Source organism: Manacus candei, unplaced genomic scaffold (assembly GCF_025592945.1).
Source record: "Manacus candei isolate 608988 ecotype Guabito, Panama unplaced genomic scaffold, ASM2559294v1 h1tg000050l, whole genome shotgun sequence".
Lineage (NCBI taxonomy): Eukaryota > Metazoa > Chordata > Aves > Passeriformes > Pipridae > Manacus > Manacus candei.
The window spans coordinates 16,325,773-16,550,990 of NW_026138098.1; the positions used below are offsets into that span (position 1 = coordinate 16,325,773).

The window sequence follows — 225,218 nt, forward strand, 5'->3', positions numbered from 1 at the left end:
CTGATGAAGAACAGTCATTTCTGACTGAACAAAAACAATGCATATTCTTCAAGCCATGTATGCTCATACAAGACACTTTTTAATAACAAAGCTGCACTATGAAAGGAATGTACATGACACACACAGAGGGTATTGTGAAAAAGCAGTAATTGTAAAAAATTACCTATAAGTTAGCAAAAAACCCCCATCAAACTGCAGATAAAATTCCTTGCAAACATATAATCTTTGGTTATAGAAACAGCAACAATGTAAGAGTACAGAGAAATTGAACACCTATATAGTACAGACATGGGCAACACTGACACAACTGAGCAGTCCCTGTTTTAAAACAGGCAGAGCAAAACATGAAACAATACCGTAAAAAGCTGCAAAATAATCATTGGAAGGCTGGAAAAGTTTCTTATAGAGGGATTTGAGAACTGTAATAAATTACGTAGTATTCAAATCATGTTTCTGTCTTCTTAAGTCCACTGAAATAAGAACCACATCCAAAATGACTTGGCTTTCTCTTGTAGAGAAAGAGAAATCAGATCCAAGAAACTTAATTTAAAACTCCAAGTAAAATATGTTAATGATTAAATATGAGTTTAAACAAAGAGGAGGAAGTTGATTCTCCTGAGAGATGTAAAGAGAGCGGGAAGCTTGTTTGTATTCTAACTTTGAATATGCATATAAATCAATTCAGTTGATCACCCTGAGATATAAGGGACTCATGCTGAAAAGTAACATGCTCTTCCCTCGTCCTCACTGCAGGCATCTATGCAACAACACTAAAATAATTCAACACAACAGAATTTTGCAAAAATTACTCCAGGTTCAGGCAGTAATCAAAACTGTTAAAAGTTGCAATCATGCACAAGGTAACAAACAGCTCAGAAGACCCTGAAATCTGTCAGTGTTGTGACATCCTACTCAACCTGTGGAGCTGAGGAGTTCTGGTTATTGCCTGCTTTCCTTGTTTGCACTACCTGGATAAATGGCTGCTAATTACCTGATTGCCTGATGTATTCTCTCTACCTTGACGTGGCAACTTCTAGAATTGTTCTACACAAAACATTCAGAAGAGATAAAGACAAAAGCAGGTATTTTCTTTGTTAAAAATTATATACCAGACATATATATGTATTGACCTTCTTACTCTAGGTCTATGAAGATTATTTTACTTAAATCTTACTGTAGGTTCTAAAACACTTCCCTCTAATGTTGTCTTTGTAACTTACAAGCAATGAAGTGACTGCATTCACTGTGTCACACCTTGCTCAGAAGGGCCTTACTGACAAGCAGGTTTTCTAGCAAAAGAGAAAGGACACTCAACAACTGATACAAGTTATCATTTAAAGTATTAGATTTCAGAAAGTTAAGTGTAAGAAAGTCAAATTCAACTATTCTTCAAAGATTAAGTATTATAAGAATTTCAAGAATTTATGGCCCTTTCTTAAAAAGGCCACATTATGATTTCACAAGATTCTTGTGGTCTTTGGCTTTCCCTCAGATTGAAATACTTTAGGACTACAGGTTTTACGCTTTCCATCTTGAAGACATAGAAATATTTTTTGTCCGTTTCTGGAAGTCAAAAAGACAGCATAGCACTATCCTTGCATAAACTCTTGAAAACACTGCTACGAAACACTTGTTTTAAAGAACATGAAGATATTTCTACTCTTATGCATAGCCCAAAGATTACTACCCTCTTTCTAACCTGAACTCTCGCTCTAAAGCATTAACTAGAGACCTTCTGATGAGGACCCATTTGTTCAAAGTGTGCATTAACAAAAAAGTCGTAACGCGTATACTGGAAAAAAGAGCACTGCTTCAGAGTCCCTTCAATTCAGCAGAGTAAGCAAAATACTACATAAACACTGCTTTAAATTGTGCACTAAAAGAGAGGAAGTAGCAGTAAGACACTAATGTATATCCAGGAGTTAACAGTTGGGGGGGGTTCTCCAGTACAGTAATTTAAAAAAGAAAGAAAACAAAACCAAGTCAAGACACAAAACTGCTGAAGTCTGTAATAGTCCTAAAAATGTTAAAAGTATACTGTGTTGACAGGCATGAAATTACTCTATTTCTTCAATACCATAACAGTATTTTCAGACTATGTTGCAGCTCTGTAATTAATAAGCCGGTTTATCAATTATGCTGTAAACAACTTCTACTCTGACATGTAACACTTCTGTCTCATATAAACAAGTGAACAGGAACCACAAAAAGGTTGTTACCATTTTGCAGCATCTGTATATTGTCAAATACTTAAGTATTTTTCAATGACCAAAAAATGGACAAGAAGGTAAATTGTATTGCTTCTCTCTACCAATACTGAAAGAACAAGGCATAAATCAAACTTATTAATTTCCAGTTATTCTGTGTTCCAGCATGTGGTTTACAATCCTGTGCTGGAGGAGTATCAGAAACTATATAAACGCTGGCCTGAAAGTGGAAATTATACTATCACCACAGCGCACGCTGAAATAAGTGACCCGGCAGTGGCTCGCCCATTACCCCACCTTCCATTCTAACAAGAGGAGGGAGGGCACGTCCTCTCCCCTCACGCCCTCCGAGCAGCGGGACGAGAGCTGCGAGCACAGCGCGGGAGCGCGAACCGCGGACGGGCCGAGCCAAAAAAAAAAAAAAACCAAAACCAAAAAAAACCCAACAAAACCCAAAGAAAACACAGTGAGAAAGAGCCGAAAACGTCCCCGAAACGCACAGGGCGCATCTCGAGTCAGCGAGAACCGCGAACTCCCGGGAAAATCCAGACCGCACGTACCCGCCCCGCAACCCCTCCCACCGCCCCTTCGCCCCGCCCGCCCTCCGCTCGCGGGGCAGCTGCGCACGCGCGGAGACACTCCCGCCCCTCGTCCCATTGGCCGACACCCCATTGGCTCCCGCGCGCCCCGCCCCGCCCCGCCCGCTGTTACCCCCGCGCAGGCGCAGGCGCAGTCGCGGCCGTTTCGGGAAGGTTCTGTGTGGCTCCGGCCCGCGCCGGCTCCGCCCGGGGGATCCTGTCCGGGTACGGGCCGCCCGCAGCCCCGCTCCTCCCCGCCCCGCCCCGCCACCGGCTGCAGCCCGCGCCCTTCCCCTCACAGCCCGCCCGCCTCCCTCCACAGCCGCCCGCCCGCCCCCCGCAGCCGGGCCGCGACCTCCCCCCGCCCCGGTGTCTCTGTTTGTCCCTGCCCCGAGCTCTGCCGCTGCCGAGCCCCGGGCCGGACCCGGACCCGGCGCTGTCCCGGGGACATGCGGCGGTGAGGGACAGCCTCACACCGCCCGTAGCCTGTCTCTGGAGCGGCGGAGATGGGGCAGCGCCCCTCGCCCCGCGCTCTCCGCCCCGGCCCCCCCGAGGGCGGCGGGCGCCGGCGGTGCCCGGGATCCCGCGGAACCGGACCCGTCCAGGTCGGGGTGGGCCAGGGCACGGTCCTTCCCTCGCTGAGGTGCCGGCCTCGCCTCTTGCAGCTGCCTGGAGGTTCTTCTCGTTGAGACGAGTTCTAACTGGGAGCGCAGGGGCGGGACAGACCGCTCCGAGCCGCCGGAGCGGGACGAAGGGGCTGCCAGGAGGATCTTCGTCCTTGCAGCGCTGCTGCCAGAGTTAGAAACCTGCCGCCTCTCCTCTCTTTCTTGTGATCTCCCGGAGAGGAGAGGTGAGTTGTCCTTCGCTCTTGTCGTACTTTAGCAGTGGAGAAATAGGCTAGCTTGCAAGGTGCAGAACTTGTTCAGGATGGCTTCAAGCCCCAACTGACTGCTGGGTTTATTTTACTCGAGTCTCAGCCCTGTGAAAAGGCCCACTGATGGAGAAAGAGATTAGCACCGTGTTAACTGCGCGGTTCTCTCTCCTTTGCTGCAGTGCCCACTTTCACCGCTGCCTCCTGCTCTGCCTGCTCCTGCTTTCAGCATGGTAAAGAAGAATACTATCCCTGATGGGTAAGTATCCTTCACACTAAGCAAGAGGCAGGAGCGGGCACAGCTCTGCCCACAGAGAAGGGGCACTGATTGCCCCAGGCGCTTTCTTGCCTCAAGCAACCTCACCACCTACAGCCAGGTAAGGTAGGTATCTTCTCCAAGACAGGAACAGCCCAGCCATTCATCCCCCAGGTGAGTATAATGCTCCAGCCTGTCTGTGAACACTTCTCCTTCGTCGGCCAAACACAATCCCTTCTTCCTAATCTTCTTACCCCTAGTGTTTATTTACTGGGGAAGTGGGAGAGTAGTCCATACTTCTGACTACTTGGACATTTGCTGTTAGGTGTGGAGGAAGAGACGATAAGATGGGAGCAGGTGATTGCATGCATAAGATCAAGGAATATGTTCATGAATTCAGGTCCAGAAACATCCTGCATTTTTCTTTTCAAAAAGAGGACAACGAAAGTGTTGTATCAGCAGAAATAATCATTAAAAAACTCCAAATGCACTATGCAGGCTTTCTGATCACTTGATTGGGAGTGCATATGGGGACCACAGAATGACCTCATTTAAAACAGATACAGTTCTATTCTTCAGCTCTAATCAAATAAACAAAGAGGAAGTCCAAGTTTAGAATTTTAACCCTTGTGTTACTGCTGACATCAGTACAAACCTTTTGTTTGCTGAGGTATAAAGGTACACAGTAATGGGACAATAACTTGCGGTTTATATGTTATTTGAGGAAAGATTGACATTGTCCTGGTTTCTGGGTAAGTGTTAAATAAGTTTATTAAGAACATTCTTAGGAGGAGCAATAAGATAGAAAAAGCATGAGTTCCTGTAATATGGGTTGTCCTAAAAGCAATACATAGAAACAAGAGATGAACAAAATTGTTTTTCTCTGTGAATTTAGTAAACCAGGAAACCATAGCAGTGAACCCCGGAAGGAACTAAGGTGATCCTGCACATGCAATTTACTGGCCCTAGAAATAGTTGTTGGCAGAAATGAGATTGTGGTACACTGTAGCATAAGGACAAGTCCAGACAGTTCAGACTGTGGAACCACAGCCTCAGTCATATCATCTTGTTATAACAGCAGTAGGTCTAACAGTGACACTTCGATTTAATGCTACTGCAAGAGAAACAGTGGAATAGATAGTGACACTACATGTAGCCATTTTTTAAGAGTGTCTTTCTGATACTGCCTCAATTCTTAACACTTTTAATCCAAGTTTCATTATGCTAATTAAAACAATACAATAATTTTGAGGTTTCAAAATTATTATTATTATTGAAGTTAAGTTAGTAGGTAAGAATAGTGCAACTGTGGATCAGGCTCTGAGCAACGTGGTTTAGTGGAAGGTGTCCCTGCCCACAGCAGGAGGGTTGGAACGAGATGATCTTTAAGGTCCCTTCCAACCCAAACCATTTGATGGTTCTGTGATAATGGAAAGTGTTTCTTTCTTTTCCCAGTAATGTCTTGGAGCAGAGCTGTGGTGTACAGTGTCCATTGAAGTCTCAAACCTATAAAGTAGTGCTGGTGAACTAATTTTTAGCAAAGTGAGACATCAGTATAAAAGAGGGATCCAAATGACCCCTGGCTCTGGCGTTTCCACCGTGGAGTCAAGTTCTGGTTCTTCACGGTGTCTGAAATGGTGTAATTCTTCAGTGGTTGTAGACTGTGATGTTTCAGTGGAGAACTAGACAGTAAAAGGAGTCCAAGTTGCATAACAAACAGTTAAAAATATTGTGATATTTTTACATATTTATACACTTCAGCATCCAAAATCCTGCTGTGGGTATAATTACATAAAATCAGATTCAGTTCTGAAAAGCATCTGCAGAATTGTCACCTTCTGGCATGTTATCCTTGAATGGTGTAAAAAAATACTGATTGGGATCTTTTTGTTACAAGGACAAAGCTGAATTATTTTTGCCTAAGCACCACAAACAGACTTCTTAACTGAAGTTCTCCTGTGCAGACTTAAAGCATCAGCATTTTTCATTTAGACTTGAATTTCTCTACAGTTAGAATAATTATCCCTTTTGAGTGTTTGGGAATTCAGTTTCCCAGGTAAGTTCTAAACTTATAACTGCTTCTCAGTGAGAGATGCTCATGAGAGGCTCAAGAATTGTCAAAACCCTTGAATTGTTGAGCATAGCTTCAGATAGTGCTCTCTGAACATAGTTCTCCACCCAGTGTAGCTTTTGAGTATTGTATACCTGTTTACACTGGTTTACTAATACTGATTAACTATTAGATGAAAATCATTCTGAATGGATGCCTTAAATTCAGTACTAGTTTCTCTTATTCTGGAAGAGTGGAACACATTATTGGCTTTAGAAAGACCAATGAGATTCAGCTGTGTGCTGTGAAAACTTGTAGGGTATCTGTTGACAGTTTCCTGTGCTTTATATTTTTATGTGACTCCATCACTGAGATCTGACAAGCTAAAGACATGAAACTTTAAAATTATTTTCAATTCAGTGGTTCCATTACATTGTAGCTATGAATTATTTTAGGGCTTTCTTATCTAGCTTGCCATTAAAAATATACATAGTATCTTTATGGGGAACATACTGTATTTCTTTAAAAATCACTAGAAAATAAATGGCAAGGTATCTGTTTCAATGATTCATTATGAATATCAGTAAAATACATAATTATTCAACACAATTTTGAAATCTATTTGAAAAGTTTATTAATTTGATAAGAGCATCATCAGTAGTTGTTAAAATAAATCTTACTATGAATCAGTTCTAAAACATAGCAAATTATACTGGAAATTAAAGCTTCTGCATGACCTTAACAGTAATGTTAAACTAAAATATGAAAAACTGTGTGTTCCAAAGCAAATAAAATATTCAGCTGTATGCAATCCATACTCAGCTACTTCATGTCCAGATTGTTTTTCATTCAGGTCTCTGTCAGCTCTTAGTCACTGGTACAGGAGGGATGATGGTGCCAAGTCTTGCAATAACACCTTTGACTCCTGCCTTCCTTCTTTCCACCTGTATTCAAGCAGGGCACAAACTATGTATTAAAATTCTCATTTGTACTTGTTAAAATGTTTAGTTATGTCTTTGCTCTTGTAAATCCTGTTTATGTGACTACCTGCTGCTCGTCTCTGATCATTTCTGCCTTTTATCCAGACTTATTCTGTAAGAGTTTTACTTTCTTTAGTCTGGGTCACCTGTTCCTTTGTTGACAACAGAACAAACTTGAATTTATTTCCTTAGCTAATCTTTGCTTAATTTCAATCTGCTGGGTTTATTTTGAGGTAATTTTTAGTTCTGCAGCAATATGCCGAAATTTCCTTTTTAAATATTTTTGAAGATAACATGGAACACACGCCCTTTATATTTTTGATGAAGAATGCCTTCTGCTCATTTCCTACCAGAGAGCTGTCAGCAGCTTTTCAGTTTCTTGCTGATTTTGCGGATTTTTTTTCTGGTAGGATTTAAATGGCTTTAAATACAAGTGAATAAACCCCCAAGTTTATTAAGGTCTGGCAACAAACTCTGTAATCCTGGGGCATTGTTCTTTCAGTCCCCTAATATGAAAAAAGTTCAGAATTTTTACAAAGCCTTTTTTACATTGCTAATTAAGGAAAATAAGATTTTAAAGCCCTTTTTTGATCATCTCTTATTCAATTCTAAGTGCTCCTATTTATGATAATGGCGGTTGATTTCCATTCATACTTTTCCATGAGAAAGCAGGTTAAAACAGCACTGAATTTCTGGTCTTAACTGATTCAGACACAATTTATATATTGTGAACAGGAATAAATGGAACATAGGCTCAGATTTTTGTTTTCATGTTTTACAGCAAGTGTCCAGCTACCGGACTCCAAAGTTTAGAGTCTTGAAAATTCACTTAGGAAGACTTGTCAAGTTGGAACACAGTATGTTATTTGTAGGGGACTGGTTTTGTTCCCTAGTTGCACTTATGAGATACAAACTTCCTGCAAACATTTAGAATTTAGTAAAAGGTTTTACTGCAAATACCTCTCGGTGATTTCATCTCTAGCTCACCTTTACACCTTCTTACCTTGTATCTGCCTTCTACACAACAGCTGTTTGCAACAGCCTTCCTAACAATGAGTTATTATTACTCCTTTGTTATTTCATTTGTTTTCTATTAAACTGAGCATCTGTATGCCTACACTGTGAGCCTTGATCTGTTCTTTACCTCATGATGAAGATAAAAGAGATAAGTTAGTGCTAAAGACATAGATGTAGTAAATCATAAAATGGTCACCATACCGTGGGTTTCCTTTGCTAGCTCCAAGTATCTGTGAATTGTGATGTTATTATTGATATACTATGACAAGTATAATTATGGATATTTCATTGAGAATTTTGCCAGCCAACTTCTAGTTTTTGTTCTGATATGGGAATTGTGAACAAAGCAAAATAATCAGTGGTTAGAATATTTTAAAATGAAGTATTCAGTTTATTTAGTAAATGATGTGGTTTTATGGAAATCAGAAGGGAATATAGAAATTGTTATGCTGCCTTTAAAGGGAGATATTAATTCAAACATTCATTTCAAAAATTGTAAGTGAATGAACACCAGTGTTAAAGAATCTAGTGGAAATGTTTTGTATTTTAATAGTTGAGGTATTAGCTGAAAATGCAAAAAGGCTGTCTAGATTTTAGGTCATTCAGCTGCATCATCTGAGGTTATAGAGATAATTTACCCTTACAAAAGAAGAGAAGTCCTAAATTTAGTAAGTAACCTCTTTGAAGGTAAAATTAATCTGTTGATTAACTTGTTTTCCTCTTCAGGTAATCCTTTTCATATTCTTTTAAAAACTGGAAATCTCTGAAATGTGATATATCAAGAGCTTTTCCAGTGTAGAACCTGTGAATACCAGTTCTTTGTGGTTTTGGAATTAGTACTGGTTTTGAGTGTTGTAACAAACCTTCATAATAGTATGTGATTTTGGTAAGTTATGGTGTGATGGAATATTCTCTGTATTTTTCAAAGTGCCAAGAGAAAGTGCAGTTAAGAGTGTTTCTTTGAAAAATAAGCATATTACAAAGAAAACACATTTGCAAAATATAAATTTATATTGTTAATGAAAGAAAACTTTGCATTTGTCAATCAAATGACTGATGCATGCATATGATAATTTTATACGGTGTTTGATTCAACAAAGTTGAAAAATGTCCATCAGCTATAACACTACTTTTTTACCTGTTGAACCTTACACATCTGCTTTGCTTTATATTAGTGCTACTTGTTGTAAATGATATCCTGCCATTAGGAATTTTTTGGAAGTTGAAGACGAAGGAAGAAAAAGGTTGTTTTCAAATGTCCTGGGGATACCTTGAAACCACTTCATGGAATAATTGCAGATTTGGAGACCTAATTATAATGTATAATAACAGCAACTTTTATGTGCTTTGTGCTGCAGGTGTCTTCTGATGAATCATGCAACTTGAAAATATTTAGAAATAAATATTTGTTTCATTACAGATGGAGGAGTTTGACACCAGTTGGACAACCTATACCAGGAACGAGATTTATTGCATTCAAAGTACCTTTAAAGGGGGTATGTATAAGAATTAACTGTAGATTGGTTGTACTAGATAAACTGGAAAAGTAATGAAAAATAACATGAATGTTCATGCAAACTTCGAAGGAAAATTTTTGAAAAATAATTTATTCAGATTTAACCCTTTCAGTAATCTGCTAGTGGCTTCTTAAAAATATTTATTTTTTCTATTTTTTTTTAATACTTGCTGTTACTCTTTTTATTTATCTTTTAAAAATCAACAAGTCAATCAACCAGCACCATTCATTTCATCACTAATAAGTGGCCTAAATTCATAATCTTATATAACATCTTTTTATGGCTGTTGTAAGAAATTACATGGAAGGGGCTATGATATGAATAACAATCTAGGCATTGTAAGCCAAAATACAATTTTATGGAAATCAAGCAGTTGTTAAAGGATACCAGCCACTGCAGAACTTCTAAGTAACAGATCCAGATTGCCAATTTCATAAGCAAAAAGCTTTAGCAATCTGGAGGAATGTAGTATATTTAAAAAAGAAGTCTTCATAGATTTCTTTTATTCATGTGCTAGTACTTCCTTTAAAGTCTTACTAACATGAAGTGTCATCTTAATCTGCTAAATACACTGAGTCAGGTCTTTAAATTCTCTGATTATAAAAAATGTGGAGGCTGACTTGTTTTGACTGTTCAGTACTTTGGTGCCCATGCCTCTTTGGCAATTTGTCCTATTTGCCTTTCTGTATAAATTAACACAAGTGCTGTATAAATTAACTCTTACAGGTCCTTGCTTTAGATACAGAGGAAGTAGAAGTTTCTAATTGCTTTTAAAGTTCATTGCTTTGACATAACCTTAGCAGTTAAGAGTAAATATTCTGTCTAAGCTGTTGTCTACAGATTGCACTCCAGTATTCACACCCAAAAGTTTTGGTTCTTTGACTATATTCATACACATTGTATTTTCAGTCACCATTCAGTTCACTTTTGTCAGCAATGACCGAAGTGGAATGCTTGCAGGACTTGCTTCCTGCACCTTCTTTTACAGCTTTAGTATCATGGTTTGGTTCCTTTGACACCAAAGATCTCATAAACATTGGTCTTGTTCCTCACGATACAGATGGACTGTACAGTAGTCACGTGTCTTTGTACCAAGACCTCCAGTGAACACATCGAATCACGAATATAAAATCCAGAGATTTATAATTGGCTTTTTTACTATTGGGGTTTTTGAGAGAGGATTTTTTGCATCATCAGCTCCTGTAATTCCACTTGATCCAGCGCTTGATCTATGCAATTTTTGCATAGATTCACTATTGTAGGCAGGATTTGTTCAGTGCGTATGTATTTCCAGTTCCTGTCACTCCAGCTTTCAAAGGAAGATATGTTATTGCTCACTTTACTCTTTCCCTGTAGTTCCACTGATAGTCTGGAAGGAGCTACGCCAGAGATCATAAAAAATCATTATCAGAGTGTGTTCATAGCAGTATATCACAAGTAGGCACTTATGTCAGTGCGTTACTCCCTTCCAGTCCTACTGATCTCGTGGGGCATAGATCTCTGTTCTGTGAAGCTGTCTTTGAACTTGGCCAAATATAAAGTCTGATACCCAAGAATGCAAAATCTCTTAACATTTCTGTCCCTTCAGTTTGTTCAGTCTCAATGATGCAAGACAGAGAAATGACAAGTCTCCAGTGACCATGTGCTTGAAGCTTGTGGAGTTTGTGGCAGAATACACATAAAATGTGTAGCTGGCTAAACTGGGCTGTCTTTGCAGAGGGTAGTAGTCAATAAATCTGGCTGAAAATGCTGAAGACCTGATGGGTCATCATCTGTCAGAAGTCCTATTATTTATTAAGCTGGTGGTACAGACCTCTTAAATATGCAACAGTTTTCTTATTTGCTACTGATTAGGAAACTGATGATTGGTGATTTCACCCACAGGGAGAAAACTTATTTTCAGAATTTGAAGACTCAAGGGTTATTGTCATAGCAGAAGATGTGCTGTTAGTAAAGACTTCAAGATCGTGTGTTTACCTGAAAGGATTTTCTATCCCTCCTTTCAGATCATCTTTATAATGCTAACAGTAACATTGTAGTGTAGTAAGAACAGGGCAGGTTCTTTCCCATGCCATTAGAAGGATTTTTAGAATTGATAGAGATTTCTCTGATTCTCAAAGCCCAGTTAAATACCTCAACTACTGAATATTCAGGAGAAGTTTTTCAAAAAATTCCAAAGAGCCTTTCAAAACATAGTATTTCATAACACATTTGACTGTTTACCTAATCAAACAATATGTTTGGAGAACCTTATTTTTGTAAATTACATTCCTCCTCAGTTTGTGTGGCTTCACATAGTAAAAGTTCCTTAATATTCTACTATAGACCTTTTGCAGATTCACCTTTTGTCACCTCAAGGTTGTTAAGTTCAGTTTCAGATTCTGCTAAAAGTCACTGCTGAATAGTGGTGAGACAACTGGCTCATGTTCATTTTGTTTAAACTTCCACAACTTCCACTGTTTTTTCAGCAGTGCATAGATGTCTGAAATACATAGGACCAAATACTTTATTATATGCTTTCTACCCTTCTCCTTTTAGCTTAAGCTTCCTAACCACATACAAGTTTTGACAGGACTGCCCTGCTGTTTCTTCTTTAATTTGTTTTCCTGTCTCTGTTTCCAGACTCGAGACAAGTGCTTGCTAGCATTTTAGATTATAATCTGTACAGTCAAAACAAAAAATGGTTAGTTACCCTGTAGCGTCTGTGGTTCTAAGAAGTATGTGGTCTGTGGCTGCCTTCCTTTCCATTAGTTCTGAGTCCAGTCTGCTTGAATTTCTTGTTGACAAAGGAACTGACAGGTGGTTGAGGCTGCTGCATCTTTTGCCACTGTCTTTATTGGTTCTGGCTGAGCCTATGTCAAAAGGCTCTCACAATGGACAAGTGCACTGTTCACAGAAAATCCAGTCTTGAGTATATGAGGCATTTTCACACCTAAAGTGAAGAGCACATTTCAAAAAACACAGCTACAATAGGGTGAGTAAACATTTTTCTCACTGTTTCTATCAAATGAATTATTCATTATCCACCAACATGCAGCTTTCTTAGTCACAGTATTTTAGTCATATTAAATATTTCCCAGTGCTAAAAGACATGCAAGTACACTCTGTCAAGAGATGAAGCAGGGATAAAAATGTCTGTGCAACATTTGTGGGAAGACAGTTAAAACCTTTAGAAATGAGATCTTGTATCACAATTTTTAATGTTTTATGTGAAATACATTTAATTTTGAGTTACTGTGCAGGACAAAGTTTTTTGGGGGAAGTGGATTGTGGTGTTTTGCTTTTTACTGATGTTTAGTTACATAAAAATCAGTATATACATGATATATTTTGCAGAATTTTTATGTCTATGAAATTAATGCTTATTTTAAGAATGTTTGTTAACACTGTACAAATTGAAATGCTCACAGTTTCTTGCATATTCATCTGAATATAAATACATAAAAAATCTTTGCTCTCTTTTTAATTGATCTCTTTTATCTGTATAATACATGGATGTGGTTCTGATATTTAAAGAGTTCCTTTCAAATACTGATGTTTCCTAGTACTAATTAAAACAGCTGAATATTACAAATGTCTTGTTATTTGAATGTAAAAAGAAAATATTTCTTTTCCATTTTCTTTGTAGGCAATTAACCAGAGGCTCACCCCAACCCAGAAATTTACACCAAAAGACTTAATTGCTGCAATGAAAGCCCTAAATGTGGAGCTTGGATTAATTATTGATTTAACATATACCACCCGATACTATGAAGTTAAGGTAATAAAAGCCTAATAAAAATGTAAAATAGTTGCTGCAACTTGTGTTTTGAAGTGTTTACATGTTTGCTTACCTTGAATTGGAATAGACAAGTATGCTATCTAGAATAATTTTGTGTCTCCAACAAAAAGAAATGTTTTATCACAAAGGAAATAACTGCTTTTCCCAGCTGGTTGCATTTGTGGCTTATTTCTATTATGGTAACTCTGAGTATTGGGTAAAGACTTCAGTGCCAAGCACTACAGAAAAGGTGCAGAAGAGTTACACTCTGTCCTGAAGACATTCTCATTTATTCCTAGGGTCCTTTTTTTACTGATCCTCATTGGAATTCACTAAGAAGGTGTACATTTTTAAACTACTTTATCAATTTCAAAATTTTTACCAGTATAGTCCAAACAGTTGTGATTAATCAGCCTCCTACTGAAAAGGAGAATAAATGGCAGTGTTATAACTGAATGCTGGTCTTTGAATGTACATGGGCTCTAAGTATTAAGGGGGTGAATATGTGAGTATATGTATGATTGTGGGTGGGAGGGACAAATACTGCTAATAATTGTAAAATGGGTTAGAATGGAAGTACAAGAATCTACTCTCTTTAGTTAATGTGCTGCCTTGTTAACAGGGATAAATAAATCTTCTGTAGGAACTGTTCTTTGCTTGAGATCATCTTTAACTTAGAAATGTCAATGGTATTTTCTCAGGCCATATCTCTATAGAATTTTGTTTTCACTTTCTATTCAAGGTTTGAACTACTGGTTTACATTGGCATTATGTTACATACTGCTTATGGTTTTTCATTGATACAAGATTTGAATAATGTTTACTATTGTTTTTTTCCTTTTTGTTGCTAGGATTTACCTAAAAGTGTGCAGTATAAGAAACTTTATACTGTTGGACTTGAAGTCCCTGATAATGCTACTATTCTACAGTTCAAAAAATGGGTCAGAAAATTCCTATGGGAAAATGCAGGAAATGGTAAGTATCAGCATCCTATGCTATAAAAAACCTCAGTATTTTATTTTGGTGCTAACTGTATCATTTACTAATTTCAATAGATATTTATGAAACTGGGGACCTCAGACTTTCCATAGCACTCCCCACTTTATTATCATAATAAGATCCATTATGTGAACCACTACCTGTCTTTTATGCAACCACAACAAGTCTTTTTCAAACATGACAAGTAACTTAAATGCCCTTCCAAGTAGCGTTATGTTTGTGTTGTGTGTCAAAGTAACTGCAACAAGGCCTTCATGTGTCTGACCCAAATTGTCCCCCGCCAGCTGAGTGCTGTAGCTGCCAGCCCCTGATGGATGTTCTAAATAGCACCGAGTCTCTGATGCCTCTGGGCACTGACATGTGTGAGCAGCTTAAGTCCATTTAGTCTGATGTAGTGGTTTTTTGATTTTTGAGTCCATTATTGCCCTCATATCTGAACAATTCCTGAAAATCTTATTACAGGCACAGTGTCAATGTTTCCACAGTGTGGTGCGGCTCTGCTGCTGTTTCAGTGCTTATGCAACAGGGCAGTTCTTGCTGAGATTGTATAAGTTGCTTTTTGTGAAAACAAAATTTTGCCACAGTGTGTTTGCAGCTTTTAGACTCTCACTTCTTTTGGTAGTGATTCTTTGTAGGCAGATTTTACCTGTGTGTTTATCCAATATTGGTGGATCATTCTTTCAAGCTTTTTCATGCTGTTTGCTGTGCTGACTTTGGCATTTTCTGTGAGAAAGTAGAGATATGAACTGCCCAAGTGCATACGGTGTTTGCTGAAAAGCATAACTGGGGTTTTGCTGTGAATGGTCAACTCTGCTTTCTGAAAGAGCACTGGCATAAATTTCAAGTGTGAGAGCCTGAATTAGAAGTAATGGGAAAATTGAAAGGTAAAAGAAGAAGCCTTTGTCCTTGCTCAGAAAGTTAGTTTGTTACTTCTTCCTTTGCTCTTTTTTGGCTTAAGGAAATGACTTGGTGTTCATTAGTTTTCCGTTGTTTCGATCTAGTGATTTTTTGTGTGTGACAAAGAATAGTCTGTGTTTGAATCTAATATTGGGAGAATTGATTCCTAATTTGTTACTGGACAATGACCCTGCAGTTACAGTTAGTAAGAGCATTTTGGCAGAGCTTATGTAACTTTTGAGTTGGGAGAACTTTCATTTTTATGGTAACTTACTCCTCATAATTTGGCCTCTGTTTTAGAATCCCCCTAAAATATCTCAGGATTTTTCTTACAAAGACTTTTTGAGAAGTTGGGTTTCTTTAATGTTTGAACTGTTAGGACATCAACTTCCAGCGAACTTATATGGCAATGTGACTGTCCTGATTTGTGGCAAACAGTTATATTTTTTCTCATTCAAAAATTTATCTAAGTCCTGTTTCAAAGACCGTTTGTCAGTACTGTCTCTGTCAAAACTTTGTTCTTCTGTTGACAAAAGGTTTTCTTCTAAAATCTACCCTAAAACTCTCAATCAGTTAATTTGCATTTATTCTCAAGCCAGCTTTGCCCTTTAAGTATCGTTGTTCTCCATTCCCATTATTACATTCAGTATCTCAGATTTGTTTTTAGACTAAATCAGACAAGCTTCCTTCTGTGACCATCATAGTAGTCCTTTCTATACATATTTGATTTTTTTCATTACATTTGAATATGAGTATAAATAGTCTAGATGAGGTTTTACCAGCATGATCATATTAGTGTTTCCCTATTTCTGTTGGAAATACCTCATTTGAAAAACCCTAGTAATAGTAAGTTCTACTTTTTAACCTTTAGCTGATTAGCATAATCTTTTCAAAAAAACCCAAGATTTCTTTAGAGATTACTGGTTCTCCTTTTCTCCATGTATTTCATACTCCAAGGCATTTCATACTTCCAGGTGCTTTATGTATAAGTTAAGTTCTTCAGTTTTACATTTGCTTGTTTAGATTTGCTTTCAGACCCATATTTCTTTTATTTTTCTCCTGTTACTGCAGTTATGGCTGAGGCCAGGTGCTTTACGTGTCATCACTCTTCCTTTTTTCCTACATTCTGCAGAGTCAATCTCAGTCTTCACAGGTTTGGAAATAGTGAGCTAACTGCTGCTAGAGATTCATCATGAAGCCTGTATGTATCTGCTGTTTTACAGGCGTGACAGTATAATTTTGTAAATAGCAAGCATTATTTATCATTACTTCTCTAGAAAAATAGAGATTTTTTTTGTATTTAACTATTAAAGACTCTGTTTTCCTTTTTGATAGAGAAGCTCATTGGCGTTCACTGCACTAATGGAATTAATAGGACTGGCTACCTTATATGTAGGTAAGGTTGTATAAACACAGAAATCGTTGTCCACCAAAAATAGCATCCTTATATTGTTCTGTAATCCCTTTGGGACAATAATATAATCATATTTTTCTTCAGATACCTCATAGACGTTGAAGGCTGGGATCCAGAGGCAGCAATCCAAGGTATTTGTATAGTTTGAACTAAGGCACGTGTCAGGTTGTACTTCACAACTACTACAATTGTACTCACAAATACTACAATTCTGTTTTAGTATCTTTTCAGTAATTTCATGTGCTGGCTTACATAGAATATTTTTTCTGACTTGTTTCTACTCCAGGCAAGACTTGAGCATTAGCAAATTGACAGCATTGGAGGAGTATGTTTTAGCTGCTTTAAATCTTTTTTTTTCTTTTCACTTGAAAGGGTTTCCAGTCATAGTTTGCTACTACTAGTTTCAGTTGTTTAAAAAAAATGCTGCAATGATGCCAGATTGCTGAAGTATTAAATACAAGTTAGAATTGTTTCAAATTCAGCATCTCATGGTGAACAGAAACTTGCTTTTCACATTTCTCAGTTTGAGCACATTTCATTAGACTGTATTTTCTTTTTTTCTTTTAGCTTTTGGTGATGCCAGAGGTCATCGCATGGATGGTCTGGTGTATCTCACAGACCTCAGAACACAACCAATGCGAAGGTAAACACTTTTAGTGGTGTGCTTAAGATGGTCTCATGGTGTTTTTAAAAGTTCACTTCCGGTCATAAGTCAAAATTCCCTCTTAAACCTTTAATATGCAACTACACGTAGATTGTAAAATATATATGTAGTTGTATGTGTATTGTCATATGAATAACATGAAGTGCAGTGTACTTTATTCATCTTTTGAATTTCTGAGATTCAAAAGATTGTTTTTAATCTGACAACTACTATTGAACATTTCTGTGGTTTTATCATATGTGACAGGTGTATTAAGTCTGTATTCTTTCATTACAAGCAGAAAGGAGCCATTGCAGAGATGTCTTTATAAGCTCTGTGATCTGCCTGCTGTTCTTGGCATTGTAGAACCAGATATTTAAAAAAAAAAAAAAAAGAACTGTTTTACAAATAAAAAAGTATGAGAAAGTGGAAGATTGTTCTCATCTCCTCCATTCATAGTAGTTGTATCATGTTTAAGAATTTTATGCTTATCTCTTAGGAATAGCTGACCTTTCCATCTTCCCAAGGTATTTGTGCCAGTGATACCTTATAGCAGTAAATTGATTTTAAAATGAATACCTGACTGATTTGCATCTTTTTAGCTGAAATAAATGCCCTTTGTTTTAATCCTATCATTGTTTCATAGTCTGTGCGGGATTAAGTTGGTCCCATGTCAGATTTTTAATAAGTGTGGTGCTTATCTCACATCCTTTAGGATGCTGTTCTAAATCTACGAAGCTCGGCTATTCTCTTTGATTTCCCTGCAGCTCTTTCCCAAATAAATTTATAAGATTAAAATTTGCTAAGTTGTGAATGTCTGGAAGTTTTGCTGAACATAAAACTTCTGTCATTCTGAACGGAAGAATTTTATGTGGGTGTTTTTTTCACTATGTCAATCGTGTGTTTTTAAAAAGGAAGCTTATGTGAAATGCTTTTTTCTTTTTAGTAACCTTGGAATGGATGTATGGGATGCAGATGAAGATATTATTCCCCCACCACATGCAATGGAAGGACCTGCAGAGCGGTTCCCAAATGAAGATTTTCAGGGGTAATGGGCTGAAACATGGAAATAAAACTCAACCCCCCCACCATACACAAGGGGGAATATAATTGTTTCTTGCTGAGAATAACTACAGATACTCAAAAGAGGTTTTATGAATATAGCCTGCTCATGTAAAATATATTTACAGAATGTGACATAACAGTTGCAAGATAAGTAAAAGAAGTCTGTAATTAGTTCACTTAAAAAAAATTAGTTTTACTTTGCCTGTCCTTTATTATTCTACAATAATCTGCAGTTATTTTTATTAATTTTGAATCACTGATTTTGCCTGTTTAAGAAGCGGTATAGAATTACAATTGAATGTTTTTCACAGCTTCTGCTCTGACATTGAAGGTTTTATAATCTTACTTACAGTTTGGACTCCTATTAGTTTTGATACCTGACTATTTGCAATATCTTTCATATAAATTCATGGTTAAAAAGGAATTGTTTTCATTAATGATTTTTAGGACTGTTCTGTTTAAGACAAAAACTTCTTTACAGGTCTGGGAAAAGATTAAGAATTTATGACGACCACTCTCACAATGATTTGCAAGGACAGATACAGTTGAGAGATTTTGACTTCATTAATAAGGAGCCTGGACAGAGACGAAGACCATTTCATGACCACCAAACTCAGGATGAATCAAGAGCATCAGTGCAGATGAGAAACTGGGACTACAATCGGGGACCAGAACAGAGACAAAGACCCTTTAGTGATCACCAATTTTATGATGATTATCAAGAAGACACACAGCTGAAGGACCTGGACTTCAGTAACAAGGGCCCTGGACAAAGTTTGAGACCTTTTCATGGACACCAGTTTTGTGATGATTTACAGGCAGAAAGACAGTCGAGGGACATTAACAGAGGCCGTGGACAAAGGCAGAGATCTTTTCCTGATCATCCATTTCCCAATGATTTGCAGGAAGACAGGCAGTTAAAGGATTTTGATTTCAGTAGCAGGGGCCATGGCCGGAGACGAAAACTGTTCCATGACCACCAGTCTCGTGATGAATTTCAGGCTCAGATGCAGTTAAAAGAGTTAGATCCTGTCAGCAGAGGTCCTGGCCAAAGACTGAGATCTTTCCATGACTATGAGTCACATGATGACTTAAAGCCACAGATGCAGTTGGGAGATTTTGAATTTGTTAAAAGGGGTTGTGGGCAGAGGTTGAGGCCTTTCAACGATCACCAGCCTCACAATGACTTACAAACAGAGATGCAGCTGAAAGATTATGATAATAAAGGCCCTGGACAAAGGCGCAGACCTTTTCATGACCATCAGCCTTATGATGGCTCCCAGGAACAGACTCAGTTAAAAGATTTTGATTATGTTAATAAAGGACACGGACAAAGGCCAAGACCTTTTCATGATCATCCAGGTCATGATGACTTGCCACGTGAATGGTGTTCAGACAGGTAAAGCATCCTTGAGCTGAAAAACAGAATTAGAGAATCCTAAGACCAGAATTAGAGAATAAAAGTGTAAACCTCAGCAGTTTGAAATTAAATTTCAGGTCAAATATTTTTTTAAATAAATTATTTTTAAATCACTTAATCATCCTTTTAAAATAATATATAATGATAATTTTATTAACTCTTTTTGTTTTGACTTATGGAAGAGTTTGATATAAGCTGGAGTCTTGCATCTTTGAAAGCCAGCGTTTCCTAAATTAGGTTTGCTTCTTTGAAGTTTGTGTTTCCTTTACCTTTTTAGTCATCTTGAAACAAAACTCTTTGTCCTGCTTTGTTTTGTGTAGAAATTTGTACTTAAAAAGTAATCCTCAAAACAGAATAGAATAAGAAATTTTATTTATGCCCTCAGCTAAACAGAGATAAACAGCAGTGCTACAAGGAAGTTTGACTTGCATTTGTGTATTCCATGAGTTAATAATTTGTTAGAAATCCCTTTGCTTCAGAACTTGCATCATATTCTTACAAATACGTCTATCACTTACTAGTAAGCCTATTGTATTGACATATTTCAAACTATTTTTAATATTTCAGAATGTATTTCAGATATTTGTTGGACTAGTAAAATTTGATTTAATTTCTTCCATTGTACAGCTAAAACAGAGGATGTCATTACAATGAAGCATACCATTTTAAGGTGTTAAATTAATACAATCATTATAGTTTTTATTTTAAGTCAATTTTATTAAAACTAAAAATATCTTTATTTAATGTAATTTCAAAATCTTACAATTGTTTGCAGTCTTCTTAACATGCAGTTCTTTTGATTATTTGCAGAAGTCAATCATTTTGCTCCCATGAAAATGTAGCAGAACCTCATTTCTCCTCATCTCCTTCACTTCACAGAGATTATGGGTCAGATAATGATGACTTTAACAGAAATTACAGGTAAATATCAGATATTCTACATTGTTTTCTGACTTACCTTTCTATTGTAGTTTCCCAGCTAGAAAATACAAATTACCTTCAAAGCATGAAAATCTATGTTAATATATTTGCTTAAATGCAGTTTAAGCCCTTGAATCTGAACACTGAGCAGACAACGCGACTAATTTGTGGTTCACTGATACTGACTTTTGAGAGGGATTATTGTGCAAATCCCATGATAAGCACAGTTCAAGCTGATGCACAACAGAATATGAAAAGCCAGTATTAGTAAGCAAAAAAGCAAAATATAGATGCTATATTTAAATCTTAACTGCTGCTTGCAACAAGCTAATGAGTTTTACTGTGAGGGATGGTCAGACACTGAAACAGGTTGCCCAGCACAGCTGTGAAATCCACAGCCTTTAAGATGGTAAGAATGGACAAGCCACTGCATAAACTCATCTAATGAGACCTACTTTGAGGTGACCCAAGGTTCTTCTAGAGATCCTTTCCAGTCTAAGTGAATTTATGGTTCAGTGAGGGAGAAAATTTTAAAATGATAAAGATTGTTTCGAATTTGCTTTATACACCACTTATTTTACAGAGCAAGGAAGGTACTTGAGAGTCAAGAGAATTTAAACCAAAAAAATATATTTTGTATATGCATTTTTAGATCCTCCCGCATGTATTTTGTAGCAGAGTGAGTATTCTATTGCAGAAGAATCGATAATAAAAATCTTAGGCATATTATTGCCTGTTGAGACTATGTACTAGAGAGCTGTTATTACATATTATTCACAAAAATGAAAACATGGGCTTAGGAACAAAAATGGCCCTGAGGTAAAAATACCCTCAGTAAACAGGTAATTTTAATTAGAAACAGCCCTTGAAACAAAACACCTACTAGTAGAATTACTTACTATAAAGGGCTGTAATTTGAGTCACTAGAATTGAAAAATTATTATAAACAAGTTTGCGACATCCATAGGATTTTAATTTTAGGGGGTAAAAACAAGAATGAGGGTTTGAATCGTTCTTTCAACATTCCATGTTTAGTTTCTAGTGGTGGCCAATAACAATAAATCAACTGTTTTGTTTCTAAGAATTACACTGTTCACATTTGTTCTTCTTGCAGTAATCGACCAAACTGTCCTGAAGACAGTAGGAGAATGCATCCCTCCGAGGAAATTAGTAGAGGAAAAAATAGATTTGCACCATATTCTTCACAAACAATGCACCCATCTTCATCTGTACACCAAGAAGATAGTTCAATAAACTATGAAAGAAAACCTTTTCAAGGTGAAACTCCCAGAAAGATGGAACAGAGAAAAAGATTACCAGTTGTAACAGTTGATTACAATTATGGTCTGCCACTAGACTGTGGACCTGAAGAAGAAGAGAAATCCCATTATGATTTACCGCCACGAGACCACTTCAGCTGGAACTGAACAAGGAGGACAGTGTTTGCTCAGCTTGCTCAGACTTACTTTTACCCATTTTCCTTTGTATGTGGACCATTTCTTTTTTTTTTAAACAAATTAGTTAAATGCAAATTTCAGTAGTAGAGAACTGGTCTCCATTGTAAGATTAGCTTCTACTGATGTTTGGTTCTTTAAATTTATTAAGGTGTATTTGTTAAGTGTAGTTGGAGACAAGGTCTCGGTACACGTGGAATTAAAGTAGTCCTTCCTTTTAGTGAAGTTGGAACCCTGTACCTTAAAACAAACAACTTTCTCAGTGTTTGTGGTTGTCTTTTGTTTTGCAGTTTTTCAAAATGTATGTGATTTCCAGGTGCAAAAGTCATAATAAAACACTGCATTATCAGGTAGAGTAATTGAAATTATAGGAAAAATACTAAGAAATGGACAAAGCAAAGTTATGTTCAGTTCCTCCTTTCATTTGAAAACAGCAGTTTAAATTATTGCTATCAGTCACTGCAGCATTGGAGTTTAATTCCATATTTTGTGTACCATCAACTGAACTGACCTAGTTGCACTCTTTTTCACAGCAGAATTTTCCCAGATTGCTAAAAACATGGAAGTAAATGGAGTTTGAATACTCTAAATGCCAGACTTGCTTTTCAGTAATCTGAATATCCCATCCTGATTGTATCTTTTTCGTGATCCCATAGGGTATCTGTGTTTCAGAATAGCCCACTGCAGGTAAATTTAACCGATTTCTCAGCAACAAATCCGGATGAGGTGGGTCGTGGATCGTCAGCTCACCTGTCTCAACTGGCCAAGGCCACTGGTGCCTATATACTTACACCTCCTTGTTTGTCAGTCAGACCTGTCTTACTCTCCAGCTCTGTTTTTCACTGGTTTCTTCTTACAGCACAGCAGAGCAATGTAATCAGAACAGAAGAATAACTTCTTCAGGTGAGCTCCTTTTAATAGTCGTGTGTGGAACAGTCTCCTCTGAACTGCCTCTTCAGTGAGTCTCACAGAGGTAGTGCAACAGTAATGCACAGTGTCACCAACTGCTCCTACTGTGGATAAAGAAATCGGTTCATAGGATGGAAAACAGAATTACTATAATACTTAAGTAAATTTTAAAACTTTCATTTTTCATTATTATTACATTTTAATAAATTATTATTTTAAAAGGCATCTCAATAAATAAGGATAAAGGCAGACCATTATATTAAGATAATTAAAATGAATGCAAGATAGTTAAGTCATACAGTTAAGACACTCAAAAGCAGCAAAGCATCAAGCAAGAGGGTGTAGGTATACACTGGGAAACTGCAAAAAACCCCTGTGTTCATAGCCAGAACCCACAAAGTTTTTTTGTCTTTTAGCAGCAGTGTAAAACCCAGATTTCTGAATTCATGGTTCTGTACTAAAAAAGAACTAGATTTGAAACGTGTGGAATATCTTGCAACTCCTGTTGTTTTTGTAACCCAGCAAAAAGTTCTCCAAGTCAAAGGATTCTGTAGATACAAATTCAAACTGCAAATGCTTCACTGCCTGTGCAACTGGTAGAACAACTTTGGCTTTGTTCATTGTACAAAGTAAATAGTTTTCTCTTTTTCACAGCAGCTAGTCAATTGTATTTCCCATTAAGTCTCTGATGGTGAGCTTCATTCATGTGATCTCAGGAATGAAGCTCTGTCTATATAAACTTGTTGTGGAACTGAGCACTAAATGTTAAGAACAGGCATTTGTTCTTTCACTTGCCTTTTTTTTCTTTCTTAATGAGGAGTGAGTTGAGAATCTTTATCTAGGCTTCTTTATTTGGAAGCAAGGAAGATATGCAACATGGGCTACTATATTGCTAGATCCTTTAAAAAAAGTCAACAAAACCCCCCATCCTTTCTGGTACTCCCCAGCAGGGCCCTAAGAATTAGAGACTGATATTGGAAGCATTTGGAGAGGTTTTTTATACCATGTATTCAGTATTCATAAAGTGAATAAAAAGCAGCAAATATTTGCCCTTATTTTTGTTTTGGGGTTTGTTATTTAGGATTGAAGTGACCCTCCAGTCAATCCTTTGTTACTTGAGACTGGAGAGATGAAAAGCTGATGCACTGGAAAACTCAGAGCAAGAAGAAAGAAACGTGGCATAAGGACTTAGGATCAGCACTAGCTATTACTAGCCCCTGTCAGTTCCTGCAGGACCCAGGGAGAGTTCAGATGCCAACACTCTGATGGTATTATTCCTGTTATCTGACAAAAGAAATGTCACTTTCATACCTATGTTGGATTTCTCTTTTCAAAGAACATTAATAGACGTGTTTCCACAAATGGTTTTGGGATGACTATATGAAAATAGACATAGTTTTGTTTGTATATTTATTTATGTATTTATTTAGAATTTAGGATAAGGTTTTCCACCCTATTGTTCCTAACGAAATTAGGCAGAGCTAAGCCCACATAATACATTACAAACTCCAACTGACATTTATCTCAAATTCCACAGCTGATTCATCACTGTATGTACTATTTAACTGCTAATTGAATCCACATGGTGGAGAATGAAATTAAATGAAATAAAATGTTTTCTTGTTTTGTAAACGAGTATTGTATTACAGTGGCAACCATAAAAAAAGCCCACAACACTTTCATTTATTTCACAGTTCTACAAAAAGGTCATAAAATCTTGGTCTTTTTTTTGTGTATGTTCTCAGCACACCTAGAAAGAGTTGTTGTACCACAGAGCAATAAAAAGCCAGACTTCAATGGACAGTGTTGGTCCCCCACTGCCCTGAGTGTGAAATCTTGAAGAAAAAGATAAGTATACAGAAAATCCAGATTTAGCACAAAATTATTTTAAGGAGTTGTAGCACTCTAATATATAGAACTATTGAACTCTTCTGAACTCTCAGAAAACTTCTGTTGCTGTCCTGCAATCATATTTTCATTGGAGGCCAGATTTTTATCAGATGGTGAAGCCTTGGGGTCATCTCGCCCTGTGGTATGATCATCCTGAGTTAGGGAATGTTCTGGTGGTTCCTGGAAAACAAAAAGTTCAGATGAGCTCTGTGCAGGAGGCTGAATCCCAAGAATGGCTTGGGAAAAAGAGAGGTCAGCTTCAACAGAAAACCAGAACACAAGGTTATGACTGAATTTATATGTAGAAATCTGCACTGTATGTACAGCTAATTTAGTTTTCTGTGTGCAGAATAAACAGCTATCTAAAAAAGGGCTAGAAAAGGTTTGCATGTGACTCTTCTCTCAGCAGGGGCAAAAGGTAAATGACCTACACGGAACCACAAGTACAATTAAGATCCTTCCCTGTTTATTTGCCTCAGAAGTCACTGCTAGCAAGCTGCAGGCTTTTTTTTTTTCATGTGCAAAAATGATCAGTGATGTGTTAACACTTCAAATTTGGGATGCACTACTACAACCGGTGTGCCAGGACCAGTGGTTCAATGACCTGAGCAATAGCTTCTGAAGATCAATTCTTGCCTTAAGACATCTTATGTGAAGCATCCAGAAATGCAGATACCCAAAAATCATTTCTGGCTTAGAGTCTGCTCTGGAAAGAAGGAACGTATCCTCCATCTGGAATTTAGCAAGGGGATATGAATCCCTGGCCACAGTGAAGAGCAGTTTATTTAAAATGTGCAAACAGAAAGCAATAGCTTCCACACTGTTATCAACCACTAGAGCTTGTTTCCTCTCCAGGCTGACTCTTACTTACTCCAGTTGTCAGCAGACCGTGCTTTATTAGCTCCAGTGGACAGCAATTACCAAACCTGCAGATGCCTTTCTTCTTCTTATGGGGACCCAGAAAAAACAGATGACAAAAAGGAACCAGGTGAGGAAGCAACTTCTTTCTTTGTTCTCCTGAGGTAAGAAAATAATGCAAGGAGAACAGGAAAAGAAATATTTTTAGAAATAAAAAGGAAAGAGAAGGGAAAATGAAAATTAAAATGTCAGGGAGAGGGTTATCAGTGTGAGGGAAGAAATGTGCAAAAGATGCATGTGTAAAAAGCTGGTGAAAGATTACTGAGCATAAAGAGGCCACGTGCTGGAAGAGTTCCTGGCAACTTCTTATCTGGGTCTTCTAAGCTGTGCCTGTGGCTCTGTGTGAGCACCATGCTGATGTAAATAACAGTTATCAAAAAAATACAGGAGCACTCAGACCTCTAATCCTTCAATAAAGTCATGTGGGAGCTTAAAACTAATTAAGGCTTCTCTCTAAGCTTTAAGTCTAGTCTATGTGTAGTATAATATCCTGAAGATATTCCCTGTAGAATCCAATGAGAATTTCAGATAAGCAAGTAAGAAACTACTCCACAAACCTGTTTCACACATTGAAAACAAGCTTGGTTTTTACTGGGTATCAGGAATCCCATAATTTGAGGAATTCGAGAATAAAATCCAATTTGTTTATTACAGGTACATACCTGTCCTATCTCACACTTTCAGGACAGCATCAAAACACACTATAAGGCTGCTATTACTGTACCCATCACACAAAACTTACAGTTATAAATTAGTTAAAGTGTAACAAACAAATCTCAAGTAATTGCCTCTATAAGTACAACAAGTAAGCCAATACAGAGTCATACAGAAAGCAGGAGACATTTTATTCCTTTATGAGGAGCACTCAGGACTGAATGTTCACAAAGGAAGGTGAAAGAGCCCCCAAGACAGATAAACTTGGTAAATTTGACACAGGTAAGGATGTTCCCCATATAGTTCTTCAAAGGACCTCTTCTAACATAAAAGAGAGGTTTTTGCTTTCAGTTATACTACCAAACAAAAGTCTATACAGCGAAATTAACCCTTCAAGGAGAAGATAAGAGAGTACAAGGGGTTATTAATGTCTGTTAATCACGTCTCAGTCCATCTTTAAGATGCACAAAGTAAATAGAAGAAACAAAGTATAAACTTTGCTATATCTGACTGCTAGAGCTGATTGACCCTTGTCTGCACATCCCAAATGAAAAATAGGACCAACACATCATATTGTAGCTATTTTATAGCAGTTCTGGTATACAGGGAATGGTAAATTCTGATTTTCACATTACACGTGAAAAATAGGCCTAAAGTATATTCTGAGAAACAGTGTTTGCAAATAAAAAGAAAAACATTAATTGTTTTCTATCATTTAAATACAGTAGTTATAATAAAATAGAGCGAGAGCAAAGAGTATGGCCACCAGACTTGTTTTTAAATCTAATTTAAACTCATTAACTGCAGCAGAACTTGTGATGATGGCCACAGATTAGCTTTCTTTTCTATCTTTGAAAAGCAACAGCTTTTGGAAAGAGCTGGACTAGATGTGAAACCTCTGGCCTTGTTTATTCAGCATTATAGTGTGTTTCTGAATCTTTATGTCCCTGATGACAGAGGTGCTTTTCTATCTATGCTCTTTGTATTCAGTTTGTGCACACTGGAATTATATGCACTTTTTTTTTTTAACTGCACAGGCTAATGTCCCTCTTGCATTAGCTCATGAAAAAAAAAAAAAGAGGACAATTAGGCTACTGAAATTAAATAAACAAAAAAAATCCTTAAGGCCACACAAGCTTACATAATAGAAAAACTTAATAATTTCTTTCTTCATGTTATTTTCATGTTACATTTTTTCAGGGGCATATGTAGAAAGACCTGCAGATTTATAGGGAGAGTTTGACCTCATTATTTCCATTTTTCTTTGTCTCTAACTGTGGCTCATTTTTGCCTGTTACCTTAATCCAAAAAAGCCCACTCAGATACTTAACAGGAGCTTTTCTCCCTTCAGTCTTCTTTCTGGATTTGAAATACTAAATTCATTTTTACATATGTATGAATATCTGTGTATAAATGTATGTATATGCACATTATAAACATATATATAAATTTTTGTATATAAATGGAGATCTCTGCTCTCCTAAACATCAGTGATAGAGCAGGTATAAAGATGAAATTGTCCATGTGAGTTACTATTGTTAATCTCTGAATACTTCAGAGTTTTTAAGATGGATTTAGTGAATGTACATTTACTTTAATTACTTTCCTGACATAGAAAGTGGTGTAGTTTCTAATAACACCATGGGGGGGGGGAGGGGTGTCAAAAGAGGGAGGATTTAAGTGTAAACATAAAAGTTTGTTTGGAAAAAAGAACGACTCTATGAAGTGGATAATACCATTTCCTAAAAAACATGCCACAGGAACAATAAACTACTCAAACTACAAAATATTTATTTAAATTAGGAGTCTGGATAACAGCTAGACAAAACTAAGAAACTTTCAGTTTTTTAAACATAGAGAGTACCCAAAGACTATCAGTAATTTAAGTCTCCATCTGCTGTAAGATAGGGAGGAAAGTAAAGCTAAGTTAGAAAATGAGAAGTTCAGGATCATGGAACGAAATGCTGAACAAATGGCTAACAAAAACAAGGTGGTTGTACAACCTTGTACAACAAGGTTGATCAGTTGTACAGAATATCTGTTTAAAATGGAAATGGGCAAGAAGCAACACTTCTGAACAAGTCCATGCCATCTCGTGAGATAAAATCCCTGGGAACAGAAAATCACAAAAGGGAATCACAAGGGTTTTTTCTCTCTATCACATCAGGAGCCTCTCATTCAGGAAAATTGTCCCAAATTTACAATGTTAAATATGATCAGAGGTAATGAAATCTAATGAGATAATTACACAGTGCTGGTGACATTTGGAACCTTTTAGATGTTGGTGATTTTCACTAACTGATGGTTATTACAATCCTGTTTGATGTTGAGAAATGGGAGCCCATCAAATTTTTTTCACAAATGTTGCTGATTTGTGTTGTGAGTGGAAGTGGCTTTGCCCTGATTTGGCTCTCAGAATTCAGCATTTCATTGGTATCTCTGAGGTGTTTTCGAACTACAAGAGCTGTCAGTCAGAATCCAGCCTCCAGCCACCATCACTTACTGTGAAGAACTCAAAAGGAAGGCCATGTACAAGTTGCCATTTTTTAACTGGCTTTCAAGAAGGTTATGCAGCTAGTAAAAAATCTCCTTGGAGTAAAAATAAGACCATTAAATTCTGAGAGTTGGTATGGAAACTTGTGAAGCTTAGATGATAAGAAAATAAATACACCTTTAAATAAAAATTAAGCTGAATAGCAACAAAAAGTATCAATTAGCAAGAAACAAGAGGTTATTCAAGAAAAAAATAAATCCTTCAGCAATCAGAAATCTGCTTTTAGTGACACCACTAAAGAGCGGTCTAACCTACAGAGATAAAATCTCAAATAAAACCAAGAAAGATTAAATAATACTTGAAGAAGAAACAGTTAAATATATAAAAATAAATAAGAATTTTAAAGTATGTTAGAAATAGTCTACAAGGTAGCTGGTTAATTTGCAGATCTTAGAACACAAAGCACCATTAAGAAACACATGCTGCAAAGAACCTGCACAATTTACCTGCATAAAATCATATTACATAAATGTATCTCAGAGAAGTTTTCTTCCAGATTATCAAAATAATGATAGTGATTAAGACACCAGCAGAGAAGATGTCTGAACAAACTGCTAAGCAGGGACAAGTTCTAAGACTAGCTTGTCTTCAGACAAGACTTCCAAGGGAATTCAGAAATCAAATAAGATAGCCACTAAAATGTGTGCAAATTATTATGAAAATAATCTTTACCAGACTAGAAGGCATCGGATGTTATACCTACCACTCCAGAGAGGCTGCTGGGATCCTAAGCAAAACAAATCTAAAAACCTTCAGAACAAAAAAAACTAACTGGAAAAATAAAAATTGAAGACCAGAACATGTAGAAGATTATGTTATGTCAGGTCTAACCACAAGGGATTCCACCTGAAAAACTGTACCTCTGTCATCTGCTATTTGCACAGCTGTAGCACTTGGGGACTGCACCATTTTTTTCCCTGGGCTCCAGTAGCAGACAGAGCACATATGAAAGCTGCAGTCACTATGAATCTGCAGACTAAGCAACAAGAGTTCACAGGTGAACACAGTTGGTAGGAGGAGGAAAACAAAAACATTTGAGATGAATGCAGGAAGTACTGATCATAACATACCAACTGAAATTACTTATCTAACATAGGAACAGGTCTGAGAGAGTACGCTGGCACAGAACAGATCTGCAGGGGGGATTCTTTTAACAGAAGAAGAAAAAAAGAAGAAAATACATGGCTTCTCCTTGAAAAATGGGGCAAAAAACAAATATGCAAAAAGAATTGATATGACTTACAGAGCAGGTGAATGGATGCATGGGCAAAGAATTGGTTTTCATAGGGTGTAGGAAAAGGATTGAGCAGAAGATATGAGTGAATAGTTAAGTAACAACACGCTTTACATAAATGTCACATCAAAATACAAAAATATGTGGTGTGAAACTTGAATGAATTGTGTTTCAGTTCAGAATACCTACTATTATGTAAATAACAGATCATTCTTTCTATCTTTTGCAGATTGTTTTGCTGGAACTGCAGTTTATCATAATTCCTGCAAGTACTCAGTGCCTAAGACCCACCACCAATATTTTCCCCGCACTTATTTTTATCAGGTAGGACAACCTCTATGGAGTTGTTCAAAACAAATTTTATTGCATGTTTGATGTGCCCTCTGCCTTGACTGCTATTAAAGCAATGCACAAAATATTTTTAAGGAACCTAAGAGGAAATAGAGTGTTAGAATTGGAAATAACACCCAAGGATCATTTCAATAATGCCCACAGTAGGACAGGATTGCTGCTGATACCTGGCTAAACAAACATAGAAATATTATCAGGGATGTTTGCTATACATCCATGTCAACAGCACTGAAAGGCAAGAAAAATATCTGCACTCTCAGCCTGCTCCCCACCCCAATTCCCTGTTGTTCCTCACCATCACATGGCCAAATAGCAGGCACCCCATCCTGTGAAAACATGTAGGCACATGGGACAGGAGTAGGCATATGCCTCGGATCATGGCCAGGGACCTAGGCAGAGACACCTGCAACCCATGAGGGCACAGGATGGCAGAAAGGAAGGTGTGCACAGTTTTTGGAGTACTTTGGTAAGAGGTTCTTGGCCTCCAGCTAAGCCCACTGGCTTTTCATGTGTATTCTGCTACAGGAGGCACCTTGAGCTGTCTAAAGGTAGTTACTGCATCAGAGCCGTGACAGGGAAAAGGCGTTATCTGGGTCATTGGGTCTAGCACTGTGACAAAAACTATGTCTACCACTGAAAAATGAATCTGTGGTTTGCTCTGGCCACGCTCTGTGCTGCAGAGGCCTCGGGCTGACTCACATTGCCGGTGTTTGGGGCCACTGTAATGCCAGCTCCCAGTCACCACAGAGCTCCCACTCAACGACAGGAGAGGGGACAGTCACCTGGAAAGTCACCTGGGACAAACTTTATGTAGGACTGAAGTATGGCGTGCACCTGCATGGATAAAACCAGATTGAAGTGACACTGTACCAGTGTCTTGTTTATAGAACTGTAAAAAGACAGTGATCACGCAGATGGCATTAGTATGTCTGTTGGGAATTCTGTGTTAGTGGGGAAGGAATGAGCCAACCCATACATGAAGAGTTAACTACCCTGGTGAAAGGGAGATCATCCAGAAAGGCTGGGGCAGCAGAAATCCCAATAGAAAGGTTGGGCATGAAACACACACCTCAATGGGCTTCAGAAGAAAACTTTTATCACACAGCATTATGGAAGTTCACATGTTTATTCAAGTTTATGCCACCACTTACAGGAAAGAAAAACCTATTATTGTGTTTCCAGCTTATCACATGAAAGGTTACATACGTCAGCTAACCTGATGTCCCCGTCTGGGACCATTAATTCAACTGATTAATCGAAGTCTAATTTCTTAAACTGGATCTGATGGAAGCTGATAGCACGCGCTTGGAAAGCCTGGTTTTTCCCGGAGCTCAGGGGCACTGCTGGGCGGGATCCCGGGGATCCCTCAGCACCGCCTGGAGCCCGCTGGACCGGGAGGACAGGCAGCTGTCCCGGCAGGGACACGGCAGGAAGCGGAAAGGAACGCGGCCGTCCGCAGAGGCGCCGTAGCTGGGCCGGGCCATGTGTCCCCTCGGTGCCCGGGGCGGCTGGTGCTGGTTAACACACCCGTGGGCATTCACCAGCCCCGCACTGTGGGGGCTCCGGGACAGCGCCCGCCCACAAGCCTTGCGAGTCCGCCCGACTCGACCCGGGATTGGCGCGGGGCACGCCGGGAGTTGTAGTTCCCGTGGGCCAAGCGTTCGCGCCGCAGCACCGGGCATGGCCGAGGGGCGGCGGACCTCGGCCATGGCGGGGGTGCTCCGCGAGCTCGCCGAGCACCCGGCCGCCCTCCCCCGCCTGGCGGGGGAGAAGTGCCACGATCCGGTGCACTGGGAAGAAACGCTCGTTCTGGTGCCTTTGTTCTCCACTCTGGGTGGGGGACTGGGGCACTATCTTTTGAGGCCCCCCCGCCGCGCAGATGGCACGCTCCGGCGGCGGCGGGCGCCCCCCCAGCCGGCCCGGCGGCTCCATGGCCGGTCCTGCTCAGTGCGGGCGCTGCGCGCGCCCGCCCTCCTCGCCCTTAGAAGCGCCCCCGCCATTGGCTGCGGCCGGGCGCCCTTGCCAATCAGGAAGCGGCTCTCATGGAGGAAGGGAATAAATACAAGATGGCTGCTCATATAAAATCAGGCATTGGGCTTCGCCCCGGCGATGGGGGAATCGAGGCTTTAACCGGCGCTCCGAGGGTCCCGCGTCGCTCCCGCCCGCGCTGCCGCCGCCCCGCCGGGGGGAGCGACACTCCAGCCGCCGCCGGCCACTGCCGCGCTCAGCCGCTGCCCGCGGATCGCCGGCGGGGCCGAGGCCGGGTGCGGCGCCCCAGAGGCCCCAGCGAGGCCTTGCGCCCTCCGCCCCGGCAGCGCCCCGGCCCCCGTGCCCGCCGTCCCGCCGCCCGCCGCCAGCCAGACCCGGCCCCGGGCGGCCATGGCCGTTTCCAGGTCAGTGGGAGTAGGGAGGGATGGGGGGAGGAGGCCCGGCGGCGGCGGCCTGGAGCTCCCGGCCCTCGGTGCGGCCTGGCGCCGGGGGTGCGGCGGGAGGAGGGGGGCCCGCTTTCCACCCCCTTTCGCCTCGGGAGCCCGCAGAGGCCTCGCCGGGGCCGCCCCGCTGGGCTCGGGGGGTGGCTGCGCGCTCCGGCGCCTGGGTGTGCTGCCTGGCCTGGGGTGACTCCTTTTCCCCCCTCCCTTCCCCGGGCTGCAGGGGCTCTGCCTGGGGCGTCCCGGGCTTCCTCCTGCACTGGACACCTTTTTTTTGGCCAGTCCTTCCCAGGGTGGTTAAACTGCTAGGAAATAGGCGATTACGATATTGAGTCTTAAAAACTGGCAAGAAACCGTTTTTGCCTTTCGGAGCCCTTAGTTGTAAAGTAACCAAAATAAAATAGACTTTCATGGAGAAAAGTGATTAGTGTGTTCTGGCTCTGCCTCAAGATGTTGGGCAGTATCTGCTTACACACGTGTGCTCTGGGGTGTGCCAGCGTTTAAAGCATTCACAGATACAGAGGTATGTCTTAACAGAGCTGTTTTATAAAAAACACTGAGCACAAATTCCTGCCTTTTTTCTTTTTTTTTTTTTTTTTGGTGTGTATGTGAAATGGGCGCGTTAAGCTTCCTAACAGGATAGTTGAAAGGAAACTATAAATCCAAATTAAGCTTGTGATAGATTAGCTCCAAGTCACGTGTTGGTAGTATCTCTGTACTTCCAAAGTGCTATCACAAAAGTAAATTCTGTTTCTGAAGCTGCGTGTGAATAAGTTTACAATTCTGTGTGCACATTTATAATGGAAATCCATTCTTCATCAAAATTTGTGGCAGCAATACACCTTTTAAGACTTCTAGGGGCAGGTGTTTTATTTTGAGCATTATAGTTTCTAGAAAGTATCCCTTTGTTTTAGTCTACTCTTATTTTTCAATGAACTTGTTACACACTTGTTGGGATTTTTTTTCTCCCTCCCTCCCACCCCCCCAAATCTGTCCATAAGAATGTGGAAATAGCAAGGACTGCTGTTATAAGACTACTGTGTATGTTAAAGTCATCATGTAAAACAGAGTAGTATTTCAATTACATTGGGACTGGTCAGTCTGCTTAAATAACTTTGCTAATGTACATATGATATGGGGGCTAAATGGAATATCAAATGGAGCTTTTCAGGTATATGCTGAGGCTGTGTCTGTTGGAAAGGCTGATTTCTGTTTCAGTTACCGAAAGGTTGCTTTAGTGGAAAGCAGCAGTGCTCTGTGCAGAGATGTAGTTAGCACCTGTTCGGGAACTCAAAGGACAATTCTGATTTAGATTTGGCTCAGTGTGGAGCACTAAAGAAGTTGGTGTTAATAATAGTGTGATATTGCTTCAGAGTACAGTTTTAAAATCCAAATATTGCACAAGTTGAACATAAAGTATAGAACTTCGGTAAAGGTGCTGTAATACTGGTGAGTTGGTATAGAATTGTTTCACTTTCACAGAAGTACACATTTTGGAGTGCTGTAAAATCTTGATGATTCCTGGTGAACACCACTGTTTCTGTAATTGTAAGAAGGGATAATGTGTAGATTTGCCTTTGTGTGTGGTTTTAATAGATACAGCAAAGCCCGTCTGTGTCCCTTTGAAGCTACACAGCAACTCCTGATAAATGGACCTTTCTGCAGCGGGACCATGGGAACACTGATACAGTATCACTGCTGCTTTTGTAAATAAAAGAAATTGTCTTCACCTTTTACTTCAGAACATTGAACTTCAAAAGTCCTTTCCTTTCAGACTACACATAATTGTGTACTTATGTGTATATAGCAATGTAACTATATTTCTGTAAAGGGTGTAGGTGGTCCAGCTTCTTTACCAATTCCATTTACTTGTGGAGATCTGCACTTTTGCTCTAGGTAGTTGGTTACTTTTTTTTGATGGACCAACATAATACTTCATTGTTGATGACTAACTGTGCAAGTTTGGAGAGTGAGGAAGAAGCTGATTCAATTTCATTAGGGGTAGTTCTATTTTGGAGCCATATTTTAAAAATAAGGTTTTTTTGGAGGTGGGGGTCAGGATAGTTTTGCATTGACAAAACAGTAAATTATCAAGTGGTTGTTTTCCCAGAAAAGTTTAGTTTCTGCTCTTTGGCCAATTGAAAACTTTTCTCAAAACCCAAGTCTGTTCAAGGAGATCTAAGCAAACATAGGGAATGATTTGAAATGGCTCAAAATTAGATTGAGAATCAATTGTGTAATTAGTTGTAACCTGTTGATAGAAAAGTCTCCTATTTCATTCTGCATTATATGTATACATGCTTGTTTGATCAGATTCTGCTGTTACATGGACTGAAGATCTGCTTCTGTTTAAAACAGACCCAAAAGCAGAACCATAGATACTTCATGTCACAAGATGTTGCAGAATAGTTACATTGTATATGTTTATCTTTTTGGTAATTTTATCCTGAAAAGACTAATGAATGCCATCCTTCAGGAGTAGGGATAGGTGGGTAGGAAGGTTGATGTTCCTTCTGTGAAGGTGCAAGCTAATTTGGTAGGCCTTAGCTTCTGTTTCCAGTCTTAAAAGTATAGATGAAGTAGTATTAATGTTTGCATAGCTAATAAAAAAAAATCTTGATAGTGGAACAGAGGAAGTGAAAAGTTTTGCTTCAGCTTCATTCCTACAAAGTGCATGGTCCAAACGAACAATTGTAGTGGCTCACTAGTGATCTTTTTAAGATACTTCAGTTGAAAAAGTAATACTGCCAAGAAAACAACAGCTCTCACAGACTACTCAGGATGATTTGGTCTGTGTAAATTTACTACTGCTTTCTAGAGATTTCAGTGTTTTCATTTGTGTGAATTTGTGTATAAATGGTAATATGTAGATTAGGAACCTAGTTTTAAATAAATAGTAATGTCAGAAGGCTGTGAGACTAAAGCTCCTGGAACTAAGCAGGCCTCGTGTGTTGCTCTCAGCTTTTGAAGTGTAGGGCTGTGACTTCACAAGAACAAATGGCTGCACGGGCTGCCATCATTACTTATATAATATTTCAAATTAAATACTGCATCAGAAATATCTTTTATGTGCCCTGTGTATCTTTTAGAAATGCTTTTCTAGTGTTATCACAAGCTTTCTCTATAACTAATTCAGTTTTTAGCTTCTTTGGAAGCTATTACTTTAGGCTGTTTTTGCATGAAAAGCAAGAGTTAAACTGAGCAAGTACGTATTCAGTGCTACTTAGAGGCCTGTGCCTAAAGCATAAGACAGATGCTGTGTAACCAATGTGGTTACAGGAGTTCAGAATCAAAAGAGGGGGAAAATAGTGTAACTTTTCTGTTGTTGGTAGAGATTAGCTTGAGGACCAGAACAGTCGAGTACCTTTGACTGTGTTGCTGTTTGTGGGAAGGAGTGCTGACAGTCATGGGAAGGGAGGAAGCAGAAGTAGCATGTGCAGTGCTGCCCAGACGAGATAGAGCCTGAAGTTTCTCAGACACTCTTTTCTAACGAGCTGAAGTGAGAGTTGAAAGTCAGGATTGTACATTAAGAATGCCAACCTGCTCCAGCAGATGGAACTTTATTCTCACCGAGGAACTTATCAATACAGTTCTTCTATTAGTATGTCTTGACAACTGTTTCAATTTCCTGTTCTTTCTCGTAGTGTTTGTAATGTAATTGGCCATATGTGTTGGGGTGCATTGTTAGTTGTAGATACATATGTAGTAGTTTACAAGTAAAACTGGTACAACCTAATGCTGTAGATCATATATGGAATATACAATCCATATGGAATTAATTATACTAATTTTAGCATTTTGTTGGCTTCCATATGCAACATATAATACTGTGACCCAGTGTGGTCATGGAACTTTTGTTTTATTCTGGATGTTCCTTCAGCTGCTGTGTAGGAAACAAGGTTTCTCCATTGTCCTCAATCCCGCCTTCATGGCTATAATTTACCTATAAGAAGTAAAATCACAATCCATCCTTTATGTGTATCATTGCACTTCTGGTTTTTGTTCTGAATTCTGTTCAGTGTTTTTTCTCTTACTGGCTGATTGTGTATTTGAAAGTTGATTATCAAGAGTTCATGTGTACTTTAGTAGGGGCTTGAGTGTTTAGGGCTGTGATGCTGACCAAGCTGGGATTTGACCAAATGATGAAGTGACAGCACAGGAGTGTCAGGTCAACAAGAAAAGCTCAGGCATCTCCATTAGAACTAAGGTTGAATTTCACAGTGACTGTCAACCCTGAACAAGTCTAAATTTTAATGTAGGGATGTTTTCTATTTTTGTACTAAGAAATAGTGCCTGTGAGGAAGCTTCTGGGTGTTGAAATACGATTTCAACAACAAACTCCTTGGAGTATTCCCTTGCCTTCTGATGGGTACTAGCTAGCAGTTTTTCAAAGAGCTCTAGGCAGAGTGTTGCAGGGATGACACCACTGAGGATTTCTTGTACAGTCACACATTTTAATGGGTTGGAGGATACACTGGGGTAGTTACACAGTGTTCTGTACCAGTTGGCCTTTACTACCAGAGATTGCTCTCTGGACAGTTATACATGGTGGTGCACACAGATGTGAAGTCCAAACAGATCACTTCACTGGCAGCAGTGATCAGTTTGCTGTCCCTTTTAAGCCTCAACTGATTGAAAGCAACACATTAGAATTTTGGTCATTTGGAGCCCTGTGGGGACCCAATCCAGTCAGAATACTTACTCTGGGCCAGTTGGGATCTTTATACAGTTCAGCTGCACACATCTTCTTTTGCCACCACTTTGAAGACAACTGTTCATAACTGTAGCTTGACCTGGTCACTGATTATCCAGCTACTAGCTTTCTAATGCCTCTATTGCTGAAGGGCTTTCAAATCCATATCATCCAGTTTCCACAGGAATGATGTAAGGTTCACTTTAAATAGTATGACAACTGTCCCTTCAGGTGGAGATCAGCCTCTGTTTGGGGTGATACTTTTGGCAGCAAAGAACTGCAGATTAGCTTGAAGAACAGAACAAGTCACTTGTTGCAGCACTTGCCGACTGTGCCTGGGTTTGGTTTAATGCTGAACATGTGAAACTGGTGACTGGAAGATGGAATCACCATGGTACCTGGAGAGTGCCACTAAGTTAGTTTTAGTGGCTCTTTTGTAAGTGAAGTGGCTCAAATGCTACTGGATGCCTGTTCTTAAGCATCTGCATTGATGTCTTTGTGTCAGAAACATTTCCAATCAAATGTCAGTGTAACAGCTCATAAGGTGTTTCTTAGAAGAAAAATACTTAATTTGAGTGTAATGCTGATCGTAAGAACTTTAATTGCTGCTTCCAGTTGTGTCTTGGTGATACACTTCATCAGGGTCTAGAAAATCTCACATTTCTGAAGTGAGAGGAAGGGTTTATTTATGCCTTTGAGTAAGGTAGTGCTTGGTAATGAGCTCATAGGGGTTGTGTATGGTTGCTGTCCTTTCGGTGAGATGTAGTTGATGAGGGATTAGCAGATGACAGAAGGATTATCTAAACCATTGCCTATGAGTTAAAAGTGAAGGACTTTTAAAAAAAGTGAAGGACTGATCATAGCAGTTAAAGTCCAGGAAAAGTAGTTCTAGAGATGTATTTAATTTTTAGCATTTGTTGGTATTGAGATTTTTTGTAACAATTCATATAACTTTCTTTTTAATCTTTTTTTCCTCAAAGTACTCTCTGTATTTCTGTTGTTTGCTTTTGTCTTCCATAGGCTTAGAACAATTTTTCTGACAGACTGCATTGAAATATTTCATGAAGTAATTAAAAATGTTATCTGTATTTTAGAGCATCACACTCTTACCACACTGCTTCACAGTTCTACGTTACATTTGTGAATGATGTGAGCCACATGGTGCCTGCTTACAGCACTGTCTGTAATAAGAGGCAGGACCCAGATGCCATGAGAGAACTTAGTTCTTTTTGGCTTTAGTAACTAGTTTAGAGACTGTTAGTTTGTCCTGAGAATGATGGCCTTGTCAGAACTTACAAAACTTCTTTCCAAACTGCAGATACTCAAAAAAAATTTGTTTAGGATACTTAAGGTTTTTTTTTTTTTCATTCTTAATGAAACTCAGAATGAAAGCTTTAATTTAAAAAAAACCAAAAACTAGCACTACTGATCAATGGCAACTTCTGCAGAACTACCCTTCCAACTCAAGCAGAATTCAGGCTCTGCCATACTCTGCTGCAGCAACACCAACACTTATTTGGAGCTATTAAGATTTTTAAATTATCAACAGTTTGGGAAGTCTACATCAGGGGAGTCTGGGGGAGAGAAAGAAAGAATGATTAGCAGGACTAGGAGTACTGTTAGTCAGATGTTGTTAGCTAATTCTCTTTCCATTTATCTTGCTGGGTTGAATGCTGAAGCCTTCCTGTTTGTTAATATATATATATGTGTGTGTGTGTGTGAGACAACTGAAAGATTTTTTTGATTTAATTTGCATTTGCGTGTAAGTTAAGCGTATTGCAATTTAAAATCACAAATTACAAACCAAGCATACTGCAGGTTGAAAAAAAACCCCAAAACAACAAACTATATTTTGGAGGTAACAGAGCTTCAAAAAGTTGTGGGTTTTAGGAGTGAAGATGTAGTGTTGTAACTAGGTTTGGAATTCGAGTTTTTGAGGGTAGGCCAACTTAGTGGTTTCCTCCTGTTTTTGACACATGACGAATTCTTGCTGAGGAAGTGGTCAAAGTTGCACATTCGGCTTGACTTTGAGATGAAAAAAGATAATTTAATAGTTAAAGGAGTGGGTGGTGCTAAATGGCAAACATGAATATGGAACACTGAAGTTTCACGGGGAGATGAAGAATGAAAGAGGTGAGAACAAGCAAGTTAGAGTAAGCAGTGATGCCTCTGAAAGCTACCATGTTTTGTATTGAGTAATACTGACTGCTGCAAATCAGGTTGGGCTATTACTGTCAGAAATACTAAAGAAAAAATACTGATAAATAACTAGATACCAGTATGTTTCTCATGACTAGTCCACATGTCAGCAATTTGGAAGAGTGAGAAGCTCTTTCCTCCTTAACTGACTAATCACATAAAACTGCTGGGTTAGATATATTTGGGGTTTAATTTTTGTGACTTTGAAACAATTTACTAACTAGTAAATCATAGCAATTGAAACTATTACTCTGCAGAAATTGAAATGAGCTCACCTAATAGCAGGAAGATAATTATTTCTAAGCTGACAAATATCAGAAATGTGTCTAAAAAATTAAAATCTGAAATGCTTTTGATTTAGAATGTTTTTAAATCTAACAAATATTTAACCTAATACCTCTAGTTGTGAGAGTATGAAGAAGGTTTGTTTGGGGTACCAGATGAAACTCATCTAGGTGAGCGTCATTGCTGTGTGAAGTCCAATTTCATATTGTTGCAATGTTTGGAGGAGTATTTCTATTATTAAGGAGCAATTCTGATCACACTCTGTGGACAGATTCTAGATCCATACTCAGTAATAACTTGTTATTGCCCAGGGAATAAACTCAGCACTCCTTAGACCTCTAACTGACCCAGTGGTAGTGGAGGAAATAATGAACATTTGTAACTTCAGCATAGATTTGAATATCTAGATAGTTTTTTACATGGTAAGTATGTCAAAACAGAGACTTTTATTTCTCATTCAGTAACTCTAAACAAGAAATAAGCAAACTGTTCTAAAAATAGATGATTGGGGTCTTTCACTAAATACAGAGTTACTGTGAAAACAGGTCTACTGGTTAAATCCCTGTGTTTCATGGGAAGGACAGAAGCATCAGATTATTTCAAAGCTGTTAATACAATAAGGTCGGTTTTATATATTCCAGGTAATTAGGGAGAAAATATGTGAAAAATAAAACTTGTTATTGTGGCAAAGCAGAGTCTGATGCTATAGATCACAAGTTATGATGTCAAAAAAAGTGATAATGAACAATAGCAGCAGTTGAACCCTCTGCTTTTTCTATCAGACAGAATTTGATGTTGATCCTTACAACATAACAGCATTTATGTTTCAAGATTGAAAATGTTTTGTCACAGAACGAAGACAGGAACAATTAATTTTTTTTCTTATAATTGCAGGTTTTTTAAACTAACATTTCTGACAATTTCTATTAATTTTTTTTGCTTGCCAAATTAAATGTGCTTTTAAAGCAACTATGCTTACTATTAGAAAAATAGTACATTATTCACCCTGCCAACTGACAGTCTTCAGGCAAACTTCTCTTCTGTTTGAGTTATATAAACTGAAAAATGTGGGGAAATATTAATAGAAATGGGCACTGAACTATGAATAGTGTAACATTTTCAGTTTTTGTCAATCATATTTAGGCTTGATCGTCTCTTTATTTTACTGGACACCGGTACAACACCAGTAACAAGAAAAGCAGCTGCACAGCAACTTGGGGAAGTAGTGAAACTGCATCCTCATGAACTGAATAATCTCTTATCTAAAGTAAGCATCTTTTTTTTTTCCCTAGTATTTAATGGTGAGAATAAAAGTAGTTTAAAGGAGTGTGAGTTCTGTGAGAAGAAGAAAAAGCATGGTAGTCTTGTGTTCTCCAAAAGTAGGAGACTGAAGAAAACTAGGGGTCTGCTTCTGTTAAACCTGCTGTTTTATCAGCTTTTGAAATTATTACAAAGTGAGGTTTCACTTTGCATTCTGTAATGATACAATTCTATATATTCTATATCTATATCTAATTCTATATCTGTAAATTCAGATTTTCCTCTATAAAAGAAAGCTCTTCTGCCTTAAAAGATTTCTGCTCTTTACAGATTATTACTTGTGTGATAAAGCATTAAAAATATAGAAGGCTGCATGTCTTTGAAAGGGCTGGAAAGTGGAAAGAGATTTCCATTAGTTTGAGACTTCAATCTGGCCCAATCCAGTAAAATCACTAAAAATAGTCTGTATCTGACTGCTGGATAAGGCTCAGTGATCTCAGTTCTGTTCTTATTGAACAGGTGCTCTCACCACAATTGATGGTATCAGAGTGACCAAGTAACTGAGAATATCAAACTACTTTCAGAGAAAGAAATAGTTTTTCCAGATTTGTGACATAGTGATAAATCAGTTTGGAAGAGTGTATATTGCTTCAAGTGACCCATGTTGTCTCTCTTCTTGGGTTAAATGACTTCAAAGTTTTAAGGTCTGTTAATCTCTTTTGAACGTTTCCTTTTAGAAAACAATAAAACAAATTAAAACCAGAAAATATATCGAGCCTTGTTCACTAGCTGGAGGAAATCAAGCTTGAGTTTGACTGATGGGAGTAAATATATTTTAAATTCTTAATGTCTGGCTCTGCCAGGAGTTCTACCAGGAAATGAGCACTATAGAGAAGGCTGCTGGCATTTCTTGGTTTGTTTTCCTGTCCTTTGTTGTTGTTGTTTTGACTGCTGTTTTAATCCATAGCATTAAAAGTAAGTGTGTTTTTAATAGAGTGTAACAGCTGATGGATTTTATGGAAGTACATTTTAAGCAAATATCTATTTACCTGTTAATCTCTCCTTAAAGGTGTTAGTGTATTTAAGAAGTACGAACTGGGATACTCGTATTGCAGCTGGCCAGGCTGTTGAAGCAATAGTGAAAAATGTACCTGAGTGGAATCCAACTCCAAGATCAAAACAAGGTGCTCCTTAAACTAATTATGTATAACTCATTGTTTATCTTATGCAAACTGACTGCAATATGAGACTTTTCAATGGAACTGTATCATTCTGTTTTTTTATGAGCATAGACTTTTATATGCATGTAAGTGGGACTGTTAGTAAACCTCTTTGGCTTTAGATGTTCACTTTCAGTTGTGCCTGACCTTCGTTTCTTCGAAGATTCCTGTACTTGTGCTCTGTGCCCTCATAAAGCTTTTATAAACAAAAGGAATAACTAGTAAAATGATGAAATGTTTAACCAATCAACTTTGTCACTATATTTTGCAGGAACTCTTTTCTTTGCTGTACCCTTGCTCAGAGCACCTTTCTGAGGGAGGTGAAATGACAGCTTGCTCAGTCTTGTTCTGTTTGTACTCGCTTTGCATCTGAAATTGTCACGTTAGGGATGTTAGTTTCTTTTATTGTCAAGTTATGGACTTACTGTCAGTGATTTTGTCTAAACCTATTGGTACTGGCTGTGTTCACAGCTTTGTGGCACAGGTTCCAGAAATTCACTGACTGTTTAAATTAAAGACAGACAAACACACACATACCCCCAAAGCAACAACAACAGAACTCTTATCTGTTTTGAGGTGATCTTGTATTTGTTTCATTTAGTGCCTCCTGGTTCCGCTGATACAGAATTTGACAAGCAGGTTCTGCATTTGCCTTAATCCACTGTCTTTGTGATTTTTGTAAAGCATCATATTTGCTCTCCTCCAACAACTTCTCTTCATATTGAAGAGTTACGGTCTCTTCAGTCTTGCCTCACCAGACAGCTGCTTTGTCTTTTAAATATCTTCATTTGTCTTTGTGCTGTTTCTTTCTTGTCTTCCTTGAAATGCACAGAACTGCACACAGTCTACCTACATCTCTAGAATGCTGATACTTACACACAGTGACAAAATTGTGTGCTTTGTCATGTCTTCAGTGTCCTTCCTGTTGATGCCCAGTACTTAGTTGGCTGGTCTGGCTTTGACTCCTCAATGAACTGGTGAATACAGAAAACTGTCAGAAGTCCCTACAAAATTTGTATTGCATGTTAACTGCCAATTCAGAATTCACTGTTGTGTAGGCATGGTTTAGGTTATTCATTTTGCACCTTATCTAGTTCTTTGTCCATTAGTCTGTTTTGAGAGTTTTCCTTGGATTTCCTAATGCTGTTGTGACTTTGGGCTACCCAAGAGCTTATTGTCATCTCTGTGCTTGGAGAAGAGTTTGTAGTGAATTCTTTCCCATTGCTGAAGAGTGATAGAATTGGTTCTAAAACTGATCCCCAAAGGACTCCAAAGCTGACTTAGATCTTTAACCCCCTTTCAGTTTGTAAAAGGATGTTTTCCCCAGTTCTGTGCTAACTTGGTTCCTTTGATTTATTTTTCTTCTGTGAAACCTCGCCAAAAGCTTTTAAACGTCCACTGGATGCCCTCTATCTACTTACTGGAGCTCTTTAAGGACATTGATAATCAAGTTAATAAAAGGTGTTTGATTTTTTTCAGGAGCCATTCTGACTCCCAGTAAATCATATTTTTTCCATATACTTAATAATTTAGTTATAGAAACGTAGAATAGTTTGGATTGGAAAGGATCTTAAAGATCATCTAGTTCCACTCCCTTTACCACAGACAGGGACTTTACTATCAACCAAAGATAGAAGTTGACTTGGCTTGTCTAGTTCCAAGAATTACTTCTAGCATGTGTTTTGTACGTGGATATTGGGCAACCTGTAAGTCTTAGGGTACAGCACCTCTTTCAAATGTGTTGTCCAATTCTTGCATATCTGCCTATCAGATGACTGATGAAACTGAAAAGGTAATAATGTGTGTTTGAGAAAAAGGTACCATTTAACAGGGCTGACAGGCTATGCAGGCATTTGTTTCTTTTATTTCAGTTAAACTGTTGGTAGTAGTCAAACAGATGTTTCACAGTGTCTGGTTGCATTTAGGTTCTTCAGCTTGCAACAATCACTTCTCTTTTTGTATATGTGTAATGAAGTGTAGGCGATGTTTATTTTGTGTGATATTTTGTGCACTTTGACTCCTGCTGTAAATGAACAAACTTTCATAAATGAGAGGAAACACAGCAAACTAAATGCTGTAATTCTTGTAGGCAACAACTGTATTTGTACTCTCAGTTGTAATTCAGGATGTGAGTGTGCTGGTTTAAGTGGGAATAGCCAAATCTATTTGGATACTAAGGTACATGTGAGTAGGAGCCACAAAACATGCTAATGTTTGCATGTTGAGGAGAGGGAATATTTTGAAAGTGAATTCATAACCAGGAAATAAGAACTCCTCGTGAGGAACAAATATGTTCTGTATCAGTGTTGAACTGCGCTGTACTTGAAGTTGGATTTGAGAAGAGCTCATAGTTGTCTTCAGCAGCCTTTGTTAGCTGACTTTTTCCCATACCTGTTAAGACTACTCTCCAGCTTCCCTACCAGGGATGCTTGGCTGTCAGGATTATGCTATAGGTGAGGTACTTGATAGAACTATGTGAGTCATATGCAGTTCAAACTGTAAATTGACTGTATGTGTACAGGGAAGGACTAGTGTTAATGTCAAAGATTTAAAAAAGCTAAACTTATCAAGGGAAAAACTTTTGAATTCTTTTTCTACTCAGTTAGGCACATCAAGTGACCTAAGACAAAGTCTGTCTCTGTGAAAAGCGAGCCTTTGCACTTCATGAATCAAAATGCTGTATGTCTCACTCTTTTGGAGGATAGAAATTATTTCTTGCTCTTGCTTAATCTTCTGCTAGAATTTTGAACAAAAATTCATCATATTGTCCTTAATATTTTTATTTTCTACCTAGAACCAGGCTCAGAAAGTCCTATGGAGGATTCCCCTTCAACAGATCGGTTGCGTTTTGACAGATTTGATATCTGTCGGTTGTTAAAACATGGTGCATCTCTTCTTGGATCTGCTGGTGCAGAATTTGAAGTCCAAGATGATAAATCAGGTATATCTTTATCTTTTACTTGCAGACAAGAGAACTTACTAATTTGCAAAAGTTTGTTGTGGCAGTTTTATGAGTCTAACCATCCATGGATTCTCAGAATACTAGGAAATAACAAAAGAAAATATTCCCCAACATAAGTGGTTTGCATTACCTTTTTCAAGTTAAACAGGTTTTTTTTGGGGGGGTGTGTATTGTCTGTTTGTTTTCTCCCTTAACAGAATTATGATGTGTACAGGATGAAGAGAGTGGAAACCTGAAAGAGAGCAGAAAAAACAGTATTAAGGCTTCTTTATAGTTACTGTAAATTTCATTAAGAAGGGCAGGAATTATCACCACTTTTTCTTCATTTAAACAGTGTTCCAAAATAGAGAAGTAGAATGCAGCTTATTTAAAAGCTTAAAGGTTTCAAGTATAGAAAGATTGCATGAAAAATACTGTGACAAGACTGTTGAAGTTGGAAGGTCAAATACCAGTGCCTGTGTCATGTCTTTTGTTTCAAGTGACTTGTCTAATTTTTATGTAACTTTTTAGTTGAGACTTGGTTTATATCAGTGTAATGACATTGAATTATTTTAATCTAAGCTACTTCTTTGCTATTACTGTACTTCCCTACTCTAATTCCAGTTCAGTGATGCTGTAGATAAGGATCTGACTGCATAGCCCTGATTCCCTTGTTCTCTGTGTATTGAAGGGTTCTGTGCAGTGTACACTGAAGATCAGTAGCTCAGCAAGGAGCAGAACCTATGGCTGCTGAAACTTGAGCAGTGTCCTCTCTCTTAAGCCTGGCTGCTGATTTATTGCTTGCCATCTTTTTTGCTAGATTAATAAGGTGTTATACAAGGTTCCTCTCTTCTAATGAAACCCAATGCTTTAGTCCATAGAAATCTGATATTTATCCCAGTGTCATATGATTGCACATAAATAACTTTAGGAATGAAAATAAATAAAAATATAATATAACAAAAATAAGAAAATGAAACAAACTTTTAGTTGCTACTTTTTTTTAACTCGTGAGAAAATGCTTTCTTTTCTTTGTTTTGTAGCAGCTTCCCTTTTCAAGTAAGACGATATGAATGGATGTAAAGTAACTTAAATAATCTTTAGAATTAGCAGTCTGGCAATTTTTCCTAAGCTGATTTTATGAAAGGAAAAATATTTTGTAGAGAATGGAAGCTGTTTGTAATTGCCTGAATTTCAGGGACAATATTTTCTGCTTGAAAATTGATCAGTTTAAGTAGCAGTATAGTTAGAGTAGCAGGAAAGGTCTTCTGGGTATCAGCGTGATGTGTTTTAAGAGACTGTATTAGCCAAGTACAATTTAATTCTGTAAATTTTGGCTTATGTTGTATGCATTGAGCAAGTTTTCAGTAATGCATCTGTGTGGAAACCCAACACATCTTTCTCATAAAAACTTCTTTCCAGGTGAAGTTGATCCTAAAGAGAGGATAGCGCGCCAGAGGAAACTGCTGCAAAAGAAACTCGGCTTGGATATGGGCGCTGCGATTGGAATGAATACTGAGGATCTCTTCAATGATGAAGATCTGGACTATTCCCCTTCTTCAGTTTTACTAGTAAACAAACAACCTGTAGGTAAAACCTTGGGCTCTTTGACTGCAAGGAATAATACAGTGGGTTGAACTTCTGTGGTTATAGTATTTGTATTTTAAATATGGTTGACATCCAATATGGTATGCTTTGCCCTTCTGAATTCTTATGTCCCATAGTTGCCTGTTAGTATTATTTGATGTCAAACTGCCTCTCAGAGTTTGAAATGGAGGGTTGGGGAAGTTGAGACCAGTGTGGGTTTGAGAATTTTTCAGGACCTTCATTGAAAGAATTGACAATGAATGACTTTTCTTTCAGACTCTTCAGGCTGCTGAGTTAATTGACTCAGAATTTCGAGCTGGTATGAGCAGTAGACAAAAGAATAAAGCCAAAAGAATGGCTAAGCTATTTGCAAAGCAAAGATCCAGAGATGCAGTGGAAGCTAATGAGAAGAGGTATAATAGTGAACTGGTTTGCTTTTATTTCAGTTAAGCTGGGATTGTGATTTATCTGTTGAGAAACTTCCTACAGTCTTTGCATCTTAATCTTTTATGTGCAAATTGGGCTGATGGTGAAAAGCTTGTGTGCAGTATTTGTTCCATATACTTTAAGGAACTTCAGAGGCATCTTGAAATAATGGGATGCTACAGTTGAAATTTGTGCTTTGTCCCTGTTATTAAATATGGCTTGAGAATAATGCATGAAAGTGGGGGTTTAAGAAGATGTATCTTTAACTTTGTTATTGTTCAACTTTCTGATGTATACTGTGTTCCTCACTAGTTTATAGTGGCATATTATTGTATCTACTGTGTTTATAAGCAGTGAACAAAATTAATGATCTTATTTAGGAATTGCTGTGTTTCTTGGAAAAATCTGAGAAGGATTGTCAGTTTGTGACAGCATTCTATCTCCTCACTGAATTTTTTTTTCATGTAAACTTACCTATCTTGCATATTTCAGTGTTAAACCTCTCTGTTTTGTATTCTTGCCACACCTTATTGGATCTGAAGACTTCAATTGTAGAAGTAATTACTTCCCCTAAAGCATACTTCCAGTTCATAAACTTATACTTATTCCTTCTCAGCAATGATAGCACCGATGGGGAACCAGAAGAAAAGAGGAAAAAAGTTGCAAATGTTGTCATCAACCAGCCTGCTACAGACTCAAAAACATTGGTAGAAAATGTTCAAGAAGAGGTATGATGTATTGTTCTGCTGTTAGCAGGAATAACCATTCAGGTTTTTAGCAAAGTAATTTGAAGCCAAATTCCTTTATAGTCCCAAATCCTTTAGTCATTTTAGCATTAAGAGAAATGGAATGAAGAATGTCATTGCCAGCTTACTTTTGTAGATAATGAAGCAAGACAGCTTCAAACTGTGTTTACAGCACTGAGGAAGAAAACATATTTAATCCACTGGTAGCAGTTTGACCCAAATGAATGTGAGTAGGGTGGCTACAGGTGTCAGACCTGGGTATTAAACTGTAAAACTGTGCTAAACACTTAGATGGTAGGATTACAGTTAGCCACAAATAATTTGATCTAAATGTTCATGTACACTTTATTTAATCTTTGCCTTACTTTAATTAGGCTTAATTTAGAATTAAGTTCTATCTTTAACAGTTGATGATGAAAAACCTGCAGTTGCTTCAATAGACTAAAAAACTGACAATTTCTAAGAAATGCTAAACCAGAATACAAATGGTTCATGGAAGTTTATTTCAGACTTTATCTAGATTAGTCTGTATTCTCCAAAAATAAGAAATTTCCAGACATAGTTTTGTAATTACATTTTTATTTGGGAAAAAATGATTGGAAAATGAATTTGAAAGATGAATGATAACTGCAGGCTGAACAGCTGCTGATTGCTGGCTGCCTTTCAGTCGCTTTGTGTATGTGATGATGTGAACTTACTAATGGTAATATAATTTCCTTTCCACAGCCACGTCAGTTTCCTGGTAGGAAATTTTGGGATAGTGGATACGCTTCTCGTTTCCAAAAATGTGGAATGTGTTTTGAATAGGATACTGTTTTATTACCAAATTAATTGACACAATTTCATTATACGGTGTATTTGCAAAATGCGACTTGCCTATTATGTTCTTTAAAGGCAAAGTTTGTAAATTTAAAGGATCACTGGGGAGGATAAGAAACTTTGCCTAATTTTTTGCCTTAGCATGGTTCCTAAAGGGAGAATGAGTTCCAGAACATTAAAATCAATTACCATAGAGAAGAGTTTACACTACTAACAGAAACTGCATTAGCTTTTTAAGAGATTAGGTGCACTTAGCAAAGTCTGAGCTGTGAAGGAAGATTGTTTTTTCAATTCTGTCCAGTAATGAAGAAAAATACTTAAGCTTTTGGAGGCTTATATATGCCATTTAAATACATGAAGATCATAAGTGTTCATCTGGTTCCTTTCTCTTTTAATCTCATACTTAAGAATTTTTTATGCATTTAGGCAAATGAGTGGCCTCTGGAAAGCTTCTGTGAAGAGGTGTGCAATGACCTCTTCAACCCTTCTTGGGAGGTAAGACATGTGCAGTATCTAAGGTGTAACTATAGATGAAAAAAAGGGCTTCAAGAGAAGTGCAAAAATTGTATGTGTGGAACTTGAGTATTTTGCTAGATATCAAAAACTACATCAACTGTAAATACAGATTACATAGCCAGGACAAATTGGCTTTTAGTGAACTTAAAGGGGAATTGAGAACAGATGTATAACGTATACTTGGGGGAAGGGGCAAAGATGTAAAGTAGTCACTCTAAGTGAGAATTATGGGAATACTGATATTCAAGCAAAATAAAAGCACATAAATCTATGGTCACAAAGCAATTCTTAATTGGTTGATTTTGGACAGATGAACATTTAAGTATATGATTTGATATAACTGCCTACAAGTCTAGTACTAATTCAGCTGTAGTTGAAATGTCTCTATTAAGAATACAATACTGTTGTTTCAGTTATCCAACATCTCCTGTTCCCTAGTATTTTAAAATTGGCTTTTCATTTCGCTTTTCTAGGTTCGACATGGTGCAGGTACTGGACTGAGAGAGATACTTAAAGCTCATGGTAAAAGTGGTGGTAAAATGGGAGATAGCTCTCTAGAGGAGGTAAGTTTCCAGTCATGTAGACTCCATACGTTGCTTAAACGAAGTTTAGAAAACAGACTTCTTAAAATACTTAAACTTTGCAGCAAGTGGGTGACCTGGGGGAATGTAAACCATGAGACTTGTCTGCTCAAAATTATCTGGTTGACATCACAGTATGCACTGATGAAACATTCTTTTTAAAAGACCTGTGCAGAAACCAATACTACTGTACTAGTATTAGTACTACTATACTACTGTATAAGTAACCATTAATATGTTGATTGTGTATAAAGTTATTAAGCACTAGCTTCCATACTGGAAAATACTGTTTTCAAGTCATGGTAAAGCTGTGCTGAAACTAAATTGACAAGTTGATTATATAACTCTAGTGAAATCTTAGAGTGTCTCATTCTACTTGCTTGAACAATAAGGTGACTCTGTGAATCTGCTTGCTTTGTTATGAGAAAAAGTTTAGTGTTTTTAAAAGGAAAACAGTTTTTATAAAATAACCTGACGGTTACAGCTTATTTACTAATAGTGAATCTCGTCCAGATTAATACTGACTTTGCTGTAAAAGCAGCTGAGAGGGCTTGTGGTTTAGAGTGGAAGATTGAGGAGATGTAAATCAGTCTATTTCAGCATACTTTGTACTTAGGGAAAGCAAAAGCTTCTATCTCTTCTTGCTTCCACGTGGGGTAGTATTTGTTCCATGGAGATTGCTGGGTAATAAGAATGCAGGCTGCAATTATAAGATACTTTTTAAACCATTTCTTAACTATTTGTGGAAAGGGGGTGTGTGCTCCAGCTGTTGTACATGCTGTATGCTGGGTATAATTCTTTGACATGTATGGGAATATGAAATCCCTAATATGTACACTAAAATGACAGTTTTCAAGGGAAGTGGTGATCTAGTAGGCAGACAGTGGAGATGAGAAAGATGGTGCCTGAGCAGTTGCTTTTATGAGGCTTTTACTCTGAGATTGAAAACTACAGACTTATTGGTCTCTCACAGAGGCCAGAGCTTCAAGACAAGTTTGTTTTAAATTGCTTTGTTAAATCTGGTGCTGAAAAGCAAGTTCCTTTCACTGGGTCTCCCAGTGCTTTATAGTTTATTTATAAATATGCTTCAGACATATTAATGGACTTGCCTAGGATGAGTTGACATGGGTTGGTATAGGTTATCTGGATGACTTTACCTTTGTATACTGTATAGGAATAAAATTGTCTGTCCAGCCTAACGAGGTGCTCTCTAGCTGTTGTGTTTTAACCCCAGCTGGCAACTAAGCACCACACAGCTGTTTGCTCACTCCCCTCCATGGGCCCCTCTGCTGGGATGGGGTGGATAGTCATGAAAAGAGGAAACTCATGGGTTGAGAGAAAAACAACTTAATTGAAATCAAGTAAAATCTTATAATAGTACTAATGATAGTAACAGTAATAATAATAATGGAAAGGGGAATTAAATGGAAAGGTGAATTAAAACCCCAGAAAAACAAGTTCTGCACAATACAATTGCTCACCACCCACTGATTGATGCCCAGCCTGGCCCAAAGCACTGATCAGCCCCTTCTGGGTAACTCCCCCAATTTATATTCTGACCATGACATTCTGTGGTGTGGAATATCACTGTTCAGATCACCTGTCCTGGCTATGGTTGCTCCCTGCTTTTTGTAGATCTCCTCACTGGCAAAGCATGAGACTCTGAGAAGTCCTTGACTTAGTGTGAGCATGACTTGTCAACAACCAAAACATCAGTGTGTTATCAACATTATTCTAGTACTTAATCCAAAGCATGGCACTGTACCAGCTACTGAGAAAAACCTAACTCTATCTGAGTCAAAATCAGGACACCAGCCTTTCAGTAAAGGTATTATGTTTTTTTAAAAAAGTAACCAAAACCAGGTTATGATGTTTGCAGTAACCCAGGTGAGCTGAATTAGTGCTGAGTACTTTGCCTTGACTGACTGTGCAAGGTGACTGTATTGAGTCAGTTTGAACATTTGTTGTATCTCTTACAAATTTTAGCTAAAACAAGCATATCAGAAAATGTTTTATGAACATAGTCAAGGTGTTTGATTTTTTTCTCTTTTTTACAGATGATTCAGCAGCATCAGGAGTGGCTAGAAGACTTGGTTATTAGACTTCTTTGTGTGTTTGCATTAGACCGATTTGGAGACTTTGTTTCAGATGAAGTAAGTTAAGTTTGAGAGGCAGATCAGCAGTCTTCTGCAGGAGACAACACTGCAGCAATAGAACACTGACAGTAGTACAGCACAGATAACACTGTGCCTTGTTACAGTGCTGCTGCATGTGCCTGTTGTAACTACTCACAGATGCTTATTAAAAAGTAGCTGATATATAAATACCTTGTTTGTGTAGCAGTTTGGTCATCTGACTACTCAGATTGATTTCTCTCTAAGTCAAATTTCATACAGAAGTATCTGTTTTATCATTTCCTTTTTCCTAGGTGGTAGCACCAGTACGTGAGACTTGTGCTCAGACTTTGGGAGTAGTATTGAAACACATGAATGAGACTGGAGTTCATAAAACTGTGGATGTTCTCCTGAAGCTGCTTACACAGGAACAGTGGGAAGTGAGACATGGTGGTCTCCTAGGAATAAAGTATGCTTTGGCAGTACGTCAGGTAATAACCCTCATGACAAATTGTAGAGACCTTTGGATCAAAAAACTCTGCTCCAGGTAGAGGATGTGGCTGAACAGTAGATATGATAAAACAAGTTTGCTTGCATTGCAGTCTCGTGGGTTATGAGATGTGTGACTGCACTTTTATATCCAGGCTGCAATTATATAGTGAAGCTGTACTGTTGTAACTTGATAAGTTACTTGCACAGAACATTATAAATAGAGGCTGTGCTTGCCTAATTTTGATGATACTTTAATGTGTGAAGCAGCAGAGCTGAATGCTACAAGAAGTTTAGTCTATTTGTCGTTTGTATTCTGCAAACACTGAGCTTTGAGCTGACATTTGAGTTCATTCAAATTTATAACCTAAGTTTTTAACTTCATGAATGGTAACTTAGAATACTTATAGTCTTGAATGGGTAGCTTTTCTTTAAAACAAACAGGTTAATTAACACAGAGTACATCTCAATTGTTTGGATCATTACATGCTTTTTAAGTTTAAAAATTCTTTTGATTTTTTTTTGACAGGACATGATCAATACTTTATTGCCTAAAGTATTGCCTGCAATAATTGAAGGTCTGCAAGATCTGGATGATGATGTCCGAGCTGTTGCTGCAGCATCTTTAGTACCAGTAGTGGAAAGCCTGGTCCAGCTTCAGTCTCAGAAGGTGACTAAACTGTTTTCCATAAGTTCTGATTGAAAAGTTCACTTTTGGTCAAAATGAAGAAAATAATGCTTAGAGGCAGCACTGGATTTTTTTTCTCTTTTTTTATATATAGTAATCTCTTGTTCTTATTTGTGTAGGTGCCTTTTATTCTTAATACCTTGTGGGATGCACTTCTGGAGTTGGATGACTTGACAGCTTCCACAAACAGTATCATGATCCTTCTTTCATCCCTTCTGACTTACCCTCAGGTCCGCAAATGCAGGTAACTTTTTAATTAGTATTGCTTCAGTATTACGTGCTTGAGTGTTCACTTATTTGCAAGTTGTAATAATGCGTGTCTTTCAAATCATGTGTCAAGGAGATGCCTAATTTAAATCAATATTTTAATTTTACTCTTGTTTTTCCTTAAAGTGAAGGTTAGGATAGGACAGTGCTTCTATTTTCATTATGATTGTGAAATGCAACAGAAGAATGAAACAATTAGACATTGTTTATATGTGACTTCTTTACCTTCTCTCTCCATTCATCTTGGCTATTTTAGTAAAGGATATTGGCTCCACTCATATGGTGGTCCTGCCCACAAGGAGCAGACAAACTCCAAACAAGAGATCAAATTGTGTACATTAAAACACATGTGCATACCTGTAGAACTTTGCTCTTGGAACGGTTCTGGAGAAAGCTACAAACATGGAAATTCACATTAGTAGGACACCCAGTAATTCTGTGACTAGTTCCTCTCTGTTTGGGACTCTGGCAAATTAAAGAAATTGCATCTTAATATGTTAAATTTTTCATAATACACATGGTAAACTTACTGCATCTGCACTTAAGGTAGATGCTTTATGCATTTTCTCTCTCATATGATTGGCATTGCTGGAGCTGGTTTCATTATTTGTAAAGTCATAACTTTAGGTACAACTTCAGGCCTAATAGTAAGTTCAAAACAGAAACAGCCCCTCCTTTTTTTTTCTAACAGTTGAACAAAGGCCAAAGTATAATGGGTGGTGGGAAAAACATGGTAAAAATACATGCTTGAATTGACTAGTTTTCTAGTCAGTGGGTTTTTTTTTTCTCCTGTAACTGTCTTTCATCTCCCCTTCCTCTAGTATTCAGCAGTCACTCACAGTTCTGGTCCCACGTGTGTGGCCATTCTTGCACCACACTATATCTTCTGTGAGAAAAGCAGCTCTGGAAACGTTATTCACGCTCTTGTCTACCCAAGACCAGGTAAGAATTAGTTATTAGTGTTTTAATGTGATACCTATTGGAATATGCTTAGTCATGTGATATCCTTGTTTCAGAGTTCTTCAACATGGTTGACTCCAATTCTGCAAGACATGTTGAGGCACATATTTCAGTTTTGTATCTTGGAAAGCAACCAAGAAATTCTGGATCTTATTCACAAGGTATTTGCATGCCTTACCACATAGGTATATAGTGTTTGTGTATCCTGCTCTTTCATATCCTCTGTGCAGATAAAAAATAGTGTGTTCCTGTTAATTATTTTGTAATTGGCCTATGTGATGCTTTACTAGAGAGTGAATGAGAGATGGTTCCTACAGTTTATCAGCATATGTATGATTTTATGTAGACCCTGTAGAAATTTGTCATGATTTTCACTATGGTTCTTTCTTTCCCAAGGTATGGCTGGAACTGTTAAACAAGGCATCTGTACAGTATGTGGTTGCAGCTGCTTGCCCATGGATGGGAGCCTGGCTCTGCTTAATGATGCAACCATCTCATTTGCCCATTGACTTAAACATGTTGCTAGAAGTAAAAACTAGATCAAAAGTAAGTGAAATGTGACCTCACTAACTGTTCTGAGGAAAGTATGAAATTGCTTAGCTGTATATGAAAACACATTCTAAGGATGTTAGAGGGGAGTGGTGCTGCCTTTCTAGAACTCTAAATGTCAACTGTCTTATAAACCTCAATTTTGTAGAGCAAAAGAGTTCTTGTCAGGTTATCCATGAGAATAAAGTTCTGCCATGCAGTATGCTCTATGTGAATATTTCATAAAATCTTTATTTACATGGTTCCAAAGCCATCTGTTTGCAGGACTGAGCTAAATCTGAAAGCATTGTGTTTCTTCTGAAAACATGCTGAAAGATGTTTCCTTTTCCCTCTGTGTATTTACCAGCTATATGTTGAGTATTAGTCTTAATGTTATAGTCAAGGAATATAGCATACATTTAACAGGACCATAGAAGGCTAGTAGTGGAGAGGTGATTTGCAAGTATTAACTACTTTAAGAAGCCTCTTATCAAAGAAATATTCTGTCTTAGTCCAACTTTTATTGGAAGTGTTATGGAATATGAATTCATGTTTTCATTACAAACATACTTACTTGCAACCTCTCCTTTTTTCCCCAGGAAAAGGCAGGTGCTAAACTGCGTCAAGGTCAAACCCAGAATAAGGAAGTGATTCAGGAATATATTGCTGGGGCAGACAGCATTGCAGAAGATCCAGCAACAAGGGATTATGTTGTCATGCGTGCTCGGATGATGGCAGCAAAGTCAGTTTACTGAAAATATGAAAAAGATACTTAAAAGCAATGTATTTTTTTCATTACATATAGCAGCTTTTCCAAAATCTAATTATGTAGACTATTTTGGCATCTTAATTTTTAATCATTAATTGCAAAGTAATTGTAACACTAAAGTGACTGTTCTTTTCCCTCTTGTCAGGTTGCTGGGAGCACTTTGTTGCTGCATTTGTGACCCAGGTGTAAATACTGTTACTCAAGAAATAAAGCCAGCTGAATCATTAGCTCAGCTCCTGCTCTTCCACTTGAATTCTAAATCTGCCTTGCAGAGGATTAGTGTTGCGTTAGTAATCTGTGAGTGGGCAGCCTTGCAAAAGGTAGGGTGTTTCTGCAGCAAAAATAAATTTTACTTACTATCTCAATCCACTGCTTGTCATGAACTACTTAGCCGAAATAAGATTTCAGTTGATAAGCTAAAATGGTATTTATACATCTAAATAATAAAATCATGATTCTTAGACAATGGAGGAATACAGTACTCAGTAGCTAAATGCCAACTGTCAGAATTATGAATCAGTAAATATGTTCACATTTTTTCTACAAATAAGTCTGTTCTCAAGATGCTTGTTATCCAGGGTCAACCTTCCTTTTAAGGTGACTGTCTTTCCTCTATTCAGTATCATTTCTAGAGGCAGACTGAAAGTTTTGCTCCTAATAATTTATATTCTGGGCTATGAATGTTAATGGTCCCTCTGAAAACTGGATTTTTGTAGCTAGATTGAGCTGTTTAGCACCCAAAACTGAACAAAAGAAATTGTGATTACTCAGAATTGTAAACTGTCTTTTCCTGTTACAGGAGTGTACAACTGTGGCTATTTGTGTGCAGCCTCGTTTACTTGGGGTCCTTTCTGAACATCTCTATTACGATGAAATTGCTGTTCCTTTTACCAGAATGCAAAATGAATGTAAACAACTCATCTCATTATTAGCTGATGCACACATTGACATTGGAAACAGAGTAAACTGTAGTGTATTTACAATAGATCAAGCTAATGAGCTGGTAAGTAGAGGCATGCCCGCCCTTCCTTCAAACCTATTCTTGTCTTGAAATACATCTTCCACATAATTATTACATAGACAATAACTTTCAGAAATAATGTGGGGACTTTACATATCTCATGTCAAAGGATGTGTACAGAAACTTACTGTTTCCTCTGCGGTGTTTACAGTCTGACAAAAATCAAGAGCAGTGCAAGGTACATACTTAAGAGGAGAAAAAAGTGAGTGTTACGATTCCAGGTGTGGATTCACTATTGAAATCCACACAGAAGAAACTAAAGCAGGCTGGAACCCCTTCAAAACCACTGTCAAAAGACTAGGAAATAAATTCTAGATGACCTGGCCCCCTGCCTCTGACCTTTTAATCTCCTTTTAATGCCAAATCTTTCACAGGAAACAGTAGTCAACTGAGTGGGGAAGGATATGGAAAGCCCTGCAACTACTTTGTTGTGCTGATTTTTTTTTTCCTTAGACTTTTATCCCAGTCTCTTTCCTCAAAAGAGAAACGACTTAGAAACAACTTGTTCATGCATGAGGCCTTGCACATCCTTTTTAGATTCTTGTATTCACATTCTCCTTTGCTTACCTGTCACCTGCTTATATATTTCCAGAATACCTGGATAGAACTGGTAGATATGGGACAATCTAAACTTGGAGTGCATGAACTGCTCTTTGGAAATTTAGACTTGAAATTCTTATAAGATGCCTGATTTTTCCCTTTGAACTGCAGTTCAAGATTCCAGAAACTACATCTTGGAGCATTTCCTGTTACTTGCTGAAAAAATGGAGATATTTGGTCAAGTGACTCATATTCTGCCATGAGAGGATGTCCCGTTTTACAGTAAATGAAACATTTGTAATTATTTTTTTTACCTTTTCTTAGGTTACTTCTGTTTTCAATGAAGTGACATCATCCTTTCCTTTGAATCCTAAAGTTCTGCAGCAGTTGGACAGTAAGCGCCAGCAGGTCCAAATGACTGTTACAGAGACAAATCAGGAATGGCAAGTGCTGCATCTGCGAGTGCACACATTTGCTGCATGTGCAGTTGTGAACTTGCAGCAACTTCCAGAAAAACTAAATCCTGTTATAAAACCCTTAATGGAAGCTATCAAAAAAGAAGAGAATACACTTGTACAAAACTATGTGGCTTCATGTATAGCAAAGTTGCTTCAGCAGTGTACGACAAGATCTCCCTGTCCCAACTCAAAGATTATAAAAAATCTCTGCAACTCCCTCTGTGTGGATCCACATCTTACCCCACTAGCAGCATGTCCTGCACAGCCTCAGAGTAGCCATGAAAACTCAAAAGGTACAACATCTAAGAGTGCCAACATTCTTAAAATATACCTGTGCTTATTTCTGAACTGTTAAAATGAGTATTTGAGTGAGTCTTGTTTTCAGTGATTTTAAAATGCCAGCAACTGAGTTTTTATTAGTAATGGTTTTATTTAGGTATTTTAAACTAAATTCTTGTGCAACTAATGTGTATTGTTTTCAGAACATACATGTATAAAAGACTTCAGTTCCAATTTTCAGTTATTGACATTGTCCTCTTATGATCGTATTTCACTTATATATGCTACAAAGCTTTTCTCTGGAATTGAGTAAGTATGGGAATTAGAGTAGCCTGTTAAAAAAAGTGACTTGTGTTACATTCCATAGGCTAATAGTAAGATAAAAAAAGATGAGGATAGTGGTCAAAATGAACAAATAATCCTGTACATGCAGTGGTCATGGATTCATTAAATGGCTGTCCCGCACTGCAAATGTGTGCATTGAATGAACAACACAAATTAAGATCTTAATAGTCTAAGATTCTTACCTGCTTTAAGGCTTGACCACTGTACATTTTACTTATTCTTTATGAATGTCCCTCATCTCAGAGTAGAATAACATTATATGATTAAAAAAGAAGCTCTTTAGTATAAGTAGAAACATCAACAAATCCAAAGATACTGATGACATCTGTTACTGTATCATGACAGAAGTATTGAACTGTTTGTAAGGGACACAGAACGTAAGTTCGTTTAAACTTTAGAACGTAATTCATTTTTATATGAAATAAAATTATGCAAACTTCTTATATTTGATTGAAGTTTGTTACCTGTGCTTCTTGCTGAATAAGAATTTGTGCGGTGGTTTGCATGCTTTGATTTTTCATTCCAAGTCTGTAATGTGCTGCTAACAGAGTAACTGTGTTCTGTACTGAAGTGCCATTGTCCTCAAGGATGGAAAAAGTTGGGCTTTTTTTGAAGTGCAATCAGCAGATGACTTACAGGTAGCTGTCACCTCTGCCAATGTGTTAAACTGCAGCTTAAATTGTTGACAGCTGTTCTCTCTTCCTTTAGGGCCCAACTCTGATAAAGATGGAATGCAGCATACAGTTACTAAGCACAGGGGAATAATTACACTCTACAGACATCAGAAAGCTGCTTTTGCCATCACAAGTCGGCGAGGTCCTACTCCAAAAGCTCCAAAAGCCCCTATTGCAGATCTCCCCACAGGCAGCAGTGGAAGCATTCCTACAGAGCTCGATGAGGTACACTTCACAAGTTGGAATTTGCAACTTCACAGCCACCCCTCCCTTCTGTTACTTTGAATTCACTGGAATTGATATCACTGTAATAGGGATGCCCAGGATCTCTTCGTGAGAGAACTGAGCTGATATGAAGTTTTGTGATACAAGCAGCATGTTTGTATTTTAAATCTTCAGTGTGTCATTAAGAAAACTAATAACTCCTGAAACTTACATTTACTGCAGATTAGAAATATCAATATAAATTCATACGAATAGATTTCCACAAACTGCTGTGATTGTGTCCTGTTACACATGCCGGTCATCTTGATGTGTGCTGGATGCCTCTGAAGAATTTAAACCAGCAATTGAAATGTGACTGGCTTTAGAATGTGTGTGCAACTTCCACACTTATTATTCTAAACTTTTTTGCTACTGTTTTATTAATTTAAAATCTGTATGTTTTAATAAGATCCTAGTCAAGACTGTGATTCCTAAACAGTGTTGTGGATTTCGTTCCTGATTTGTTACTGTTTTTTATCAATTCTGCTTTCCAAAGAGAGTGGAACAAAGAGCAGGGGGTTAATAACAAAGCAAGTATTGTTTTTCATAAGTTTTGCTACTGTTCTTGGTGTCACTGTATTGGCAATATCTAAGGTTCTGGAACTGGAACCAGTTGGAAAATATCATACTGAAATGGACCTGTGTCAGCAAAAGCCAAATATCAAATTCATAGACTTCAAATAATCTGATATAAAAGATTTATTTTTTTTTTTACCTCTATAAAGAATAAAGTAACTAACTTGGGGGGGAAAAAATCAGAATGTAGTGTCATAGGTATAAACCAAATTGAATGCCTATATAATGGGAGCTTCCTTGAAAGTAATTGTTATTTTTAAATGTGTCTGTCCTCACTACTTTGATAAATTGCTTAATTCTAGGCTCAGAAACCTTATGTTGTACAGAGAAGAGGAGCTGAATTTGCCTTATCTACTATAGCTAAACACTTTGGTGCTGAAATGGCAACAGGATTGCCACATCTCTGGGATGCTATGGTTGGTTCATTACGGAACAACATTCACATAAATAATTTTGGTAACTACACTTCTGATTTAAGCTGGGAGGGCTGGTAGGCTGGGGGCAATATATCAGACTTAAACTGAACACCTTTTTGTTTTTACTAGACCGGAAGTCATTACTGGAAAAAGGAGATGCTCCTGCCCAGGAGCTGGTAAATTCCTTGCAGGTTTTTGAAACAACAGCAGCTTCAATGGATACTCAGCTACATCCTCTGGTAATTAGCTTTTGTATGAAACACTTCAGTCTGTTCATTGCTACTGCTTTAAATTATTGTTTTGTAAGGCTTCTTTTTAGATCTTGTTCCATTTTGCTCAAATAGTCCCTCATTAGTCTGCCTGTTCTCCAAGTCCTGTATCCTACTCTTGATAAACTCAAGACATAGCCTTCAGCAGTTAAGCTGTGCACTTGTAAAGCTTTTTTTACCCCGTGTTCTGTAGAATATTAAATTCAGTATTTGTTCATGCAGGTTGTAGAATAAACCACAAAAGCAAACAGCTACCTACAATTTAGCCTTGGCCTATTCTTTTTTGGATAAGATTGTTTCTGAAGTTTGAGTTATGATAATATTTGTGCTATTCTGTTGCATTGACATCAGCATCTTGGCTCTGCTTTATTTTAATCCTGTATTTCCTAAAACTGGAGAATGGACTGATAATACAATGCTTTCTCTTTGTAATGAAAGTATAGATAAAAATGTGGTTATGCTGCACTATGTGGTTGACTGAAATTATTTGTCTTGCAATAGTCTGACATGTAGTTTCTGTGGCTGGAGTGGGAGCAAAATGGTAGTGATAAAGAGAGTTTACTGCCTGACTACTGTGTAACAGGCTGAAGGTTGTCAGAAAGGCCGCCTGTGCAGGGAATGCAAAAATTGTGGGAAACTTCAGTTTACCCTCAATTAGACCAGATTTGATTATTTAAAAAAAAATTTCCTTCTTTGAACTGACTATTTCTACTCAGGAGAGAGATCCTGGAGTTAGAATGGTTCTGTGAAAGTATCAACTGAATCTAAAGTACTGGTAAAAAAAAAAGTTAAAGAAATGGAGGAATTCTTATGCCTGCATCTGAACACAGTTTTCAGTACTAGCCTATCTGCAGTACTATATTTCAGAATAAGTATAGTAGCTCTGGAGAGGCATAGAGAAGGGCAGCAGGATGGTAAAAATACTTGACAAGGCTCCCATGCAAGGAATAAGTAGGCCAGAATTCTGGAAAAGATGGGTAAAATGAATGGCTGTAGAATTCTGAGCAGATGGAGAAGATTCATGTGGAATTTTCTTACCAATCTTAATAAACTGCTAAAATGGTTTTGAGTGCATTTTGCATATGACATGGGAAGACTTCCCATGTATTTTATATGTATACATATGTGTGGTGTGTAGCTATTGTGTAGATTAGTTTTGAGGGTGTTAATTCTTTATGCAGGTTTGGAAAATCACAGAAAGTGAAGGAAGGTGGAATTGGTTCACCAAAGCTAATATTTAGGGATCTTCACATTAGGAAAAACCTGAGCATCGGTTTAAGATACCTGATATAAAAGTGTATTTATACTGATGAAAAAGAAGACATAGATACAGACATACCCCACTGGGAAGATGCAGATTCCTTCTGAGTGTCTTTCTTATCACACAGAATTAATGAGATTCCTAACATGAATAATTCATCTGCCTAAACACAAATGGGATGAGTCTAGGACAAATCTGCTAGCTGGAAGGAATTCTTAAATCTGTGTCTGTATTTAAGTGATAATTCTCTTTTTTTTTTTTCTTAATAAAAAGTTCTGAGTACTTAGTACTGTATTTTCAGTGTGAAACACATCCTTGCCAACTGAGGGCTTCTTTAATTTTCATTTGGACTAAACTCCTAGCTCTTTTTTTTTACTGTGAATTTTAACTGCATTGGGGAGTAATACTTGTTCAAAGTTCAATTGCCTGTTTCTTCTGAAACTATTTTTTTAGTTTTAAGCAGTTAGGTCTTGTAAAGGAGCCACTGCAAGCATTCTTAAATGACTTAAAAAGACTGTTTAGTTAAAAAAAATCACTAATTTGTTTATCATTCATATTAACCTTTCCCCCCCACCCTTTTCTCTCTTCAGTTAATACAGCATTTGCCTCACCTTTACATGTGCCTTCAACATCCCAGCACTGCCGTGAGACACATGGCTTCCCGTTGCGTGGGTGTTATGAGTAAAATAGCTACCATGGAAACAATGAATATCTTTCTAGAGAAAGTTCTACCATGGCTGGGAGCAATAGATGACAACACCAAACAAGAAGGTGCAATTGAAGCACTGGCATGTATCCTTGCTTGAGTATTCAGAAATGCAGAAACTTCTTTGCTATTGCTTAATTTGGGTGAACAAAAACTGTTGCCAGAAAAAAAAGGGAGGAGGAATGAAATAAAATATTAAGCTGTTTTCCTCCTGTGGAATGAAACTGAATAAACTTTCATTTCCATTGCCCTTATTTTATCCATCAGATGAAGGTTTGGTTTCTCAAACCATGCAGTTCACTGGGCTAAATGTTAATTGGGTAGATCAGATTTCCCTGCTTCTGCCTTGCTTTGTTACTAGAAATCTTGTTCATCTGAATGTAACGTATTAATGACTTTTCCATATTGAGTGTGAAGTCTGCTGGGTATATATTTGTCAGACAGTCCTGAACTGTTACAAACTATTTCCTTAATAACCAATTCAGGTGTAATGGAGCAGTTGGATGTTGGTATTGTTCCATACATTGTTCTTCTGGTGGTTCCAGTTCTGGGTAGAATGAGTGATCAGACAAACAGCGTACGTTTTATGGCTACTCAGTGCTTTGCAACATTAATTAGACTAATGCCTCTTGAGGTAAGCTCAAACTAAGTATATTGAGTGTATGAACTACCCTGTATCCACTTTTTCACCAGCTGCAAAGTTCAGGCTTCTGGCTTACTAAATGCTGAATAAGTAAATGGTTTTATAGATGTTGAGTCCCTATCAGATAATGGAAATGTCCTTTGTTAGTAAAATGAGCAAAATGGGTCCCTGTGTTAGCAATTGTCTAAATTAATGTTAAAATAAAATTTCTCCTTATAAGAAACTCATTTTAACTGTGTACCCAAAGTTAAAGGGTATATTTATTAATTGTGTGTGCAGTGCTTGTTCTGTTAGTTTGGGCTCAAAAGTTTTAGGAGTTACATGTGCACTCTCCCTAGGTATGTGTGTTGCTGTGTATGTGGTCAAGAGAAATGCATAAAAGCAGTACTGCTTTTAAAGGAAAAAACAAAATAACAATAGGGATAATGTGGATATAAGTAGAGTCACTTATTTCTAGTTCTTAAAATCAAAAAACCCTGCCCTACACATTTGGGCCAAATATTGTGTATTATGATGCAGTAGAGTTTAATCAGTGCAGACTTGCTGCAGTTTTTCACTTCTGCTACAATGTTCACACCTCAGACACTTTCTAATGTTGTGTATCAAGGACTACAATGCTTCTAAGTAACTTGACCACCAGATGGTAATAGAAGACAGTTTAGAATACATTTCCATGGTAATAATGAAAACCAATTGTCAATTTAATGGGTTTATTATATTTTTAACATAATAAAACCTTAGCATCTGATAACTAGCAATCTGCCTTAACAGGAGCACTTACTTTTTCTGCATGCTTACAATGAAATGTTGAAGTTGAAAGTTAGCAAAGAATGAATTAATTTCTGGCATGTTGATTCTGATGCCATTGGCACCAGTGTCCTTCTTTGTATGTATCTTAAACACAGTCCTGTGGAATACATATAGCTTAGGTTTTGGGGGTTTTAAAAGCTATTTTAATAGAATGTAGTGACCATCTCTTAAAAACATAGCATACTTGTTCTATTAATTGCATGCATATGCACAATCACATCATATTTCTTTTCCATAGTTACTAGGGAAGTGCCTTAGAATTTCCCTTTCTGGTTAAGGAAGTTCAATATCAGATACTGAACTATATTAAATATATATATGGGTTTTGAAGTAAAGCTAACTAAAGGTGGAGGTGACCCAGAAAATTGGGGTGACAGATGTGATGATGGGAAAACTGTTTCCTCTTCTAGTGTATATTACTAGCATGTCGGAGCATGTTTGGCCCCCAGATGGATTCTTTGGGCTTCTGGCCTGATGTGGGAAGTACCTAGGAAGCCACGATCTGCTGCTACAAACCTTGAAGGAGGTTTAGGTTTTTCCTTTTCTCAACAGTTTCCAACTGCTTGAATTCATCCTATGGATTTCAGTAGTGCTTTAGATATAATTCCACTAAATAGGAGAAAAATCCATCAAACTTTGGATAGTAGCTTGTGGTTTAAGAGAAAAGAGTGTCAAAGGCTTCTCTAGCTAGCCAGATAAACTCTGAGCTATTCTACCTCTAATCAGAGTCATAGAAGCTTGACCAGAATTTTCCTTCTTGTATCAAGTTTTTCAGTGTGTCCTTTAGGGCAGAATTTGTCACATCCTGGATGTGTTGACCCGCAGGTAGTCAAACAAGTATAGCACAAATACAGTATATAAACCCTGAGTTTGGATTCATGCAGTTGAGAAGATTGCAGATCTTTACTGTCTGTTTAAAATGTCTAAGCTAGTATGAGGTTTTATTTTTTCTTCTCTGTGTGACAACTAAGCCCTGTAGGCCTTACATTACTGCTTTAAAAATGTTATCCTAGGCTGGTATACCAGATCCACCAAACATGTCCGAAGAATTAATCAGGATGAAAGCTAAAGAACGTCACTTTCTGGAACAATTACTGGATGGAAAAAAACTGGAAAACTATGAAATTCCAGTACCAATCAAAGCAGAGCTCAGAAAATATCAGCAGGTAACAGCTTATACTTTGATTTTAAAAGAGCAGTAAGTTGCAGTCCAATACAATTTCATGGACTGGTAGGAGTTGTTCAGTATTGACTTCTTGCTTGTGGGTTTTTTGAAGGTTGTTTTTTTAGTTGTGCAATGTGTATCTTGGACTCCTGAATAAGGACGAAAAAATGAAGTAATGCATACTTCTTATACTGGCAAAATGATATTTATCCCCTGTCTAGATTCTGCTGGTTTTCTTAGGGAATGGCCAATGGGCTGTGCCTTGTTTAGGCTGACTGTGGCAGCTCACCTCTCCAAAGCCAGGCCTTGCTGGACTGTTTGGACATTTACATTTTTCCCTTTATCCCCCCTGCTTTGACGGAATGGGCTGTAGTGGATGCATTTATGGTGGGAACCAGCTCGTAGTTTGGCACTGATGGATGATAGAACATATGGATGTTTGAACTGAAGCATAACTACCTAAAGCCAGTTCTTACTTCTGAGGCACTCTTCTTTTTCTGATTTCAGGATGGAGTGAACTGGCTGGCATTTCTCAATAAATACAAACTTCATGGAATTCTTTGTGATGACATGGGCCTAGGAAAAACTTTACAATCCATTTGCATTCTTGCAGGTGATCATTGCCTCAGGTAAGCTTAAACAACATTCTTTAATGTTAGGTTTTAATGATAGGTTTTGTCTGTGTTAATGACTCTGGACATAGTCCTGGGCAACTGGCTTTAAGTGGCTGTGCTTGAACAGGGGGGGTTGGACCTGATGGCCTCCAGAGGTCCCTTCCAACCCCACCTCTTCTGTGAAAAACTCCTTTCTTGTGTTCTTAAAGGGCTCAGGAATACGCAAGAACCAAACTAGTGGACAGTGTTCCTCTTCCCTCACTGGTGGTGTGCCCTCCTACACTCACAGGACACTGGGTGGATGAAGTAGGCAAATTTTGCTCGAAAGAATATCTTAATCCACTGCACTACACAGGACCTCCTACTGAGAGAGCAAGGTAATCTATCTTGTATTTATGACTGGGATAGAGTAAAATATCACATGTGGAATTTTGCAATTCACTTTACTACTGAAGCATAGTTCATGGGCATGGGAAAGCTTGTGATGGTACCTTTAAAGGCTGAAATAATAACCTATGTAAGGAACACTTTAACTCCTTTTTTTTCTTTTTTTCCTTAAGATTGCAACACCAGGTGAAAAGACACAATCTCATAGTGGCTTCATATGATGTTGTAAGAAATGACATCGACTTCTTCAGGTAAGAATTGGCTTGTTTTCAGAGATTTTTTAATAGCTTAGAATTTTAAATACTACTTAAGTCTGTGTTCTTCTTTTCTAGAAATATTAAGTTTAATTACTGCATTCTTGATGAGGGCCATGTAATAAAAAATGGAAAAACAAAGCTGTCAAAAGCAGTAAAACAGCTGACTGCTAATTACAGGATAATTCTTTCTGGGACACCAATCCAGGTAACTGCCCCTTTTTTTTTTTCTTTTTTTTTTTTTGGATGAATAGCAGAAAACAAGCAAGACAGATCTATCAGTCCATTTTATTGTACCTTTTATCAATCACCTTGTTCAAAGTATACTTTGTAAAACAGCCTTTTGCTGCTAAATGCTTTAAGTGACATCTTTCTCCTTTCCTGGTTTACCCATGTATAGGGGAATGGGTGCAGGTTTTGTGGTACTAATGATGTTCAAAAGTTGTCAACTAGACCTTCTCTACCATTTCTTCTTTAAGTATCAGGCAGGGATAGTGAAATTAGCAGGAAACACAATTCTGAGAACTCCAGATTTGGGGCTTTGTTCTGGTGACTTCTGTGCAGTATGTGTCTCATCCAGGACTAAGATAACTGGTGTTTCCCAGGTTTTGTTGTCCAGAAGAACTCAAGGTGTGGCTTAAGACATCCAACACAGTAGAAAGTCCATTTATATGTTAAAGTGCATGTAGATGTATTCCTGTCACTCAGTTGGATGCAAGAGCTACCAAGCTCCTGCAGCTTGGAAGTGTGTTGAAGTGTTAGATTTGTAGGGTTTTGTAGGCGGCGTTAAATATGTATGGAAGTTTTTCTGATAACTTGTATTGATTTATTTCTTTTGAAAATAATTTATCAAATATTTCTTTTTATGTCCAGAACAACGTCTTAGAGTTGTGGTCATTGTTTGACTTCCTTATGCCAGGATTTTTGGGCACTGAACGCCAGTTTGCAGCTCGTTATGGCAAACCAATACTGGCAAGTAGGGATGCCCGAAGCTCCAGTCGAGAACAAGAGGCTGGTAAGGACCAAATGTTCAATCTTTGGTATTTTGTTTTAGCCTTCTAAATGAGAACTGTTACTGAAAAGAAAGTGTGGTCAGTTCCAACATCAGAGGCTGGGGGGGAGCTGAATGTTTTGAAAATCTTTTTTCTTCAAAAATACAGCTTCTGTTGCCCTCACTAGGGGTTCTTGCAATGGAAGCACTGCACCGCCAAGTTCTGCCATTCCTGCTAAGGAGAATGAAAGAGGATGTGCTGCAAGACCTCCCACCCAAAATTATTCAAGATTATTACTGTATTCTCAGTCCTCTACAGGTATGCTTAAAAAGTGGCTGAAAGTTTAGTTTTTTCAATACAGTTAAGACCACAGAGGAAAGACTTCTATATTCCTGTGTCAGTCTGATGTCAGCTCTGACATTCTCTAGGACCACAGGACTAAAAGGGTTTTCTGGTATGTGCTTAAAAATCTAATTTTAGCCTAGTTGTAATAGAGTATTTCTTCAGTTTAATTTCTGGCATTTGTTGTTCAGGAACAACATCTAGGCATATGCAGGCTGTTTTTAAATAATACTTTCCAGGCTGAAAGAAAACAAATGAAGGAGATTCCATTATTAATGGTTATGTTGTGTTGCATATGAAATAGCTTTCTTGATGTATGATAATTCAGAATTTTAACTTGGAACTAAACTCTGAATAGGACTGTTCGTTTTGTGTTTGGGGAAAACACATTCATTTTCTTGTCTGGGGCCTCATCTGCAGGTTCAGCTTTATGAAGATTTTGCCAAGTCTCGTGCCAAATGTGATATTGATGAAACCGTTTCTTCACTGAATGAAGAGACTGAAAAACCAAAGCTTAAAGCTACAGGTCATGTATTTCAGGTACAGATTGCTTTAGTAATTTTTATTTCCTATCACATACACTCTTGATAACTGTATTTTTATGGGTTTAATAAATTAAAATGAAAATACTGAACTGAAACATTTATGGCTATATGATCTAAGTAGAATATTTATGCCTGGATTGTGATGAATACCTGTTGTTTTAAATTATGGGTTTGTTTTAAGAAGCATAACCCTGTCTTGTATTTTTAATGTGATCTGCTCAACTGGTGTTCAGCTGTTTTGTGGATCTTGTAAAAACTGATTACTGAAAGAGCAAAACCTCAAAACAAGGGAGAAGTAATTTGGACTTCATCAGCTGGTATACTACAATGTTAAGATTCTAAAACATGGACAAAAAATTTCCTTAAGATTAGATCTGAATTTATGAAGGTTTGTGATCTTACAGAATTGCAGATTAAGTCTTGGCTAATTGGAAACAACAATTCTCAAAGGCTCTGCACTGCTCCCAGACCCACCTCCTCTACTGCACACTCAGATGAAAGTGTGGGAGATGTTAGTCTTTGCACTTCTGCAACAGGGACCAAGATTACTATGCATGTAACAGTTATTGGATACAATTGGAAATACAGGTTTTATTAATGTAAATGTCCAACTTTATTTTCATGAAAATACACCATAAGATCTACATTGTGAAATGTGGCTGAGTGGCCTCTGTACTTATAGTCAATTTTGTTCATCCTTTTTCTGAACCTACATTCTTGCTAACCATTTCTTTGACCTTCACTTCCTAAATAACTAAAGGCATTGCAATACTTACGGAAGCTATGCAACCATCCAGCCTTAGTGCTAACAACCCAACATCCGGAGTATAAAAGAATTACAGAGCAACTTGCAGCTCAGAATTCATCCCTTCGAGATATCCAACATGCCCCTAAACTGTCTGCTTTAAAACAAGTAAGTAGACATGTGGTTGTGCCTTTAAATTTTCTAAATGTCTACTGATGTTATAACTTAGAAGGTTTATTTAGGATTTTATCGGTATGAAAACGCTTCTTAATAAAATTAAGTAGCAAATGGAAAAGAGTACAAGGATATTCCAGGTATATTTTTCCTGATAATTCAAGGGGGAGCACAATCTTACTTCAAGGTGATGATGTTTACATAATTTTTGCTGCCATATTGGAAACCTTTTATTTTGTTTTATTTCTGTCTTTTTGGTTGCTGAAAAATTTGTCTCATGTATTATACAGGACACTATTACCTCGATAAAGTTAAATTGTATTACTTAAATTCTACTGTAAGTAAAGCTAAATGAAGAAAATTACTTTTCTGGCAGTGCTTAATTTTTTTCATAGTTTGACACTGAAACCAGACTTTGCCTTATGTCATTTAAGTGACTGTCACAGGCTTCCTTCTGTAGTTTCTCCCATTTTTACTTTTGATAGTCCATGAATGAATGTCAATACTTACATGAGATCTACTGCCATTCTGATGATACACTTCAATGTTCTGTTACTTTCAGCTGCTGCTAGATTGTGGTTTGGGGAATGGTGGATCTTCAGAAAGCGGTACAGAAGCTGTTGTGGCCCAGCACAGAGTACTTATCTTCTGCCAACTTAAAAGTATGCTGGATATAGTGGAGCATGACCTTCTCAGACCTCAGTTACCTTCAGTCACTTACTTACGACTAGATGGCAGCATACCTGCTGGTCAGAGGCATTCCATTGTTTCACGGTACGTGTTATCCCCTCATAACCATATGGGGCCAACTGCAATGAACTGTATGCTGCATAATTGTTCTTTTGTCTACCTCAAAGCAGTTAAAGCTCATACATCCTTTATTTAAATGAAACTTAACCATACTTAACTTTTTCTTGTATGCAGGTTTAATAATGACCCATCTATAGATGTTCTTTTGCTCACCACTCATGTTGGTGGACTGGGACTTAACTTAACAGGGGCTGATACAGTAGTATTTGTGGAACATGACTGGAACCCGATGAGAGACCTGCAAGCCATGGATCGAGCACATCGCATTGGGCAGGTGAAAACCTCTTCATTTCCCATAAGTGGGGTTTTTTCTTGCTGAACTCGAATTTGGGTACGATAGATTGTAGCGTATAAGAAGTGACATCTGTGGGTTTCCACCAAGCTTCTGTTCATGCTGATTTCTTGCAAATATGCCAGATGCTGAAGTGTGTACTTTCTTATTCCGTCTCCAAATTGGTATGCCACCTTCCCTATACTTCCTGAGCTACTGAGGAGAGGCCAGGAAAGAATCACCCTTCAGTAGAGGAAGAGATATGACAGAGGCAAGGAACTGAAGGAAAGCCCCACAGGGTTGTCCTTCTCTGATGCTTGAATAGGGAAAGAATGACTGCTGTTAGTCTTCCTGTACAGCTGTAAAAAGCAGTGAAGTCTTCCAAAGTACAGATGCAGTTGAAAATGCCTCTACTATACACTGGCATATTCTTTTCATCTAGCATTTGTCAGACTTACTGAGTACAGTTACTGAAGGGTAACTCCAAGCCAAACTGCTTCTAGACTGTCCATGATGAACACTGAACACTTATGCTCTCCTAAATACCTAAGATGATACTCTATAGCTAAGTGTGTGCTTTTCTTTCAGAAACGTGTTGTTAATGTGTATCGCTTGATAACCCGGGGAACTCTGGAGGAGAAGATCATGGGTCTTCAAAAGTTCAAAATGAATATTGCAAATACAGTGATCAGCCAAGAAAATGCAAGCTTACAGAGCATGGGAACAGAGCAGCTTCTTGATCTGTTCACTCTTGACAAGGTAAAGAAACATTTTTACAAATACCTACCAAAAATAGAGTAAGCTTAAGGAAAAGCTTTGCTTTGAAATGTAAAATTTAATCACATGAATGCTTTAAGTTGGACTGATGAACAGTAGACAGCTCTCTGAAAAAACAGGAGGAAGTGATAGTTCCCCAAAAGAATCATCAGACCTGAAGAATATTTTTAGTCCTGAAAACGTTATTCTGTATATTAACTGTATTTTTTTTTTCTTTTGCAAAGGATGGGAAAACTGAAAAAGCAGATACTTCTACCTCTTCTGGGAAAGCATCAATGAAATCAGTACTCGAAAACCTTGGAGAACTTTGGGATCAAGAGCAGTATGACACTGAATACAGTCTTGAAAACTTTATGCATTCGTTAAAGTAACCATCACATGTTTGTAATACAACTGCTGCTAGTTCACATTTTTCTGCTGATATTCAGCAAACTTCAAAGCATATAGAGTGAACCTTTAGCTTAATGTGTAAATAGACTTATTGAAAGAGGAATCTTTAGAAGAGTGGCACCAAGTAGTGTCACCTGTTTCACTGGGAAGTTATTCTGTCTTAAACGTTTGCACTGTATAAAAGAACTTTAAATGTACACATTGTGAGGTGGTTTGAATTTTACTTGTTCTGAACAGCTGCAAATTCTTACTTGGTAGAAGAATTAAAACAAAGCAGGTTTTTACATTTGTTAACAAGTGTTACTTGTGTTTTGAAGTTAAGTCCACCATTATTTCTTTCTGTATCTATAATAGTTTTGTACAGTTGTTTCAGTGAGTACTTCAGGTTTTTCAGTGTACATTTTTCTTTTAAAAAAAGCAACTTGCTTTTATGGTGTATTAAAGCAATTTTCAACTTTAACTTACATTTGGATCATTTCAGGACTTGTATCACCAGAGGCAAAGCCTAGAAGCCTTGGAAGTATTGAATAATTAAATGGCACTAGGCCTGTGCACTCACCTTTTGTACATTGAGTATAAATATATCATGCTATTCAGTCTTTTGACACCATCTTGAGAGAACAGCTCACTTGAACTTTTTAATGTAATGAGCTCTATTAAATACAGGTAGTGGCCTATTTGAGGCCATGTTTGCATCCTGTTAGCAAGGGTGTACTTTTTTAATTTATCTATAAGGCTAGAATATAGCCACTTTGAGAGATGCATGTATTCAGTATGTTTCAATCCTATATATTTTTTGTAAGTAAAAGAAGAAATTAAATATACAGACAGACGTTTTCCAGAAGTAGATTTTACACTGTCTAGGATTCTAAAATCCATGCTAAAGTGACTGTTTACTAAACTGATGCATGATTTAAAGCTTCTTAAAGGAATAGGGAGGACTTTTTTCTTTAGGAGAAAAAATATATATAGAAATACCTACATTCAGTTTGAGGTAATGGATAGTTGAAATTGTGTAACAAAGATAGTAAAGGACTTTAATAGCAGTAAGTGAGATAAATATGGCTGTATGATGTGCAGCTTTTTATAAAAGGGAGGCAGTAGTAAAAGTGTGTTTCTAGATGTGCATATGTACCAGTATATGCACTTTTTATAAATATTAAATTATAGATAACTTACAGCAGTTGTCTGAATACATAGAATATATGTATAAATATAAAACCTAAGGTTTGTAGCTTGCTGTGTGCTTAAGCATCAGAGCTTAAAAACCACCAGAGACCTCAACTATTGTAAAATAAGATTGTTTTAAAACTATATAAATCAAGACAGTTCTGCAACATTGGAGATGAATTAATGTCACATTTCAGTAGTTATGAACTGCCAGATTGTAACTAAATTAGCATTCCACAAAAATAAAATAAACTGGGAATATATAACTTGGTTTTGTCCATGTTTAGTTTTGTTTCTGTAGAGAAGACTTAGCTGGCTATATTAAAAAAAATAATGCTTTTGGAAATTACAGCTGGATTACTAGTGTTAGTTCATTTCTACCTTCATATTTAGAATATTTCTGTTGTGCTTTTAACTGATGATCCAAGCAGGGAAGACAAGATAGGGCTTGGTGTTCTGTTTGCAGAGAAGTTACAATGCTGGAATACTGCATACTTGAAGATAACTTGGTGCAGTAATTTGGTGACAGTGCCTAGAAATAACAAGATATTTGAATAAAGAAACCTCTTTAGTCATAAAACACTGCATATGTTTTTCTTCAAGAGTTTTTTCATAAGAGTTCAGTGGTAGGAAACTGTTCGGCTCCTGGTGGAAAAGAAATACACAGGTAAAGACTGTCTTAAACCAGTTATTTATCACATTGAGGTTGCTATGCAACCATAATAATTTTAGTGATGGCTCTCTTGGATATGACATCAAAAAGACTTGTGCACCTGGAGAAAGGGGGGAGCAGAACCTAGAATAACTGTTTCAAGATTATTATATGTACTGACTGACCTTAAGGGTTCTGTGAATTAACACTTTCAAAATGGAAACCAGCAGGAACACTGCACCAAGGATATAAAACATTGTTTTTAGTTACTTTAATATTTAACGAAGAGCTCTTCTATGCTTTCCAAGCCAGCAGACCATTTGTCATGATTGGCTTGTTTGTGCAGTGTTCTCAGTGCACAGAACTGGATTCATTTACAGCAAAACTCAAGCAAGAAATAGCTCTTGGAATGCCTCTAGCTGCAGTCAGCCTGTTTATTGGGTATTCAACTGGACCAGACCAGGGTCTGGGCTGGAATAGAAAAGGTGGGGTTTTTTATTTCTAGGCTGAAATAAAAACTTCAGAGGTGTCAAGGTCTCAGCACCAACCATATTGCTCTCCAGCTCTGCCCCTACTGCAGACATGGAATGCAGATATAATGAAGACATAGCCTAAATCTTGACCGGCTGGAGGCCTGAAAAAGCCCATGAACTGTGAGTAGAACTGCACATAGAGTCATAGAATGCTTTGGGTTGGAAGGAATCTTAAAGGCCATCTTGTTCCAACTCCCCTGCCATGGGCAGGGACACCTTCTGTCCGACCAGGTTGCTCAGAGCCCCACCTAACCTGGCCTTGAACACTCCCAGGGATGGGGCATCCACAACATCTCTGGGCAGCCTTTTCCAGTGCCTCATACCCAAGGCTTGATGCAGTGTGTGTAATTTGTACAGAATTAAACTAGTCTATCTCGTAATTTAGCATCAAACAAGCACCAATAGTCATCAGAGCCAGACCTTCAAATTAATGTAGTTCCCAAGTCAAAGCTTGCTAACCTGAGAAAACTAAGTACCTCTTACTGATGACCACATTCTGGGCTGGAAGAACTACTTTGAAACAACTGTACACCTAATGGTGCTTTCCAACCAAGTTTTAGGACTGCTTGAAATTCTACTTAAAGCTAAACGAAGAGCTACCTTCTGCAAACATGCACCAAGCCTGCATAAACACAACTTCTGCAATGCCTGTTGTACTTAGCTTAACTAAGAATTCAATCTGGCAAGTCTGTTTCCATGTATGTTATCTTTGGAATCCATTTAAGCAGGAAACTGCCTTGCTTTCTGCAAATGTTATGGCTATTGCAGGTTTCTAGGTTGGTGTGTTTTTGTTTTGTTTGTTTTTTAAATCCTGCTTCCTAATGCTTTTGGAGGTTTTCTCCAAGCTTAGAGAAACCAAAATTACACTTAATATCCAAGGTATACATAGACAGTGATTTAGTAACTCTAATTAGTTCAAGTTGAATATTTTGCTTTAGTCCTTTGTACTATCTCTACAAAGCTTAAATTTTACCTTAAAATTGCCAGACTTAAAGGCAAATGCTTATTTTTACCATTAGCGGTATCCCCAACTTTACTACCATCTCACAGTAAGGCAGGGTAAGGTTGTAAGGCAAAAAGCACATCTTTCTAATTAAGCCTTAATTCAAGTGAAAATAGGGCAACTTAAGCTATGTTAGGAACTGTGGAAAACTTCTAAGATGAAAACATATTCACATATCAAAGATTTTATTAACTTGCTTACAAATGATGAATAATAATACAGTGTTAACTCTAGTGAGGTGTGCAGTGTTAAATAGAGCTTTGGTACATGGCAAGCTTTAAAGGTTTTAAGGACCACAGCAATAACTGACTTGTGCTAAGTTGCTTTGTAATCAAAAGCTTGGAAGCTGCAGTTTTTTCTTTAATCCAGGCAGAGAAGTGCTGCAGTAAATATGCAAGAAGACTAGAGAAGAGTTCTTTAATAGCTGTCCTTTGCTAAGGTTAAGACGTTTTTTTGAACTTCTTGTAAACACTGGGATCCAAACTTGCAACTGTACATCTCAAGTTGTATCCAGCTGGCATTGCATTTGCACAAACCAGCACACATGAATTTAGGAAATTTCTTAGGTTATCTATCCCTCCCCCAAATCTTAAAGTCACACATTCAACACTAGTTCTATTTTCTTAGCTCAGTCATGTGGGTAGGCCAACTTGGAGTTGCGTGTCTGTTATTAATTTACCAAGTAATCAAGAAACACAGTTACAGATGATGACCTGCAGTATTTTCCTTTAACATAAAATTCAGACCAGGATTTGCCAGGTTATAAGAGGAAAATTCCACAAACTAAAGGAAAACATTTACTGCTCAATTTCCCTTTTCAGATGAGGAAAAGGAGTCAATCCAGAGACCAGAAACTTCAAACCCATAAATTCTGACTCAGGTGCAAAAGCTGCAGGAATGGGGAAAAAGAAAGGATATACTGCATCCTGCCAAAAGGCTGTTCCAGGGACACAGCAAATTGAACTACTCTGCTGTTCAGTCAGAGGCTCAGAAATAGCTGAGCTTTCAGAACATGCTGGCTGTGTCTCCAATACACTCCAGTTCCAGGGGCCTTTGCGGGGTGATGCTGTGCTGTCCATGCCAAGTCTGTGCCTGCCAGAGATTTCCCATATGTCAGGGTAATTACATTTCACAGTTTATGCAGGCTGGATGCTTAGGTACTCCATTGAGAAACCAGGAATACTTACCAGTATACTGGGAGCAAGTGAATTGTGTGGTTAACTGCAGTGGGCTTTTTGCTGCTGTTTCTGTGTTAGTTCTCTGAGTAAATGTTGTGCTCTCCAGATACACATTTATGTATTCTGACCCTGTTTCACATGACTCATACTGCACTTGCAACGATTTAATTATCAATCACAGCCTAGTATCTGAGAAATAAAGACTTCAAGTAGAAATCTGGAACGGTAAGCCAAGGGAAGAGCTAATGCAGATGTTAAAATCTAATTGCTTTGCAAGAACAGGACTTGAAAAAAGTCAGTTCAATTTGTCACGATCTCTGCTGTAGCCAGAGAAGGAAGGCATTAAAAAGACATCTACTACCAGAAGATGACACACTCTGATTCCTGCCTTTCTTCTGAATCAGAGCCACCTCACTTAGGAGCAAAATTGACTTTTGACTCTGCGCTACCAAACCAAGTGTGGCTTTAGGAAAATGCTGCACTGTATGCTGATCCATTTCTCCACGCTGCCCACATGTCCACACAGTCCCAATTATAAAACACTTCTGGGACATTTGCAACTGTTCAATCTTCATGCTTCTATTTTGTGAATATCATCACTCACAAACCACAACAATATCGTCAACTAAACTAAAAGTACTGAGGTGCTATTTCCTGTTCATTTGGATGCTTTGGATACCTATATAAACATGGGCAAAGTTAATTTCTGGGCATAAAGTCAAAATACAGCCCATACTCATATTCAAGAGAATGTGTTTTCAAGAGGTGGCAGAGGAAGGAATCAGCACACTAACAAAACCAACAGTCAGTGCTGGCCCACCAGAGTTTGTCTTTGTTTACAACTAATTTAATGCTCAAACACTTAGGCATCGTATCAGTTAAATTATCAGTTCATTTGCAAGCTGGAAAGGACAACCTGGCAGAATTCAAAGTTGACACTTCTGCTTTCTTTGCTGCCCTGGTGAGAGCTGCAAGATGTGATCAGCATTTCAGGCTTCTCACGGCCGGTGCAGTCAGCAGTAGTTAATTATTGTTTATAAAATGCAGAACTGTGTGTTCTCGCAGTTACAAGTTGCATCACTCGTTGGCTGTGCCTATTATTTATCAGCTGAAGAGCAAGGCAGCAAACAAAGCAAGAAGAGTGAAAAAACACAAACCCCCATGACAGTTTACATGGGCTGTGTAGGGCCAGGGAAAATGAAGGAGGAGGAAGGGACATGGAATGCACTTGCCATCAGCCCATTTTCCCTGGCTCAGTTTGGTTTATTTCTCCTGGTTTCCCACTGTGCAGTATTTTTGCCTCCAGTACAGATGTGGTCGCAGCTGCCGAAGCCACTACAGTACTGCTGTGGAAGAGATTAGAAAGCCTGACCCCTGGGAGCCTCTTGTGTGCTGCTCCTCTTCCCACTCGAGCAGGTAAAGTAGCTCCAACCACCAACACAGGAGCCTGCTGTGCCACCCCAAGGAGAAAACAAGCCAGCCAGTATCGAGGTCCAAATAAGCTGAAGTGGCAGACGGCTATGAACACCCTACGAACAGCTTGTTGCACCTGCACAGAAACCTGGAGAGAAACTACAACCCTTACACAAGAGCTCCAACTCTGGCTGTGAGGATGCAGCAGCCAATGCTGCCTTCATAGAACCATAAAACCACGGAATATCCTGAGTTGGAAGGGACTGATATGGATCATTGAAGACCAACTCCTGGCTTGCACAGGACAGCCCAAGAATCCCAACATGTGCCTGAGAGCATTGTCCAAACACTTCTTGAACTCTGTCAGGTTTGACTGCTTCCCTGGGGAGCCTGTTCCAGTGCCCAACCACCCTCTGTGCAAAGAACCTCTTCCAAATATCCAGCATAACCCTTCCCTGCCTTCACGCCCTCGCCATCCCTCACACTCATAATAAAAAAAAAAAAAAAAAATAGAAGAAAAGGCCTCAGAGCCACGAGTCCCTCCCTGCTCCTCAGGACTGGGGGTTCACACTCACTCTGTCCCCACTTCACTCACACGGGGGGCAGGGATGGACGGACAGACCCTCAGTGCCTGTGAGGCCGTGCCAGCAACCGCGCCAGCTCCCAGGGGTGGCCATGGTGTGGGATCCATCACGGTCCCCACCGCCTCTGAGGTCCCCCCGATGGTCACCAGCACCCTGTGTGACCCAGCCTCGAAACTCCCCTCTCCCCTTTTCACCCCCCACCCGGGTTTGCCAGCCCCAAAACCGACCCACGCCTCAGAGCCCAGCACAAGGCGGGCAAGGCCTGAGGGCTGTGAAGCCGAGATGGGGATGCCGGGCCCGGGCAGGCAGCTTTGTGCTGCTGGAGTGTTTGCAGAGCAGCAAAATCACCAGAGTCATCTGCATCTTGTCGGATTCCTGCCAGGTGAGGATCAGCCTGGATTTGGGGCTGAGTTGCACACTTTGCAGATTTATCTGTTTACCCATTCAGGGTGTCTAGAGGCAAGGGGGGGTTCCTTTGCATTTCGTTAGTCTGCTGCTGATCTGTCACAGAGTAAGGCTTGCATCCGTGGCAGGGATGTATTCAAAGTACTAAATGACTTTTGCAATTATTAGATGCCTTTATCAGCTTTGCTTTGGCATTTAATCAGCCGCAAAAGCTATTTATTGCCTCATAAACTCCTCTGCAGCAAACATTATCCTTTAATTAATCCCTGAAAATTACAAAGGCTGATGAGGTAACCCGTTTTTCACACCACCCAATTAAGCTTAGGAGAATTTGTTTCCCCTTTCATTTTGTTTTTAGACATTTGTCAGCTGGCCCAGTCAGAGGGCTTGTTAGGACAGGTAGTAGCAATTTAGCAGCATGTCCCAGGTAACAAATACCAGGCAAGTCATTGAGCTGTGAGGATTATTCACAGCTGAGAAAGTTGGGAGATGAGTAAAAGTTAAACCCTAATTTAATTAACATTAAAATAGGAAAAGCAATCTGAACAGCATGTGGCTTCAGAGTTAAATGATGTTACAGGCTCATTAAAAGATTGGACCAGCTGCTAATTAGGAGTTTTTGAAGCTGAGGACAGAATGGCAAACCTCCTGCATACTGAAAGATTTCAGATGCATACTTGATTTGTATTTCATTAACTTTTGTACATCAGCACTCATAGAAATTCAAAGCATCTGAATCATCAAGATCTGTCTGTGTCTAGAAGAACTCAATACCTTAGGATTTCCCCTAGAATAATGTTTTGTAGTCTGTATACAAGGTTTTTTACAGCACAGACAAAATGTTTTGCTATTTCCAGGTACCTCATCCCATACCTCCACCAGAATCAGACATTAGTTTTAAACTAAAGCAGTTCACAAAATAACAGAAATATTAGGTATCATGATTTCCAACTTTTATATGGCCATATGAGGGCTAGAATTATAGCAGGAAATTCAATGATCTCATGTAAACTTGTTGATTCTACTGGGGACAAGGACAGAGGAGCAAGAAACATTCTCCTAAATATTTGGGAGCTGGTAATGCTGAGTCCTACCTCCTTGCTTCCCATATACGATTGATAAAAACTCTTGTGGAATTGCCATTGCCTACTTGGAAATATAATGTCAAGAAAGAAGGTATTTTCACATATTTATCCAGGTTAGTTACTAAGTTGCAAAAAGGTTTCAGGATCACATAATCAGCCAGACCTACAGCCAATGTTTCATGATCTGTGACTTGTATTTTAGGAAACACCTAGTGATGTAGGTAGTTAAGGAAGTATAAATTTGGCAGAGCACACGAAGCACGGGAAAGGAGATTTCTCCAAAACTCATCGCACAAATTTCCCCATCAGCATTTAAAATTTCCAAAGGAAATTCTGAAAGGAAAAAAAAAATCTCTTGTGTTTGAGAAATGGGAAGAGAGAAAGAGAAAACAGGAAAAAAATATTGCCTCCCATGTTTCTTATGGCTTTTTGTTTTTCCTCATCACTGGAAGAAAAAATCCAACTCAAACTCACAAAAACTTCAACGTTGTTCTAATCCTAGCTCACAGCTGCTGGGGAATTTACATCTCTTGTGTCAGGTGTTAATCACGGTGAGACTAAAGAGCAGCTCCACTACAGCGAGTCTTTCTATGTGTTAGTAGGTGGTAGCATAGTCAGGACTCAAATTATAAGAGATTATGTTTTCAGAAATGTATTGAAAACTCCAACCCAGCAATTATGTTTTCCAAAGGAGTCCATTTGTGCTGTGTTACTGCTGGAGACATTCTGCATTGCGTAAATGGTGCGTTCTGGCCACCTGAGTTTCTGAAATGTAAGTAGGGGAAAAAAAGATGAAGTAGGTGGATACTGTTAAAGTAAAACTTTAGAAGCTACGAAGTCTAATGCTTTATGTCCCAGGAGGAGTTGTGGTGAGGTGATGTAGTTTTATGCAGTGATAGATGGTACAAAAGTCAGCTTCCTGTACTGCTGGGGAATGGAGGGCAGGTCTCTCCAGTGGTGAGAACACCAGTTGCCACAAAGCAACACAAATTGAAGTATCATAGGGAGCAAAGAGTGGGAGAGTGTGTAAGGATATCAGGCTGCTCACTGTGGTCTGGCATTTTGTGTGCTTCTCAATGGAAGGGACTATAATTGTGTCTCTGCATCACTCATTTTATGCATGTTAAAGCAAAACTTCCTTTGGCTAAAGTGCATAAAAAGTCACGGTACTGTAATTGCTACTTACCTACAGTTACTTGAAAAACATTCTCTTGACTGTGTAGTGGATGCAGGAACAAAACAAAGAGAAGGGAGTTTGTTTTCCCCAAATTACATCACATCACACAAACTTCTATTACGCTTCTTTTCACTGTTGTTTCAAAAAGATGACAGCATCCTACTCAGTGGGCCAAAGGAATGATAATGCATTCTTACAGTGTGAGGAAATCAGCCTTGTTAGTTCTTCTTCCAAGAATAAAGCAAAACAAAAAGGTTAATGCAAGGGTCAGAGTTGCACCCTTTATAATGTGATTCATCAAATGCATTAATGAGAACACCATTTTGTTATCATTTCTAGAGAAGAGTGGTTGGATCAGAACAACTTGAAGAATAGAAACTATCTCACCACGCTGACCCTGGGACTTGGCAAGCTGGGAGCTCCCTGAAGAGTCTTCTGCATCACTGAGCCCAGCCTTGCCCCTCCAGAAAATCTCCCACGAGCAGCAAGCTGAAGGTGAAGTCTCTGTGAGTGTCAGGGGTGGGGGGGATTGTCTCCTACAGCTTCAGCAGCGGTGGGGTGCAAGAGGCAGACAAAGGCAATGCTATTATTAATGCTTTATTTGGTACAAACAACACATTTTAATCTGCCAGAAATCAAGCCTGATTGAGTCATAACTGTTGTGAGCTTGGATGCCTGAATTGTTCCTAATGTCTGAAAAAACCTTTTCTTCCCGTTTCTGCCAATCTGATTTGCAATCCAAAGGAGTTTGTAGCGTTAAGGTAAGTACATTGAATAGGCTTTGACTAATTCAGTCTCAGTTGAAAATGAGTGTATGTAATGGGATATTTCTGAGAAGAAGCCTCTTGTATTGTGCTCTTCTGAGTACAAGGTTTGTTTGAACGCTGCCATATCCTTACTGGACATCATAGCCATGTCTTTGAAACACTGACCTAATAAAATCCAGTGCTGGGGGTAGGGAGCCAGTTAAATGTGAAATGATCATAACCTCTCTACCCAACAGGGTATCCCCCCAAACAGGGATCAGACTTTCAACTTCAGTTTTTGCACAGTGGGAAAGAACCAGCAATTAAAGCTCCTTAAATCCTTGTAGTTGTCAAGCGCTGAAATTATATGACAGCAATATATGTGTTCTACAGTGGAGATGGGACAGAAACAGGTTATCACAATAATTATATTTTTCTTTTGAAAAAAGGACTGACTTTATTGAGTATTACAGGCCAGACCACTGCATTCCTGACGGGCTGTATGATCTCAGACAAGTAACTTATTTCCTTCTGTTCCTTTTACATGCTCTTTTTGTTTTTCCTACTTAGGCTGAAAACACTTCAGGACAAAAGCTCTCTCTCCCTCTGCCTTATGTAATGCCAGGCCTAACAAAGCTCTGCTTTGCTTTGAGGCTTTAGAGAGTGATGAAATATAAATACTTTCAAAGACAATAAGTGACACTGGCTTTGAATGGGAAGTCATAGCATGGCCTGAGAAGGGGCAATTTTAACTGTTCTTTCCTATCTGCTGATCAGTATTCTCTTGGAAAAAGAAGACTGGAAATTTTTGCAAACATTATAGATGCTTACACTGTTGTGGCAGACTCTGAAAGAACTGGATTATGAGTGGTTAAATTGCATTTGGCTGAAAATCAAATTAGCTTTATTGATACCTGTATGCCTCAATAGCACCTAAAGCCCAGGAGAGGTTTATTAAAAATTAAAAAACTCCTTTTCCTAAGTAGACACTCGTGATTAGTTGCAAAATTTAACCATCAAGTGTCTAGAGGGAGACGAGCTTGACAGTGTGATAATATTCAGGCTGTAAAACAAACAAATGAAAATAGGCTTTACTTTGAAGAATTATGAAGATTTTGCATACCTTCTTTCACTTTTTTTTTTAATTATTTTTTATCACCTGAGACTCCTGTCAGCATAAAGGACCAGGCAACATACAAACCCTGCCACAAAAAGGCTGTTGTTCCTCCAAAGAGCAGTTGGTCTTGGGGCACAGTGAGAGGGGCTAAATTAAGTTGCTTAAGAGATGCTTGGTCTGACTACATCTTATAACCTTTTTTTCTCCAGAAGTTCTTGTCATGTCAGTTCTACCAGTTGATCTACTTTATTAATTTTTTTTTTCCAACTTGGCTCTTTTACACAGTCAGACTGCATTCTGTAATAATTAGATAGATGAAGAGCTGAGATAGGTGGAACTCTGACAGAGACATAGGATTAAGTGTCCGGAGAGTAAAAACCTCTTAACCATGATCAGCAGCAGAAGACACAGCAAGTGAACTTGCACTGATTAGATTAAGTCAGCCCTGATGGCACAGGCATGGAAAATAAGTGCAGTAAGAAACTCCTTCTCGCTGATTTGGTGCCAGGCTGTGATGAGGAGCACCTGGAAAGACAGTCACTGTTGCAGTTACTCTGGCCTTTAATTTTTTTTTTGTTTTAAAAGCTAAAGAAAGTCCCAATAAAATTATTTTAACAAATAGACTGACTGATGTAATCATAGAAGGGCACATTTAAGTATTGTAGTAATAGTTTGCTTCATCCCACTTCTCCTGTACAAGGAGCTTTTAACAGAGGTGGTATCACTAATTATTCCACAAACAAAACACAGAAGTTGTGGTCTGTGTGTTTTCCCTCAGAAGATTTGTGACTGTCCTTTGGAATCAACGAAAATATTTCTCTCATGGTAGTGGTCCAGGTTTAGACAGTCTGTTGATATCATCAAGGTGGACGATTCTAATTCACCTTCTAGTTCACTAAAATGCATCCCCAGTAACAGCAATTTTTTGAGAAAAAGCACGAGGTCACTAGACCTCCTCATCCTCCAGGCTGGCTCATCATTCACGTGCCTACAGTGTATATAAGTGCAGGTAATATCTCATAAATCCAGTAATCAGGTGCATCTTTATAGGCTCCTGGATACCTGTTAGGTGATTGGGGAATTCTGAACCTGCTCAGTGTTAAGTGCAGTTAATGCTTTCATACTTGGCAATGCAACTTCACCAGGAGTAGCTCAGAGGAGATGGCATGGACAGCAGCAGTCCTGAGATCTTGTCCTTCTTTAGCATGTGGGAATGTCACTTGAAATTCACACCTGCATGTCCTTGCACTCATCTATTTTTTTCTTTCTTCCTTAGCATGTCAGTGTAACTGAAGTTCTTATGAACCACGAGAAAAGATGGAGGCTTGCTGGTGTGAAATGAAAGTGTCCAACACAGGCCTGCAAGAGCACTTGCTCTTTGGATTTTGGTGCTGTTCAGGTAGACACTATTTCAGTGACCTGCTCTGCTTTGCCAGGACAGGCTGTTCTGAGTCTGTGCAAAGGCAGCTTTAGGCAACTTAGTGAGCCAGATAGTTCAGACAGCTTCAAGGTTATGGAGCAGCTGAGTAGGAGTTTTCAGGAACAGTTTTGGACTTTAATTTTTAATTGCATCCTTTTTTATTTTTTTAGTTTGGCCCTACAGTGAAATTTGATTAAGGCAGTAGTAAAGGTTTTCCACACCAACAATTTCACCTTCAAAGGTATTTGCAGCTGTGACCTCGGACATTGTCCCTGTTTCATGTATTTCTCCTCTACTGACAGAAGGAGGAATTCATGCTTGCTGTTCATAAATAGGATCATGCCAGGGAACATCCTGACTCTGTGTGCAATCTCTCTGCCTGCAGTCTGTCTGCTTGATTTGCCAGCCCTGAATTTTCAGCTACCCACTGGATGTGAAAAGGGGCAGATATTAGATTTTATTCTGAAATGAACTCTTTCTTCTAAGGGTCATGAAAGGAAACGAAGGGCTAATCCCCTTGCTGTGGTGCTTAGCCCTGAATTATGCAGCAGGCACTCTGAGCAATGCTATGATATCCTTAGAAATCATTTTGATGAGGTGTCATTACATCAGCTGGAAGCAAACGCAGATGAAAAGCTCAACAGATAACAAACCAGAGGAATTCCCTTCAGTCTGAGGTTCATGTCCTCATTCAGGAGTTGAATTTGGAATCTGCTTGTCCTGGGTGTCATGAGAGTATGTTCTGAAAGCACACACACAGCTGTCCAGAAAATCTGAAAGGGCTGCCAGCCAGCTCATTTGTCTTTACCAGCTACATCAGGCTTTGATGTGCTGCACATGCACCCATATGATCTTTGTCCAGGTGGACAAATGTCTAGTTTAATGTTTAGCAGTAGGTCCTTCATAGCCTTTCAGTCAAGGGCTTCAGTTACATATTAATGGCACAGGTCTTTGTGCAGGTTCATCAGCAGAAACACTGGTACATACTGGGGTCGGGAATGTTTCGGCTCACCATGTCAGATATAGCTACTGGCCCCAGTTTGGCAATTACTTCAGTGTGCATGTAATTTTAAGCACATAAGTTATTCCAGTCAGTCAGGCTTGTGTTTAGAAGTGCATTGCTGACTGGGGAATTTCTGGCTCCTATAGCTGTTCGGATGTTGGCTCCCAGGAGTCTTCCTCCAAATTTAACAACGTTTCTGCTTTACTCTCTTGTGGTAGAAAAGTGGTAGCCTGCTTTGCTCTGTCAGCACAGACAGCAAATCTGCTTTAACTACCATCCTGAGAAGGTCTATCATTTATGCATTGGACAGATAACTTGATGGGAATAAACACGCGATGGTTTACTCTGAGAGGCCAAGCAATATGCATTCCTACAGCTGGGACTTGTTAGCTTGGTTGCATAAAAGCTCAACTTACCCAACTGGCAAAAATTTTACACAAAAAGTTGGGTGCTTGTTCCACGAAGTTTAGAAGTTTTGCAGAGCCTAAAAAGGGCAGTAGAGAATAAGAACCAAAAGATATATTAGAAATGGAATTGCTTTTGCAGCAGGTTTGGGAAAGAAATGTGTAAGCTTCTTTGAACTAGAACATGAAGCTACATCAGCTCCATGCTATACATGAGATAAATATTGTTCAGGGATATGTGGAGATATAGCAGATTAATCTTGAGGGAGAGGAAGGAGTGTTTGGGACATTTGTAGGTAAGGGAAATGTATTTAAAACTGCTATTCTTTATCCTGATTTTTTTAAATAAATGGATCCTTCACTTTACTGCACCATAACTTATACGAGTGAGGGAGTTTCTCTTTTCTCTGGGCAGTGATGCATTGTATCTTTTTTTCCTGTATTCACTTGTACTAGGAAATGTCTGCAGGCCACCTGCCACTTCCACCTTGGCTGTGGAAGAATGAACCTATAATAGGGAGACAGTACTGCCTTACAGTGCAGGCCTTTCTCTTCCTTTTTAACCACATCCTTCCCTTGAAGAGCAGACCGTCCAGCCTGGCCCAGTTCAAAATGGGAGAATGGCAAAAGCAGTTTTTCCTGTGAAGCTGTGCTTTTTACAGCCAACTGTATAATGTAAACTTACTTATTATATCATTAAATATATATTTAACTCTTTCCTGTTTTCAAAACCATCATTGCCTATTCCACTGAGGTTTTGGGACACAAGCCCTTTTTATAAGAAGAATCTTGGTCAGTGCTAGGTTTTCCAGACCATGGATCACTGCTGTACACACACATCAAACAATTTTTCATCTCCTGGAACTTCAGACGTATTCCAGCACCATTCTCCTATGGGGAGAGTTGTTCCACAGTTACCAAAATAAGATTTCCTATGCCTCCTGCCTACGCATTTGAGACTGTCAAGTCTCTGAAATGGGACATGGAATGACAAGGATCATGGGCTTAGGAAACTCCTAAGCTCCTGCAGTACTGCCTGGGCCTTTCAGTTGTCTGTAACTACAGAAGGCAACTTCACATCAGAAGTGGTCTGGATAAATGAGCACCTTGGACACCACCCTTCCACCATATCTTCAGCTCTTCCTCCAAGCACCTGGAAAAGCTACAAGTAGCTGGGGAGCTCTGTCAGATGTAGCTAATCTCTTCTCTGTCAGAAAATCCACAGCTGTTCCCAGGTGCAGCCCAAGTATATCCAAGCAAAACAGCAAGAAGTGGGGTTCAGTTTATGACAGGTTTTCCTGGCTTCTATAGAATAAATGTGAACTTATAGCTCTGTGGGTTACAGCAGACAGCACAGTCTGGTATTGCTCTCTCCTTTCCTCAGCTGTGCAGTTCAAGCTTCTGCTCATAACTAAGAGTGAGGATGATCTAAGGAGAGGTATGTATAAGGGTCTACAGCAGGTCTGGGGCTGTGCTGGTGGGGAGAGGTGGAACTGACAGAGAGGTGGTATCAGCACCTTCAAGTGCCTCAGAAGGGATATCATGTTCTTCAGATCCAGAGAGAAGCAGCATCTTTGCTGACTGCCTTGTCCCACTGCCAAGATGAGGCTATTACAAGTAAATGGCTCGGTAATAGGAGTTGCAGAAGGGCCCCAGGAGTCCAAGCAGGTGGCACAGCTGGTGATGACAGGCTCAGTCTGTGGGAACAGTATGTGTGCTGGAGATAGCCAGGGAGAACCCATTTTAGCAGGAGCTGGGCAGACTCACAGTCACATGGGTTCTGGCTCAGCTGTACAGCCTGAGCTTTAGGAAGCTGAGAAAATCAAGTTTTCAGAACTTGCATATTGCAGCTGAGTGACTCCACAGCACACTGACTCCATTTCCTGGGGCCAATGAGTTGTTCTCACAGTCCTATTTCTGCTAGAATCACAAAACAGATGACAACTGAATTTCTAATCCAATAGTGTATTTAGAATTGGCTCGGGAATTGGGCAAAGATTCAGTTTGAGTATTTGATATGAAGTGTTCACTTCAGGCTAATGCTATTTCTGTTACATCCCTCCTTCAGAGCATGATTTAAGAGGACTGTCTGATAGAAGGGCACTGTTACTTGCTGACTCTACGTTACCTCCTGCAGCATTTTGGATGCAGCTTAATTCCTCTGTGAAAAGAACTGATACAACCAATCCCCATGAACTCTTCACACTTGATGGAAACACAAGTGAAGAAGTTGATCCATAATAATTAGGGAATTGGGATCAAAAGCAGGCAGGTTTAACCCAAACTGTTTTGCTCAAAGGCAATACTGCAGCTTATAATACACAACTTAATTACCAGAGAACATCCTTTCTGCAAGTAAAGGCGCTTTCCGGAGTGGAAAAGCTGCTATAAATATAATTTTAAATTCTACTCGAACTAGGTTAGGAGAGCATGAGTTTGAATGGTACTTGAAAGACTAAAAGGAGAATGTCACGTAGTGTTGTCCTGTTTTGGCATCGCTCCTCAGTGGAAAGGCCATTGTCACCTATCTGCCCTCTCATGTCATTCAGAAATAAGAAATCAAACACAAGGCAGAAATTATGTTCCTTAACATCCTTTCCCAAACAGATGTTGTTGTCCTACTTTAGAGCAGTGGCAGGCACCTTCAGTGCAGGGCTGCAGTTGCTCTGTGAAAGGCACACTGAACTATGTTTTGTATGAACAGTCCTTTTGCACGTCTGAGACACTGTGCTAATACAAAGCTAAACTGCAGAAGAGATTCATCCTCCCCCACAGTTTGCTGCTTTTCCTCTTATGTTATACACTTACTGTACACTCTATAAGCTCTGCTGAGTGGAGCTCAGACTCATAGGATGGATGTAAATTTAAGATTTAGTGTTTTTTTTAAATACATTGTGTGTGAATAGTTTGACAAATGCGGAGGATATCAGATATTTTAGCATTTGTTTTCCTTTGTCTCATACAACCCCTGGCTTCACTGAGGATTAGCTGTCAGCAGCCATTACACAGCAGTGAGTTAACTACAGGAGTTACTGGGTTATATAATTGTGTAGAAATTTCCACACTCAGTAAGTCATATCTCCTCATGACCAGGTTTTTTTCTGGCCTTCTGGCTATATAGTCTATACTAAACTTTTTTCAGGGCAGTGATTGAAGCAGTATTACTGAAGGAATTCTAGCAATAAGTTTCCTGGTATCTTACAGATTTTTCCAGAATAAAACATTAGCAAGACACCATTACATATTCTCATGTTTATATCCTGTGTGCTCTGAGTGTAGTGCTTTCATTACATGGCCTTCATTACATGGTACTTCTCTGCCTCTAAACTCTCTTTACAGAAAAGTGCTAAAAAGTGCAAATCTCTGGATTTGCTTTTTTGTCCTTTTTAGGATTGGGGTGAGGTGGCTGCATTATTGCTTGTTTTTATTTTTTTTTGCCTCATAGAATTCTACAGCACTTCAAGACTTTAATGTCCTTTTCCTCTCTGTGGCAGGTCTTTTTTTTTCAGTGCTTGCTGGAGTATATGTTTTCTGCTATGCTCTAGTGTCAATACTTGGAATCTTTGACTAGAACAACCTAAGCACCTAGTGTAAACATTTCAGCATATAAAAAAATCTCAGCTGAGGAAAGGAAAACCAAAGCTGAATCCACAAAGTTATGCTGATGTTGTTGAATTTGAGCATCACTGTGTCTAAGTGTTTTGTTTGTGGTGGCCAGAGCATAATCCATGTCCTTGCATTAGGCACCTGTAAGTAAATAATGTGATGCAGAAATACTCAAGTTGCTTTAGCAACTTTTACTTAGTTGCAACTTTTATTTAGTTGCTTTTCAGGGTGTGTTATCACAGAGAGCATTTCACACTCATGACAGTAGCGATACCTTGGGTTATGCTGCCTGTGACTGGAGGAGGGCTTTTGCTTTCTGTTATTTCACTTCTATATAAAAGGAATTCTCTGGACTAAGAGAGTGGGAGCATAGAAATGACTTACTAATTAAAAGGCTTGGACTCTCCCTTGGGAGGGAGGAGCCCTTGGTTCTGGTTTCTGTCCTATTTCTGAGCTCCTGATATAATGAGTATCAAATTCTCCTGCTTATTTCTGTCAGAGTGAAATTTTTCTAGATAAAACATTAATTAAAATGGAGATAAAACGGACTAAACCTTTCCCCATTCCTTCTCACCTGACCCTTGCTAGCTCACACTTGCAGGTTATTAGGTTCAATTAAGTAAGTTAAAAAGCCATGAGCAGGCATTTCCTAGGCTAGAACCTGTTTAGTTAGATAGCTGTAAAGTAACAGAGTAACATTAGTGTTTGTCTAAAGCTGGAGCGGATGAGAACGACACAAAAGTTGAAACATTTTCTGGTGGAGTCCCACTGACAACCGTAAGGTAGAATTCTGTTTTCAAATTAGTTCGAACAATATTCTATTCCCTTATATTTTGTGTATTCTTTTGGGCTTTGATATTACATTCCATTTTTGTTAGAAAGTGATTCCACATTAATGTGTTCAGCATATAATGAGCTTGTTATACAGAGGTAAAATGTTGGTTGGTGTTGTTAAAATACATTTACATTTTTAATATTTGTAGCAAATCTTAAGGGGGGAAATGCTTTTGGTTTTCTTTGTTCATGGTTGCAGATAAAGGGATGTGACTGTAAGAAGTAAAACTGTCCAGCTCTGAGCTGTGACAAATTCTACAACAGGTAGATAATGGGGAAAAGAAACCAACAGCCAGTCACCCACAAATTAGAATATGTGTCATGTCTTTTAACCGGGAATCTAATTGCCTTCTAGAGTAAGTTGTGACTACACTGAACTTTACTCCCTACAGATAATCTCTTTAGGTAAAATCCTTCTCATTGTGCAATATCATCTTACTAACATCCCAGTATTATTTTGGTGCTCTTTGAGAGGAGCAAAGAAATATTACCATTGCTGGTCACTCGTTCATAAACTGGTGACAATTTACAAGTGACAGCATGCAGGTCTCGTCCAAAGCAAGAAAGGCAGAGGCAGAATGCTCAGCAGGACATTTCTGGCACATGTGTGTATGCTGTGAGTCTGTGATGTGGGCTCTGACTACAACAATGTGCACCAGGCACAGCTGGAGGAATAAGGTATGTCATGAACAAGATTTTGTCCATCTCTTAGAATTTCACGTTTGTTATTTGACACTGCCCATGCTCTGTAGTCTGACAGTGAGATTAGAGGCCTTTTTGTAACTTTGAAAGCAAAGATCTTGGAGACCAGATGAGATGAGATCATGAATTGTATCTTTGCCATGGTTTTTGGCAGTATTTTGCAGAATTATTTTGCATATGAATTGTATCAACCCTCTCTCTCTTTCAGACTTTTATTTCAATGGGTACTTGTGGAAGCTGGCAAGCAAGTCAAGAAGGTGTATCAGAGGGCACAATGTAGTTACATGTAACTTCATTAACAAATATTTTGATTATTTACCTTAGTGGTGATGTTTATGCTGTTCCAGAGACCATTTTTCTTCACTTGGTAGTGATCAAAGTACGTGTCATCAAAGAGTTAAGAGTGGTTGCTACAACCACGAACAAAAAGGTTAACTTCTTGCTCCAGAGTGCAGGAAATCGTGAAAAAGAAAATAGCAAAAAATAAAAATATCCCCAAGTGTTTTGACTGCTCAGGCTATTGGATAGAGAAGGAGAAAACACTGTTCTCCTGTATGTGAAACATGGGCTGATAAATATGTTCACAAGTGCTTTATGTGTTTAGGCCTGCAGGAATACCCTGAGAATCTAAGTAGATCTTAGGTTATTGAACAATTGAGAAGTATTAGGACAAAAGCAGTTTTATAAATTTCTGTTCACAAAAACACAGGTCCAAGCAATGCCAGGCAGCAGCTGGAAGGGGATTTTAGGAAGCTGGTAGCAAATAAATATCACTCAAGCTCCCAGAAGCAGTAAATGGATACTTGATCTTACTGATTTAGCCCCAAGTGCCTACCATGGCACCCAATGAATGGTAGGCACAGACACATTGAGAAGTTACTGTGCTCTGGGGAAAACAGCAGGAATTCTGTCCTAACTACTGCCAAGGGCCTGCCATATGACTTCATACTTGCTAACGGTTTATTTCTCCTTCAAAAACAGGAAAAGGGGGATATTTGGGGACCTTTATCATGTTTCCTTCTCTAACTGTTGTAGGTACAGTTTGTTACCTCAAGATAAACTGCAAAAACTTGCTTGCCCCTGGGGAGTGAGAGAAAATTCATTTGAACAGCCATCATCTGCATGTGCAGCTGGTGCAGGCAACTTTGTCATGTGTTCATAATAGAACTGTGTGGCACAGGGGTTTTCAAATAGCTCTTAACACTTTTATGAAAGCAGGTTGCATAGGTTGCATGTTTTAAAACTCATTCCTTGGTTCAGCCCTAGGAGAGAATGTAGCAATTCTCCCCATGTGCTCCTGCTGTTTATCTTTTGCTAAACAGAGGAAAGCAGATTATGGCTTTTAAGAGCTAAGCTCTGGCTTTTTCTGCAGGTCTGTGTGAGGAGGGACATGTTGCTTTGGTGTCTTGAATGCAAAAATGCTTAGCTTAGAAGTACGTCTAAATAAGCTTAATACAAAGCTTCAAGAGTCATAGAGGTAGCTATTTTAGTTCAGTTTAAGTTTGCCAAAATAACACATACAAACCAGAGGCAAAAAAAGGCCAGGCAGCCCTTCATACTTAAGTGCATTGGTTTAAATTAGGTTACTGCAACCTTTAATGCAAGCAAAGTCTGGGTTAAATGCTTTTATCAGCTGGAGAAGGGAGATTGTCATTTTCAGTGTACCTTGCAAGAGGTATGGCTTACTTTATCAGTAAGGGAAGGATTGGGGATTAGAAGGTCCACAGGAACAATTGTTCTCTGTAACTGAAGAGGGGGTAAACCCAGACTGATTTTTGTCCAGATGGACTTGGAACATCGTACAGTGAAAGGCTACAATTAGCAACTTAACACTCATTAATTGGAAGATGTTCATAAGAACTCCCTTCTCAAATTCAGCTCTGAAGTGATGAGAAGCCTACAACTTCTCATCCATTCATTCACTACTGGAATTCATATTACAGATCACTGTCTTGTAAAAGCACTTCTCCTGGAAGAGCAGTCAGTAGACCATTCTCCTGAAAGTTATAATTATTCACTACCAGTTTGAAATCAAGTTCACATATGAGATATTGCACCAGGTAATATCAGGACAAATCAGAGCAACAAAAGCCACAGGGCTCTGCACACTAAAGAGCTTTCTCTATACTTAGCACAGGTAACCTCATCAGCTTTTTGTAGTTTCCAAAGGGTATTTAATTTCTGGTGTAATCCTACTCGGTTCCAGCAGGGTTCTTGAGCTGCATTTATGTAGACATTGAAAGAAAGCAGTGACATAGACCATGCACCATTCTTGTGGTCTTCACTTGCCCTGACATAGCAGAATTCATATTTTTTTCAAAGAAATATTCTGTGCAGTTCCACACAGCTGTATCACTGAACTTTGTCTCCTATTCTTAAAAAATAAGTCATTATAAACTACTGTTGTGGTGATTTTTTTCTTTTTTTTTTCCTGATCATTCTAATCCCTAGCCTGCAAACATTGTTAAACTTCTAATAAAGGAGTGCAGTATCTTTGTCAGCAATTTTTCTTAAGCTCAGAGAAAATAATTCAACACTTCCTGTTCTCATGGCTCTTGATGCTGCATTTCATGGGGAAAACTACATTCTCAGAAATATTTCCATCACATGTATTTTTGTATTTACCTTCATCTTAGCATAATAAATAACTTAGCAAGTGTGGCTTTTCCATTTTAGAGAGAAAACATAAGTGGATCATATATTGCATTACAAAATAACTAGAAAAGACAGTTTGTGTGTGTGTAAGTTGTTTCTCTGTTTAACCTTATCCAGTGTAAACAGTTCTCCAGTACAAGTTTTGGGGGTTTTGTATCTAGTATACATTCCCATAATGCATATCCCAAGATTTCCTTAGCATGTGCAAAGGATGACAAATATCAGTACTTCATACAACTATATTTAATAAGTTATTACAGAAAAAAATAAAGTCCAAACTACAAAGTTTAAGCAGTTGTAAGCAATAGCAGCATTGAGCTCCATGTTTAGTCACAGTACTGCAGTTCCATACAAGCATTAGTCCAAGCCAAAAAGGAAGAAGCCTTGTTAGAATTACTAGCAAAAACAATCTAGGAGAACATGTAATAAAAGATACAGTACATTTAAAATTAGTTGAAAAACAAGTACAGAGATCTTAGCTGTGAATGTTCTAAAAGTTATGTCCATTAGTTTGACAGTAAAATTACAAATATCTAATACTTTATACCCCAACAGAACTATATCCAGGAAAGAAAAAAGAGCAAAAATTATCTCTTATTAGCACCCTGGTTTTCCACTTACTGATGAACTTTTTCTCATGTAAATTTGAGTGTGTCAGAATTATGTGACCAATGTGATTTCTGACCAGCTACCCATTTGGGGTATAGAGTAGTCACTAACATGAATATAAAATACTCTGTGGTATGATAGAACACTATAGCAGCAGAGATTAAGAAGTTTGTTTAAAAAAAAAAGAAAGGAAGGAAGGAAAAGAAAAAGGGTTTAGCTGACATCATACAAACTAGCATAAAAGCAACTACATACAAGCCAGATTAAACAAAAGAGACATTTCTACAAATCTGTGACTAATCTTTCACTCATACCTTGCAAGTAGAGATGTCACAATACTGAAATATTAACATGGGAGCTTTTCCCAGTTAAGCGCCTTTTTTTTTTCTTTTTCTTTTTTTTTTTTTTTACTACTCTAACAGATAGTGAAATCAGCAAAGTTATTTGCTAACTGCATATTTGCAATACAATTTGTTTTAGCCCATGCCTTGCTAGCAGGCTATAAAATACAAGCATGTCGGCAGAAATATAAGCATAAACTTTGTACCACTTAGCAGGAATTTTTTATTCCCTCTTCATTCCTTAATCTCCTTTGTTTGCAATTTGTGTACATTCCAACCAGTAGTACCTAATTTGAGTCTAAATTTTACTTCACTATTTGATCTAGTCTATACATTACTTACAGAACTGAACACACAGAGGATACACAATAGACCAACTCTGGGCACATTTCTTCCCACAAGTTACCGACGAGCCACTCTAACACTCTAGATTAAGTTAGTCTAAAAGGTCATCAGTAGCTTGGGGAAGCAATAGTTTTGTCTAGAGAAAGCCATTGTATGCCCTGGTTACGCAACACCAGTTTTAGTCTGGATTGTTTCAGGTGCCAGAACAGAGAGTCACTGGCTTCAGGAAGGGGTTTCTTCTGGCTGCATGGGGAAACAAAGGTGATGTAAATGGAGGTGGAAAGTGTTCTGATACTGGCCCTTGGTATTGCCAATACAAAAGAAAAAAGGACAAAGACACAAGAGAGGCAGAGAAGAACAGAGAAAGACAAAGAAGCTGAACGGATGTTCAGAGGTGGCGGCAATACGGGGTTACTGCATTGCCACCAGGAAATGGACTGAGAGTGTTTTGCATCAACTGGGCAGCTACCAAAGCCTGTGGTAACTGGGTTAGAAAATGGTGTGGGCACCGACAGTCTGCTCCATGCTGCCACTGAGAAACGCATGCAGAAAGGAAGGTGTGCAGGAAAGGGGCAATTTAATTAAATAAATAACACGGTGGCAAAATACAATGAAGAAGAGATATTTTAGGAGGTTCAATCTAAGGCTACCGAAAAGAGAGTTTATTGAGTTCATGACAAGAAAAGTAATGAAGAATTATGCTGAATGGGCAGGGTCAAAAACCCATTGTTCAATAGATTTAGTTCCTTATAACGGCAATAGTTTCATCAACACTGGTGGTGTATAAATCTAGACAGCGAACTGGTACTGTGACATCCCTATTATCTCCCTAAATCATTTTGATAAAGGAAAAGGCTTTTCAAAATATCACGTTTTTTCTGCTTCATTCTGTCATTTTATTGCCCAATTCTTTGTTACAATTTTCCAATCACTTTACATAACCAACCATTTTCATCATTGCCACACTATTGTAAACCACATCAGCAAGTTAATACATAAAGCTTTGCATTTCAAAAAACTAGACACTTTAGTAACAATATTACAAAGATTTTAGCTTCAAAAATAACTGAAAATGAAAAAAATAAACTTTTAAAGAATCAGCATCATAAAATTAATTTATTCCAAGTAAAAATACAAAATAATATTAATGACATTGACCAGATATGAAAGTCTCTCCCAGAAACAACTATATTAATGGTTGAGAAAGCACTCCTTAAAGAAAATACGAAATAAAAATGAAAAATATGTAAATATGTTTAATTTTTTTCTTAGCAAAAAATCTTTCTAAAAATAACAATGAAAATTTGTCTCAGTACAAAGGCTACATTACTATTGAAAAAATACCAGCATGAAGAAAAGGTACATATTTGACAGTAGAAAAATGATTTTAGTGAATCACAATGTCTAAAGTCTGCAATGAAAATAAATCTGCAATAAAGATTTATGCCTTTTTTCTTTTCATTTTTCTTTTTTTTTATACAAACAGTACAAACAGTATTGCACATAACAACAAATAGTCGAGGTTAGGTTAGCCTTCAAAAAAATCGACTAGTTCAAGTCTCACATCAGAAAAGGCCACAATAGGACCTGTTGTACCCAGGGGCTTCTTAGTCAAGTTGCAGTTCAGAACTCCATATTTTAAAAAATAACTTTTTTTGAAGGACCCTCTTTTAATATAACATATTAACAACTCAGGGGCACATTCATTTACAAAACAAAAGGGAGCATGTCATAATTTAATAAACTAAAAAAAGTTCTCTTTAAAAAAATACAAACAGAAGAACTCTCACAATTCTGGTCAGTCGTGCATAATCACACTTGATTATAAATATACAAATTAAGGGAAAATATTTTTTCACCTTCTATTCACAACTTTCAGCACCAAATGGAGTTTGTGTTTACATCTGTCCTTTATGATGATTTTGTTTCAGATTTAATCCAACATTATGCTATATTGTACATTTTCCAGCTTCTCTCTCTCTCTCTCTCGCTCTCTTTCTCTCTGGGGGTATTTTTCTACATGAAAGAGGGGTATTTCTTCAAAAAGATTTACTTCTTTCACATAATTAGGTAGATTTCTGTAGGTTAGCTATGATCTTTAATATTACAGTTATAAAGCTCTAACTTCTTCATTTTCAAAAAAACTCAAATAAGCATGAAAAAAATAAAGTTACCCATCTGTTAAATCATTTTTCTTGCAGAATTAAATTAATATATATTTTTCTGAATAAACTTACTTAGAAAATATCATTTTCTTTCCTATATTTCAAAATTGAGGTATTGCAAAAGATCATGTCAGTCAGAAAGCATGCCTTTTTCTTTAAAAAAAATCATCAGCCGACTGTTGAAAACTGTCTAGATACAAAAAGTAGTGCATAACAAAATGTCTTGTACAGATGAAAAAAAACAGAAAAGACACCTGGGCTGGGAAAAGCAATATCACAAAACCGCCCAGAAGTAACTTCAAAAGGGATAATTATAATAAGCATTTTAAACCAGTAAAAAACTATTTTTTCTTTTTTTTTTCTCCAAAAACAGAAAAATCCTTTCAAAGCCAATACTTGCAACTAAACATTGGGAAAACCAACTTACTAAAGTAGACACAAAGAAGGACATCACAACAAACAAAACCCAGAACATTTAAATCTACTATGCGGTGTCATATCCAGTCAGATTGTCCCCAGAACTGCAAAAACAAAGGAGGAAAAAGAAGAAAAAAAATAGTGTACACATTCTCACAATCATTAGTATACCAAGTGTGTTTATATTTATATGCTATCTGCAGCCCCATAGTTCATGCTAAAAAAATGTCCACTGTATTAGCAGGTCTTAATTGTATTCAAGCTTCACAGGATACATCCAGGGATTAGAGAGATAACGCCACATCCACAGAGCAGACATCTCATGTTACTTTTATATGCAGACATTTCTTTAGCACCACTTTTTTTCCTAACTTCCTTAAATGTGCCTAGGTTATTAGTTTGACAGACTATCTAATCGGTAGTGTATGTACGCTAACATGAGCTCTTTGGTTTTCTGGACACGGTCTGCAGCTACGGAAATGATGCAAGCATTAGGAGAGAGATTGTATCTAAGAGCTCATTTCTGTTTATGTACCTGTTATGAACTGTCAAAAATGTGTTAATGTCGGATACAGAGGCTTTAACAGTTAAGTTTGATCACAGTACTAGACATAATCACTTTACTATATAAAATAAATTGCACGATATATAACAGAGCACCGCAAAGTACTTCATCTACCATCCACAAATTTGTTTTAAGAATATCCTACAGCTAGTTTTTATATTTGTTGTAATACAGGTCATTCTGTAATGGGCTGATCCTAATTTCAGAAGCATTACATTTACTGAGGCATGCCTTCCTCCAGTCAGTAATCAATTTTTTTTTGTTACTGAGCATTTTGTAGCCTACGAAGATTCATAATTTGTGCATTGTGGGCAGGTTTTATATTAGACATATATAAAATTTATTGCATGCAGCAACCTGATTAAGTAAACATGCAGTCAAAAAATATTGACCTTCCTTGGAAGCTTTTCTGTATGCTATACTGATCTCCTTTCAGCAGCCATCACTATTTTAATCACATATTCATTTTTAATTGATACCCTAGCCTGAATAGAGTATTATGGTATTAGTAATACCATTTTAATAGCAGCAAAAGCTATTGCAGCATACATTTACATAACACTAAAAGACCTAACAAAACAAAACAAAAAAACCCAACAAAACAAAACAAACAAAAAAAACCCTCAGCAAAACAAAAGAAAAAAGTCTGATCCAGCTTATGAGGTATCATCCTTACAAGTCAAAATGGAGAGCAACTAAAGGCTTATTTTCTTTAAGGGTTATTACTACTCTAAATGACCCAAACTAACGATTGCTGAATATCTGTTTAAGTTTTTGCTACATCTGCCACCTACTTGTGAATATTACCTTTGGTAAAGTCATCTGCTAGGGGCAAGTCTAAATTTCTGAAAATAAGTGCATGCTCCAGTTTAAAAATAAAAATAATTATAATTATATTAAAAAAATCTTCATCACATACACATCAGCCCAGTGAAGGCTGATGAGAATGGCAGTCTACATAATGTCACTAGTGACAAGTCTTGTGTAGGAAATTAAGGTACCAAGCAGATGTTTGTGTGAATCAAAGTGCAAAATCAGTACAGTTACACTCTGCCGGTTTGTATTATACTGGACACTGAGTTCAGTAATGTGACTGTAAATAATAATAATAGTAATAAAAAGACCCATCTCTTCATTAAAGTCGAGGACGAATGCACAGATTTCCAGAACACTAAGCCCTGAGGCAGCGCTCTCTTTTCACTCAATTTTATTTACTCCAGTACTTGTTGCTGGGCGAGGCCTGGGGTTCAGCTCCAGCGGAACGGGACGTGGCGGGGCCGGTCGCCTCCCTCCTTTACCAGTGGTTTGTGGAACTCCCGCCCAGCACGAGAGTGTATGCTTGCCCAGCAGTATTCACAGTAATACTGCAAACAGGTCACGTTGGCACAAAAGAACGGAGCAAATTTTCCACCACAGCGAGTGCCCTGGCATTCGTCACACATCTGATCATCCAGCACATATGGCTTCACTTCCACCTGCACCAGGAAGAAGAAGAACAGCTGTAAGGAAATTTCATACTTTTGCTAAGCATGAACAGAAAAAAAAGTAATATTTTAATTCTTTTTGACACTATTGAAGGTTTTCAACTGATGCGGGATTAACCCAAGAGGTTGGTATTTGAATTTTCATACCAACTACTTTATCTGTCAGAAAATCTCAAGAAAGAAGGGTGTGCTTTGGTAACTTTTTCTTGGAAAAGTGAGGTGGGGGAAAGTACTAAGATGGAAGTACAGCAAAAATAGCATCTGAGAGGATTTTCCCACCGTCTAAGAAAACTCCAGGAATACAGTTAATACAGTTGTTACGGGGACAGGCCACAGAGAAGCATTTGGGAAGAAAAATTATAAAGAACAAAATTATATTTCTAAACTTCAGACGGTTTTTTTTCCAGAGAAGATTTTTTTCCTTTTGTTTTTTTGTGAATTGCAAGATGCAGGACCAGACTGATAAGAGATTCAAATTGAACAAAATTAAAGGTACTTGTATTAAATACTCTTAATTCTGTAGGCAAAAATCACTAGCTAAAGATTTTTAGCTCTTGCAGTGCAACAACATTTCACAGTAATTCCAACTAAGGCCTTGCCATCAAGTACAAACAGGCTGGAGAGCTGATGACTTTTGTCCTACACTCAGTTGTAAACATCTTGGGGCTGGAATGCTTTTTGTTTTTAAAGCACTTGTGCCAAACACAGCAGGGCTGACGAATGACTAGACACTTGCAATAATGCTATTACAGGAGCTGACAACATGTAAGTTCTTTCCTGTGTGTCTGTTCCTATGAATCAAGTCATGCCTACACATTTATCTTGAGTGCTCGTTCATTCCAGGGAAATCATTAGTTCATGCATGTATAATTCTTACAGCTCTATGATGCTATTTATAAAGTAGCTGAAGTACAGTCAACTGCATTAGAAGACACAGAAAAATTTAAATACACATTTATTATAAATAATTTTGCTGTAACTGCACAAGTGCTAGTCTGGCACAATTTGTATACTGCAAGGAAAACCTGACTCTAGTAATGACACTTAAATACATACAAAGTTAAAGAAACACAGAAAAAGATGTTAAGCTGAATGACAAGAAGCATTCCTCACAAAAGCTTTATGCTGTATTTTACTTCAGCTTAAACTGATCACACTTCAACAAATGTTACTCATTTGAAGTAAAGCTCCTATAGTGAATGATATTTCTTGCCTATTTAACAGGTAGGGTTGCCAATCTGTTTTTTTTAATTATACCATGCTACCAGCATTGCATGGAACAAGTCTGAATAACTGCCATTTTGCATATCAGATGCCATATCACTAAAATTAGAAGCATCCTGTAAAATAAAACAGCACTGTCTCAAATGAAATTGGAAGAAAGTAGGTCCAATGTCCAACACAGCTCTAGATCCCCACCTACTCACATTTCCCAAGCATGAATTGCAAAGGCCTGAAATAGAGTCTCTCGCTCTCTCATGTCTTTTCTTGCTTTGGTTACTAGTGAAATGATTTTAGGAATGTATGCTGTACAGTCCAGGGATTTCAATCTATTAGATTTAAAAAACTAAGATTTGAGGACTTATTAAGAGACTTCATACTTCTTCAAACTCACAGATAAACCTATTCAAAACAGGTAAGAGATAATTAAATAAACTTAAATTATCAATCAACCAAGTGAAAAGGGAAGTGACTGTTAAAAAAAACTACTGGCTAGCATCTTTTGTGGCTCTACCCTAAAGCTTAGAAAGAAACCCCTTGTAAGCATGGCTGGTATATAAATCTCAAAGTGTTCAACATGTGATTGAGACTCTTCCCAATCTAGGATTTTTCAGAATTCAATGGACAAGAAATCTTTAGGAATAGCCTTGTCTTAGTTTATGCAATATGGTGTACAGCACCACAGAAAAATTATTTGAGGACTTATAACTCCATGACCTCCTTGAATCTGACACAAAGTTCAATTCAGATTTTTAAAGAGATGTATTTCAAACTTTGCAGCTGTGTGGATTCATATGCATAGTGCACATAACAGACACACCCAATACCTGTTAAACTAACTTCTGAAGAAACAATTTATATCAGATTAAGGAGAAAACAAGTCATCCCTACTGGAAAAATACTTTGCAGCAGTGCATGCTGTATGTTCTTCTGAATAACTCTAAATTGCTGGGCCCTCAAAAACATGGGTGTTGTTTGTATGTGTAATCAAGAGGTGAAGATAGAAGGTCCAAAGGAAAAATATCTTGGAAATCAAGTAATGTTTTCTTCTAATGTATTTAACTCAGATTTAAGCGAACTTCACTCTATACTTGAAAAGCCCTTCAGAAACCAGGATTTCATATTGACTGAACAAAACCAAGTAATTTCCCCCCCTTCTGCCTATCAAGCATCTATTGGCATATGGTTTTACTTAAATAATGTTCAAGACTTTCGAGGTCAGCATCACCTATTTTACTTACAACAAACCTCTGCTTTAGGGACATCAAGTCTAGACATACACTACTGACAGAAAATGGTGCCTCATAACAGCAAAAGTGTCAGAAGCTATATAAGTAATCACCAAAATAAAAACCATTGAAGCAGAATGAGCAAACATCTAAGGGAAGAGAAAGAAGCTGGGAAATGCTGTGGAATTTGACCTACAGAATTCAAAACAAAACCAAGAGCAAATGTACTTACAACCATTTTCAACTTTTAGTGCTAAACATGTCTGAAATATTTTTTTGACTCTGCTTTAGATGCTTAAATAAGCTCTTAAAAATTGACATATGTCATCTGAAGAACAGAATTTACAGTGTTCTCCAACACGTTGTTAATAATAATGATTTTAATTTCTGTACAGTTTCGTAACAACCATTCTGTTCCACGCTATTTTACTTACCCGTTTATCAATGTCATTATGTTGGAGCTGGACAAAGCGAGCACTGATAGCAGCAATATAGCTCTGCTGGTTGGAGAAAGCCACTCTGCCAGCACCTTTTGGATACTTCAACTCTGGGTCTGTATCAATGCCAGCATAGCAGACACCTCCATATAAACGGTCCATAATCATTGCCAATTCAACTGCAAGAAGTCAATTGTTAAATATGATAGATTTAACATAAGTAATAGTGTTGCATTTGGATTGCTGCATTTAAAAAAGCACTATTTGCCTTAGCATACTTGTCCTCCAAAGTCTAAAACTGCAAACTGAAATGCTGGTTTTAACAGATTGAATCAACGCTACATGAATGATAGTAAAATATAAGGCAAGAAATAGAATCTGTAAAAAGAAACTTGGTGTGACTGAAGTGTGAAAAATATGCAGAGTTACACTGTTAAAGCAGGTATCAGATCAACTAGAATTTACAATACTATAAATTAAAACTCTGGTATTAGGCATCAGGTAGCTCCAGCCAGGCTTCTTAATGCTAGTTTGCATGTAAGATCACTTGGAGATATTTCTATATTTAGGATCTGATATTTTGCCCCAAGTACTAAGGTTCAAAAGACATTAAAGAGGTGTTTTACATTTGAAACAAAAAACTGTGAAACATCAGAAGTTACTACAGATAAAGCAAGCCTACATTTTCGGTGCAACTTATATTAGTATTTTGGTGGAACATTATCTTGCTCATGGATCTTTTTAAATGGTTTGTTGCTTTTTCTGATACTAAGAATAACTGTAAAGAAGTCAGAAATATCATTCATAAAATAAGACAGGTTGAGTGCATGGCTGAGGATACAGAAGGAAAGTTAAGGGAAAGAACTGAAGGAAGTGAAAGAGAGGCTGAAGAAAGCAGAGAAAGGCATGTGAACTGTGCAAGGACATATGGTCACTGAGCCAAGTTCTCTGTCTGTAAAAGCTCACAGGCAAAGAAATTTGTCAGATGGACAACACAAAATAGTGGGACCTGTATAGGCCCTGCCAAGTCAGCCATCTTCTAGTGCTAATGTGTGAAAACACTTTCTGTAGCGAGTTACAATTTAGCTAGGTAAAATAAAATGAAAAAAACCCACCCTAAATATTTAAATCCTTGTAGTTTTCACAAAATTCTTACTAATAAATTATACATAGAATAGAGACAATTTTAAATTGAGTGGGTATCTGTGTTTGTATAAATCTGTGTGTGACTCATTCTACCAAACCAGGTAATACTCTTGCTCCAAACAGTAAGGAAAAGCTATCAGCATAATGTAGTCACCAGTAGATTCTTCTGCTTTCTAATGATTTGGAATCATCATGTGGGTAGTGATCTCAGAAAATGACAGTACAGAATAAACATCAGGAACAATTAAAGACATTTACAACAGTAGTTCCACTAAGTTACTCTTGCCAATGGACAAAGAATACACAGGATTCCAGGGCAAGGAGACCATGCAGTGCTCAGATATCTTAGGAAAAACTTCTGTACCAGATCTTTAAAGCTGCAAACAAGAAAAACTGGAAACTGTTTGGCTGCTTTGGAGAAGTTAACTATTTAAAGGCATTAGTTTTCAAATGTAATGCATTTCAAATGTGATCTATGACAGGCCAAATGACATATAGTTTTATAAAGGCTATCATTAGAAATGAGGTAATGTTTAATTGTTACTATTTACATAATTACCATCTCACAACTCTGCCTTATTTTAAGATGCAGAGGGAAGTGAAAGCTGCCAAGAAACCTGGACTAGGAGAAATCTTACTGTCTGCAGTGGCTGGGAGACCTTGTGTACAGCTTCCCTAAAGACTTAGGATTAGGCAAAAGGTAAAGTGAGGAGCTTAAATTCTAGTGGGCTGGAAAGCGGCTGCCAAAGGAAAGTGAGGGCTACAAGGAAACCTGATTCAGAAGTCTTTCTTCCAGACAGTGACTAAGAGGTCTTGTCTACTACAGTCCTGGAAAACGAGGATTAGGATTGAGCGGGTGAAAAAGAGAAACCATGCAGCTGCCTTGGAGTGAGCATGGAGAGGGACTACTAAACAGAAGTGAGGGCTGCCAAAAGATCTAGCCAGGAGAAATGTCTTGACTTGTTTCATGACTTTGTCATTGGCTCACCAGAAACGTAAGGGTTAGGAAGAAAGAAACGAGTGTCGAGCTACAGTTGGGAGTGGTGCTGAAAGGGGCCTTCAAAACAAAATGGGGGCTGCCAGGAGATCTGAGCTGGGATAAATCTTTCCTCTGGCCAAAGGCTAAGGAGTCTTGTCTATGGCTCTGCAAATAAAAGTGAAGAAAAAGAGTTAAGGGTGAAGAAAAAGAAATGGAGGGAAAAAAATACATTAGGAAAGAGCCTGGAAAATGGTCTTCAGTGTGGGGCCACCAAGAGACCTGGTTGGGAGAAATTTTTTTCAGGACAATAGCTCCACGAAAAAATTAGGGTAAGGGTTGAATAAATGGGAAAGAGTTGACGTTGGAATTGGTTTGGAAAGAGTCTGGGAGAAGTTTGTCTTCTAGTCAAAGGAAAGGGGAAATTGTCTGCATCTCAGCAAACAAATGCAGGGTTAGGATTAAGATGGTCTACATTACAAAAAAATCAGACTAGTTCTAGGTATTATGCAAAGATGGGGAAAACTGTTTCTACTGGCAATCCTCATTAGTAACCTACTTAAAAGGTAAAAAATGTTCACGGTTTGTATTCTGCAGACAGGAAGAGACCCCTTGACTTACAAACCAAGCTGTGATCTGTGGAAAAGACATGGTATATCTTCTGTTCTTTTACACATTTTTCTACTTAATCTGGCCCCCCCTACTACATGCCTACGTTTTCCTCCTACTCACCAGCTCGGAGGGGCCGTGGAACTCCTCCAACAAAGATTGTTTTTCTTGGATCCAAAGGCTGAGACCCATCCATCACAAAGTCACTGTCACTTAGGTTCCAAGGTCGAATTTGCACCTGTATTAAGGACTGTTTTTAGTCGAGGAACTTGGCCACTTAATTAAGAAACTGCCAAATCCTTCTATAATTAAAACCAAAATTTTAATTTGATGAAGACAGTAAATCGGTGGCATGAGCACCAAAACAATGTGAGAACATTGCTTATATAAGTGTCCAAAAGAAGGTGGACAATTCATTTACCACCTCTAGAGGCCAGGCTTGAGTTAAATTTCACCATTGCAAACTCCCACCCTCATTAATCCCCTGCCCCTAATCGCCATTATAGTAAGAAATCTGTGAAAGGTCTTTCAGAACATTTTACCATCTATCTGCAATTACGGTTGCAGTTTGGACTTCTGGCTTTCCTGAAATCACATCCAGTGATCTACAAATTTTAAAGCACTGATAGGAGTGGAGATAAAATTAATTGCAGCGCTTGGATACAAAAGGAGTTTGTATAATGTGTGAATGCCTACTTCTATTGAGCAACAAGCAACACAGTTGATAAGAAATCTTCAGACTGTACAGAAAAAAAACTGCTCAGAAGTTATTTAGATAGAGCTGTTCATCAATCCATTTTTTTTTGATTCTAGAAATCACACAAGCCCACTCACTGTGCTGTAATCTTGGGTTGTTCATTCATCTGTGCAAGATTTTCAATATTGATTTTAAAAGGCAGTATGTTTTTTATCTTATCTTACTTGTCTGTAGTTTTCATCTAATCTGTATACATCCACAGGCAAAAAAAAAGACTAACATTAAAGAATTGGAGATGTGAACAATAAAAACAGGTCTTCTATTCTGCTATAGCTGTCTGCAGTACTTGATTTTACCCTGCAGTTTCTATAAGGTAAATGAGGCCTAAGTTATAAACTGATTAGCTATTGCATGCATAAAAAAATAATAATTAAGAAACCCAATGAAGTACAGAGGATATTTGATGCTTTCTGGATTTTAATTTGGCAGGGTTAAGCTTCTTCCCTTCACCGCAGAAGGCTTTTTTTCCTCTCAAATAACATAGCCAGAAAGTTACAATTCCATTGTTTTACAGCTAACATTCTAAAAGGATGCATTCTCCTTTTAGATACTAGAGTACCAAATATAAAAATTAAATGAACATGGTATTTATCAGAAAAAAGCAAATGCTGAAGCCGTGTTACGCTGATACAGAAAGTCAATTCAACGTAACAGCAAGGGCAGAAACAGGAAGTGACAAGTAATCAACTGTATTTTTTTATTTATTTATTAACTGAAAAGAGTAAGAGCAAACGTGCTAGCAACCAGCATAAGGGTCATGGCATAAGCTACTTACTGGTTTATCCTTGATTGTGGGACTTGACACACATAGGTAAAGTTTCCCATCTTCTTCCAGACAGGCATCTATCAGAGCTTGTACAGAGCTTTCTTCCTGGAACAGCAGAAAGGCGTAACCTTGGAAAGGGTAAGGGAACAAGAAAGAAAAATAACTGATTCATTTATAAAGCAGGGTTTTTTTAATAAACAAACCCAAGAAGTGGATAAGATCTACAAATTACAAATAAGTTGTTAAGGCTGTTAGTTTGTTTTCATAAATTAAATTCACCGAATATATCATAGCCTCATACAGTACTGATTTCAGAATGGAGACTAGTGTTTGCTGCATGTGAGGATGTTTATTTGATTAATTAATGATTTTGAGCAGTGAGAATATAGGCTGGTGAATAAGGGTTTCTTACCATCCAACAACTGTATTGGAGCTATTTCTCAGTGGTATCTGCTGGTATCAGTGATTATTACCTTACAATGGAGGCACAAAATTTCTGCTTACTATATACAATTAATAAATTCTAGAAGAAAGGGTTAATTCCAGAAGAAAATGGTCAGGTAAACAGAAAAACAGACTTTTATGCTTACATACTTAACTGAAAAAATGCTCCCCTAGAAAACAACAAACTCGAGAGAAAAAGAATGTGTTGTGGTTTTTAATGAGTAAAGACCCGCTGTTGTTATTTATACTGAAATAAAGCAGTTCAAAAGAAAGAAGTCCACTAAAATTGTTCATGTGATTCAGAATTTTAAGACTTTAAACGAGCCAGTAAAATTAAGTGTGTGTAGCACTCTGCTCTTCTGAATGCAGCTGCCAAGAAAACTCTGAATTTTACTTCACACTGTTAAATTTGAATGAAGATTTGACTCAAGCAGCCTATGCTTCTGATACCTCAGAAGTAACAACTAATACAGCATCCCCTGCCCTGAGCAAAGGCAGGTAAGGACTGGCTGCTGACTGGAATAGAGCTGCCTGGTTGAGAGGATTTCCTATGGAGCGTGCAGTGCTCCTTCGCTCCCCCATCAGTATAACGCAGTTTTCTCACTCCCTGTGAACATGCTGGCTGTGAGCAGATTATAATCTGCCACTTGTGTGTCTTACAGAATACCTCTTGCAAAAAATCCTCAGCAACCAGAGGCAGTTGGAGCTTAAGCAGGGACTGCTAGACTTCCTCTGCCTAAGATTCTTGACACAAACTGAGCACATACACGATGACACATCATATATAAGCATCAAACAAAGCCATACAGAGTCTATTTGCCATTAATATAGTACTGACTTACCCTAATTTTTTATGAGTATTGAGTGAAAACTGTTTGACATGCCCTTTTTAGATAAATACTACACAACTCTGATTTATAAAAAAATTCAATACAGACACTGAAAAAGTGTTTTCTTCTGTCAAGTTATCTACCAAACTACCTCTTACCCTACTGTCCCTACTCCTGTGTGACTTCTCAAAGAATATTAAATTCTATGCAGCTATTTGCTTTTAGAGGCCAAAAAAAGTTTTCATTAGCCTCATTATAGCCCAGAACACATCCAGAAACACTGACTTGCCCAAGAAAACAAAACAGTTTGATCATCACTCTTGCTAGCAAACAAGGAGCTTGCATAGCTAGAGTTGGAGTAGATTAAAGATACCAGTTCCAACAAAAAGTGAAATAATTCTTGAGTAAAAACATCTGTTTCCTTTACAGCAGAAATATTTCTCTTAAAACAGTCCCTTAAAGATATAAACATGCTTCAACATTCCAGTTTTAGATTTTACAAAATTAATTAAGAGTATGAAAATAATCCCTTTGCAATCACTATCACTTTTAGCTTCATTTTATTTCCATCCATGCACTCATTATATCTACCTCCATTCCATCCCTTCTGATTACACGTAATAATTACAGCTTCATACAAAATTAACTTCATACAAATTAAAGTATCTTTAATTTAGCAGTTCTTTCAGTCTTATAAAATGTCCCAGTCAAAAATGTAGATACTTGGAAAAGACTACACGGCAATTACGACTCCAAAGCCAAATGATCACAATTTAAGCCTCAGCCCAATCCTTGCCTTCTATTTCAGATAAATGCCTCATGAGACAAATTCACAGAAGATGCAGTGTAGATCATTCCAGTACTATGAAAAAACTAAGTAAGAATACATGTACATTTATGCATACTTTAAAAGAATGGTTTACAACACATTCAAATAGATGCAAACATTTAAGATTTATCTGCTGGCCACACCATAAATTTTGAACTCTAAAAGAGAGAATTTTGTCCATTTTGGACTTTTATAATCTTAAACCAGCAAAATATTGGAGATTTCTCTAGCATAAAGTCAAAATGAAAACTGGAAAGTGTTTCTTATGACTTAATTATTTAGCAAAAATCTGGGCAACAGACTGGAGTGTAATCTTTACAATCTTAGGAAGCTTGTTCAGGGTTTTCTGGGTCATAGTAAGAGGTCACATCTGTGGTAGCTGGAGTTGACTGCCACTTGGGAGTACTGTAAATGGTATGACCATAATTTCCCAAAACAGCTAAAATTAACCAAATTAACCAAACAGATACTCCTAATTTCTCTAGACCTCTGTGATTAAAACCTTCCCCTGCATGCTATGGGGTCCATGTGGGTCAGCAGTTCATTCTGTTAATCTAGAAAAGCAAGCAGGCTGGATTAGCATGACAGGATGTCCAGCATTACTTCAAAACCTGGTGACAGCACATCTATTCCGATTATTCAAGGACTTCTGGTACTGAATATTAACAAAGATTACACCAAAATGAAAACTAAATAAAGAACAGAACTTCTGATAATATTAGGATCACGTGGAGGTTGATTTGGTCAAGAAAGATACCTGCTGAAGTTAAAGGTATTTTTACTCATTTTCCAGAAGCACATAGGGATGTAAAAACCTTATATTCAGAAAGGTGCAGGTCCTTCTCGTGAGCAGTTCTAGGTGTTGCTGTTACTGAAGAATCACTCTCTTCCTCACAATACCACTGTTTGGAGCTGCACTCTAAAGCAGGAGATGCACTTTGAACTCAGATTCCAGTATAAAAAAATTTTGGAAAATACCCATGCCAAAACTGACATTGCACAAAGAATTATCTCACGCTATGTGCAGTTTAATAATTAAATAACTTTGTTTGTACAGGAGCAAAGCACCGTTTTTAATAACTTCAGCCAAAATTTAAATTAAAACCAGCATGCCAATCTGTAAATTAACAGTAATTAATTTTCTTTTTTTGTATTTAAATCTTAAGTTTGGCTATAAATTTATAAAACTCTAAGAGTATTTCTTCCTGAAGAGATTCTCAAAACTGTCTATTTCAGGCATTATATCCTGTCCTACAGTTTCTATTTCTATTCCTATTTCTGCTACACACAGTGAGACCTCAGCCTAATCCCCTCAAAGCTGTACTGCATGGCCAGCTGACTTCTAAAATTCAGAATAGTCAGTTATAAGGGTATCTATATTTAAAAAAAATTTAATGTTTAAAGACAGTAGGTGAGGTGGATTTAATAAGATGATCAACCTAGAAACCAAAAATGTATTAATCCAAATAATTAGAATTATTTTGCAGATGCTGAAAGCTGCTTCAGATTCCCCAGTCTTGTGTCCTTCAGCACATTCTCCCATCTGTGCTTCACCTATAATATCATATCACTTAATGCACACGTTTTTTCCCAAGAAGTAAGAGATTTGATGAATCTCAAAATTTTAATACTCTACAGCAGAATTGTGGTAGCACACTGTGGTGGGTACGTTGCAGGCAAACTTCAGCAGTGCTCCTTTCTTACCTTGCCAGACATTCTAAAGGTTTGAGGGCTCAAGGGACTTATCCTGACTCAGATTCCACAAAGTAAAACAGGCAAGATATTTGAGGCCTCAGAAAATAGCAAGCTACCTGACAACAGCTGAATATTCTATATACACAGATAAATAGCTTCTAGGAAGAGCAGAAACAATCCAGCTCTTCCTCTCTTGATGGTACAATACATCACTGTAGTGCTGACAATAAACATTGCACCTTGCAATTCTCTGGGAAAAGGCAACAATGTATTTTGATGTTAAAAAAGTCACTATAACTTTTCAAAGGGTACAGCAGAGGGAGGATGAGAAGAAAATTAATTTCCCTATGTTCTGAAGCAGCTCCTCAACCTTGAGCTCCAGGATTCATTATTTTACGGAAAGAAGTACAAGAACTAAGCTCCTTTGTACATGTCACATTCTGACATCTAAACAGTGACACAATTTTCATATGAAAGGATAATTTAGTCCAGTTGGTCTAATTTCACTTAACCTTGCTGAGAACAAACTGGAAAATCTGGCATATGCGCTGTGTCCCACAAGCCTGAAACCAGGTTGTCACTTGAAATGCAAAATACATTTGGAACAAAACAAAATTGTTATAGTCTGGTAAATGTGTTTTTGCCAGCCTAGTTAGCCTGGAAAAAATCCTTATTTTAATTAATTTCAACATAGACATATCTTCTCTAATGATGGGAGCCTTTCTGTATTACTCAAAGTACAACTTGTAATAAGGCCTCAGCGACCTCTTCAAAAGAACTAGATGGAAAGCTTATTAAGATGTTTTTCCTGCCTTTCTTATAATAGCAGATTATTGATATTCATACTATTGATATTCACACTTTTATGTTAAAAACTGGCGTGTTGGTACAAATGACAGGCAGCTAGCAGTGCATCATGCATGTGTTCTGCCCATTCCTCCTCAACATAATCAAAAAGAACTACTTTATCAGGGCAGAATGTGCATTATGTGTATCAGGCATATGAGAGAAAACAAACTTATGGGCTTCATAGACACCATTCAATTTAGCAAGTCATAGCTGGTACAGTTTATCAGAACAGACTATTCTCTTGTCTAAAGCAAAATATTTCTCAGATTATCCAACTTCATGTCTGTCATGGCTCAGACTGACTGACTGCACTTCAGTGCATTCATGAAGAAAAGATGTTAAAATAATAATAAAAAAAAGCTTTTTTATAATCTTCTAAACCTGGTTAACACCTTCTCTGTACAACTCCATTGTTAGGCATAGTTTGGTGGAGTAAAAGAAAATCACTGGTTGCATTTTGTAACCCACACGAGATGGTAGGAAAGATGTTTGGTATACCAGAATTTTTATACTCCTTTCAGTTTAAGTGATTAATTATTAATGTTATGAGAGTGAAGGTTGTCTGATCAGTCTCTACTTATTTAGGAACAAAGGACTATTTCAGAAAGGTACTAATGGAGTAACTGGGCAGATCTCTCACTTAACGAAGTCCAAAGTTGATTCTTCAATCAAGAGTGAAGAATTCAAAACTGTGATATAGTTCAGTTTCATTATAACTGAAAGGTACCATTTTATGCTCAGCTTGTGAACTAAAAGTAATTAAAAAGTTCTTTAAGTTCTTGCATTTGACAACACCAATATATAAATTGCTCTTCAAATACATCAACCATGAGCCACATCTTCCAGGACAAAGCCAGTATTTTGGCAGGCAAATGTTATATAGCCAACAGGGAAGGATTAACCTATTTCTGGCTCTTAGATTCCAGGGTCTTTTCAAATAAAGTAAAAAACTGAAATGAAGAATTATATATCAGGTCAAAGAGTATTTGAATATCCATGTCAGACATGTGTGTATCATCTACTGATTTTATTTGTAACTGACCTCAAACCCATAATTCCCAAAACTCAGCCCACTTACAAAATCAGATATAGAAATCATACTCTAAGGGTCATGTGTTTTCAGCTTTCTAACTCTGAAGTTGGGTATTCTTAGTCCTTAGAATGAAGAGAACTTTCTCTTTTCTTTACATGCAGCACAGCATGTCAGAACAGTTTTTGGGTAGTCACATGTGTTGATTTCATGTGCAAAAGGACCAGTTATGCTTGAAAAAAATTAAACTACCTTTGAAGTACATTTTCTTTCATTCATTTAGACAGTGTCTTTTCTGATGTTTTTATAAGCTTCAAGATTACAACAGAATCTACCATCAACCTAAGATTTCTTACAAAAGTATTTCAATATATATATATCTACCTCATAATGCTATAAATAAGATGGAGTTAAAATGGCAAAGAAAATTAATGTTCTAGTCTTGTGTCTTTGAGTTTATTTTTAGATGGTTGAGATGGATGCCTCAAGAAAGTAGATTTAAACAGACTTAATTTTTTATGAAATATAAATTTTACTTTCTCATTTTATTTTTTTTTACTATAGCCCTTAAAACAGTTTGGAATAGAATTGTGGCTGTATTTACTAGAACTTAGAGAATAAAGTTGTTTTAAAAGCCTGCAGCAAAGGAACATTTAGAAACAGTGTGAACCAAATTTCTAAATCAGTTAATGTGATGAGAAGGGTCATTGTTCAAAGTCACTTTAGTAATCTTATTAGAAGATGCTTTGAACATGAATAAAACACATTTCTAAATCCAAAGATGAAACGACTATTAAAAATGAAACTCATTTTTGAAAAATAAAAATCCGAGGTGTTGGCAAAACTGCAGACTTTCCTTTAAACATTGCAGTGACATGACTGCATTTTCAAAAAACTTCAAAGGCTTTAAATACTTAAGAAACCTCAAAATAGAAAGGGCTGTAATCTCACTTAGCTACTGCAGAAGAGTGAAATTATGTATTAGTCAGGGCTGCAAAGATTAATTTCTTTTAGTCAGTCTAATTTTAAATGGCAGTGTTTGACCCTGTCAGCTGATTCCTTTCTCTAAAAAGCAAAAGGTGTATAAGAAACATGAGCAGTTTAGCATCTTACAGCGAGTCTCCTATGTCTTCATGTTTACATTTTTATGTGTTTTTCATGAGTACCAGGCTAAGTCTGAGTGGTCTCATATGTAAGAAATTCCCCACATGCCACATTAAAGATAGGTATTGGGGTAGGGTTTGTTTGTTTTTAATTAAAGGTATGTACTCCATATCCTCAGTTACACTGAAAAATAACTGAATCCTGAATCTAAATAGGAAAGAAGCATATATGTCAAATGGAAGACAGGATACATAACAAGAAAAGTCAGCAAGCAAGCAGATCATATGGAAGAGTTGAATGAAAACTGAGGTTCTGTATCAGTAGCTTCTGTAAAATAAATTGTATGTCTTCATAATTCCAGTTTTACCATTACATAGCCCACATCATGAGATCACCAAAAGAATTGAAACTAACATTTAACCCTTACTACTGATGATCTGACCATAACAGAAATGACAGAGAAAACAGAAACCTTCCATTTTGTCATAAATATTACAGAGTTTTTCCCCCGCACCTTCAATTTAAGAGGAAGAAAAAACCCAATCCAGCCACAGAACCCCTGTTTGTTGGACACACATTATTTCTGGAAAGTGGGAGAGATACCCCAATGTTTCCTCTGCACTTCAGTGCTCAACAGAAAGGACAACATTTCAACAGTGCTGTAGTAAATACATACAGCTAAAGATTTATAACATCCTTTCAGTTCCAAAACACGTCAAGAAACAAAAGGGATTTTCTAGCCATCATTACTTCCCTTTCACCACTTATGGGTAAAAAAAAAGCCCCAAAACAGCAGTATACACACACCATCCCAGTTTGTAGTAAAAATACTCCCACCCACCTGTACTGAAAAAGAAAAGACTAAATAAATTACTTGGTTGGGGTTTTTTTAACTAAAAGAATATTCTACAGGCAAACATAAGCCTCTCTTTATCTGGCATTTTACTTCTAAATGAGTGTAAAACATTGCAACAGCAAATTTATAGGGTTGTCTCCTCTTTCAAAGGTCACAGCCATTTTCAAACATCAGACTTCAGACTGCAACATGATCTACAGCAGCTATAAATCAGAATTAAAGGGTATAAAAACATAAAAGAAAGGCTATAACATACAATTTGGTTACTGTAGTTATAAGAATAGTCACATGACAAAGATTAAATTTTTAATCAGGCAAAATCTATCTTTGTGAAGTTTACTGAGTCAGCAGAATGAAAAAACCCAAGCATTTACATTTGTAAATATAAAAACCCCCAACTAAGTTCAGAATTGAGGTTTTTTAATTTTGATTTTCAAGGGCAATATGCAATGGTGACTGCTCATGGTCATCATCTGGAGGGGGTCAGGTCTGCTGCTGCTCCTTTTACTCTGAACAGATGGCTGAAGAGAGATCACTTTCCAAGTCTGAACAAAACCTGTTACTCTTCCTTGTAAATAAACCAATTTTCAATTCTACTCCAAGCAACATTAACATCGAAAAGTTCTAAAGAAATATAAACAGTCTGCTTGATTTCAGCTTCTATTTCAAGCACAGTATTAGCAGGAAGTAAAATAAATTTTCAGAGGAAGAAAGCTCAGGTCCAAAAATCCAGGCTGCATTTTAGCTGAACTCAGTTATTTTAAATTAAATTTGATATTGGGTTTTATAATAAAAATGGTTTTCACTTTAAATTATATGTTTCTCTTAAAATTTATTTTTAAAGAAAAGAGAAAGCAGCACTTAGTAGAGCTGTGATACACAAAATACTTGGCACTATTGTCAAGAGCTTCATTCAAAGTAAAGTACTTCAGCCAAAAAGACATCCCACATCATTTACACAGAACAAGCCAGTAACATATTTTCTGATTTTATTTGTATTATTCTAACTGTCCTGTGAACTGTAAGACATTTCTCAAGGCAGAATGCAGAGCTTCAGTACTAGGCTTTGGTTTTCCTTCTTTTAATCAAGTAATAAGCTGTGGTGCTCTTAATAACTGGTCTGAATTTTCACTCACATGTGGATTGTTTTCAGGTTCTGGTTTGTTCAAGTTTCTTGTCTTTGACAACTATATGGAAAAGATAGAGCTTGAAAAGCCTTCCTTAATAACACAAGGATTTTTTCCAAAATTGGATTACTTATAATAGAACAACAAATTCCTCTCAAAACAAAAAAGAAATCAAAACCATTTCTCATGAGTAAGAGTATGCATTTCCCTGGGAGATAAGAATGGTCCCTTAAAAAAAAATAAATTACTGGACTTACCAAATCCTCTAAAACATTATGTCTTTCACTGTACTAAATGAAACCACACAGCCTCCATTGGTATACAAGAGATTACTGGTTATAACATCTCAGTATAATCAGTAGTCATATACATTGTAGGTCCCAAAACTAGGTAGAATTTGCATGGTATCAAGTAGACAAAATCTGCCCACCACAGCACTGAGACAGCTGAGCAAGACACCAGTTCTGAGCTGCTCCAAGCTTTTGAAATCAAAGACAGGCAGATACTCTGCCTTGGGCAGAGGCACCCACAGCATATCCAGCACCTGATATAATATTCCCATTGCCAGTCCTAACCTCTGATTTGAGAGAACATAAGTATAATTTGGGATATTATCTTTGATAAATTTATGAGGTATGTATTCTGATGATCTTGCACTAATTTTAGATTACTGTGTCATTATTTTAGGGGTAGAATTGCATGCACCATTGAAGGAATCCTAGGAACTGAATACATAATATTATAAATAAAATGCCTGCAGAGATTTACAAAGAGAGCATAAGCTTCTAAAGCATTAAATTATTACAACTGATCAGGTGGGCTGGAGTAGCTTATTTTTTGGATGACCATCAGAAACAGTGAATACGCTGCAGTCCTAGTACAGAATCTGTCTCTCCACCATCACCCCCAACAACCTCTTGAACACATTTCAGTGATTTGAAAGAATAATTTAGTGCTTCATAAATTATTAGCAAAACAAGACATAACACAAGCTACTAGCAAAGCACAAAATATTAAGTAGTCAATACCACTAAAGGACTGCTTTTCTCCTGGAGCCCATAATATTTACAGATCAGTCCATGTATTTCCATTTACAAAACAAAAGGCAACATTTAATAAAAATATCATTGGGGGTGGCTGTGGGTGTGCAACCCACAGTAAAATCTACTTAGCTTTAGAAATGGTTAATGAGAATAAGACAAACATTTAACTACTTCCATTTGACAAAAGTGGTCTGGTTACTTCTATAGATAAGCAACGAAAAGCTTTTTCTGTACTTAGATACGTTCAAATTACTGAAAAAGGGTCAATAAATGCTTGCTAAAAACTGTGGTTTCTTCAGGGATAAAAAAAAATTTCTATAGCAACCTAGCAATTCTGAAAGTAAATAGCATTCGTTGAAAGCAACATAAAAGCTGGGAGACAATAATCCTGCAACATTACTTTAGAATCAGGTTTTTTCTGCCTTGGCCTGGATCGCTCAAAAATAGTTTTGTATTTTGTCTCACCAGATTCTTCTTTACCTCTAGAAAAAGAAATTGCAAATGGTATCATTTTAGAGACAGAAATTCTCTTATATGAAGCAAGCTCCTTGAATACTCAGTAACTGGCACAGCAGTCTCAAAGACAGACATTTAACAATTATTATTATCAGTATACCACCAACAAACCTCAAACACTTAGAACAAAACAGGAAACAAAGTGAAGAGCTTTACTAAGGGAGGCTTAAACAAAAGTCAACAAAAACCTCAAAGAAAATTCTCTGCAAAACCAACCTTAAGTCACACAGCTACAGAAGAGCAGATTATTATGTACCACGTTTTGTTACCACACGTTTTGTGAACTGCACTGATTTGGGATTATGCTGTTCTGCTGTGGGAAGATACAGAGTTACATATTACACAAAATACATACATGGCCACAGATGTCAATGAGTAAACAACTGGCACTGCATGTGTGTGTTTTGGAACATACGCAAACAAAATCTAAAAACCATCACAGAATCCCAATTTACTACATAACAGGAAATACACGAGTGGATGAGGATAAGGAATGTCAATCTCCATCCTGACAAATATTATGATCTCAGACTTCAGGTTTTAAAATACAAAAACTGTCTTGGCATCTCACTCTGGATTGTGGTGGTATCAAATTTGATCAGTTAAGCCAGAGCACTAGGTTTCAGCAGAATAGATTGCTGTATTCAGACAAACCAGATACTGTCTTGTAAATACAACTGATGAAACTAGAAATACGACTCCCTGCTTTCTCCTTGTAACCGTTCATTCTTGTTCCTCTGGCAGAAACTACCATTGCCATTGCAGTAGCAATGGAATTAACCATGAAAATGGTCCGTATCCATGAAATCAAGATCAAAAGACAAAAGACTACAACAACAGTGTTCCCATCTAAACAGTACCTTAGAGATAATCAGATAGGTTCACACTGTCTGTTCCCAACAGTTGTTTTAAATTAAAGCATGAGAATCACTTCATGTTACTTTGTGCAACTTGGCTTACACTATTTTCTTTTTCATTACATCTTGCTCACCCTTAGTGTCCCATATGGAGCACTAGGGACAAATGTGCTTAATTTTATCAGATGACAGAATAACAAACTGAAGAACAGGGAAAACATAAAAGGATCAGACTACTGCACCACACATCTAAATCAACTGTAAAGTCAAAGCATTCCTCTGATTCCAAACCCATCCTATCTCCTAGCTCTGCCATGCTTTATTTTCTCACTCTAATTCTCATCTTTATCCAAACATTAGTCTTTCTAAATGGAAAAAAAACAGAGGAAAACTTTTGCAGTAATGAGTTTTTAAAGAGTTGTTCTAAAGCTAGCAATCGGTTAAAAAAAACCCTGAGTGTTTTTGAAACAGTTGGCACCATCTGCTTAATAAAAAAAGGAAAAAAATTACTGTAGTTAGCATAAGCGTTGCTTAACTCAGCAGACCAGCAAGTAAGTGAAACCCCCCCCAATTTCTATTTAAATAAAACATGAATTATCTGGATTTTGCCAGAGATAAATAGACTGTGACATGGTAATGTACAACTACTTCTGATAGTATTCTTTGATGCATATTTCTTTATTTCTCAATGTCTCATAGGTACTCAAAAAATACTTAGTCACAAACCACATTTAATTCCCAAACTCTTTGGTGAGAGCCAAGTACAAACACATTACAAACTGGGCATCTGCTTACCCAAGACCAACACGTGGCATTTATAATTTTGCCAGTTCCGTTACTAACGTACCCAAACAAATGCCAAAGGAAGTAATCCAAAGACTTCTCAGGCAACGGGAATGAATTGGCCTTATTCAGAGGCAAAGCGTTAAAAATCACCTCATGTATGACACAAACATAAAAACATGGTGCTAAGCTTTACAATGCATAGGAGGGGTAAAAAGAAATGTTAAGGCAACAATACAGATGCTCAGAATTAGAAACAGGAACCTGTTACACACATTGTCAGCTGTTACCAGTTCTCTGGTCCAGGAGCTCAAGTGGACTTTCTTGTCTCCAAGTGACAAAAGAGCTGGGTGCCACCAGTCCCTCTTCTCCCAGCAACCTAAATATTGAACTCACTGGCAACCAATGCATCCTGTAAGGTGTGCTTGATCCATCAAATTATTTTGTCTTTGCTATTAAAATGACCAAAATTCAAATGTTGACAAAGCCACACTGCTCTCCCAAACACATGCTCACGGGGTATTCTGTGATGCCAGGCAAGATTCAGTAAGCGTAACAAAAACGTAGAACATCTGGGAAAACAGGAAATCCTGGATAATATAGATAGCACCAATGTGCTTGAGAAATATGCTGCAGACACATCTGTGTTGATCTGCCATCCCCCAAGGTCCAAAATGCCACTGTTCACACTGCACTGAAATAAGTCTTCAGAAACTCCCCGTGCTGTGGATCCAGGTCAGCACCTTTCACACACAAACATTTATGTCCATCAGGACCAGCACTAAATCTGAGGTAGTGTGCCTAAGCAGACCTGTGGTGACACCATCCTGCCCAGCATGCCAAATCTAGGAAAACCTTCTTTGTTCAAGCTCAATGCTGCAGGAATGTTTCTGGACTCCAGCTAGTCCTGATGATAGCTTACATGCCACTGCACCTAAGCTAATCATCCATACCAACTAATAAATTAGCTAATAAGGCTTGCTGGAACTGACTACACATCTATGGCCTGACTTGCTCACTAAACTAACCAGATAAAGCCCTCAGGGGAGCTGGTGGGTGGTGGTGGAGGTCACTAGACTGTAAGCAACATTTTAATCTTTTAGATTTCATGCTTGATCAGATTAGCCATGGCTAATGGTCCCTGCAGCCTTTTCTTCCTAGCCCTAAGAATATCAGAGTGCTCCTAATACAGAGTGACTACAGAGAATTCATACATTGCATCAACACAGTAAACATTCCAAAATTCAATAAATTAAACCAATAAGTAGATACTGGAAGTTTGTACTGATTCACTCAGGACTGTAGAGGATGTTACATCACCTGGATGTAACTATGAAGACAGAAAACCATGATGTGGAACAGTTCCAGCATAAAACTTCACTGACTATGCTGACCCATGGCATCAACTTACTGATGTTGTCTGCTTCAAACCTCTAAGTGAATGCTTATCAAAGCAAACAGACAAAAAATACTGAACTTTGTTGTAAGTCCAGACACTGCCCTGCATACACAGAGGAGTAATGGAAAAGGCTATCCATCAAAAGGAAACTAAAGTCTGTCTGGAGGTGATGGCATATGTTCAGAAAGAGCAGGGCTCAATTTTACTGCCACTGGTGCACATTCAAGTAGGTGGGAGAAGCCTTGAAGGTCAGCCTTTATTAATGTGTGAACAGAGATTAGCCTCTGCATCATCCTAACTGCATTCCAACAATCCATTTTTCCTGTTTTCTTTGGAGATTGCTAGCACACAAAACCCAACTCATTTTCTCCTCTATAATTTCATACATTCTTTTTTTTCAGACATATTTTCCATTTGAAAGACTCATATTCAAAATGTCAGAGAGTTTACAGACTAGCAATGCAACATGGAAGAGAAGACATCTAGAAAAATGAAGGGAGAAAACATCTGAATTCATGAGTACTTGACAGCTGAATAAGTCATGTCACTGATTCTTGCACTAAGCATCATTTCAAACATCTCTTTTCATTTCACTATATTTTTCAAGAGATGTTTGATAATGCATCAAAACAGCTTAAAATAAAATAATAAAATAAAAAAGATATTTAAATTTTAGGTCTAAAGGAACTTCTAATTAAAAACAGCAGTGGAGACATTTTATTGTGGAACTTCAGTCAATGATTTCATAATAACTTTAAAAAATAAGTACTCTTTATAAAAAAAAATTAGACCAAAAAACTGTGAAAAAATGATAATACACATTCAAACTTTACCTTTTGACTCCTGGTAATAATATTCTGTCTTCTATGCAGATGCTGCCTATATGGGATCACAGTAAATCAAGCACATTTGACCTACCGAGCTTAACACGACTGTAAGTGAATCTCACAGACAGGAATGCAGGACTTATGATGCTGCAGCCCTGATTGATAACTAAGAAGCCAGTTATAAATAAATCTGGAACAGTTGGGATTGACTGTTGTTTAGCACTTTCAGGCAGACGTTCAGGGCAACTGGCAGGGGCTTTGAAAGCTGTTTCCTATATTAGAATCATGACAAAAATAGAAGTGAGGCCGCATTGCCTTGTCTTCTGCTAAAATAGATCTTACTCAAAAACATTTTTACAAGTTTGACGAGGCATAACTAGCCCACAGTCAGATACAGAAAAAAATCAAAATTGGAAGTCCCATGTTGATCTACCATGAGTAGTTGCTTATTGAACTATTAAGAGCAAAAAAAGAAAAAAAGGGGGAAAAAAAGTGCAGCGTACTAAGAGATATTAAGGACAAGGAGAAGCTGGCCTTGCTACTTTTTTTTTTACAAGTGAAGGTACAATCAGAATTCACCAGCCAAAAAGACCCTAAAGACCTTTAAAAATACCGTAAAAGGGGAAAATCACACATTTTACCAACTGTCCTTACGAATACATGGTGTGGGGATTGAGGTTTGGGGTGTTTTGTTGTTGGCTTTGGGGTTATTTGTTTTGTTTTTAAATTCAAGAACAGATGTTGCATAATAACTACTGACAGCAAGCCTGAGTGTTTGAGAATGGAACAGGAAAGAGGAAGCATGTATTGGTTTCTGTTCTGTTTTTAAGTGTCCCAAATACTGTTTACAGGGCAACCATTTGTCACAGAGCTAACTCGCCTCCAGCAATTAAGCTTTCAAATAAATTAAGCTGGTTTTTATTTGTGTGTTTTTACAGTCAAAATGTATATATCAAAATACCACAGGATTAGCTAGTTCACTGACTAAACAGCCTATTGTTCTGCCAAAATAATCAGTGGCCTTAATGAGCAATTAACAGCTTTCAGGGTCAGTGAGAACAGAAAATCTTAACACGTAGATAAGAAATTTTGTGTATAACATCCTGCTACTGTTGCAGACTACGAGTGAACTCGCAAACTATATGCAAGAAGCATGTGTGATTGAGAGTAGAATGTATATAGTGTAATACAAAATCAGAGGAGAGAGTAGGGTACAATAAGAGCAGTTTGATTTAGCCAAGTAACTCTCCCAAACAGGTTTCCCATAAACTGTTCTTTCTCAGCCAAAACAGGTCCGCATTATGTTTTGCTGACAGATATGAGATTGCTCCCCCTGCACACACTCTAAACCACCCTGAACCAAATCAGCTCCATCCTCGAATCCCTGTGCCTGTGGTGCCTGATCCCAGCCTGCTCTCTCCCAGCAGAGCTCACAAGTGAGCCCTGACACAGAGCTTATGGTTCCGAGCAGGATCACAGCTCCTTGGGTCAGAACACACACAATGACTTCCAGCTTTTATCTTGTGAGTTCTGCAATATGCAAACTGCAACAGAATCAGCACTAGGAAATTTCTGCAACTTGCCTTCTACCTAGTATAAATTAAGGCATAATTCAAGGACTCAAGGTGTGCTGAAGAAGTACACACAGGGAGCACATTTCAGTAACCAAATTGTGATTCTTTTTCATCATGACAATGGCTGAAAATATGCTTGTTGAAAGACAGCAAATTCATCATAAAGAGTCAAATCTTTGCTTTGTAATGGATTGCTACAATGCAGACATAATTTCCTCTTACCAAAGAGCCTGCATAAATGTATTTTAAACTAATTACCTTTAGGTGGAAAATATGACTTGCTTTCAGCTTTGTGAGGCCAGTCCACCACAAGAGGTCCAAACCTACGAAAGCTGGCAGTGATCTCATCTACAAAAAACAAATGAGGCACCTTAGAATGTGAAGACTGACATGGTAAGGTAAAAAGTCTCACTTAAAACAAAACAAAACCAGACTTCCTGCTTTCTACACTCATTAAGAAGTGAAAACTGTAATAATGTCTACTGAGGATGCCTAAATATTCTTTCATCTCTATGCTATAAATGGCTGCTTAAAAAAGTAATTTCACATTCTACTAATGGAAGTTTGCAGCAGGATTAAACGCAAACATGATCTATCAGAAGTGAATATGCTTCAGCTGTGGTCTATTTCTAATTTTAGCCACAAAGCAGGGTCAGATGTAGCCACATGGGACTGACGGAGGAGCTCCATGGCAGCACAGCCGCTCCTCCAGCGCGCCCTAGAAAGCAGGGCTGCAGCAGGTCATGCGGCTGTGGGGATCTCACCTTCCTCAGTCCCCTCAGGAAACCTGCCTTGAATTGCCAACTTATTTCTTTGCTTTTTAAGCATCAGTTTAGAAACAGCATGGAACACACATCACAAACTATCCTAAGTGACAATTTTGTTTTAAATGTAAATGCTCCAGAAAGAAGCATTTGAAGTCGTTTTTAAAACTATTTTTTTTTCCTCCATGCCTTTTAAAATTTACTTTAAAGAAAGAATTAGTTTAAAATTATGTCTAACGTGATGCTAGATAGATCAGAGCAGCAAGCACTCTGGAGAAAATGGGTTTTCCAATATTTGGATTGCTGTTTGAGGTGTATCCAGTTTCTCTGACCCCATGAGTTGCACGCTGGATTTTTCAAGCAACTAAAGACACATATTATATATATACCTGAAGAGCTGAAGGAAAAAGGGTTACTGAAGGAGACCTCTCATGAAAGAGGGTGACAGCTCCCAGGTGGCCGTGTTACTTCCTCACAAGACAGGCAGGGCATATATTTTGATTGAGTGACCCAGCAACGTTCACATCAGTTGTATCTGTTGACCTGCTTCTTCTTATAGCTGGAGATTCAGATTACCCAGCAGGCCCTGTATCAACAGCCCTGCAACTCATGATGTGACATAGGAACCACATTTGAGCTGTTTGCAAATCATAGGCTGGCAACTCACAGTATTTCTTTATTAAAACTGTACATGGTTTGGACTTCAGTGTAGTAGATCAGATTCAGATATCCCTCTTTTCATTATAAGGCATCCTCAAATTCCCTGTGTATGCCCATTGAAGCTAGATAGTGGTGGATTCCAGATATAACATGAAAAACACACCAAAAATTGTCATGATTTTGGTTTGGGAGTAAGGGTTTGTGGGGGCACACACGAGTAGAGCAGATATTGAGAAAAACCCTAACCACCTCTGCTAAGCTGGTTACTATTTTGTAACCATATTACTGCCCTACATTTTTCATCTGAGCCCTACATATATGCTGGGTATAAGAGCTGATTAATTAAAGCCCAATGTATTTCGGAAAGAATTGTATTAACAAAGTCCTTAAAGTCAACCACACCCAAGAACAGGAAAAGACTATGGGGGAGAGACAGTAACCAATAAATTCCCTTTTTAGCTTTCCTGCTTTACAGCTGTGGGAAGACATGCAGATCAGAAGACCTACTATGCAGCCATTTCTCTCTCCACCTCTTCTGATCTACAGCACAAAAGAATGTCAAGTAAATTCTCAGGTGTTGCCGTTGATTGTAGTGTGTTTGTTTTAAACAATGTCACAAGCACTAAAAGCAACACATCTGGGAAAATACATTTGTTTTCATCGAAATCTGACCTTTTTTATAGTAATTATAGGAAAGCCAATTCCTACATCTCACCAATGTAACTTATTCACAGTACCTTCATCAATGTCAGGAGGAAGCCCTCCAACAAACACCTTTCTAGAATAGCGTTCCACTCTTTCACCGTTCTGACAGCGCGTTGGAGAGCTGAGACCCGACGACAAAGACTGATCCCCATGGCTGTCGTCTAGGAAGCCATCTTCAAAAGGAAAGAGTGAGGACCGACCTGCAACAGATTTTGTAGCATCTACAGTTAACGTTGTTTCCTGGAGAATTAAATATTTTAGAAAAAAAACGTTAGCTCTTCCTTCTACTGTTTTACTGCAACAGAATTTGCATTAAAGGGCACAACTAAGTGGTCCAGGTGTCCGAATTATGTTCTATTTTTCCAAGGATGTATCACCCTTACAAAACAATAAACCTAATTTAGCTTTAAACCAAAGCCTTGCAAATGGCTAGCAACAAAACCAACAAGCTATCTGATGAGATTGTTGTCATCACTATAGAAAGGACCTTTGCAACATTTACATTTCAAACCAATTCTTAAGAGATTTAAGCCTTCCATAACAGATCTTCCAGGAATGATCTCAAAAGCAGATCCCTCAAGTCACTGCACACTTTAGAGTGCTTTACAGGGACCTAATAACAAGGGCTGGAGCACTTCCACCTCGAGGGAACAGAGGCCCTCTCAGGCCACACTGAGTAGGGGCACTAACAGCAAAATAAACATGGGAAAACTCTGCATTGTGAATATTAAACACATAGAAGAAACCTGGCTAATAAGAAAAAAATCTTTTTAAATAAACCAAAAAGAACTTGCACTTGAAGAAAAAAGTTTAGCTGGAACAGCCTGTCAGACTGTTTGTTACTCAGTGTTAAAACATCCTGTCAGTGATGAATGAGCAAAATCAACATAAATGGCTGCTACTCAGTTTGTTAATGAAAAGTAAAAAATTTATTTGTGATCATCAGATGCATTTAATTTGTTGCTACTACTACTAAGGCATACACACATTATTTTAACAGATTTATTAACAGAGAAGATAAAAAAAGTTCACTCTGCATACAAGCAACACTGTAGAACATGCCAAATTTAGAATTTAATAATTCCCTATACCTGAGATGAAAATTAAGTCCTGCAATATAGAGAGATGGGAACCCCATCTCAACTCTGAAAAGGCTAATTGTCCACTCATTTCATGGAGGATTGTTCCTTGGGATGGAATTACAATTAATGGATACAAACAGTTTATTAGGGGGGTTGATTACAAATATAAATAACAGGGCACATAATTAAATTCAAAGGTAATGGATCACATGAAATTAACTTCCAGCAAGACCTGAGGATTAACACCATCCTGGTAGGAACAGCACAGGGAAGTACAGCAAAAAATAAAAACAGGGGTAAGGAGGAAAATCAAGACAGTGGGACTCTAGTCAAAAAACGTATACACTGAAAATATCAGTAATAGTCTCCAGTACCAAAGGACAGGTTACAAAAAGAAGCAGTAATCCTACATATGGAAAACAAGCAAAAAAAAAAACCACAACAAACCAGGAAATATGTTTTGAATGGCACAGAACACCAGCCTGAATTTTTTATGAACACCAGACACTAGAAAAGTCTTGATTAGAAAAAAAATATATTGAATATTAAACATTGACAGAGATCACAGTCACAAAAATCCACTGAATCAAAATTCCTACTGTACTTTTACACCTCAACATAAAACCAGGGTAAATGCCACAATCAGAGAAGGATTTAGAGATACTTCTCTTCAAAGTCTTGTCAGATATGGTGGGTTTAGAGCATAAAAGAGGAAAGACTATTGATGAATATTCTATTAATGGACAAACAGGTCATGCACATGTATAAACATATGCATTTCAACATAAAAGAGAACATGTGCATGAGAGAAAAAAAAATAGGAATACTACAATTGTGTAAAAGTATCAAATCAGAAAACCCACTGAAAAGCAGGAAATTTGAAAATATCTATAAGAAACTGACATTACTAAGGAGCTAAATAGTCTTTTAATTCCTGTCCACCAACCTACCTTCTTGTAAAAAAATGAAACAAACATGATCCAGTAGTGGAAGGTGACATATCAAATTAATAAATACTAGAACAAGGTGTTCAACTAAAATACAGATTTGCAGAGGTCACTTAGTGCTGAGTTCTGAAGGGAATAATAAAAATTCACAGCAGCTTAGAAATCAAGGTATCACCTCATGCTGGATGCTTGACAGTCTACAAGCACTGTACTCACCTTATAAAAATGTAAACAATGTTCTAAAACTTTATATTTAAGTCAAGGATAGAGTTAAATTTATGGAAAACATACAGACAAGGGAATAGGTAATGACTGTTCACTATCTCATCCAGTAAGGGAAAAGGTAAAGTGCATTGAACACAATCAGTACATGGCAAGGCTGAAAGCAAGGCAAACTCTGGAACCCTTTGCCAGAGGCTTTTTGGGATCTTGAAAAGTTTATGTAGGCTTAGAAAAGGGAACGAGTAAGAACAGGACAAAAGCACATTCTAAAGCAATAAATATTGAGACATCACCTCATGAAACCCCCTGGGGTAAATTTCTGTGAGAACATTATGAGAAAGCATCACTAACTGTACTATTTTTTTAATATACTCCTGTACCCCTCCCCGGGCATCTCTGAGTTGTCAGTGCAGCAAAAGAGTTTGGGCTGAGTTCCCATAGCTATGTTTACATCTGTACCTGAAAAACTGGTTGTAAAAGTTAAAAACAAGGTACCATGAACATGACTCAACAGCCCTAAACATAATACCTACAAAGAAATGCTCTCCTTACTCAAAGAAAACAGAGGGTTACGTATAGAACTGATATTTTATGGCAAGCCCCCAAAAATGTCTGACAAAACCTCTCCTTGCTGAAGATGCTTAGTCACAGTAACAGAACCAAATACTAATTAAAATATCCAAGTATAACAAACATGAAATGAGTCCCTGGACAGACTTGTCTCTGGTTATTCTGCATATTATCACAATACAAATGGTGAAAACAATAATAGAGAGGGATATATGGGAATATTTTAAAACCAACACATCATTTTTTAACAGATTACCATAGCATTTTATGCTTCTTAAGGTTAAGAAAGCTCAGTAACAACATTATAAAAGTCAAGGTAATGATAAAGCGTGAACATCAGAGACTTCAATATTGCATGAATGAGTGTTAATGACAAGACACACACACAAATCTACTTGTTAGTATAGAAAAGCCTGCATTTCACACAGGAAACAAGTTTATAGAGTGAAACATGCTTTCTGGTAGAGTGAAAAAAAAATTTCTGTAAGTCCAGCACATTCAGAACTTGTTTGCCCTGTTTTGTCATCACTACCATTTTTATAAAACAGCCTACACTGTATTCATCACAATTACTGCCACATTATTATATTTGGCTTCTACAAGTAAATGTGAGTTGCAACAGTGTCCTACTGCTTCCGACCTCCTTTCCTACTTTGGCGCCATTTGATCAATCTGGAAACATTTGCCACAATCTTAAAATGAAAATAAACAGGGTTCACATGCATAGAGAGTATAAAATATTATATACTCCACATACTTCCCAATTTGTTTCAGTACCATGAGAGCCCTGAAAAAGTATCAGGATGCCTTTAACATCTGTTAACAGTAGCTCGATCTCTGGAGGTGGGGAAATATGAGCAGGTAAGTTTGTGAGGAAAACTGGAATCTTTTGGTTTTGTTTCAGCTGTCAAAGACATGAAAACCAGTCAGCTTTGAACCAAATCAGCCAAATACTTTATTATAAACTGTGCTAGTACAGCCTCTGCAGTCCAGTGCCTGAATCCTCAGTGTAAATTACAAGTTCCTTCCCGCACTATTGGCCTGTGTGAGGGCTATGTCTGCCTCCAGCTTCTCAGAACCACGATGCAAATTCTACATTTTGAAAAGGAAGCAATGTCACCTGCATAGCTGTCTGAGAACATCACAGAAAAGAAGATAAAATTAAGTTTAATGCCTAAGTACCCCAATCAGATGGCACTGCCTAACTCTAATTGTTAAAAGCTGCAATTTTCACTGTTACTTCTCAATAAACCTAGTCTGTATAAGCTACAGCACAGTACAGAAATGTAAGCTGCTATCACAACTTTCTTAGTAGTCAGCAAACTTGCTACTGTCCTTGTTCATTAATCTCTCAGAATAAACTGATATGCAGCACTGTACATTTGTAAAATGCTTTCAGTTTGTTTTAATTTTTAAGGGTTTTCTATAATGAAATACAGCTAAAATGTGCTCAAATACTGTCTATATTACTAATATTCACTGTTGAGGAAAGTTATTAGTATTGGTATTCACACATGTTCTACCTGAGGCAATTCAATGTAGTAGTCAAGTGTAATATTCAGTGAAAGCTGTTTCATCGAAAAAAAGGTAATTTTGAAATGTTCAATGCAGTGGTTAAACACTGGACTTTACAAAAAAACCAAACAAACACCAAACATAGAGTCTATTTTTTTTGAATGTTACAGATTTCAAGTCACAAATACATATCATGAAAGACTCTTTACATCCAGTCATCCTCCAGTTCACTAGTAATGGCAACACACTTGAAGTTACCAGCTCAAGATCATCACTGCTTTAAGATACTATTAAAAGGGAGTTGTTTTGCAAGTGAAGAACATAAGATTGATTTATATGAAACAATTGATCAACAAAATGTTAAAATCGGTAACATCTTATCATAAGAAAACTAAATATTTAATTCTCCCACTATTCAGCAAACAAAACATTTAGTAAATACTTTTACCTCTTCTCCGCCCATAGCTCCTGGCTGCATGTAAACACAGAAGAAAATTGTCGGTACAACTGTCATTAGATTTAGCTCCAAAAGCAATGAAAATGTAGCTTCTACCTCTTCTATTTTTCCCCTCCCACCATAAAGAAGGAAAAAACATTCAAAAAGTGCAAGATGAAATTCAAACAATCCAAGACAAGAGAAAAAAGTTGAAAGATAATACAGCTTGGGGGGGGGGAAGGAACATACCTGCTAGAGCAAGTTTTCTACATAGCAAAGGTACTAAAAAAATTAGGCATATCAGACAGTACTATAAAATAATAATTTAGGATTATGGTTGTAAGAGGCAATAAACATCATCAACAGTAATCGTAATTAAAAGAATTAAGTTTGCATTTTATTAATCAGTTGTAGAGAACATATTTTCCAATTATATTTCAATTTAAATAATTAACCATCTGTAGATACTAAAATCCTACCAAAACAACATGAACTCAAGAGCCAGTATGCTTAGAGGAATAAAACCAGATTGACAAAATGCCTTTATAGCTACCAGAATTAACACAGCCTTTCAATGAGACATGCATCAATGGCAAAATCCACAATGCTGGACAAGTGCAGGAGCATATTTTGTGATATAATGGCAAATGCCAAAGTCAGCATTTTTTTTAACTGAAATTTTAGAAAGCCACAAAATAATCTAGAAAACATGTGTCTTCTACACAGTCAACTTATCACAAAAGACATCTATCCTTTCAAAGTAATCAAATGCGGAGGGCTAGAAATCAGGTTGGGTTTTTCAACAGAAGTGAGGTGATAAGTAACAGAGCCTTGTTTTGTTTCTTTCTCTCTTAATTGTAATACTTCCAGTGTTCCTCCCAACTCCATCTCTTATTTCCAAAACTAACACAATGCCTTCCAGTCCTGCCCGACACACCCAGGTATCCCACCATACCCCTCAGCATTCCCTCTCTACTTTTCTTTGGCCAGCAATTACATGACAGACTGGTGGTGGTTCTTTGAGAACTATTCACCTGCTGACTGGTCCCCTGGCCATCACCTCTGAGCAGCCCTGGGGATACTGGAGTGAGGCTCACCCTCCTCCAGCACAGGCACTGCTGGTAACCTCTCTTCTACCCAAGCAGCTTCCTCCTCCAGCCCTGAAGAAACACAGTCTCAGGCACCATACACCTACACCTACATCTTTTTCTTCCACTATCAATGAGGCCACAAAAAAGCAAATACATGAGTACCTCATTAGGGGGATTACCAAATTTCAAGGGACATGAAGACAGTCAGAGCTGTCTGTGTGAACAATTATTCAGTCACAGTGAGGTGGTTGGTAAGCCCTGAGAGAGACTCTGCTTCTTGCATAGTCAGTAATAGTTGAGAATTAATACTAGAGTTGGCTTTGCAGCAAGAATAAAATTAGTTCTCCTGCTTTCTAGCTACTGCTAAAGCCATATTCTATTACTTATTATGATGGCAAAGAACCATTGTCAGACCTTTTGTAGCAAGTCCTTGTCTTGATGAATGCCCACACATCCAAAAAAAGCATGTATTAAGAGTAATCAAGAGCATCAAGAGTAATTTATCTGAAAGAAGTTTCTCAAACAGAACGCTACCAATCTAAAAATTAAATAAAGAAGTACTATTTCAGTATGAGATGAAAAAGACTCCTGTGCTTCTTTTGAAGAAAACAAAGTTTTATATGCTTAATTTAAACTTTTAGGCTCTGAGCAAGATCAGTACATGATGGCAGAAATCTACCAAAGACTTCTGTAATGTTAGAACACCCTATTGCTGTTCATGTATTATAACACTTCTATGTTATACTGCACTGCAGAATAATACTTTTTTCCTATATTTGCACTCAGACACATAATCTTTATTTTCATAAAAAGGTTTCACTGGAGGTATATTTACAATTGCCTGTAAACTCCAGGAGGAAAATACTGCAATCCACTTAAATAGGAAGACAGTTAGGCAATTCGGCTTTTCTTGATTTAAAAACATAGCATCACATTCAAACACTCAAAGAAGGTGTTTTAAGCATTGTTGTTTATATTTTGTATATATCTACACACATAATTTGAAAATTACCTCATTTTTATCAAGTATTTATATTAAACTGTTACTTTTTTCCAGCAAGCTGCCAGTTATTCAGCATGGCAACTTCAGAATGTCAGTGCACACTTTATTATGTTGTTTACACAGGATGTGAAATAAGAATGTGTCATTTGAAACAAGTTAATAAAAAAATACTCATCTTGTTCACAAGTCAAAGTTCAGAGCCCAACAGATTTAATAGCAGGAATGGTTCATCAGGTAAATTTCATAATGCCTCCAGTATGAGAAAATATTTAAAAAAATAAACAACTTGGAAATTATTCTTGAATGAGGACATCTGGGAGCCAATAAGAAAATTATTGCACTATTAGAAACAATGAAATTACCAGAGCTATGTATCTGAAGTTACTTTCTCTCTTGGGCAATTCCAACAGAAGAGACTGGGAGCTCCAAAAATTAGACCCCCCACCAATGCAGCTGCTCCCCATATACTAGTTTTGGTGCTAAATATAAACATCATTTTGCACAGAAAACCACCTCTGGAAATGTTTCTGAATTCAACACAAGCAATTCTTTCCTAGGTACCTCCTAGAGCATTCCAGTATTAAGGAAAACACAGCTGCTTTAAGAAGGGATGAGTACATTTTCCCATGTAAAAACTAAAATTGTTGCAGGCACTGATCATTTGTGCAGCTCCCAGAAGGATCAGCACTGCATTAGTGTCTGTTTGTCCTCAGCAACTTCCTTTAACTGTCAGGTAAAAAGTTACATAACCACCCTGTCCCCAGTTACATGCCCTCAAATACAGAGGAACAACAGATTCTTTTCCATCCCCTGATAACTCTCCTGAAACTATTAACTCACCTCATCCCAGAAGATGAGTGTATTTTTACAAACACGAAACTGCACGATGAAGAACAGAACTCTAAGCTTTCAACAAACAAGCAAAACAGACTCCCCAAACCTTGTAAAGCAATCAAGTAAACTCAGTAGTAATGCTATGGGAACTCCCCAAAGCCTGCAGCTAAGATTACCCATTGCTGCAATAAATCAAAACTCACTCAAATTAACTGCTCAGATTCTAACTGTATCTCAAAGAAAGCTACATGAAAATTATGAAAAAGAACTTTTCTGGGGTTTTTTTCATTGTTTTATTATAACATGGGATTGGAACTGCATCTTATATATGTATCAAATAGTTAGCAGTCCTAGGAAATAATAAATTTGTGAATTCATAAAACATTAACTCAAAGGGACTAGAGCTACACTTTTTCCATATCATAACTAAAAGTGGGTCTGATCAGGTAATTTCAAATTCAGAAATAAGTGACATAATTTATTTGTATTCTCATATTTTATGGAAGACAACAAAGTATTTTGAGATTTTTAAAAACATTCTTTCTTAACTGTTGGTATGTATCTTGTATGTATCATGCAATAATGTGTCTACAATATCAAAGATGCACACTTCAAGGCAATCTTAAAGACATATCTTAAATTAACTTTTAATTAAAGTAGCATTAACTCTATGAAAAAAAAAGTTGACATTTCCAGATTAGAAATTTTGGAGCTAGATTGGTTAAAGGAAAGTTTATTTGACAAGACTGGGAACCTCCTTGATTTATAAGGTACCAGAATCTCATTTCTAGCCCGGAACGCTCATTTGTATTCTTGAAACAGTCAGCAGTTCAGAACAATACTTGCTTTAGGACATTATGAGTTATGCAATAATTTTCTAAGATCAGAAAGGAAAATATGTCAAGTTTTTTCTTTTGAACAGTGGGTCTCAAGTTCTTAGAGATCTGGAAGTTTACAAGTGAATTAAAATACCAGTGAAAATGAACTCATGAACTGAGGGAAGGTGATAGAATCGAGTATAATTACGCAACGTGCTTTTGCCCAAAAGAGAGGATCATAGAAATGAATTGTAAAGATGACTGACACTCATATATGAGAGGTTCAAAAGAGGGTTCTCAATTTTCACTGACAGATAGGCTGGATGTGCAGATGGGTGCTACAATAATTTGGTGGTATTGGCCTCAATAGTCCCTCCAGGTTGATTTTTTTTCCAATGCTACCAATGCAAGCGTTACAACAATCTCCCTGATCACATATGCTCACATACATAAACAACTGAATCCCATCATCAGAGAAACACCTCTACATGCAAGCTGTATGCAGTTAAGTCCCACACACTGGATCTCAAACACTTTATCAAACAGGTGAACTGCATTTGACACTCAAAACCAGCTTCAGTGTTCCCTTCTTAGGCACATGAGCAGCCAAGCAACTGTGCAGGAGAGCAGGCTTATCTATTTCCATCTCTGTTTTAGTTTTAAAAATCTGTTAACAATAAACCTCACATTTTTAACAGCCAGGCTGTTTCATCTCTTCTAGCATCATATATAATGCTTGTGGAATAGCCTGGAAAATCTTGAAATTCTGAGGAAACAGATGGCACTAACCCACAATAGAGAGGATCACAAAGATGAAAGGAAAGCACATTGGTGAGGTTGTGAGGCAGGAAAAGTGGTGGGGAAAACAAACAAACAAGAAGGTATTGAAGAGCTATAAAGTTGGATTAAAAAGATGATTTAAGAAATCTTCCTCTGCTAGAAAAAGCCTTTAGCAGTCACTGATAAGAGACATTGCCTTCAGTAACAGTCAAATCAGATTTCTGGAAGTGCAGATGCTAACATAAAAAACTGAAGGTAAGAAAGAAGATGATGTATTGCTCCTTGGCTTCCTTCCCCACCTTTTTTAAAAATTAAACAGGTATAGAAGGGACTTGGAGGTACCAGCAAGTCCAACTCACAGCCTCCAAGGCAGCATCAATTCTCTTTATACAGCTGGTTCTGAAAAACTTAACAAGGTTATGTGTAAAGTGACAGTTCACACATTCTGGGACTCCTATGAACCCTGCTGCCTTTGCTATGTCACACTTTATATCATTCATTTTTTCCCTCCCGTTATATTAATTCTGGTCTCTTCACAACTAAATTAGGTTTAGTTTTTCAAACTTTGTAAGGTCTCTCAGTGTTTTTTATTCCTTTCCATTATTCTATATATGCTAATAAGCTGGTAACACATTAGTAACCCCACGTGGCAATTGGGCTAAAGAGTTCAGCATATTCCTATAGGCAAGTACCAAACTATTAGAAGAGACTGATGCCTCTCGAAATTTAGTCACACATTTTCCCAGAACACTATCACTACAAAAACCCCAAGCTTTTATTAGCTGTTAAACTGCCAACCCAAGATCTTGCAGGACAAAAATAATTCAATGAACCTTCTATTTGGAGCAGTTAATTTCAAGCTATAACAGCAGCACTGGCAAGAAATTCAAATATAAAATGCTACTTCAGCAACTTTTTTATATCAAAACACTATATGTGTTTGAAAGCAACACATCAGAATACAGGAAGAGCCAAGTACAACAGCTCTTAATGAGACAAGGCAATTTTAAAACCAACAGAAGCATGAAAATAAAAACTGAAATCCATTTGTTGTCATTACGTTTCCTGTCATGGCGTGACATCTTCCTCACATAATTATTATCTGTATTAATAAACCAAAAGCAAAATCTCAACATGGACATCTAAAAAGATGCCCCAAACCCTTACCTTAATGTATTTTTCAGATTGTTTTACTCTGAATAGACAGAACTAATTACACTAATGAAAAGAAGAAATGACAATCAGATGGAGAGCAAATAGGACCAGACCTCACAGATGACACATTTTCATATGAGACAAGAATGAACAGTGGAAGCACATGGAACATTTGAAGCCCAACATCACTAAAAAGTCACTGTACAGACAAGCTTTAGGGAAAATAAATTCCAGCATTTCACAAAGGGGTTTCTCATTTGCTCATTTAACTACCTTCAAACTTTTTTTATGGAATCTAATTTGGGATACCAGTAAAACAGTTCAGTTCTTCCTTAGAAAGCTCTCATACCCTTGTTTATTCCCATCTCCCTTTTTCACCTGCCATACTTCTCTCTCCCTGAAGTTTATTGTTGGCTTTCTGAAGTTCACAAAAAGCATTAAAGATAGTTCACCACCTACCACGTAGGTGACTATGTATTCATGCTGATCATTTAGTCCTATTCACAAAGCAAATTAAAAAGAAGCACATTCTCTTGAGAAGCACTCAAGAGAAAGTCCAATTGCTTCCAAACAGAAGCAGTGGCTGCAGAAACATATGGCTGCAAATGGTAGTGAATACTAATGAGAGAAGGGATGGAGGACACCTTTGAGGTAATTTTGCCAAAGCAAATTAATTTCTTTTCAGGCTTTGCCTAGCATTTTAAGCATATCTTTTAACTGGTACTGCAAACATCTACTAAAATTATCATTAATAGATGATGTAGATTAAAGTTTTTAAAAATTCTTCTACTTTTTAGCTCAGTATGAATGATGTTATTAAAAAGTTAAATAACTGATGTCACTAATTGATTAAAAACACTATTTCAATTAGAGAAATTTCAATTAGATCTGGAACAGACAGAATCTATACCTTTTTCCCTCTGAACAATGTTTCAAATAGAAATATTTGCATCTTCCTTTTGTTTAAATGCTCTTTAGGATTATGCGCAGACCTCTCTGAATATTTAAACATTGCATTCCTCCACAGAAGTCTAATTCTGGACTTCAAGAGCATTTATAATATAAACATGTTCATACATATGTGCAACTGTGTATGTACACAAACATAATGCCATTAATGATAAGAAGAGATTCATAATAATTACGCATTTAAAAGCAATCTCTTCTATCCCACTAATTTTATTATTTCAGAACTTAGTGCTTTGAGATGATGATGATTTATAGCTTTGCACAATGATGAACAAAATGGTGTAAGTATGCTCCACACTGTGCTGCCAACTAAGCAAGTAACACCTTCCCTCAAACCAACCCCCTTCAACATTTACAGTCAGCATCCCAAGATTGGCAGTCAGGAAAATCCCAAGTTTCCAAAGGCTGTAATCAGTAAATAAGAGTAACAGCTGAAGTACAGTTGAAGGTGCTGCCACAGAGGATGAGGAGCTAGAGATGAACACCCCTCAGAGCTTCCCCTCTCCCTACAGCATGTGAAGTTTTGCATTGCTGTTGGCATGAGCATATGCTGTCTTCCAACTTCAAAAGCTTGTGTACACAGTCAGTGTGAAATTGAGCTTTGAGTAACAAATCTTAAAGATTATTACTGTGTCTTCACAGGAAAAGACAAAAATGCTTGGGTAGCAATGACTATAAATAGAATGTGAAGGTTGGATTTGCAGTTTCAGCAGACAGTGTTTGGTTTCACAGAAATTATACACGGATTTGACAAGTATTATGATTTAAAGATGTTACGTAAGTTCTCAAAATTGTTCCAAAAATTACTGTTATGAAATATCTTTGGGGAATTCTTATTTTACTTATTTTATTTTTTTAACCCAAATCACAACCATTCCAGCACAGAAAAGAGTATTTCTTCTTGAACTAACTTTCCTTAGCATATTTCCCCATGACAAAGGTAACAGATGACATGGGAATTACATAGTTCTAAATTTCTCAGTTTTAGCTGCATACAAAAGAAGATTTCAATCACAGAAAGTAATTTTTAAGCTTAGGTACTTAAATATTTGCTTTTATTCTCAGCTCTTCAAAGATTTAAGAGCAAACCCCAACAGGTTTCACAATACAGTAATTCTAGCTTCTGGGCTCTCAGTAATGACCAAAAATGGTGTGGCCTCACCTAGTAAAGAAAGGAAAGTGAAATATATGGAAACTTATTCAGACTTTTCATTTCAGCGAATTTAATTCTGCATAAATTACATATTTATGGTTCCAGGCCTTTGCAAGTCTGTACAAAGTTAATATTTCAATAAACCACTAATACTTTAAACAGTGGAAATACACAAATATATTTAGTTTGGGTCCCTCAGTTAGCTCTACTGCTATTTTAACCATACACCAGGACTACTACAAAGGATCATTGTTTTTCACAAACTAATAGATTTTATAGATGCTGTAAAAATTTCAAAGAAATTGAGACAGGAAGAAATATTTCTTAAATATTATTTCCATTAAAAAGAAAGCAGAATAGAATACATCATTCATTTAGGATAAAAGTGAGTTGTCCCAAAACAGTATAACATTTTGTATCAGTTTTTCATTCTTGTCTTTCAAAAATCTCTGTAAGACCTTTTAAGAAATACTACTATATAAATCATAGTAACTGTCAATTTGTCAAAGTAACTCAAAATTCAATCATAATATCCCATCTTCACAAGCACATTACTACTGCAATCAGCTTAATGAAATGCCCAAGTTAGAACAAATACATTCTGAGACCAGAATTCATGTCAAACAGCAAACAACTGTACTGTGTAGAACTTATTTACACACATGCACACTGACATGAACAGCTGCCTCTTTGACAAAGTCTTTAATTAAACAGTGCTTCTCCTAGTCAACTACTTGATTTCCCATAATTTCATGTGCCCATAAGAAAATGGGGCACACATGCTAAACATGACAACTGAAACTCTTCAAAATATCACCTCATCATTAACAGTGTAAAACTAAGGAGAACACAAGCAAAGTCTTACAGGTTCCAAAAGCTGGCCTTTACAGCCAAATGTTAAACACCTTGCAACTTGTCTATTAAAAATTTTCAGTTCTTCACATTTATAAATTATTCTTCGCTTGGTACTAAAAAAAAAAAAAAGGCAGTTCTCAACTATACACAGTCTAACTTAAATTGACAGTGCAAGGGCAAAACATTTTAAGAGAAGTTTGTACGTTAATCCTAACATGTCTAATACAACATTGTAAGCAAAAATGGACATTTCCAAATAGCAGTTCATAGGATTAGACAGACAAATACTATGCTTAGATTTGCATAGTTCAGTTCTACGTTATGCTGGTGGTGCTGAACACCCCACCCCCAAAACCCCCCCACATGAGCTATCTTCCAGATCCATTCTGGCAGGTTTTTTGAATGCATATGTTCATGACTGGACTTTCAATTTTGCTTTTATTTCCTGACACAAACAAAAGCAATAATCTCTCAGTGAAGTGCAGTTTTTCCTCATTATTTAGACGTGTAAACATTCTCTCCATTCCTGTCTACATAATGGAAACCAACTGAGCAAACTCCATCAGTCAATGTAATTGTATGCAAAACTTGTAACAGCTCATCCCAACAGGAAGAAATATGTCTGGAGAGATATCAGAAAATACAGATTTAACACACACCCCCACAAAAGAGGAAACAAGAGAGACTGTTTGTAATATTATCTATAGCAGGCATTATCAAGCTTCCAGTGAAACACAATGTCATTATAAAGCTAATATAAAGAACCCCCAATTCTACTAATAAAATCAGAGGTGACTGATTTTCAGGACATTTTCAGAATATGCACAATATATACACAATAAATGTAAAAAATAATATTCAACATGACAATTTAAATCACTAGACGTTAACTACTTACTATTAAGAGCCATAATATTGTCTGTTCCTGGATGATGGAAATTTATTCCCATACGCCCTGCAATGTAAGTAAAAGCTATTTTCAATGTTTTTATTTAAAAACTGAACTAAATTAATTAACATGAAAAATTTCTAAAGGTTGGGGTAGGTGAATCTTCCATCTATTGAAGACAACTTCCCAAGAATAGACATTTACAATATTTAACACCACAGTACCTTTAGTGCTATGTACTTAAAATATTGAAAATCACAAAATAAACAGTGAAATAATTCTTTTTAATAAATTCCTTTGCTTTGCACTAAGAAAGTATTATGCTTACCCTTCAAAATAAGGCCTCTAGTTCAAGTTTGCTGCAGTTATGACATTTACAGCTGGCTTCCAATAACAAATACAGCATTACAATACTCCACTTAATGGGTAAAAATAAATCACTATTTTTCATACTACCTGTAGCACCAGAAGCTCTCAAGTTAACAGCTGGAAGGAAAATTCTTACTCTGGTTTTGTATTCTTCCCTAAGAACCTTCTATCTACTATTTGAGATAAGACACTGGGTTGGAGGGAATGTTGTTCTCATGCAGTACCTTCGTATGGACTTTGAGAAATATATATCTTGTCCCAAAGGAGACTTAGCCCAGAGAAATCTACTTTTACTGTCAAAGCAAAAAATGAGCCAACAGAAGCAATGCTGTTCAGATTAGTTTCAGATACCATTTAACTGAGTTAAAGTATTAAAAACGTATCCTGAAGAAAATTTGTAACAGGACTTTCTTAATTAAATACCTGAAACAGTTTGAAAGCTGTAACTGGTATTAGTTGTCACTTGGAAAAAGATACAAAAGGATAATTATAGTAATAAAAAAGTTATTTCAATTAAGGTAAATAACTTCATGTATATAATGTCAATCCATTGCATATGCTTTTCATATCTCTATGTCTATGGTTAAGTTTGGGAGCTAAGGAAGGAGGCACTTTACATTTCTTCACTACATGGGCACTCAAATATGGGAACTCAGGACCCACTCACTATACTGAAGCACCAATATAATGGTTATGTTCCTGTACTTCTGCAAACCAAAGTTTTAACACATCAACTCTGGCAAAGCAGAACTAAAGCCAATCCTCTCCAGCATTTTTAGTTCCTATTGATAGTTAAAGCCTCCTTATTTGCAGTCACAGAGACTGCTGTGCTGTAATGAATGTTCTTGCTGAACAGACGTGCATGAAGTTTCAGTACATTTCTGAAACTAAGTCATAAGCAGTTTAAGAAAAGCAAATAAATCTTTTCTTCACATTATAGTTTTTCCTTTTTTTAGAAAAAAGTGTTGCCACAATAAGGCTATGAAGCCAACAGCACCTCGAGAAAGAAGTGGGGGCAGAAGGTAAACAGAATTTCCATTTCTACTTTCCAACTCCTTGAGCAAAGCTTCTTAAAGAGATGATCTTCATTAACTACTTCACATTTCCTAATTACAGACATAATTCTCCTATACATATTTTCACATTAATCTGGCATTGCAGAAATACTAAAGCTGCTACTATTTCAGTTAGTATAACCTTTGCTAAAATATTTCAGAAATCTTGCCAGATGGACATTAATTCCCTTTCCTCAACAGTGTATTAATGACTGTGAGGTTACAAGTATTACTTGCAAAGAGAAAAGGTGTATATACTAATCTGTACTTTCAAATTAATACTTCGAATAGAAAAAACAAGAAACTGATATGAAAAAAATGTTCAAATTTGAATGCATGATAGTTGGATGGGCCCTTCTATCTTCCTTTGCTGAAGCTGAAATTCTGCTGTTTGACCAGCTTCAGAAATAGAATCCTATCTGTGACATCTGGGTCTGTTTTTTTCCTCCCTCCAGGCTGTCACTGGACCAGGTGCTGCTTGTGTGACATTTTGTCACCTGCCCTTGGCCTGCTATTTTTAAACAGTTCTTGTCAGCTATCTTTTAAGAGGAGCAGAAAATACAGAGCAGCACAAGCAGAAGGACATGTTCTCACACTGAGCTAAGCCACTGTGCAGGATAATTCTGTACATCTTCAGAGGTCCCTCGTACTACTCTATAGAAACAGATCAATGGAATCCTTTCAAAACACACCTGTATTAAAAGCATTCAAAAGAGACTAGTAATGCAATAATCATAAGACAATTAATTACCAATAATTATACAGCCTTTCATATTAGCTATAACATTTGAAAATCTTGTTGCTTGAAGCAAATTATTCAATTGAAAAAAAGAGGCCATATGCAGATCACAAAACTGCATCATTATCTCAGAAAATTGTATTTTTTTTTTTAATTTAAAGGTGCAGTATAGAAGTGTGAAATGTAATTAAGAATATGTACCTTCAAAGACATACTTAGGTTAAACAGATAAATGAGTATTGGAAAACAAACAATTTTAAGAAAAACACATGTATGTTACCTGGACCTTTACGAAGACTATACAAGCACATATTTCTAATTATAGTTTTAAAACAAAATCTCTAGATAAAAGTTTTACTTTTCAAGATTATTAAGCACATTAAGCAGAAACGCAGAGAAGACAGAGCACAGAAGTTATGGATTCCAGCAGTTCACTGAAATCATAAATAGAAACCCTTCCAGTAACAACATCCCCAGTACTTGTATTCAGTGTCCATCTGCCATTTTCAGTTTGCCTATCTTGGTTTCATAACTATTTACTGAGTATATTTTCAATTACGTGCTTTTATAACATACACTTACAGTGCTGCAGTTAGGGTGCAAATTTAACCACTCTTTTACATCTTTTCAATTCCTAATTTAAAAAGAAAACAAATCCAGTTGCATACTGCTTGCTCTTTAAACATTTCAGAGAAAAAAATGAAGGTTTAATGATACATGTATAGCCCAGGCTGCACTTTTGCTTATTTTATGTCATTAAATTTCTTAAATTATCTCTCCTAATGACATTTGGAGAGACTTTCTGGCTGGACAGCCTGAGTGCTCTGCTGCATGTGCCATATCATGCTTGTCATGGCAGAGAGCCCAATTCCTTTTTAGAGCACATCAAATCTGTGCATCTTCTCTTCTGTATTTTATTAGAAATGAGATGTTAGATGGAACTTGCTTTGTTCTCTGTAGAAGAGTATAATGATCTTGGATCAATTCTGATATCTTTCCAACAACTAAAGGAAGTATACCCTTTCCACATATGAATCTCTTTATTAAATCTTTCACAAATAAACAATGTTTTTAATTGTCTACATAATTTCAAGTTACATGATCAGTTTTGAGACATAATGTTGCTCCAGAAATAACAAACCTAGGTATCAGACATAGTTTTACCACTATTTCATTTTATTTTTTATTCATTCTCTCTTCCTAAGTCCTTTATGGCTTTTTGAACTTGTGAAACCCTAATCAGCTCGTGGACGTGCACTTCACTTACTTGGTGAAGGATTTTTAAAATTACAGTTACTTTTCTCATACTTTTCATATTACAATCAACATTCCAAGAAACCATGTTCATTGGTTATATATTGAGTAAAACTTCTCGCACTATTATACCTCATGACTTTCACCAAGACTGACCACTCCCACCAATTCAGCAATTGGTATTCGGCATAAGATTTGTGAGAAAATAGGAAAACTGGCCTGCTTTTGACCTGTCCTGAACTTTCTGGGAATGAGAACTTCCTCTCACGTAGTTCTTAAGACCACTGTTGATATCAGTTACAAGTTAGGATTACATAATTCAGTGGCAAGGTCAAATGAAACTGGCAACAGGACTAGTTCTGCTATATTTCCTTAGTAATAATCCCTCCTTTATCATTCTTATATTCTCTAGCAAATTATTTCCAACAAAAGGCACTAAAAACTAGCTATAATTACTTGGATGGATAGGTAGCCGGTGGATAGAGCAAAGTTTAGACACTGAAGAGTTGAAAAATCAAAGCAAGACCAGTGCATTATCTCAAACATCTGAAAGAAGATTATCCTTTTGACTCACATGTATTCAGTCAGGAGTCCAGTTAATGGCACAACCTACGGCTCCACACACACTCACACACAGCCCCACCAGCTCAACCATGGGTCTCTCTGACTCACAAATGGCCACAAAGCAAGAGGCATGTGTGTGAACATAAAAGAATTGTCATTATTTCTACCTCAGCAGAGCTCAGAACATTCTCTCACCTTTTCCCCCAAAATTACAGACACTTGAAACCGATGCTCAACATACCAACTAACTCAAAATACATGCCCAAGACAATTTCAAAACTAAGAATGTTGTGAGCAAGGGTCTCCATAAAGAATTATAAAAAATAAAGGAAGTTTGTTGGGATTATTTTCCTCACCCTTTTTTATCTGCCATTTGTTCACACCCATAAATTAAACACCTACACTTACAGATCTTAAAAAAAAATTAAAATACTGAGCAGAACAAAAGTAGTATTGTCTGCCAAAAGAGGAATATGAAGAACTATTACTGTATTCACATGTATATATTTTTACTGTGCAAAAACATATTGTGCAAAGTGTATAATTATCAGCTATGAATATCAGTAATAAAGCTTGCTGATACTAACTTCTTCCTATCACTGACTAAGCATATATATGCCATCAGTAGGGAAAGCAACCTATAAAATAAAACAACATATACATTACAATGAAATGCAGTCTTTATAAGTTAATTACACTGCTCCAATAAAACACAAGGGGGTCTTGCATATATCTAAGTAGTATAAACATTTTCAGCTTAAAAAAAGCTATATTTTCAAAATATTATTACTTTAAAAGCAAGACTAGATGAACATAAAGATATATTTGGCTTTACTTGTAAGCAGTAGATAAGAATATGTACACATATACCCATTCTACATGAAGTTCTAGAACTGTATTCAAAAGAGCAATACTGGTATTTTTATTGGTGAGTTTGGGGGGAATAAAGTAAAACAATACGAAAGCAGACTTTTCCATTACCAACCTATGCTAAAACACACAAAACCCTCAGAATAGCAGAGAAGTGGGAAAGAAAAAAAGAAAAAGTTGCTTTAGGTCTTTGTGAGGCCAGTCTTCAACAGCACAATGAAAAAAACAGAAATAAACAGAAGAAAAATTTGATATCCATATTATCACTTCTTAATCTAAACAAAGTAAACAAAAAACCCCACCACTCCTGCTCAAAACAGATTCAGCAGGTTAAAGACAAGAAAATGCTAGATGCCAGTAGCAAATTAAGAAGTATGATCATACTACAGGATCATTGGACAAAGCACTTTTTTAAGGAATATGAACCATTTAATGATCATATTCTGTACTGAAAAAATATTACAGAGGATTTTCTTAAATAAGCAGAGTTTTAAATGGCAACGGGCTGTGTCCTCTAAAAGGATTAGCTTGAGTGGCCTAATTCTAAATACAAATAGATGTGCAAACACATCTATCTGGTCAATCTGTTTTTCATGAACATTTACAGAAAGGGGTCTGATGAGCACTGAGATTTTGGGAAATGCAGGTACACTGCACTTTTTTCTAATGAAAGTGTTGCCAAGAAGCTCTAACTGGGTAGCACCATTTCTAGGACTGAGATGACAACACTTGTTCTATTTGCATGACCTTTGTGTTCAGCTGCTGACTGCAAACACAAATATGATCCATTCACCTTCACTTTTCTCAGGTCATGTGGCAAACTTACTGCTTTGCTTACAAAAAGCTTAGGAACACTTACAGCTGAACAAAATCAGGTGGCATGTACTGAAGTTAATGAAAACCAAAGTGGAAACCTAAAGGTCCATTCTATATTTATTACAACACTGTCTAAGTTGCGTATGATCTTCAAACATTTGGCTGCCAAAAACCATAAACAACATAGTTAATTTAAATGTAAACAGAATATCTTAAATTTTTCTTAGTTTTCATATGACCTGATACAGTCTTTACAACAGCTAAAAAGCAGTAACACAGTAACTTCAGTTTTCTATTACTCAAATATATGGGTGTCATTAAGCACTGAAAATCAAGATTAAAAGTTTCCCCACAGATGCTATTTCTGCCTCTGAACTGTTGCACATTTGTATTCAACATCTCAAGCTCTACTGAAATATTATGACATAATCAACACATACTTTATGTATCTTTATACAGTATGGTATCGATTAAAATTAGTTTTAATAAAGCCTACTCTTGAAGTTCTCCTGGTCCATATGTCGTCTCCAAATACTCATACTTGAAGATGTATCACACTGATACTTCAAAAAAAATTCAGAATTTTCATTAGCTGGGGATTTACAAATTACAAAGTTTGTTTCCACTCTGATTTAGAATAAAACCCAACTATTACTGTTATCTAGAGTAACAATAAATTTAAAATGAATATTTTGAAGGGATATGATTTCTCTCCTCAATATTATACTTTGATTCAGTTTCATGACCTGTCAGTAGCACATGTGCACAGCATATGATCTAACACAGCTGAAATATTTTATTTAATTATTTAAAAATAGAACAAAGGCAGCTGCTAGTTACTACTGATCAAAATATTTTTTTAGATCAGAATGCCTCTGTTTGTGTTGTAATGCAATAGTTTGACACGGATAAACATATTGCAACAGTGACATATTACACCATAGACAGAAGACACTTTGATGTAGGAAAGAAATGTTCTAGTCAGTAATAAGTAGCATCTACTTAGCTGTTCTGATAATTCAGTTTTGCCCTACAGTCTCAGGTCAAATCAGTATGTAAATAAAAAAGGCTATAAAATACTGCAAGTATATTCTTTCCTCATTAAAACAAAACTGTCCCTCATATTTCTGCAGCGTATAATATATTTTATTTGCAACTCAGAAAATAAGTAGGACCACTCAGGAAAAACATCTCAGGAGATATTGAACATTTCTGTCACATAGGCCTTGTTATGACTGACACAGGGAACAACCGGATATCCTACGTCATATACAGTAATTCATCATTAATTAGAAGCAGCTTAACAATTCCTTTCCTGAATTTTCTTCCTTTCTTTTTTTCCACCTTTTTGAAAGAAGAAAAGTATTTGAGAGTATTGACTGAAAGAGAAGAAAAACATTGAAGTTGGTCTTGATGGTAGAGAAAGCAGGGAGGGAAGTCTGACTAACTGTTTTGGGACAAAAGAAAATGAGACTTCCTTTTCCATTAATTTACATTCCTTAAATCTCAAAGCATGAAAATGACAAATTATTTGTAAAGTTAAACAGTTCCCAGACTATGAAGACAGAAAGACAGGAACCTACAGCAGAGTTCCCCTATCTGGCAGGAAAAGCTGAGAAAAAGAAATCAGTTTTAGACAGAAATAAAACAAGAGCTGACACTGAACACCTTCTCCCAAGACTGGGCTCAAGATAAAATGCAACACTGATGGACATGCTGGTAATTTACTAAAGTCCAGAAACCTCAGAGCCAGATATCAAATCTCTCTTACAGCAAAAAACACAAAAGAGAACCGAGTGACCCTGGCTCTCCTGGCTGCAGAGCACCAAGCCAGCCTGCCCACCAGACTGGGTTAGCCCTCGCTCAGTGTAAGTAATTCAATATTGCAAGAGTGAGGATCAGTTCGTTTCTGCTGCACTAACAATCTATCAGACTTTCTCTGTTCCACATTTGAAAGCAACACCCTCCCAAAAAAGTCACTTAATCACATGTCCCCCCAAGGCCAAGTGGATCATGTTTTAAAAAAAGTGACCTGCCTTGGTGATCTTGAAATAAACTCTATTTCCATGGCTGGCAGGACAAACTGACTATACCTCAAATTCAGAGAAGGGTATGAAGCTTCAACTACTATAAACAAGAGGATAGACTCCTGCTTTCTCACCCCAAGCTTCTCCCCTACCTCCTCTGAACAATGCAGAGCATGAGGAACACAGACCCCAAAATGAAAAGAAAAATATCCCAGAACCATTTCAATTTGGTCTTCACATCAGAATCTTTTATGGCTAATCCTCCCACTCACACTCTAATCTAGAACTCTTGTCCTACATCCAAGAGAATAATTTTTTTGTTTCAAGTATCTGCTGGGATGTGAGGGGGCACATAGGCCAAGAGGGGCTATGTTCCAAGCAAAGTTTCAAACTTAGATAAACCACAGGCAATACTTTACTAGTGAATATATAGAGAGACAATACTTCTAAAAATAAGTATTTGATGAAGACTGTTGGCAGCAGCAGGTTGAAATGATCCTGGAATAGCTCCACTGGCTTTGTAACATGCGTTGGAAGCCCTAAGACATGAATCAAATCTTTCTGTATTTTCAAAATCAGAGGATTTGGTACTCATTTTTTCACCCCTTCCATTTAAAAATTTGGATAGTAAAGGTATGGCAAACTGACCTGTAAGTGCTGCTAGCTACAATTGTTTGAAAAAAAAAGGCTCATTTACGAAAAGCTGAACAACTAAAAAAAGTCATTTGAAAGCCATCTCATTATTTTTCTTTGTTTATTTTAAATCAGGATTTTTGTGGCTGTTTTACTTTCTACCTAGAGAAGAAATACCTCAGAAGTCTAAGAGAGGAAAGTCACAGATGCAAGAGGAAGGAAAGATTTAAAGGGAAAAGCACCCTGTTTACTATGAAAGACAGAGGTGGTAAAATGAAGAGGAACTAGGTCCGAGATTTGGTTAAGTCAATAAGATTCCAGAAAAAGTGGCTGAAATTTTGCACAAGAGGCATTCACACAGGAATGTCTATAAGGAACTGAAAAAAATCAAGCTGAAGCACATAACCAATATATTCAAAAAGCTTCAAGATGAAAATAAATGAAAATGTGAGAATGACTTAAGAAACAAGCAAAAGCAAGCATAATTGATAACTTTCTCAAGGTCATAACAGACTAAAACGTCCTGCTACGTTAAGGGGCAGAGCCAGAGAAGAGTGGGATAAATAAGAAAAAAATCAAGTGGGTTTAGGAGACAACATTAAGCAAGGAAGGTACAGAGAAGGACAGCAGCTCTAAACCTTCTGCATCTTTGGTAGAGAAAAAGCAAGAAGTTGGATGTACAGGAGAAGAGCCAAGACCAATTTTCACAGAAAAAGCAACAGCGAAAATGCAACAAGAAAATGACTTGAGGAATGGATTGATGTTTGCAGAAAAACGGTTTTTATGAAAAGGATTCAGCTAAAACAGTAACATATATTCATTTAACACAGAGGAAGGAGACACTTCCTGCAAGGGAAAATGAAACAGCCACTCCTATGAATATTGCCAGTCATGCTGCATAGTGTGAAAGCAGGAGTAGAGAGGAAAGTGCACACTAGGTCAGGCCAAGGCTGAAGACTACCAAAGTAAGCCCTTCCTGGAGGACGAAAAAAGAAAAGCAAGCCAGGGAATTAACTATATCATTAGGAAAGCAAACAAACAAACAAAAAAGCAGCTGTGCAGAGACACAGAGAGATAACTAATATCTCCAACAGTTACTGAACTGGAGGTGAGGTAATTAACACGGCAGGAAGGCCAAAGCAGCTGAGCAGCAGTGAATGAGAAAATTAAATAGAAAGAGCACATTTTTTAAGAGAAAATGTAAAGCTACTGGTCCCACTGGCAAATGGAAAAGTTCAACTTAAACTTTACAATTAATATCCAATCCAATAAAACTTCTGATACCATCTTTCTCATTTTTTCCACACAGATTCACCTGGAAATTCAGTCTTTAAAAAACAAGTCTCCATTCGTATCTTTATATAAATACTGACTAAAAAAAAAAAATTGGAGTTTTTAGCTAGATTATCATATTTACTGTAATAAGATACAATAAATATTTAGCTCTATTAACTAGCAATTTGGATTTTATTTTATATTTTAATGCCAGCCACATATAACACATATCCAGCAAAAATCTCAATTTTGTTGAGCTTGTTTTTTCAAGTTCCAGTTTAACCCTTATTCTGGAAGTCTATGATCAAAACAGACATGAGACAGTACTTGTCATTTTACACAGATGAATAATGATTAAAGACACTCGAAGGCTATAGCACAGCAAATTTCAACATAACAGTGGAAAGCACAGGCTAGAAGAGAGTACAGAAGCCAGTTCAGTATGGCTGTACAAAAACTCTGGACCCAGAAAGATGGCAAAAGAGGCACACGACCTTAGACCTAGAAAAAATATTTTCCACGTGTAATACGGGAGGGGAGTAAATGAGGCAACTGTGACATCAAAAAGCATGTATACAAGCATTAGCATAGGAAGTGCTATATTCTGACTTTCTTCTCTATGTCCTGATTTCTTAGTGTTTAGGAACAATTTCTTGTTCAATACTTCCCTGGTACATGGCTTACTACTGTCTTCAGTCTCAAAAGTCACCAAGAATGCACGTCAGCAAGAACGTGTACCTATTTTTAAACATAACTAAGGAAAGATTAAGACAGAGGAATGTGCAGATTGATCAGGAATATTTATTCAATGAAATGGTGCCACACCTTTCACTAATCATTACCAGCTAAGTATTAGAAATGGTTTCATCTCCAATGCTACACCTGGTAGAACAAAGGCACTTTAACAGCATAAACAGTCAAAACTTTTCAGCACTTAATAACATCTAATATCTTTTGGCTCCCCCTAACAATTTGAAATCCAAATTAAGATAAATTTGTTTAAAAGAAACATGAACAACTGTAGAGAGTAATCCTGATACAGTGGTTGTTTTAGAACCCTGTATAATAGATGCTAATCCATACAAGTGTAGTATAAACTTTGAACAAGATGTTGAACATAACAATTGGACTCCAGTCGCACTACACATCTTTTGAAGTGACTGCAGCAAGAGACCCAGTTGTGCAATTTGTTGATACACAAGCCCATGTTTCAGATATGCCAGTTAGATATTATGATTGTACACTTACAGTAAAAGTATACATATTTCACCTTATCTTCCTAAAGTAAAGAAGATTATATTTAGATGGGAAAATAGAAGTTTTACATAACTGAAAACTCACTCATTAGCAAAAAGTTTAGAGCAATACTGAAAAGCTGATTTTTGTTTAACACCAAGCAAGCATGGACATATGAATATTCCTAACCTGTAAAATGATTCCTCCACATTATATCAGCGAAACTCATTGGTGGGCCACTGGGAGGGTAGTGTTTACCTTTCAGAGGCTCATGATCAGTCCTTATCATATCCATTAAGGAATTTTCCAAAGAGTGCAAGTTAAAAGTGTCATAGGGCCTATTCCGGTCCTAGAAGAAAAAAAAAAAAGGAAAGAATAAGTGTTATTGAAAAAATAATTTTCTAACACAGGCTCATTTCTTGTTATATAAACTCCAGCATCCAATTCAAATTTCTTCTTGATAGAACTTTTCATCATTAAAAAAAAAAGATAAATATAAGCCTAGAGTTGTTAAAATCATATCCTTCATTTTGCAGCTGCTACTTTCCCCAGTATTCCCCTCAGCTATGCAGAGAGGCTTTTAATATTTCTAAAAATATGCATACAAACAATAGCTAATTCTAAATATTACCATTTAAATAAGGACTTAGAAATAAACCAATATCAACGTTTACATTGGAGAAGTGAAATTGTTTCAGAGATTTTTAGTTTACAGCTTCATCACCTGCCTTCTGTCACTGTGCTACCTTAATATCAGAGCAAAAGCAATGCTCGAGATGCCAGCAGGCATATTTGTTCCAGAAAGTACCAAGCAACTCTTCAAATGTCTAACATTAATCTCACAGGTTTAAGGAAAATACACTAGGTGCAAGAAAAAAAAAACCAACAGGCAAGCTAGAATATGCAACACTTCCACAGCAGGGTTCTCAAAATCCAAGCAAGGGCTTTATTGTTTGAATCTCACATTTTTAATTTGCTGTAGTTCTGCTACTGTTTTATAAGTGAAAGGGGAAAAGAAAAGAAAAAACCAGAATCAATCTTTAGCAGGCCTACTAGAACAACCAGTTTCAAAGTTCAGGAATAATCCCATGGAGGAAACAATCTACCAATGTCCACGTACCTGGCGTACTGTACACAACACGACATAACAGAATGGCCATTGCAATCAGTCTCTTTCTAAAAAAACATTATTTTTCTTATTCCCATCACTACCATTAAAAAAAAAAAAACAACAACGGTGTTTCTTTATTACGTTATGCTACAATTAATAAGGAGTGGCATAATATTCTACTGTGCAAACTGAAATCTTCACTATAATATGCCCCCATAATTCCTTGAACAATGTTTTTCACATGCTGGTTACTAGAAGATATTCTTGCTTGAAAGAATAACATTTAAAATCCTCAGAGAAGAAGTAGAAATATGCATAGAAAAGGTAATAAAAGCTTTAAGTATTATTTCTCTTGAACCCTCTTGTTCTTAGGTTGTCTTTAAATAAAACAAAGGGAGAGAACAAGGTATAAATTAAGCTTGCTTGTTGTCAAAAATCTCATGTTCCCACAGTGGCCTACTCTAAAATGTAGATCCAACTTCCTTTCTCCAACATGCCAATGTTGTATTTCCTGTAAGTGGAATAGCATGGTTTTCTTCACATATTGATTTCATCCATTGAGCATTTTTTGGCGGTCGAACATGATGTTCAAATAATACTACTTGATTTCTGTTAGAAGCTATACTAAGCTCTAAAGTTCAAATAAGCTCACTGATTTCAGGTTTCATTGCTGATGATTTTCAGGTCTTCTGCAGCTGCTTAAAACGTCAACATTTGTATACTGTATTTAAAAAAGTACTTGTTCACCTATCCAAGTGGATAAATACATTGGAATATAAAATAAAATGTATGCCTAGGAAATTTTAAGTAGATCCTGGGGGAAAAATAACCACAAACCAAACAAAACCTCCAAAACAGGTTTTTTTGAGTTTTGGGGTTTTTTTTTCCAAAAAAGAAAACTTTATTTCTGTTAAAACAACCCAATTCTTAGTAATATATAGTAGGAAAGAAGAGTTTTGTTTTATTTCATATTCACTTTCTTAACAGAAATGCAAGGTTATATTAAAAAGAAAAAGCGTAACTTGGATGTAAAAAAATTCCACTCTTGTGATATATTAGTAAATTTATTAAGTAGAATCTGTATCATTCTCTCAAAGCAAGAATTTTTGTGCCTTTTTCTATCTGCTTTTTTCAAATACATGTACTGTGTATACATAAGGAGGTCAGATGTTTCAACACCCAACTATGACATCTTTTTAAAGAGAAAATATGAAAGCAAACATTCATCTTATATCCTAAGTAGGGGTAGGGAAGTATTTTTCAGTCAGATCAGTCCCCTGATCGGGCTTACTACACAGCTGTAGCAGAGCTGAGCTGGCAAAACCAACACTGGAGAGCAAAAGGGCAGCACTGCTGCTTTTGCCACAGTAATAATTTATTCCAGCTTTAAACATTCCTGAGATTATAGTCTTAGAGGACAGAAGGTGTGAGTTCAGAAGAGGACAGAGCCCACAAACTGAATTTAATTGTCCTTTATTAACATATGAATGTTATATTTTAACTATGGTACAACAGCAGCAAATCCCTGGGAGGCCCCACTTTGCTCTAAAACTTCCCAAGGAGCTGTGCACATGGACACATATGAAAAAAGTGAGAAAAAATCGTAGCATCAAGGCAAGGCTAGGCAGGGCAGGTTTGTTAGAATGCCCCCTTTTAAGGGGCATACAAACCTGCAGTATATTTTCCAGATGAAATTAGAGCTACATTGGATGGAGAAAGATCAATTTAATCAAAACCCTTTGCCTAGGAAATTATAACACTTCTCATTATAAATCCAGTAAAGGAAATTTTAGACACAACAGATTTTATGAGTATGTTGTGGCACGTACATAAGTATAATGCATGCTGACTACAGATTTTGTAGCGTGGGTGATAAAACAAACAAGGCAGGACTAACATTCTAGTTCCTGAATAAAAGGGCTACTACCATATTTCTTAGTAGCTTTCATTTCAGTAGTAACTCATTTGTACTCAGCAGATTTGAAGACTGTTTCCTAAATTCAGCAATTTCTCCCAAGAAAATTGGTGCTTCTGTACACTCACACACACACACACACAAGATTATGTTTCCTCATTTCTCAGCATGAACAGGTTCTCCTGGTTTTGTGAATTGATACTGTTCCATCTCCCGGATTTGGCTTTTGCATTGTTTCCACAGGCCACAAACCTACTGCCAAACAATCTGAACAACAAAAACAATTCATAAAGGCCCTTAGTAGCGCATGAGAACTTTGCAAGGAAGTTCTGGGACTAGGATTGTGAATGAAAATCAAAATATATATAAAATACACAATGACAAATCATAGTAAATAACTTGAAGTTTGAAAAATCAGCAAGTCTGAAAAATCTCCTGGGATATCTTCCTAGAGAATACAAAGCTCCTAAGACCTACTTAGATAAACTACATTATGGTAAAAGAGGAATCTCCAGCTACAAGGCACTGCCTTTGGGTACACAATAATCATTAAGTCAGTGAAAGATTAGGTCCAGGCTGCCCATGTTGGATTGTACTTTTGCTGTGTACAGACAGCTACTTGTTAGCTACTAGTGGATACAGCAGCATATTTTGGTTCTTACAATACTCCGATCTTGAAAGAAAGAAAATGTTTAGTAACAACAGCTCTTAGAGAAGAAATGGTTCCCAAAACTTTAAATTCCAGCCCTTGGCTGTAATCTCTACATTTGTCCATGACATAGACTTCCTCAAAGTGTACATGTTAAGCATAGTGAAAAAATGTCACAAAACACAGTGTCTATAACCTGTTAACTAAAAAAAACTAAACCCAGAGATTAACTGCCAAAAATAACTGCAGAGTCAAGACACTAAAATGAGAAAATACAACAATATGCATTTTACCTGAACTTTATACTTTTGTGCATATGTATTATGCTAGTCTTTATTTACTCAACCATAATAATTATTCAGAGGTCTCCAGTCTCCATCCAATACACATAATGAACCAACTCCAGGAATGAATCAAAACGTTGCTTTGAAGAGGTCTGTTTATCTCCAGGACAGATGCTTGTGTTGCTTATTCCGGGAGGTGGCTGAGTTTTAATCAGTGCATCAGCAAATTCCAAGAGGGGAAAAGACATTCTGAAAGTTATCTTAATTATGAAACAAAGGTTACTCAGTAGTACCTGAAGTATGTCATTGACAAGTATGTGTAACATTTGAAATAAAAAGAACTTTTTCCCATTTGTTGTACCCTGTAATGTAGTAGGCTTTCAGACTCACAGCACGGGCATGTAAGGGCAGGGCATACCCAGCACTACCTCAGTTTCCTCCCAATAGATACACAAACCATGTCTTTACTGGTGAGAGAGAAAGATAAAGAATGAGGAAAAAAAATATTATGGATGACAATGCCAAGACCAAGTCTACAGTTACAGCCATTACAGGTGCTAAGTGGATCTCAATACAGCCTGATTTCCTCACTAAGTCCTTCAGCTTGAACAGGTAGGCCTGTGAACTGAAAAAGGAAATTACTGACATATCCCATGGCAGAGACATGAAGAACATGCACTTTGTTCCAAAAACTGAAGCTGTACCATTTTCTTCTGTCTCTGCAGAGGATTATGGCAGCAGAGGCACTTGACCCTTAATTACTGAAGTACAGTTAAAAGGTGAAAAGTTTTATCCTGAGAATGCATGTCAGCAATCTAACACATGTTGCCTGAGCCTGGCTATCATCCATACTCAAAATGCTTAACCATGTAACATGCCTCAGGTACCTGGACCTTTCCAAGATACATTTTCCTGTGTCTACATATTTCAGTTCATCTGTTAACTGACTTCCTATTAAGCTTCCAAGCTTCCTATAATCTCAACAGTATTTCAGTTTCAGTAATTTATTTCAGTGTTCTACATTTTCATGCTGCCCTAGATTTTTAAGCTTTCTGCACCACTATGTGGCACAATGCAACCCAACTCTGCTGAGCAATAAGATGGCTTCCACTTACTGAAGTATTAAGTGTTCCCAGAATACCAAAACTCCAGTTAGGGTCACAGAATTCTCAGCACTTTTGCTTACTAGATTCTTTCTAGACATAACACATGGTATTTTGATCAGAAGAACGAGATGAGATCCTAGGGAACAGCTAAAACAACTTTGCTATCAATGCAAACTTCTTCACTGTGGTCATTGCTGTGTTTCATTCTGTGCCTGGATTTGGTTGCACAGGATTGTTAAGCATTGCCAACTAAAGCCGAAGCCAATGGAAGCACAGCTTTGAATAAATACAGGGTAAAATGCCAGCACTGTTTTAAACTGGGCTCACTCACTCTGTTCTAGCACCTGCAGCAGGGGTTATTACTAAGAACACCAGGAAACCAAGTTTGTCTCACTCCAGTATCCCAATCCAATGCAGCAAAAAGAACTGCAAAAAAGTACTATGAAAGTTTGGCTTGGGACATGCTCAATATGTCATGATGGTGCACATGAATGATCACATACAGCATGCTCTAAATGCTCACTGAGCAGTCTTTAGCTCCTAGCAGCTTCTGCTGTGATGCAATCCCACTTGCATTCTCAATAAAGTCTTAAAAAAAAAAATCAAAATATAGGAAATCTGAAGAATATGGTCACGAGCTAAAGTAAAATGATCACTTTGCAAAAGAATAAAAAAACTGTAAATAGCAAGTGTTACTTCCTTTGCAGCTTGGTGCTGGAATGCTGCCAAGAACAACATGACTGACAACACAGATGCACAGAGAACTAGAAAAAACAGACATTTCAGTAATTTTTTTCCGTATATTGGATTTAATAAAAATATGAAATAAACCAAAACAAATAACACAATATAAAATGTAGGTAGGATGGAAGAATAGGGTAAATTTGTCTATGCCCATAGACACAGACATGCTATGCACAGCATGGCTACTACTACTAATTCTTAATGGCATTTTATTTTAATTCCACTCTCTTTTTTGATCTTCCCAGTGAATTTTGGATAGTATTAAACTAAGCTGGATTTATTGTGTTCCCTTACTGAACAGAAAGGGGAATGTTTTATGTTATTGCTGCTCTTGGAATGTCCACAGAAGACACACACCAACTTTTCATATGCTTTTCTTATTACCAACTGTAGCACATTTTATTTTCATAGGTTTCGGAAGTTCACTGGACAAAAGGTGAATTTTTTTAGGCTTGTTTAAAAAGCTTCTAAGAAAACTAAGGAAGTTTAATACAAACATAAAGCAATATCTAACTGTATATAGATTATGAAAACATCTCCATATAATTTGAAAAATAACATTTCAAAACTCTAGTTAACAATATTTAGTCACCTTGTCTGTGTTATATAAACGTTTATGGTTAACATGCAAGAACTCAAATTCAATCCAAAAGCCTTGAAAACTTGACCTATTCAAGCAATTTTTCCACAAAGAAAGGTAAAGTTGTATTACCCTTTATGAATTGAGTTCTAAAATGTTACAAGGAAACTAAAATCTTTCAGTGAAATGTTTGCAATTTTTTATTTTTTAATTCAGATTAACTAGAAAGCAAAAATAGAGATTCAACCAACATTATACAGAATTACAAAAACCAATATAAATTATATTATTCAGTTTAAATGTTCTTTTACTTTGCAGTTGAGATCCCCTTTTTGTACACACTTAATACTTGCTTAAAATATATATTAAAAAACTCAGTCTTTATAGCCATAAGACTTGGCATCATACTCACTTAAACAGTATATCCTGCCAAGTTACTGAATATTCAATATTCACTTGCAAAGTGCAGGGAAGAAAGTAATTGATATTACCCTGCATTTTCCTAAATGAAGGTGGTAACTACAGAACAGACTGAGGGAAATGCACTAACTGTTCCCCTGGTTTAGGCAATTCATGTTTTGGAGTTGCAAGGAACAAATCATAATATGTCCTACTGGATACAAACTAAACATGCATATATATATATATATATATATATATATATATATGTAAAAATTTCTTTCATTAGACCCTTACTAAGCAACTAAGCAGTAGCCTATCAACTGTGTTCTTTGAAGCACTCTTATTTATTCTTCCAATGCAGACTTTTATAATATGCCAAGCATACTACTTATATGATCACTAATGTTATTTCTCCACCTCAGATTCAACAACAGTAAAGCACCTACTCCAGTGCTCACATCACCTAAGGTAATGCTCCAATGGGGAACACCATTTGTCACGAGGTAACAGAAATATAATAATTTTGCCATGAAAACAATTAAACAATGTGCTTTAAAACCCCAAACAAATAAAAAACCCCACAACAACAAAAAAATCAGGAGAATCTACAAAACATCTATTATTCTTACACTCATTACACTACTGCAGGGAATGATCTGCAGACAGTACAACTGACTGAGCGCTCACTGACAGGATTTATGTTTAGTCATATTTTGTTCAGTGTGATGCTTTAGATAAAAATCTGCTCATCAGTCCTGCTGCTGAATGCATCTCAAAAAGCTGATGTATCCACTTTCTATTATAGTTACTAATTCCAGTAACAAATGGTTCTAACACTTGTAAAATATAGGATTAGAGTAGTTACACCCAAGATGACCATCAATTCACAAAAACAAGCAAGTGGAAAAAAAAATTTGTCAGCAGTAGAATTTACAAGGCCATTCATTATACCCTTGAGCTATTAAAATGACATAATTTAACTGGTTCATTGGCCTGCTGTGCAAGAGTTCAGCACTGATAAGTCACCTTTGGGCTTCTACCACTCTGTTCAGTAGAATGTGCCCCATAGCCTCTGCCCCATAGCAAGGAAAAAGTAACATTGACCTAAGAACTCCTTGCCAGATAAATCGACACATGTTAAGTGCAAACCTCAGATCACAAGATGAAAACAAAGATGCCAAGGAGAAAGAAGTACTGGAAGTGCTACAGTGTGAAAGGATCTGAATGGTCACACTTGGCAGTCTCGGTCACATAATGCAAAAGACAGTAGACATTGTATAAGGAAGCTACTGCCTCAGAAAGATTTACAGTCTGTCTTATGGCATGAGAGCATAATGAGACAAAATGGGAGATAGAAAAGAATACAAGTAATCACTGTCAAACAGATTTCTGAGCACCACTGTCCAGTAGCTTCATTGATTATGGTCACCACAGCAAAGGAGACTCAAGGATTTCTCTGAAACAGAAACAGTGGTTTTATCTACAGTTACTGATCATCAGTGACAAAGGATATATTGGTAAGGTTAAAAAAAAAGTGTCACTGAAATGTTTAAGCCTGATGACAAATAAAATATTGTCTCTCACCCAAACGCATTATGCTTCTAAGGAAAATGTGACTAAAATAATATCTCACTGGCACATTTCAAGTCAGGCTTCTGTTCCATTTCCATTGTGCTTAGAAAATACCACCTCCTGAACAAAAATCTTGTAGGTGTCAGAACTCCAGACAGCAATTTCAACAAAACAGAGGTAACACACTTCATCTTTTCACACAGGACAAGATCATCCTACAGGTTTGGAGAACTACCCTTAGAGAAGACAGTCATTTTCCATCTCAGTGCAAATATAGGCCTTCACTTCTAAAAGAAAATCAATAAAATGTTAAGAACAGTGGGGACAGTTGTTCAGTAAGGGCTGAGAGGGAACTACAGTCACCTACCAATATTTATGCACAGGCCTAAACCAGGCCAGAAACCCTCACAATGTTCCAGTTCCCAGAAAAGACAAGGAGGTGACCTTTCCAGCATGATGCCACTTTGCATTCAGTGGGATTTAAAGAAAATGTTTAATCTATTAGTTGCAATATACTTTTAATTACTAAAATTACTCATGTGAGTTTATCCAAGTCCTAACTTTATATTATTAGAGCATGATCAATATGCATGGCAAATTGTGGCATGCAAAAATCCATTCAGTCACTTTCTTCTTGAGAAGAGTCAGGCAGCAAATGTTCTTCATCCTGGGACTTTATCAAGGACATAATCTATGACAGAATCTCAAACTGTCTCAGCCACCTTCTCGTAAGGGAAACAGAACTATGAGCTCTCTCAAGCTGGACACCTATTTCTAAATATGAGTTGAGGACTCCTGTGTAGCTACTGAGATATAAGGCAAACCTTTTCCTAAAGGATCATTATATTAGAAATTTTAATTTAAGAATATTTGCTATTATGTACTTGATCATCTGCAAAATTATCTAAGGTTGCATATATACAACTGAACAGGCAGGAAACAGCAGACAGCAGCAATCCAAAGACCACTCATAGCATCAAGCCCCACTCAGAGGAAGGAAAAGCAGAAGTGGAACAAAAAAAATCCCAGTCCAAAATAACGTTTTCATTAGAAGCAACTCTTCAAATAAATTATACACAAGCAATTCCATTTCAGATTAAATTTTGTAAACAAAAGAATTTTTTCAGTTTCAAGTACTGAATCATCACACATATGAAAAAAAATCCGTTTAATAACAAATTCAAAATTAATGTATTAAACATATTACTTCCTATGATAAATATATTAAAATAGTAATGAATCATACTACGTATACTTGTATCTTTGATTGCCTAAGGAGCATAAAGGCATCCAGGACATGAGGACAAGAATAACTGTATCATGTACAAGGGGTCTGAATACTTATGTTACACTTCTTCAAAATAACAAGAATTGATACTTCTTCCTCTTAGATGAGAAGAAACCATGAGCAGTTTTGTGTTGTCAGGTGTTATGCATTCAAATTACTGCTGCTGCACATTTAGATTTAATTAAAATAATTCAGAAATCACTTACAAGACTTACAAGTATGTAATTAACCAAAAGGAAACCTTCTTTATGCAGAAATTGAAAAGGATATTCATAGGAGCAAGAAAAATGCTTTCCTTTTACATTGTAAGGGCTAAACTGATTAGCACATGGCAAATTTAGTAAAGATTGCTCCAGACAGGAAAAATGTCTTGAGATAAAAGCCTGCCTGATTTGCATCCGAATTCTCCTTTTTTGTACAAGGTAATAAAGACTGACAGGTGCCTTAAGAAATGTTGCTAGGAGGAAAGAACCAGGATGCTCAGCCACTTACATACATTCAGGGGAACTGTAAGAAGGTCAGCATGAATACCTTGGACAACAAATTTCCAGAAAAGAGTCAAGCAAGATTGATAAAAAAATTAAAACACATCAGAAGTCAGGAGCAAATAATGAATCCTCCCTCACATTCACAAGGGAAAATCAGGTAAACAAGGGGAAACAGAAAATACAGGTAAATAGTAAGAGACAAAGCAATATCATCTGTCCAATTCAATAATAGATGAGGTGCATGGGAACACCCTAAACAAAAGGAGCCAGAGTCAGTAAGGCACAGTTAGTGGAACCACTAAAGCTAGTCCAAGTAAGGATGTCAGCACTGTATATATCTGACCAGCAAAATAAAAATTAAAGAACTGCAATAACTGAAGCAGAATATGAAACATAAATGACAAACACTGTTTCTAGTTCTTAAGACTAAAATTCACAGATTTCTTAAGAAATACAATGCAGAAATAATATAGCATTATAAGTTACTGAAGCAGTACCCTGGAAATATGATCGCCGGTTCTTGAAAGACTCTAATATGGCTGATCTAACAAGGATTTCAGCACAGAGTTTCATATGGTGCTACAGGCAAAGTAACCATGTAAACAAGAAAAAAAAAGGTAATTAGTGCAATTGAGGTAAGGAAAAAAAATGGCAAAATGGGAAAGAACTGCTAGAGCTAAACAGAATCTGCTAAAGAAAAGTGAATAATAGAGTTTCTTAAGGGCAAATCATGAGACCAGTTTTATCACTACTGTTGGTTAATAAAGTAGAAACACAATAATAATAATTACAAGATAACATCAACACAGAGGAGATCAGCTCATCATGCAGAAAGAACTGAAGAACTGCAGCAAAGCAGGCTGATATTTAATAGCACTAACCTACAAGGTCATGACCTCAAGGACTCAATTTTCTCTATAAACTGGGACCTCATCAACCAGAAAGAATAACATGGAAAGGAAAAATACCAGTGTTAATTAGTTAATTTCTGCACAGTTCTAAACTACAAATATAAGTATTAAGTGTGAAAGGGTAAACAAAACTGCAGGTTGTGTGAAAACTATACATCTAGTAGAGTTATCTTTTGCATCTATGCACACATACTTCATTAAAAAAGCTATTTTTACTGTATTTGTTCTTTTAAATTAATTCCCCTTTCTCTGTATGTCCACTAGAGCCAAGGACTGAGTTACTTTTTGAAACATTCACCAGTTCAAGTTTATATTCAAACAAGACTACTATGCAAGTGAAATAGCAAGAAAACTTCCCAGTTTCTCTAGAAAGTGAAGCCTTCCAAAAAAACTGCACAATGTACTACAATCCATTTTCAAGTAGTTTTAAATGGCACACACAACAACAGTTACATTTCCCTTGCCTGACAAGAAAAAATTGTTATAGAAGTAGTCTACTGTTTCTACTTTAAGAAGCCATGTCAGAAGAATGTGTTCCTCTTTAGACAAGGGAGGTAAGACTGTCTGCAGAAACTTGCATCACTTATAAAACACTTATAAAACCTGCTGACAACTATGGGTGATTTTTTTACTGAGATGTCACAAGAACAGCTTCACTTATTAGCAGTCAAAGTAGCAGGAGCCACCAACCTGAGGACCTTTACCACTAAATGTTGAACCCAGTCCAAACTACAAGATTTTATTTGCAGAAATTTTCCTCCACAGAAAGCGAACGAGTGTAGTGTCGTCTTGGATTGCCATATTTGAAAATGCCAGAGCTTCCCTTTCATTCTATATTATAAAAGTCCTACTTTTCCTTGTTCCTGACTTTTGTTTCCTCCACTCTCTTGTTCTGCCTTACTCTTCCTGCTGCACAGTCAGCAGCTACTTTGGCCATTGTGAGTTTTAAGAAAAGCCCTTTCAGTTACTGTGAGAGGTTTCACTGTTTTCAATTTCTTTTTTTTCAATTGTCACAGGAAGAAACAATATGATCCTGGAAAGAATACATGAACAAGAGAATTATTTAGTGAGATGAAATAATTAGGTCAGACTGTTATGGGCATCATGACTTAAAACTAAAAGGTATCTTTATAAGTAATTTAAAGAAAATTTCAAACTTACAAAATGTGCTATATACATTTTACACACGTGGTTATTACAATCTTGATGCTTACTAAGCACATCAATAGATGATATTAGATTTGGTTATAAGCCATCTGTTAACATGTTGGACCCTAACAATCAGTTAATACATTAATCACTTAATTAACCCTTTACAAATGTACAATTACTGTAAAGGTCATGTAGTAAATGGGAGTAACACCAGCTACCTACATGTTAATTCATTAATGCTTTTAACATATCTCTTTCATGAAGCAAAATACTTCAAGCAGAATGAAGCAGCAACTTCCAACAAGGAATTATGAATTTTCATTTAATCCAAAACAATATTTAACCATTAAAGTGTTTTAAAACAAAACTACTTTTTGCAATTCCCTAATAAGTCTTATTTGCAAAAAAGAGTCTTTACCACTCTGAGAATAAAACTAAGAGAGCTTTGGTGGGTGATTTTGTTTTGAAGAGCCATTCTTACAGATAGAAGACATTTATTCAAAAACACAATACACTACAGATAACATATATATCTATATATATATGCCTATATATGACTTTCAAAAGTTGCCTGACATTTCTCATTAAAAGATCAGCTTTAACTTGCTTACAGTGTTGCCAAAAATAACTTCCTAGGATGACACTTTTTAAGATGAGCACCTTTGCAATAATTCTTCCATGTAGGAAAGATGAATTTCACTGGAACATCCACTTATGAGTATGACATAAAATAAAATCATATATATAAAATGACCATGTTAAAGACATAATTCTTTCCTCATTTACGTCATAAATGTTTTTCTGTCAATCTGTGTGAAGATCCATCCTAAGTCACACATTCCAGAAGCCCAGTGTGGGGATGAGGAAAGAAAATCAGGCGTGTTCAGACTAAATTATCACTTGGTTAAAATTTTTAAATTTCCAGAATTTAGAACTTCTAGCCAGTACTTCTGAAAATTCCATTCTCCCTGAATTTAAACCTACTTAAAACCCCTCACGCTATTAAGTTTGCACTGGAGTAATTCCCACAGAGTAAGAGAACATTATTCACCTTATGCCTACAGGGATTTATTGGGCCTGCCCCTGTAACTTGAAGCTTTGACATGGAAAGCAGAATAGGGAAGGCCAACTCATAGGAGAAGGCTCAGTTAAAAAAGGGATCAAAAAGATCAAAAACCAGGAAGAAGTAGAAGGGATGTCTGAAAGCAGTGGAGTTCAAGGTGGATAAAAAAAAGAAAAGGGGTCATGCCCACAAATCCACACTGTGCCCAAAAGTGAAACCCACTGACAGTTTCTGCTCTGTGTACACATAGCTTTCATTTACTTTGTTAAACAAGAACAATCTGTAGAGCTGATCAAAAGACTCTAACTTGGCTGATGAATCATGTGAAGGTCATCATCCTAACATGCAACAGAATCTGTGGTTTTGTTGAAGTATTTCATTTAAACTCTAGGAATTTAAAAGAAAACTACAATCCTTGCAAATTTTGCAAAGCCATTCAGAAAAAAGAATCGGGAAGCAAAAGAGTAAGACTTCTCAGCATTTGGAAGATGTGCAGAGAATAACATAGACAGTTGAAGGAAAAGTGGGTATCAATCAAGTAAATTAAATATTTTGCTTCTTTTATCCTCCCTGATGGAAAGTTCTTAATTCCTGAGTAATTGGCATGTAACATAACCTAAAATTTTTGACAAGTGATAATTTGTTGTCTTCACTTTTTGATGCCTGAGATTCTCACAAACATCAAACTTAGAGATTTCAGTGGATGTTGTTTTCAAAGACCTATGTAAGACCTATATGCTAAATATTTCAGAAAAAAACTACAACTTTTCAGTCTTCTCAGATTGAGCACTGAGAAGAAAATGAATTCCCCAAACTCATTGCCTCTTATTTACATCTCTAGAATGGCAGTCACATTCTCTTAACACTGTTGTGACAAAGCAGATCAATATCTATCCTGATTGGCACAGTGTTTCTCTCCTATAAGATCTTAGAAAAATTGACAATTTTATCTCTGCAATGAGCTTGAGAAGCATGCAATAAAGGGATAAAGCCACATTAAGCAATGAGGAAAAGGAAGGCATCATTTAGTTGTGTTTTTCATATGCTACTGGTAACCTGTAGGAAAAGACAGAATCATATAACTGAAACTTATGAAAATGAAAATTTTGACAAAGTCTGAACATACACAAGCAAAGTTTCTGTGACATTTCACAACTTGCATTTTTAAAGTTCTAAAATTTACAAGTAATAATAAAAAGATTACACAAATGAAAGTCTAACTTTATGAACAAAAATTGTGCATTCAGTTAACTACTGAGGCACCTGCTTACTACTGGTATGTACAATATTCTAACAATTGCTTAAAAGCAATCTTCTTGCACTTCTCAAATTTCTACTAAATGAAATATGGAAAAATTAAATAAAGAAGAAATAATGAAACGAAACATGGCAATGGCACCCTAAATTTAGGTACAGAATGTATAAGACATCATATAGCCTAAAAACTGACAAGCCTAAACATGTTCTGACATACTTGTTAGAAAAAATGAGAATGGAAAACTATTACACTTCAAGTTTCATAGTCATTAAAAAAAAGATTTAGTTTAGTATGAAAAAGAGGCAAATGATCTCAATAACAGCAAAACCTACTCTGTCAATGCCATTCTAAAGTAAAACACAGCTAATGAAAATTAATTTCAATTGTATTTGGGAGAAAATGAACTAGTTATACATACACAGATCTAGATTACAGATGTACATACATAAATATTTTGCATATATTTATACACAAAATGCTAATATTACTAGGAATGGAAAATTTGCCTAAAGCTTTGAAATATACATCGCTTATTTCTCTCACATGTTCCACTTACTCTTGTTGCAGGCTAGAGGGAAAAAAATATCTCTGAACACATGTGGACATTTCGGAAGTTTCCTTCTCGAAGGGAAATTATGAGCCTACACAGCACCAGGAAGAGTTCAAAGGGAAATTTAGCTGTCCTTCCACTGAGCAAACAGTAATTAGAAATATCTGTTTCCTGCCCTTTCTGAAATTTTAGTTCCACCATACAGAACAGGTAGATGAGATAAGAAATGGTAAGAACTACTTCAAAACTATGCACCTAACTGGGCTTGGATTAAGTTAGAAGGGCATAACAGTCTGATTACCCCTGAGAGAAGCCAGTAACTTCCACCTAGTTCTATTGTTTCTCCCATCTCAAGATCATACAGAATTTCTTTATCTAGCTTTTGATATCTTCTGAAGACATGGAATACAAGGAAAAAAATCCACTATCATGCCTAAGGAATATGCTGTTCCATTTTCAGCTGCTAACTGCAACCACCAATTATACATGAAAAGCTTTCAATCTTGATTTCAGGGAGTTGAGAAGACAGAGTGGGGAGAAATAGGGAAAAGGAAGCGAAAAGAGATACTTTTTCTACCCTAAGTTTTCTAACTGCCATTATGCTAAAGGTCTTGAACAGATCCTTTTCCTTAAATAACATATCACATGTTACTATGATAAAAGTGAAATCCAAATCAAAGCAGCATGCTTATTTTGGAAAAAACTGTGAAGTTCGTAAATGGCCTTTATTTCCTGGGGGAGTTCATGCCACAATTTGGAAGAAATCTTGATTAAATTTCTAGGACAAGCATCTTTTATTTATGAATAGTATTTTCAAACTTATAACACTATCTCAAGTGATCAGAAGGAAAAAGGAACAAAAAAAAATCATAAAGACCAGAAAACCTTAGAGCATCTCTCAAATGTCATCACTGGATAGTTTTGGTAAATATTTTTCTATACAGTCTAATTTAAAATTTCTAGAAAGTGGTCTACCCTGACCAAGCCAAACTCAGATGTGTACAGTTTAAGATCACTTTAAACTAAACAGTGCCATGTTTTAGTTTCCCTTTAGTATACTTATGCCAGGAATCACTCATGAGTGACCTTAATGAAAGAAGAGTTATTTTACCAACTGCTAAGAGATAGAAATGTTCATCATCCACTCGGCAAACTAATTTTTTTCCTTGAAAGCCACCTGGAACTTGAAAATACTACTTTTCCAGGTCTCCCTTCCTCTTACAGTCAGTTCACAAGAGCAGTCTAGGCAAAAAGATAAAAACTGGGAAAGATGATCCAAGAAGGGAAATAACAAAATGAACTGCCCTGCCCTTCACCTTCCCTTCTACCTTTCCTCTGAAAGAAAAGGCAGATAGACCTTTATCAAATCTGCAGGAAAAAATTATTGATTAATTGTTCTGTATTAACATCTTTAATGTTTTTAAGGAAGTGTTACCTATATATGGAATTGATCAGAATATCAGCTGCATACTGAACTCAGACCTTTGCTCTACCTTCACTAACTTTAACAGCATAACTACGATTCAATTGGTTACTTAAAACTAATCAATAAGTAAATAGTGATCAAATCATCATACTTTAAATGTAAACTAGGCATGTACTTTTTCTTCTGTACTGTTACCATACTTCAGTTAATTTGAAAACACAGACATTTAGAATTAAACCAAATTTAAAAACAAATAAGAAACTGTAAAATACTTCACAACTGATAATGCTAGAATGTCATATATTACTTGTAGTTACACTGAAAGACTACTGAGAAACCATGACATGCACTCTTACATTTTAATATTCAGAATCTGGCTACTTACTGTGCTAGTTAATACTACCAACAGAAGCATGTAAGAAAGGAGGTGGAGGAAAAAAAAAAAAGCAGACCTATGCAATGCTCTCCTTTTTTTTCTTTTTGTCCATAAAGTTGAAGGCTGATACTTGTGTGTCATCATGTAAGAAAAATTAAGATTGGACTACATGTTAAGAAATAGATTTTAAGATACCAGTAACATTACTAAGTGTGGTTACCTACTAAACTGTCAAGAAGCCAGAGCCAATGCTAAATTTAGACTAAAGAAATATAGACTAAAGAAATACAGTGTTTTAAAAATCAATCTTCAAATAGACTTATTGCATACAACTATTTCTGGTTGAATAAAACCCACTAGATCTAAACAAAGGTTTTAAAACTAAAGTCACCAGAGTGTATTAGTCAGTATAAGTCCTTTACTCATAAACACAAAACTGTATTTGTTACACTGGTGAATGTTCCAATACTTGAACTCAACATATTTATGTATATATACACTTATACACAAACTCACTGCATGTTGGTATTGGCATTTAGGTATGAGATACTGAAGTTATATCTAATTTCTAAATTTAGTTTATAATTTTATTTGGTTAAGAATAATTCCTGTTAAAATCAATGAGGAAAAAAATCCATATCAAAACACCTCCCCAAAGACCTTTCTCAGTCTCCCTGTAAAAGACAGCATGTTAAAACTATCTTTATACACAATAAACACCACCTTATTTATTTCTGCTCGAGAAATATTTATCAGTAAAGCTGCCAAGAATGACTTGATGCATGCCAGAATCTTCAGAGCACCAAATTGCTATGCATTTTGTATTGTTTCTAAAGAACATTACTTGAAAAGCAGCAAAACAGCACAATTTCTGGAAATTTGTTACAGTGCTATTATACTTAAAAATCCACAAGGTAGATATCTTTAATTAGAATACTGGTCTTCAAACATTTAATTCCTTCTTTATCTTTTTAACTGTAAAGAGAATTTCTTACTCTTGCTTCCAAGGGTCTATTTCAGGCACTATCAGTCCTCCTGGGTAGGAGGCTGTGTCCCAATATCTTCACATGGCCAACAGCTAAAAGAAATACACTATTTACCTGAGAGAAGAGAAGGAAAAAAGAATTGTGGGAGCAACTCAGAAGCACGAGATGACATTAGCTCTCTTCAAGCCCCACCACTCTGCTGTAAAATGGAACTGAACCGTTGCCTGTGTCCCAGGGACAATCAGTTACTGGCAGCCTCAAAAGCCAGAGATGAGAATCACCTGGCACAATGGCACAACACTACTGCTTGCCACATGACAATCACAAGACCTTCACCTGAACCATTCAGAAGACAAAGAATATTCAGAAGAACAAACTGGCCACGATCTTGTATTTCCCATATGGCTTAGTTTCACATATGTTCCCACGATCTCATCTCCAGCTCGTATCTTCTACATTTCACTCCAGACTGATCACTTCTCTTCTGCCTTTCAACCATCAGCTTTGTATCTCCCTAATTTTTTTGTACATTGCAATCAATTTTTCCCAGGAAGTATATGGAAGCAATATACCCTCAAAGCATTTTTAGTTGCCTTTCAACACCAATCACAAAGCAGATACCAGCAAAATTTCTACTGAATATTTAAATATAATAATTATAAAATTCTACCAATATTTTAAATCTTCTGATATGTTCTGCAGCACAGCTCCTTGGGACAGATGCCAATTGGTTTTGATGTACAAGATGTACTTGCAACTGGACTTGTCTGTCTCGTATTGGCCTTTTTAGCCACCAGTGTGCTTGTAGCAAACGTGGGTAGAGCCCTTCCCAAATCTTCCTTCGTGAAGCCCAGCCATGAACAAGATGCACTAAAGTATTACTCAAATTCAGGGATAAAAGATATCTAGCATATTCCTTTATACACGTTCTTAAGAGAAACATTTTCAAATCGAACATTTTTTCCTAGAATAAGATATACCAATAGCTAAGTATCAACTGTCTTCAAGCATTACAGACTCAGAACACAAATCTCGGCTACAGAAGTTTTCTGCTTAAAATTTTTGATCACTGCAAAGACCTGACCTACAAAATAGCTCTCCCTGATGTTATTTCAAACAGTGAACATATTAATAGTTTTCTTTTTACTTAGGAAGCTTAGTAATCTTAACATAAAAGAACAGGTTAACACAAAGAATTTGCTATGTGCAAAAGTGTGTTGCTAGAAAGTTTACTGGAAGGTCTTTCTGAAGTAGTTCAAAATTGTGCATTATGAAGGGTGGCAGATGTACATGGACAAACCTGCCAGAACTACTTGATAGTGCTGACAAGCAGAACTTACTGTGTCAACATATTGCCCAATTTTGGGGCGGGGGGAAGAAGAAGAAAAAAAAGGCAACCAGAACCTTGGCAGCAAATATTAAAAACTCTTAGACTAATTTGAATTTCATTTTTATCGCGTAACTAAACAGTTGCCTCCTATCAATAGTATGGTTTCAAGACATCTTTGGCAATTTGTTAAGTACAGCAGCAATTAACATTAACCCAGATCACAATTTTGTAAGCAAAATTCAGCAGCTTGTATAAAAAAATAGGAAAAAAAATACAAGTTTTCTGAGTCTCCAAAATCAAACTGTTATACCAGCTGGTGCTGAGAGTAGTCTAAGTATTTGCTTTCAGTGGAACCTGAAAACACTAGGTTAAATTCACAGAGGAAAAAAAACAAGTTTTCAAATTTACATATTGCCTAATACGTTAGTTTTTCAAAACCTTAATTTTAAAAAACAGAGGAACTTTTCTTTAAAAGCAGTTGTCTACTTTTTTTTCTCCTAGTGATGACTAAATATTTGTCAGTTTAAATTGAGACAATTTACAGTCACAATAATAAACTTGTATATTCATTAAAGATGTATCTCAACAATCAAACCACCAAAATAAGACCATTCATTGTTGTTTTCCCTACTAATTCAAATATATCGAAATTTGTCATGTCTTATATGTAGACAATTAAGAATAATTGTAAATCGAAACACATTTCCCACTCCTAAAAAACGACTGGGAGCTATATTCATTAGCTTTTGTGTCACTGTGCTCTGTGCAAAATACTCTTTGAACCAGGCATATTGTGTCTAAAGTATAATCTTTCTCCAGACTTCAGTGCTCCAAAGACATTAACCAGCAGTTCACCAGAAGCCACTCCGCCTTCATTTAGGGTAGCCAATAAAAAATTTGCCACTCTCCCTTTAAACAGAATGAAGCAGCAAAATGAAATTTCAGGGCTGACTATAAGGTGCCCTCTTTGAATGGGACTGGAAAGTACACACGATAACATGTATTTTACTTCGACAGTCTCTAAAAATAATGGGGGTGAGGGTTGTGTGCTTGATTTTCTTTTTTACTGGGTCTCTAATACTGTCAGTATAAATGCTATTCTTACCAAACTTGTAAGTTAAAAATGTTTAAGAGTTCATACTTTGTTGGGAAAACAATTACCTAAAAACAAGAATATGTGAATGGTTTAAATGTATTTCAAAGCAGAAAATTTTGACTTGTCTGACACTAAAACAGCTAACCTAGAAAAAATTTAGAGATTCACTTCATCTTATATAGATATAACTGCAAGTGCACGCTCTGCTTTTTTTCAGCCTAAAATGGATTTCACACCATGACAGGTTTCATTCTGCATTAAAATTGCAAATCTTCTATGTGGCCCAGTTTCAGCTGCAATTGATCTGCTTTGTCGTCATAGATTAAAAAAAACAGTGAAGGGCACTGCAGCTTTAAATATTTCAGAGCTATGTAGCTAGTAAATAGACTCCATTGCAATATGGCTCTGAAGGTCGTGTCCTATTGTCTCTTTTCTCTGCAAATATTTTGAACAGCATAAAATGGTTTATTTTATACAATACCTCCCTGCCATTTCTAAATCATGTCAATTGTATTAGGCACTTCCTTACTGGAAAGGACAGATACGCCACTCTTTCCACACACACCCACGCTGCTTCGTATTCAAAACGTCCACTGTGAATATAACAGCAGGGTGTACATATTAGAGGTACACAGCTTTTCATATGGATACCTTATGCAAACAGACTCCCCATTAAATCCCACCACAACATAAGGACGATTAGTTATTTCAGTGGTGATAAAATAATTAACTGGATTTCAGGTCAAGAAGCATCTTTGGTTAAAATTAACAGCCCAGTTAGAAAACTGAAGGCAGCAATTTTAACATTTCCATTTTCTCACATATGGGAGAATATGAAAAAAAATTATAACACAGCACCAGGAAAATGTAGTCTGCCAAATCTGTTTTTCATGAAGGCTACTACCTTTCAGATGATAAAAAAGAGCAAAGAACAACAACATAAAAAAAACCAAAAGCCCTGTCACATTTAACAGTATGTTATAAAAAAATAAGACTATAAATCTTAAGCCCAAATTGGAAATCTCTGTGTATGCAGACCCTAGATTCGACCCCAATTCTTTCATATAAGGTGACTATTTGATGCAAATATGAGTTATGGAGATGCCTCTCAGAACAGAAATGTGAAATACACCCCTGCAAAACCCACAAATTTGTGATAGCTGCCACTGCTCAGAAGGTGCACGGAGTCATTTACCTGAAAAGGCAACAGATTGTTGCCATTGTCCGTCCTGAACGCGTTGTCTTCCATCCAGGATTTGGGGGTTAAGGGTGCAGCCCGTGGGAACTTCGGAGGGGCAATGACATTGCTGGAGAACGGTTTTTTAAGGGGTGAAATGGGATTGAGGGGGGAGGGTACACCGACCCCCACTCCCACGCCGACCCCCACTCCAACTGCCCTTCGAGGGTCCCTACCAGCCTGCAGCCCACCCCAAGGGTTGGAAGGTGTACTCCAAGCCGCATTTTGATGGTTATTCCAGCTGGAGGAGGAAGAAGAAGAGGCAGAGGAGGAAGATGGTTTGCTGGTCATGATGGGCTGATGGCTGTAAGCAGCATTTCTCTGGGCAAAAGGTGCCTGATTAGGGCTTACAGGTGACCTCCGCTGCTGCTGCTGCTGGGCTTGCTGCTGCTGCTGCTGATGTTGGTGGTGTTGAGTCTGAGCTAGGCCAATCTGAGGTGAGAAAGTGCCACCAAATACAGGGTTGACATGGTGTGGAAAATTCTGGAAAAGCATTGTCCCATTGACTGGAGTAATCCCCTGGAAAAAGCTATCATCCACCGTGTTTGTGGTCCCTGTAGACCAGGTGCTGCCAAAGGAGGGAGACAAGGAGGTGCCGGCTGCAGGTTCTTGTTGAGGCTGGTGAAAGCTCAAGCCAGGCAAAATGGGAGACTCCATCTGCATCTTCTCCTTGCTATTTTGGGAAGGAGCCGATGTGCCGATACTAGTCACTGAACTGTTGTCTTCTGGTTTGGGTGTCTCCGACGAGATGGGTGTAGAGGGGGCTTCTGCTGAGTTTGGATCTTGCTGTTGCTGCTGCTGCCGCTGCTGCTGGGGCTGGGCTTTGCTTTTGTCCATCAGTAAATCATCCTGCATGGTTTGCGCAGCTGAAACAGTAGGGGAAAAAACCACAAAGACAGATTATTAACATTGTCATTCATACCACAAACCAGTCTGTTTTAATCATTTGCCAGCCAAAAATCTCGCCCTATTGCTAGTACTATGCTACAGCAAATTGCAAGGCAAACCCGTAATCTTCCCCCTCCCCCATTTAGGAATATGTAACCTTTGATCGTGCTAGATTGCCTTTAAAAGATTTTTTAAGATGCTTCACCCTTTTTGATGCCTTGTTTCCCTTCAGTCTAAATGAGAGATGTGCTTATAGGGCAGAGATATACAGCAATTTCGCCACGTCTCTTTTCTCTTACACCGGAACTCAGAGCTCTCACCCTGCAATGAGAAACTGATTCTGGTTCCTGTTTTTCCAAGCACCCTCCTCCACCTCCTCCCCCTGGTTATTTGCATACGTCAATAAATACTGCTGCGTCCTTCAGCAAGGTTAAAAAGACACCAGTCTTCGCTCTTCTCCACCCCCTTTTCTATTAGGGGACCTTTAAAGGAGCCGGGTACCGATTTTTCCTAATTAACAAACAAGCTTTCAGTGATTCAGATTTATCAGAGAGAAAGCACACACGACAGCTCGCACTGACACGGGAGAGGTTCTTCGCTGCACAATCGTTTCCTGCCCTTTCCCTGCCGGCTCGGGGCAGGAGGGGCGATGGCCACGCCGGGGGAAGGGAGGGAGCGGGGGGTGGAGACACTTCACGTACAAAGCCTCCGATGGATGTTTTATTTGCCTTCATGACCTTACGGTCTCTCCGTGTAAAATGCTATTTTACATTAAAGCAGTCGTCTGCTCGCTCTATTTATATATATCTATCTATATATAAATATATATATAAATATAATCATCGGTAATTTGTTCATTAGAAAACCATAAGGTCAAAATGAGCAGATCTTAGAGCTATTACTAGACTATGATGTTTCTGTTGCTTTCAAATGAAAAATAAACCCAGGGAAAATGGAAATACCTAACATATAGACATAGCTGCATGTTAAAAAACATCCTTATATGCACAAGACAAAGACTAGTGATGCAAATTATTTTTTAAATCAATACATAAGGTTAAGCTTTAAAAAGTAAATGTGGAATGGTTGAGTCATAGCTGCTAGAAAAGGTGCTTCATACGAAAAGATGATATAATTTTATTATTGTTTTGAAACACAATAGTACTAATGCAATACAGACATCACTTAACAGCAATTCTATGAAATCACAACAGGAACATCAACATATTGCAGGCTTTTAGTCAACTGAAGAGATCGTTCTAAATCTCAAAAGTATTTTAAATGAGCCCCAAATCACTCAGTTTAATTGAGTGACTATGTCAAAGATGGCCATCGCTGGATACCTAATTGCATTTCTATTGAGTTAATCATATGATAGGAACATGCCTAAGACTGCATTTTTAGGATTGTTATTTTAAGGTAACAAAGTAAAGCCAAATCGATTGACTGTTTAAGAAAGGTGGCAAAGCATGAAATTGTCGACACAGTCCTTCCTGATAGCAGCGGTCTGTGTGTATCTAACATTTTTTGTCTCTTTTTTTCTTTCTTTTAAATCTCCTTGAGCCACACACACACGTTTTAGTTAATATGAATGTCAGGAGAGGTTCCTGCTATCAATTAAGTTACTGCTTACGCTCCCCCTTATTTACCAGTTCGATATGTAAACCGAGCAGCAAGGGTTCCTGAACAGACTAGGCAGTGAGACAACATTAAAGCAAGCTCCTAAGAAGGATGGACTAAACTATTGCATCTGTACCAGGCAGCGCTGCTGCTGCTGCTGGGAGTGCAGAAAACATTGTGAGGCAGTTTAAAGCAATACTGCAGTCAGCCAGAACATACCAAGCTCTGTGTAACTTTCCATTAGCTTCACTTCTACTGAAAATCACTACTGCTCCTAAGGCTACATAAAACTACTCATGGTTCCACATCAGAGAGAGAAAAGGATTATATGTATCCCTCTACCCTGGTTCTGAGCTATCAGTATAAAAATACATTTAGAGATAAAAACATAGCAGATGAAATGTTAAAATTCTGTTGTCAATAAAGGATATTTAAATTAGTTAGTCACCAGGTTATCTATAGTGGCTAGCACAGCAGTTGCTTCAAATATGTACCTTGCCTTAGCTAGCTGGTTTTGAACTTTATCCTAAGGACTGTGATTTGCATTCCCTTTCATATTGCTTCTTAAAGGTAAAAATCACTGTGCAGTTCAACCCTCTCGTCAAGGTCAAGACCTACCTTTAATGAATGAAGCCAGTGTGAATGGAAAAACACTGACAATAAATGACTTTGAAAGACAGGCCAGCCAATGTCTAATGTTGGACTACTACGCAGTACCTCTTGATTATTTGCCGGTGTAAGTATTTTTACAAATTTACAATCCAGTACAGGAAATCTAAATCCCCACAGCAATACCAGATCTGTTTGCATGCAGTAACCCACGCAGTCAACACAGAAATTTTTAAGGAACAGTTACCTTTGGATTTTCTGTATTTAAAGATCAATAAAAGGAGTGTATATTTATTTTCTTCTTTCGGGTTTGCTATATGACAAATAGTCGACCATTCGGGCAAGAGCACTTTGACAACTGGAAGCTCTCAGCGCATGCTCTCCCAAGGAATCATGGGGGTTGAAGTCTTATCTATAGACAGCATTTCACTGCTGCCTATCCTGAAAGGAAAAGAGCTCGAAGGGAAAAAAAAAATGTGCACTCTCCCTCTTTCCAGGGAAAACTGCTGCAATCTGAATCACCACCTCTGAGAAAATATCTGTCATACTGAGCTGAAAATGAAGAACTAAGTAAGAGCTTTAAACAGTTTCATTTATAAGCCCAGATCAATTAGCCACCTATTCAGAACAATTGCTAGACAAATAAATAGTTCTAGTATTTTCAAAATTCCCTCCCAACCTCCTAGTATAAAAAAAATAATTATAAGTTCATATCAGCTATAAAATTTAAAGGAGATTGTGTCATGTTCCTTAGCTGAAGAAAATATTAAATAATCACTTAATATAATTTCTCAAAATATTCTGAAACTCAAACACAAGTAGGTCAAGTATGAAAATTTAAAACAAATCAAAATCAGTGCATAGGTGAAAAGTTGTACTATTTGAATAGTTTCCAATTTCCAAGTTAAGACTTTTTCATTACTTAGTTGTTGGTACACTGAAAATTCTACCAAGAAAAATAAGCTGCTCAGAAAAAAAGCAAGGTGCAAATTTTACTATTTACCATTTCATCTACACTGTGTACCGTGGTTCCACATTTCAACCACCTCCCTTTCACAACCTACTATCTACATATCTCCAGGCTCTACATAAATATATAGCCTGACAGGAGTTCCTCTCATAAGATATTAATATTGTGATGATTAATGCAGATTGGGTAAAGTTTTCAGAATTTCATTCCTTGGCACTTGTGTTCTGTTTTGCGCTAGCCCATTCTGTATATTTATTCTGGGTAGTTATTCATAATCCTAATTATTCAGAACCAAATACTAATGCTTGTATGAAAATTACTTAGTTGAAATCAGAAGTGTGAAAATAACTGTTTAATAAAAGTCCAGGCTGATTTTCAAAGGATTAAATATGCATAGCTTTGTAGGTGAAAGAGAGAAGACTGAAGCTGAGAAAGAAAAAAATAGGGCAGTTGAAAGTGAGATTTTATAACACGTCTTTGCTTTCTGCAGTCTGTTTATGTTGGACTGTATGGTCTGCCTGCCCTAAATCAATGCTGTAATTAAGAGTTTCTCAACACTTGCTCTAACCTGTTTATACTACTCTGAATCATTAAAGGCAGGAAAACTGCTTTCTTACAGCAATTAAAAAGACTTAATTTCATGAACTATCCCAGCTATCACAGGGCTGGCTCTAGGCATTCTATATCCCCCCTTTACATCCCTATTTACTTCTGGATTATTGCTTTTCAGATGATTTGAGGATTCACGTGGAAGGCACTGATTCTATCAGTTCTTCCCAGGAGACAGCTTCCCTTTGCAGATCAAACATTAAGATAAGGAAAAGCAGTCCAAAACCAAAGAAAATCAGGATGCAAATACAGTTTTTGATGGACTAGCCACTAACAGAAAAGCCTTTTTTTTTGTTTGTTTCTACCGACCAACTCTTTCATAACTGGAAGTTAAAAGACAATAATAACAGCTGAATCAGAACATAAGAGCTTAATTCAATCTGGTATCTGAATTACTTGACCCCGACCAGTTCCAAAGAAACAAATGTAAGAAGGCCAAAATAAGCCTAGCTAACTCAATTAACATTGTATTAAGTGTATTTTTATTTTAAGAAGTTCATTATGAAGCACTATAAGCCTACTATGACTAACAAACCATACTAGTCTTTTTGACAGATAGGGACTATTCAAACTAGCTTGACAGTTGAAATGAAGTGTTATGCTACTGGAGAAAGGTTTTGTTGTAGAAGCATTTTTCTCAGTTTAGAGCAGTTTCATTTTAGCCTAATTGAGGGCTCTTTGTCTCTTAAAAAATGGAAATGAGTAGATGAAAATTGCCTAACTTATCTAATAGTTTAATTTTGCATATTACTATCATAGTTAAAATTTAGTTTTGCCAAAATAGAATACTCTGATATTGCCAGATTACTTAACTTTGTTGAAAATAGTGAATAATTTCAACAGTTTTAATGCTGTCACATCAAAAGAACTGTATTAAGGTACAGCTTCTTCATTATTTTTCCTCTTTTTCAGGCCTCACTGAAATAATCAGATAAATATTTAATCTACCTCCATATAGTTCTTGCAGTAATTGCTTTTCAACTTCTTTATTAAACTTAAATCTGTATAAATTTGTTATCAAACAATTTGGCATTTTAAAAGCTGATATTTTGCAGCAAATCTCATGGCCAAATTTAGGACTCAATTTTAAGCCCTAAATAGCTTATATTGCTTTTGGTGATTTTCATTAAGTTCTCTACTTGCCTTCAACGTGCAGTTTTACTTAATTCAAAATGGCTGGTGCCTCCAGCTAGTGTCAGGGAGGCTGAGCTCTGGCAAATCTCCATTAGTAGCAATCACTTTCCCTCACTTTGCAGTGGTAAAACAGAGTCTGCTCCCAGGAGAGTTTTCTCTTGGTTCAAATGCAGGTACTACCAGGTGAAGGTAAAAGATGACAGTGAGACAGTGCAATGAACACCATGGAAGCAGAAGGGAGAAACAAAGAAGGATCTATTAAAGGACGATAGGGGAAACAATACTTTTAGAAAAGAAAAAACTGCAAGAGGCAAACTGAGATTTATAGTGGAAATTGCCAATGAAAAGAAGGAAGCACAAAGATCAAGAAGTGGAAAGAAAATGAAGAGAAAAGCGGGATGAGGGAGAGTGAAGGAGGAGATTGTAGGGGATAATAAAGCAAGCATTTGAATAGACCAGCTGCATATCCAGTCTTGTTAAGGAGATAAGGGTGGAATGACAACTCTTCCTCTATCAGAGAATAAGGAAGGTTTCTTTCTCCAGTGTAAAACAGTTGGTTATACACGTATTTTAAGATTGCACTTTGATTCTGAGAAGAGCAGACAAAAGGAGAACACATACCCCAAGCTGTCCAACAGACTTCTGAACAATAAAAAGGCACAAATCAGTTTTTAGATTTCAGAATCTTTAAGGAATATTAAGAGGTCTGCCATTATAGAGTGGTTTGGGTTCTCATCATGGCTAGGCTTCGCCAACGAACATTAAGGAAGGCTCTATCCACATTTATTACAGGCACACTGGTGGCTAATGAGGCCAATACGAGATAGACATAACCAACTGCAGGTTTGGGTTCTAAGGGACCTTTAATGACCATCTAGTCCAAACCCCCTGCAATGAGCAGGGCCATCCTCAACTAGACCAAGTTGCTCAGAGCCCAGTTCAACCTGATCTTGAATGTGTCCAGGGATGGGGCATCTACCACCTCTCTGGGCAATCTGTGCCAGTGTTTTACCACCCTCATTGTAAAACATTTCTTCCTTATATTCAGTCTACATCTACTCTCTTTTAGCTTAAAACCATTAATGTTTGTTCACTTATGCTTTTATGTATCCTATTATGTTTTTGCTTTTCATGTTGGGGAAAAAAGTAGATTTAAAAAAAAAAAAAAAGTCCAAACCTACCAAGTGTTCACTATATGGCCTGATATTCAAGTTTTGTCCAGTCTTGTCATACCTCCTTGTGCCAGTGGTAGAGCAAAGTAGCCACCTTTGTCACAGACCGTTCCTTAGCCTCAAATGGTAGCCAAGTGATCCTGGGTTCTGGTTCTACTTCTTCAGGTAAGTAAAGTTCACAGCCATTATTATTCATCATGACCTTTATCATAAATGGCAGGCAGCTAGCATATCTTTCCAACTACAGAGCAAAAATACAGAAATTGCACAAACCACATAATCCTAGAAATAAAACCAGCTTCCCTATTTCCATTCATAACACTTGAGAATAAATTTAAAAAAATAAATATAGTAAATATAAAACCCCAAAACATTTGGCTAGTCTAGCTGATCAGTGTTCTGGACAATAGACAATGCACTTAGTCTAGACCAAGAATAGGAACCAGACATGCTTGGTATCTAATATTGCTCTTACATGTCACAAACAGCTGTAATTGGGACAGAGTGTATTATGTTCTCTTCCAGGAAGTCATGCCCATATGGTTTACTCAAGCCACTGTACATCCAAGAGTCCTCAGCAGTGCAAGTAACACTGAATTTTATGGTCCCAAGAGTCATAGCTAGGCTTCACGAATGAAGATTTAGGAAGGCTCTATCCACGTTTGTTACAGGCACGCTGGTGGCTTATGAGGCCAATGCGAGACAGACATATCCGATTGCAAAAGGCACAGCAGAAAGACTCCTTAGATGGTATATTCTGCAAGACACTGTTCTTTCTGCATTGCCTTTTCTTCTCGAGAGTGAGGTCCCAAGAGTAAGTACAAAATAAATTTTCTGCGACAGGATGTCGACACCTTTTTCCTACCCACTTCTATACATACTTCCTCTAAGGAACATTTACATCACTGTAACTACTTCAGCAGCCCTGTTTATATTTGTAGCAATCAGAAAATAAACAACACCCTCCCTACCTTTATGCGTATCCCTACTATTATACACATAATGCAACTTACAAATCCAAGCCTAGATGTTTTACACACCTTTTGACAACACTTTTCTCTCAACAAAGACTCTCAAAACCAGACTGATTAGTCCCTAGCTAAGGCAGCAGTCAAAGAATCCAGTATATTCACTTCCTCTTCTACCTAACCTCTATAGACATGTACACCCACCATGCAAATGCTTGGTCTCAGCCAAGAACAGATGTAGGTTCATGCAGCTTTACAGTTGCACCCCGTGCTTGGCCCTGTAAATTACTACCTTGTACAGCAACTGCAGTGTAACAAAGTTGTAATTTACACAAGGTATGAGGAACTAGTTTCATTTAAGAAAACTTATTACTATTCATTAAAAATATAACCTGAAAAGCTCAAAGTTGATCTTCATTAGCTAAGCTTTCTGAGAATCTGTAATGTCACAACAGCCTCTGAAAAACAAGACATTGCCCTTTGCTTGGGGAACACGACGCAAGGGCAGGAGACAGATACCCACGGTGGAGGTAAATGGAAAGGCAACTTCCCTCCAGGTGCTATCCACCTCTTTGCTCTCTAAAGGCTTTTCAATTTCTAAATTTCCAGTTTTCCAGGCTGTGATGCTCTATGTTGACTTCTGAACATACAACAAATTTCAAAAGCACGTTAGAAGGACTTTTTCCCATTTGGAAGCATGCCCACAAGCCCAGCTGAGAGCGTTGCCATTACCACCGGCTGTCCCACGCCTCGCCCCACTCGCACACAGCAGCGAGCAGTCACCGGGCCTCAGCGAGCACCAAGAGCACTTACAAGGGCGCTGGGTGCTTGTCCTTGTCATTGACAACAACCACACGGGCACGGACTAACTTCCCTTTCACCGTTCCAGCCGCCGCCCCTCGGGGCAGCCCGGCCGGGGCCGGCACCGGCCCAGGTCCCCTCCGCCCCGAGGCAGGGCCTGGGGCCCGGCGGGCCGACCCGGGGGGGTCGCCTGCACCTGTCCGGCAGGGGCCGTGCAGGAGGATGCTCCTGCCCCGACGGCGTCCTGCGGGAGCGGGGAGGGGGCAGAGGAGGCGGCCCGGCTTCTCCCTCCTTCCCTCCCTCCCTCCTCCCGTGAGGGGTCCCGGCGCGGCGGCGGAGGGCGGCGGGGGGGCGGCGGCCGCCGGGCGCGGACCTTCCCCCCGCGGAGCCCCCGCGGTCCCGTACCTGCCCCGCGCGCGGTGCCGGGCAGCGACTGCGCGACGGCGGCGAGCAGAGACATGGGCAGGGCAGGGGCACTGCGGGGAAGGGGAAGGAGAGGAGGGGACGCGCCCCGCCGGACCTTTAAACCCGCGCCGGCGGCGGGACTACAGCTCCCGGCGGCAGGACTGCGGCAGGACTACAGCTCCCGGCGGCAGGACTACAGCTCCCGGCGGCAGGACTACAGCTCCCGGCGCTCCGGGACACGCCGCCCGTTCCCTGTGGCGCAGGCGCTGCCGGGCACCGGTGACGGGCGGCTGCGCTCAGCGCTCGCCGCTCTCCCCGGGCGCCCCGTCCTGCCCCAGCCACCGGCCCCGCGCCGCGTCCCGCCCGCCGGAGGAGGAGCCGCCCCGCGGAAGGGCGGATTTGCTGCCTTCCGTCGCTCCCCCTTCGCCGCCACCGCACGCGTGACGCCTTTGTGAGGCTCCGGGCCCTCGGCTGGGCCCGCTCCGCCGCCCGGGGCCATGGCCGAGCAGACGGGCCTGGCGCTGCCGCAGACCATGGACAGGTACGGGCAGGGCCCGGCGGGAGGGAACGCCCCTGTGGGCCCCCCGCGCCCCCGCGGCGGGTCTGGGGCCGCTCCGGGGGACGGGGCAGGGCCCGAGCCGGTGCGGCGGGTCCGGTTTCGCTTTTTTGTCTTCTAAAATGTTTGGTGGCCCGGGAGAAGTTGTGCAAGTGCCGACGTAAATCAGCGCAAGGCGGGGTGGTGTGGGGGGATCCTTCCAGAGCCTGTGGGCAGGAGGTGTGTCCGGGCTGCGGTGGGTTCTGGCGGAGGTGGAGGGCTGCACAGGGCTGTCCCGGCGTCTGGAAGGGCCTGTGGGTATGGAAGGCATTGACGTGCACGTAAAATGAGGCACCACAAGACGACCGAAGTTTAGCTGGTCTTGTGTGTTTAGTTGCTGGTTTTATGATCTGAAGAAAGCTTAACAATTGATTTTTGGAGTGCTGTTAAAAAGTACAACCTTAGAAGTATTTTGACGTAGTTATATGCTTATATGCTTATAGTTATATGCTTAGTAGCTCTTAAAATCTACTACGCTTGCTTTCTCTTTATGCTTTTATTTGAATAGGTAGCACTTTCACCCTGTTCCACTAATCGCTTCAGATTCTTTATGTGTAATTTTGAGTCATCCAGGAAGCCCTTGTGACCTGTTTCTGCAAACGATAAAGCCACGATGATGGCCTGTTATTGCAGGAGTTGTTATAGCCTGGTATCTCAGAAGGTGGGGACCCAAAAGGAATCAGGCTTCTACTGATGAACCTGTCAAGTTTTCATCATAAGGAAGCAAAAAGAACCCTGGTGGTTTTTTCCTTTCCAGGTTATCTCTAAGGAAAGAGTATTTAGTGAAATACAGGCTGTCGTCAGGCAGGTGATGGAGACATAAACCATGTTGGGCAGGGGTAGAACTACAACCTGGAAGGTGAAGATGAGAAATTCCAGGTTGATGTAGAAAGAGGATAAAAGTGAGCTGGGGAGGGAAGGAAAGTTTTTTGTGTTTTAGAAAAACTGAAAGTGAAAGATAATGATGGGATGATTTAGGTTGTAATTTAGAACTATGCCTGTCACAGAGGCTGGCAGCCAGGAACAGCAAGTGGATTTCCAAGAAGTAACAGGGAGGTAGATTTTTAGAAGTACTATCAGGAAAGCATTCAGTTTGATACACTTCCTGTGGATGTAGGGAATAAAAGGGAAGAGTTAAAGAAGACAAAGAACTGAGAGGAGAATGATAGAATTATCTTGTAGGAGAAGGGAATAGATCAGGAAGAGTGCTGCAGAGTCAACTTCTCTTAAACAAACAAAAAGAGAATTTCATCTTCATCCTGAAGTTTGTAGTTCAGTAATATATAATATTTAGTGGTTTTGAGTTCTAGGAACCTGTGGTATTCTGAGCAGATGCTTTACTGCTGTTATATCATACCATGAAGTCCTAGTTCACCCTGTTGGGAAGTGGCTGAAAGGTGGTGTGTATCATCTGTGTTGTGACCAACTGTTAGGTTAAACAGTTAATTTAAAAAAAGGAAATTAGTTAACTAGTGGCCAAACCAGTTTACTGTTCATCAGTTGCCTGTAATAGAGATGTGAGGTTTGATGTACACTTAACATTCTTGTATCCTTTCAAGTTTGTGAAATTGTAATTTGTATCTCTGGCCCTTTTTAAAGATTTTTTTTCAGTATACTTGAAGTAGCTTGATATCTAAAACAATTGGAAAGTGTCCCTGACTTTCTTAATAACAAGGGCAGCAGGAAAAATTTGAAGTACCTAGGCAGAGTAAAAGGAGGTATGAAGAGAAGCTGAAGCTTTTATATAAGAATTCATTGGGCTTAGTGTAGAAAACTTTAGAAACAGGAGTGTGAGAAGTGAGAAGTGGTAATGGTAAGAAGGAGCCAAGTATTAAGGATTTGAATTTAATTCAGGGTGTAGCACAATACCAATAAAAGGATTTTGGAGTAACCAAGACCTCAAAATGCAGTCAGTGTAAATAATTTTTTGTTTTATATTGGGTTTACGGGGTTACATTCAAAGAAACCAATTTTTATTCATCAGATATTTCTGAAGGTCGTTCATAACTGCTTTCATGTTGTTTGTAGTGATAAACCCTCGGTATTTTGCCTTGTGGGTCATAACCCTTGGATAAATTATCTGTAGGGATTCTGAGGCATGGAAATGCCTCTTTTATCCTGTTATCTTTTTTGCTCATGAAGACAGTTGTTTTTGTGATTAAGAGGCAAAAATACATGTACAAAAGCTTAAGAGTAACTGTTAATGCATTATACCTTAACACAAAGTGCATACTTTTAAATGAAATTCAGATCTCTTAGTGAAGGATGCAGAAAATAGCTTTCCAGTAAGATGACTTTCATTTGAGTTCCAATAGTTAAGGATGAGAAAAAGAAGGTTTTTTTCTCTGTTTCCACTGCCTGGATCACCACTGAGAGTGGTGATGTGCTGTTGTATCAGGAGTAAGGTGTTGCTGTAGATCGGAATGTATACACTTTGTATACAAGGGTCAGAGCTCTCAGAGCAAGTTCTTAGTTCTGTATTTCTGAGAGAGAACAGTTGGCTTCTTCTCTAGACTCTTATATTCTACACCTATGTGATTACTGGTTTTTTTCCTTAATACAGCATTTTGGATTTCTCCAGTGTAAGGACTGTCTTGATAGCATCTCAGCATCATTGCCTGGGATTCGTCCATCTTTGATGTATTTTGTGCTCCATCCTTTATTTTCCTTGCATAATTTCAGTTTGGAAGCAAACCATGCATTTATAACAAAGAAGGTGTTAAGATGTAAGGAATTTGTTCCTCAAAATTTCTAGCTAAGGATTTTATGGTTGGCTGAAGGATTGGCTACAACGTAAATACAAGAAGCCTGACTGTGAAGTAACACTACATTGTGGAGTTGTCTCATTGCAGCATTTAGGAAACTAATCCATATGATTATCATGATCTTTTCTAGCCTCAAAATTGGAATTTCCATCCCTCTTGTAATTTTTTTCTTTTTGTTCAGGTTTAAATAACAGTTCCAGATAATAGTCTTAAAACATGTTCCTTTTCTGCAAGAACTCTTTTCAATCTATGGTAAAGGGCCATGTTCCTGGACTAATGTGTACACTTAAAGGCAGGGGTTAGTGGTCTGTTTAAATGCTAAGATTTTATTATTATTTTATTATTTTTAATCCCTTTATTCATGTTGATTTAATGTATAAATTACAGAATTATAGTCATTTTCATTAAAACTTGAAATTATGTGGTAGTGTGTTTTTTATATGCTGTTCATGTGAGCTGTAATGCTAAAATGTACTCATATTTAAGCTTTATTCTCTTGACTTCAGTTGAATTGTGTGTGGATTGCTCTTGCAATTGCTTATGCTAAGGCTTCAGAATGCTGGCATTTTGGTTTTTAAAGCATGTTCTGTGGTAATGATTTGTGGTACTTCCTATACTATCTACATTAATAAAGACAACTGCTTCTCTCTTCCCATATATTTGCCAGCTGGTCAGAACATGGGCACCATTGCCTTCTGTTATTTCAGTATTCAAATATGTTAGTTAAAATGTGATAAATAATCTGTTGAAGGCTTGTACAGGTACCTGCTGAAGAATCAGTGTAGTGGTAATTTTAGCATGGTTTAATTTTTGAATTAGCATGCTTTGTTTTGTGAGTGGATAGTAGTTGGTTCAGTTGTGGTCAATATGCTCCCTCCTTGATAAAAACGAGCAATGTGGTACAACTTTTGTTATCTACCCTTGCCATTCCTTTTTGAAAGGAGACAATAGAGTTGAAATTGCAGGTAGACTTTAAAAGCAATTAAACAATAAAATGCAGAATTGTAGTTTGCTTAAGGAATTACTTATACTATCAAGAGAGAAATACTGTTGTGATTAAATTTTCTCTTTGGCAGAGCAAATGCTAGCAATTATAGTTCAAAAGTGGCAAAATAGTAAATTCATGGGTTTTCTATTTCAGTTTTCTCAATTGTCATCTGATTCAATGCTAATTTTTTTCACGAGAAAAAAGCATATGCAGTAGTTTTGTACATCATTTTCAATTGTTACTTTCACTGCAGGTAGCATTTGAGGTGGTGTTTGTGTTGGTATGAATCTTTTTCTTCCCTCTTTGAAAGGGCAAGCCCTGACTTAGTTTTACTGTCACCATTAACTGTTGATACTTTAGTAACTTAATACACGGGTTTGGCTTAAGACCTTAATGCTACAGCCTAGACAGTGTAATTAGTGCAGTGTGGTCCTTGATTAAAGACCTTTATTTTGAACTTCTTAAACTTGTACTGGGTGTTGTGCACTGTGAGTTGTCTCCCTGACTGAAGTTGACACATGAGTAACTCTTTGTAGGAGAGGAGTTCAACCAGATAAGATGGGCAGAGTAATAAAGAATAAAAAACACAAAGCAGGATTTATGTAGTATTTTCACTTTTCATAAAAATACCATCTCTGCAGTTTGTTTGTTTTACTTACACTGATTAAGCATGTCTCTCTTCATTGTCCTACCTGAAGGAATTGTTTTCTTTCTGCACAACACAATTAAACTCTTTTTTTGAGAGAGGATTTTCCCTGACTTCTGGTCAAAGCCTATCAACATCTAGAAGTACCTGGCTTTCTGTTGTTCCTCCAGAGTAGGTTGTGCATGCTTAGAAGGAAGGGAATATAAGAATAAAGAGTGGACTGTGCTGGTTAATCTCTACTGGAAAGGAAACAAGGTGTTTGTTTTTCCCTGTCTTTACCTCAACTGATTGCAAGCTGATACTGATACAGGATGGAAAAAGCAAAATCACCTTGGAGAGTGGGTTTGAAGAATGAAAGTTTGAAACAATGATAACTTTGTAGTAGCTTGGCTTTTGCATTAGTGCTTCATCCCAGGTACATTCCTTACTATTTCACTTCTCTTTATGCTGAAGGTTCTATGTAGATTGAGTTCTTTCTGTGTCTTACCAGTAAAGATGGTTAGTGAAGACTTAATGCAGACCTGTAGAATGCCTTTTGCCTATCTGAAATATAAAGGTGTCAGCATGTTATTTATAAACCATCTTAACCTTTTGACTGTCATCTTATAGGTGTTATATTTCCATCTTTGATGTCTAGTTTGATATGCTTAGGAACAAATGTACATGTTTTAATTGCTGCTTCACAATTAACTTCTACCTGCAGACAGTAAGTAATTATTCTTCCTATTTAAGTGTGGGGAAACTCCTGAGAGACTAGTTATAATTTTTTGTTCTAAAAGTCTCAGTATTTCTTGTATTATCAAGGCATTCAAATAATATTTTCAGTTGTTGTATCAGCTTCATCTAAAAAAGCTATACAAAACCTCATTCATTGATCTTTTCCACATAAAAGTGCTCACACCTCTGTCATAGTGCTTAACTGGGATGGTTTCCTTTGGCATGGTGTCTTGAAGTGCTCCCTGAAGTTAAAACTTTTGACAGTTAATGCAAATGTATGATGCAAATAAATATATGTATAATAATTTACAGAGAAATACCAAAAGGTTCAGGTTTCAATTTTGGAACATCTTTTTAAGTAATACTTTAAGTGGTAATGAATATGCCAACTGTTTAGGACTTGTTTGTTTGGTGTTTCTGACATCTCAACCTGCTTAAGACCTTACTGAACTGTAGAGTGGGTGGAAAGTTCCTAGGGTGAAAATAACAGCTTTTTGATGCATCTCTTTCTTCCTCTCCACACAGAATAGGTCAAGTACTATCTTGTTATAGGATGTAATACCTACCTTTATCAAAAGAGTGCATGACTTGCTCATGTTTTTACTGGCATTTGTAGTTTACCACACTTTGCAAATTCATCTTCAGTGCGGAAGAATAAGATCCAATCTGAAGTGGTTAAAGCAAACTGCTTCTGGCTAATGTTTCTAAATGAAATTGTTGAGATTACATAAGATAGTCAAGGGGCTGGAGCACATGACTTACTAGGAAAACCTAGAGGGAACTGTGTCTGCTTACTTAGCCTGAAGAAGGGATGGCTTGGGGAGACCTAATAACCTCCTAATACCTACCAGGGAGGTTTTTCAGAAGACTGTCTGTCTGTGGAGATGAAATGAGAACAACTAAATTTGAATAGAGAAAGTTTTGGCAGTTGAGGATGGGAACTGATGCAGTTGAACTTGGGAACAGTTTGCCCAGTGCAGATGTGGATCTCTGCCCTTGTCTGGGCTTTTTCAAGGCCCAGCTGGAGAAAGCTCTGGCTGTGTGGTCTGAATTTAATGTTCCTTCTGCCTTGGGCAGGAGGTCTGACGAGACCTCCTGTGGTCCCTTCCAACCAGTAATTCTGTGATGTCAGGTCTAGATGCAACCCCAGTTTAAACAGGAAGACAGCACAGTATTAGGGTTCTGTTTGCACTGCATGACATGAGCATACTGAGCTGGAGGTGCTGATACAGGAGGTACAGTCCACCAACACCTTCTAGCAAATCTGCATGTAGCCTTTTTTTAGCACCTGCTCTGAAATCTGTACCTAAAAGTTAAGATGACTTCTTGTCTACTTGGGCTGGAATCTCGTTTTTTCCTTTTCTCTAAAATTTTTTGCTCCTGTTACTTTAATGGTAATATGAGTGCTTTCTGTCAGTAGTTTTCTAATGTTCAGTGAAAGTGCTTATGCTCAGGATTTTTGTGTCAGTGATTCTGGGGGAAGAATTATACACCTCCTGCATAACACTAATATAGGATAAGAAAAATTCCAAATAAAATCTCCACTTTTATATGCTAGTTAAAAAAATGTTGCACTGAAGTTGTATTGAATCTGGGACCAGCAGTTCATTTGTTTCTACATTAAAATAAAAATTAAACTGGCCTGCTATATAACAATTTCCCTATAATAAGTAAATACCTACTGATTTAAGGGCCAACCATGGAGTCTTGATATATGCTTATGTTTGGAAGCAACTCTCACAGAAACAAACTTCTTGGATAAGTGTTGTTCCTAGATTTTCAGGTGATTGCTGTGGAGAATTATGAACTATTTTAGTGGTTTTAGTTTATATATCTGCCTGTTTCAAATTCCAACATCTCTTTTCAAACCTATGACATGTATCTGCCTGTTTCTCCCTGTGGCTGTGCAGCTCTTCTTCAAGGTGTACGTGTTAAAAGAAAATACAGTGTGAAGGTAGTGAATAATAGTTGTTATGGACAAGAGGGGCTGACATTCAGTGATTTATTTTTTCTATATATAGTAGTTATTCCTTCACCATCTTTCTAGAAAAAAGACAAGATCCTTTATTTAAACCTTTAAGGTTGTCTTTACTTACCTTCCTGTCTTTCCTCATTTGCTTCTTCTATGTGCCTCCTCCTGACATCTGAATACTTTAGTTTAAAAGTCGATATTTTTTATTGGACTAAAATGTGCCAACATAAGTTTGCCTTCTGTGAAGGATATAATTACAAAAGGCCATGTGCTGAGTGCTTGTGACTGTTCTACTGGTGACTCATGCAGTCAATTCTACAGAGTGTTGAGGGGAGTTACTCAATGTTATCATTAGATATCTTGGAGCTTTGTTCACATTTATTCAGAGTAAAGACAAATTTTCCATGTCTGCCACATTTGTTTGTTGTTTTTTGTTGTTCTTGAGGTATTAATGTCCCAAGAATATATTTTCTTGGTATGTTAAGTTTTTTGGTAATATTTAGGTCAGAAATTGTTCAGATTTTATTATTAGGATGATACAAGATGACTGACTTCAGTAGAGCATTTTGGTTTGTTCTCTTATACTGTAAATTATCTGGTAAAAAATAGAAAATAATTTGAGACTAATTTGAGTAATAGTGTCTGTTATATAAACTCTTGAGTTCAAAGCAATTTGCTTGCTTTGGAGTCTTCCAGCCACTTTTTGAAGCTTTAGGGTTATACTTCGTTTTTTCTTCTCTTTTTTTTGAAAGAACATAACAGAAAAATTGCATAACCTGTGTGGTCACTTTAACCATAAAACTCTAGGAATACATGGAAAAAAAAAATCGAACTTTTATTTCACAGTTAACTTTCCCTAAAAATGGAATGTAAAGTGAGTAGCCATGTTTGGTTTTTGAAGGATAAAGTCTGTGCTAATGTGTTTACTCTGTAACTAAAGTTACTGTGCCTAGAGATTAATTTGTACTTCTGCATTACCTGTGTGACACTGGAAAAAGGCTTCAGGAGATTGAGCTCCCATGAAACAGACTGTGAGTAGAATAGAACATAACTTTGCATTTCTTATCTTTTGCTTATCACAGCAACAGCTTAATGTCAAGATGGTTACGGCTTTAGACAGGTCATAGTTGGTCTGTTCTGTATGTAGGTCAGTCCTGATATTTGTAGATCTGTCATCTACTCTGTGCACACACAACCAATATCAATATTGGTATTTTCTTATGCAACTCTCTTCCTCTTTCCCCCAGTACTGTTTAATAGAAACTACGTATTTTTGTTTTCATTTTGAGACTGGTCTTCTTGAACATGCTAGCAGCTTTTCTTTCTTCAGCCAGTGTAAATAGTAGTATATGAATTTCAGGTAATTAAGCCTCTTACTGCTTCAGTTATACCTTGACATTTTGCTGCTTTGCAGTTAGAGAAGATAAGACTTCAGGGAACTTCTTTTGGTTTTCATTTTCCTCATCAGGTGGCACTTTCAGACATACTCCTATACAATGTTGTGAATATTAGAGGCAGCTAATAAATAAGACATTCAAAGTCACATTCAAGGAAGTAACTTTAAATAGCCTCTAAAATATAATGTGCTAGTTGCTTCCTATCTCTCTTACTTCCTGTGTTTGTGATTATTGACAGATTTGTCAAACAATGCATGAGAAAATGTTTCCCTGTATAGTAAGCTATCTGCATTATAAAAAAATCCATTAAATTTCTAAGGTATTAACTTAATGCTATAAGAATTCTTCAGTGTTTGCTATGTATGTAAATACTTGACTACTTGTTCAGCTTTTCTGTTCATGTTGTTCAAAGCACGTTTCAGGTCTAGAAGTAAATTGTTTTGTGTAGGTGTATGGGGTTCTTTGTAATAAGGTGCTTAATGTATCAGTAATCGTTTTACCTGATTTGTCCTTTGCACACTTCTAGAAGGGCCCTGTTTTCCCTCCCTCCCTTAAAAAATAAAACAAATGTTTGTAACAGCAAAGTTCATTGTATAGTTAAAGGCTGATAGCAAGGCCACTGAGCCTTGGTGACTTCTCAGCTTTTCCTTTTGAAAAAGAGTATGGTAATATTAAAGCCTTTAAGATAAATGAATTTTGAAGTCTTTGCAGAAGGGATATGTCTGAATAACTGGTTTCAAAAGTTTAATTTGTCCAGAATGAAAGCTAATTTTTTTACTGACAGTCTAGATAGATTGGCTTTGGCAAATTAGAGACTAAAACCTAACAAGATAGAACAAGAAATGCACTCCCCCAGATTTAGCTAAGTTGTGTAGAAGCAAAGAACACAAAAGCCTTGTAAGGCCCAATTTTAACATAATAGGTGGTGACTGGCAGTCCAAGGTTTAATTTTATTCACAAGCTGAAAAGCTGTGAGCAGGATTCTGTTAACTGTCCTTTACTCATCTCCGCCTTTATAGTGTGATTAACTCAAGTGTTTCCTCTTGATTTGAGCTAAAATTGAGAATATATAAAGAAGTTCAGATTGAACTTCTGATAATCACTAGATCTTTCTGATGCACTTCCTAATTAATTATTCTATGTTTTAATGTGTTTGCTTGTTGGATTTTAGTTATCCATGGGCTTTTATTAAAAGCTTTTTAAAATTAGCTTAAACAATGCCACCTTGAGGTTAGAGGAAATCAGAGCCTGTATATGGATACCACTTGTATGGCCATGTGTTCACACCATTAGCTTGATATTCTCTGTTTAAGCTTTCCCTGCTGCTTTTAATGAAAGCACTACTTCTGTAGTAAAGTCTAGTTACTGTTATGTCTAGATGCTTATCAATGCCTCCTTTACACAGCATTACACTCTATCTTTGATGACTAGACAGAGCAGAATTGGGTATTAGGTCAGATGACTTTCAGGACTTCCTTTGAGGATTTTAGACTTTGTTTCAAGGTGACAGCATCTTTTCTAGTTGAATGATACAGGCTGGCATATGGCTGCTATGCTATGCTGCCTTAAAAGGATCCACAGAAGTCCTGATGGAGCATCCAAGACTACTATTTCTGCACTGGTATCTCTTTTCCTCACTGTGTTGTGTTTTTCTCCCCTTAGGTTAGTGTAAGGGTTTTTTGATGTTGATAGGCACATCTTGGCTTGAAGATAAAAGTATTTTCCACTATGTGTAATGGCCAAGAAAATACTGGGGAAAGAGTGGTGTTCCATCTGTAATCCCATGAGTCCTTCTCTTCTGGCACTTCATCTCCTCTGTGAAGCATGACATAAGCTAACATTTCTTGGGTTAATGGTATTCCCCTCTTTGTAGCCTTTATAAGGGATTTGTAGGCTAGGCTTGCATTCTGTGTGACCAGACAGTGGTCCTTTAGCACAAGAATCTTATTGCTGCTGGTTCCTTCACATGCAGGGGAAGGAAATGCTCAGCAGTAGCGTTTGCAGTGTGGTGTTTCTCCTGCTTTTCTCAGACAACAGTTTGCTGTCCCCAAACTAAAATTCCAGCCAGCTCCTCCAAAGCAGTGTGATGCTACTAGGTCACTCAATTTGTCTGACAGCCTAGTCTTTCCACTTAAACATGATCTTACTGTACTTAGAGTGTAGTTGGCAGGTTTAGTGTAATCTTATCAGTATTTGTCATCAAGATATTTTATCTGTTGGTATACACTGTGCATAAAAAGTTGTTATAGAAGATAATGAAAAATTGCCTCTTCCAAACAGCAGATTTGTGGTCATCCCTTAGCAGAGTGCCTTTTTATTGGAGTGCCAGTTATTGGAATGCTTTCAGTCATTTCTTCCAAGATAAGTTTTCACCCCTCACTGTGTGGGCTCTCTGTGCTATTGTAACTGTCAGTTACATTTCAACATTTTCACTTTCTTCCTTTTGGATGTGAATTCAATTGCAATAAGTTACTCAGACACTAATTGCTTAGCAGAACAAGGATGCTTTACTCTGACAGCAAGATATCAGCAAATTCCTGCCACTTTAAGGGAAAGCAATGTGCTTTAGGCTGTGGGAGAAATGCAGAAAATTTCTGTTTTTATGAAGGACCTATAATGAGAGGAAAATGCTTTTTAGTTCTAGAGTATGTCCTGCATGTTCAAATTTGCATTTCCCATGGTAAGGGTTATGTCCTGCTAAAAGTCTTGCAAGAATTTTCTTTTCTGAGGAGTTTTCTGGGTTTGCTTACCATTCATACTTGTGTGCCATTGAACATCAGGGGAAAAGTTACAAAACATTTTGCATTCTCACTTGCAGTAGTGAATATTTGAAACCAACCTATAAGGCAGCTGTGCCCTGCCAGTCTCACAAATCATCTTCCATTAAATGTTGTGGACACAAGGATGTCTGCTGGGCTTGTGGGGCTTTAGAAATTTCTGCAAATCTTTTACTAGTGTGTATATGGAATCAGTATACTGCTTTTAAATTACTTTTTTGTATTGCTTTACACAGTCATGCCTGCTTGAAAACAAAGCTGTTTTATGATGAATTCAACTCTCACAAATTGAGGCAGATTTGATTTAAGTTATGTGAATGAGATCCTGTCTTCCATCCCATCTAAGACTGGTTTTGGAAAAAAGTAACCTTTAGGAGGAGTATAGCTTAATAAAAAGGAAAGCAGTCTGCCTCTAGGTATGACTGTTGCAACTGGAGGACTGATGTGTGGGAGCTGTAGCTCCAGTCAGGTACCAGAGACAGTGGCCTCCTTACCTGGTAAGAAACTTGTGGTTTGGAAAAGCCTGTTTGTAGGTAGACTTTGGCTTTTTAGATTAGTCATATAACATTTGGAGTATAGGATGCCTAGTCTTCAGTACAAGTTTCTCTCCATCTGCTTTGCTCTTAACATATGCAATGTCCCAAAAAGGGTGTATCTTTGCTAGAGAAAAAACCAGATGCAATAAATGCATTATTCTTGGAGTCAGAATAGAATTTTTGAGACCGGAGAGCTTTAGCTGCTGGGCAGTGGAATTTAAAGGCATTTGTAACCTTATATTCAAAGCTGAAATGGTGATATTGGCCTGGGTTTTGCTTATGTTTGGGGTTTGTTCTGGTGTTTTGGTTTGGTTTTTGTTTGTTTGTTTTTGTGGGAGGTTTTTTGTTGTTTTTTTGCTTTGTTGGGGGGGGCTTTTTTTTTGAGCCAAGGAAGCGTGGAAAAATATATTAGTGTTATTGATTTGGCTCTGTAGAAAGTCATCAAGGAAAAAGGCTTGAGTTTCTATCAGAAACAATGCTTTGTTCCACCTTTTCAGCCCTTTCTATTTCAGGTTATCTGAGTAGCAACCTGATTCAGTGGTAAGAATCAAGGTCATATTTTATTCAGTACAAGAAAATGGAAAATCTGGCAAGAGCCAAGATACTTGTTTTGAAATGGTTTTATTTAGCCCTTTCTGCTACAGCTGCTGTCAATGGCAAGAGATAAAGCTAATGACAGAGTACAGGGAATTTACTGTTCATTATTCATGACTTGCTAAAAGTTCAAGTCTGTAAAGGATTTTGTTATTCTTTTCATAGGTCTTTCAGATTTTCAGATATAATTGGCTGCAAGAAATTGGATGAAGCAATTAAAGAAAAGATGTATGTTTTTCTTGACTTAATAACCTTGACAGAAAACTTGAGAACAGAATTTAATCCACAGAATATTCATGGACAAGTTCACTAGTTAAAATTGCAGTGTAGCAAGATTATGTTCATGCTTAAATCTGTCATTATTGGAATAAACTCTAGACTTGCGTTTTGTGCTGGCATCCTCAGACCTAACTAGCTCTGTTGTGAAGCCTTTAGTTTATAAATAAAAATCTGAGTTACAAAATTAAAGCAGTTGTAGACCTAAATAGGATGTGGAATGAATGAGTGGAGATTTACCTTTAATGCAGAAAAACCTCTGCTGAATAGGAACAATCATCAGTAGTGTTGTATTGTCTTATTTGTTCTTAAAGTAAATTTGAGGGTTCTTGATGTAAGTAAAAATGAATAAACATTTAAACTAGATTCTTCCTAACTTGTGGCTTGGCTATCTTTCCTCCTCCTGCTTAGGAAGGTTGATGTGTCCTTTCATTTGGGACTGCAGTAGGTGCACATTGGGAGCACGAGGGTGAAAAGAGGGGCTGTGCTACAGGAGTCCATAATATGACACTTTTGATTTAAACCAATGTGGGAAAGGAAAGGACAGGAAGAAGCCAAATCAGTCTTTGATTTTACCTTCCCATTAAGACAAATGGAAGAAACTACAGCTCTGATTCAAGGTGTCAGTTCTTTGGCTGAAGGGTCTTGGATGCAAACTGAGGCAGTTCTAGTTTTAGAGCACCACAGTTTGACTTCACATCTGTACCTGCTGTAATGTATTCTGTGCTTACAACTGGACATGTGGACATGACAGGTTCATTTTACATATTGTTCAATTTTACATTGCTTTTTCTGCAGTCTTCCCTGGAATCTGAATCCCAAATTGTATTCCCTTTTACAAGTATGTCAGTAATAAATTGCTACAGACTGCCTTCTGCTCGTACACACAACGTAGTTTCAACATACTTCCACCACTATAGATCAAAAAAAGATTGAGTGCTTTAAAAGAAGGTCTTGCAAATATTTTACAGCACAGTTATTTTTACAAACAAAACATGGTTATTCTTTGTAAAGAAACATTTTCAGTTTACAAATAAAATGCTACCCAAAATAGTGAGGAAGGTGTTGGACAATATTTTTCATTTCTTCAAGTTGGAGCCTGACAACATTAAATTTCCCATGGTAGAGTCCCCCCTCTTTTTCCTCATAGAGTTGAAAACAAAAACAAAACCCACAACCTGTTTAAAACTGACCTGTCAAAGGAATTACTCGGGTTTTGTTGCTTTGAAAGTGGCTGTAGTGACCCTTGCTGTGCGTATAATTCCCTTCTAAATGTGTTTTGGTGAGCTTAATTAGTTACAAGCATTGTTTCTTTTTTTTGAATGGGTGCAGCAGAAAGGCCTCCACTACTTATATATAAATTTGTGAATTTCTGACAACTGTTTAGGACTGGTTTCAACAAGAGAGATTATGACAATCTGGCAAAATTATTAGAGTTGGAGGGGACTTCTAAACTGTAATTTCTCCTCCCAGGTGCTAACATAGGTTAGAGATGGGATACAGAATGGGCAGAGTGAAACAAAAAAGTACGAGGGGGAGAAGGAATAAAGGTGGATTAGCGATTAAGGAGCTGAGACAAGATAAAATGAGGTGGAGGAATTTAAAAGGCTAGCAAGAAGGTTTTTTTACTGACAAGGAATGCTGGGGGGGCGAGAGGAAAAGCCTTATGAACCACCATAACATCTTGGCATAGAAACCACTGTCACAATTCTCAAATAGTAAAGATGTTTTGTTTACTAATGCCAGAGCATTTCTCAGCTTCTTCCTGTCTCAGTTACTGTCTGTTACTGGTTACACATAAGAAGCCTCTTAGCTCTTCATCTTAATATTGTTACTCAAGTTTTTAAGAGAACAAAACTCCATCAAAATAGTGATGGAAAACTTCACATAGTGCACAATGTCTGATTAGATTGTGTCTTGATAGTTAAATTATAGGGATGATGTTGCTGTGCTGTTTTTTAAAGGTTTAACTATGATTGCAGTGGCTTGTGTAAAATGTTTTTTTAAAATATTGAAACAGATATCTATATTTATATATATACACTTATCTTTGTAGTAAGATCCTTATTTTGATAGATTCTGGTTTATTATGTAAACTTCAATTTCTTCAGTATGGGAATTAGTAAATTATTTCACAGTGAAAGCTATTGGGTCAACGTGTCTGATATTTTCCTAGTTTAGATTGATATTTTACTTTCTCTTGCAAGTTGTAAGGTGTCCAAGGGTCAGGCCTAATCATCAGATCAGATATCTGGGAGGTACTAGGTTATGTGCTCTCTTCAGCTCAGGTCATATAGCCTGTCAGTCTTGTGTTTTCTCCTTAGAGAATTATTATGTTTGAATTTTACACGTCCACATAATTCTTCAGTGCAGAAATTTCCTTCTTTAGTGGTACAATAGTGTTCTTGAATTACTTTGCAACCTGATCTATATTATACAAAATCGATTTGTTTTGACAAAGTACTTTTTCTTTTCAAAGAGAGGAAATGAATTTAATATAATTACTTACAGTTTGTTTTGTGACACATTGCGTCATTTGTTTTGGTTTATAATTTAGGTGGATTGGAGTTAGTTTTCCAAGTCACAGACTATGGTATTGATGTTATATTTTTAAAAATAAAAAAACTCACCAAAATGTCTGCTGTAGAAGGAGATGGGAACACGCTAAAAAATATATGGATTTTTCGTATGTTGAATTATTCAAAGGTTGGACTACAGTCTCAATGCTTTTTAATCATAAATTAGCTAAAAGTTAAATTAATAATTCAGGTTGTATTAAAAGCAGTTATTTAGCTATCCGAAATATTACTTTTATTATGTTGTTTTTTATAGGAAAACTGTGGTGAAAATACTCACATTTTTGGTGATTTAGAATGAGGTAACAAGCATCCTCTCCTCTACTTGCACATTTTCTAAAGCTACCTGCTTTCACATGTGAATGTTTGAGTATGTAAAAGTAGCAAAAAACATCTTTTTTTTTTTTTTCCTTCCTATAATTCCAGGAGCTGCTGGGTTTGTTTTGCCACCGACGAGGACGATCGGACAGCGGAGTGGGTGAGACCCTGCAGGTGCAGGGGCTCCACCAAATGGGTTCACCAGACGTGTCTGCAGCGCTGGGTGGATGAGAAGCAAAGAGGAAACAGTACTGCTAGAGTTGCTTGTCCTCAGTGCAATGCAGAATATTTAATAGTATTTCCAAAGCTAGGTAAGATATGTATCACTGAAATTCTTGTTTCTTTATTTGTTCTTGCTTTCTTTTTTTTTTTTTCTTTTCTTGTGCTCGGAGCATCAGTTCTGTTGAAAACTCGTCTATTCCTTTTTCCAGACAGAAAGAAATAACTTTATATTCTGCTCACATCTTATTTGGTGGCTTAGTTAAATACCTTCTAAAAATTCTGGATGTGCTCCACTTAGGTAAATTGATAAATTTTGTGATTGACCTGTAATTATTTCATGGCTAATGGGATTATTTTTCAAGTTGAGCAGAGGGTGAATTCTTTCAGCAGTTGCCACACAGCACATAAACACATCCCCTTTTTTGACTCAGCTTGCAGAGAAACTTATCAAAGGAAATTAAGAGGAAAGAACCTTATTAAGCAGCATGTGGCATTACCCAAAAAACATACTTTCACTTTGTTTTGGAGGTATTTCTGAGTCAACACTGCCCTGAAATAGAGGCAGAATATCTGTGGTTGCTGGGCACTGCTTTAGCTCTCTTTGTCAAGGTGAAAGGAAAAGGTTGGATGTGGTCTTCCAGAGTCTACTTACTTGAGTAGCCAGGTAGGACACTGCATGGTGTGTTGCATGTTATTAAATTAGCAATGGTTGCTGTTAGTCCAGCCCTTATTTGCCCATGTGTTCTATGGGATATATTAAGTAAAGCAAGAAAATGAAATGTTGCCATGGAAACTTAAATTTTGTTTAAAAGTAAAACTGCTTGTTAAAGAATTTAACATTTAGAGGATTTTAAAGATCTTTTAAAGGACCTTTTTTTTGTAATGAAACAGCTGAAAATAAATCAGTTCTTTGGGACAGAACCTCTTTCCTATTGGGCTGACAAAATTAGGGTGTCAGGGGAATTTTATGAGTGATAACGTTTATTTCCATGATAGAACACTGAGTATTGGGAAAGAAAATATGGACTAGTGTATTGCTGATATTCAAGAAAACATAAAGCAGCATGAAGCTTACTACCAAGTTATTTGTGTATTGACCACAATTCAGCTGTGCTATAAAGATAAGGGAAATCTCCATCATAAAGAAGGCATCAAGTGATAAAATTTAGCATTGGCTTTGGGAAGAAAACTAGTGTAATATCTGGACAGAGACTGTATCACAAAACTTGAAGCTGTTTAAAATTCTTATTTGTATCTTGAATGATGAAATTGTAATGTGAGCTGCATTTGCATTTTATTTTGGCATTGGGAAAAAGGGGAAGCAACTGTAGTTTGGACAGGATACATGCACATAAACAACAACAGGCATTTTAATCTCTTCTTGCAATTTGTGGCATACTGTATTTGAAAGCTAAAATTACTAAATTTTAACATTTCTGCTTTCTGAAGGTGACCTAAAATTCTTGCATGAGATTTTTCAGCTCTTGCATGCAGGTATGCAAGAACCTTTTAATGTATCTGATGTATTTTCCTTCAAAATACCATCTTTTTCCATTTTAAGAGATACGAGCATAAAATTCAGACTTGTCTGAGAGTACAGAAGACATCAGTAGTAGAGCAGGGAGATGAATCTGGGTCCATGCAATATCAATCATGAGCCTGAAGAGCCTTAAACAAGTGAGACAGTCTTGCCTTTTTGTAGGTCTTTCTAATAACCCAAAGCTGTTCTCTCACAATTCAGCTGTAAGTCAGGCAAGGTCACAGCAGGCAGGGTTGGACAGTAGGATGTTTTCAAGCAGTCTTGTTTCTTTCTCCTGCAGCAGGTAACTTTGAAGTCAGTACTGGTCATAGTGTACAAGAATCTAAAATTACTTGAGCAGGGAAGAAGTAACAAGTGAAGTTTCCCTGAGGCATTACAGTTCAAAAACTTATCTACATTAAGACTTCTCTAATGCGCTGCTGGAAACTTCTTTCTAAAAACAAATTTCTGTGAAAGGGCACTCCTTAACACAACTTTTAATTTATGTTTATAGTTTGGAAGTAATATCAGTTTGAGGAGACATCCATTATCCACTTATCTTTATAAGTAACAGTGGGTATCTTTTTATATATTTACCAATTCTCAACACCCCCTCCCATGGCATATCTTTACATTATAATTCCATTTCAAATTTGATAGTGCCTATCAGTTTTGGTGATTGGTAGTAATTATGTTCTTGCTAGCTGTTTTCCTCTCTTCTGAGAACTTTTACTGAATAGAAAAATGTTATTACCACTTTGAAAGTAACTGAAGTATCTCTTAGATAATTATTTCAGTTTAATGAAGAGAAAACAGACTTTGGCAGAAAAAGATCTGTTAAAGCATGACAAATTTTGCAAAATGAAAAATATTTTCATTTTTATTTCCTTCTTTAATTTGTATATCAGTAATATTTATTTTCCTGCTTTTTCCTTAATACCATCTTAAAAGAAACAGATTTGTCCTCCTTCCTCACTGCTGCCTTCCTAAGGGACTAGTTAAAAGATTGTTTCAATAATTTTTTTCCTAGTGTTCTATAGCCAATTCTGTAACTAGCTTCTCTTAATGATTAGTATCAGTATTATAACTTGAAGTGTTATAAGGGAAGCTTCACTGCTTTTTGAGTCTCTTGTCTTCAGATATAAGTTTTCAAAATTATGCAACTAAACAACTTTTTCAGTGACTGTGGGAAACAGTCAAGATGTGTCAATTTGTGTGCATTTAGTACTTGCAGTTACGACCTTGTTGCTACTTCAGGCACATTGATAGACATCCCAGTGCTTTCTTAAGTCTGTCCTGGAAAGTTAAACACAACTGTTAAGAGCTGAACTGCTTGTTCCAGTTCTTTGTATTTTAAACAATGTTCCTTCTTCACAAGCCTTTTAATTTTGGTACTTAATCAACAATATGATGCTCAACTCGAGAACAAATTTAACTCTATAGTTACACTGTTTGTGGACTAATTGACATCAGTTGGTGTATTTGAAGCAGGATACTGGTGAGGTGTTCAGTGTCTTACAAGCCACATAGGAACATGCTTCCTGCCCTTAAAATGAGAGCTTTTTACTAAAGAATGCACACTGTACTGGAAAATGCACACAAAGGGAAACAATTTGAAGTACGTGAGTAGTAAATTAAGAACTCAAGGCTCCAGCAGAGCTCAAGTAGAGAGTACATCAAGCAATATTCTGCCCAAGTTGTTAGGACTGCCCACTAGTCTGTGCCTAACTGCAATATTTACAATGACTTGTGTTAAAACTGCATATAAGATAGATGTGTTTAAATCGCAGCTCTTCAGTAGGATATTCACACACATACACATGTACAGGGAAAAAAAGTTAGTCCTTCTACAAGGTCTCTCTACAAACAGTGTGTAAAATCCTACCCTGTTTAAAAAAAAAAGGAAAAAACCCATCACAAAAGAGATGAATTTGAGAGTGCTTTACGAGAATACCAATGCTGATAAAACATGACAACAGATGAATTCAATTAGATGTTCCTGTTGCTTTTTTTCACTGACTGACTTGAACTGAGTAGAACTGGTTGTTTTGAAATCATTCACTCTAGAGCTGTGCTTTTAAAAAGAGGAACCAACGAAATCATGAAACAGGAGTCACAATTTTGTCACTGTGGCTCATGGAAACACATTTTCTGCAAATATCTGATGTGAATTTCAAATCTTGTTTGAATGTTTAAATGCACAGCTTTTAATTCATTTAGTGTAAATATGATAGTTCAGACACAAACTTCGGGGAACGGGGTGTTAAATTATCACCACTCTAAAAACTAAGAAAATAAAATTGTGATGTACTATGAATATTCGAGGTAAGAATTGAACTGCAAGGGATTTTTGGAGAATGCCAAATACAATACCTTTTACCTTTGGAAAGGTAAAAAACCCAAAAAAACCTATGGCACCTAATCTTAATTCTGTGCAAGGTCAGAACAAGTTTTGATTTGTTGAAGGTCAGGAGGAAAATGGCAATGAACTCAGGACCAGTGTACAATCCAGAACATGCTAACTAGCCTGGCAGTTCATCTAGCAGAAGTTCTGTACATCTAGTCTATCCAGACTTCAGAAAGTCATTTCATGCCACTGCTCAAGAGATCATTTTTTCCCCACCCTCCAAAAAAAAAGAGATTAGTGAAAGAATTACAGGCTAGAGTGGGTAAACCTCGATGAGAGACACAGAGGATTAGTTACTTGAAGAATGCCTGTAGGCTGGTTTTGAGCATAACTTTTGAGCATAACTGAATTTGATAGGAAAAAGTAGGAGGAAGCTAACAGGAACTGTTCTGCATTTGAGCTGGGGGAGGACAGTCTGTATGTAGAATTTGTTGACAAATACAAAAGTAATGTGGAATCTGATCATGGTGATGACATTTTTCACTTCCATACATACATCTCAGTGTTCTGGCTTTTGCTTGACTGGTGCTGTTGCAGACCCTCAAAGAAAACATGCAAGCATTGCCCTTGTTGGCCTCACCAGAGGTGGTCAGGGTAATGTCTTACTCTCTCTAAGTCTGGAAAGTGCAGTTTTCCATAGACAGAACAATGAAACTATTCATGCATTGTTGTCAAAGGCACTAAATAAACACTGGAGAAAAAAATACTCCTATTCAGGTTGAGAGGTGGTCCTCTAAAAATACTGAATGCAGTCTCTAGCAGTGGAAGGATTCTTTCCTCCTGACTGTGCTGCTACTTACTGTATAGCAGGATAGTTTAATGACAGAATTTTCAGACCAAGCTGTCAAAGATAAGTACATGAAGTACATTACTACTTATTGGTATTTTTTCCTTTTGAAACCTAAGTGTCTAACAAATAAAAAAGCCACTAAGCCTAAAGTGCTTTCCACAACAGAACTATTCTGATTCAACACAAAGGAAGCTTGTCAACTTTAGTGGGTAAATTAGTGCTCTAACCAGTGTATCAATCTCTTGGAAAGATGTTGCAGTACATTAAAATAGTATTTAGTTACAAGTTAGGCTTAATAGCTTTTTAATTATATGTCCTCATTTAAACAGCACGTGTGGTATGTCAGACTTGTATTTTGCCCAGTTTTTTCTTTCTTATCAGTGACAGACATCGAGACCTTTCTTCAGGATGCTTTTTTGTGTATTTATATCTATCTTGAAACCTTACTTTTCCTTTATCATAGGTCCAGTTGTTTACGTTTTGGATCTTGCAGATCGCCTGATCTCAAAGGCATGTCCCTTTGCTGCAGCTGGAATAATGGTGGGCTCTATATACTGGACAGCTGTCACGTACGGGGCTGTGACGGTGATGCAGGTACACACGTGTTCCCTCTCCTTGCCAGCTTTGAAAGCAAGTCTTCTAAAGAAAAAGTCTATTAGGATTCCTTTTTTTCCTTGGCTTAAAAGATATTTCAGCTGCTTTCATTGTAGTTAACAAGTGAATTCCAGATGGGCACATAGAAACCTTTTCACTTTTAACTGGTCCCACAGACTTGGCTTGGTATAAAGCCAAGTCTGCCTGTTCAAACATGGTTCAGTCTGCAAGTAACAAAATTCACTACTGCTCTAGCTGGCTGCCTGTTGTATGGCAGGCTGGTGAACCCAAGGCTGTTCTCATAGAAAAAGTACCATTACTGCCTAGATACTACTAATGGGTAATTCTTCAAAAAGGACATGAGATTAATCTTTTTCTCTCACTGGAGAAAAACTTTGCCAGTAATGTTCAAAGGGTTGAAACATGATGAATTTTTTTTTTTTTGTGTAATGTGATTTTTTTTTTAAATTATATAAAGGAAAATGCATCCTCTGAATGATGTAATTCATTCATAAACAAGAAATGCAAAACTGAAAATTAATAATATGCTCTTTTAATTACTTCAGACTGTATGAATAGTTGAAAGGGGAAAAAATACTTTTCCTACTTCTGTTCTTGTGAACTTGCTACTTAAATATAAAAATAATGTTGATAGGTAGTAGACTATTAACTACAGAAAGGCTTGTTCACAGCTGTCCTAGTTCAGCCACAAGACAAGAGTTTTCATAGATTGCACAACTAGAAGGATCTTTGTTACTGTTGTAGTTGTTGATTCCTATATCAAGTCCTTAACCTGTCTTGCCTGAAAGCATGAAAATATTTCTGATGCAGATTCAGTTGTATGCCAGCAAGTATTCCTCCACACAGTTCTCATTTTAAATGTACAACCTGGTCCTTCTCCATGTAAGTCATCTGACACTAATTGTTCCTGAACTGTGTGGTACTGCCCTGCAGTTCTGCAGATGGCTCCATCTCAAGATCATGTGCTGTTTTGGTTCAGTTTGTATGTGATCTTGTAGCAAAAATGAACTGAAGCCCAAATGAGTTGTTGCAGTCCCCCTGGTACCAGTGTGGCCAGGGTCAAGCAGGTGCATAAGAGATGTTTAATGACTTTGAATACCACCTCCATTCCAGTGGATGAGTCTCTGTATTACAGAATGGTACACTTAGGAATTTTCTCATTGGATATTTTGCTCTTGTGGCTCCTACAGGAACATTACAACCATCTGTAATACTACAACCAGACTTTTGAAATGCACTGGTCCTCTTCTCCTTGCTCATTGAGACCTTTTCTGTAGGAAAATATATGACCTTTTTTAGCTGCCCTAGAATTACATAATAAAGTGGAAAGATAAATGCTTCTTTCTGTAGTTGTTTTGCTTTTGAAATGAGGATCTGTCTAAACATTAGTTTAGGCAGCTGGTCAAATCCAGATATGAAGAATTAGCTGTTTACCTGATTTAATGTTTTGATTGTATGGGTGACGCCCTTGGCAAGACAATTTATTAAGGTGGTAATAGAGGGAAACTGTCTCACCCCTTTTGCCACCCCAACTTTGCTGGGTTTAATACAACTTGTCTCCTGATGCATTTCAGACTCCTTCAGCTGAATGGCTGGGGAGAAGCACAAAAGCTATTTTTAAAGGTTAAGAAAATTAAATACAGAATTGACATTGTGACTCTAGTAGTAGCTAAGTCAGTAACAAATCATATAGGGTTACTGAAAACAGAGAAATATAGTAATCTAAAGCAGAAGAGACAAGATACTGAGGCTTTTTTAGATGGACAAGGAGTCTGAGGAGAAAAAGGATAGTGTCAGACTTCATGGTTTGGGTGGAAGATATGGAAGAAGCTGGAAGACAGATGCTGAATATTTTTTCAGGGATAATCTTTTGGCAGCAACAGTATTGGTTATGCCTATTTTTAGAGGCTGTGGTAGATAACATAACTTCCTGTTCTAGAAGCATAAAATGGAATGGTTTTCAAAGCGTGTCTAAAAAAATACAGTTTGAAGATACTGGGGTACATTACCCTGGTTTCTTCCCTGTGCCCTACCTACTCCAGAAGTACAAGTTTTGTTGTTTTCTTTTTTTAAAATTTTGTTATTGTTGCGTGTTCTTATCACCTCATTCTAAGTTTTGTGCAAGTGAAGACTTGATAGTTTGTTGTATTTGTGGAAAAATGAAAAGTCAGTGAAAGTGCATCAGGAAATTTGCTGCCTGACAAACATAATAGTTATTTTAATGTTTCTAGTCTTCCTGGATTCTTATGGAGAGAGTCATGAAAGAGCCTGTTCTTCCCAGAAGGACTTCAAGGACTTTGTTACCATTTAGTAATTCTTAAATTGAGATGACTCTAGAGGATATCTGCCACTTGCATGTTTTTTATGTCCTCAGCCCCATTAGATTTATTCAAAATTAAAACTATGTACTTTTTAGGAAACATAAGGCACAGGTTTTTTATAGTTTTAATCCATACATTTTATAAACTGCAAAGGCTGATTAATATTTTTATGTGCCAGTGGAAAGGTTTAGACACAGCAGTAAGGATTGTCCTTTAAAATCATAGCATTAACCACATTTGAAAATAAAGTACACATGAAGATATGCTATTTCCACTACAGTTGAAAATAATGTACATCTTCCTGCACTGTCTAGAGAAGCAGTAGTTTAATACTGTGATCTCTATTGCACAAAGGATTCCTAAATAACATAAAATTTTGATTAAAACATCATGAGATACTTGCTATCAATTTATCCTTTGAACAGTAGTATCTAATCAATTTCTGAGTGTAGAATTAATTTTTGTAAAACTGTAAATGCTTCAATGCATTTTGGAAAGCCTGCTATATTAATGCTTCAGACATTTAGGGGTTTTACATACACAGAAACATGTGAAACTTCTCTTGGGATGGGAAGGAATTGTGTTACAGCTCTCTGCAAGATTAATGATTTGCAAGCTAGAGCTGGTAGCTCACCTGCATTACACTTCAGAAGCAACCAAGGATGCAAAGAGAAAACAGAGTAAATTAGGTAAAACCATATTCCTTTTTTCTTAAAAGGTGTGGGCAGCTCCAAACAAACTCTACTCTTTAAGTTATATTTTGTTCAGTTGTGGCCTCTGTTATGTTTGCCAACCATATGTGTATTTTCCAGGTTGTGGGTCACAAAGAAGGTCTTGATGTGATGGAGAGAGCTGATCCTTTATTTCTTCTGATTGGCCTTCCCACTATCCCAGTCATGCTAATACTGGGCAAGATGATCCGCTGGGAGGACTATGTGCTCAGGCTGTGGCGCAAATACTCTAATAAGCTACAAATTTTGAACAGCATATTTCCAGGTAATGTGATAAATTTGAAAGAAAATACCAAGATTGAATTTCTGCCTTTAGGAGATGGGGATAGGCAAGTAGTGTTTGCCATTCTTAAGCAGAGGTGATTAACACCATCCTTCTCTTTCATGTTCATTCTGTTTAGATTGTTTTTGTATAGTACCTAGGGAGAAAGGTGGGCCAAGAGGAGCAGGAGCATGGTTTCAGTTAAGGCCTTAGTAACAAAACAAGCTGCTAAAAATCATATGTCTTACTTGAAAGTAAAAATTAATACAGTCATTTAATAGAAACAGAATATTCACTGAGAAGAGGGATTGGGCTATAGATTTGTAATGGAGTGGAGGGTGGGCACTACTGTGCTGTGTTCTTTTTGAGGCAGTGGCTATGTAATCTTTCTTTCCCCACTTTTATCCCCTTAGGCATTGGATGTCCTGTTCCTCGGATTCCAGCAGAGGCGAACCCTTTGGCAGATCATGTCTCTGCTACACGTATTCTCTGTGGAGCTCTAGTTTTCCCTACTATTGCCACGATAGTTGGCAAGCTGATGTTCAGCAGTGTTAACTCAAATTTACAAAGGACAATCTTGGTAAGATTCAGTATTGTTTGTTTCATAAATTATTATAATTTGGGAATATGAAGTGTTGTGGGGGAAGGAGGGAAGGTAAAAAGGAACGTGAATTGACCTAGAATTTTAAGAGTGGCATTTGATTAAGGGAAGGGGTTTTTTAAGGTTGCCTGTCTTGGTAACCATGTGGGTGAAAGACTTTGTCCATATGACTGAAACTAATCTCAGTTCAAGACAAGGCTGAAACTTGTATCTGGTACTGTACTAGGCAAACTTTAGTAGTAACCTTAGCCAGCATCTTCTAAGAACAATCTCTGCAAGGGAAGACTAAGGTTTATATTATAAACTTTTTCATATAAACTTTTGTTTACTAATTTTGAGAGAAATTCTTCATTTCTTATTTTAATAAGGAGAGAAAGACTAACTCTCCATAGAAGTTGAGTGGAAGGGGAGTGACAAAGAGAGGAGATGATCTCTTCCTTTGTGAATAATCTCTCTGGTTGCAGCCTTGCAAGGGGAACTTGGTCATATGGTATCCCAGGTCATCTGACTGTCACTTCAGCCCCTGTTTACAATTCCTATGTATTTATGCCCCTCTCTTCCATATGGAAGAAACAGTGATGTTACAAACATTCATGCAGACTAAAGGCTTCTTGGTGTCTCATTTTGAAGGCTTGAGATAAACATATTATAAAACTTTCCAGAGGGAAATACAAAAATAGGTTTTATTTCACTTCACTTTTGGCAAGTGGTGTTTTTCACAGTCTGGTTATGGAATAGTTATCTTTATTATTCCTTGTGCCATGTATAGTATATATACAGAGAAGGGAGGAAAGCAGATACATATCTGCATTTTCTTTGTTCTTGAAATAAGATGTATTTTGATTTTGCGGTTTTTTGAAGAATATTTGTCAGACTTCCAAGCAAATAAAAGCTCTTATAGAGTCAGTGTGTAATCCCTTTAAGTAATATTAACCTCTGTAATAGTACATTGTGACAGTAAAGTTTGAGATATTCGTTTGGAATTGTCCTAATTAGGTAATCTTCAAAAGAAAATGCCATATATTTGAAAACAAATCTTCTTTGACTGGAAATTTTTAAGAACATTTGCAATGGTATGTCACTGAACTGTGCAGGTTTTCAAAATATCTTTTTATTTCAGGGTGGAATTGCTTTTGTTGCTATAAAAGGAGCTTTTAAGGTTTACTTCAAGCAGCAGCAATACTTGCGCCAAGCTCACCGCAAAATTTTAAATTATCCGGAGCAAGAAGGAGCGTAAGGCTGTGACCTCCAGATGTCATACAGTCTCACCTAACAGGTTTCCATGTTGTATTGGTTCCTTTGTTATTGCACAGTAGTGGAAAATTGTGATAAGTTGCTGCTCCTCTTTTTTTTTTTTCTTTAAATACAATAAAGCACTGTCTTGTGGCAGGGTAAATCCTTTCAGCAACCACTGAACCTAAGAATGTGACTTGGCTTTCATTATTTTGGAGTATTTCTGTAGGGCAACAGGCTTCTGAAGTATTTTCTTTGAGCCAATATACTGAATGGAAAAAAAAAAAAAGCATTAACTACAGAACATTTTAAATGTTGTTAATGTAGGCTATATCCAAATGCCTTTTCCATAGGTGTTGTCATACCCACGCTGTCATCCAGTTCAGCATTTCACACAATGAAGGGAAATTGTTTTAGAAAGGAAGTGTGAGTCATTGCCAAGGAGAAGTAATTGTAGGACATCAGTCAGTAAAGATTTCCTTGGGTTTTGCTGGTATCAAAGCGGGAGTGTGAAATACTCAAATGACAGAGAAAGCAGAAGATAGATCTCCCTCTACAGGACTTGTACGTCAGCTTGAACCACCTAAGTACTAGGTGTTAAAATTAGCATGCCTTTCAGGTGACTGTTTTTTTACTGATAATTTTCAGTGTCCTGTTGTATCTTCTGCAGTGCCTGGTGTCATTTTCTCATGGCTTTACTGGTTTGTAACTGGTGCTGGATAGCATTTTTTTTCCTCCACAGTAAAATAATAATAATGGGGGAAGTAAATTGCAGTTGCTTAGTTTGTAGTTAAATATTAGAACACTTGTTTAGTTTCCATGTCCTTTTGATTGTGTAAATATCCATACAAGTACCAAGAGCAGTAGAAATGTGAGGAAAAAACATTGAACACTAAAGCTACATTTTAACTGACAGAGCAGAGCATCCTTCTAAATTTGCAGACCTGAGTGTGTGACTCAGCTCTGTTCAGGACTGGGCTCTCCTGCCCTAGAGGAAGGGCTGGCTGGAAGGGTGTGACACTACACGTAGAGTACCTGATCTGAGCATCATGCTGGCAGGGTAGATGCTCTTAGGGTAACTTGGCTCCATTTTGTAAAGGACTAAAGGATAAATCTTTAATGTGTCATGAAGTTTATTTATACAGTAAGCTTTACTGTTCCAATATGTCTAAGGTAGTCAGCTGAGAGAGACATTAGCACTTCAGTTATTTGATGTGTTTATAAACTTAATTTCAACAGAAATTGTTTTGTGAAGTTAAATTTTGACAAACATAATACAGCCATTTAATATTCATACCAGACCTAATCTAGATTTAGTACTTCATGTTCTTTCCTAACAACAGTTTGTTTGTTTTTCTCCAAGTTTTTCTTTTCCTTGTTCATATTAGTATGTCAAATGCATGGAGAAGGGTTTAAAAAAATCTTCTAGTGAATTTATTCATAAATAAATATTTCTTTTCACCAGAAATTGAGTAAATGCAGAATTGACTTCATATTTGACTGCAATAATGTATGTTAAGAGAAATTCAAAATAAGGTACCTTTTCTATAGTATGTTTATCTTAATTACCAAGATGTAATATTTTAGAATTGTACAAAAGTGTATATAAAGGCCAATTAGTATTCAAAAACTATACAGGTATTGAGAATTATACATTCAATCAATATCAAATACAGTTGAGTTTCTTGCAGTAATGGAAGAATTACTATAATCTTGTAAGTCTGCTGATTATATTTGTCTTAGTGGGCTCACTTTTATATAAAACTCTAAATTGAGTAGCGGCCTCTGAAAGTTGCTGCTTTCTGTAAGATAGTCTTGAAACAATATTATATGTATTTCTTACAGAATTCCTCGTTTCAAGAAAACAGCTTTTCAGTGGTCTTCACTGTATATATTTCCAAACAATTTATTACTGTTTTTTAAAAGTTTGAAGAATTGAATGATGCAAATTAGCGGGTTTGAAACTTGTTCCATGGGAAAGCTCATTGTCTCTGGAAGTTAAAGCTATTGTAAAAATACAATTATAAAAATACTGTATGGACTGTAAGATGATTTCACATGAGCAGTAGAAGGTCATTACTCTGTAAATCTTGTTTTTAAGTATTGAAAATTATAGTTATGTTGAATTAGGTTGAATAAATATTTTTTACACTCCCTAGTGTATTTTGTCAGTTGAACAAAAGCCTGTAGCAAAACTTTTTAATGAAAAATGTGTTTTGTTTTAATGCATATATAAGGACTTAAAGTTAATTTTAAGTTTATAGCCTAAAGAAATATCTTGGTGACGAAGGAAGAATTACTATAAGACTTAAAGCTGACATTGACTTTTGGTTTGATTTGGGTTTTTTTCTCCTCTCTGGTGATCAATAAAGGATGTAGGGGAATGCGTTTCTCAAACATTTAAAAAGCAAAAGAATTGCAACACAGACAACTGCCAGTAACACAGAGCTGGGTTTGGGAGCTACTACATTTCTTTAGGTTGGCTGATGGACAGCATTTATTTGGGCAATACACTGATCCCTCCTCTTATCTTGAGAAAGATAATACTGTCTGTAGGAAGTGTATTTTTCACTAATAGCCAATTTATGTCCCATTATTTTCAGGATAAGGAATATGAAATGTTATCTGGCATTTCTGACTATACTTCCTTACCTGTAATTTGGTTTCTCGTAGACTTCCATTATATTGACAAAGGCACAAATTTTCTGAGCTGTGATTATGTAAATACATAGGACTTACTTCTCCTCTTCTCTCTCATGTCCTGCCTTAAAATCTTTTATTTAGATGAAGCCCTACTTTGCTTTTCACTATTATTTTTTTTTTGCTTGCATGGTGGTTCTTTCCTGTAAAACTTAAAAGTATTTGTGCCAAAATTTGCCCAGCATTCTTTCTGCTTTACTAATACATGGAAGTCCAGGGTAGGCTTTCTTAATTCATTTCAAACCTTACTCAAGAGCTTGAGTAATACAGTTGACTTTCCAGAAGGGCAACTGTGACATTGACATGTGCACAAAGAGAATATTGCTGTGAGTGAAAAATGTGTTCTGCAAACAAGGATGAACTCTCTCCATTAGGCCATGGCCCCTCTGCCTCAAGAAGATTTGAAGATCTGTGGCCACTTTGTCCATTCTTGCCAGTTAGTTATTCACATGTTCTGGATATTTAATTGCTTTTGCTCCTCTGAATATTGTGAGCATAAAGCAGTTATTTCTGGTGTACTGCACTGAGTCTTTCAGTAGAAAAATTCCATTCCAGAACCACTAAAAGCAAACAGCAGACATGACTTGAAACTGCCTCAACTAAACAGCTCAGCAGCACCTGTCAAAACATATCGTGCAGGCACCTCATTTAATGCTGGGTGACTAAGCCATGGAAAAGCAATTGCCTAAGCAGTGGTCCTCCATAGGAAGTACTGTGCTTATTAAAAAAGTTAAAAAGAAAAAAAAAGGCAACTTCTAGCTTTAGACCACTCTGTGATTGAGCACACAGAGCTTGATGGTTTGGGTGGTTTGTGTTTTTCAGTTGCTCCTCTGCTCTTACTACAGCTCAGTAACACTGGGCTGCAGATAATGGGAGCTGACAGAGGATCACACTGCTCTGAGGATTTACTATATGTCTAAGGGCTGTTTTGTCAGTAATTGTCATTTCTCTGCCGTGAATCATTACAAGAAGCTAATACCCTTACTTGCTACCCCTAAAAGTGCTTCCCCCTACCAATTTTCTAGATACTTCTCATGCACAGAAAATAGAATATGTAAGACAACATAGAATCAGAAAAACTTTCAGTGTGATGAAAATGAAGAGTGGGGTTTTTTTCTGCAGCAAAATGGTGGCTGGTTCAGAACTGTCTGACTGACTTGATGGAATAAAGTACCACATGACCTCTTTGGCATAGTTATAGGTTAAGATCCCATAGGTAATTCAGAGTTTATTACTAGTCACAGTTTGCTGCATGTCTCTTGTGTTACTCTGTTTCGGTAGAAAAAAATGCCATTTTGACATACAGAAGCTGAGATTTGGACCCAATTCCCTCAGTACCAAGCTATGAAGGGCTAGTGGGATTTCTCATAACCAAGACAATAGCAATTCTTTTGAATGCTGAGAGGAGCATAGAAAATTGTTACTAACCTATAAGAATACTTCACTGAATAAAGGTTACAGTTTTTATAATGTTTTTTGTACCTTTTAAATGCAAAACAATTTTTCTGTGTTCTGTCTGTGGTTTCTTTTGAAAAAGCAAATGGCATCTTTTAACAGCAGGGTTCTCAACCCCAGCATGTTTTTAAATTTCAAGGTACTACAAAAATGAAAGTGCTTTCCGCTTAGCATAAATTATACACTGTGGAATGCAACTGACCTTCCTCCATTAACAAGCCCCATCTCCTGCTGCAGACACAGAATTGTGCTATGGATTTACGTTGCAAACCACCTTACTGGTAATTAGGCTTCTTTTCTCATCTCGTTTCAAAGATAAATGAAAATGCAAACTAACCTAAGGAGTAAATTCACAAGTGATTTCAAAAGTATAGGTGCTTCCATTTCCTTGTTCAGCTCTAGATCCTTTATGAACAATTTTTCTATTTAAAAAAACACAGTTACAACATTTACATGTAGCTAGTTATATGTCAAATGACAGAAAATATATGTGTATTTCCTGAGCCTTCAGGCCATAAGCTTTTTTGGATAGAGTTGGAGTAGGTGATCACAGACAGTCTGTAACATTCCTCAGCATTTCAGTTCTTGCTGAGCTAAATCACATACACTATGTGTTGAAATCCCTTTATATAACACTTAAGAGTAGAGTCATTAGCAGCCCACAGAAATATTTTGTCCTAATCTACAGATTAGGACCAAGAAAAACATAAACCAGCTTTGCTAGTGGCATCTGTGGAGACATTTCAGAGATGATTCCAGCAAAAGATGATAGAAGTTGGCCCAGATGTCGGATCATCTTGTTTCTTTCTGAGCAGCACAGGGCCTTTCTTGGCCAAGCATGAATCTTGAGTACATCCTCTGCAAAGGTCAAGGCCATGTGGCTTGTAGCACTGAGCTCTCTGTGCCTCAGTCTTTTTAACCAGCTACCAAGATGGGGATAAAGCTCGGCATGGAAAACTGCAGTTGCAGATAAGGTAATTACAGAGTGTTGTTACAATGGGAAACAATACTGCTGATGCCTCCCAAAACTGTGTGTGATGCATTTATTGACTAATATTACTGTCTTCTCACTGTCAAAATGGTGGCCAAAGTCCTTATTTATTCCAGCTGGCATTCATATGTTACATAAGTAACTATTTGCAAACCTGCAGTTGACCAGCAGAAGGTGTCTTTCATAGTTACCCTGTTTTTCCTTGTTACCACATGAATTAAATCACATAAACCTCCCATGCAGTGTCTCATTGAGGAATACAACAATTTATGGCATCCACATATGAAGAGCTTAAAGAAAGCAATCAAAAAAAAAAATTGGTCTGTATAATAAGCTAGACACCTTCAAAAGCCTGTTAGACTGTCAAGGAGCCTCTTTACAGGGTAATTAGTTGCATGTTGATATTCCAAAGCGTTTTAAAAAGCAGTGCATAAGACTGAATTTCTCCCTTTTGGCAGCTGCATAATCATCATCTGGGAAGCCACTGATCCTTTGCTTGCACCTAAACCGACCATGGACGTGGCCAAGAGAAACTGAGTATCTCTGCACCAGCCATGATGTGCAGCCCGGATGGTGGTTTTTTGTTTTGGATTGGTTCTAGTCTGGTTTTAAAAGAACAAGGCTTGTCATTGCACGCCCCAGGAAAGGCACAAAAGGCACAAGCGAGCTGAACCGATCAGCATGTGGCAGTTCTGCGCCAGTCAGAAAGCAAATAAATACACTGAAGTGTAATTAGGATAAATCAAATATGCACCACAATTATATGGTACATGGTAAGCAGACTCCAAAAGTGAGTGGTGTACTTTTGTATTGTAACATTTCCTGTGTTCCCAAAGCAAATTTTTTCCTTATTTCATTTTTGAGATTTAATTAGATGGCTTCAAAAGATGTTGGTTTTTTGTCTCTAACAAACCTTTTTTGAAAGTTGTGTCTTTTTTTTACTAATTTACTTATGGGGGAACTGAACAGGATTACCATCAAAATACAGTAAAAAAGCTTCCCTGTCCAATAGATAAGGATGCAGAAGGATAGGGAGACTCTACAATGAAGTTAAATTCTAGTACTGTTAACAGGTGAACTTGGTGCTGTCTGGAGTAGTGCATATAGTGAATTTTGTCTTTTAAAATCTGCTGGCATGAAAAAAAACAAAACATCTAATCAGTACTGGATAAACCAGCACACGCATGCACACACACAAAATCTGCCTTTATGTTCAACACTGATAGCAAAAGAAAAGTGAGATACCAGTGACAGCCAAGTGCATTGGCCACCCTGCCCCTCAAACACTGCTCTCGTCACCTTGTCAGGGTCTCACCTGGCTGGAGAAAGCAGCACATGCTGAAAAGCAAGAGCATGTGAAGAACCACTTGTGAGATCAAATCTTCAAGTGACTCAGTTGTAATGGGGTGCTTCAGGCAGTGACTGCAGGGTCACTGATCTGCACAGCCTGATTTTTCGGTCCCAGAAGTCCTACAAATTTCCATCTATGGAAACAAAGCAACCACTTGTCAACATGAGCTGTCAGCACAGTGGAGGATTGAGGTTCCTCGGGCACCTTTGACAAATCTGTCACAGCTGGATGCTGTTGCAGATTAAATTTCAGCTGGTTTAGGCTGCAGTTACACAGCTCAGGAATGGTCTCTGCTTGATGAGCAGATGCACCCAGAGTAATTTTGTGACTGAATGAGCCATGGATATGCCACCTGATACTGCAAATTGTACTGCCCCTTGCCCATTGCTACTTTCCACATGATTGCTGGATGCTACTGGGAGTCTTTGGGGTGAGCTGCCTCCCCAGGAGGAACTGCAGTTCACAGCAGTGCCCTGTCCTGGGGCCTGACAGACACCCGTTGCCAGTGGCTCCAGATGCAGCAGGGGTAACCTGCTCCCAGCTCAAGCAGTAGGATAGGTATGAAGACTGCTGGGGGAAAGGTCAGGGCTGGGCTGAGATACTCTTATTTAATGATAGATACTAAAAAGGGATCTGCAGACCTGAGATGGTGCCAGTGCATTGCAAACCTGCACCAGGGGCCTGTTCTTGGGGTGCAGGGCAACTACAGAGCTTTGGGCTGACCTGAAAGTCATTATTTTTGTACTGGAGCCAGGCTGGCAGAATTGTACCTCTCTCTTCCTCTGGGAGGGAAGCCAAGTCCAGTTCTCCTAGGACACAGGGAAGGCACATGAGTCAAAGGCATAAAGGACACAGGGTGCCCTCTGCTATCGCTGTACAGTGAGAGCACAGACTAAATGGAAACAGCTGAGTTGGCTCTTGCTTAAATAGGGATGGGGTTTAGACTAATCTGCTCTACTGAAGAAGCTTCACGACCTTTTTTTCCCCCAGCAGGTACAAAATTTAAAAAATCCTCTGGTTGGTGCATTGTAAGGCTCTGACACCAAAGCACAAACAGACCACAGTACAAGTTTACAGAAGGCAGGTTGGCCTCAGAGCCTGCAGAATAACAAAAGATAGAAATGAGTGTTGTGGCAGGATTCTGGAACCATACCAACTGCTTGGCAGAGAAGAGATTCAGATTTCATATTATATCTAGAACAAGATTATCCCTCCTTATCACAGCTGTGGATGCAATGTAAGCCTAGAGCAGATGCTGGAATTCTAAAATTCTGCACTATCTGAAAGCAGACCCAGGTCCCCAGCAGGTAAAATGCTGAACTTGCCAACACTTTGTTTTGTTTTTTCTGCTTCTGCTGCTCCTGCCAGTAGTTGCAGTTGTGCTGAAAAGTTACTTTTAAAGGTCAGAGATAAAGATAGTTGGATGTGGATTTGCAATCCCGAACACATGCCGTATCTGAGAAGTTGATCTGATCTCATATTCTGGTTCAGTCCTTTTATAGTTAATCTCCCCATTTTCCAACTGTGTAGGAATTGTACATTTTGGCTAATCCTCGTATGCCTCTGGTGGTTGGAGCTTTTTCCATTGACAGCAGTTCATCAGTACAGCTAAACAAAATCACTGTAAGCTGTCAAACAGAAGACAAATGAGAGCTTACAAAATAGAATACTCGCTGAACTGAGACAAAACTTCCAGCGCCGACAATGATGATGGCAGGGGAGCAGAGACTATCTAGTTATAATTGCCAATTTAACAACAGCTGAGCCTGTACTTATCTGAATTAGTACTTCTGCTAAATTCATGATGTTTTTTCCTGTGCTAAGCCTTGACGTTAGCAGACACAATGCAAATGCAGTGTTCCAGGGATAACTCCTCTCTCAAAAAGCAGCAGGTGGTGGTTAGTCTGAGGAATGAGTCCTAGGGCAAGATTGCTTTTTTCCCTTATGTGGGCACCTGCTGTTGAGCTGAGATTTTCTGAATCTGCCTGCAAACCTCAAGGTGATGAGCGTGAGCTGGCTTTTAATTTATTATTTATTTATTGTATATTATGTGTGTTGATGATGTTAGTACACAGCATGGCATACCTAAAGCAGAAAGAGAATACAGAATCCTGAAATTAAACTTAGGCTATTCGTTACAAAAATAGGGGATGGCAAGAAACTGGAGTAAGAAACAAAGTCTTTTCATCTTTCATGTATAGGCATACTACATCAATTTTGGGACAGGAACCTTCTAACAGCCTTCTAACCCATATTACGTATAAGAGGAACTGTGTCCCTTCTCCAATCTGACAGTTATTTTAGTCCTATAAACAGTTTTTAGTCACATAAATTATGCCAGAGAAAAATAAAATTGGAGGGGTGACACAGAAATAGGCTATATGATACAGATAAGGAAGAAGTTTGTCTTCTGCTGAAATTTCAAATGTAACAGACCAACATGCCACATCCTAAAAGGCTTTGACAGGCCTCTCATCAGCAAGAGTATAATTTCCTACCATATATTCTGTAGGTCACAGCTGCAGACTTTTCTTCTAGTAGCACATTTGGTTTGCAGTTTGGAGATGAGGCAGATCGCATACAATGGTCAGTGTGCTCTAACAATGCCTGTGGTCTGAAGCATCAATATTTGATCCAGCTTTGACCAAAAATGCTGCACTGGAGCTGAGATGGTGGGTTGTGCTGCAGGGGGCAGGGGCTGGCAGCACTCACTGTGCTTGGAGCACGTGTGTGTCATGGAGCAGGAGTGCAGCTCTGACTGACAAAGGCCTTACTCGAGCAGCCTTGTGGTCCAGCTTCAGAACCAGCTGTGTGTGTTTCTGTCTCACCTTTCTAAGTCATAGAAATATGTGTCATAATCACGTGTTCAGGACTGCAAATAGGGGTGCACATTCACAGCTAATACTTTTACTTATGTAATTCTATTATTAAAATCTAAGGAGACTAGCTTTACAAGGTTGAATTTGAAAGTGAATGAAGAAAGATGCTGGAACAACACATTCATCTGTTCTTTTCATACTGTGTGTAACATCGTGTTAGACTTTCTCTAAATCTATGTAGGCAAGAGCCTGGCTTTACCTGAGCCAGTGTAATGGCTCCTTCCTAGCAGGAGTTGTTTCAGTTACCCATTCTCAACTCCTGACCCTGGCCCAACAGCAGGTGGGTGGCTGTGAAGGAGGATGGAGATACCCACCTGATCCTTTCGACACAGCCATGAGACTGGCTGCAGTCACCTTGTGAAACCAACCTGCACTCACCCCCATTTGCCTGTGTGAATTCACCTTTTTCTTTGCTGCCAGATTTAGATTACTTATTACAGCTCTGTGTGTGTGAATCTGACCTGCTCTCCATGACAGGCTGTAGCAGAGAACGTCAGAAGAACAGAGCTGAGCAAGGAACTTCAGCTTTCCCAGTCTTGCACTTTAATATGCAAGTAACATCGCTTCAGACTTGCATCACAGTGGTCAGTAGGGGTAAGTGTAGGTCTGAGGCCATTCAAGCTGACAAATCTCTGACTCATCTCTCCTCTCTGTTGGGGTGATACACTTTTCACATTAGTGAGGCCTTTGAAATAAACTGACAAAGGAAAGACAAAAGGGAATTTAAAAAATGTCATAATTATTTCAACATTTTAAATCACCAACTGCAATGTTATTCAATTTTGGTGAATGGGAAATTAAATAATTCGATTTTTTTCAAATCTCAGAGAGCAATTATTCAATTGAAAGCTCAAAAGTTCAGATCAATCTTCAGAGAAGTATATTTCTAATGGACAGGATTTCTCTCAAGCCAAGAACATGCATTATGTCTGCAGCGTTCTTTTCAAGCTTACAGCTCTGGAGAGTGCAATTTATTAATCTGTCAGATTTTATGCACTTCTTCCCAGGGTATCATTTATATATTATTTCTCCAAACCAGAAAAAAATATTTTTAGAAAGAGAGAGCAAGTGGAATAAAGCCTTTAAATACAAATCAGCTGATTCAGAGTCCCTTCTCCATTTTCTATCTCTTTCAGCCACATTGCCTGTATTTACCCTTAAGTTAAACCAGTCAGATGAGCTTTTGCTCTCTTATGACAGAATTAGAGAAAACAGGATAAGCAGTTTATCCTTTCAGTGTACAAGCCAGGCATCTCTTCCAAGCGGATGTATTAACGAGTCACCACAGCCAGGTGCAGCCCAGGGATGCTCACACCCAGCAGAAAGCCTGACTTGGGGGGGAAAGGTCCTGCTGCATGGAAAGCACAGAGAAAGGGGCCCGTACGGCTCCGTAATTCTGTTCTTCGTTCACTGTGCAAAGTATGCAGTTAATGAGATCCCTACTGCTGCCAGTTTCTCTTCTGTGCTCTCTACTGAAGGCTCATACTGCTCCTCTTTGCTCAGCACTCACGTGCCTGCACATACCTACACATACACACAGTTCCCCCACACTTTTTAAGTCTAGAGCCAAGAGGAGGCTGTTAGTACAAGCGTTTGGAAGGCTAATGTGCAGGATCCCTCCCATTCAAGGATACATCAGCTTTAAGTTACAGAGCTCTGGAAAGAAATGTTCCCTCCTCCTCCACTTCCACCTGACACACCAAGGCTGCTGCCACCACCAGGTCACCTGGTACTTCCTTTAATAAGACCATATTTCCAGTTGCTAAGAATCTTACCAAACTTTAAACACAGTGCTACATGGCCCCAGTGGTAACTGTGGAAGGTTTCTTCTTCTGAAGGTTTGGACACTTAATGGGAAATGGTGGCAGGTCTCTGACAGTCTCAAAGTTTGAAGCAGGGAATTGAAAACTAGGTGGTAGAAGGAGTTCACATTGGTGGTTGAGGTGGTGGTTTTTGTGACTTGTATGAAGAAGCTTCCAAAACACCCTGAAAATTTGAACATTGAAGCTGCTTGTGTGGGATTTGATGAAACTCAATTGTAATTTTCCATAGGGGTTTTTTTGCATGTGTAAGGGCCACATAAAGAGAAGAATTGGATTTTAGCATCTTATCACTACCTGCAGGGCTGTATAGCTGGGCCTGAAAGCAGAAAGGCTGTCCTCCAGAGCTCCTGGTGACTTCCCTGCTTAGCCTGTCCTACTTCAAGGCAAAAGATAAAAATGTGGCCTCAACAACAGGTGTAGTGAATGAAGGACAAAGAGGTCGGGGACTGAGCAGTCACTGAGAAAAATGCATAGGAGATGGCTGGCATTAATCTGTGACAGAGCCCGGGAGCTGCAGGAGGGCTCAGGGTGTAGGGGGCTATTGATGACAGATTGGGTGAAGGAGGCAGTGACAAATGGGTGAGGAGATGAGGACTGAGTCTGAGCAGGAAGGACATGGATCCAGAGACGATCAGGTAGGGGACGGTCAGGAAGACACATAGGTCTGTCACCACCAGAGGCTGGAGGAGAGGGTGCCTCAGCCCTTTGCTGCTCTCCAGCACCTGGGAATGCCAGTGCTGGAGCTTATCGCACAGACACACATGTCCCGCTGCCGGCACACCCCGCACGTGATGGATCCCGTGACGCTCCCTCAGGAGATAACGCGTGTCCGTGTCACTGAGGTAACACGGAATGAAAACTGTGCCGCCCCCACCCCTTCAGGTTCCCTTTTCTCTCGCTTGAACACTTGGCAATTACAGCCCCAGGTCTGTGCTACGAGCACTGTACCATCAAGGCCCCACAAACGCTGGGATACACCAGACCCTTTCCTCTCTTCCACAGCCCCCGGGCGCCGCTCTCCCCCAAAACCCGCTCAGAAGGCAAAATCGCTGCTGTTTCCACGCGTGTCCCTGCTGTGCCCGCTGTCACAGTGCCAAGCAGCGCCCCAGCACAGCCTTCCCCGGGGCTGGGCGGGAAGCGGGCGAGTTTAGATCGTCGCCTTCCCGATGCCCATCGGGACACGGATCATTTCCCCCTCAGGCAGGGAACGGCGCGTTCCCCCGGCCCCGCGTCCAGCGCGGGCACCGCCGCGGCTCCGCTGCTGCCGCTCGGGAACCCTGCCCGTTCCCAGGAACCCCCTGCATTCCCAGGAACCCGTCCATTCCCAGGAATCCCGTCCATCCCCTGAGGAGCTGCGGCCCCGCAGCGCCCCGAGCCGGCCCGGCCGCGCTCCCGCCCGGAGGGACCCGCGTCCGGGGAAGGAAAAGCGCTGGAGAGAAGCGAGCCTGGAAATAAACCCCTTGGAAAGCACTGGGGTGTAGGGCACCGGCAGCGAACGAGATGCCGCACTGGTGAAGATAAGGACGGCACGCAGTCTTGCTCCTCATAAAATACACATCTGGACTAGTTCTGCCATTTGAAAGTGATTTATTTCCTCTGATTAAGCATTTAAAGTTCTGTTTATATTTTTGCCTGTAGAATCGTACAAACACGATTTTCCTCAGCGGAAATACTTTTCATGCATAAAGGTGAGATGCACAACTCTTCACATTGTTACAGGGAAGAACAGCAAACCTTGCATCATATAGCACCAAGAAGAATTTTAATTACAGTGTGAAGGAAAGATACCATGAAAGCTTCTTGTTTCATGGTGAATCGTTTAAGCTGATGTTTTTACTCTGAAGTATATGCTGTTTTCCAAGAAATGAAAATTAAACTTTGCATTAAAAAAAAATATACCTGTTAAAAAAGTTAACAGTTTCCAAAAATTAAGATATTAAATGTTACTTATTTTCTTGCATAGCAAATTTTCTTTAAACTTTGAAACAGATAAGAAAACCTAACAAAAAACCCCAACAACCTCCCCCCCCCAAACCACAAAACAAAAATCCCAAACAAATGAACAAAAAAACCCCACACCAAAAATTAACTCTTCCTTTCCTGATCTTCCTTTATTCTAATCTGGTCAAATAGCAGGAAGTAATTATTGAATATGCATGACTACATCATGAAGTTGACCATTCCTCTGAAAATTAAGCATGCAATCCTGCTCTTTATCACTGTAAGAATGGCACTAGAGAGTTCAAAATTTATTGTCAAATAAGCCACTTCTATGTGACTTTCAAAAAGTTTTTGGTAAGTGCCAGCTCTAAAGACTCAACAAGTGACCCAAAAATTCATACTTCAAGTCTTTCATTCTCTTGCATCGCCATAAATAAAACACCCAGTCCTGTTGTTCATTTCAAAGATGAAGAACTAGATGTGACAGGCAATTTCAAACACTTATGCACAGCTGTTACCTGGAGACACAGGTTGGAAATAGCACTAATTAGTGCACTATAAATACTGCAAAAGAGGAGATATAATTAAACTTCCTTTTTGACAAGGAAAAGGTAGTAACATTTAATATGAAATCAAACCAAAGGAAAGACCTGTTGAGTAAGAAGATTTGATATGGTTGCTGTTCAAGAACAGAACTTTACGGTTTGCCCAAGGCATCCAAGAGTGCAAGGGATCAATAAAGACAGGATTGCTCTTCTCTCCCAACACCTTTAGCCACTCATACTTCCAGGACCAGGAAGGAACATTACAAATATAAACAAACTGCTGTCAGTCTGTGGATACTGCAGTGCTGTCCATTCTCATTACATCTCTCCACCTTGTGCACTCTCTGTCCTGCAACAGCAGTCCACCAGTACATTTCTGATGCTACTTATGAGGGCACTTCAGCATGTTCAGTGAAATTACCACCAGTATAAGTAAAATAGTTTAGGCTTAATGACTGTCAGTCTTACTTATCCTACACATAAATCTACATTCAGTTTTGATTTTGAGTTGCAGTCCATTTTCTGAACAATTACTTCTTTTAAGCTGCTCACAATCCTTCCATAATTTTGAGAAAGTGTATTATTTACTTCAGCTTAAGAAAAAGTGACATATTAATTACACTGCAAATGCATACTTCACAAACATAGACATACATTATCTTTTTTCTTGCACGATGTATGGTGGCTCCTGGGGATTAGCAAGGCAGCTCCTGTGGCATCTTTGTGACCAATCTCAGTCACAGAAGGTGTCACAGATGGAGTCACAGTCTCTGTGACACCATCACCAAATTAAAGCTCAATCCAACAAACTATGAAACTATGGGACTCTGGTTATTTCTATCCAAGATTGAGACCCTGTCTGTGGATCTCAAATAAGCAAAAACATGGATGTTACAAGACTTCCAGGACTTATAGCTATTCCAACAATATTTATTTTAAATGACTAGCCAGAGTTAATGCCAAAACCATTGTTAAGACACATGTATTTAATAATCTAGGGCTATCAATATACTACTAGGCAACACATTTACTCCAGCTGTCGGGCCAACTTAAGTATTTAGTTATCAATTATCTCAACTGCCTTTATTTTTTTGGTATCTGTTTGGTAGAGAATGTAGATCTAATAAAGTCAACAAGAAATTCTGTTAATTTAATTCTGTTGCTTTCAAAGCTCAAAGAAACTTAGACTGTTCAGACACTACAAGCTACCCTGGAATGAAGGTCTTGTCTTCACTCTAAATTACTCAATTTAACATCTGAAAAACCCTAACACATATTATTAGCTATACAGTGAGTTGGGCATTGGTAGTTCACACACATAACACAACCCCTTTTCACAGGAATTTATAATTTATACACAATGACGCGACAGACAGACATGATTATCAGACAAGAAGTGCAAAATGGCATGCAACTGGTTGCTTTCAACTTATATGCATTATCTTTCATTTCAACACTATTTTTATGAGGTGGCTCACAGTGTGGGCCAGCACCCCAGCTCACACTTACACTTTGTATACATTGAGCTTAATACAATCTTTTGCATTTTCACATTCATAACATCTTTAACGATTACTGACACTTAAATTCAAGTGGACAATCCAAACTACAAGCATTCTTTATATATGCATTCTTCAAGTTACACAGAGCTTACGAGCTATTCCACTCAAGTATTCCACTCTTCCTGCTTCCAGGAAAAGGCTGCATAAGGTACATTTTTATTAGATTATTCACAGCAATAGAATCATGTTGTGCATACATCAGCAGATCAGTGTCCTGCTGCAGTTGAGTAGCACCTGTTTTCAAATTATTTCTGCAATAGTTTTACTTGCTTAAATCTCCCATTTTGCTGAACTCCAGTAGCAGCCCAGTGTGGGTCTCCAGGCTTGGACGTACTGCAGGTGCCATCTTTTATAATTTTATGGATTTACAATTAGAAGATAAGCTCTAAACATAGAGAAAAATATCCTAGAGCACACACATGCAGCCCACACACGGTGTGTGGCAGTGCTAAAGGGACACCAATGACACTTTTGGCTGGTGTGGCAATGGGAGTATCTAGTCACTTCACCTTGGTCAGAGAGACACGACACAATGTGAGGTGAACAGTGGCATCTCTGAGGATGACACAAAAGAGTATCAGAACTAAACAATCAGCTTGTGGAGATGACAGATCCAGTTATACATACAGATTCCTGTGTTACTAAAAGACATTCAATGCTGCAGAATTGTCACAATTCTCTTCCTATGATTTTATCTGGAAATCAGTATTAATCAAATCTGTGAACTGAATTATTTGCATAGATTTTTTTTTCAGACTCCTGAAGCTTCACACATAACAGGTATGTGCCAGTGAATGATACTGATATCTCATAGTCAAAACAAGTCACTTCACTTGCAATAAGTGGTTATAAGAAACTGGTCATAAGAAACACATTTTCCCCTGGCGCTGCAGAAGGCTTGGAATACACAAGTATCAGTAGGCTCAAAGTTACTGTAATGACAGCAGGATAAAGTGAGATGTTGAACTGTTTTGACAGCTGATGGGCACTAATCTTGTGAACTTCCCTGGCTTTAACACACATGCAGAAATAATCATTCGGGTAGAAACCTGTCCTGCTAAACTTACTTCATGCCAAAGCCAGTCGGAAAGTTTCAGAAAGACCATGTAAACCATTTTTTGAGCACTATGACTGAAATGTTCCCATATTTCGGGTGTTTTAAACTAGTTCCAACACTGCCTTATCAGGTGCATCACTTTAATGCTATTCAGGAAATTTTTAAGACTTCTGTCCACTAAAAGGCATCACATCCAAAATTTGCATCTTCCAAGTCCAGGCTCAGTTTTCACTGACATTTGTACACACCCACACTTCCTATGTCCAATATCACAGAACACAATTTTTGCACATGCTCTGAAATTACTCAGCCTTAACAATATAAAAAGCATTAGTTATTGGTCTCCTACATCTCCCTGGAATTCACACACAGCTCTTCTTCTATCCCTCCCATCACAGGATTCCATCCTTTACAGCAGACTTCATATAAAAACATGCTCTTCTAAGCCACAACACAGTGCTTAGTCAAGTTACCAGAACATCAACCTCATTTCCATCTTCTGTTAGAATTTTCCCTAGCCTACTTTTCCTGCTTCCCAGAAGGTTACTAACGTAGGCTGAGGACCTTCTCGTTCCCTTCTGTGGAATGTGTTCTAATTTTGTAAGCATTCACCACCAGGGTATATGTGTGTCTGAGCCCACACCTACCACGGGACACTCAGTTCTGTGTATGGGTGGAGGGAAGGGGGGGAAGGGGCTCCTGAGTTCCAGCTGCTGCTCCAGTAAAATTTTACATGTCTTTGGCAGTCACTAGGTAAGTACCACAATTCCTTGCTCCCCTTCTTGAAAGGGAAGTTGAGCAGACAGTGAAAATCTGTAACAGAAATCTGAAGCAGAAGGAAGCACATCTAACACACAGTAAAGTGGTGGCAAAACCTCAGGAAGATGTAGGATTTAAACTTGGATGCCTCTCACTGGAGTTTCCCACTGGCTATGCCTAGTCACTTCCTTGCACTCAGAGCTGTGTTATCTTCCCTCATCCAATGCACAGTCAAGGAATTTAATTCAGGATTTTGCACTGTACCACTAAAGAGAGAGTCTTAGCAGTGGCAAATGCTCAGCACTGTTGTGCCTACATCCTTTAATGCTGTGCTTTCAGTTAACAGCCTTGGGGGGGCTTAGAAATATTAATTTAAGAAGCCATAAATATTTTCAGTCTTAAATTCTGTTTAGATGCTCAGGTTCAAAGAAGTTGATTCAATTGTGACATTCTGCTGTGCCTTTGGCCTTACACACTTTGTTCCTTTGAACTGCAATTCAGATTTCAACCCACAGCACATACTGTAACTTTATGAGCATATTCTTTGAACAGTAAATAGAAATGTTTGAAATAAAAGCCTTTCATCAGAATCTACATAGGCCAGGCTTCCTCTGAAATTTCAAGAAAGGTATCAAAGGTGCCTCACTTTCCGATCTCTACTTTAAAATAGCCCAGAGGTGCCTTGCATTAGCAACAATATAAAAAAACAACTTGAAAACAAAGTATTTCAGAGCTAGATTTGAATATCACATTAGGTATCAGCTCAAGCAAACGCCCCAGGAGTCACTGTGGATGACCATATCAGTTCAGTGGTCACATACTAAAAAAATAGGGAAAAACCATATGAAGGTGTGGAAAATAACGATTTTTCACTTTACAGCAGACCTATAGCAAAAGCATACTAACCAGTTAAGTGGGAGAGAAAAGGTAAAATTCTGCTGATCTTATTTTAAAACAAGAGCTAGATAATAATAAATGAAGTTTAAGAGG

At 37.7% G+C, this 225,218-nt stretch overlaps 4 protein-coding genes across 20 annotated transcripts; 3 read left to right on the forward strand and 1 right to left on the reverse strand.

Annotated features, from left to right (window-relative positions):
* Positions 1-2,928: 2,928 nt before the first annotated feature.
* Positions 2,929-24,590, forward strand: LOC127477010 (uncharacterized). 5 transcript variants are annotated; one of them, XM_051800661.1, is made up of 13 exons: positions 2,929-3,010; positions 3,451-3,635; positions 3,839-3,915; positions 9,380-9,455; positions 13,105-13,236; positions 14,088-14,211; positions 16,468-16,528; positions 16,631-16,677; positions 17,114-17,189; positions 18,136-18,237; positions 18,736-19,653; positions 20,485-20,595; positions 21,710-24,590. In XM_051800661.1, exons 3-13 carry the CDS (start codon positions 3,887-3,889, stop codon positions 22,020-22,022), a joined length of 1,989 nt encoding a protein of 662 aa, XP_051656621.1. In that variant the 5' UTR covers positions 2,929-3,010; positions 3,451-3,635; positions 3,839-3,886; the 3' UTR covers positions 22,023-24,590. The 5 variants fall into 5 exon arrangements, with proteins under 5 accessions (XP_051656621.1, XP_051656622.1, XP_051656620.1 ...); XM_051800662.1 differs by lacking the exon at positions 3,451-3,635 and having other exon boundaries at positions 2,935-3,010; XM_051800660.1 differs by lacking the exon at positions 2,929-3,010 and having other exon boundaries at positions 3,087-3,635.
* Positions 24,591-24,721: 131 nt separating this feature from the next.
* BTAF1 (B-TFIID TATA-box binding protein associated factor 1) lies at positions 24,722-73,554 on the forward strand. 2 transcript variants are annotated; one of them, XM_051800652.1, is made up of 39 exons: positions 24,722-25,836; positions 30,438-30,532; positions 41,309-41,432; positions 42,495-42,609; positions 45,440-45,586; positions 47,009-47,172; positions 47,450-47,586; positions 48,216-48,327; positions 49,591-49,659; positions 50,154-50,243; positions 52,319-52,414; positions 52,690-52,866; positions 53,394-53,534; positions 53,672-53,796; positions 54,641-54,761; positions 54,836-54,940; positions 55,176-55,325; positions 55,907-56,049; positions 56,222-56,396; positions 56,876-57,079; positions 57,962-58,388; positions 59,428-59,618; positions 60,536-60,689; positions 60,779-60,888; positions 62,770-62,971; positions 63,371-63,519; positions 65,352-65,504; positions 66,011-66,132; positions 66,327-66,494; positions 66,678-66,755; positions 66,837-66,966; positions 67,632-67,773; positions 67,938-68,068; positions 68,513-68,632; positions 69,398-69,550; positions 70,119-70,330; positions 70,481-70,640; positions 71,226-71,396; positions 71,639-73,554. In XM_051800652.1, exons 1-39 carry the CDS (start codon positions 25,798-25,800, stop codon positions 71,783-71,785), a joined length of 5,649 nt encoding a protein of 1,882 aa, XP_051656612.1. In that variant the 5' UTR covers positions 24,722-25,797; the 3' UTR covers positions 71,786-73,554. The 2 variants fall into 2 exon arrangements, with proteins under 2 accessions (XP_051656612.1, XP_051656611.1); XM_051800651.1 differs by lacking the exons at positions 24,722-25,836; positions 30,438-30,532 and adding an exon at positions 32,651-32,952.
* A 22,099-nt stretch (positions 73,555-95,653) lies between these two features.
* Positions 95,654-180,553, reverse strand: CPEB3 (cytoplasmic polyadenylation element binding protein 3). 11 transcript variants are annotated; one of them, XM_051800572.1, is made up of 11 exons: positions 180,423-180,553; positions 171,090-171,997; positions 149,797-149,956; positions 138,779-138,835; positions 129,235-129,258; positions 124,483-124,650; positions 122,580-122,669; positions 106,568-106,686; positions 105,159-105,273; positions 102,302-102,483; positions 95,654-99,408 (listed from the first exon to the last, which is right to left on the reverse strand). In XM_051800572.1, the coding sequence occupies exons 2-11, from the start codon at positions 171,984-171,986 to the stop codon at positions 99,181-99,183; spliced, it is 2,040 nt and encodes a 679-aa protein (XP_051656532.1). In that variant the 5' UTR covers positions 171,987-171,997; positions 180,423-180,553; the 3' UTR covers positions 95,654-99,180. The 11 variants fall into 11 exon arrangements, with proteins under 11 accessions (XP_051656532.1, XP_051656524.1, XP_051656528.1 ...); XM_051800564.1 differs by having other exon boundaries at positions 180,308-180,439; XM_051800568.1 differs by lacking the exon at positions 180,423-180,553 and adding an exon at positions 179,915-180,229.
* A 35-nt stretch (positions 180,554-180,588) lies between these two features.
* Positions 180,589-209,319, forward strand: MARCHF5 (membrane associated ring-CH-type finger 5). 2 transcript variants are annotated; one of them, XM_051800589.1, is made up of 6 exons: positions 180,589-180,848; positions 196,573-196,775; positions 201,866-201,996; positions 205,151-205,334; positions 205,745-205,911; positions 207,053-209,319. In XM_051800589.1, exons 1-6 carry the CDS (start codon positions 180,805-180,807, stop codon positions 207,167-207,169), a joined length of 846 nt encoding a protein of 281 aa, XP_051656549.1. In that variant the 5' UTR covers positions 180,589-180,804; the 3' UTR covers positions 207,170-209,319. The 2 variants fall into 2 exon arrangements, with proteins under 2 accessions (XP_051656549.1, XP_051656551.1); XM_051800591.1 differs by having other exon boundaries at positions 201,896-201,996.
* The last annotated feature ends 15,899 nt before the right edge of the window (positions 209,320-225,218 follow it).

Bases quoted from the DNA above. Each gene is read 5' to 3' on its own strand.
- LOC127477010 (XM_051800661.1), top strand. From the start codon at position 3,887: ATGGTAAAGAAGAATACTATCCCTGATGG. The intron at 17,190-18,135 runs GTAAACACTTTT...TTTTCTTTTTAG, and splicing joins AGAACACAACCAATGCGAAG to TAACCTTGGAATGGATGTAT. The intron at 18,238-18,735 runs GTAATGGGCTGA...ACTTCTTTACAG, and splicing joins CCAAATGAAGATTTTCAGGG to GTCTGGGAAAAGATTAAGAA.
- BTAF1 (XM_051800652.1), top strand. From the start codon at position 25,798: ATGGGGACCCAGAAAAAACAGATGACAAAAAGGAACCAG. The intron at 56,397-56,875 runs GTAGGGTGTTTC...TTCCTGTTACAG, and splicing joins AGTGGGCAGCCTTGCAAAAG to GAGTGTACAACTGTGGCTAT. The intron at 70,331-70,480 runs GTACGTGTTATC...TCTTGTATGCAG, and splicing joins AGGCATTCCATTGTTTCACG to GTTTAATAATGACCCATCTA.
- CPEB3 (XM_051800564.1), bottom strand. From the start codon at position 180,362: ATGTCTCTGCTCGCCGCCGTCGCGCAGTCGCTGCCCGGCACCGCGCGC. The intron at 171,998-180,307 runs GTACGGGACCGC...CTACTGTTTCAG, and splicing joins CGGCACCGCGCGCGGGGCAG to CTGCGCAAACCATGCAGGAT. The intron at 106,687-122,579 runs GTAATTAGTTTA...ACCCTTTCCAAG, and splicing joins GTCATATTTTCCACCTAAAG to GTTACGCCTTTCTGCTGTTC.
- MARCHF5 (XM_051800589.1), top strand. From the start codon at position 180,805: ATGGCCGAGCAGACGGGCCTGGCGCTGCCGCAGACCATGGACAG. The intron at 201,997-205,150 runs GTACACACGTGT...TGTATTTTCCAG, and splicing joins GGGCTGTGACGGTGATGCAG to GTTGTGGGTCACAAAGAAGG. The intron at 205,335-205,744 runs GTAATGTGATAA...TTATCCCCTTAG, and splicing joins TTTGAACAGCATATTTCCAG to GCATTGGATGTCCTGTTCCT.